The 262500-nt window shown below is 41.4% G+C and overlaps 1 protein-coding gene and 1 non-coding gene across 2 annotated transcripts; one reads left to right on the forward strand and one right to left on the reverse strand.

Annotated features, from left to right (window-relative positions):
• Positions 1-84864: 84864 nt before the first annotated feature.
• On the reverse strand, positions 84865-197331 carry LOC145401281 (neuroligin-4, X-linked-like). Its single transcript, XM_080273610.1, has 12 exons — positions 196923-197331; positions 180940-181089; positions 160828-161022; positions 160029-160660; positions 159567-159578; positions 157625-157782; positions 137240-137334; positions 136370-136667; positions 134754-134925; positions 133142-133287; positions 128009-128133; positions 84865-85085 (listed from the first exon to the last, which is right to left on the reverse strand). Exons 1-12 carry the CDS (start codon positions 197329-197331, stop codon positions 84865-84867), a joined length of 2613 nt encoding a protein of 870 aa, XP_080129736.1.
• Positions 172264-172382, forward strand: LOC145401440 (5S ribosomal RNA). The gene has a single exon (XR_013897591.1). It is a non-coding gene; the product is annotated as a 5S ribosomal RNA (ribosomal RNA).
• Positions 197332-262500: the final 65169 nt, after the last annotated feature.

Genomic DNA, 262500 nt, shown 5'->3' on the forward strand with positions numbered 1-262500 from the left:
ATCAGACAGGGGATGCAGAGTCAGAGGAATTTCTAGAGGAAGTACAGGATAATTTCCTTTATCAGTATATCTGGGAGCCCACCAGAGGTAATAACATACTAGATTTGGTTTTAGCTAATAAAGAGAATGTCATTAATGATATAGGGGTTGGTGGACGACTTGGCAATAGTGATCATAAAGAAATTAAGTTCAGATTTATTTGGGATGTCTGTTCCACTGGAAATACCTCCACCGTTCCTAATTTTCGTCTAGGAGATTTCGATGGATTAAGAGCTTATTTTTTAACAGTAATCCATAGGGAGAATAGCTAGTGCCAGGTCAGTGGGAAACCCCAGATCAGAGGTGAGGGGCAGGAAACAGTTGGGAATGTGCACCAGGTTTCTGAGAAAGTGAGGTCATAGGTGGGAGTGTAGTACAGGTGACGGGGATTAACTCAGGTCCAGTACCAAGCAGACTTTCAACCAATAAGAAATATAACGAATTAGTAAATATAATACGCAGAGGCCAAGACAGATATATCCCTTCAAAACCGTTTAGAATGAATAATTCAGAACCAAGATGGTTAAACAACAGATTACATTATCTCATAGGCCTAAGGAAAGGAATATATAGATAAATAAAACATGGAGAGGAACGCTTACATAAGCAGTACACGATTTTAGAGAAGTAAAGAGGGAGATAAGGAAAGCAAGGAGAAGTTATGACATTATGGTTGCTAGTGAATCGAAAGAAAACCCCAAGGGTTTTTATCAAATGTACCGTACGAAAAATAAAGATAGGATAGGACCACTCAGAACAGAATCAGGTGACATTACCAGTGAAGATAAGGTGATGTGCTCCATCCTAAATAATTATTTCATATCGGTGTTCACCAGGAAAATCTAGACCTGGTCCCTCAAGCAACAAATATTTACGATGATAATAGGGAAAATATTCTTAGTAAAATAACTATTAGTAAGGAGGACACATTGAAAGAAATTAATAAGGCAAATCCTCAAAAATCGCCAGGTCCGGACGATATATATGCAAAAATTATAAAAGAAACCAAAGAAGAACTATGTCAGCCACTTTTAACGTTATTTAATGACTAATTTCAGAAGTTCCAGAGGCGTGGAAGACTGCAAACGTAGTGCCCATTTTTAAAAAGGGTGATAAATCACCTGCGTCGAATTATCATCCGATAAGTCTAAGGTCAATAATAGGAAAACTGTTTGAGTCAATTTTGGCAAATAAGATTAAAGAACACTTAGAAAGATTTAATCTTATAAATGAAAGTAAGCACGGATTCAGGCAAGGACGATCCTGCCTCACAAACTTGTTGTCATTCTTCTCGGAGGTCTATGAGGCAGTAGATAGAGATAAAGCTTACGATTATTTATGTGGACTTTAATAAAGCTTTTGATAGGGTCCCACACTAAAGGTTTGTTAGAAAGGTTTGAGCACATGGTAAACATGGCGATATCTTAAAATGGATAGAATCCTGGCTGAAAGGACAAAAGGAGAGAGTATTAATAAATGAAACTAAGTCGGATTGGCGATTAGTAACTATGGTCGTACCATTCTAAAGTGGCGGTTTGGGTGGGGCACGAACCTCTGCACAGTGGTGCCACGTTTTCCATATCGCGATGCCTCTCTCTCTCTCTCTCTCTCTCTCTCTCTCTCTCTCTCTCTCTCGTGGGGGGATGTGTATCACCTTAGGGAATTTTGTTTCTTTTGTGTCTTATAAACTTGTGCTTTCATTTCTTTATTTTGTTTTTAATTATATTATTGTTTTACATATGACACCAGATGACCTCGGTGTTACGGCGCCTTTTCATTCAATCATTCTCGCCCTCCTTCCTTCCCTCCCTTCATCTTTCCTTCAGCTTGACAATGCACTCAACACTGCCTCTTGCCTGCCTTCTCTCTCTCTCTCTCTCTCTCTCTCTCTCCTGGGGGAGATGTGCTTCACCCTTGGGAATTTTGTTTCTTTTATGAGTGACTTATAAACTTGTGCTTTCATTTCTTTATTTTGTTTTTATTATATCTAATTATGTTTAAAAATATTATTGTTTTACATATGGCGCCAGATGACCTCGTTGTTGTGGCGCCATGATTTGTTTTCATTCAATCACTCTCTCCCTCCTTCCTTCCCTCCCTTCCTTCATCTCTCACTAAGCTGCACTCAACACTGCCCCTGGTCTGCCTCCCCCCCCCCCTCTCTCTCTCTCGTCTGTGGTATTTTAGGATACATTTTGGTTATTTTCTTTTACGTTATAATGTACATACTGTAAATTAGACTTTATTTCCACACCACCCAGGAGGTTAAAGTCTTGGCGCGTTTTTTTTTAAGAGGTGTCCCCAAACAGGCCTATTCCTCTATCCCTCACAGATGACCAGGTCAGGCTGGGTGTGTGTGAGTGTTGCCGCTCACGAAGGTTTAATGTATATATATTTTTTTTTACTAAGAAACTGGCATATTTTTGCTTATATTCCTGCACATTATCTTATAATCATAATTGTGACATTATTACCCACCCCAGAAATACGGTAACAGCCAATAAAAGTGACTACTTTTTTTTAAAGCAACACTGTAAAATAATTATGCCACGTTTCTGTATTGCCGTATAAATATTTTACGCAAAATCAATTTACTGTTCTTTCATATATTATAATACACACGTTACCATTATATTCTTATGTGTTTATCTTATTGTGATGCCTATTACATATATCAGAGCCGTTCACATAGCGGGTATGGAACACGTGGCAACACTGTACAGAGGTTCGTGCCCCACCCAAACCGCAACTTAAGATTGGTACCACCATAGCGGTGTACCACAGGGTTCAGTACTCGGTCCCTTATTATTTATTACATATATAAATGATCTAGACTTAGGAATCACTAGCAGCATCAGCAAATTTGCCGATGATACAAAAATAGGGCGTATCATTAATTCAACTGACGATTGCCATAACTTACAAAAGGACCTCGATAATTATATTGTCTCAGTGGTCTAGAACTTGGCAAATGGAATTTAAAGTTGAAAAATGTAAAGTACTTAATGTAAGCAAGACCACTGGAGATACTAAATACAGCTCAGATAAAGAAATTAGCTTATCGGAATGCGAGAGAGATCTAGGAGTTATGGTTAGTAACGATCTCATACCAAGGCAACAGCGTATTAATGCGAGAAATAAAGCAAATAGGGTCCTAGGATTTATTTCGAGAAGCGTGAGCAATAGGTCATCAAAAGTAATACTGCAACTTTAGTATTAGTAAGATCACATTTAGACTACGCAGTACAATTTTGGTGTCTTTACTCTAGAATGGATATTAACTCGTTAGAAAATGTACAGAGAAGAATGATAAAAATGATACATGATGTTCGGAACATGTCATATGAAGACAGACTGAAAAGACTAAGTCTGCACTCACTAGAGAGGCACAGAGAAAGGGGAGACTTAATTGTGGTGTTTAAGTGGATGAAGGGTATAAATAAGGGAGATATTAGCAAGGTACTTAGTGTGAGTGTACAGGATAGAACTAGAAGTAATGGTTTCTAACTAGAAAAATTCCGTTTCAATAAGGAAATAGGTAGAAATTGGTTTGGTAATATAGTAGACGAATGGAACAAGCTACTTAGTAAAGCTGTTGCTTCCTCTTCCATTGAGGGTTTCAAGCGTAGGCTAGATAAGCATATGACAAATAAGGGGTGGGTATAGACAAAAAAATCTTATAACCAATACTAATTCATAATTTTTCCTTTTCAGGTTACACTACGATAGTCTCTATTCTCCTTTCACACTTTCATATAAAATGTCCACGCCAGTTTTTCTATACTGCGTGGTGTTCTTTCCGACTTTTCCCTGCCGGCTTAGGCTGGAGGGTTTGGAGGGTGGGGGAGAGTCTTCTTTGCTGTCCTTATCTCATTCTAGTAGTTCAGTTACTCTTCTAGGAGCTGCCTAGCATGGGCCAACTGGCCTACTGCAGTTATCTTCTCTTCTTATGTTCTTATACTGTATTTTATATAATTTTGCTTTAGCCACCTATTGCTTCCTGATAACTTGATTTTATCCTCTCTGATACTCTCTCTTCATCCAATGAAGCATTAATTGTTTTCTTAAAGATCATGCAAAGGGGTGGATAAGGCGAAATAGGAAGACAGGACTCCTTTGATGGACGGAACCATTCCTGTAATAGGGGCATTAGCACCCACATGCGTTTCTACCATCTCTAAAACCGGGTTCGGGTGGTCTACAAATATGCAAAATTAAGTTTTCTTAGGTAAGAAAACTACACTGGATTCCCCCGGGGAGACTGCCTCTTCCCCATGAGGGAGGGAGACTACCACCCTGTCTAAGGCTATGGCCACACTGGGTGCGAGATGGCGCGAGAGCGCTAGAACAAGACGTTTTGTGGCATTGTAACTGGTTGACGTGGCCTCACTGCCGACGAGCTAAAGCTGGCACCAGCGCGAGGGAAGGTGGGAACTATTGACAGTTGACTATTCTCGCGTGAGTGAGTGCCAGAAATGGATACAGAAACGTTAATATGTGAGGTTTCTCTAACCCCCTGCCTTTATGATGCCTCCAGTAAGAGGCATAATGACAACGCACACTGCACTACAATGGAAAAGGATTGCAGAAAACCTAGGAGTTTCTGGTGAGTTTATTTTTGTAAATAAGCTATTTTTCCAATAATTTCGTTACAATGACACACACACACACACACACACACACACACACACACACACACACACACACACACACACACACACACACACACACACACATTGAAAGAAGTATCAGAGGAAATCTGTAGTAATGACATAGAGGATCACAAAAGGTTAGGGAAATACGAGAGAAGTAAATCAAGACCCCTAAAGGTAACCTTCCACAGTGTAAACACTGTGAAGGAGATACTAACAAATGCAAAAAATCTTATGGAAAAAGAGGAGTTCAAAAATGTATGGATAAAAGATGCCTAACACAAGAGGAACTGAAATTACTGAAAGAGAAGAGGGAGGAAGCAAAAACAAAAAATGAGGGAAGATCAGAGGAGGAGAAGAACACATTTTTTTACAAAGTAATAGGATTGCAGTTACGAAAGTGGTACACAAACAGGAGGGAATAAAAAGGAGGAAGGTAGTAGAACCATGTCATGACAAGTATATAAACAAGATGATTAAGTTGATGTACTCAAATGTGGATGGAATGGTATCTAAATTATTAGAGATGAATGATTATGTCAGAGAAAATGAACCACATATAATATGCTTAACTGAAACAAAATTAACACCAAGGATATCGAATGACATCCTAAACTTAGAGGAATATAATATATGGAGAAGAGATACGAACTTAAAAAAAGGAGGAGGAATTATAATATTAACTAAGAAAAATCTAAAAGTCAAAGAAATAGAATTAGACATACCCTCACGAGTAGAACTGATTGCAGTAGAGATAAATACATCTGAAGGGAAAGTAATTGTAGCCAATTTGTACATGCCACCCAGATCAAACACATGGGAAAGAGACGAATATGAGGACCTGGCGGAGAGTACAATTCAGAGTTTAAGAGCCTTACTACATAAAATGGAAGAGAGATAAAAAAGAATTATACTAACTGGAGATTTTAATACAACATAAATTGGAATACTCTAGACATAATAAGCCAAGAAAGCTGTGGGGACCAAAAGCTCCTGGATCTTGTGCAAGAGTTTTTCCTAACGCAACATGTAAGGGAAAGCACCAGAAAAAGAGGACTCGATGTACCGTCAGTGCTAGATCTCATATTTACTAGGCAAGAAAACGATATTGACAATTTAATATATCACCCTCCTTTCGGCAAAAGCGACCATGCAGTACGGTACTAAACTGCAACTTCAGGATTGCATATGACATAGATAACAGCAATGAAAGTTACAAAGAGTCTAAACTATAAAAAGGGAAAGTATCATGACCTAAAGAAGTACTTCTTAGAAATAGCTTGGGAAAAGGAGCTTAGAGGACAAGATTTAAATGCTATATATGAAAAATTCTGAACTTTATGAAATAGGAGTCCAGAAGTACATCCCACAGCACAAAGAAGCAGAAAAGAAAATAAAGAAATGGTTCAATACAGAATGTAAAAAATCAAAAGAAAAAAGAGATTTTTTGTGGAATAGATACAGAAGACACAATAGTGAAAGGGCATATAATAATTACAAACAGGCAAGAAACGATTATACAAGAATAAGGAGGGAAGTCCAAAAACAGTTTGAGGAGGATATCATAAATAAAAGTAGTGATCAACCAAAGCTATTTTACAGCTACATCAGAAGCAAAACCAAAGTAAAAGATAAAATACAATCCATTACGGACGATGGAATCACCTATACACAAGAGAAGGATATTTGCGAAGCACTAAACAAGAATTTCCAATCAGTTTTTACAGAGGAAAAAATTTTTGAGAGGGATTATGTGGAACATGTATGCCCACACATACTACCAGATATACAAACATCAGAAAAAGATATACAGGAGGAGCTAAGTAAATTAGAAAAAGGAAAAGCAAGTGGTCCTGATGAAATTTCATGTTGGGTGCTATGTGAATGTGCAAAGGTGTTAAGTAAACCATTATTTTTAATTTTCAAGAAATCCTTGAGTCAAGGTAAACTACCTGATATCTGGAAGAAAGCAAACATTGTTCCCTTATTCAAGAAAGGAAATAGACAAAATCCACTTAACTACCGACCAGTATCACTAACCAGTGTTGTAAGTAAGGTATTAGAAAAGCTTATACGAAAAGCTTGGGTAAATCATCTAGAACACAATATGATAACAGAAAGACAGTGTGGTTTCAGAAAAGGAAAATCTATCTATCTATCTATCTATTGCCAGACGCCTCAATCCCGTTTGGGGTGGCCACAAACAAATCGCCTCCAAGTCGCCCTGTCCCCCGCCATTTCACTGCCCTGCTCCCAACTCACACCCCCCTCTCTCATATACCTCTCCACCCCATCCCTCCATCTCATCCTCGGCCTCCCCCTCCCTCTTCCCCCCTCCACCTCACTCACATACACTCTCTTCGTCAGTCTTTCACCCTCCATCCTCTCCACATGGCCAAACCACCTCAGTGTGTTTCTCATAACGCTTCCTATCACATCCACATCCACACCACAACGCTCCTTTATATCTTCATTCGTCAGCCTGTCTCTCCACGTGACTCCACAGGCTCCTCTTAAATAACTCATTTCCACTGCTCTCACTCTTGACTTGTGTCCTTCCAACAATGTCCAAGCTTCACTTCCGTACGTTAGAGTTGGTATCACAATACTGTCATGTAGTAACTTTTTCACTTCCATGCTCACTTCCCTGTTTCTTATCACTGCCTTCAAAGAACCAGCAACCTTTCTTCCCTGCTGTACCTTTTCAAGCACTTCACCCTCCAAACCTCCATCCTTACTCATCACACTACCCAAGTACTTAAACGTACTCACATTTTCCAATTTCTCACCATCCAACCTCGCTGTACATTCACTAACTTCACCTCTCTCAAAGACCATCACTTTACTCTTCCCTACATTCACCTTTAGATTCCGTTTCTTACACACTCTCCCAAACTCATCCACCAAGCCTTGCAGCTCCCCTTCGTCTTCACTCAACAACACAGTATCATCTGCAAACAATAGTACAGGGAGTTTCCAAACACTATCCTCTCTCACCAGGGCCACTCCAACATCCACTACCCTACCTTGTACCTCTTTTATTACCCCATCCATGTACAGATTGAACAACCATGGAGACATGACACATCCCTGTTTCAAACCAACTTTCAAAGAGAAAAATTCACTTAGTTCACCATCTACACGCACTGCAGCCTTCGCACCATCGTACATACTCTTCACAGCATTCAACAACTTCCCATCTACTCCATATATTCTTAACACTTTCCACAATCCTTGTCTATCCACCCTGTCATATGCTTTCTCCAAATCCATGAAAGCCACATACAACTTCTTTCCCTTCTCTAGAAACTTTTCCACTAAAGATCTAAGAATGAATATCTGATCTACACAACCTCTTCCCTTCCTAAAGCCTCCCTGTTCTTCTCCAACTAATTTCTCTGTTCTTTCTCTAACTCTGTCTATAAGTATCCTGCCATACACTTTTCTTATTATACTAAGAAGACAAATGCCCCTATGATTACCACACACTTCTTTTTCCCCTTTTCCTTTGTACAAGGGAATAATTATACCTGACTTCCAATCCTCCGGGACTCTACCTTCCTCCAGGCCAATCTGCACATCTTCCACATCCATTCTACTACTATCTCTCCCCCATGCTTCAGCATTTCACCACACACTCCATCAATTCCTGGGGCCTTCCCTGATTTAACTTTCTTCATTGCTTCCACAACTTCTATCCTACTGATTTCTTCCTGTCTTCTCACCTCCCTCCTTCTCCCAGCCATTCCCCAGCCACTTATACTCGCATTACTTCCATCCTCTACATTCAACAATTCCTTAAAGTGTTCTCTCCATCTGTTCACTTTTTCTCCCTTCTCTACTAGTAATCTACCATTTTTATCTTTCACTCCCCTGCTTACTTCACTTCCACCCTGTCTTACTCTTTTCACTTCTCTCCAGAACATTTTCTTACAGTCCCTCCACTTTACACTCAAATTCCTTCCAAATTCCTCATCCACTCTCTTCTTACTCTCTCTTACTAATCTTTTCACCTCTCTCTTTCTTTCCACATATAACTCTCTCTTCCGCCTCTCAGCTTCTTCCACGCCCCTATTTCTCATCCATTCATTATATGCTTTCTTCTTTTGTGCCACAGCCTGCTTCACCTCTTCAGTCCACCACGCTGTTCCTTGCACCCCCCTTCGCCTTCTCTTCCTTCCACACACCACATCACATGCGGCACATATTTCTTCTGTAAATATCTTACACACACCTTCCACGTCTCCCATCTGCTCCAATTCATATTTGCCCAATCGTTCCTCCACTTCTCTCTTATACTCTGCCTTTTTCTCATCCTCTTGTAACCTTTCCACTCTCCTTGCAACTACTCCTTCCTCTCGTCTTTCCCCTCTTCTATTCCTCCATCTTACCTGCATTCTAATTCTGGCCACCACCAAGTAGTGGTCAGAAATTCCACTCCCCCAACCTCTATACACTCTTGTATCCTTTACACATCTCCGCATCCTTTCATCCACACACACATAATCAATCATTGCCTTCCTTTCATTCAGTTCACCACCCACCCTTCTCATCACTCGCCATGTATACCTGTGGATCATTTTATGCCTGAAGAGGGTATTGGCTATCACCAACCCCCTCCCAGCACAAATGTCCACTAACGCACTCCCAATCTCATCTATCTCAGCAGGCACACCCCACTCACCAACTATTCCATCCACCTTCACATTCCCAACTTTACCATTCATATCACCAATCAAAAACACTCTCTCATTCCTTCCAAACTTTTCCATGCACACTTCCACATTTGTCCAGAACTCTTCTCTCACTCTTCTAGCACGATCTTGCGTTGGCGCATACACACACACAATCGCCCACATTTGTATTCCAACTTTCAACTTTACCCACACAATCCTTGACCCAACTGATCCATACTGTCTTATGCTCCTCTTCCATCTTTTACTCACAACTATACATACTCCTTCCTTTGCCCTCTCATTCTCACCTACTCCTGCACATATACCCCATCCATACTCCCATTCTCTCACACTTTCTCCTCTCCATTTTGTTTCAGTTATTCCACATACATCCACTTTCGCACCCTCAAGCACCTGGACAATCTCTCTCTCTTTCACCTCATCATTCGCTCCTCTTACATTCCATGTACTCATTACCAAGTCCTTTGTCCGGTCCTGGGTCGTCATCGCTTGGTCAGTCCTTGTCCGAGGCTTCTTGTTTGTTTTTTTAGTTAGTTGTTTTCCGGGGAGGGACACTAACCCTCCGTGTTACTACTATGACAGAGTAACAGACACATTACAGGAAAGAGAAGGATGGGTGGGCAGTATCTATTTAGATTTCAAGAAAGCATTTGACACAGTACCACACCAAAGACTTTTATGGAAACTATACCATCAAGGAGGAATTCGAGGCAAACTGTATTGTTGGATCCAAGATTTTCTCATGAAAAGGAAAATGAGAACAGTACTAAGGGGAAATTACTCATCATGGAAAGAAGTGACTAGTGGAGTACCACAGGGTTCAGTGCTGGCACCAGTCATGTTTTTAGTATATATAAATGATACAGACAGTAACACTGGAAATGAAACCTATCTAAATATGTTTGCAGATGATGCAAAAATACAAAGGAGAATTACTAACACAGACTCTTGTAAAGAGCTACAATAAGAATTAAATAAACTTCATGAATGGAGTAATACATGGCAAATGGAATTCAATATGGACAAGTGTCATGTAATCAAGTTTGGTAAAAGTGGAAAAAGACCTGATTGGGATTATATGTTAGGAAATAAAACCCTACACACATCAGAAAGAGAGAATGACCTAGGTGTGATTGTCAATAACAGACTATCTCCGGCTGACCACATCAGTGAGAAGGTACGGAACATGTATACACTGCTTGCAGATATGAAAATAGCGTTTACATACATAAATGAAGACATGCTAAGAAAGATAATAACATCATTCATCAGACCAACCCTGGAGTCTGGAGTCCTCATCTCAAAAAACACAGAGACAAGGTTGAAAAAGTTCAAAGGGCCGCTACAAGATGGGTACCAAGCTTAAAACCCCCTACTCGTCCTAAGTACATCGTATTTTAGTTTGCTGATAGGTTAAATTTGATGATAATTGCCTGTTGATCATAGAAACTAATAATATATGATGGGGTATAGGTGCAAAGAGTGAAAATTGAAGTACTGAACATCGTTTTGGTGACAAAGAAGTGACGCTACATTACTGTGCTGCTCAGGACTTGTTACAGTGGAATAGTTGTTGGTAATGGACATTTTGTGCTTGTTTTACTTAAGTGGAATCTTTGAATTTTAGTTTGTAGAAGTTCATACTTAGGCATGTAGTAGTCCACACTAAAGTCCGTGTATCATATTCAAGTTCATCTTCGAGAACGGCCCCGATCACCATGATTTTACCCTCAAGGTATGATCTTGGTGAAATGCCATGATCGTACTTCAAACGCTGGGCTTAAATGACCATTTCATGACACAGTCACGTTAGTGCTAAGACACACAAAGACATTGCTACAACATCCCACAACACCCTACGGAAGTGTCACGTAATCCTGACGACACACCACAATCATCCCTCAGTTTAAAAAATTTAAAAATAACGGTCACTTTTACTCCACATCACGCCATGACATTGTCATGACATGCTACAAGCTACGACACTACGGAACCGCTAAGTTACTGCTAAGATTATCAGGACATATGACGATACATGACAATGTCTATATAGGAGGGTGGAGTATAGGCAGGTGTCAGTAGGCAGGCATCAATGTGTCGTAGTGGGTTTTTAGGATCCAATCTCCAAGTTATTGCTACGACACGTCAAGTCACACCTACAACAAGCCACAACAAGCTACAAGCTAAGACACGCTAAGTCACACCTAAGACAAATGACATTACCATCACATCATGTTCTCCTCCTTGTTGGCGCCCACGCTGACAATTTTTGAACATTCTAAAAATTGTTGCATGCCAAGAACCACTAAGAATGACCAAGTTCTCCACGTCAGCGCTACATCATCGCTAAGTCACATCTCCATTGCTCATGACAACATGCGGCGACACATGAAGACATGAAGATCGTGGCGTGTCGTGGAAAAGTTCTTGACAGTGGGATATACTGTAGGTTTTAATAATGCTTCATGTGACATGCTTTCACTGCCGTGACTCGAATAATCAGAGTAGCTCTTCAACTGGATATTTAACTATGCATTGTCTTGGTAGTATGGTGTTGCCCAGGACTTGGTAGATAGTGTTTTGTTGGGGAGGGGAATTTTTTATGTGACTGTAACCCAACCTACCATAACCTAATCTAACCTAGCCTAAAGCAAAGCTTTTATTTATTTCAAACACTAGAACCAACCCACACAGGACTACATGTGCATGTTTTTAACAAGTAATAATTTGGAATGGAATTTAAAAAATATGGTGTTGCCAGAAGTGGGACAAATATAACTTATTATACTTTTTTTCGCAGGTGTACAGCAGAACCGACGAGTGGATTAAGACTCCACAGTGAACTCTGGGGATCAGCTCAACCAGGTGCCACCCATGGATTTTAATGGTAATTTATGCTAACCAAGCTACTTCTTAAATTTGGACCATTCAGGTAATAATATAAGAGAGTAGCCATAATATTGTTTTGGCTCTCAGGAAGTAAAATAAAAGTTATGTTTTAAAGAAGAGAGTATATTATATAGAAACAGTTTCAAATTATACCTAAAGTACCATCCATGCTTAGCTACTAAATAAACTCTAAATTTAAAGAAATTCAAGCAGCAATTGCTGGCTGAACAGCCACACGTCCGTAAGGAAGGCCACGGCCGAGACAGAGTTTCCCCACAGAGATCTTATTGTGTTGTTAGCATAAGCGGATTTATGCTACGCAGTCTTCCATAATGTGTTTTAATAGTATGGGGTGTTGCGTTACATCCTGGACAGGCATCCCCGACCAAGTCCTCCAACTTCTTCTCATACCTCAGAAGTGCTGGATGGTGCCCACATCATAGCCTGCCCAGGTGGCCTCTATCCCTGCAAGAAAGGAGGCAAGTACCTCAGACCCAAGGGTTAGAGATGTTGGAAGTTAATTAGTTTGACTGATTGGAATTTAGGACATTAGCTCATTTGTAACTTCTCTTGTAGACAATGAGCTGCCCTTCAACCCAGACTTGAGTGACATTAGCGACGATGATGAAGACTAGATACCTCAGGCCAGAACACCAGCTGATGGCAATGGTCTCGCATCTGAATCATCTGATACAGAAAAAGAAGAGGACAACACGGCAACTGCTACATCACCCACTGGAAGACGCCTGTATTACATAAGAAACAGAAATTTTTCAGCTTCACTTAACTCTAACACTGGTACAGAACATCCTAGTCAAGCAACCATTGGTCCCTTATCCCTCACTGAATACTTCAAAGCAAACACTTTTGAGTAACATGATGAACACAGAAGCAAAATGGGAATAATTAAAAATAACAAAAGATAAAATGGCCTCATTCATTGGAATGAATTTTGTGACATAAGTAACAAGATTTCCAAGATTACTGGGAGCAATTGACACATTTTCCTTTAATAGCAGACAACATGCCCTGATATAGACTCTTCAAACTAAGGTCTTGCTTAAAAGTAGCGGATGATAACATAATCACCCTGGCACGGAAGGAGGACAGGTCATGGAAAGTGAGGAGCATATTCAGTGAAGTAAGATGAAGATGCCTGGAGCTACCAAGAACCAAGAAAGTAAGCATCGATGAGAGTATGATACCTTTCCGAGGTAGAGTATGTGTTTGACAACATGTACACTACCTGGTAATCCGAACCCTGATGGTTTGAAGATGTTTGTTTTGGCATCACCCAATGGTTTGATGTTAGATTTTGAAGTATTTCAGGGTAAAGAAGCTCTCATCAAAGTGGTTAGCACTCTCGATAATGCAGTGTCAGTTTGATTAAAAAAAAAAAAAAAAAGGCAATGGAGAGGCAGCAGTACTCAGATTGTTTCTAGTGTTGACCCAGGTACTAGTCTCTTCTTTGACAAATATTTCACTAGACTGAGATCAATCGTGGAGCTTCAAAAGAAAGACTTGAGAGCCACTGGTACAATAAAGAAGAATGTGATCCCCAAAGATGTCAAATTCAAGACTGACAAAAGCCTGAAACATGAAGGAGGTTCGAATGATATTCAAGTGAGAAACGACAGAAAAGTTGTCCTAACAGCATGGCAAGATAAGAAAGTTATCTACATGGCCACAAGTGAATTTGCAGTAAATCCACATGACACGTGAAAAAGATGGTCAAATGCTGAAAACAAGCACATCGAAAGCAACCGGCCTCGAGTAGTCAAAGAATACAACTCAGTTATGGGAGATGTAGATGTGCATGATCAAATACTCAGCTACTGCAGAAGCTCATCTGAGAATCGAAAATATAGTCAATGTTATTCTGCACAAGTTTGACTTTGCTACAGCTAATGATTGGGTAGAATACGAGTCCGACTGTGATTCAAGAGGGATGAACTACTTGGATTTTAAACTCACATTGGCCAACCAGCTGAGCAGAGGTACATGTTCAAGAAAAGGCAGTCAACTGGTACCTCCAGGCCTGGGCACAATGGTGAATCTGATGATGAGAATACTCCCCATCTACAATAGCTGTGAAACCTGGTCATAAGTCACCTCTACCATCAAAATCACTCGCAAAGCATCTCCCAGTCATCTGCGAGACGTTCCGTAAGTGCCAGAATGAAGGATGTGACAGAAGGGCAAGGGCACTATGTTTATTGTGTTAGGAATATTTTTGCCCAAACCTGCACAGAAACTGCTCCTTTGAACTTCATGTCTCATATTAATCCCACCTATATCGAAGAGTCTTACTTTTGATCATTAGTTCTATTTTTCATTCATGGTACCGGGTATTTTGTAGGGATTCCTTGTTTTGATGTACTTTTGTACATATTATATTAGTCATGCCAAGAATTTAATGTACCATAAAGGTAGTATGCTACGATGGATACCAAAATAAATTTTGGCAAGCAATATCACTGCTATTTGGGATTTTGGTAAATGGGAAACTTTTGATAAGACTTTATTTTACTTCAAGAACAATATAATTTCATTTAATTATTGCAGATAGTTCCGAATTGCATAGCTTCAGTTTGTTATTTTTGCCTCAAGCTACAAGTACCTTGATCCCACTTAAAAGGAAAAGTTTTACTTTTAACAATTGTGTCAAAACTATAATTTTGATTACAAATTTAATGTGCCAAATGAGTAGTATGCTGAGATGGATGCCTTAAAATATTTCAGTAAGCAGTATCTTTGCTATAAGCAATTATGATGGTAATTTGTATTCTTTGTAAGGTTTTGATTTTGATATCTAAGATGGTGCTTAAACGTATACTGTACTTCCTAAGTAAGGAAATAAAAGGATGTGTGTGTGTGTGTGTGTGTGTGTGTGTGTGTGTGTGTTATATATATATATATATATATATATATATATATATATATATATATATATATATATATAAAGTATGGGTTTCATTCCAACCAATTATTTTATTACTCTACTGACATAGCTTCTGAAAATATTACTTTTATCTGCTGTGAGTAGTCCTAAGAGACAGTATAATGTTTTTCTGTGGAGCATCTATGTAGCATTTTAAAGAAAAATGGACCCTAGGAGCATGTTACTAAGCTCAAAATACACTAACACCTGTAACTAGATAATTGTACCTTGCTTACATTCAGAGGGCTGTATACTGTGAGTATATCTATCTGTCTGTCTGTCTGTCTCTCTCTCTCTCTCTCTATATGGAACGGTCTTTGACTAATAGTGTCTTAAATTCAGTCTCAGGGATTAAAAGCAGGTGTATTTTTTCCAATGGAGCTTTTGTGGTGCAGTGGTAAAGTGTGCGTTTTCGTACACTTAAGAACGAGGGTTCGCGCCCCGCCAGGGAAGTAATCTTTGGGAGCGTTCTTCAGGCCACGTACTGCATTGGCGGACAAATGGGTGCTGTGGTTGAACCAGTGTCGCATACTCTAAAGTATGCTTGCACCCATTTGGCTTGCGCAGGCCGATTAGGCCTACACTTGGTTCACAGACTACACACACATCCAACACCACTCCAACACTATAATTACACTTACAAGCACTTCTTACCCTACATACAGTACAATCTCTACTAGACAGCCTAAGCCACTTGGTAGAGATACACTGGCTGTATCATCCCACTTCGGCCGGGATAGTCCGGTCCTGCAGTGGACACACAAACGGCTGATGAGATGAGATTTTTTCCATTATGCATTAAATCTTGGCTGGTCTGGCCAGAGTTGGTTAATGATGAAAATGTTACCTACTTTGAATATAATATTACTGTTTCATTTTACGGCTAATGCAGGCCACCCAAGATTGTACATTCAGTCTTTTCCGGTAGCCTATATATGCTGTGTCTTATAATTTGGATAATGACCAGAAGCTTACATACTGTTACGTCCCAGTCCCGGTGTCGTATGCACGGAGTGACTTATGCTCAGCGTTCCCACTTTTGGGGGAAATGTCACTAGATTGGGAAATTTGAATGATTTTAGTGACAATTCTAAGGAAATGGAAAAATTTAGGGAAATCTTGGATCAGTATTAAAAGTCCAAATTTCTGGAATTCGTGACTTAAAAAATAAAAATGAAAACTAAAGTAACCCAGTCTAACATTTTTTTTATTCATTATGAAAATTATCTCAAACATCGAATGCTTTATTTTTCAATATCCCGCCATCTTACCACTAGTGCTACCTATGCGGAGTGATGTAAACAAACAACAGCTGATCAGCTAACTCCACGCTGCGAAACGTGGACAGGATGCCTTCTCTCAGGGTTGAAAGTTGAAACTCCTTCCACATAGAAACAGTTCTTTACCACCAGCAACAACAATAACACAGCAGGTTGTGATGATTTGTTGCACTACATTTACAAAAATTGTGATCAAGTTACACTGGGTACAATTATAGCCTAAAGATGAAATGGGCTCGGGCAGGTGATGTTTGCCTATGTGTGGAAATAATGATAGATTGATTAGTGATGAAATGACAACACAGGGTTCAATTTTAATTACTGGCAGTTTTTACAAATCTTTAGTGTAAGGCTAGAAGAGTGAATTATAGCCTAAAGATGAAATGGGCTCGGGCAGGTGATGTTTGGCTGTGTGGAAATAATGATAGATTGATTAGTCATGGAATGACAACCTGGGGGTCTACTTTGTTTACTGGTAGTTTTTACAGATCTTTAGTGTAAGGCTAGAAGAGTGAATTATAGCCTAAAGATGAAATGGACCTGGGCAGATGATGTTTGGCTATGTGTGGAAATAGCCGGTAATATTTTACTAGTGGACAATATGCAGTTTTGGAATTTTAGCACCATTAACGTATAGTATAGTCCCTAAGGATCACAAAGAACCCCCATTACTCCATTCGGAAATTGATATTTTCAGAGAATATGAATTAAAAATTCCCAAATAAACCTACCTTGGATCGTCATACGGCCACTCCGGGTAAAAAATGTGTGCGTTCGTACGTTTGTTTCTCTTCCCTTCGACTGCTCATGCGTCTCGTAGGTTTGTATCACCCTCTCATATGCCTACTTTAGGTCACATGATGGAATTTGGCCAATGATTTTAAATCGCACTTTTTGATTCAATGTGGATGGAAAATTCAAATCCTTCTCGCTATGGGCTCTGAAGAAGAAAGACGTGCTGTGTGTCCCTGGTGTGATATTGATTATTTACGATATAGCGTTTCCACTCGAAATCTGAGGAGGACACAGTGTATTATCTTCGGAAGTTCATTGCCCAGACTGTCAGGAACCTTGTAAATTTTGAAAAGACAGACATCAGTCGTACTGTGGTTGGTACAAAAAGTATGCAAAAACCAAGAAATGGGTACAGTGTAGTTTTTGTTTCTAACTGCAAAGGAACTTTTCTGGACAACATACCTTCTGGCTTGAAAAATTATATTGTTCATAAACCACTGGATTCAAAGGTTCTGGAAGCACGACGTTATTGCGAGACGACCCTCGTCCTGGACAATCGTATCTCAAGAGTAAGCATTCCCCTAGGATAGGTCAGGTATATTGGGGTAGGTTTGGATAGGTTTACTGTGTTTGGTGAGGTTACGTAACGTATTCCCCTAGGATAGGTTAGGTAGGTTTGGTTAGGTTTAGTGTGTTGGGTGAGGTTACGTTACGTATTCTCCTAGGATAGGTTAGGTATGCTGGGTTACGTTTTGTTAGGTTTAGTGCGTTTGGTGAGGTTACGTTACGTCTGTTTGGTTAGGTTTCGTCTGTTCCGTTATGTTACCCAGTGGTGTAGTATATTTATCTGGTGGATTTTCATGCGATTTGAGTTGTTTTTTACTTCATTTTTTCGGAAAATGCTTGATTTCACCTACTTGTCCAATCAAAGTTCATGATTGGAAAAGAGGGTTAATGAGGCATTTCCGACAAAAATGAAGGTCAAAAACATTCGAATCGCATCAAAAACTACCAGAAAAATATATTGCACTACCTGTGGGGTGTATTGTCCACTTGTAAAAATTTACCGAAATAGCCTGATGATAGATTGATTAGTGATGGAATGACAACCTGGGGTTCTATTTTGATTACTGGTAGTTTTTACAGATCTTTAGTGTAAGGTTAGGAGAGTGAACTGGGAACTTAGAAGGCAGTTTACAAGTGGCCACACCAGTGACACCATCTCAGTTCTACAGTATGGCTGACCAGCAGCTTTTTCCAGTGATAAAGACGAGGCTCAGCCTACCCTGAAGAAAGCAAAAGTCTATACTCAGAAGTTTCGTCCTGAATGGTTGGTTCAGAAAGAGTTCAAAGACTGGCTTATTCCACCCACAAGAGATTCAAAAGATCCAAAATGTTCTGTCTGTATGAAGAGTATTGCCTGCCATAGGTCAACTTTGCTGAAGCAGTTCCTGTGAAGCCCACATTAAGAATATGAAATGCAAGAAAGAAACTTTGTGTGTGAAAGAAATGTTCCAGATGCAGAAAAAACAAAATATATACAAAGAAGCCAGTGATGTACAGGTTGCTGCATTTTTAGCAGAGCATAACCTCCAATTTACTTTGGCCAACCGTTTAGTGAGCCTTATACAATCATGAGCACCAAAATATTCAAGTGAACAGACTGCCTTGCAACAGCTTAGAGTCAATGATACAAAATGTTCCAACATTATAAGACAAAGTTTAGGTTTGTACTTTGCAAAATAGTGGAAAAACTGAGGAACACAAAATTTAGCCTAATACCTGATGAAACAACTGATGTGACAGTAGAGAAACAACTTGGAATTGTTGTAGGGTACTTTGATTCAGAGAAAATGGATATTGTGACGTGTTTTTTTTTTATCTGATCCCTGTTGAAATCAGTACAGCTGCAGGATTGTAGCCTATGGGGCCATAAAGGAATCATTGCTGGAAAAAGGCATCCCTCTTCATAACATTATTGGTTACTCATCTGACACAACAAATGTTATGTTTGGTGACAAAGGAAGTTAGTATCAATACTTAAAGCAGATCTTCCCCATGTAATAACGATTCGATGCAGTTGTCATCTAAAGCCCCAATCACACTGCATGTACGACTTGTCGCAGACCTGAAAATCGCGAAGCCAGTCCCCGACCACGGAGGTCTCCGAGCATTTGTGCCACCAATCGCCTACCAGTGGTCATCCAGTGTCCGTCCAGTGGGCGGCCAAACGGCGACCATGGCAAGGTACACACAGGTTAAGACGCCGGCTGGTCACCGACAAACGGTGGCTGGTCCGCATCCTGTTGCAGTTTACACTGCGACCACTAGACCAATACCAGCCGCGGATTGACCGGCGGCTGGTCTCGGTCCAGCCCACCACCTGTCGCTCGACCAATCGCCAGCTGGACAGCAGCCCGACTTCAACCACCACCCCAGGCAGGGGGCTTGTGGGTGGTGGGTGCCGCAGTCCAGTCGTCACCTTGACGGAGTGCAGATGGCCACCACACAGAGCGGGCGGCTACCGGCCTTCGTCCGGATGGCAACCACCGCTTACAAATCAGGTGTCGCCTACCAGTGGCACGACATCGGTGGTAGCGGAGAGGTTTTTCGTGCAGCACGAAAATCTTCGCAACGAGTTTTTGGTCGCCAATCTTTGTGCATCTTATGCATGTGCAAAATTCTCTACATCCCTTGAGGCTATGCTCAGAAATACCTATTCTCATTTTAGCAGGTCTAGCCTGAGAAAAAAGAGTTAGAAGAATTTCAAGCATTTTGCCAAATACCTATCCACACACTCCTCAGTCTTTCCCAGACTCGTTGGTTAGCTCCGGAAAATGTAGTAAATAGAGTACTTGAGCAATGGCCAGCGCTTCAGCTCTATTTTACAGACAAAGTGGTAGATAAAACAGATCCCTCTATTACAGGGAAAACAATTCTGCAAACATTAAACAACAAATACTGCAAGGCTCAACCTGAGTTCATGAGTTTTCAGCTTCATAGGATCAGTGCCTTCAACACCATGTTTCAGGGTTCAGCTCCAGTATTGCACAGGCCACGAGAAGAGATTATCAAGCTCCTAAAGCAAGTGCTGTGTGATTTCATCAAGATGTATGTTGTTAGAAGTCAAGATCCTTTCACCCTTGATATTCATGCTCCTCAGAACAGAGTTCATATTGAAGATGTGTGTGTAGGAGTAGCTGCAACTGCCACACTGTCTGAATGTCTTAAGGATAGCCAGGGCCCTCAGGGGTTAAGGCATGTTAAACTCACTTGCCAGTCATACATGGTGGAACTAGTTGAACAAATCAGAATGAGGTTTTCAGAAGTAAAAAGCAAATGGTATGATGACCTGAATTTTCTGATTCCAACAAGTGCAGTCAAATGCAATCCTGCCTCCTTGCATGAAGTGTATGAGTCATTTAAATTTCTGAAGGATGTTGAACCCCTGCAGCTTTTTGACTTGGAATGACGGAAACAGGCAATTGAAGAGGCTCCTGAGATTTAATGCAACCAAACAGATTTTGACTTCTGGAAAGAACGCCTTAGCATAAAAAACTACAGTGGGGAGTTGAGGTAGAAGAATCTACTTAAAGTGGTTGGATGCCTGATGTCTTTACCTTTTCCCAATGCTCCCGTTGAAAGACTGTTTAGTGCTCTCAAGTTGATTAAGACTGAGTTTGGAAACAGTCAGAAGAGAGAGAGTGTGGTTGGGTTATTGCATTCAAAGGGGGATTGGCTAAATCTGAAAAATCTGCTCATGAGTTGATCTTGCATGAGCATGGAGAGTTGCTGAGATTGATGAAGAAAATAAAGAGTAATGCAACAGATGCTGAAGCACATCAAATAATAGTAAACCACTTAAAGTCATAACTCACAGAATAAATTACAGTACTGAAAAACGGTACAATACTGTACTATATTTTGCAAGAGTTATAGTACCCTAAAAAGAATCTCACACATCCCTCTATAGTATTCATTGACTCTTTGACTGCTATCGTTTCTCCTCAAGTGCATAAGTTGTCTGGAGCAAGTTGAAAACATGATTTCAAAAGACACCACTGCCATCGAAAGGGGGTGGTTGAGTACAGTAGTCAAATGCTTTTGGTGCCTGTAGTTTGATCTAAATTATCTATGCTCATTAAAATTGTCTAGGGTTACCCAAATTATATAACTAGTGTCATACTGTCATTGGCACTGTCAAAGGGTCAATCTACTTGTTAACCTGTCCTGTGATGGTTGATGTTTAGTGGAAATCAGGTAAGTACTTTTTTTTTTTTTTTACCAGAGCATAATACTAAACATTTCAGTGGAATGCTAATTTCTATGGAATGTGTAATTATAATGTGCTAATATATTTCTCAGTTCTTTTTCAGTTTGAATAATGCATACTCCAGTGTCCAAATAAGCAACTATTTTTTTTCTAATCCTGTATATATATATATATATATATATATATATATATATATATATATATATATATAGTGTATATTTCTATAAAGTACATATGATTTTGACTCAAGATATATTATGTACTTTTTTTCTTAACTGTAATGTTATTCCCCTTGTGAGAACTCATCTTCATTTACAGAATAACAGACTTAAAAGTATGTATTCATGGTTCCACTTCATTGCAAGTTACTGTCTTTACTTTTAGATTTTTCTAAGATGAATAAATATCGATTTAATGTACCTTTGTGGATGAATTAGTTACGCTTTTTTATTTCTGATGTATTATAGCAGTCATTAAGCCTTATTCTGTTGCAACTCATTTAAGACAGGTAGAGTCTTCAGAACAATGCAGTATGCCTACTATATGATTCTTGCCAGTTGCTCATCAGTCGTATACAGCATATAATTTCATATTCAGTACTGATAGTGAATTACAGTTATAGACAGAGATTATGGTGATGTAATGAAAATTAAAACTTATATTTATGAGAAAACTTATATGTATTTCAGTATTCCTAGTTGGTTTCATTGTAAAAGCGTTTTTCATATACTATTTTATGCATTTTACGATAAGTAGAAACAGGGATAGTAATTAAAAAGTATCAGTAGACGTAAAGGCAGTGTTGTATAGGTTCGGGGAAATTGTGACCAATCACGGGAAACTTTCACATCTATCTGGGGAAATCACAGTCTGGCACAGTGGGAGCCCTGCTTATGCTGGAAGTTACCGTTTCGCTCAGTGTGCATGCGGCGAATGGCCGTTTAGCTTCTATTTTGAAAGTATCTGCACGTTATCTTAAATTCTGTGCCATTTATCAACAACATTGTATGAAATACATGTGTCAGGAAGATAGTTGATGTCTTATCGACCTGTAGGTAACTATAGGTCGATATATGGATATATATAAATAAAGATATATATATGTATGTTACAAGCAGATTGTGAAATTAATCATTTCGTGAATTAAGATTAGATTAGTTTAGGTTTATTTAGGTTAGGCTGATCTAGGATAAGGTTAGGTTAAGGTTAGGTTAGGTTTGGTTAAGTTAATTTAGGCTTAATAAAAAAGGGGAAGGTAACTTCCAGCATAAAGTCACTCCGTGCATATGACACCGGACCCACACTGCCACAGGCTCCAACAGCAGTAGTCTTGTATAGGAAGGACGTTGCCCAGTGAGTTAATCTTCCTATGGTCAGCCTTAGGTGTACGTACACAAGATCAGCTGAGGCGAATATAAACACTGGCTGCTTAAAGTTCAGTCTTAATTTTCGAAATAATTCCACTTAATGCCTTCCAACTTCACTGTTCTCACAAGCACTGGAGCTATACACACTTTACTAACTGTTATTACACTTAATGCTTAACAACACTTCACAGTTATTACACTTAATGCTTGACACTTCACTGTTTTCTCAACATCCAATGATACACAAACTTCAACAACTCATCACTCTTTGCCACTGTTTTCACAAGTACCAAAAATATATAATCTTCACTGACACTGACACTTCACTACACTGAACCAAAACCGACTACATTTCACTCAAACTGACCTGACACCCGACTAAACTTGTAATAAATTTAATATATATTTTTTTTTTTAATTTTTTTTTTGCCTATCGACCATTGAGGCCGAAGCCTCTGGTCATTAAGGCAAATATATATATATGTATATATATTGACACATATATACATATATATACAAACATATATATATACATACATACATACATACACACATCCATGCATATGAACATACACACTTTCATGCACACGTACATATATATATAATAATTTTTATTTTATTATTTTTTTGTAGTTTTATTTTTATTATTTTTATTTATCTTTTATATTTTTAACCTTATATTACTTATAAACAAAATACCTAATCTAAAGACCCTAAAACTAACCACCTAACAGACAAATCGCTAACCTATACTAAATCCTAAGAGACAAATAACTAGACCTACACTAATGTTCAAAAAGCCTCGACCAAGAGAACACCATCGACTGCAGATATGTAATGCTTTTCTACATTACATACCTGCACTCATCACCTGATGACTGTCAGTCGAGGCACAACCTAATATAGGGGACATCAATATATGAAAGGGAACCAGACGAGTCAGGAACATTTCCATATACGTCAGCTGTCGTCCCTAATTAGAATAACTTAAGCAAGATAATATAATATATTTACATAATTTGTACAAAAAGTGAAGAACCTCGCCCAGCAGACTACCATCGACTGCAAGTGCCCAATACCTTCCTATATTGCACACTTGCACTCATCAGCTGGTGACTGTCAGGCAAGGAATTTGGCTTAATGTAGGGGACATCTATATTAGAAATAGATCGGTGGGAGGAGGAACTATTTAAAATATGTCAACTGTCAACCCTAATTAATATTACAATATATACATATTTACTGTTCATAAAAACCATAACCACACAGTAAAAAAGTCACATCACTCTGATCAATCCGGTCTCTCTCAAGAAAGCCATCAATTTATCAGTCATAACAATGTCCCCATCACCCAGGATGGTGGAAAGGGTGAAGGGGACGTCAACTGCGCCGCAGTAATTCATAAGTGAAGCGCGTTCACGAATAAATCGCCGACAGCGCAGGATGATATGACTGATAGATAACACCGCATTACAGATGTCACAGTGCGGTGGGAAGCGTCTTTCCATATAAGGTTTTATGTGGGTTAAAACAGTGGCATTCAGCCGTAGCCGTGCCAACACTTTTTCTTCTAGGCGACTGGGACGGTTGGCAGTGTCCCAGTCGCCCGGAATTAACTTACAAGTTGGAATATTTAGTCTGGTCCACTGACCTTGCCACAGAAGATTTATTGATTTCTTTCCGAGAGATAGACTCGACCGTAGATCACGAGGAACGTCCCAAGTCTCCTCGAGCTCCACAGCCGACTTTGCAAGTAAGTCAGCCTGCTCATTGCCGTAGATACGACAATGACCAGGCACCCAGATCAACGTGAATGACTTGTTGCATGAATGCAACTTATTAACGATGCGGCCCTGGATCTCATGAGAGTCCGTAGTGCAAGATGCAATTGCCTGAAGGGCTGATTTTGAATCTGAAAATATGACAAATGAGTCATGTCTAGAATTGAGAGCATAGTCTATGGCTTTGTCAATAGCAAAAAGTTCTGAAGTAAACACAGATGTATGAGTCGGCAACCGATACCTGAGGGCACATTCAGTCGACCACACAGTTGCACCCACACATTCACTCGACTTGGAGCCGTCGGTGTACAATTGATGGGACCCCAAGTGACGAACAATGATCTTACGAAACAAGTGGTGGACCTCCGCCTCCGGCGCCTTGGCCTTTGGTGCTGGGAGCCATGTAACATCGACTGTAAAGCCGGGTGGCTCCCAAGGAGCTATATTTTTAAGCACCAACTTGTCACAGTCTCTGGGGTCCACATCAATCTCCTGAGTCAGTAAGTGGAGGCGGCGGCAAGTGGCCGGCCGCACCCCCGCATGAAGGTGGTGGTATTGACGCAGGGGTACAGGCCACATTGCCGATATTACTTTTCTTAATGTCCTTACACCATAGGACAAGGCCAGGTGGTCACGGCGAATACGGAGGGAGGCACATTCGCCTCCACTTCCATACGAAGCTACTGGTACACGGACAGCTCCAAGACACATTCGCAAACATTTATTCTGTAACACATCCAATCCTTTCAGCGTGGCATCGGATGCCGAGCCATACACCTGTGCGCCATAGTCTAGCTTCGATCGAATAAGGGACTTATACACCATTAATAAAGATTTTCTGTCGGCACCCCAGGAAATTTAATAATCTCTACCCCATCTTATATAAGCTTGCAGTACTCCGAAACCGTGTTTACTCTCGACGGGTAACAGTTCCAACTCAGACACATCAAAACATGCAGAGTTGTCGCACATACCATAACACTCTAAATCATTTACCATACGAACTTGAACGACATAATTTAACAAGCGATCATTTAAATAAAAACATTATTGAGAAAAAGAGCATAAAAATAAATGCATAACTTACGAAACAACTACGCTCACAAACAGCAGACAAACTGGCAACTCTGACTCGTACCAAAAACCGAAACTATAGCTACCGTACATAAAACGCCGAGAAACTTCTCGAGCATCTAGCTGGCAAATTTCATTTCTTAACAATACATTTTGCATTTCATGTATATTAATTACCAAAATCTGGCTTACAGTAAGAAACTAAATGTTATGTGCTTACTGTTTGTTGAATGGCCGACTGTTGCGTACTTTATAGAAGTACAAGAGTTACGATTTCTGGCTTTCTGCTTTGTTTCCTATTTTTTACCCAGTGGCAAAGGCGTTACTTTTGATTATTAATATAGCTTAATAACATTTTAAAATATACAGAAACGGAAGTTATCAACTTATAGCTTCTTTAAAATAAAAATCAGAATAAAAATGCTAAATGAATTGTGATATTTCGATGTAGTTTAACGTATCAATATAATTCGTTAAGTACTAGCATTTTTTCACGTATCAGATTAACAATTAAAGATAAAATATAGCATTAAAACTGAAGGAGAGGCAGTATATAATTAACCGTGCACATTATTTAATTCATATACATTTTACTGATAATAGAAAAAAAAAATGAAAACCTTGAACTTCAGCTCACAGCTCTTGTACAGTACCATCGAAAGGAAACGTTCGTCTAAATCATTCCAATGATAGAACACCGCCAGTGTACAGTATGTGTGTACCGTCTGACACAATTTCCTACCAATCTGCCACAACCTGACATAAGACTGCTGTCTAGATATCTGTATCGAGCTTCATTTTAACCACAGTGATATAATATTATGGTCTAAATATTCATATGTTGTAGTTCAAGCATTTTACCATTGAAGACAGTCGATAGAATGTGGGATACGACCATATCTTTTAAAAATAAACATCATTACAGCATTATTTCACACCTAAGATGGTGGAGAAGTAAGTGCTAGTGTGAGGGGTCATTGCGTAAAATAAACATTTATATATTTTCATCATTACTCAGCCAAATTCGACACGATTCCGATTTTCGGATAATTTTTCTCTTCTGATACTGTTATCGATAATTGGCTTTATACTTGATGATTTACTCTCTCTCTCTCTCTCTCTCTTTACGTGCGGCCGATCAGATTACTTTGGGGGAGGCGTGGCTCAATCGGTAGAGACGTGGCCTGCCGTTCTAATGGACCCAGGTTCAAATCCCCGCTGGGGCAGGGAACAGTTTAAGGATTTGTATTTCATTAAATCAGGCTTTACTGATCTACCAGAAGACCCGCCGACATGTCGTAAAAATACCCCCGCTAATACCAACACACCAGTCCTGTATGAGACAGCCCTAGCATGTATTCAATATGGACGATGGGTGTTAACGCCGAAGTGGTGACATGAAGAGGTGTATGGTATGTAGGAGGACTGTTGGGCCTTGATAACAGGCTGTGAAGCCTATGCCCAGAGTCGAACACACACACACACAAAAAAAATATATTCTCATGTCTTAGATCAATTATTATTCGTTTTTGCTGTTAACATCATGCTTAACACTTGTGTGAATAGAGAAGTTTTATAGATATCCAGTGTGAGAGCAGCTTCCTTGGCTGCGAGTTGTCACTTGTTACAGTGTGATATCGTGAGGTGAAATTTACCAGATGTAATTTTGAGCCTTTACAGTGCGTAAGCTAATGCGCACATCAGTTTCTGGAGGTTTCCATAGACTCGCTGTTGCCGTTAGAGCTACCGTCTCGTATCTGCTCATGTTAGTTTCAATCTTATTAATGAGTTTCCGTTACGTTTTTCTTGCTTCTGTGAATTTGTATTTAAAAGTCTGCTGTCTGTTACCAACTTCAACTTGACTTTGCGTCAGAATTTAGACCGGTGGGTTGGTGTGCTCTGCTCTGGGACATTTTGTATACAGTAGTATATGCCACACATGAATTTGTTTATTAATTAAGAGTGTCAGCACATGATCTAGTTATTAGTTTGTACATATTGATTTTGCAATTACTAATAAAAACTGTTAGCTTAGAGCCATTCCAGTTGCTCTTGCTAATGTCATCTGTTTTATTCGTGTCAAGAGTTTGTGTCTTAGTTTTTGTAATGCTAGGTGAAATTAGGCTCGACTTCTCGTTCCTATTTCACCCAACGTGGAGCGGGGTCCTCTTTCGAGACCGGAGCTAGTGCAATAAAGAGAGGCAGGACACAAAAACTCTCGGCAACAACCTTTACACGTATATTACCACAGTTAGACACAGGACAAATCAGCAGATATTGCAGCACAATATAGAGCAATATAAAACCTTATCTAGGATATGTGTATCTCGCAGGATACTTGCTTTTCTGATACTAATGACAACACAACAATCCTAGTGTATCAGGAGTGCAGTAAATATAGGTGCGCACGGGGGCGCCGGGGGGGGGAGTTGTGACTCGCTAGGAGGAGATAGGGGAGGTGCAGGGAGTGACTTAGAACAGCTAGGAGAAAGTTATGATAATACTGGAAGGCGGCAGATATTAGCCGTGAAGTTTATATGGTTTCCACTAGCCAAGATACTTTGGTAAATAACTCTGGTCCTTGATTTACACTTACTTGAGATTTGGGAGTGAGAGCGAGTAGTAAATAAGATTTTATGGGTAGCGTGGGGAAGGAGAGAATACTGTTAATATTTCCTTTCACGATATTCCTTCACCGTAATGGGGAGTATGACTTCATAGGCACAGGCTTATTAATTATATAACAGAGATGTCACTCACGGGTATAGTCAATAGATCTTGTTTCACAGCGTGGGGAAAGATAGAATACTATTAACACTTCTTTTCACAATATTCCTTCACAGCAATGGGGGTATGTCTTTAACCCGCCCCATCCCGACCACTTTTTGACCACTGGTACCCCCCAATCCCGACCATTTTTCGACCATTTTTTTTTTTTTGCTAAAACTTTCGCTTTTGGTGAGAAACATCGAAAATTCATAGAGAAATCGCTCACCTGAGGTTTAAAATACTCATTACAGGTAGGAGAGCCTCCTTACCTTACTGGGTTTTCTATCAGGCTGGCACCAAAGAAAACGAGTTCTATGGGAGGATAACTATTTCACACCACTCATAAACGGTATTTATTTATTTACCGTTACGAATTTATATGTAGTACAAGAGTATATTGGTTTTCAAGCAGTAATATAGGCATTATAAGCATTGTTTCACTCACTAATACCTGACCTTTTTTTGCCACATTACCTGATCATCATTTCTAACTGTTTCTTCCTCTAATGCTATGTAAAGTTTGTCCTCCACATTGTTATTGATTGGGGAATCACTCTGGCCCTGAATTTCGTACCGTGGCATGACATGGCTATACTGGCCAGGTCACTGATAACAGGTGAATTGCTGAGAAAAGGGCATGCAGGGGGGGGGGAGGAGGTCATGCTGGGTAAGGCATTGTCTCTGCCTGGCATCTTGTTGAGGAAGGTGTCCCGTGTATACGTACCAAAAATGACTCGCGAAAATTGAAAATTGTGGAAATTATGAACCTTGCAATTGCAGGACGTTGAAGTACGTCCTCGGGATTAGCTGTGACAAAACGTGAGGACGTGGAAGTACGTCCTAGGGACGGCGCGGGTTAAAGGCATAGGCTTATTAATTATATAACAGGGATGGCACTCGCACGTATAGTCAATCAGATCTTAGTCCACGTTCTCGCTCTTTAGCTTCTCACTGTGATCTGATTTGCCCCGATATGCACTACATGAATTCACTGCACAATACTTACACTAGGGGAGAGTCACACCTAACCTAAATCACTCATGTTACATTATCACTCTTATTCATCAGGGAGATAGACAGGAACATGACATCGGTGATCCGGCTGAGCTAGGGGCACCGTCAATGCGGGGCGTACCGAGAGGGCACGGGGCGGCTTGGAAGGGCGTTCTCTCGTGTCCTGGGTTCCCTGTGGCTCCCGGACTTGGCTCCGGCGTGTGGCCCTCGGGACTGGGGCCGAATAGCTCCAGGAACCTCTGTGACAGGTCCCGGCATCGTGGGGGCGTGGAGAGGTCTCGCCCGGGTGATCTGGGCAGAAGCGAGAGAGACGGTGGGCTGCGGTCTCCAACGTCTAGGGGCGCCGTCAGGGGAGGACTGTGGCAGCGACTTTCACTGGGGTCCATCAGGTGCGTCTGCTCTAGAGCCAGGCATAGAGAACAGAGACCAGGGGAGGCTGGGAGGCCTGTCTGGGATACTCTGGGACAGAGAGCCTGGACTTCAGTCTCCGGCCGTGGGGACGTCCCTCTCCTTTGCACACCCTCGGAGCAACCATAGATCGTCTCACGAGGATGGGAGCGACCATAGATCGTCTCTACCGGAGCACCTTGGGAGCGACCATAGATCGTCTCTACCTGAACAGTTTGGGAGCGACCATTGACCGTCTCTACTGGAGCACTTTGGGAGCGACCATTGATCGTCTCTACCTGAACACTTTGGGAGCGACCATTGATCGTCTCTACCTGGACACTTTGGGAGCGACCATTGATCGTCTCTACCTGAACACTGTGGGAGCGACCATTGATTGTCTCTACCTGAACACTGTGGGAGCGACCATTGATCGTCTCTACCTAAACACTGTGGGAGCGACCATTGATCGTCTCTACCTGAACACTTTGGGAGCGACCATTGATCATCTCTATCTGAACACTTTGGGAGCGACCATTGATCGTCTCTACCTGAACACTTTGGGAGCGACCATTGATCGTCTCTACCTGAACACTGTGGGAGCGACCATTGATCGTCTCTACCTGAGCACTGTGGGAGCGACCACTGATCGTCTCTACCTGAACACTTTGGGAGCGACCATAGATTGTCTCTACCGAAACACTTTGGGAGCGACCATAGATCGTCTCTACCAGAGGGGCGCCGTCTGGAGTTTGAGTTTTAACTCCACCCCTAGCTACCTCAGCAATTCCACCACACGAAGGTAGTGTCCTTCTCCTACGGTGGCGGCGGCGTGGTGGCTGCATGTCACAGGGGCGCACGGCCTGGGCTGACATGCGTCGCTGTTGCCCAGAGTGGCGGTGGCTGGTTGCGGCTACCCCGTGGGGTCCATGTGGGGGTGTCGGCATGTTTGCGGGCAAACTATGTTGTTCTTGGTTTGCCCTGTCGTCAGGGATACGATGGTATTCTTCGGGGGCACTGTTCAAGCCACGCATTTTAGTTTTCATTGCACCTGCAGTGATTTTACAATTCAGGGACTAGTTTCAGTGTTATTGTGTACCATTATTATTAATGTTTGGAACCTTAGCATTATTTTTGTAATTCTTAGTTTGACAATCCTGTTCGAACCAGGTTTGTTATTGTTGCTTTAACCCCTACACCGGGGGCATGTTTACCAATGTTTTGCGTGTCCCGCGGGGTTATTCGGGCTCCGACAGACTCTCAAAAAATATTTGCCAAAAATCAGTTATTAGTCCTAGAATATAAAAATTACATATGCTTATGGCACATACCTTCAGCTTTCTTCTGGAATTTTTGTTGAGCATTCGTCTGCTACTGTAGGACTTGTGGAGACCTCTGAAGTTAAGTAACGAAGTCTCCACTTCACACTTCCCGACAACCCGTAATATGATTACCACAGCCAGATACTAACACTATAAACACTACTTTATGATTTTCAAGTAGTTTGGGATCCATACTCCAAAAAAAAACCCACTGTGAAAGCAATGAAAATTACGAGCGCATCTGACCGTCGCACTTGCGCTAGTTTGCTCTGGGTACGCTGTCATTTATTATTCATAAAACCCCTCACACTTTATATTTCTATTACTATATAACACTTATATATATCTACAGTCTTTATCCATAAGTTTCCTTCAGTAGTATTAGTTGATTGTCACTGTAAGGATTCAATTTCTTTCAGTAAATACGTAGCATTCACTTTCTTGTCCTGTATACTAGCATTGAGAGTGAATGTCACTATCACCTTCACTCTCATAACTCATAGTATTCAGACATGCTAGAGAGAAACTTTCACTTTCATTACTCCTAAGGTATATACTCGTATTCTTATAATACTACTCATTTACATTTCTATTTACGTTCTCTATTTTATTTACGTTATTTACATTTCTATTTTATTTACACTGTGTTATGCACTGTCACTTGAAGTAACTTATAAATCTATTTTCCACTGTTCACGTATATTTACATTAATTACTTTCACTTGCTGTTTACACATTATTTACAATTCCACTTGCGCTGTTTTACTCAATAGAAAGATCGTAGTCACTCTTTTATCAATTGTCAGCCCTTTACCTCTTTCCACAGAAGGTTTAGTAGGGGGTAAAGGTCACAGGGCCCATTGCATGGGGGTGAAAAGTCCCTGAAGCTAGCAAGAGCGAACAGACGTACCTCCACTTCGGAAGATGAGAGTGAACTGATAAGGATGGGCCGGGGTGGTGGCCTACCTAGGGAAATTCATTACTACCAATGTTGGCCTCTTGACACAGCTAATTTATAGCAGTGAAATGATTGGCAGGAAATCTAGACAATACTTTACAAATTAGATAGTTCCAGGTGAATGTAAATATCACTTAGGCTTCTCCCTTCCCTCCTTATATGTATATTTATTACGAAAATAGATTATACAGCATATTTCAAGGGGAAATAAACAGCGAAAATTAGCGAACGAGTGCATGTGAGGTGTTGTCAGATGATAATTAGCCAATTCCAGGTGTATGGCACTCTCACTTACCTTATTTCTTTCTTGTATATATTATTTGGTATAACAATAGGGCATAGGGCTTATTTCAATGGATGAAATCAGTGAAAAATTCCAGGGAAGATTTACTTAGCGTAGCACGGCCGGGCAGGCGAGAGGATAGGGTAATGGAGGGGGGGTAGGGAGGGGAGTCAAGAATGGGGAGAAATGGCTTAATTGTCAACAATGGATGGGAGTACAGATGAGATTAGGAGTGCTGACTAGTGTTGGACATTGGCAGTACTGATAGATGATACAAGCTCCCACTTGGAAGCCCAGGTGAATTCAAAATACCACAGAATCACAAAAATGACGCCCCGCGGTATGATCCCTTCCTCCCAAGCGTCACGAAAGTGACGCCCCGCGGTTAAGGGATTAATAAGGTTGCCTTACGTCCGAATTTTCCCGGACATGTCCTGCGTTTGGATGTCAGAATCTTCGTCCGGGAGGAATTATAAAAATTCTCTAGAACTCCGGAATTTCAGCTTCCATCACTTCTCGAAAAATTTAATATACCAGTAACCTCTAATGACGAGAGAGAGAGAGAGAGAGAGAGAGAGAGATTGTTTTAGTCAGCTGTTAAGTGTTGCCAGCTTGGCTGGTTAGGCACTAGCAGCTAGGTATGTCCTGCCTTTTCCTCTTGTTTAGGCACGCGCTTTTTATTTCCCCCGTACTTTGTGCTGTTATATCCATATAATAAATGGTAATTGCACACAGTTATTGGCTTAGTTTTCATTTTTACACTGTAGCATTTGTTATTCTTCTGACTTTATCCTGCGTCTAAAGCGCTTTAGCATTTTTCAGTCATAAACTAGCCAGTTCTGTTCTTTGTTGTCCATTATAATGTGAAAACATTAAAGATTATGGTACAGTATGGCAGTAGTGGTGTGTATATACATATATATATATATATCAGGGTTTCATAATGCCAAAAGCCCAAAGTGTGTGTTGAGGGGTGGGGGGGGAGCATGGGTTTCAGCAGAGGCATCCGGTATTTTGACTGTTCAGATATTGCAACCCTAAGCTTAAAGTTAGTGTTAAGTAAAGCAAGTTATTTTTTAAAATTGCCTATTCATTCCCCCTTTTTGGTCATTCCTATTGTTTTATAATTTATTACCCCCTGGGGGTAGGGGGGTTTCAAGAATACTCCCCCAGTATCCCTGCTTGTCGTATGAGGTGACTAAAAGGGTTGTTGGTGGGTTAGTGCCCCACCCCGAAAAAAGAACTAACTAAACAAGCCAATAAAGCGCCTCGGACCAGGACGGACCATACGTTGACGACTAAGGAACGGACAAAGGACATTCTGAGGGTGGGGACATGGAATGTGAGAGGAGTGAATGATGAAGTGAGAGAGAGATTGTTCAGGTGCTTGAGGATGCAAGAGTGGATATATGTGGATTGACAAACTAAATGCTAAGGTGAAAGGGTGAGAGAAGGGGAATATGGTTTAGGAATATGTGTAGGAGTTAATGAGAATGAGAGGGCAAGAGAGGGAGAATGTCTGACGATATGCAAGATGTGGAAGGAAAATATAAGAGTATGGAACATTGGATGCAAGGATTGTATGGGTGAGGATGAAAGTAGGTATACAAGCGTGGGCGATTGTGTGTGCGTATCCGCTGACAGAGGACCGAGTGGCAAGAGTGAAAGATGAGTTTTGGGCGAGTGTACAGTAGAAGGATGTATGAACAAATTTGAGAGGAGCGAGAGAGTGCTTTTGACTGGAGACATGAATGGCAAAATTTGGACTGTACGAGTAGATGGAGTGGTTGGTCAGTGGGGTGTGCCAGCTGAAGTAGATGGGAATGATAGTGCTTTGGTGGACATCTGTGCTGGTAAGGGGTTGGCAATAGCTAAGACCTACCGGTACTTTCGCCATAAGATGATCCACAGGTATACATGGAGAGTTGTGAGGAGGATAGATGGAGAACTTGTTGAACGAAAGATGGAGAGGGTGGGGGAATGGAGTCTCGGACTATCACTTAGTGATGGTCAAGGTAAAGTTGCAAAGAAAATGGGTGAAGAGACGAAGAGGAAGATAGGAGGAAACAGCTCCCGTGAGAAGAGTGGAGAAGTTGCAAAATAGTGAGAAAACGGCAGAGTAGAGCATAGTGCAAGAAAGACTGGGAAGGTATGAGTTAGAGCAGATGGAAGGGGTGGAAGACGTATGTAAGATATTCACGGAAAAGATAGGCACAGCATGTGAGGTGGTTTGTGGAGTGAGGAAGAGATGCAGGGATGTGCAAGGGACAGCATGGTGGAATGATGAGGTGAAACGAGTTGTGGAACAAAAGAAGAAGGCATATAGTGAAAGGCTAGCAAGTAGAGGTAGGGGAGAATATGAGATAGAGGTATATGTAAGCAGGAGAAGGGAGGTGAAGAGACTGGTGAAGGAGAGTAAAAAGAAAATGGATGAAGATTTTGGGAGGAATCTGAGTGTGAAATGGAGGGAGTGTAAGAAATTGTTTTGGAGGGAGGTAAAGAAAGTAAGGCAGTGTGAAAGGGGAAATAGTAGGGGAGTGAAAAATAGGAATAATAGATTGTTGGTGGAGGAGAGAAATTGGAGATGGAAGGAGCAATTTGAGGATTTGTTGAATGTAAAGAGTGAGAGCAGTGCGAGTATAATTGGTTGGGGAATCGCTGGAAGGAGAAGAAATGAGAGTAGGGAGGAATAAATCAGTAGGGCAGAAGTAGTGGAAGCAATGAAGAAGAAAAAGTTGGGAAAGGCCCCAGGGATTCATGGAGTGTGTGGTGAAATGCTGAGTTATGGGGTGAGATTGTTGTGGAGTGGATATGGAAGTTGTGTAGATTGGCTTGTGAAGAGGAAGGGTTACAGAGGACTGGAAATCAGGTATAATTGTTCCTTTATACAAAGGAAAAGGGGAGAGCGAAGTATGTGGTAACCATAGGTATTTGCCTTCTTAGTGTGACTGAAAAAATATATGGTAGAATACCCATTGATGGGGTTAGGCATATGGCAGAGGAGCTATTTGGAGAAGAACAAGGGGGATTAAGGAAGGGAAAAGGGTGTGTAGATCAGATATTTGTTCTAAGATGTTTAGTGGAGAAGTATCTAGAGAAGGGAAAGAAAGTGTATGCTGCCTTCACGGACTTGGTGAAAGCTTATGACAGAATACATAGGCAAGGTATGTGGAAGGTATTAAGAATTATGGAGTGGAGAGGATATTGTTGAGTGCTGTGAAGAGTATGTACGAAGGAGCTAGGGCTACGGTGCGAGTGGATGGTGAGCTGAGTTCTTTGATCTCAATGTGGGACTGAAACAGGGTTGTGTGATGTCTCCATGGCTGTTTAATATTTACAGTTCATGGATGGGGTTGTAAAGGAGGTGCAAGGTAGGGCAGTGGATGTGGGGGTGGCTCTGATGAATGCGGGTGAGATTTGGAAGATTCCGGTGTTGCTGTTTGCTGATGATACAGTATTGTTGAGTGAAAATGAATGTGAGTTGCAAGGTTTGGTGCATGAATTTGGGACAGTGTGTAGGAAGAGGAATCTGAAAATTAATGTTAACTTGAGTAAAGTTATGGTATTTTGTAGGGAATGAAGTCACAGAATGTACAGTGAGGTTGGAGGGTGAAGATAGGGAGAATGTGAGTGCATTCTAGTACTTGGGTAGTGTGATGAGTAAGGATGGAACTCTGGGGGATGAAGTGCATGAAAGGGTACAGCAGGGAAGGAAGGTTGTTGGTTCACTGAAAGCAGTGATGAGAAATAGGGAGGTGAGTATGGAAGTTAAGAAGTCACTGCATAATAGTATTGTGATCCCTACCCTGATGTATGGAAGCGAGGCGTGGACCTTGCATGAGGGGAACAAGTCAAGAGTGAGAGCAGTGGAAATGAGTTACTTGAGAGGAGCATGTTGAGTGACAGAAACAAAATGAGATGAGTGAAGAAGTGAAGTAACGTTGTGGGGTGGATGTGGATGTGGTTGAGAAGAATAGGAGAAAAACACTGAGGTGGTTTGGACATGTGAAGAGAATGGAGAATGAAAGACTAACTAAGAGGGTGTATGTAGGTGAGGTGGATGGAGGGAGAGGGAAAGGTAGACCGAGGATGAGGTGGAGAGATGGAGTTGAGAGGTATATGAGGGAGGGGGAGTGAGTTGGGGGGAGGGTAGTCAAATTGTGGGTGACAGAGCAGCTTGGAGGCGTTTTGTCTGCAGCCACCCTTTGCGGGATTAGGGCGTCGGGCTACAGATAGATAGATATATAGACCATTTCCTCCCTTTTGAGCTTGTGACGTGGTGTAGCTAGGTGCCCCATTTGAACTTTAAATTTTCTGTTGCACATTTTACCTTAATTTTCGGGCAGTCAGACAGACCTTTAACTCCACCTCTGCATAACAGAGTGGTGACCTAGCCAGGATTGTCAAAACTAGGTATTGTAGAATTTAAGCAAGTTTGTGTAAGCTATCATATCCACTGAGTACTGTATATTTTCTTGTTGGAGTTCCAAGCATCAGCTGTCATGGAGTAGGTAACCCCCAGCTTTCCCATTGCCCTTCTTCATATTGTTTAGAAGGAGGATGCCCATGCTTATGTAAATTCCTAACCTGTGCTTGAGGGTGTTGTAAAGTCAGAGATTCATTCCCCCTGTACTAGGCTAGAAGATCAGTGTTCTCCTCTCCTTAATTATTATTTCCAGGATGGAGGGTGGGAGCAAGCTAAGTGGGAACACATGACTCAGTTAACCCCTCAGTGGCCGCCGGCATCAAATGACGTTTAGTCGATAAATGGCTGTAGGTGTCGTTTGAGTGCAGCCTATAAAACACTGCAAACATTTTTGGGGAGTGAACGAACGTTCTGAACGTCTTCAAACTGACCTACATTACACTCCCATACACTTTATCAAGCAGTTCAGAGCCTGCTGCTGTGATGAGTGGATTTTCGACTGTTTTGCTCCTGGCCATGCCTGAACAAGCACAACTACACCTGTCTTGCAAAACACACACAAGCACCTGTTTACCATTATGAATTAATACAGGCACAAATAGGAATGACATAAAAAGTGAAAAATACATTTTTGTCTATTTGCTCAGGTTTGTTGTACTGGTTTGGATCATTCGAGGCAGTGCGACTTGTAGAAAACTATGAAAACTTTCGGGAAGTGAACGAACATCTTGAACATGAGACTGACCTTCATGCTGTCACACCTTATCTGTCACTGTCAGTTCGCCACCAGCTGCCTTGATGAGTGGATGGACGATTTTTTTTCGCTCGTGGCCATCCCTAACCACACATAGTTACACCCCCCATTACCTCGACCCAGACACAAAATATCATCTTTTTCCTCCCTTGCAAAACACAGACAACAACCCTGTTTGCGATTATAAATAAACATAGGCATAAACAAAAAAGACATGAAAATAAAAGAAAAATTCATTTTTGTTTGGTATCTTTACCTGTTAGCTCAGGTTTGTTGCACTGTTTTGAATCATTTTACATATTCTTTGCCTTTTACAAGCATAATCGGATAGTTTTCTGTGTTCACGTGATGCTTTCATGGGTGAAAGGAGCTTCCCTTCCGGCTAATCAGCTCGTGCGAGGTGCGAGTGGCAGGTCATCTCACAATTCTGATGGTGTAAAGTGTTGGGAAACATCCAGATGTACCTTTTTTCCTTGCCCAGCAGAAAATATCATACTTTCCCACACTCATGACAGACAGGCAGCAACATATATTGTGATAATAACAAGGTAAAATGATAAAGGTGAACGTTATTACGGAAAAAAATACGTTTTCCCCCGTCTGTAAACATATTTATTTCTGTTTTGTCTCTGTATTTGTAATAATTAGACTTATTTGCAGTTTTGAAACTGCATAACGATTCTATTTTTAGCCATGCACGTGGTGTGGGAGCGGGCAAGTTGCGACTCAACTTCCAGTTGCTATTTGGATCTGACTCTCCACTTTCATCTCCCATGGGAGAGCCTAGCCTCGGAGGATGGGCAATTTTCTCATTTAGGACTGATAATTCAACCCTTTCCCTCCCTTCTTCAAGCATGGGTACAACGATAACTTAAAAAATAACTCGACACTACCATAAACATATACAAAAAATGTGAAAAAATATTCATAATAATTATCATTAGCCAATCTTAACACATTATGTACTGAAATCATTCAGTATCATCATATCTAATATATGCGCAACATTTCAGCACCATTCACATTGTCTGGGGAGGTAAAAAAATTATAACAACACGTGCAGTGTTGCAGTGCAGCACCTCTCGATGGCGAATATCAGTTGCCGATATTTCTGCAACTTTCACGTTCCATTGCAAGCCACAGAATGGGTCTAGGAAGCTGGGATTTGCACTGCTGGGTGCATCTGAACTTTGTCTTGAATATGGCAAGGGAAAAAAAAAATAATTTTTGAAACTTCAGGAAATGGCCCCGGCGTCGGCCGGGGGTGCATATAAAATTCCAGACCCACGTTTGGAGGGGTTAAAGTAGATGAAGTTGAGTCAGAAATGGCAAAGATAGAGCTAGCTAGTAAGCAGGCTAGAGAACAGACAAAAATAGAGTTGTCCAGAGAACAGGCTAAGATAAAGTTAGTGCAATTGAAACTTGATCATGAATACCGTATGAGATCTTCAGAAGGCCAGACAAATTCTTCCTATTCTTTTTCAGTTTCAATCCTACTGTTCCAGCTAAATCAGTACCTCCTTCTAATGAAACCCTTGTTTTGGAGTTCTCACGTTTTAAAAAGACTGCTGTTAGGAATAGCCTGCCTAAGTGGCCTAATGATCGTTGGTTTACCCTAGTTCATATTCTGTACTCAAAGACAAGGCCCTCAAAGTGATAGCATAAGTTTTGAAGAACGCTTAGATTATGAGATTCTAAAGAGTTCAGTTTTACGTACTTATGAGGCATACCGCCAGTGATTTAGGAATGCTAAGAAGTGTTCTCAGGAGTCATACTTAGCAATTGGTAGCCATATGGCCAACACTTTCTAAATGTGGATTTGTAATGAGAATGTGGCAGCTTGTGATAACCCAGGCTGTACAGGGTTGAGGGATATTATAATCCTTAAGATTTTCCTGGATAAATTAGACAGTGAATTAATAATTCATTTATTAGACAAGAAAGTTAAAACAGTGTCTGACACAGATGTCGTTAATGATGATTATGTACTGCATAAGTATGGTAATAAGCCTAAGGAATTCTCCACGAATTTTCCCCCTAAGAAATATACCCCTCAGCAGAGTAGCTAACACTCAAGTAGGCCAGACCTAGCTGTTAAGTCTTCTGCACCTTCTGATATTCTTTCAGGCACCCCTATAACTTATGAACATATTGTAAGCATCCAGGTCACAATGCTGAAAAGTGTTTTAAGAAGAATGTTCTGTCTAAGCTCGTCAGCCTTGTTCGAGTTGAACCAGTGGTGACTCCTCTTTGCCCTCCAGGCCTAAAAGTGGCTGGAGAGTCTTGTGTTTCTTCCCTCCCTGAGTTTGTTGTTTCAAAGGATGTTTCAAAGAGCTTCCCCCTCTCAGTTTGTTGTTTCAAAGAGCCCATTGTCAAATTGCATGTGGGAGGTGGTATGTCCGGCCTGTTCCTGATGCCACTTCACCCTCTGGAGACATTGACCAGGTAGCAGTTAGCAGTGCTGCCCCTTCCTCGTCTTTTGTTCCATAATTGTTTTCTGGTGTGGTACTGTTGGTCAGAGCCGAATCTCCTGTGAGAATTCTATGTGACACTGGAGCAACTTAAAGTCCAAACACAGGAATATGAACTAAGTCAAGAAGTAACTGGCACTAAGGTTATCCCAGTGGTGACTGGAGACTTGAAATGTAACTTGTTTGATGGGCCAGCACACCTAGGACTAGTTGACTCTTTTCCTTTTCAAGGGGTTGACATGTTGCTGGGAAATAACTTGACAGGGGAGAGTAAGTGTACTGCCCCTGTACTGTCTTTTTTTTTTTTTTTTTTTTTTTTTTATGTGTCCGACTCTGGGCATAGGCTTCACAGCCTGCTATCAAGGCCCAGCAGTCCTCCTACATACCATACACCTCTATACGTCTGAGATGACTGTGCCTGATGCTCTTCCTCATATTGATAGAGAGGACGTAGATGTTTTTCTGGCACATGCTGTGACCAGATCCATGGCATGGGTGGAGCAGAGATGAGACAATGTGCCACTCAGCGAAGACGAGTCTGGTGACCTGCAGCCACATTGAAACCTCACCTGGAGGCAGCAGCTGAGGAGACCGACGACTGAGGCTCCGACAATTGCTATTCCCCATAATGATTTCATCCAATGAAAATTCTCTGTTTCCGTTGAGGAGGTTAGTGTTGAGAGATTGAACGAGTTGCAGGCGGGTGACCCAGAGATTCAGAAGCTGAAGTTAACTGCAATGGAGGATTGTACTGTCATGAAAGGTGGTTGCTTTTATGTGAAGGACGGAGTATTATGGAGGTGCTGGCATCTCCTGTATGTTATTGTTGATGATTGAGTGTGGGACTGTCATATGATTGTTGTCCCCAGTGCTTGCAGGAATGAATTGTTGAAGTTGGCTCCTTCTACCCCCTTTTCAGGCCAAATGGACGTGAGGAAGAACCTGGAGCAGCTGCATGTGGAGTTCTACTGGCCATGCATAACTGCAGATGTGACCCAGTTTGTGCGGTGTTTCCATACTTGCCAGCTGGTGGGGAAGCCTAATTAACCCATGCCTAAATCACCTCTCATTCACATTCCTGCCTTTCACCCTCCATTTACTCATACTGAAGTGGATATGGTGTGACCCCTGCCTTCTGCATCCTCTGGTAATAAGTACCTGTTAACTATAATCGATTCTTCAACTAGATACCCCGAGGCTATCCCTGTTCGTTCCCCAAAGTATAAAATAATCGTTCAGGCATTGTTTGATTTCTTCACAAGTTCGGGTTGCTGAGGGAGATTCGTCTGGTAAGGGATGTAATTTTCTTTCATATGTTTTCCAGCAGTAGATGGCCCAGCTTGGTATCGTCCATGTGAAGAGCAGTGCTTACCATCCCAAGAGCAAGGTGCCCTAGAGAGATACCACCAGACCCTTAAAATGATGCTTTGGAAGTACTGCATGGAGCACTCGAAGGACTGGAATCTAGGAGTGCCATTCCTGTTGTTTGCCACCAGTGAAGTTCCTCAAGAGAGTTTAGGTTTCACCTTTAATGAGCTATTATTCGCCTGCAAGGTAAGAGATACATTATCCATCATTAGAGAGGCTTGGTCAAGTGATTCCACCACGAGCCATAGTGTACTTGAACTTGGTAATGAGTTTAAGAACAGGATTTCTAAATGCTTGGAAGTTGCTAGACAGAACTTGAAACAGGCTCAAGACAGTATGAAGAGGTGGTATGATAAAGCTCATTTCCGAGAATTTAAAATTGGTGATGGAGATTTAGTGCTGTTAATTATTTAAGGATAACCTTTTGTTGATAAGTTTTGTGGCCCTTTTCCTGTGGTGCGTAAACTGGGTAGTACTGATTACTTAAAGGAGACCCCAGACAAGCGTAAGAAACATCAACTTTACCACGTTCAAATGCTGAAACCTTATTACCTTGCTCCAGGAGCCCCTGTACCTGTGCACCTAGTCACAGTTAAACAGAGCCAGGAGGATCCCAGTGGTTTTGTAAGACAGAAACAAAATGAGATGGACCTTGACTTCAAAACTGTGAGTGCCTGGCAGAGCAACACTGAGGCTGGATTGTCTCTTGGTGAGAAGGTTTTGCATTTGCCAGAAGATTAGTCTTGACAACGATTAACACTGCTTTCTTAATTTAAGGATGTATTTAGTAGCTCCTTTGAGCAGACGACTTGAATTGAGCATGATGCCAGTGTGGGTGACAGACTTCCTGTTAAGTTGCAGCCTTATTGTGTCTGTCCCCAGCGCCTAGGATTCCTCCTCAAGGAGTTGAAGTACATGCTGGACAACGATCTTATCTCGCTATGTGTGAGCCCGTGGAGCTTCCCTGTGACCTGCAGCCCAAACCTGACAAAAGAGCGAGATTCTGCATTGACTACTCCAGAGTCAACGCTCTGACTAGGACCAACACATATCCTCTGCCTCGTTTAGAAGTCTGTGTTGACTGCACTGGTTCGTCCTGCTACATTATTAAGCTGGACGTTAAGAAAGGTTTCTGGCTGATGCCCTTGACAGAGTGGGCAATGGAATTCTTGTGTTGTGTGGCAGATGGTCAAACTTATCATCATAATCCGATGCTGTACGGGGTGAAAAATGCCCCAGTTACCTTTCAGAGACTTATGAACCGAGTCTTTAGTAGGTTTGCTACACCCAAAACCTAGCATGAGCTTCAGAGGTTCATGGGTACTGTTGGTTATTACAGACGGTTTATAAAGAACCTCTTGTGCTGTGGCGCGACTGACAGACTTGTTAAAGAAAGAAAAATTCTTTTGGACTGAAGATTGCGAAAGTGCTTTTAAGTTTGTAAAGGGAATTTTGTGTTTTTACTCTGTAATGCTTGCTCCTAATTTTTCAAAGCCTTTCAAACTGGTCGCAGGTGCCAGCAATGTAACAGCAGGAGCTGTACTCCTGCAGGACGATGATCTGGGCAAGGGCATCCTGTTTGCAGTTTCAGTAAGTTTTTAAGGCTTACCGTTATTATTCAGGTGTTGAAAAGGAACTAAATGCCCTGATCCTCGCCCTGCAGAATTATTCTGGATGTATACCTGCTTTGGGCTGACAGTCACTGTTTACACCGATCATCACCCCTTGAAGTTTTTAAACCAGTTAAAGAGTAAGAATCAAAGGCTGACACACTGGAGCCTCTCTTTGCAGGAATATAACTTGATCAAAGACCATATCAAGGGGATTGACAACGTTTTTGTCGATTGCCTGTCGCACTCTTAAGACGAATTTTCCTCTGGAAAATTCCTTTTTTTAGGTGTAGGCATGTTGTGTGTTGCTGATCAAATTACTTTTATTCTCAAGTATTATTCAGAGCATTTGTTAATCACTCGCGTTGTTAACATCATGTTTACCACTTGTGTGAATAGAGAAGAGGTTTATAAATATCCAAACAGTGTGAGAGCAGCTGGCCAGCTGGCCTGGCTGCGTGTTGTCGCTTGTTGATGTGCAATATCGTAAGGTGAAATTTACCTGTAGGAGTTTCCGTCACTGACTGATGTGTAATTTTGAGTTTTTCCAATGTGTAAGCTAATGCACACATGCGTTTCTGGAGCTTTCTATAGACTCGTTGTTGCTGTTAGAACTACCTTCTCATGTCTGCCCATGTTAGTTTCAACCTTGTTAATGTGTTTCTTTTACGCCTTTCATGCTTATGCGAGTTTGTATATAAAAGCCCGTTGTCTGTTACCAACTTTACCTAGCGCCAGAATTTAGACCAGTGTGTTGGTGTGCTCTGCTATGGGACATTTTGTATATAGTAATATATCTGCTACACGTGAGTTCATATTTTATTAATTAAGAATGTCAGCATATGATGTACTCATTAGGTTGTACTAACTGATATTGCAATTACTTACAAGAACTGCTAATTAAGAGCCACTCCAATTGCTCTCCTAATGTCACATGTTTTATTCAAGTGTCAAGAGTCCGTATCTTTAATTTTATAGTCTTTCTTCCCTCCAGTGGTTTTACAACCCACGGTCTAGTTTCAGTGTTACTGTGTACCATTATTGTTGATGTTTGGAACTTTAGCATAATTTTTGCAATGCTGTTCGAACTTGTTTGGTTTTGTTCCTGTAGCTTTATGTTAGTATTTTGTAAAGTAAGTTATGTCTTTTACCTATTTCATCCTCCCTCTTTGTCCATTCCTAATTGGTTTACACTTTATTACTATTTCACCTCTTTTTAAGCGTGCCACTTCGTGTGGCTAGCTGCCCCCTTTGAGTTTTAAAATTTCCGTTGCGCACTTTCCCTTAATTTTCAGGCAGTCAGATAGGCCTTTAGCTCAGTCTTGTCGTAACAGTATCTATTTATATATCTATCTGTTGCCAGAAGCCTTAATCCCGTAAGAGCTAGGTACAAACAAATCGCCTCCAAGTCGCCCTGTCCCTCGCCATTTCGCTGCCCTGCTTCCAGCTCACACCTTCCTCTCTCATATACCTTTCCACTCCATCCCTTCATCTCATCCTTGACCTTCCCCTCCCTTTCCCCCCCCCCTTCACCTCACTCACATAGTCTCCTGGGCAGTCTCTCGCTCTCCATGCTCTCCAAATGGCCAGACCACCTTAATGTGTTTCTCCTAACTCTCTCTCTCTCTCTCTCTCTCTCTCTCACACACACACACACACACACACACACACACATATATATATATATATATATATATATATATATATATATATATATATATAGTTACATAGCCTATGATTTCATCATCCTTTGTGTAATTCTAACGTACAGTATGCTGCATGTTTGATCACGAGCGTGTTCTACCTCACTCCCTCCCTCCTCCCTTATAGTAGAGTAAGTCGTTCTTTCTGTTGTTCAGAGCAGGATTGTCAACTCTTTGTCCCCATAGCTTCATTTGCGCGTCCTTCTTACAAGTAATATCAAGCTCTGCCGGCCCCTATATAATGAGCTCAGTCTCTGCATTATTGCCACTTAGATCTACTCCTCATTTTGTTCACATCTCTGTCCTCCCCTGTACAGTTGTTATTGTGAGTGCTCAGGAAGTTTCCAACCATCTAGCAGCTGTGTAATTTGAGTATAACTGTTATTGCATTTTTCCTTGTACTGTGTAGCATAAGGTGTTAATCCTTAGGCCTAGTAAGGTTTTTGTGATTCATGTGTTTTGGGTGTCAGCCCTTATTAATAATATTTTGTATCTGTAATAATATATCTTGCATTCACTGAGTATTATCTGGTATTCTCATTTTATCAGGGCTGACTTAGATAAATTTACTCTTGTTAATTTCGTGTTAATAGAGGCTATTGCAGTTAACCATATATTTAACCTGTTTTTTGCCATTACATTATCCTTATGAGTCCTGAATGTTTTGTTGTTAGTTTGAGCATTAAACTTTAACTTGTAATTTTACCTAACTCTTTTGTTTTGAACCTGGAACTTTACGGGACAGTAGTGATTTTTAGTGTTCTCACTTAAAGTGTAGGCTACATTATCTTTCTCTGTTCCGTAACATAAATTTGGCGACCTCTTATCAGGATATTCAGGATATTATCATAAGGATATTGCTTGATATTTTGCGACTGTGATTTATTCATGATGTCTACTATTACTACACTTGATGAAGCCAAAGATTTTTTGTCAAATGTGCAAACAGTGTGTGATGTAGAAAACAGAACAAAGAATGAACTTAAGCTTGTTGCTCAACAATTGGGAACTGCAGTGCACTCTCATCATTCTAAAGATCAAATTGTTGGCATGATTAATAAAAGCTTGTTTAATGTAACTCCCCCAAATGAGGAAACGCAGATTGAAATAGCTAAGTTACAGCTAGCTCTGCAGGAGGCTCGTGTTAAGGAAGCTGAGTTTCAGGCTCGTGCTAAGGAGGCTGAGTCTCAGGCTAAGGAGGTGGAGTCTCAGGCTCGTATTCAGGAGGCTGAATTTCAGGCAAATGCTCGTATTCAGGAGGCACAGGCACAGGTTCAGGCACAAATTGAACTAGCTAGGATTCAGGCAGACCATGAGTATCGCATGAAACAAGGTGGAACTGGATCATCTAGCTCTGATGATTTTGATGTGGCTAAAAATGTTAAACTTGTCCCTCCTTTTAATGAATCTGATTTAACAAAGTATTTTCAGTTGTTTGAGAGGGTAGCTACAGGTTTTAATTGGCCCAAAGAGTATTGGCCAGTACTCTTTCAAACTGTTCTCACCGGTAAAGCTCAAGTAACTTATGCATCTTTGCCTCAGGATCAATCTGATAATTATGATGTAGTTAAGAGCTTGATTCTTAAGGCCTATGAGCTTGTTCCTGAAGCCTATAGAGTAAAATTTAGGACAACTTATAAGCAAGATAAGCAATCCCATGTTGAGTATGCAAAAATCAAAGAAGATCTGTTAGAGCAGTGGTTAAATTCTAAGAATGTGGATTCTGATTTTGACAAATTTAAGCAGATGATTTTGCTGGAGGACTTCAAAAGGTGTATTAATAAAGATGTAAGCCTATATCTTGATAAGAAAAGAATAGATAATTTGTCTTATGCTGCAGTTTTAGCTGATGAATATGTTCTCACTCACAAGAGATATTCTTAAGAAAAAGGGAAAGCTGAGAGTTAGTACGTTGCCTCTACTCAGAGTACAGGTAACAGGAAAGAGAATGAAGATGATGTTTCTCAGGAAGTAAATACCAGCTTCACCTCTAGATTTCAGAAAAGTAAATGTACTTATTGTAGTAAGCTTGGTCATACTACGGAGAAATGTTTCAGGAGACAGCGTGATGCGAACAAAAAGGAGTCTTTAAATATTCAGTCTATTGGTCTAGTGTCCACCCTTGAGAGTTCCCAGAATTCTTTAACTGAGTTAACTGAACCTGCTTTGAGGGGTAAATTAAATTCTCATGATGGAGCTCCTCTTTTGAGCAGTAACGTGGGTGACACTCTCAAGAGTTCATGTGCTAATTTCCTGTCTGATGGTTTTGTCAGTCCTCTGGACAGTAATGACAGGAAATCAGTTCAAATATATCGTGATACAGGTGCTTGCCAATCCCTTATGCTGACCAGTGTTCTAGGCTCTAATGTTAATTCCTCTGATGAAACTGTAATCTTACAAGGTGTAGGGAATAATTACTTCTCTGTCCCTCTGTGCAGAGTGAATTTAGAGTCTGGTTTTGTTAATGGTTCTGTTATGGTTGGGTTGGTTGAGACACTCCCAATGTCAGGTGTAACTTTCTTACTTGGAAATGATATTGGTGGAAGTCAAGTGTGTCCAGCTCCTCAGTTGTCTAGTGAGCCAGTGGCTGTGGCCCAGGATTGTGATGTCCCTGATGTGTTCCCTGCATGTGCTGTCACTAGGGCTAAGTCTAAAGTTACTGGTGACTTAGAGGATAATGATGATGATGATGTTATCCTAGCTGACACTTTTCTTGCTAATTTTGACCACTCACCAGATGAGGCAGTACCCCGTAGTGTTGATAATTTGTCTCGTCAAGAGTTGGTTGAGTTGCAGGTTACTGGCCCTAAGTTGAAAGGGCTAGCTAACTCTGCTTGCAGTGAGGAAGAGTCAGCTGGTACTTCTACTTGTTATTATATAAAGTCAGGAGTACTTATGAGGAAGTGGAGACCCCCAACAGCATCAGCCGACTGTGAATGGGAGGTTGTACATCAAGTTGTCATCCCTCGTGTTTATAGGCAGGATATCATTAGAGTGGCTCATGATTCCAGTTTGGCAGGACACCTTGGAGTGACGAAGACTGTGGCACGCATTTTGAAACACTTCTACTGGCCAGGTATCTTCAGGGATGTTTCCTGGTATTGTAAGTCTTGTCACACCTGTCAAGTTGTGGGGAAGTGTAATCAGACCGAAAAGGTTGCACCTCTAGTTCCCAGTCCTCCTTTTGAGGCGCCTTTCACCCGTGTGTTGGTGGATATTGTGGGCCCTCTTCCTAAGACTTCTTCAGGATTTTCTTATGTGTTGACCCTGATTGATATGGCTACTCGTTATCCTGAAGCCATTCCACTTAGAAATATCTCAGCAAAGAACGTGGTTAAGGAAATGCTAGGGTTCTTCACAAAGTTTGGTCTGCCCAAGGAGGTACAGTCAGACCGGGGAAGTAATTTCATGTCAAATGTTTTCAAGCAGTCTCTGAAAGAGTTGGGCATCACCCAGATCACGTCTTCAGCTTACCATCCCCAGACCCAAGGAGCGTTGGAGAGATATCATCAAACACTCAAATCGATGCTCAAGAAGTACTGTTTGGAACATCAGAAAGACTGGGATAAAGGTCTTCCATTTGTTGTATTTGCCGCAAGAGAATCTCCAAATGAATCACTGGGCTTCTCACCTTTTGAACTACCGGTACTGTTTGGCCATGAAGTAAGAGGACCCCTTAAGCTACTCAAGGAATGCTGGATGTCGGAGGAAGATGACGTCAACCTGCTGGAGTATGTGATGAAGTTCAAAGAACGGCTGTCCACTGCTTTACAGCTGGCGAGAGAGAATTTAGGAGCTGCTCAGGAGAAGATGAAAACTTGGTATGATAAGAAGTCCAGGTTACGCCACTTTCAGGCAGGAGATCAGGTTTTGATTCTGCTACCGGTGCATGGGCAACCTCTTCAAGCCAAGTTTAGTGGTCCTTATTTCGTGGAGAAGAAACTCAGTGATGTCAACTATGTCATCGCCACACCAGATCGTAGAAAGAACAAGCAACTTTGTCACATCAACATGCTAAAGTTATATCACAGGCGGGACGAAAATAACTCAGTCTGCAATGTAGCTGTTCCTCCCGAGTCTGCAAGTGAAGTTCTCCCAAGCAGTATGAGCCTGAGTGATAGTTTGGGGAAGAATCCTGATATCATGAATGATCTCCAGACTAAGCTTTCTCATCTACCTCCCGAGGAAAGGCAGGAGTTATCGGCATTATTGCAGGAGTACCCGCAAGTGTTCCGTGCTACTCCAGGAAGAACCACTGTGTTGATGCATGATGTCGATGTTGGAGACGCAAGCCAATTAAATTGCCTCCTTACCGTGTGAACCCAGTGAAAGTTCCTCTCATCCAGAAGGAGTTTGGCTACCTGTTGGACCACAAGATGATTGAGCCCTGTCAGAGCGAGTGGAGTTCTCCTGTCACTCTAGTCCCTAAGCCAGGTGGGTCACAGCGGCTTTGCATCGACTACAGACGTGTTAATCAGATAACCAAAACAGACACTTACCCTCTCCCTCGCGTGGAAAATTGCATAGACAAGATCGGAAAGGCTAGGTACATAAGTAAGTTTGATTTGTTAAAGGGATACTGGCAAGTACCTATGACTGAACGTGCTAGGGAGGTCTCATGTTTTGTAACACTAGGAAAGACTTTTGCATGTTCCGTAATGCCATATGGTATGAAGAATGCACCAGCCACATTTCAGAAGCTCATGAATGTTGTAACAGAGGGTTTGGCAGGGTGTGTTGTTTATATTGATGATGTATTAATCTTCAGTGACAACTGGAAAGATCACCTATGCCATGTCAGTAAATTTCTTGAGCGTTTGGTTCAGGCTAATCTTGTAGCTAATTTATCAAAGTGTGAGTTTGGTCAAGCTAAAGTTCAGTACCTTGGGTATGTAATTGGTGATGGACATGTTGCACCACCAGGAGCTAAGGTTCAGGTTATAAGTGATCTTCCCAGACCTAAAAGTAGGAAAGAGCTACAAAGATTTTTGGGAATGGTAGGTTATTACAGGAGATTTGTTCTTAACTTTTCAATTCTTGTATCACCACTTACAGACCTATTGAAAAAGGGAGTTAAATTTGTCTGGACCGATAACTGTGAATCCTCTTTCAGCAAACTTAAAGCTATCCTATTAATAATAGTCAGCCAGTGCTCGCTACTCCAAATTTTGCTAAGCCTTTTAAGATGGCTGTTGATGCAAGTGATACAGGAGCTGGGGCTATTTTGCTGCAAGAGGATGATCAGGGTATTGAACACCCTGTATCTTATTACAGTAAGAAGTTCACTCCACCTCAAAAGAACTACTCAACTATTGAGAAAGAGCTTTTGGCCTTGATTTTGGGTTTACAGCATTTTTCATTTTATTTGTGTTCTGGTTTTGACCCCATAGTCATTTATACCGATCATAACCCACTGAAATTCCTTAGTAAGTTTAAAGATAAAAATCAGAGATTGACAAGATGGAGTCTACTTCTTCAGTATTCATTAGACATACAACATGTCAAGGGGAAAGAAAATGTTATTGCAGATTGCTTATCTAGACTTTAGACAGATTGTTTTAGAGTAATAAGAAATTTCCTTTGTAAATTTCTTTTTCTTTGTGGGGAGGTGTTACATAGCCTATGATTTCATCATCCTTTGTGTAATTCTAACGTACAGTATGCTGCATGTTTGATCACGAGCGTGTTCTACCTCACTCCCCCCTCCTCTCTTATAGTAGAGTAAGTCGTTCTTTCTGTTGTTCAGAGCAGGATTGTCAACTCTTTGTCCCCATGGCTTCATTTGCGCGTCCTTCTTACAATTTGTATCAAGCTCTGCCGGCCCCTATATAATGAGCTCAGTCTCTGCATTATTGCCACTTAGATCTACTCCTAATTTTGTTCACATCTCTGTCCTCCCCTGTACTATCACGATCCAAAGTTTCTTTACCCCCCTGAGTGGAAGAAAGTCGAAGCCAAGGTTGTAGCAAGACCAGATGATCGGACACTGCTAGTATACAAAACTAAAAATGGTTCATAATACCGTGATTCATAAATAGGCTCGTGTGTTTCATCCGGGTGATTCTTATTATCCTAAGCTTCAGGTTAGTGAACCCCTCCATCATGAACTGGCCTGTGTTCGGTGGCCCGTCATTTCTTCGACATTGGCTTCGACCTTCCTCCACTCAGGGGGTTAAAGAAACTTTGGATCGTGATAGTACAGTTGTTATTATTGTGAGTGCTCAGGAAGTCTCCAACCATCTAGCAGCTGTGTAATTTGAGTATAACTGTTATTGCATTTTTCCTTGTACTGTGTAGCATAAGGTGTTAATTCTTAGGCCTAGTAAGGTTTTTGTGATTCATGTGTTTTGGGAGTCAGCCCTTATTAATAATATTTTGTATCTGTAATAATATATCTTGCATTCACTGAGTATTATCTGGTATTCTCATTTTATCAGGGCTGACTTAGATAAATTTACTCTTGCTGATTTCGTGTTAATAGAGGCTATTGCAGTTAACCATATATTTAACCTGTTTTTTGCCATTACATTATCCTTATGAGTCCTGAATGTCTTGTTAGTTTGAGCATTAAACTTTAACTTGTAATTTTACCTAACTCTTTTGTTTTGAACCTGGAACTTTACGGGACAGTAGTGATTTTTAGTGTTCTCACTTAAAGTGTACATTATCTTTCTCTGTTCTGTAACAATATATATATATATATCCATCATCCAATCATATGTCGCCCCATGGGAAGCGAAGGAGTTCGGGGCTGGGCAAGTTGGTCCTGACATTTAAGATGAGAGTGACCAGCCTCACTCATCCCTGAATGGCATAACGTGAGCAATAAACCCCAACCATCCCTTGGATATAAATCTACACAGGCCCAATCAGATTGGAGCACCTTAATTACCCACTACACCACCAGGCGCCATAATTTGGTAATATAGTTACCACTCAACATAGTCAATGGTTTCCTGGTGTACAGGAAACCATTTGGCTTGTCACTCAATGTAGAGTCACCCATAGGCAGAAGGAAGAGGAAAGAATGAAAGAAAGAAAGAAGAGGGAGTGTAGAGTCACTCTTACGCAGATGGAAGAGGAAAGAATGAATGAAAGACAGAAGAGGAAGGAAGAAAGAGGGGAAAGAGCAGACATCCAAAGCAGCACTACACTGAGTGAGTGGATGGTGAGCACCCCCACCTACCACTAATATATATATATATATATATATATATATATATATATATATATATATATATATATATATATATGTGTGTGTGTGTGTGTGTGTGTGTGTGTGTGTGTGTGCATCATAAAAAGAAATATCAATGCATCTTCGAGCAACCAGCCATTTCCCACTTGATGGGAAAACTCCAGTGTGTAAATTTCACGTCGATTGATTATTGTTTACAGGTCGGGCACATATTTTAATTTGTCCATAACTTTACAACCAAAAACCGTTTTTATACTTTCCAAAACTACCCTGGGTAGTCTTGACGGATATATATATATTTTTTTTACTATGTTTTGGGTATATCTGTATACATCATTCACATTTCTTTACAGATGTCGACTGAATTCGATGGCTAGAACAAGTACAAAAATATGGCTAGTTGGTCTGAGTTCTCTGGAGTGAAGCTGCCTCGTTGTGGAGAGGTCTTACAATTCCTGCACCATCATCATGAAGAAGAAGCATCTTTGGAGCTCTGTGTGACTTTCACAGCGAAAAAAGTGGCAAAAATCTAGGATGAAGCCAAGATTCCAGTTACTGATTACTGCCACCTTCTAGTAAAGGTTAGGAAGTTACACACTGAGCACACGAAGTTGAACAAAAATAAAACAAGATGTACTGGAAAAGCACTGGAAGACCGGAAAAGGTTTCAAAAACATCTGCATAAGCTTTTTGATAACTCCCACCGCGACACAATTGGCTTGATGAAGATTAAAGAGGATTGGGATTTTCTCATTGTTCAGCAACAACCTGAGCGACCACGAATCATGACCATAGCCCACAAATCTGATGCAAGCGGGAAAGAGGAAAGGAAAAATAACTGGAGTAACTTAAAAAACGGAAGATACGATCCACTGAAGAAAAAGGTGCCTTGACTGCAAAGGTGGAACTAGAACCTTTGTCTAGCTCTAGCAGTCCTGAGTCAGAGACTGAAGGTTCATTCGTGCCATCGGCTATCCACAAACCAGGACGATCTACCAAACAGCCCCGATGTATTGTGGTTGTCAGTGGCCAGGTGGCTTCGGCTTTCGACAGGACTCAAGTCAGTGATCGGAGGGCAGTTCACATCCTTATACCTTTTGCATCCCATCTTGGCCACGATGCGAATAAGCTGGCTATCAGCCCAAGCACGATCAGAAGGGAAAGGAATGCTCATTGTACAACTTTGGCTGCTGAACTGAGGCTAAAATTTTGTCCCACTGTTCTTCTCACTCTGCACTAGGGCAATAAACTCATGTATGCCTTGACTGGTCGGAATGTCATTGATCTTTTATCGATTTTGATCTCTGGTGAAGCAGTAAGAAAACTTTTGGCAGTCCCCAAACTCACTGATGGGAAAGCGGAACCGACAGCAGCGGCTACTGAAACAGTCGTAAAAGAGTGGAACATCGAGGATTATATCAAGTGCTTTGATACAACAGCACTGAGTAGTGGGAGGAAAGCTGGAGTGTTCCTTAGGACTGAGTAGATCCTGCAAATGAATCTTCTACATCTGGCTTGTAGATATCACATTTATATCACATTTTTGAAGTTGTGTTGGGGGCAGTGTTCTATTGTTTGGCTCTTGCAAAAGCAGCAAGTTCAAACATTTTGTCCTTCATTGAATTTAGGGAGTTTTGGCCGAAAGCTCATCAGAATGGGTTCTGAGCTGTCCTGGAAGATAAGAGAACGAGATTAGTGGTTGAACCATCGTGAGACGACGTCTTAACATTTGCGCAGTAACAACTCCGCATCCTGCAGCCTCGAGATGATTACAAGGAAGTACTCGAGTTAACAGTGGTGTTTTGGGGAGAAGTTCCTGGTGGACGCCCTGCAGTTTCAATCAAGGCTCCAGGAGCAACCCATCAAGCCAGACGGATGGTGAAGGCCATTTATGCTATAAAGCTGTGGCTATTCAGGTACCAGTTTCCTGAAGTGAGACCATCACCAGTCCACCTGGTGTTAATGGCGTTTCATATCATGGTTCCTTTACCAGCAGGGTTGTTTTATTTTGCCTCGGGATATCATGTCTAGTATTTTTGGACAACAGGCATACCGCAACTGTCCCTTGTTTCGAAACTTTCCTGACTGCGTTGCTTCCTGTATTAGGGCAACACCTCTTTCGGCATGGTTGTTGATCATTGCAAGGGTGTTCACAATCGCCCGAGCAACCTTGAAGTCATCCCTGTTGTTTCATGTACCAGGGTCTTCATCTGGGATTTAATCTTGTATGCCAAATGGCACAAAGACCTTTTTGCTTTGCTTCGAGACAAAATCAACAAATGTCATTTGTTTCACATTCTTGAGGTCTAACATCGCTCATTTTGGCGGGTCCTTCTCCCCTTCATTCTCTGTTCAAGCTTCGAGAATGGCCTGCTTTGTGGTCAAATCTACTTCTGGATCATCGACGCTAAGAAGGATCAGATCTTCTGACAAGTACCATAAATGCCCTGCCATTTTGGACGATGTAGCTATCCCGATGTTTTGCTGAGGGTATCCATGAAGTTTCTGAAGATGGACGTCATTCCTAGCTGCACTGGAAGTCAGAGGTGCTTGAAACCAGGTAGTGATATAGATCTTTGTGAGAAAGATGTTAAGATCGTACAACCTTTTGGCTTTCCTTGCTGTCCGGTGAATATGAGACCGGAAAAGCCAAACTTTGAGGCTGTAAATGGTTTTTGCCATCCAGAGAGCATGGTGCATAGGTACAGGAGCTTTGAATTTTGCCCCACGAGGAGGTGTGCTTCCATGGTAGATCAGAACCTGTTTAAGCAGCATGCAGTAATCATCCCGCGGATGGTGATTGCATAACTGCTGTTCACTAAAGACAATGACGTCATTATGGACATTGTGAAGCTTAGATGCGGTGAAATAATCTGAGAAGGCATTCTGGAAACTTTCTTGGTCAGTGGATGGCCATTATGCTTAAAACCTCTTAAACAGAAGAATTTCCAGTCCACTGGCAGACCCCAAGAACTCAGTAAAGGCAGCAGCCAAGACTAACTCCAGAATGTGGTCCCACGAGGCAAAGTGAACAAGTTTCCTCTCCAGCAGGTGCTTAAGAATTATGCAGGCTCCAGTTGACTGACCTGTTTTGGAGCTTGTTGTGTCAGTGCACATAGCACAAACCAAATTTTCCAGCCCTTATTCATGGAGAACATTGTGCACAGCATGCGCCATATTTTGTCCAATTCCACTTAATGTCTTTGGAATCTCCAGCAAGTTTTCTCCAATTGCTGAGAATAAAATGGGCAATATATCTACCTTCTGGTTGCCTGTGACGTAAGGCATAAGTTTACTATCCCAGTGTACTGTAAGGACCGTATTTGGCTGAAATGGCAGCTGCTTCCTGGTGTTGTTGACATGACATTGTATGGTCGATTTTTTCAAGGCAAGGTTTTGAGGGTTGTGTCCAAAGGCCTTGGCAGCCTCTAAGATGCTCATCATAGCTGCCTTGTCACTTAACCCATTTCAATCAAGCACAGCAGCCACGTCTGACGAATTGGCGGCTTGACATCCTCATTTTTGTTGTGGAGGGGGAATACTTTCTCTGGAACCTGTTTCTTCACATGCACTTTCCTCAGAATCACGGCTGCTCTCTAGTGTTGCTGTCCCCCTCATGGATTCTTGTAATGTTTTGTTTGATGTTTCATTCTCAACTGCGATTCTTGCTTTTCAGCCTTTTTCTGCTCTTGTTGAAGCAACAGCTTGTCAACTCCTCCCATAGAGCCAGGCCGTCCCTTTCTTTGCTGAGGTTCAAGGAAGGTTTTATCCTCCATTAGTCGACAAAATTTAAGAAGTGTTATGGTTCTAGTATATTTTTCAGTGATTCTAATTAACATGAACCTGTAAATTTCGGATATGATATCCAGTCTTTGCCAGCACGTCCAGTTTTCGAGAACCATTATGCCATAGGAAAATCTGCTCGTGTGTTGGAAAATCCGATTCGACTTCAATCGCAGAGATAGATATACCTTGTAAAGTTGCATTCAGCTAGTAATTGTGACGGTTATATCAGTTTCAGTTAAGTACTTGAATCACAAGATATTTAGCAACTCAGAGTGAATCAGCCGCAGCTGAAAGTCAGGTAAAATTTCCCCACCATCAAGCAGATGATTTTTTTTTTTTTTTTTACACCAGTGTATGCAATGGTAATCTTATATTTGCTATTATTCCATTTCAGCTTTTTTTTTACTGTTACAGTGCCTTGATCTGTGATGGCAAGCAGTGAATCACCACGACTGTATGAATGCATCAGACTCTTTCTGCTACATCTGTGGGTTCTTTACACCTGAAAGCCTGAAGAAAGCATTTACAAGGAATGTTTAGTGCTTACAAACATTGCTTCATGTGTCATGATGGTAATCAAGACAAGAAGAGGGCACCCATATTGCAAGCAAGCTGGGCGTAAACCACGCGAAACGGCCATCAGGTACGCCTTTCGCTGTACGTATGGTCTGGCGTGAGCCGAATGATCACTGTCCTGACTGCTACTTTTGCCTCACTAACACCAAAGGAAATTCAATGAAAACTCAGTCCAAGATCAGGTATCCTTATGTACAATACCTTCTCTAAGGCAAGCACCCCATGGCCCTGAGCTTCCAGTTCCAGATCCTCCATTAAGTACCACAAGTGAATCAGAATCTAGTGAGGAGGTGTGTTGCATGGATGGCGACTTTCAAGAAGATTTAGCATGGAGCCACACCTCATCAGCCAGGTAGAGCTGCATGGCCTTATAAGAGACCTTAACTCCCCCAAGGAGAAAACTGATTTCTTGGATCTCGACTCAAGCAATGGAACATGCTACAATGTGGAATTTGTACCGCCACCTTCCATCATAGACATGAAAAGCTCTGAATGTACTTCAAGACGGATGACATGCTTTGTTACTCTTATGATGTATCGTTAATGCAACACCTTTGTTAAGTCTTGTCCTTATTAAAAAGAAAAATGGCAGTTGTTCATAGATTCTGGGAAGAATGCACTGAAGGCGGTTCTTCTCCATAATGGAAATGAGCGTCCTTCTGTTCCAATTGTGCATGCCCATAGTATGAATGAAAATTATGAAACTATGAGTACTCTGTTGACCACTACTGGCTACTAAACACATCAGTGGAGCATCTGTGGGGACCTGAAAGTGAACTGCTTGGTTCAAGGACTTCAGCAAGGTTACACAAAGCATATGTGTTCTCTCTTCATTGGACAGCAGAGCAGACGCTAAGCATTATACACAAAAGGAATGCCCAGTGTGACTGAAAGATATGACTGGAAGGTTCAACTGTCTTAATAAACCTCTTGTTGACCCTGAGAAGGTGTTCTTGCCTCCACTTCATTTGAAGCATTGATGAAGAACTTTGTGAAGGCCATGAATCAAGATGGTGCTGGCTTCCACTGCTTGCTGACGAAGTTCCAAGGCATTATATATGAGGCCAAAGTAAAGGCAGGTTTTTTCAATAGTCCCTCAAATTCATCATATACTCAACAATCAGGATTTTGTAAAGAGCTTATCTGAGTTGGAAAGTGCTGTCTGGGAGAGCTTCATGGGTCCTACCAAGAATTACCCAGGAAATTTTCGAACATCGAATTATGAGGAGCTTGTGGACTAGATGTTGAGGAGTTACTATGCACTTGGTTCTCGAATGTCGCCCAGGATAAATTTCTTCCATTCTCATTTGGGCTTCTTTCTATTTATTCTTGGCAATATCAGTGATGAACGTGGCGAAAGGTTTCACCACGAAATTGTCATAATGGAGAGCCGATATCAAGGGTGATTCAATCCAAACATGATGAGCGACTATTGTTGGCCTTTATACAGCGTGAGAGTAATTGCTCCTACAAACGCAAAATGCAGAGGCACTTTTAATGTGCAATGGTTATGTAATGATGTTTTATATATATATATATATATATATATATATATATATATATATATATATATATATATATATATATATATATATATATATATCAGTTTGTGCTGAGTATATGATATAAATTAAAGGCTAGGTATATTATTTTTGTAACAGTATAAAGACTTATTGACACATTTGACGAATTTACATGTTTCATGGAATTTTCGCTCACTTTTGATGGAGTATGTCAAGATTCCCAAATTTTAGGGTCAGTTTAGAAAATGTGGATAACTAATTATTTAGAAACATGTGAGAATAAGTCAGAATCATTTTGGTTGTTGACCAGTGAATAATCGATAAGCTCCAAAGCTGTTGCACGTGCAGTGTTAAAAAGTTCCTTGGCCTTGGCTGAGAACGTGGCTTCATTGGGTCTTTGGGTGTTCGTCCGTCGACTCTTGGTTCTCTTCAGTCCATTCCATTATAAGAATAATTTTTCAGTCTTTTTAATTGAGCCCTGTTGATGCTTGGTTGGGATCCTGGTCTTAGACGAGAACAATTTAACTTACTAGATGGTTTCAGTTGCTGTTGTTTGGATCTCCTCTCCGAGAACATGGTGACAATACAAAAAAGGGCCAAGGACCTCCTTTTGTGAAGGGAGTTTACTTCCTTCAATCCCTTCTGTGGAGCAGACTAGAAAATCCTGAGACCGTGTTTCCATTATGGTCACAACCTGCAGACAAGGAAAGGGAGAGAGTTTAAATAACGTCTTATGATGCAATATTAGTGTAGTATATAGGTGTAAATGTACACAGAGAAAATATTAACCCATTGGCGACCAGTGTCCTCAATATAGGGCGGAACTGAGCATTTTTAATTTTTAACGAAGAAGAGAACCCAGGGGTAGGGACCTATGAGCTTCGCGATTGTGAGCCGACAGGCGGAGGGCAGTACGCCTAGCACCCTTCCAGCAAAATCCCTCGCCCAGGAAATCTGGGAGCCAATGGTTAAACACTGGCAAATCTGTCAGCTCCTTTAAACACAGTATCACACACTCACACAGTCACGCTATATCACTCGCACATACACACACACCTCGTGACACACCAAAGATCAGACTGTCACAGACATTTCACACAGCAGCGTACTTACGAGATCCCATGCATTTGGAATCACTCTGAGTATTATTTTGACTCATGCTATATTCGGTAATGGTCGATACCTATACACCACACTAACGGTGTGACTTGTTGAGTCCGCTGCAGTTAGAAGTCCTTGAGCCACCTCTATATATCATTAGATTTGCATAAAATTGCACTCAAATGCTTTTCTGGAATGGAACCACTTGGGAGGGTCAGAGGTATAACTTTCTAAAATGTTAAAATAAGGGCCACAATAATATATATATATATATATATATATATATATATATATATATATATATATATGAAAGTAAACTATCAAGTATCTGTCACCACGATGTTCAACACAGCTGGCTTGGCTCTGTTAGGGTAATATCGGTCAAATTAATGCAACATCCAGTGCCAACACTGACCGTCGGTTTTATGCAATATCTGGCATTGAGGTGTATCAAGCTGCTTGTAAGCAGTAGCCAACCGGTGCCCGGGAAAACCTAGAAATGCATGAGCCACTTAAAACACACACTTCACGCCAGCCAATTAAAATTCGTCATGAGTGCAGCTAACCTGGTGCACTGAGAATACAGCCAACTCTCATTATTGTCCGTGAATTTCTTTTAGTAAAGACGTGCCTGTGCGATCCGCCTTCTAATCATGGAGAAATGAAACACTAGTGATGTGACCAACTCTGTGGCATCCTATGTTCATTGTTGTTGCAAAGCCAATGACCTATCAGTGTTCATGTCATAGTGCTCTGTTGTGAGCAAGGAAATAATGTACTATATGAATGTACGTGGTGCAAACCCCCAGTGCTGGTTTTCCTTCCAATGTGCCTCGCTTGCAGCCCCAAAGTGCTCCATGCCCTAATGCTCACTATTGTACTCGATCCTAGTTGTGTGTGATGGCTGGGTTTGTGGCGTTTGTGGTGGTGCCCTGGATGCTACAGGTCCTGCTGCCCTTGTGTGTGGTCCTGGTCTCTGTCTCCATGGCGCCTCCACCACCTGCTAAGAGGTGTCATGTCATTTTCTCCGTGGAAAAGTAATTGAGATTAAGCAAGGCTGGACAATCGCAAAGCTAATGGAGCATTACGGCTTGTCCTGAACCAAGTTGCAGGATTTACAGAAGAACAAACACTCCATCAAGATGTTCTTTCAGGGTGAACATGGTGCAACCTTGTGGCAGCATGAATGCAGGATGATGGCCAAGCCACTCTTTGGAGAACTTGATGAGGCTTGCCTGAAATGGCTCCAACAACATTGTGCCAGTGGTGTGATTGGCGAGCTGAAGGCTGCAGCCACCACGTTCGCTGAGCAACTGAGGATTGCGATTTTCACGGCCTCTGAAGGTTGGCTGGCTCGGTTCAAACTTCGACATGGGCTGTCCAGCAAGATTACCTATGGTGAAGCATTGGATACACACATGGAAAGAACTGATGAGTTGCAAACTAAGCTTAAAAATCTGATTGACGAAGAAGGGTTTTCTCAGTCAGGTTTGTAACGCTGATGAATCTGGTCTGTTCATGTCTGTCCCAACTAATACCTTGGCTGATGAGAAGTCGTTACCTGGACTTCAGGCGAGCAAAGAGCACATCTCTGTTTTGCGTTGTGTCAGTAAGACCTGTTGTAGTGGGGCACACCAAACAGCCACATTGTCTCTGGGAGTTAATGGATAGTTTCCCAGTGATTTATTCACACTCGCTGAAAGTTTGGTTTTACAGCCAAGATCTTGAAATATTGGTTACACAATCATGCTATAAAGAGGAGATTATCCATTATCAAACAGAGGATCTTGGGCTTGCCCGGAACCAGGTGAAGAAGACTCTGCTGACCCTTGACAACGCTCCTGCTCATTCTTCTGAGAAGGAGGTAGTTGATGGAGGTTGTATTAGGGTCATATTTTTGCCTCCTAATTCGAGTTCAGTCTTGCAACCCGTGGACCAGAGTATTATTGCGGGAATGAACCGGCTGTACCAAAGTAGGTTTATGGAAACATGATGATTGTGCTTGAGGACAAGAAGGCAGCCCAAGGTGTGGACAGTAGGGTGGAGAGGACCTTGGCCAAACTCAATTGGCATTCCCTCAAGCCTGCAATCTTCAACTGGGTGCAGGCTTGGAGGGAACTCTGTGCTTACATTTGAGCATGGTTGGAAAAAGCTACCCAAGAGTGAAGAGACCATTGCTGACTTTACCGGCTTGGAAGCTCAAGACTTCGTCCGGTGAATGGAAGCAGCAGGAGAACAGGTGATTGAGGACACCATCCATGAATGGATGGAAGTGGATGAGGGAGACCCCGGATACCAGACTCTACCCAGCCAGGATATTGTGGAGTCTGTGACTGCGATGGACACCAAGAATGAAGGGGAGAAGGAAAAGGAGGACGATGATGACGAAGTGGCGGAAAACCCGAGGCTCTAGTAGGTTTGTGATGCAGTGGACGTCCTTCTCCGCTACTGTGAGCATCCTAAACGGCAGCTTGCCTTTACCAATGTCATGGCCACGTACCTGCAACAGGGCCGTAAGAATATGATAAAGCTGCGATCCCCAAGGAGCCCTCCATCACGTTCTTTTTCCATCCAGTGACACCTGCCACTTTGTCGCCACAGCCTTCGACCTCCTTGCATCATCCTTTGTCACCCCAGCCCTCTACTTCTTCAAATTGGTGTTGTTTACCCCAGCCAGGCACTACCACGTGTACTTCTATTTCACCTCAACCAAACACCTCGGCACCATCAGCTACATCGACTGTGGTGTCTCAACCTGAGGTCTCGCCTCTGTCAGAGACATCGAAAGAGCTCCAACTGAGTCCTGCCACTCCATCTCCACTACCTGCTCCAACACCCTTGGCAGAGATCGAGCCTGTGGTGCTGGAGTTGGAGTAATCTTTCAGGGAGCCATACCCAACTAGACTACATGGGATTAAGTGCACTGTATAGTACTGTACTGCATGGTGTACAACTCTACCCTCCATCGATGCCAACACTTGCTGAGTACATACAGTGGTACACTATACAGTATACCGTATTACTTTACTGTACCATTACTGTATTGTTTTTATATGCTTAGTTTTTATCTTTTACTCACGGGAAGGTTTTTAGGACTGAGGATCAAGATGGATAGAATCATAAAATCCAGCTCAGAGCCAACTGTTGAGCCAGATATGCAATAGCCGACTTTGCACTTTATTTGGCGTAAGGCTTACCTGAATTACAATGGATAATTATATATATATATATATATATATATATATATATATATATATATATATATATATATATATATATATATATATCACATGATTGAGAGAGAGAGAGAGAGAGAGAGAGAGAGAGAGAGAGAGAGAGAGAGAGAGAGAGAGAGAGAATGGCTTTAATGTCCGACAACTAATGATGATGGACCAAGGATTACACTGAAAGGTTATCTGATAGGTACTATAAATTAGCATTCTAAAAATGAGAAAAAATTCGTGGCTACCGATAGTTAACCGTCAAAAAAGGCACATCCCAAATATAATTAAATATAACCTAACCGAAATAAATATTGCATTTATAATTCGTAAAATGACAAATTAGTAATTTTAACTGAACCAGTTACCCAGTGAACCAAAAATGAATAAACATGAACTCTTGAGATTTTCACCTGGGTTCTTCATATCCTCTGAGCAGTCACCGAACCGGTTGTTGATGTTCAGGTAGTACGCTAGTTATAAACACCAACTCAGCCTCGTGGAGTTAAATACTCATTATACGCTCTTCCGTGTCCGTGAATCTCCAGATCCCGGAAAGGTGCTTAGTACCAAAAGAACTAATTAGTTACAGGCATAGCCATAGAGCTGTCTCAATTAGGACTGGTGTGGAGGTACTCGGTGGGGGAGGGAGATTGTGACATATCGCTGAGGACTGTAGAAAATCAGTTAAGTTTGGTATAATACGCTTTTCCTTTCCCCAGTCTTGGACCAAACTCGGGTCCATTAGGGCACTTTGTTTACCACTTGAACATAATGTTCAATAACTATCATAATTTCCTCTGCGTTAAATAAAAAATGAATGATCCTCTGAACATAAACAACGATAATTATAGATTTTATTTGACAACCTGAAAAGGATTAATAAAAGAAGGGATTGCACAACACATCTATTTCTTAGAACAGCTCTCAAACATCAGCCACTTATAAAACGCTGGTGGCTGCTGGCTGCTACATTGATGAAACTCTCATATGTCCTTTTAAATGAGAGGAAGAGAGCCAAGAATCTTTACAGTTCGCACACCACACAAACAACAATATAAAAATTATATAATGGACACACAAGTTTTTCTTCGAAGCTGCATTATTCAGTATTTAATATCATCATCTGACGACTAGTTGGTAATCGAGCACCATTGTCTTGTTCCTCTACTTCTGTTTTCATTTTCATATATCCCCGCTCTTTATATTTTTAAACGGGATTTTTTTTATAATATCCTTAAACTGACACATTTATAGCTTTATATTGTGGACTTTATGTGTCATCTCTCAGCTACTGTTATCAGTTTCTTGTCGTTCACCATAATCAACAGTGCAGAAAGCTGTACATTCCTCTACACATTCTCTTAACATAGAATCACCTACCATACTTTAAGAAGCTGTAACGTTTCCTCATCTTCATCACAGTTAATATCACATTATCAACAGTATCATCCCACAACCATAACTATATACGGTACTCCTTCTTGTACAGTCTATTTCATTTTCTATTTGTTCCTCTTTCTCCTTGTTATCAATGTCTACATTAGTATGAGCGTTAACTCAGTACCTTTTATTCCAAGCATCTTTTCCCTTATAAACCACAGCTTTCTTTAACCTTCCATCATTTCCTGTCACATCTGGTTGCCTCTCACAGCGACCCACCAGAGCCACCTAATGATGGGAGCAAGGGAGTGCGAGCCAGAAGATGAGTTAGGAGGAGGAGTCACTGGGATGGAAGCTGGATGGGGCTGGCGTATTGGGGGTGGAGAGGATTAGGAAACCAACAAATATTTCATTACAACATTTTGTGACGCAAGACATACGCAGAATATTCGAAGCTGGCTGCTGGTACAATGTTAAGGCACACTGACGTTTTAATACATACATATTTTTCAGCTTGTTCTGGTCGTCTTACCGGTACTCGTTTCGGTATCCACTCCTCTTGACACTGGTTGATGCCCTTTATTTAAATGACTGATACCTTATGAGATCTTAGTTCAGAATATTCAAAATGTCACTGTTATATCAAACGATACAAAAAATCCCTTTGTTTGAACAAATCACACTCAAGACACAAGTTCTCATACTGTTTTTTACTGCTCTAGTTTCTTCCCAGTAACAGGGAGCGTGAGCAGAACAATACGGTGTTGGAAGTTTGGGACCCGAATATAAGGTACAGACTGGTACTCTGTTGAATAAATTTTAGCAAAAGTTCTAGATGTGTTAAGATATACATCAAGGTGAAAAGTATGTGAACAAACTAAGCATCATCATATATCATTATCAGTTCCAGTTTAGTACACTACTGTATCAGTGCAAACCTGCTTGTGTGAGTAAAATCGAATGATGAGCTTACATTAATTTAATGCTTTGTGATTTGGGGAATGACATTTTACTGAATAAATTAGCAAATAAAAACACGAGATACAGTATGAGACCAATTTTCTTTTACCAATAAGGAAAAATCTAGAAGGATTATATTTGCCTCCCCCACTGCGTGTATGTGCTACAAAAACAATAGATGGCAAATGAATATTTTTCAACCATAATTCTTGGCATGTAAAACAATTAGAAAGTTTCTGTACAAGTTGCAGCAGTTCAAATTATGAAAATTAATACGCTGGAAATATGCATGTCTGTAAATTTAATAGTTTATCCTTGTAATACGATTACTTCTTTGATGCTACTGACAGATACTTTTATTTAGGATGTGAGACATCAGGTAGTCAGTGGATTAGAACTAAACTACATGAACTCCATCAATACGAAAGGTTTACTCTATTAAAGAATAAAAAATGATACTCTACTGAAGAACTTTATTCCAGCATTCTGAAAACTTATTTTTACTACCTTAAGACAATTATATTCAGTTTAAGACAGAACTTTCATATTTTATTGGAATATAATCATCTGGAGGTAGCAGGAGTGAAACGAAATCTACGTCACCTGACTGATGGAATTATTGTAAGCAAAGAAAATGGCAGTGTCAGGAAGTTTTAAAGATTAGATCAGTTATAAATGATTTAGGTCTATCGCTTGCCCTGGGCATTCAAGCAGATACACAAAATAAGCTTAAAATATAAGGTAGAGATGTTTCTGCGACTTCACCGCCGATCTAATGATCGAAAAAGTAAAAAACTTGAGACTGCAGCCTTGGGAGGGAAATGTTCGTAATCAGGGATAAAGCAAGGGAACAGTTGTACGAGGAATAGAGTGGTTGCCGTGCGTGGATTCCATATGCGTGTGTGTGTGTGTGTGTGTGTGTGTGTGTGTGTGTGTGTTGTTACATAGCCTATGATTTCATCATCCTTTGTGTAATTTTAACGCACAGTATGCTGCATGTTTGATCACGAGCGTGTTCTGCCTCAGTTCCCCCCTTCTACCGTTATAGTAGAGTAAGTCGTCATTTCTGGAGTTCAGACCAGGATTGTCAACTCTTTGTCCCCATGGCTTCATTTGCGCGTCCTTCTTACAAGTTGTATCAAGCTCTGCCGGCCCCTATATAATGAGCTCAGTCTCTGCATCATTGCCACTTAGATCTGCTCCTCATTTTGTTCACATCTCTGTCCTCCCCTGTACAGTTATTATTATTGTGAATTTCTCAGGAAGTCTCCAACCATCTAGCAGCTGTGTGATTTGAGTATGCGTGTTATTGCATTTTGTTCTTGTACTGTATAGCATAAGGTTAATTCTTAGGCCTAGTGAGGTTTTTTTGATTGATGTTGGGTTTTATGTCAGTCATTTTTGGTAATAGTTTGTATCTGTAATAATTTATCTGGCATTCACTGAGTATTATCTGGTATCTCATTTTATCAGGGCTGACTTAGATAAATTTACTCTTGCTAATTTCGTGTTAATAGAGGCTATTGCAGTTAACCATATATTTAACCTGTTTATTTGCCATTACATTATCCTTATGAGTCCTGAATGTTTTGTTGTTAGTTTGAGCATTAAACTTTAACTTGTAATTTTACCTAACACTTTTGTTTTGAACCTGGAACTTTACGGGACAGTAGTGACTCTTAGTATTCTCACTTAAAGTGTACATTATCTTTCTCTGTTCCGTAACAGTGTGTGTGTGTGTGTGTGTGTGTGTAATCAATATGATTCGTTACCTGAGACCCATCGTCTTCATAGAACGCATGCCAGTTAACCTCTTCATTGTGACGATGTCTTCCTGATGTCTGCCTTTTCTTGTCGTATCCTGAGAGTTATAATTCACTTAGGAAATACCTCTTGTGCATATATATAATTCATCATCAATCCTACATTGCCACATGGGGAGCGAGCGTAGGAGCCCGAGGCGAGGCAAGTTGGTCCTGACATATATGATGAGAGTGACCAGCCTCACTCATCCCCGAGTGGCATTACGTGAGCAGTTAACCCCAGCCATCTCTTGGATATAAACCTTCACCGGCTCAAGCCGCTTGGAGCGTCGTAATTACCCACTAAACCACCAGACGCCAAAATCTGGTTATATGGTTACCACCCAGCCTAGTTAATGGTTTCCTGGCGTACAGGAAACCATTTGGCTTCTCACTCACTGTAGAGTCACCCACAGGCAGAAGGAAGAGGAAAGAATGAAGGAAAGACAGAAGAAGGATATATATATATATATATATATATATATATCATCACTCAAGTTCCAGAAATCTCCAATACGCTTGATCAAATGGGCTGGCGACAGGAAGAGCTAATTTAAATGATTTTCAAGGGCTAATGGGGTTAAAGTAGCGTGAGTGTGGAAACACTGTTATAGCATAAATGTTGGTGAAGGTACAAAATCAAGACTTACTGTACCTACCCAACATGACAGGAAAATCAGTTGTTCTTACTGTTGTTTAACACTGGTCTCTCTGGCCAAGCAGGTCTCCCAGCCACAGTTAAGTGATTGTTTCCGTGGGACCGTTCTACAGGCACAGTAGTCAGTGGATGAATATAGTACAGGGATCCAGCGCTCTCTCATGGCGGACAGCGCCTTACGAGAGTCGGACCAGCGTTCTTCCAACGGCTAGGTGCAAAGGCATATGAGGTCTGGTTCCCGGGTGGACGCCACAGCTGCTTCCCCCAGGGTGCTCTGTGTCACAACGTATGAGCTCCTTGTCTGTGTCGGACAAAGCAGTTAAGTGTGATTGTAATACTACAGTTATCCTCTGCAATCCCATAATGTACAATTGTTTTTAAATATGTTCTTGCTACCTCCTGACGACTGTATTTAACTCAGAAGATATCTCTCGCACTAACAAGATTATAGAATGCTCTATGTAACCATTCCAGATCGAAAACTCACGGCTAAGCAAATGAAAATCGTGTAGAGGTAGCAAAAATATAAATGCGTCCTCGGAGTGAAGTGAGTAGGGCTGCTTAGAAATACGATGAATGGCCCTCCTAATGTTGTCTGGTATGAAATAAGAGAGAGGAAGACATGAAACAAAGGCAGCAAAAGAATCACTTCCTGGCCATATGAAGCTAGACATTATGTGTGGGTAGATGGATGGGAATTTGGTTGACTAGGATGGTGAATTCATCAGTATGCGTGAAGATGATGAACTCAAACACTGAAGCAGCTGTTAAGAAAATAAGCGACGTTGCTAGCCTGCATGGGAGAAGACACAAGTTACATTACGAGTGACGTCACAAGTGAATGCATGAGATGTCACTAGTGACCGAACGAAAGATGATAATAGTGCCAAAATGGAGAACGTTAGCAGGAAAGCGAATGATGACTTCATTTATAGAGAACAAGTGAACATATTTCAGATGACAGCTATGAAACAATGCTGAATGCATCAGAAAAAGAAAGTGACAGTGAAAGGGGGAAAAGTATGTGACTGAAAGAGTGAGGGTGGCTGTTGAAACCTAAATGAACAGAATTGACGCAGCGACGGAGATTGTTATATACAGAAGCGGAATGCAACCACAGTAAGAGACAATCATAAGAGTGCCATGATATACCAAAATGAGTGAACACAGATATCGGAAATGAAGTAAACAAGGTTACAGCCAAGCGTCTGCTGTCCTTTTTAAATTTCTATTCCTGCTGTTAATGTTGTTGTTGTTGTTTTTGTTGTTGGTGGTGGTGGTGGTGGGGGGAGAGGTGGTGCTGTGGCCTACGGCTCATTAGGATGTGAAGCCGGTGGACTGAAGGAAACTGACCACTTAGGACAGGTAGCCTACTCCCAAAGAAAGTTTGGGGGGTTTTGTTGAAGAACATTCGCACTGTGAAACTAGGGCATCCGAGAGAAATAAATGTGTTTTGGTATGGGGGGTGCAATTGAGTGAGGGCATGTAGATTGTCGGTGAGTTTAATTTTGTGTTAGTAATGAAGCAGGAAAGAGTGATGGCCACATAGAGGGTGGGGGGGGGGGATAGTAAGGGTGATTTACAAGCGAGTGGGCAGGGCCGGGACGACACTAACGAGACTGAAACGCTGCAGTGAGCTGATATAATTATGGTGACACACGGAAACAGAACAATAAGGCTGACTGTGATGGGGAGGGAGCTGAATGCTGTGAGTCAGGTAGTGTTACAAACCAAACGAAATGAGCGGTGTGAGTTGAAAAATACTCTGTGTGAAGACTGTTATATGCAAGATCTGCGTTCCTTTATTCTTTTAGGACGAAGGTGGGATGATCATAGCCTGTGAACGACCTGGTCAAGAATGATGACTTTCTTCTCCTTCCTGAGGGTGGAGACTCTGGGTGGCGGAGGAGGGTCAGGCAGGTCACCCAACAGAGTCGCCCACCCATTAGGCCGCTTATCTCCGCCCATACCTGTGTTGTTCCCCGCTGGACCCGGCACTGTGGGCGGCTGCCAAGGCACACTCCACGCCCCTAACGTGGAGTCGCCCTGCTGTTTCTGGCTTTCTGTTGAGTCATCCAATAAAACAGTTTATACGAGTTAATTCCTGAGGTGGTATATATGTTGCAAATTCAGACAAGACAGTTGTAATAACAAAATAACACAAGATGGAACAATGAGAGTGCAACTCACGCACTGACCCACTGGTCTAAGGGCTGATTATTTGACCTTGTTCTGTGACCTTGATTTTCAACCAATCGTCCTCAAAATGAAATATCTGCAGTGTTGCCTGGCCTGAATCTTCCTACCAAATCTGGTCCATATCAGATCATAACTCTTTGACCTGACCTTGCCCTGTGACTTTGTCTTCTGACCTTTCTCTGTGACTTTGACGTTTGACTTATTGTTCTCAGAGTCAAATACCTTTAACCTTACCATATTCCAACCCTCCTACTGAACTTTGAACTACAGTTATAAAAAAAAAAGGTCAACCCCTTAGCGTAATCCTCAGCCATCCAACAAGTTCTTTCAAAATCATATCAAATAAAATATATTATATATATATATATATATATATTGCCAGACGCCTCAATCCCGTTTGGGGTGGCCACAAACAAATCGCCTCCAAGTCGCCCTGTCCCATTTCACTGTCCTGCTCCCAACTCACACCCCCCTCTCTCATATACCTCTCCATCCCATCCCTCCATCTCATCCTCGGCCTTCCCCTCCCTCTTCCCCCCTCCACCTCACTCACATACACTCTCTTCGTCAGTCTTTCACCCTCCATCCTCTCCACATGGCCAAACCACCTCAGTGTGTTCCTTATAACGGTTCCTATCACATCCACATCCACACCACAACGCTCCTTTATATCCTCATTCGTCAGCCTGTCTCTCCATGTGACTCCACAGGCTCCTCTTAAATAACTCATTTCCACTGCTCTCACTCTTGACTTGTGTCATATATATATATATATATATATATATATATATATATATATATATATATATATATATATATATATATATATATATATATATATATATATATATTGTTCACAATGACACAGGAGTTGAACTTGACCTTGTCCTGTTTTGTGACCGTGAACTTTGACTGTTCTCAGTAACCATTACTTCTTGTGTCACTCACAACCCTTCCATTACATATGATCTATCTAGGAGAAAATTCTTCCAGCTAACCCTATGACAGTTTTCGATCATGTAATGTGGCCTTCACCTTTGACCCATTATTCTCGAAAAACAGGTAACCCCTTGTTTCTCCTCCTCTCGTGGCCGTCACCGAGGCGTTTCCAAAAATGTTAGATTGCAGGGGTTGTAAGAGGAGAGAATTTTCAAGTTGGTCTTGTCGTGGATGGCAGGAGACAGATAAAGATGAGTCTGGGGTTTGATTGCAGTTTTATTCTCAAGAGGAAGTTATCTTCACAAGAGCAGTACTAAGGTGAGAGCGGTTTATGCTAGTTAACTCTGTGCCCTCTACTCCTGCCTTTTCCACCGTACCTCTTCTCTCTCCTATCGAGCCCTAACCCCTTCTGCCTTGTCTCTCCAAGTTCCCTGTATATGACTGTTTAGGTCGTGTGTGTGGGCTCGTGTGGTCATTTCCACACCCGTGGTGTGAGTTTTCCAACTGTGCTGTTTGCAAAATTCCCTACCTAGAATCTGCACTCCAGGTCTCTCGAGCTTAGGAACAACTTTCTTCAAACCTCCATATTACATATTAACAGCATATATTCACTAGCTATTATGTAGTGTCTTTTGATATTTTAGTGTCTTGACACTTCAACCCCTCTACCAAATTTGGTTGAGACAAAAATGTGTTATTTAGCTATATATCTGACACACACACACACACACACACACACACACACACGCACACGAGCGCGCACATGTCGAGTTAAACCTATCACCGTCTGTCGCTTTCCTAACGTCGGTGAAATTAATATACCAAATACCGTACCTGTTTTTTTCCTTACTGTTTCAGAGCAGATATATAAGCAGTGAATGTACGGTAGCTAGTTGCCCAACGTTTTCCTTATCTTCTTTTTTTAATGCCAAATTCCATATCTATTTATTCCTTTCTGTTTCAGAGCAGATAAATAAGCAATGAATGTGGCTTGTTGCCCAGCGTTTTTCTTTTTCTTTTTTTTTTCCAAACACCGTATCTATTTACGCCAAATACTATGTCTATTTTTTTCCTTACTGTTTCAGAGCAGATTAATAAGCAATGTCTGTAGCTTGTTGCCCAGCGTTTTCCTGATTTTCTTATTTTAAATATGACAATCATTCAAACGTCTCCCGATGTCACTAACTAACGAAAGTAGTAAGTTAGCAACTTAGATAAGGAAATGAACCGAACTGAGGTGTACTAGATTTCTCACGCACTTTTGATCCGATTTTGACCAAGCTTCGTGAAGCAGCTGGGTATCAGCCAAGAAGGTGATTACTTGTTTCGAAATGATAGGTCAGAGGTAAAGGTCACATGGAAAGATTAACCTAAAAAGCTTTGACCAAATTAAAACCAAACTTAATGGAATGGCTGAAAGCAAAGAGAAAAACACAGAGAGATGATTTTCAGCACAGTCAGTCAAAGGTCTAGGGTACAGGAATGATCACACATAGACCCGTGTTTGAATGTATGTGTGAACAAAAGTACTAAAAAAAGTTTCCATCTGATATGGACGGAACTTGGTGGAAGGTTTATGGGCCAACCAGTGGTCAGCCTTTTTTTTTTTTTTTTAGTACAAGAGGTCAAAGTTCAAGTCCCTATGACAGGGGCAGCTTGCAGTATTTGTAGGGTTTAGGCCAAATGCAGACAGGGTGTAGAGTAAGCCAAGTGTGAAGACATTTCATTTTGAGAACAATCTCTCTCTCTCTCTCTCTCTCTCTCTCTCTCTCTCTCTCTCTCTCTCTCTCTCTCTCTCTCTCTCTCTCTCGACTGATAGGTAGTTATACATAAAATCGTAAAGCAGTTATCTACTACTGTATCTAATATCATCATCATCATCATTATCATCAGCCGTTACAAGTCCACTGCTGAGCAAAGGCCTCCCCCAACATTCTCCACGAATTCCTTGACTGAGCCAATCTTTGCCACGTTTTCCCTGCAATTTGCTCAAGCTCATCTCTCCACCTCCTGTCTGGCCTTTTTCTGCAACGCTTACAGTCTCTTGATGTCCTGTCAGTCAACCTCTTGCTCCATCGGTTATCCCTTATTCTTGCTACATGGCCTGCCCACCTCTTGCTCCATCGGTTATCCCTTATTCTTGCTACATGGCCTGCCCACCTCCATTTCTGTTCTTTTATAATTGCTATAATATCTTTTACTTTAGTCTGCACTCTCTCCCAAGTTGATCTTTTCCTGTCTCTTAAAGATATTCCCAACATTGACCATTCCATTGCTCTCTGAGATTGGATTAATTTATTTTCCATCGATTTTGTCAGTTTCCAGGTCTCAGAACCATATGTCATAGCTGGAATTATACATTCGTTATATACTTTTTTTTTTTTTTCATACAAACTGGCAAACTACATTTCATAATGTCTATATGTTTACCGAAAGCTTTCCATCCAATTGTAATGCGTCTTTTTATTTCGGTATCATGATCTTTCGTTAATTTTAGTATTTGTACTATGTATTTGTACTCCTCGACTTCTTCAAGAATTTCTCCCCTCATTTTGATGACGCTCTTTATTGTCTGTGGATTACACATTACATTAGTTTTACTCCGGTTCATCTTTAGCCCTACTTTTGAGACTTTCTCTGCTCAGATCATTTAACATTTCTTGCCATGACTCTGTTGTTTCTGAGATTTGGAGAGTGTCATCTGCAAATCTTAAATGGTTTAGCTTTTCTCCATCTATGTCCACTCCTTTGTTTCCCGAGTCTGGCTTTCTGAAAATACTTTCTAGGCATGTTCTAAATAATTTTTGTGATATTGTACCTCCCTGACGCATGCCCTTCTCAATCTAAATTTCCTTTGAGTCCTTATGTAATTTAACTGTAGCAGTTCCCTCTTTATATATCGTTTCGAGCAATTTTACAAAGTTCTCATTCACTCCTTGTTGTCGCAATGAATTTATAATTGCTATGTGCTCCACTGAGTCGAAACCCTTTTCGTAATCAACAAAACCTAAGAACAGTGGTTTATTATATTCTGTAGTTTTCTCAGTGAGCTGTTTCACTGTGTGTAGATTATCAGTAGTTGAATACCCGCTTCGGAATCCTGCCTGTTCATGAGGTTGGTTTTCCTCCAAATCTGTAGTTATTCTGTTCCTAAGGACTTTAAGAGTTTGTAAATGACTGATAAACTATTATGTCGATATTTACTAAGATCTTTTGAGTCACCCTTTTTGTAAAGTAATATAACTATCGCATACACCATGTTTTAGGAATTTTCTTCTTTTTTATACATCGAGTAAATAACTGAGCAAGCCTAATTTGTATTTCTACTCTTGCATCCAACAGTAAATCTGCTCATCTTCTACCGGAGCCTTCCCTTTTTTCATGTTTTTAAAATAAATATTTACTTCGTCTGGTGTTACCTCAGGTATTTCACTTGTGTCAACTGAAAAGTTAGCTATTGGTATTACGGTCATTGATGCATAAATTTTTTTTGTAAAGTTCTTTAACTCTCTTCATCATCTTATCTCTGCATTTAATGACTTCACCGTTTTTGTCTTTCAGTGATGTAAGTTGTTGCTTTCCTAGTGCCATTTTACTTCGTACCTGTTTCAGACTTTTTCCTTTTTTGATAGTTTCATTGTTCTGATCCATGTTTTTCGTTATTCTTCTCTTTGTCTTTTGTAGATAAGCTTATTTAGTTCCACTCGTTCTATTGCCTCTTTGTTTGTTTTTGCTTTCATTTTTTTTTTTTTTTTTTTTTTTCATATGCTCGAGTGTCTTTTCTGAATACTTGGCTTTTGTTGTATTAGGTTTTCCTACTACCTCCGCTGATTCTCTTAGCACTTTTGTTGGTCTGTCATTCAGCTGATCAATGTCATATCATTACTTAGAGCCTGAGATATGTTCCTTTATTCCAACTGAAAGGCTGCATTGTTTTCGTTTACTTTTATTGGGAATATCTTTTTATCTTTAATCATCTTCATTTCTTCACTTCTGAAACTGAATTTGGCTGTGCAACCCACCATTCTATGGTCACTTCCTATATTTTCTTTGTTGATAACTGTAACATTTGTGATCGTGTTATTCTTACCTGCTATAATGAAGTCGGTTTAATTCTATATTTCTCCATTTGGGCTTCTCCAGATGCATTTTCTCCCTGTTCTTTTGTGAAAGAATGTGTTCATTATTCTCATGCTATACCTTTCAGAATTGTTTACCAGCATTTCTCCTCTTTTTTTCCTTTCTCCCATTCCAAATTTTGCCATCCATTCCTCTCCATTTTTTGTTTTGCTAACTTTTGCATTGTAGTCTCCCATGAATATACAGTAGTATATGTGGTCTTTTCTACTTTCATAATCTTGGAGATGTCATCATAGAATGCTTCAGTTTCTTCAACTGAGCTTTGAGAAGTTGGTGCATATACTGTAAATGTATTACTTTCAGGGTATATTTTTTGCACAGTCTGATTACCGCTAATCCTGCTCTGTCAGGTACACTGTTGAATTTAACAATGTTGTCCGCAAGGATTCTGTTAATTAGAAATCATACATCACTAACTCTTTCATTTTGCCTTCCTCTGCAGTAAAATAGGTGGTTACTGTCTTGGAGCTGAGTTATTTTCATTTTTTCTGAGGATCTCACTCAAACCTACAATATCCCAACTAATGTTTTCCAGTTCAGTCATTAAGTTATGAAGTTTGTAATCTTCTGTGAGGCTTCATACATTGTATGCATAGATCTTCATGGATTTCAGATTGTTTAATATCCCAGTCTCTAACTTGCCAACACAGTGCCTACTCACTTTCGGTGGCACACTGCCCGAAAGTACAAGAGGCAGTGCGGTTGGACCTTTAGTAGACGATGGCCCAACAGGAACGCCTGTCAAGTCACTTGCAATAGAATTCATGTTTGGTTTGGAGGATTGTGGCAAATAATCTCACCTCCCTGCCACATTGTTTCTGGTGAGATGTAATTTTTGTGCCACTTTATTCGTTTCATTCCGTGCAGCCGTATATGTCAATATGGGGTCCCATCGAAGACGGTACCTTGTTTTTCTACAAGGCCTCCCCCTATCCGCCACCCAGGGACGCACCAGGTAGCAGTGGGATCCTGCCCCTGGATATATATATATATATATATATATATATATATATATATATATATATATATATATATATGTGTGTGTGTATGTGTGTGTGTGTGTGTGTGTAAGGGTGGTCCCTTATTTTCCAAGTATGGACTTTCTTTGCTTGGGCCCCCTGAAGTTGTTCCACTGGTAAAAAAGAATCAGATATGAAAAATCTTTTCGATTGAATAATATTTACAGATCGCCTCCACTTTCCAAAGTTCATAATCCTATCTGCTGTAGTACACCTCTGACACTACTGTCAATGATAACTATTCTTTTTTTTTTCTTATTTTGCAGATGGATACAAGGAAGTCCCATCTATTTACTCACATGAATAGTGGATGAAATCAAAGCCTCAAAGCTGCCCTCATTTTGGAAAGCTTTTGTTTACTTCATATACCTCCACTGAAAGAAGCTGACAGTCCGCAAGGTTCTCCATCAGCCTGTTTGGGCCAGGGTGACTCTGTGGGACAAAGCAAACATTCCTACTCAGCAGGAGCCCTGTGCCATGAAGAAGCTGGAGGCTTTGTTTAACAAATGGACATGCTTGAAGAAGCACCCCTCCAGAGCCAGTGAGAGCCATAAAACCAAGGAGGCTAAGTTTGTAGAACGATTGGAAGGTCTCTTTGACACTGCAAATGGAGACTCCATAAATCTGGTCTGCTATTATGAAGACTGAAAGTTCCTTCAATTGCAGTGAAAGAAGGGTCATCGTGGCTCAATGGATGGCGTAGACACCATTCATCTTCGTCACACAAAGATCAAAGCCAAGTGGGTGGAAGATGAAGTGGAGAGGAAGAGCTGAGGCAATGATGGAGGCCATGAACAGTAGAGTTGTCCTGGCTTCTTCATTTCCAGCAACACTAATAAAAGCCATGATGAGGATGAAAAGCCTCCCAAAGGAGCCAGTGGAGGAGTCCCGTCCCCACCCAAGAAAAAGCAAGGCATGAAGAATGTTATGACTCCTCGGCTGTCCACTGCCTTGGACCGGACCCAAATGTCCTCCAGGAAGGCAACACTTGTGATGGCCTAGGCAGCTGCAAGGTTCGATTTGAACGTCTCCGAGGACAACATCAATTGGAGTTCTATTCACCATCTTCAAAGTGAGAATTGAGCTCGTTGTGCTCAAGAACTGAAAGATCTCCAGGGAGAATATCCTTTGACAGTCCACTGGAATGGCAAGATGATGGAGAACCTCACCTCTCACAAGCATGTCGGCCATCTCCCAGTGATTGTCAGGACCTGGCACCTAGCAGCTGCTTGGGAGTTCCCAAGATTCCATCCTCAACTGGAGAATCATGCTATCATGGAATGCCTCAGTGAGTTTGAGAATTGTAGAGCAGGTGAAGGCAGTGTGTTTCATGACAACAGCATCGAACACGGGTCAACATGGAGAAGCCTGCGCTCTCACTGAGGCAAAACTGGGATGTGTACTTTGCATGCAGTCACCATGTTATAGACTTATTGATTGCAGCTGCCTTTGAAGCAATGCTGGGATCTACCTCAACGGGTCCGGAGGTGCTGCCCTTCGTGTTTTGAAGACCACTGGGACTTCAACCAAAACCAGTTCCAACCAGGTGAGACAGATCCTACCACCAAAAAGGCAATATCTCAGTCCGCAACTGAACTGATTAAGTTCGCGAGATCTCAGTCGCTTAATGCTCCTCAGGTAGACCTACAGTTTGGATTACAACTTAAGTACACCTGGGTCTGTCAGACCCAGCTTTAAAAAAAATGCTTTAGTGTCACACATGTTTTATACAATGAATTCCTGAATAACCTACAATGTCTTAGGACTTATCAGTTACAAAACTATGTGAATAAGTTTTAATTCACTGAACTCCACATTTTTTCTTAATTATGAAAAAATTGCCAAACAATTTTTTTTTTCAGTCACCATATGTGGAAACAAAGAACACTATGAGCCTAACACTTGTGTCACAACTTGAGGAATGGAGGGCCTTCATTATGGGCATACGGGATCCCACACAACATAAAATCAACTTGCAAACTCATAGTGGAAAATTCTCCCCCCTCCTCAGGTACACCTGGGCCTCACAGACCCGACATGAAATTCTGAGTGATATATTGCAGTAACATAGAGACACGACAGTAACCCCCCCTACACCTTGCATGGGCACAAAAAGTTAGGAAGCTATTGAGAAGGACAGGGATCCCAGGCATCTATAAGTTACTGAACTATACCATCAAAAAAATTGCCCGGGTCTGTCAGACCCAGGTGTACCTGAGAAGGGTTAAGCTATGGGATGACTATCAAGAACTTATGGATCTCTCAGGCAACTTCTTTGGAGGTGTTTCCAACAAAGGCATGAAGTTCCATGCACCAGATGCCATGCACTGAGCTTGCTGGGCAGCCAAAGCGCTATATTCAATCCAGATGTGGCTTTTCCAAAGCCAACTCAAGAGGACAATGACTAAGGAACAAGGGATTCAAAATATTTGTCTCTTTTCTAACATTGTCTACATGAAGGCTTGGAAGACATCATCACTTCCCATCAAAGCCCCGTTGAACATCTGCACTGTGATGATGACACTGATGTAATACCTGCACAAGATCATTGAGGCAACAAAGACGCTACATACCCATCTATGGTACCTGTCCCAAGAAGCAGTTGGCTTTGCATTCTTCGATGGATTTCAACACATGTGAAGAGCTGCATAGTAAACGCACTAGAGGATGTCGCTGATAGAACATCCAAGTGTCCTTGGCTTCCTGAGTCAACATTCTCATTGACGACGGGCTACATCAACTTGTGATGAAGAATACAAAAGAATTCTTCACTAAGCTGGATCTGCCAGTGGGGTTCTTGACCCAGGCATCCGACACTTGGTCATCCAACAATGAGTTTTTGAGGACCAAGGCCATCATTGCAGCTGTCTCCATCGTGGATGACTGGACAGAACGGGCAATGGCTCTCGTTCAGGAGCTCAATAAGAAGCTGGCAGTGGGGGAACAGCAGCTTCAGTTCCTGCACCATGTTGTTGCAGACCAGCGCCAGAGTCACCCAGTTCTGACGAAGCCTGCCTTAATAAAGAAGAGATCATCGATCAATGAATATAATGATGCCGCACCTACAGACCCTATGCCTTGAATGCCTATGCTGATTCATGTGTATCTAGTGTGATTAGTGCTTACTGTATCGAGTAAAATACAAAGTAGTTTTCACTCTTCCTATGTATGCTTTGGCCCCATAATGTGCAGTAAGGACCTTTTTATCAAGGTCATCCTCTTTATTTGTCGAATGTGACCCCTAAATAAAGGCTGATTGGGGCCAAACTTTCAGTTTTCAGTTCTTGTTTTAGTGGAAGTACTACATGCGAAGCAAGCAGAGGAATTCCATCATTCTATTTTTGATCAACTACCAATGACCACCCTTATATATATATATATATATATATATATATATATATATATATATATATATATATATATATATATATATATATATACATACATATATAGATAGATAGATAGATGGATCTAATATATATATATATATATATATATATATATATATATATATATATATATATATATATATATATATATATATATATATATATATATATATATATATATATATATATATATATATATATATATATAAAGTTAGTTACATGTGGCCAATCTTGTTGTCTATATTCTCACGTATCATTCAGAACATTATTATTCACTTGTGTGTTTAATATCATGCTTAGCACTTGTGTGAATAGAGAAGAATTTTATAAATACCCAGTTCCTTGTGAACGCAAGTGGGCTGTCTGCATGTTGCCCTTGCTAAAGTGTTATATTGTGAGGCAAAATTTCCAGTAGGACTTTCTATCACTGACCTAGATGTAATTTTGAGCCTTTTCGATGTGTAAGCTAATGTGCACATCCATTTCTGGAGCTTTCCATAGACTCGTTGTTGCCATTAGAACTACCATCTCGTGACTGCCATGTTAGCGTCGATCTTGTTAATGGGTTTCTGTTATGCCTTCCATGCTTCTGTGAGTATGTATATAAATGCCTGCTGTCTGTTACCAACTCCACTGGATGCCCAGTCATGTAGGCATTGCTGGCAATGAGCTAGATGTTGCTGCTGCTCGCTCTGCCAGTACACTCCTTCTCATTACTTATCCACTAAGTCCAAACCTCTCGCAGATCAATTGCAGAGTGCGTGTTGCCATCTACAAATTGATTCAGGAAGATCATGAAGAGCAAGTTGTAGAAGGTTCGTGCTCTGCTGGTTGGTATGCGAGACCCACTCGCTATGAGCCCCCAGCCGCCCACCCCCTCACCCCAAACTACCTCTCAGTGTGATTGTGCCACCTACGACTGAGCTTCCCCTGCTTTTCATAAATAGCCAACAGTGACCCAGAACCTTGCCCGTATTGCCACCACAGTGATGAATGGCCCCTCCTTCACCACTTATTAGACTACTCCTCAACTGCCGCCCTTCGCTCCAACTTACGAGACGCCCTAGTAAGTCGAGTCTCAGCATTTGACACAGCTACTGAGATTGTAGCTCTTTCCCCCTATCTCAGCCCTGCTCAACACCATTTCTTTATATCCACCACCCCGGCAGATACATCCCCTGAACCTGACTTGCTTATTTCCCTGACAGGCTTCACTTGCCCATGTCCATTCTGTTTAATTAGGTGGATGAATCTTAACAAACTGCCTGTCACCAAGCCCACACACACCATAAAACCAGCAAGAAGACATGGCATGTGTGCTGGGTGGCCCCTTCGTGACCTTCCAGCCCCTGTCTTCCCCCTTACTATTTACGAGTCAGCCGACACCCCACTGACCGGGATAATGTATGGCCCGGCCTTCACTATAGGTGAAGGATATCTAAAAACGAACTAACGAAAGTTACCAAGCATTTGCTCACCGCGCCTAGCAAGCCCTCTTGTGGACTGTCGCGCTGTTCGGATGGGACATCTGGGCTGCCCACTAAGGGACCCTGGTGGGTGGCAGATTTCCCCACCAGGGGACAAACTTGCAACAGCCAAACCCCACTGACCGGGCTAATGTATGGCCTGGCCTTCACCCAGGTGAAGGATATCTTCGAACGAACGAACAAACGAATGTTACGAAGTGGCCGGGCCAATATAAGGCCTGATCCTCTGCCAGCAGAGGAAAATCTTTAAACAACAACATGTTACCAAGTTCACTTAGCAGCAGACGTTAGACAGGTGTGCTGGTGTGCTTTGGGACATTTTACATATAGTAGTATATCTGGCACACGTGAATTAATGTTTATTAATTAAGAGGTCAGCACATGATCTACTTATCAGGGTGCAGTTTTTGATCTCACAATTATTTATAAGAACTGCTAATTTATAGTCATTCCAGGTGCTCTTGCTAATGTCACCTATTGTACTCAAGTGTCAAGAGTCTGTATCTTCAGTTTTATAGGCTCTATTGTTCCTCATGCGGTTTCACAACCCAGTGGCCTGGTTTACCTATATTTTTGTTGTTGGAACTTTAGGATGATTTCTTAGTTTGACAATCCTTTTCGAACCTGATTGATTTCGCTGTTGTAGCTTTAAGATACTGTTAAGTAAACTAAGTTCAGTATTTTTCTTGTCTACAGTATTTCATTCCCATTTTTTGTCATTGCTCTTTGTTTCAGACTTTATTACGGTCTCCCTCTTTTGAGCTTGCAATCTGGTGTGACTAGCCACCCCCATTGAGCTCTAAAATTTCCACTGTGCACTTTAACCTTCATCTTCAGGGAGTCCGATAGACCTTTAGCTCCACCTCATCGTAACAGAGTGGCAACCTCAGACAGGATTGTCAGTACTAGGTTTGTAGAATTTCAACAAGTCTGTGGAAGCCTTCATATCCCAAGTGCTGTTTATTTACTTGTTGGACATCCAAGCTTTAGCCATCATGGAGTTTGTGACCCCCAGCTTTCCCACTGCCCCTCTTCATACTGTTTCGAAGAAGGTTGCCCATGCTCATGTAAACTCACCTGTGCTTGAGGGTGTTGTCAAGTCAGAGCTTCATTCCCTCTGTCCTAGTCTAGAAGATTGGGGTTCCCCTCTTTTTCATACATATTTCCAGGATGTTGAATGGGAGCAAGCTAAGTGGGATCACGAGGCTCAGTTAGGCTTAGAGTTGACAAAGATAGAATAAGCTGGAGAGCATGCCAGAGAACAGACAAAGATAGGGCAGTCCAGACAGCAGGCTAAGATAAAGTTAGAACAAATGAAACTTGATCATATATACCGTATGGCACCATCGGAAGGCCGGACAATATTCTCCCCATTCTTTCTCAAGTTCCAATCTTACTGATCCCACAAAATTAGTACCTCCATTTGATGAGACCCTTGTTCTGGAATTCTTGTCACATTTTGAAAAAATTTCTATTGTGACTAAGTAGCCTGAAGATCGATGGCAAAACCTAGTTCATACTGTACTTAAAGGCAAGGCCTTCAGAGTGTTTGACATTAAATTTTCAAGAGTGCTTGTATTATGAGGTTTTGAAGAGTTCAGAGTTATGTGCTTATCCCATACCACACTAGTGACGTAGATGCACGATCCCATCTAAAACGCCAGCGACGTTGATCTACATCCTGCAACATTGAAGTGTACAGTACCTTGATATATGTGTCCTCAACAATTTTCATTCATTACAAATATACAGTATATCTGGTACACTGAGCCACTGCACATCCACAAACACAGTCAACTGGCCAGAATCAATGACAGTGTGAAAGTCTCTGCACTTTACCTCGGAGATTTCAGTGGTTGGGTGACACCAACCCGACTCAATTCAACCAACTTTTTGGCTTTTGTGAGTACTTTTATTACTGCCAGGGATCTTATACTGATGTATTAAGCCCCTTTGGCCAGAAAAAAAAAAAAAAAAACATCCAAAATCGGCTGGCATAGATGGGTATTTTTTTTTTTCTTTTTTTCACCAGCATGGTTCGGGTTAAGAATTAAGAACTGAGCCATACTGTCAGCAGTTTAAGAATGCTAAGAAGCGCCCCCAGGATTCTTACTGAGAATTTGCTAGACATGTGACTGACACTTTCCGAATGTGGATTCGCATTGAGAATGTGGCAATTTGTGATAACCAAAAGCTCTACGAGGTTGAGGGATATTTTAATCCTTGAGATTTTCCTGGATAAATCAGACAATGAATTAAGGATTCATTTACAGACAACAAAGTTAAAACAGTGTGTGATGCAGCTGTCATTAATGATGATTATGTATTGCAACAATATGGTAATAAACCTAAGGAATTATCTAGGAATTCCCACTCTAAGAAGTACACCCCTCAGCAGAGTATGCAACACTCGAGTTAGCCAAATTTAACCGTTAACTCCAAACCTAATCCCTCTTCTGCATCCTCTAATATCTCCTCTAGGTCTTCCATGCACCCTTCCCACTTCTGTACCTACTGTAAGCGTCCAGGTCAGTGCTGAAATGTGTTTTACGAAGAATGTCCCGTCTAAGCCTGTCAACCTTGTTCGAGGTGGACCAGTGGTGACTCCTGTTTGTCATTCAGGCCTAAAGGTGGCTGAAGAGTCTTGTGTTTCTTCCCCCTCTCGGCTTGCTGTTTCAGAGGATGAAGATAAGGAGCAAGAAGTCGAACTCCAGGTGGGAGGTGGTACGCCCATGCCCTTTCCTGATGCCACTTGACTTTCTGTAGACATTGTTCAGGCAGAAGTTAGCAGTGATGCTGGAGCTTTGCTGTCACTGTGGTTAAGCCCTGAACTTAAAGTCCCAACTAAGGAGTACGAACTAATTCAAGGAGTAACTGGCATAAAGGTTATCCCTGTGGTGACTGGAAACCTAAAATGTAGCTTATTTGACAGGCCAGTGTGCCTCAGGCTAGTTGACTCTCTTCCTCTTGAAGGGGTTGACCTGGTACTGGGAAATTATTTGGCAGGTGAGAATAAGTGTATTGTCCCTGTACTGTCTGAAATGCCTGTGACTGATGCTCCCCCACAGGTTGATAAAGAGGGCGCAGATGTCTTTCCGGTGTGTGCTGTGACCAGATCCATGGCATGGGCAATGCAGAGCCAAAACAATGTGCTACTCAGAGAAGGCGAGTCTGGTGATCCTGCAGCCATAGTGGAGATTCACCTGAGACAGCAACTGAGGACACCGACAAGTGAGACTCCAACAAATGCTATTCCCTGGAAGATACGTTCATGAAATAACGTGACAATAACTCTCCTGTTCCTGTTGAGGAGGTGAATGTTGAGAGATTGAAGGAGTTGCAGGCAGGTGACCCACAGATTCAGAAACTGAAGATAGCTGCAGTGGAGGATTGTGCCATAGAAAAAGGCAGTTGATTTTATGTGAAGGGTGGAGTATTGTGGAGGTGCTGGCATCTCCTGTATGTTAGTATTGACGAATGAGTGTGGGAATGTCATCAGATTGTTGTGCCCAGTGCTTGTAGAAAAGAATTGTTGGAGCTGGCTCATTGTACCCCCTTTTCAGGTCATATGGGTGTTAGGAAGAACCTGGAGCAGCTGCCTGTGTTCTACTGGCCGCGCATGGCTGCAGATGTGGCCCAGTTCGTGCAGTTCTGCCATACTTGCCAGCTGGTGAGGAAGCCTAATCAACCCATACCTAAGTCACCTCTCATTCCTGTTCTTGCATTTGACCCTCCATTTACTCGTATTGTAGCAGACATGGCGGGACCCCTGCCTCCTACATCCTCTGGTATGAGTACATGTTAACCATAACTGATTCTTCCACTAGATACCCCAAGGGTATCCATGTTCGTTTTCCAAAGTCTAAAATAGTTGTTTGGGCATTGCTTGATGTCTTTACGAAGTTTGGGTTGCTGAGGGAGATTAAGTCTGATAGAGAATCTAATTTTCTTTCAAAAGCCTTTCAGCAGTCCATGGCACATTTTGGTTTCGTCCATGTGACGAGCAGTGCTAACCATCCTAAGAGCCTGGGTGCCCTAGAGAGATACCACGAGATCCTTATCACGATGGTTCAAAAGTACATGGAGCACTGAAAGGACTGGGATCGAGGAGTGCCATTCCTCTTGTTTACCACCCGTGAAGTTCCTCAAGAGAGTTTAGGTTTATCTCCTAATGAGGTAAGATGCCCATTATCTATCATTAAAGAGGCTTGGTCTAGTGATTGCTCCACGAGTCACAGTGTACTGTACAGGGTGTCTAAATGCTTGGAAGTGGCCTGAGAGAACTTGAAACAAACTCAAGACAGTATAAAGAGATGGTATGATAGGAAAGCTCGTTTTCAAGAATTTAAAGTCTGCGATAAAGCGTTAGTTCTATTTACTCTTCAAGGACAGCCTCATGCTGCCAAGTTTTGTGGCCCCTATCCTGTGGTGCATAAAGTTAGTAGTACTGATTACTTAGTGAAAACACCAAACAGGCACAATTTTGCCGTTAACATGCTGAATCCTTATTGTCATGCTCCAGAGGCCCGTGTACCTGGGAATCTTGTCTTGGTTGAACAGACTGAGGAGGTTCCCAGCAGTTTGGTAGCCCAGGAACAAAATGAGGAGGACTTTGATTTGATACTGTGAGTGCATGACAAAACAACGCTGAGGCTGGATTGTCCCTTGGTGAAAAGGTTTTGCATTTGCCAGATCAGTCTTGACAACTATTAAGGATGTGTTTGGTAGCTCCCCTGGGCAAACAACCTGGATCTAGCACCATGACGATGTGTGAGACGCGCTTCCTGTTAAGTTGCCACCCCATCGTGTCTGCCCCCAGCGCTTTGGAGTCCTCCACCTGAAGTACATGCTGGACAATGACCTTATCTTTCCGAATGAGCCCGTGGAGCTCCCCTGTGACCCTGCAGCCCAAGCCTGACGGTACAGCGAGATTCTGCATTGACTACCACAGAGTCAAAGTTCTGACTACAGTAGGACCAACACATATTCCCTTCCTCTATTAGAAGACTGTCTTGTTCATAGCAATACAGTGGGGCACCAATTTTCGCGCCTAATTGGGTCCAAAAATAATGCGCGAAAGTAGAATTAGCGAAAATTGGGGCATTGTCTTTATGGCAAAAAGGCTAATTGGTTCCTGGTTATCCTAAAGTAACATCAGATTTTCATTTTCACTTGCAATACAGTACATCAAATCACTATTGTACATTGTATTGTGAGATACAAACAATAAAAACTGTACAGTACACATTATATGAGGAGAAACATACCACAGAGACCAGGTTGAGGTGTTTAATGGATGTTGGGGGTAAGTATCCGAGGCGCGTGGTGGGCTTATTTAGCCACGCCAGACGTATTGGCGCCACCTTTTGCTGCCTTGCTACCACCATGCTGTTTCCTCATACTACGCACTGTCGATTCTGGGATGTTAAATATACGGCAGATTTCACTGTTTTTTGCGCCCTTGTCCATGTGCTCAACTATCTTCCTTTTCATTTCATTATTATACTGCCGTTTCTTCACTCCAACACGATACTCTCTTTTAGCCTTGGCCTTTCCTCCCGACTTTGAATGTCCCGGCCACTTTTTATCACCACCACTGCCTCCCGGCCCTCCCCCCACACCACCAGGCTCTCCCCCCACACCACCAGGCCCTTTCCCCACACTACCAGGTACAGTAGAGGCCACTGAACCGTGAGAATCCAACACAATGGAGCTAGCACGCTCGTACACAATGGCGGGAATGGGTGGACAGAGTGTTGACATGACGTCATTCAAGATGGCGGTGGGTTGCGGGCGGGCGGTGCAGGAAATTCAAAGTTCAAAATATTGTCCCAAACCCAAAATTTGTGCGCGAAAATCGATTTTTTTCAAGCGAAAGTGGAAGTTAGGGAATATTTGGTGCATGCCGCGAAAGTGGATTCCGCAAATCCTGCTGTAGCGAAAGTTGGTGCACTACTGTACATTACTAAACTGGACCTTAAGAACGGCTTGATGGAGCATGTGAAAGAAGTCTCTTGTTATGTGGCAGATTGCCAAACTTATAGTTGTGATATGATGCCCAGACTTGGCTTCCAAACTGTGTGATATATTTGGAGGATGTAGTAGTTTTCATTAGTACTTGGGAAGACCATCTAGAAAAATTAACAAGTTCCTTTCAGGGCACTTAGAAGCTTACCTTGTTGCTAATTTAAAGAAGTTCATATTTGTTCAGGCTCAAGTTCAGTTCCTTGGCTACATAGTTGGTCACGGTTGTGTTGGCCCCACTTCTTGGTGTGGGCCATTAAGAACTTTGCTGCACCTAAAGCCAGGCGTGAGCTTCGGGGGTTCTTGTGCACTGTTATTACATACGGTTTAATAAGAATTCTTCAAGTGTTGTGACCCCACTGACAGACTTGTTAGTGAAAGAAAAGAAATTATGTTGGACTGAGGAGTGTGAAAGTGCTTTCAAGTCTGTAAAGGGAATATTGTGTTGTTGCCCTGTGATGCTTACACCTAATATTTCAAAACCTTTCAAAATGGCCGTAGATGCAAGTAGTGTAGGAGCAGGAGCTGTGCTCCTGCAGGATGACGATGTGGGCAGAGAGCATCCTGTCTGCTATTTCAGTACGAAATTTGCTAGGGCTGAACATAATTACTCAGTTGTTGAAAAGGAACTATTTGCCCTGATCATCGCCCTGCATAGTTTTTCTGTACATATACTTGCTTTTGGCCCGACAGTCACTGTTTATACCGATCATCTCCCCTCTAAAGTTTTTAAACCAGTGAAAGAGTAAGAATCAATGGGCTAACACACTGGAGCCTTCCAAGAGTATATCTTGAACATAGAGCATATCAAGGGGATTGATAACGTGATTGTTGATTGCTTGGCATGCCCTTAACCCTAGATAGGTAATCTTGATTTTGTTACTATATTAGGAAACGTGGGGTCTGACGGACCCCACGGAAAAAAATTAAAAAAAAAATACTTCCATTTGAGATATTTCAAAATGCTTCAATACACAAATAATTCAACCCCTTATCTTTAAACAGGGCCATAAAATATAAAGTTTAATTGAAAAAAATATATATATTTTTTTAAAGTTTACACAAAAATGATTAAATTTTAGGTATACAAATTTTAAAATTAAATCTTGCAAAAATGAAAACTAATATCATGATTCCTTGGGTGGTCTGCAGTAGACTGATGTTGGGACCTTCTGTATACAAATGAAGAAAGACAGCAAATTGAAATAAAAAAATCACAAGAGGGCTCAACTGAGGTTACATTATAGGTAATCTGGGGTCTAACATACCCCAATGGCTCTATAGAGCAAAATCAGAGCCAGGTACAGCTATGACCCCATCATCCCCATGAAAAGCATCACTAGGCAGGAAGGTAATGAGACGGACAGATCTGTAGACCTTATGCTCATATTTTTTAAAATAAAATTTCGGGGACTGGGGTTTCTGAGACCCCACATTACCTATCTAGGGTTAAGGACGAATTTTCCTCCGTGTGGGCGTGTTATGTGTCGCTGATCAAATTGCTTTTATTCTCCTATATTATTCAGAGCATTTATTACTCACTCGTTTTGCTAACATCATGCTTAGCACTTGTGTGAAAAAGGGTTTAATAATAGAGTTTTATATAACATCCATGTCGTGTGAGAGTAGCTGGCTTGGCTGTGTTGTCGCTTGTTGAAGTGTTATGAGGTGAAATTTACCAGTAGGAGTTTGTTGAACATACAGGATGGAAGTAATGCGAGTATAAGTGGCTGGGGAATGGCTGGGAGAAGAAGGGAGGTGAGAAGACAGAAAGAAATCAGTAGGATAGAAGTTGTGGAAGCAATGAAGAAAGTTAAATTGGGGAAAGCCCCAAGAATTGATGGAGTGTGTGGTTAAATGCTGAAGCATGAGGGAGAGATAGTAGTAGAATGGATGTGGAAGATGTGCAGATTGGCCTGGGATGAAGGTAGAGTCCCGGAGGATTGGAAGTCAGGTATAATTATTCCCTTGTACAAAGGAAAAGGGGAAAAAGAAGTTTGTGGTAATCATAGGGGCATTTGTCTTCTTAGTATAATAGGAAAAGTGTATGGTAGGATACTTATTGACAGAGTTAGAGAAAGAACAGAGGAATTAGTTGGAGAAGAACAGGGAGGCTTTAGGAAGGGAAGAGGTTGTGTAGATCAGATATTCATTCTTAGATCTTTAGTGGAAAAGTTTCTAGAGAAGGGAAAGAAGTTCTATGCGGCATTCATGGATTTGGAGAAAGCATACGACAGGGTGGATAGACAAGGATTGTGGAAAGTACTAAGAATATATGGAGTAGATGGGAAGTTGTTGAATGCTGTGAAGAGTATGTATGATGGTGCTAAGGCTGCAGTGCGTGTGGATGGTGAATTAAGTGTTTTTTTTCTTTGAAGGTTGGGTTGAAACAGGGATGTGTCATGTCTCCATGGTTGTTCAATCTGTACATGGATGGGGTAATAAAAGAGGTACAAGGTAGGGTAGTGGATGTTGGAGTGGTCCTGGTGAGAGAGGATAGTGTCTGGAAACTCCCTGTACTGTTGTTTGCAGATGATACTGTGTTGTTGAGTGAAGACGAAGGGAAGCTGCAAGGCTTGGTGAATGAGTTTGGGAGTGTGTGTAAGAAACGGAATCTAAAGGTGAATGTAGGGAAGAGTAAAGTGATGGTCTCTGAGAAAGGTGAAGTCAGTGAATGTACAGCGAGGTTGGATGGTGAGGAATTGGAAAATGTGAGTACGTTTAAGTACTTGGGTAGTGTGATGAGTAAGGATGGAGGTTTGGAGGGTGAAGTGCTTGAAAGGGTGTAGCAGGGAAGAAAGGTTGCTGGTTCCTTGAAAGCAGTGATAAGAAACAGGGAAGTGAGCATGGAAGTGAAAAAGTTACTACATGACAGTATTGTGATACCAACTCTAACGTATGGAAGTAAAGCTTGGACGTTGTTGGAAGGACACAAGTCAAGAGTGAGAGCAGTGGAAATGAGTTATTTAAGAGGAGCCTGTGGAGTCACATGGAGAGACAGGCTGACGAATGAGGATAGAAAGAAGCATTGTGGTGTGGATGTGGATGTGATAGGAAGCGTTATGAGGAACACACTGAGGTGGTTTGGCCATGTGGAGAGGATGGAGTGTGAAAGACTGACGAAGAGAGTGTATGTGAGTAAGGTGGAGGGGGGAAGAGGGAGGGGGAGGCCGAGGATGAGATGGAGGGATGGGGTGGTGGAGAGGTATATGAGAGAGGGGGGTGTGAGTTGGGAGCAGGGCAGTGAAATGGCGGGGGACAGGACGACGTGGAGGCGATTTGTTTGTGGCCACCCCAAACGGGATTGAGGTGTCTGGCAATAGATAGATAGATATAGTTTCTGTCACGACTGAGATGAAATCTGGAGCCCTTCCAATGTGGTAGCTAATGCGCAGATCCGTTTCTGGAGCTTTCTATAGACTCCTTGTTGTTCTTAGAGCCACCTTGTCGTGTCCGTCCATTTTAGTTTCGATCCCGATAATGAGTCTCTGTTATGCCTTTCGTGCTTCTGAGGCTGTATATAATAACCTGTTGTTTTTTACCAAGTTCGGGACTTTGATGCATGGTCGTGGAGAGTTTAGACGTGTTTTTCTGGCTCTCCTCTAGTTTTCAGGGCTGCCTCACCGGCATTAGCTTTTTTTTTCACCCTTCTGGTGACACTTAGGATAGCTAGTACTAATTTTCCTCCCTACCCTTGCTAGAGATATAGTAAGTGTCTATATCTTTTTACTAAGATTGCCTTTGCTTACTCGCCCACGGAGGGTCCCCCCCACTGATCGCTCTGGGGTGTGAAGTAACACGGTCGGGCCTCCCTGGAGTGGTTTGAGAGGGCAATCTTAGCCATAGGTGTGTTGTCCTGGTTTTTTTGTCCCTTGTTTGTTATTTCTCTTTCTTCCCACTTCCCCCGTTAGGGGGAAGTGGTTACTATGGCGGACGCCACTGCTGCCTCCCCCTCCTTCAGGGGGGGAGGTAGTCCTGACCGACTCCCGACTGTCTCACGGACGGACTACCCCCAGACTGAACGGCCCCGGACCCGCCCTTTGCTAGACATTGATGTAAATAATGCGAGTTTTGTTTTGTTGCACGCGGTTGGTTCTACTCCCTGTCCAGCCTCAATCCCTTCATTATCAAGAAGGTGATTGATGGATGTGCAGGAGAGGTAGAACAGGTCAAAAAACTTGCTAGCGGAGATCTCCTAGTAAAGACTGCAAACTCGTCCCAGGTTAAGGATTTGATGAAGATGAGCAAATTCCATTGCTATGATGTTGTGCCGTCGATCCCTCACTCCATGAATTCCTGCAAGGGAGTCATCACTTGCAGGGACCTCATGGCCATGGAAGAGGACGACATCGTACGTGAACTTGCTCATGAAGATGTAATTGAAGCCCGTTTCATCACTAGATTTTCCGAGGGCAGGAGGACGAAAACGGCAACTGTTATATTGACTTTCGGTAAAGTGACTCTCCCAACCCATATCAAAGTGGGGTATGAAATTGTTAACGTACGGACATACATCCCCAACCCACTTCGTTGTTTACAATGTCAGTTATATGGACACCATGAAAAGTCTTGTCGGGCTTCTCAATCAGTCTGTGGCAAGTGCGCAACGCAAGGTCATGATGCTGACCATTGCACATCAGAGGGTGTCAGCTGCTTTCACTGCAAGGGTGCTCACTTCACTTCCTCTAGGGATTGTCCCAAGTGGAAGGAGGAGAAAGAGGTCTGTGCGGTGAAGGCGACTGAGGGTGTCTCTTTCTACGAAGCAAGGAAAAGGTGAAGGAGTTGCATGCAACTCCCACACCGAATAGGTCCTATGCTTCGGCAGTGATGTCCCGCCCTGTGATGTGCACTGTGGAGACGCAGACTGATCTCGTGCTTGTTAATCAAGTCACTCACTCTACCTCCACCTCCACCTCTAAACCTCCTGTAAGATCCAACTCTCTAACTGACCTCCCCAAAGCTTCATCATACTCACAGGCCGCTGCTGCTTCTCCAGTCAGTCAAGCCTAAATCGAAGCCTGACAAGACTGTAAAACATAACTTCACCACCCTTTCAAAGCCACGTCCTCATGTCCTCCCTGCTCCTAGCCCAGCGAGGGAGAGGAAGAATAGCTCTTCCTCGGTGGAATCTGGGAGCCTTGTTATTGACCAAAATATGGAGGTTTCCGTCAGCAAGCACCGGGAAAGGTCCCCCGGTAGCCACTCGCCTGGTCGCGGGGGGCATAAAAAAACTAAACACACTGGCCCCCCCCGTAAATCTTAAACCGCCGCATTCACTATACTACAGTGGAATTGTAGAAGTATTGGGAATAAGTTACACAATATAGCAATCTTGCTTTCTATACACAGGCCAGACGTTGTTTGTTTACAGGAGGCACGCGCCTGGAGGATCACCCTGATCCTCCACAGTTCAAACACTACCACTCGTATAGAAGATATGAAGGTCACGGAGTAGCCATATACACACATAAATCACACCCACAAACGGAAGTGATTCTAAATTCTACTCTGGAAGCTGTCGCATGCAGAGTAAAATTTAATAACACGTATCTGTCTATTTGCTCTCTGTACTGTCCTCCACATGGCCCCATTGATAGTGATGCTTTAAATTCACTAGTTGAACATCTCCCTGGGAATAAGTTAGTGTTGGGCGATTTTAACGCCCATCACTATCAATGGGGTAGCTTGAGGATCGATGGTCGTGGGGAGCAAGTAGCCGACCTAATACTACAGTCCAACCTCTGTCTTCTGAACGATGGTAGAGCGACTCGTGTAGATGATCGTACTGGTAACTTTTCGGCCATTGACTTATCTTTGGCCTCGCCGGGTATACATCAAGATCTCTCATGGGACCCTTACGACGACTCCTTGGGAAGTGATCATTTACCCATCTGTCTTTCTTATACACGCGACATCATTTCGAACCCTCCACCTCCAAAATTTAACTATAAGAAAGCAGATTGTGGATCCTTCTCAAGGATCGCCAATTTAGATATATCTGGGGAGACCATAGATGTTAAGGTCGAAAATATAACTACTTCCATATTACACGCAGCTGAGGCTGCTATTCCCAAGACTTCTACAGTTCATGCGAAGCATAGAGCACATTGGTGGACGCCGGATTGCCGACAAGCATTAAGAAAACGCAATAGGAGATACAGGATTTTTGATAGCCAGCCCACTGAGAAAAATTTTATTGCATACAAACAGGCACGGGCTGAGGCAAGGAGAATAATAAGAAGGGCCAAACGTGACTCCTGGCGGTCCTTTGTGTCCACGGTGACTCGTACAACACCATTACGTAAAGTCTGGTCCACCATAAGAATATTAAATAATAAAGGCCCATATTTCCCCATTACCACCTTGCAAGTAAATAATAACATCTATGACGAGCCCGTGGACGTTGCTAACATCCTCGCCAGGAGTTTTTCTCATGTAAGTAGCTCAGCCAATTATGACCCGCGTTTCCAACATCATAAACGCACGGCTGAGCTACAGATATTAGACTTTGCCACAGAAGACGTAAACTCCCAGTACAACCAAGAGTTTACGCTAGATGAACTGCTCCTTGCCCTTAAATCCTGTAAAGACACCAGCCCTGGACCAGACACCATCACGTACGGTATGATCCAGCATCTTAATCAGGACAACCTGATTAAGATGTTAGCATTGTACAATGAGATTTGGGCGTCTCGAACGTTCCCAAACTCATGGCACTTTGCGCACGTCATACCGATACCCAAAGAGGCTGGTCGTCTTATGAATCCCACTTCATTTCGTCCTATTGTGTTGACTTCTTGTCTATGTAAGGTCATGGAACGAATGGTTAACAATAGGCTTCTTTTTGTTTTAGAGTCGAAGAATTTGTTAAATGATCAACAATGTGGCTTCCGTAAATACAGAAGTTCACTAGATCATTTAATGAATTTGGAGCATTGTATTGCAGAGGCATTTGCCAATAAAGAATTCATGATAGGGGTGTTCTTGGACATCCATAAAGCCTATGACATGACATGGCGACACGGTATACTAATGAAGCTCTATGCTTATGGTTTAAGAGGAAATTTGCCTGTTTTTATTTCAAATTTCTTAAGGGACAGAACTTTCTCTGTCAAATTGCCCCGTAACGTAACATCGGATATATTTATCCAGGAAAACGGGGTGCCGCAGGGAAGTGTGCTTAGTCCTACTTTATTTAGTATTATGATCAATGATATTCTGTCATCAGCTCCCATCCCGAGGAATCTTAAATACTCACTCTATGCTGACGATTGTGCAATATGGCACTCTTCCCGTAATGCACAATTTTCGGCTGGGCGGATTCAAGCAGCCCTTGACTCCGTCCACCAATGGGCCTTGCAGTGGGGATTTAAGTTTTCCGTACGTAAGTGTGCCGCTATAGTTTTCACTAATCGTAACGTACCTAATTTGTGCTTAACTTTGGATAATCAGGCGGTACCTTTTCAAAATTCTGTAAAATTTTAGGAATACATTTTGATCGTAGAATGAATTTCAAACTTCACGTTAATACTTTGCTTGCTCGTTGTGATAAACCGTTAAATGTCCTCAAGTACCTAGCGGGTACTACCTGGGGTGCCGACAGAAAATCTTTATTAATGGTGTATAAGTCCCTTATTCGATCAAAGCTAGACTATGGCGCACAGGTGTATGGCTCGGCATCTGATGCCACGCTGAAAGGATTGGATGTGTTACAGAATAAATGCTTGCGAATGTGTCTTGGAGCTGTACGGTGTACCCGTGTGGCTCGTATGGAAGTGGAGGCGAATGTGCCTCCCCTCCGTATTCGCCGTGATCACCTGGCATTTTCCTATGGTGTAAGGACATTTAGGAAATGTAATATCGGCAATGTGGCCTGTACCCCCCTGCATCAATACCACCACCTTCTGCGGGGGGTGCGTCGGCCACTTGCCACTCGCCTCCACTTACTGACTCAGGAGCTTGATGTGGACCCCAGTGACTGTGACAAGTTGGTGCTAAAAAATATAGCGCCTTGGGAGCCACCCGGCTTTACAGTCGATGTCACATGGCTCCCAGCACCAAAGGCCAAGGCGCCGGAGGCGGAGGTCCACCACTTGTTTCGTAAGATCATTGTTCGTCACTTGGGGTCCCATCAATTGTACACCGACGGTTCCAAGTCGAGTGAATGTGTGGGTGCAAGTGTGTGGTCGACTGAATGTGCCCTCAGGTATCGGTTGCCGACTCATACATCTGTGTTTACTTCAGAACTTTTTGCTATTGACAAAGCCATAGACTATGCTCTCAATTCTAGACATGACTCATTTGTCATATTTTCAGATTCAAAATCAGCCCTTCAGGCAATTGCATCTTGTACTACGGACTCTCACGAGATCCAGGGCCGCATCGTTAATAAGTTGCATTCATGCAACAAGTCATTCACGCTGATCTGGGTGCCTGGTCATTGTCGTATCTACGGCAATGAGCAGGCTGACTTACTGCAAAGTCGGCTGTAGAGCTCGAGGAGACTTGGGACGTTCCTCGTGATCTACGGTCGAGTCTATCTCTCGGAAAGAAATCAATAAATCTTCTGTGGCAAGGTCAGTGGACCAGACTAAATATTCCAACTTGTAAGCCGTACCTGGGCGACTGGGACACTGCCAACCGTCCCAGTCGCTTAGAAGAAAAAGTGTTGGCACGATTACGGCTGAATGCCACCATTTTAACCCACATAAAACCATATATGGAAAGACGCTTCCCACCGCACTGTGACATCTGTAATGCGGTGTTATCTATTAGTCATATCATCCTGCGCTGTCGGCGATTTATTCGTGAACGTGCTTCACTTATAAATTACTGCGGCGCAGTAGACGTCCCCTTCACCCTTTCCACCATCCTGGGTGATGGGGACATTGTTATGACTGATAAATTGATGGCTTTCTTGAGAGAGACCGGACTGATCAGAGTGATGTGACTTTTTTTACTGCGTGGTTATGGTTTTTATGAACAGTAAATATGTATATATTGTAATATTAATTAGGGTTGACAGTTGACATATTTTAAATAGTTCCTCCTCTCACCGATCTATTTCTAATATAGATGTCCCCTACATTAAGCCAAGTTCCTCGCCTGACAGTCACCAGCTGATGAGTGCAAGTGTGCAATATAGGAAGGTATTGGGCACTTGCAGTCGATGGTGGTCTGCTGGGCGAGGTTCTTCACTTTTTGTACAAATTATGTAAATACATTATATTATCTTGCTTAAGTTATTCTAATTAGGGACGACAGCTGACGTATATGGAAATGTTCCTGACTCGTCTGGTTCCCTTTCATATATTGATGTCCCCTATATTAGGTTGTGCCTCGACTGACAGTCACCAGGTGATGAGTGCAGGTATGTAATGTAGAAAGGCATTACATATCTGTAGTCGATGGCGTTCTGTTAGTCGAGGTATTTTTACCATTAGTGTAGGTCTAGCTATTTGTCTCTGTAGGATTTAGTATAGGTTAGCGATTTGTCTGTTAGGTTATTAGTTTTAGGGTCTTTAGATTAGTTTGTCTTTATATTATAAGGTATAAAAAATAAAAAACCAAGAAAAAATTAAAAAAAATAAAAATACAAAAAAAAATAAAAATAAATAAGATTAAAATTATTATATATATATGTACATTTGCATGAAAGTGTGTCTGTATGTATGCATGGAAGTGTGTGTGTGTGTGTGTGTGTGTATGTGTATGTATGTATATATATATGTTTGTATATATATGTATATATGTTTAAATGTATATACATATATATATATACTGTATATACACGGCCTTAATAACCAGGGGCTTCGGCCCCAATGGTTGATAGGCCGGAAAAAAAAAAAAAAAAAAAAAAAATACCAAGTTCACTTAACAGCAGAAGTTAGATCGGAGTGTTGGTGAGCTCTTCTCTGGGACATTTTGTATATAATGGTATATCTGCCACACGTGAATTAATTTTACTTAAGAGTGTCAGCACACGATGTTCTCAGGGTTCACAACTTCACATACTGATATTACAGTTATTTTGAAGCACTGTTAATTTAGAATCATTCCAATTGCTCTTGTTAATGTCACCTATTATATTCAGTGTAAAGAATCTGTATTTTTATTTTTGTCATCTATATTGCACATCAAGCTGTTCCACAACCCAGTTGCTAGTTCCAGTGTTCTGGTTTACCTTTCGTATTATTGCTGGAACTTAAGGATAATTTTTGCAAGTCTTAGTTTGACGCTCCTTTTAGAACCTGACTGATTTTGTTGTAGCTTTAAGTTAGTGTTAAGTAAACTAAATTAGAAATTTTTGTTGCCTTGTTTGTTCGCTTTTTTTTGTCATTGCTGTTGGTTTTAGATTATATTAGTCTCCCCTTTTTGAGTTTGCTACCTGGTGTTGCTAGCCGCCCCTTTGAAATTTAAAATTTCCGTTGTGCACTTTACCTTCATCTTCAGGCAGTTAGATATGCCTCTAGCCCCACTTCGTCGTAACAATATATATATATATATATATATATATATATATATATATATATATATATATATATATATATATATATATATATATATATATATATATATATATATATATATATATATATATATACAACATAAACTAACGAAAGTCCATGATAATGAAATAAAAAGAAGCATTGCAATTGAATATATATCTATCTATCTATCTATCTATCTATTGCCAGACGCCTCAATCCCGTTTGGGGTGGCCACAAACAAATCGCCTCCAAGTCGCCCTGGCCCCCGGCATTTCACTCCCCGGCTCCCAACTCACACCCCTCTCTCATATACCTCTCCACCCCATCTCTCCATCTCATCCTCGGCCTCCCCCTCCCTCTTTCCCCCTCCACCTCACTCACATACACTCTCTTCGTCAGTCTTTGACCCTCCATCCTCTCCACATGGCCAAACCACCTCAGTGTGTTCCTCATAACGCTTCCTATCACATCCACATCAACACCACAACGCTCCTTTATATCCTCATTCGTGAGCCTGTCTCTCCATGTGGCTCCACAGGCTCCTCTTAAATAACTTATTTCCACTGCTCTCACTCTTGACTTGTGTCCTTCCAACAATGTCCAAGCTTCACTGCCATACGTTAGAGTTGGTATCACAATACTGTCATGTAGTAACTTTTTCACTTCCATGCTCACTTCCCTGTTCCTTATCACTGCTTTCAAAGAACCAGCAACCTTTCTTCCCTGCTGTACCCTTTCAAGCACTTCACCCTCCAAACCTCCATCCTTACTCATCACACTACCCAAGTACTTAAACGTACTCACATTTTCCAATTCCTCACCATCCAACCTCGCTGTACATTCACTGACTTCACCTCTCTCAAAGACCATCACTTTACTCCTCCCTACATTCATCTTTAGATTCCGTTTCTTACACACTCTCTCAAACTCATCCACCAAGCCTTGCAGCTCCCCTTCGTCTTCACTCAACAACACGATATCATCTGCAAACAACAGTACAGGGAGTTTCCAGACACTATCCTCTCTCACCAGGGCCACTCCAACATCCACTACCCTACCTTGTACCTCTTTTATTACCCCATCCATGTACAGATTGAACAACCATGGAGACATGACACATCCCTGTTTCAACCCAACTTTCAAAGAGAAAAATTCACTTAGTTCACCATCCACACGCACTGCAGACTTCGCACCATCGTACATACTCTTCACAGCATTCAACAACTTCCCATCTATTCCATATATTCTTAACACTTTCCACAATCCTAGTCTATCCACCCTGTCATATGCTTTCTCCAAATCCATGAAAGCCGCATACAACTTCTTTCCCTTCTCTAGAAACTTTTCCACTAAAGATCTGAGAATGAATATCTGATCTACACAACCTCTTCCCTTCCTAAAGCCTCCTGTTCTTCTCCAACTAATTTCTCTGTTCTTTCTCTAACTCTGTCAATAAGTATCCTACCATACACTTTTTCCTATTTTACTAAGAAGACAAATGCCCCTATGATTACCACACACTTCTTTTTCCCCTTTTCCTTTGTACAAGGGAATAATTATACCTGACTTCCAATCCTCCGGGACTCTACCTTCCTCCCAGGCCAATCTGCACATCTTCCACATCCATTCTACTACTATCTCTCCCCCATGCTTCAGCATTTCACCACACACTCCATCAATTCCTGGGGCTTTCCCTGATTTAACTTTCTTCATTGCTTCCACAACTTCTATCCTACTGATTTCTTCCTGTCTTCTCACCTCCCTCCTTCTTCCAGCCATTCCCCAGCCACTTATACTCGCATTACTTCCATCCTCCACGTTCAACAATTCCTTAAAGTGTTCTCTCCATCTGCTCACTTTTTCTCCCTTCTCCACTAGTAATCTACCATTTTTATCTTTCACTCCCCTGCTAACTTCACTTCCACCCTGTCTTACTCTTTTCACCTCTTTCCAGAACATTTTCTTACAGTCCCTCCACTTTACACTCAAATTCCTTCCAAATTCCTCATCCACTCTCTTCTTACTCTCTCTTACTAATCTTTTCACCTCTCTCTTTCTTTCTACATATAACTCTCTCTTCCGCCTCTCAACTTCTTCCATGCCCCTATTTCTCATCCATTCATTGTATGCTTTCTTCTTTTGTGCCACAGCCTGTTTCACCTCTTCAGTCCACCACGCTGTTCCTTGCACCCCCCTCCGTCTTCTCTTCCTTCCACACACCACATCACTTGCTGCACATATTTCTTCTGCAAATATTCTACACACACCTTCCACGTCCCCCATCTGCTCCAACTCATATTTGCCCAATCGTTCCTCCACTTCTCTCTTATACTCTGCCTTTTTCTCATCCTCTTGTAGCCTTTCCACTCTCCTTGCAACTACTCCTTCCTCTTGTCTTTCCCTTCTTCTATTCCTCCATCTTACTTGAACTTTAACTCTGGCCACCACCAACTAGTGGTCAGAAAGTCCACTCCCCCAACCTCTATAAACTCTTGCATCCAATATACATCTTCGCATCCTTTCATCCACACACACATAATCAATCATTGCCTTCCTTTCACTCAATTCACCACCCACCCTTCTCATCACTCGCCATGTATACCTGTGGATCATTTTATGCCTGAAGAGGGTATTGGCTATTACCAACCCCCTCCCAGCACAAATGTCCACTAACGCACTCCCATTCTCATCTATCTCAGCAGGCACACCCCACTCACCAACTATTCCATCCACCTTCACATTCCCAACTTTACCATTCATATCACCAATCAAAAACACTCTCTCATTCCTTCCAAACTTTTCCATGCACACTTCTACATTTGTCCAGAACTCTTCTCTCACTCTTCTAGCACGATCTTGCGTTGGCGCATACACACACACAATCGCCCACATTTGTATTCCAACTTTCAACTTTACCCACACAATCCTTGATCCAACTGATCCATACTGTCTTATGCTCCTCTTCCATCTTTTACTCACAACTATACATACTCCTTCCTTTGCCCTCTCATTCTCACCTACTCCTGCACATATACCCCATCCATACTCCCATTCTCTCACACTTTCTCCTCTCCATTTTGTTTCAGTTATTCCACATACATCCACACACAACATAAACTAACGAAAGTCCATGATAATGAAAGAAAAAGAAGCATTGCAATTGAATGGGATGCTTTCGATAAACATGGAGACATCATGAAAAGTAGCATGGCAGTATGAATGAAAAAAAAAGATATCTATCTATCTATCTATTTATGTATATATAATTAAAACGAGTGTAGAATCCCGTCCATGACGTCCGGTTGTGAGACCTGGAAAGTGTCAAAATCGATGGAAAATGAAATAATCCATTCTCAAAGAGCAGTGGGAAGGTCAATGTTAGGAATATCTTTTTGAGACGGGAAAAATCAACGCGGGTGAGAGAGCACACTAAAGTCAAAGACAATATAAAAGTTGTTAAAGAGTAGAACTGCAGTCGGACAGGTCATGTTGCAAGAATAACGGATGTCCAATGGAGCAAGAAACTGACTGACTGGACTACAAGACACTGTAAGCATAACAGAAAAAGACCAGCCAGGAGGTGGAAAGATGAGATAGAGAAGTTTGCAGGCAAAACGTGGTAGAGATTGGCTCAGTCAACGAATTCATGGAGAAAGTTGGGGGAGGCCTTTGTTTCGCAGTGGACTATCATTATAATTACAGATAATACACACACACACACACACACACACACACACACAATATATATATATATATATATATATATATATATATATATATATATATATATATATATATATATATATAAAATCTATCTATCTCTCTATCTATATGTACTGTGTATATAATTATATATCCCACTGCTACCTGGCGCGTCCCCGGGTGGCGGATAGGGGAAGGCCTTGTAAATATACAAGGTACCGTCTCAGATGGCTCGGACCATGGGACCCCCTATAGATACAAGTATATAGGGCTCCACCGAATATAATGAATAAGGTGGCACAAAAATTACATCTCACCAGAAACTATGTGGCAGGGAGGAGAGATTATTCACCACAATCCTCCCAAGCAAACCTGAGTTCTATTGCAAATTATTTGACGGGCGTTCCTGTTCGATCATCGTCTACTAAAGTTCCAACCGCACTGCCTCCTGTGCTTATGGGCAGTGTGCCACCGAAAGTGAGTAGGCACTGTATTGGCAAGTTAAAGACTGGGATATTAAACAATCTGAAATCCATGAAAATCAATGCATACAATGTAAGAAGCCTCGTAGAAGATTACAAACTTGATAACTTAATGAATGAACTGGAAAACAGCAGTTGGGATATTGTAGCTTTGAGTGAGACTCACAGAAAAGAAGAAAAAGTAATTCAGCTCGAAGACAGCAACCACCTATTTTACTACAGAGGAAGGCAAAATGAAAGAGCTATGGTGGTACTACTCTAAACTGGTGGTTTGGGTGGGGCACGAACCTCTGTACAGTGTTGCCATGTTTTCCATACTCGCGACGCCACTCTCTCTCTCCTCTCTCTCTCTCTCTCTCTCTCTCTCTTGTAGGGAGATGTGCGTCACCCTGGGGAATTTTGGTTCTTTTATGAGTGACTTATAAACTTGTGCTTTCATTTCTGTATTTTGTTTTATTATATCTAATCATGATTAAAGAAAATTGTTTTACATATGGCACCAGATGACCTCGTTGTTGCGGCGCCATGCTTTGTTTTCATTCTAACACTCTCTCCCTCTTTCTCCCTCTCTGGCCGGGTTAGACTGGGTCTGTGTGAGTGTTGCCGCTCACGAGGGTTTAATGTATTATTTTTTGTACTAAGAAATTGGTATATTTTTACTTTTATTCCTGCACATTATCTTAGAATCATAATTGTGACATTATTACCCACCCCAGAAATACGGTAAAAGCCAATAAGTGACTACATTTTTTTTTTTAGCAACACAAAAAAATTTATGCCACGTTTCTATATTGCCGTATAAATATTTTATGCATAATAAGTTTACTGTTCTATCATATATTATAATACACACATTAACATTGTATTCATATGTGTTTATCTTAATTGTGATGACTTTTACATATATAAGAGCCGTTTCACATCGCAGGTTTGGGAAACATAGCATCACTGTACAGAGGTTCGCGCCACACCCAAACCGCCAGTTTAGAGTGTGGTGTAAGATTTCTAATTAACAGAAATCCTGCAGACAACATTGTTATTATATTCAGCAGTGTATCTGACAGAGCAGCACTGGTGGTAATCAGACCATGCAAAAATTATACCCTGAAAGTAGTACATGTATATGCACCAACTTCTCAGACCTCAGATGAAGAAATAGAATTATTCTATGATGACATCTCCAAGATTAAGGAAGAAGAAAAGACCCCATATACAATACTCATGGGAGACGTCAATGCAAAAGTTGGAAAATCAAAAAATGGAGAAGCATGTATGGGAAAATCTGGAGTAGGAGAAAGGAACGAAAGAGGAGAAATGCTGGTAAAATTTGCTGAAATGTACAACATAAGAATAATGAACACATTCTTTCATAAAAGAACAGGGAGAAAGTGGACCTGGAGAAGCCCAAATGGAGAAACAAAGAATGAAATTAACTTCATTATAGCAGATAGGAATAACACGCTCACAAATGTCGCAGTTATCAACAAAGTAAATATCGGAAGTGACCATAGAATGGTGGGTCGCACAGCCAGGTTCAGTTTCAACAGTGAAAGAAAGAAAATGATTAAAAATAAAGATATACCCAATAAAAGAAAAAAAAAACGAAAACAAAACAGCATTTCAGTTGGAAATAAGGAACAGACTTCAGGCTCTAAGTTTTTTTTTTTTTTTTATGCGAGGAAGAAGGAATCAAAGGCCACGAGTCCGCAATATCTGTTCCATCCAAGAGAAAAACAAAATACAAGAGGGAGCCAAATTCAAGATCCGATCATTTCGAGATGCCTCGACACACTGTGTTTGGAAGACTGGAGATCATAGGAAGCAGGAAATACAGACAGAGGGAGACAGTTCCAGAGTTGACCTGCTGCATAAATGAAGGACTGGAGTATCGGTTAACTCTTGCATTAGAGAGCTGGACAGAAAAGGGTTGAGAGTTTGCTGCTAGACGGGTGATACGCGCCTGTCATAGAGGTGGAGGAATCCAAGCAGACAGTTCAGAGAAGCACTGACCACTGAAGTACCAATAGAAGAGAGAGAAAGATGCAACAGTGTGGTGAAGAGACAGAGGTTGAAGAGAGTCAGTAAGAGCAGGAGAGTTGATGAGATGAAAAGTCTTTGACTCCACCCTATTGAGAAGAGCTGTATGTGGGGAGCCTCCCCACACATGAGACTTGTACTCCACACAGGGGCGGATAAAACCCGTGTATAGAATTAACAATTGTGCAGAGGTAAAGGAGGAACGGAGTCGGCTTAGCACACCCAATCCCTTGGAAGCAGATTTTACAAGAGTTATAGTATCATCTTTCCAAGATAAGTCCCGAGTAAATGAAACCCCTATCATGTTCAGGGATGATGCAAGATTAAGTTGAATATTATTAAACATTAGTGGGTATACCTGTGGAAGATTTTGTTGGGTTGATAGGTATAAGAACTGAGTCTTTGATGCATTAAAAACAACCAGATTATTCTTACCCCAGTCAGTGATATGAGCCAAGTCAGACATTAGGTGTGCCATAGCCTCATCCCTTGTTTGTTCAAGTAACTGCTAAGATGTGCACTGTGGGAACCGAATGGAAGGGTGAAGGGTGGAGTCATCAGCATATGAGTGGATAGGGTTAGATGTACAGCTTAGAAGGTCATTGATGAATAAAATGAAGAGAGTTGGTGATAGGACAGAGCCCTGAGGAACACCACTGTTGACAGACCTTGGAGAAGAACGATGGCCGTCTACAACGGCGGCTATAGAACGACCATAAAGGAAGCTAGAGATGAAGGCACAGATAAAAGGATAGAAACAGTAAGAGGACAGTTTGGAAATTAAAGATTTATGCCAGACTCGATCGAAAGCCATTGAGATGCCAAGTGCAATGGCAAAGCTTTCGCCAAAAGGAGGATCACCAACAGTCTGAAAGGTAGGTGAGAAGTTCGCCAGTGAGCGTCCCTCACGGAACCCATACTGACGATAAGAAAGAAGGTTGTGATAGGAAAGATGGTTTAAAATTTTTCTATTAAGAAATGACTCAAAAACTTTTGACATACAGGATGTTAAAGCAATTGGACGACAGTGAGAGGGTTCGGAATGGTCACCCTTCTCTGGGACTGGCTGAATGAGAGCAAACTTCGAACAAGAAGGAAAGGTACAAGTTGATAGACAAAGGCGAAAGAGTTTGCCTAGGCAGGGTGTAAGCACAGAAGCACAGTTCTTGAGAGCATCAGGACAGACTTCATCAGGCCCATATGTCTTGTTAGTATTGAGGCCTGTGATGGCAGAAAATACATCAGCTGAAGAAATTTTAATGTCAGCCATGAGGAAGTCAGAGGGGGGAAGTGATGGAGGAACAGCACTGGAATCGTCTAAGGTGGAATTGGAGGAGAAAGTCTGAGTGAAGAGATCTGCTTTATCAGTAGAAGAAATAGCTACAGAGCCATCAGAGTAGAAAAGAAGAGGGAAGGATGATGAGATAAAGTTGTCAGAAAGGTTTTTGGCAAGGTGCCAGAAGGAGCGGGAAAAATTCGAGTTGGAGAGTTGAGGGCATTTAGTACAGATGAAATTATTTTTAGCAGAGCGAAGAACAGACGTAGCATGATTCCGGGCAGAAATGTTTAAGAGATGTGATTCACGGGTCGGTTGGCTCCAGTACCTTTTATAGGCCCTCTCCTTGTTGCTGACAGCATTAGAACAAGCGTGATTAAACCAAGGCTTTCTTGCATTAGTCAAAGGATGTGAGAAAGGAATGTATACTTCCATGCCTAAGAGAATAACCTCCGTAATGCACATGGCACACTCAGATGGCTCCCGGCCATGGAAGCAATAATCATTCCAGGGAAAATCAAAGAAGTACTGCCTGAGGGCCTCCCAATCCCCAGCTCCAAAGTGCCACAGACAACGTTTCTTTGGAGGGTCCACAGGCCGTACCTGAGTGATAGGAAAGGTTAAGGTAATAAGGTTGTGATCGGAGAAGCCCAACGAAGAGAAATGATTAACTGTGTAGGCAGAAGGATTAGTTGTAAGGAAGAGGTCAAGTATGTTGAAGCTCTCTCCAAGGCAGTCAGGAATATGGGTAGGGTGGTGTACGAGCTGCTCTAGGTCATTATGGAGAGAAAAGGTGTAGGCTTGTTCACCAGGTGGATTAGTGAAAGGAGAGGAGAGCCAAAGGTGGTGGTGAACATTGAAATCTCCTAGAATGGAGATTTCTGAGAAAGGAGAAATATATAGAATGTGTTCCATCGTAGAAGTATGATCATCGAAGAATTTTTGATAGTAGAATTAGGAGATAAGTAAACAGTGCAGATATATTTAGTTAGAGAATGACAGGAAAGCCGAAGCCAGAGTGTTGAGAATTCAAAAGAATCGAGTTCAGGAACATGAGAGGAAGATAAGTCGTTGCATATATGTATATATATATATATATATATATATATATATATATATATATATATATATATATAGATATATATAGATATAGATATATATATATATATATAGATATATATTGTTACGGAACAGAGAAAGATAATGTGCACTTTAAGTGAGAATACGAAGAGTCACTACTGTCCCGTAAAGTTCCAGGTTCAAAACAAAAGAGTTAAGTAAAATTACAAGTTAAAGTTTAATGCTCAAACTAACAACAAAACATTCAGGACTCATAAAGATAATGTAATGGCAAATAAACAGGTTAAATATATGGTTAACTGCAATAGCCTCTATTAACACGAAATTAGCAAGAGTAAATTTATCTAAGTCAGCCCTGATAAAATGAGATACCAGATAATACTCAGTGAATGCCAGATAAATTATTACAGATACAAACTATTATCAAAAATGACTGACAAAGAACCCTACATAAATTACAAACTTCACTAGGCCTACAAATTAAACTTATGCTATACAGTACAAGAAAAAAATGCAACAACAGTTATACTCAAATTACACACAGCTGCTAGATGTTTGGAGATATCTTGAGCACTTACAATAATAATAATATCTGTACAGGGGAGGACAGAGATGTGAACAAAATGAGGAGCAGATCTAAGTGACAATGATGCAGAGACTGAGCTCATTATATAGGGGCCAGCAGAGCCTGATACAACTTGTAATAAGGACGCGCAAATGAAGCGATGGGGACAAACGGTCGACAATCCCGCACTGAATAACAGAAAGGACGACTTACTCTACTATAACGGTAGAAGGGGGGGACTGAGGCAGAACACGCTCGTGATCAAACATGCAGCATACTGTGCGTTAAAATTACACAAAGGATGATGAAATCATAGGCTATGTAACACCTCCCCACAAAGAAAAAAGAAATTTACAAAGGAAATTTCTTATTACTCTAAAACAATCTGTCTAAAGTCTAGATAAGCAATCTGCAATAACATTTTCTTTCCCCTTGACATGTTGTATGTCTAATGAATACTCCTGAAGAAGTAGACTCCATCTTGTCAATCTCTGATTTTTATCTTTAAACTTACTAAGGAATTTCAGTGGGTTGTGATCGGTATAAATGACTATGGGGTCAAAACCAGAACACAAATAAAATGAAAACTGCTGTAAACCCAAAATCAAGGCCAAAAGCTCTTTCTCAATAGTGGAGTAGTTCTTTTGAGGTGGAGTGAACTTCTTACTGTAATAAGATACAGGATGTTCAATACCCTGATCATCCTCTTGCAGCAAAACAGCCCCAGCTCCTGTATCACTTGCATCAACAGCCATCTTAAAAGGCTTAGCAAAATTTGGAGTAGCGAGCACTGGCTGACTTAATAGAATAGCTTTAAGTTTGTTGAAAGAGGATTCACAGTTATCGGTCCAGACAAATTTAACTCCCTTTTTCAGTAGGTCTGTAAGTGGTGATACAAGAATAGAAAAGTTAAGAACAAATCTCCTGTAATAACCTACCATTCCCAAAAATCTTTGTAGCTCTTTCCTACTTTTAGGACTGGGAAGATCACTTATAACCTGAACCTTAGCTCCTGGTGGTGCAACATGTCCATCACCAATTACATACCCAAGGTACTGAACTTTAGCTTGACCAAACTCACACTTTGATAAATTAGCTACAAGATTAGCCTGAACTAAACGGTCAAGAAATTTACTGACATGGCATAGATGATCTTTCCAGTTGTCACTGAAGATTAATATATCATCAATATAAACAACACACCCTGCCAAACCCTCTGTTACAACATTCATGAGCTTCTGAAATGTGGCTGGTGCATTCTTCATACCATACGGCATTACAGAACATGCAAAAGCCTTTCCTAGTGTTACAAAACATGAGATCTCCCTAGCACGTTCAGTCATAGGTACTTGCCAGTATCCCTTTAACAAATCAAACTTACTTATGTACCTAGCCTTTCCGATCTTGTCTATGCAATCTTCTACACGAGGGAGAGGGTAAGTGTCTGTTTTAGTTATCTGATTAACACGTCTGTAGTCGATGCAAAGCCTATGTGACCCACCTGGCTTAGGGACTAGAGTGACAGGAGAACTCCACTCGCTCTGACAGGGCTCAATCATCTTGTGGTCCAACAGGTAGCCAAGCTCCTTCTGAATGAGAGGAACTTTCACTGGGTTCACACGGTAAGGAGGCAGTTTAATTGGCTTTGCGTCTCCAACCTCGACATCATGCATCAACACAGTAGTTCTTCCTGGAGTGGCACGGAACACTTGCGGGTACTCCTGCAGTAATGCCGAAAACTCCTGCCTTTCCTTGGGAGGTAGATGAGAAAGCTTAGTCTGGAGATCATTCATGATATCAGGATTCTTCCCCAAACTATCACTCAGGCTCATGCTGCATGGGAGAACTTCACTTGTAGACTCGGGTGGAACAGCTACAGTGCAGACTGGATTATTTTCGTCCCGCCTGTGATATAACTTTAGCATGTTGATGTGACATAGTTGCTTGCTCTTTCTACGATCTGGTGTGGCGATGACATAGTTGACATCATTGAGTTTCTTCTCCACGAAATAAGGACCACTAAACTTGGCTTGAAGAGGTTGCCCATGAACTGGTAGCAGAATCAAAACCTGATCTCCTGGCTGAAAGTGGCGTAACCTGGACTTCTTATCATACCAAGTCTTCATCTTCTCCTGAGCAGCTCCTAAATTCTCTCTCGCCAGCTGTAAAGCAGTGGACAGCCGTTCTTTGAACTTCATCACATACTCCAGCAGGTTGACGTCATCTTCCTCCGACAGCCAGCATTCCTTGAGTAACTTAAGGGGTCCTCTTACTTCATGGCCAAACAGTAGTTCAAAAGGTGAGAAGCCCAGTGATTCATTTGGAGATTCTCTTGCAGCAAACACAACGAATGGAAGACCTTTATCCCAGTCTTTCTGATGTTCCAAACAGTATTTCTTGAGCATCGATTTGAGTGCTCGATGATACCTCTCCAACGCTCCTTGGGTCTGGGGATGGTAAGCTGAAGACGTGATCTGGGAGATGCCCAACTCTTTCAGAGACTGCTTGAAAACATTTGACATGAAATTACTTCCCCGGTCGGACTGTACCTCCTTGGGCAGACCAAACTTTGTGAAGAACCCTAGCATTTCCTTAACCACGTTCTTTGCTGAGATGTTTCTAAGTGGAATGGCTTCAGGATAACGAGTAGCCATATCAATCATGGTCAACACATAAGAAAATCCTGAAGAAGTCTTAGGAAGAGGGCCCACAATATCCACCAACACACGGGTGAAAGGCGCCTCAAAAGGAGGAATGGGAACTAGAGGTGCAACCTTTTCAGTCTGATTACACTTTCCCACAACTTGACAGGTGTGACAAGACTTACAATACCAGGAAACATCCCTGAAGATACCTGGCCAGCAGAAGTGTTTCAAAATGCGTGCCACAGTCTTCCTCACTCCAAGGTGTCCTGCCAAACTGGAATCATGAGCCACTCTAATGATATCCTGCCTACAAACACGAGGGATGACAACTTGATGTACAACCTCCCATTCACAGTCGGCTGATGCTGTTGGGGGTCTCCACTTCCTCATAAGTACTCCTGACTTTACATAATAACAAGTAGAAGCACCAGCTGACTCTTCCTCACTGCAAGCAGAGTTAGCTAGACCTTTCAACTCAGGGTCAGCAACCTGGAACTCAACCAACTCTTGACGAGACAAATTATCAACACTACGGGGTACTGCCTCATCTGGTGAGTGGTCCAAATTAGCAAGAAAAGTGTCAGCTAGGATAACATCATCATCATCATTATCCTCTAAATCACCAGTAACTTTAGACTTAGCCCTAGTGACAGCACATGCAGGGAACACATCAGGGACATCACAATCCTGGGACGCAGCCACTGGCTCACTAGACAACTGAGGAGCTGGACACACTTGACTTCCACCAATATCATTTCCAAGTAAGAAAGTTACACCTGACATTGGGAGTGTCTCAACCAACCCAACCATAACGGAACCATTAACAAAACCAGACTCTAAATTCACTCTGCACAGAGGGACAGAGAAGTAATTATTCCCTACACCTTGTAAGATTACAGTTTCATCAGAGGAATTAAAATTAGAGCCTAGAACACTGGTCAGCATAAGGGATTGGCAAGCACCTGTATCACGATATATTTTAACTGATTTCCTGTCATTACTGTCCAGAGGACTGACAAAACCATCAGACAGGAAATTAGCACATGAACTCTTGAGAGTGTCACCCACGTTACTGCTCAAAAGAGGAGCTCCATCATGAGAATTTAAGTTACCCCTCAAAGCAGGTTCAGTTAACTCAGTTAAAGAATTCTGGGAACTCTCAAGAGTGGACACTAGACCAATTGACTGAATATTTAAAGACTCCTTTTTGTTCACATCACGCTGTCTCCTGAAACATCTCTCCGTAGTATGACCAAGCTTACTACAATAAGTACATTTACTTTTCTGAAATCTAGAGGTGAAGCTGGTATTTACTTCCTGAGAAACATCATCCTTATTCTCTTTCCTGTTACCTGTACTCTGAGTAGAGGCAACGTACTTACTCTCAGCTTTCCCTTTTTCTCTAGAATATCTCTTGTGAGTGAGAACATACTCATCAGCTAAAACTGCAGCATCAGACAAATTATCTATTCTTCTCTCATCAAGATATAGGCTTACATCTTTACTAATGCACCTTTTGAAATCCTCCAGCAAAATCATCTGCTTAAATTTACCAAAATCAGAATCCACATTCTTAGAATTTAACCACTGCTCTAACAAATCTTCTTTGATTTTTGCATACTCAACATGAGATTGCTTATCTTGCTTGTAAGTTGTCCTAAATTTTACTCTATAGGCTTCAGGAACAAGCTCATAGGCCTTAAGAATCAAGCTCTTAACTACATCATAATTATCAGACTGATCCTGAGGCAAAGATGCATAAGTTACTTGAGCTTTACCGGTGAGAACAGTTTGAAGGAGTACTGGCCAATACTCCTTAGGCCAATTAAAACCTGTAGCTACCCTCTCAAACAACTGAAAATACTTTGTTAAATCATATTCATTAAAAGGAGGGACAAGTTTAACATTTTTAGCCACATCAAAATCATCAGAGCAAGATGATCCAGTTCCACCTTGTTTCATGCGATACTCATGGTCTGCCTGAATCCTGGCAAGCTCAACTTGTGCCTGTATCTGTGCCTCCTGAATCCGAACCTGAGATTCCGCCTCCTTAGCCTGAGACTCAGCCTCCTTAGCACGTGCTTGAAATTCAGCCTCCTGAATACGAGCCTGAGACTCCGCCTGCTTAGCATTTGCCTGAAATTCAGCTTCTTTAGCACGAGCCTCCTGCAGAGCTAGCTGTAACTTAGCTAATTCAATCTGCGTTTGCTCATTTGGAGGAGTTACATTAAACAAGCTTTTATTAATCATGCCAACAATTTGATCCTTAGAATGATGAGAGTGAACTGCAATTCCCAATTGTTGAGCAACAAGCTTAAGTTCATTCTTTGTTCTGTTTTCTATATCACACACTGTTTGCACATTTGACAAAAAATCCTTGGCTTCATCAAGTGTAGAAATAGTAGCCATCATGAATATATCACAGTCACAAAATATCAAATATCCTTATGATAATATCCTGAATATCCTGGTATGAGGTCGCCAAATTTATGTTACGGAACAGAGAAAGATAATGTGCACTTTAAGTGAGAATACGAAGAGTCACTACTGTCCCGTAAAGTTCCAGGTTCAAAACAAAAGAGTTAAGTAAAATTACAAGTTAAAGTTTAATGCTCAAACTAACAACAAAACATTCAGGACTCATAAAGATAATGTAATGGCAAATAAACAGGTTAAATATATGGTTAACTGCAATAGCCTCTATTAACACGAAATTAGCAAGAGTAAATTTATCTAAGTCAGCCCTGATAAAATGAGATACCAGATAATACTCAGTGAATGCCAGATAAATTATTACAGATACAAACTATTATCAAAAATGACTGACAAAGAACCCTACATAAATTACAAACTTCACTAGGCCTACAAATTAAACTTATGCTATACAGTACAAGAAAAAAATGCAACAACAGTTATACTCAAATTACACACAGCTGCTAGATGTTTGGAGATATCTTGAGCACTCACAATAATAATAATATCTGTACAGGGGAGGACAGAGATGTGAACAAAATGAGGAGCAGATCTAAGTGACAATGATGCAGAGACTGAGCTCATTATATAGGGGCCAGCAGAGCCTGATACAACTTGTAATAAGGACGCGCAAATGAAGCGATGGGGACAAACGGTCGACAATCCCGCACTGAATAAAAGAAAGGACGACTTACTCTACTATAACGGTAGAAGGGGGGGACTGAGGCAGAACACGCTCGTGATCAAACATGCAGCATACTGTGCGTTAAAATTACACAAAGGATGATGAAATCATAGGCTATGTAACAATATATATATTTATATGTATTTATATGTATATATATATATATATATATGTATATATATATATGTATATATATATATGTATATATATGTATATATATATATATATTATATATATATATATATATATATATATATATATATATATATATATATATTGTTACATAGCCTATGATTTCATCATCCTTTGTGTAATTCTAACGTACAGTGTGCTGCCTGTTTGATCACGAGCGTGTTCTACCTCACTCCCCCCTTCTACCGTTATAGTAGAGTAAGTCGTTCTTTCTGTTGTTCAGAGCGGGATTGTCAACTCTTTGTCCCCATGGCTTCATTTGCGCGTCATTCTTACAAGTTGTATCAAGCTCTGCCGGCCCCTATATAATGAGCTCAGTCTCTACATTAATTGCCACTTAGATCTACTCCTCATTTTGTTCACATCTCTGTCCTCCCCTGTACGGTTATTATTGTGAGTGCTCAGGAAGTCTCCAACCATCTAGCAGCTGTGTAATTTGAGTATAAGTGTTATTGCATTTTGTTCTTGTACTGTATAGCATAAATTGTTGATTTGTAGGCCTAGTGAGGTTTTTGTAATTCATGTAAGGTTCTTATTGTTAGCCATTGTTCATAATAGTTTGTACCTGTAATAATTTATCTTGCATTAACTGAGCATTACCCAGTGTATTTTCATTTTATCAGGGCTGACTTAGGTAAATTTACTCTTGCTAATTTCGTGTTAATAGAGGCTATTGCAGTTAACCATATATTTAACCTGTTTTTTGCCATTACATTATCCTTATGAGTCCTGAATGTTTTGTTGTTAGTTTGAGCATTAAACTTTAACTTGTAATTTTACCTAACTCTTTTGTTTTGAACCTGGAACTTTACGGGACAGTAGTGATTTTTAGTATTCTCACTTAAAGTGTACATTATCTTTCGCTGTTCCGTAACATAAATTTGGCGACCTCTTATCAGGATATTCAGGATATTATCATTAGGATCTTGCTCGATATTTTGTGACTGTGATTCATTCATGATGTCTACTATTACTACGCTTGATGAAAGCCAAAGATCTTTTGTCAAATGTGCAAACAGTGTGTGATGTAGAAAATAGAACAAAGAATGAACTTAAGCTCGTTGCTCAACAATTGGGAATTGCTGTTCGCTCTCATCATTCTAAAGATCAAATTGTTGGCATGATTAATAAAAGCTTGTTTAATGTAACTCCTCCAAATGAGCAAACGCAGATTGAATTAGCTAAGTTACAGCTAGCCCTGCAGGAGGCTCGTGTTAAGGAGGCAGAATTTCAAGCACGTGCTAAGGAGGCTGAGTCTCAGGCTAAGGAGGCGGAGTCTCAGGCTAAGGAGGCTGAGTTTCAGGCTCGTGCTAAAGAGGCTGAGGCACAAGTTGAAATTGCTAGGATTCAGGCAGACCATGAGTATCGCATGAAACAAGGTGGAACTGGATCATCTAGCTCTGATGATTTTGATGTGGCTAAAAATGTTAAAATTGTCCCTCCTTTTAATGAATCTGATTTAACAAAGTATTTCCAGTTGTTTGAGAGGGTAGTTACAGGTTTTAATTGGCCCAAAAAGTATTGGCCAGTACTCCTTCAAACTGTTCTCACCGGTAAAGCTCAAGTAACTAATGCATCTTTGCCTCAGGATCAATCTGATAATTATGATGTAGTCAAGAGCTTGATTCTTAAGGCCTATGAGCTTGTTCCTGAATCCTATAGAGTAAAATTTAGGACAACTTACAAGCAAGATAAGCAATCCCATGTTGAGTATGCAAAAATCAAAGAAGATCTGTTAGAGCAGTGGTTAAATTCTAAGAATGTGGATTCTGATTTTGGTAAATTTAAGCAGATGATTTTGCTGGAGGACTTCAAGAGGTGTATTTATAAAGATGTAAGCCTATATCTTGATGAGAAAAGAATAGATAATTTGTCTTATGCTGCAGTTTTAGCTGATGAATATGTTCTCACTCAGAAAAGATATTCTAAAGAAAAAGGGAAAGCTGAGAGTAAGTACGTTGCCTCTACTCAGAGTACAGGTAACAGGAAAGAGAATAAAGATGATGTTTCTCAGGAAGTATATACCAGCTCCACCTCTAGATTTCAGAGAAGTAAATGTACTTATTGTAGTAAGCTTGGTCACACTACGGAGAAATGTTTCAGGAGACAGCGTGATGTGAACAAAAAGGAGTCTTTAAATATTCAGTCAATTGGACTAGTGTCCACCCTTGAGAGTTCCCAGATTTCTTTAACTGAGTTAACTGAACATGCTTTGAGGGGTAACTTAAATTCTCATAATGAAGCTCCTCTTTTGAGCAGTAACGTGGGTGACACTCTCAAGAGTTCATGTGCTAATTTCCTGTCTGATGGTTTTGTCAGTCCTCTGGACAATAATGACAGGAAATCAGTTAAAATATATCGTGATACAGGTGCTTGCCAATCCCTTATGCTGACCAGTGTTCTAGGCTCTAATGTTAATTCCTCTGATGAAACTGTAATCTTACAAGGTGTAGGGAATAATTACTTCTCTGTCCCTCTGTGCAGAGTGAATTTAGAGTCTGGTTTTGCTAATGGTTCCGTTATGGTTGGGTTGGTTGAGACACTCCCAATGTCAGGTGTAACTTTCTTACTTGGAAATGATATTGGTGGAAGTCAAGTGTGTCCAGCTCCTCAGTTGTCTAGTGAGCCAGTGGCTGCGGCCCAGGATTGTGATGTCCCTGATGTGTTCCCTGCATGTGCTGTCACTAGGGCTAAGTCTAAAGTTACTGGTGATTTAGAGGATAATGATGATGATGATGTTATCCTAGCTGACACTTTTCTTGCTAATTTTGACCACTCACCAGATGAGGCAGTACCCCGTAGTGTTGATAATTTGTCTCGTCAAGAGTTGGTTGAGTTGCAGGTTGCTGACCCTGAGTTGAAAGGTCTAGCTAACTCTGCTTGCAGTGAGGAAGAGTCAGCCGGTGCTTCTACTTGTTATTATATAAAGTCAGGAGTACTTACGAGGAAGTGGAGACCCCCAACAGTATCAGCCGACTGTGAATGGGAGGTTGTACAGTCGTGGTCATAAAAAATTACCTATCGTCCGCTACCCCGTGTCTCAGACTGCCTCATTTATGCGCGGCAAGTCTCAGTGGAGTACGAGGGGCTGAGAGGGAGGGGCCAGAGAGAGAGGGGGAGGTGGATGGGGGGACGAGTGATGGTGTGAGGGTGGAGTTAGGGAGGGGACGGAGGGCTGGTAGTGGAGGGAGAATAAAATGCGAAGTGGTCGGTGGTCGCATTACTTGTCTATTTTCTTTCATTCAGGGCATGATAAAGGAGATAATATTCGGTAGATATGTTATGATAGATAGACAGACAGATAGAAACAGCAAGTCAGATGATGAGAAGGTATTGTGTCTGCGAGAATTGAGCAATGCTAAACATGCTTACACACTCTAATGCTTGATAGGCACACAACAGCGCCTCGTGACCATACACACACATACACACATACTCACACACAGGTTTCTAGAACTTTCCAACCACAGTGTAACACACGTGACACGACCCCTGCTACACTAGAATTTTGGAAGCAGAGCTCAGGAGACAGGCCATAGAACCAGCAGGGAGTAGGGAGAACGAGCCTCGCAACATGGGCGAGAGAGAGAGAGAGAGAGAGAGAGAGACAGGGAGGTAGCAGGCGGGACTCTACTTATACTTCACTCGTGTGTGAGAGACTGTTAATATTTCAAGCAGCAAATATTTACGATGAGAATACGGAAAATATTCTTAGTAAAATAACCATTAGTAAGGAGGAAGTATTGAAAGAAATTAATAAGTTAAATCCTCAAAAATCGCCAGGTCCGGACAATATATATGCAAAAATTATAAAAGAAACCAAAGAAGAACTATGTCAGCCACTTTTAACATTATTTAATGACTCTTTAAGTTCAGGAGAAGTTCCCGAGGCGTGGAAGACCGCAAACGTAGGGCCCATCTTTAAAAAGGGTGATAAATCAGCTGCGTCGAATTATCGTCCGATAAGTCTAACGTCAATAGTAGGAAAAATGTTGGAGTCAATTTTGGCAAATAAGATTAGAGAACACTTAGAAAGATTTAATCTTATAAACGAAAGTCAGCACGGATTCAGGCAAGGACGATCCTGCCTTACAAACTTGTTGTCATTCTATTCGGAGGTCTATGAGGCAGTAGATAGCGATAAAGCTTACGATGTTATTTATCTGGACTTTGGTAAAGCTTTTGATAGGGTCCCACACGAAAGGTTAGTTAGAAAGGTTCGAGCACACGGTATAGACGGCGATATCTTAAAATGGATAGAATCCTGGCTGAAAGGACGAAAGCAGAGAGTATTAATAAATGGAACTAAGTCGGACTGGGGATTAGTAACTAGCGGTGTACCACAGGGTTCAGTACTTGGTCCCTTATTATTTATCATATATATAAATGATCTAGATTTAGGAGTAAATAGCAGCATCAGCAAATTTGCCGACGATACAAAAATAGGGCGTGTCATTAACTCGACTGACGATTGCCATAACTTACAAAAAGACCTCGATACATTGTCCAAATGGTCTAAAACTTGGCAAATGGAATTTAACGTTGAAAAATGTAAAGTACTTAACGTAGGCAAGACCATTGGAGATACTAAATACAACTTAGATAACAAAGAAATTAGCAAATCGGAATGCGAGAGAGATCTAGGAGTTATGATTAGTAACGACCTTAAACCAAGGCAACAGTGTATTAATGCGAGAAATAAAGCAAATAGGGTCCTAGGATTTATTTCGAGAAGCGTGAGCAATAGATCATCTAAAGTAATACTGAAACTTTATCTAGCATTTGTAAGGCCACATTTAGACTACGCAGTACAATTTTGGTGTCCTTACTATAGAATGGATATTAAATCATTAGAAAATGTACAGAGAAGAATGACAAAAATGATACATGACGTCCGGAACCTGTCATATGAAGACAGACTGAAAAGACTAAGTCTGCATTCGCTAGAGAGGCGTAGAGTAAGGGGAGACTTAACTGAGGTGTTTAAATGGATGAAGGGTATAAATAAGGGAGATATTAGCAAGGTACTTAAAGTGAGCATACAGGATAGAACTAGAAATAATGGTTTCAAACTAGAAAAATTCCGTTTCAGTAAGGAAATCGGTAGAAATTGATTTGGTAATAGAGTGGTAGACGAATGGAATAAGCTACCTAGTAAAGTAGTTGCTGCTTCTTCCATTGAGAGTTTCAAGCATAGGCTAGATAAGCATATGACTAATAAGGGGTGGATATAGAAAAAAGAAAATCTTATAACCAATACTAATTCATAATTTTTCCTTTTCAGGTTACACTATGATAGTCTCTATTCTCCTTTCACACTTTCCTGTAAAATGTCCACGCCAGTTTTTCTATACGGCGTGGTGTTCTTTCTGACTTTTTCCTGCCGGCTTCGGCTGGAGGGTTTGGAGGGCGGGGGAGAGCCTTCTTCTTTGCTATCCTTATCTCATTCTAGTAGTTCAGTTACTCTTCTAGGAGCTGCCTAGCATGGGCCAACCGGCCTACTGCAGTTATCCTCTCTTCTTATGTTCTTCTTATGTTCTTAAATAAAAATAGTCCCATACTATTCTTTACCTCTCCTGTCATTGCACGACAAAAAGGAAACGAAGATTATCTGCTTACAAGCTACTCACATATAACAACCGCTCGTCCACAAGTCTAATATATATATATATATATATATATATATATATATATATATATATATATATATATATATATATATATATATATAACTAAACAACAAAACTCCACTACAAGAAGATACAAAGTCTCTTATGACAGATAGCGCTGCATTATATCTTGTATAGCGGCGTAAGATAACAAGCTTTAGATCAAATGCTGGCTCGTGAGAGAAATATATTGACATGACAGATCAAACATTATTCCAGAGCCATGAAGACTGTGTGGGCCTAGATTGTCAACGCGTGGGAGCCAGAGAACGAGAGGACACAGGCCTGCCTCCTCCAGCTGTTCAGACGAAACCATGCAGCAAACCATCAACAACATTGTTTCCTCGTTGCCGTGAAGACTGCAAGAGGTTATTACGAGGCAGGAGGAAACTGGACTACTTACTAAGGCTTTCCATGTTGCTTTGGCTTTACCAATGTCAGTAAACACTGACATAGATATATTTTGGGAGTTTGGGTAGGATTTTATTTTCCTTCTAACATTTTAAGAGAGATACCGTAATTATATCCATCCATGTGCACAGACATCAAATTTTTTTATCTTCTATGCACAGTTTTTAAACAGCCTTTTCATTTAGAGATGTCATAAAATTGTTGGCACGATTGTGACTATATAGAAGGAGTGTCTACCGAGGGTATGATCATATTTGCTGTGGACACACCATGCCAAAGGTTGCATATGATATTTAGTTCCAGAACTAATTACATCTAAGGGTAGAGAACGTTTCTTAATTAAGCATTACGGAAGTCAAAGTCATCCAAATTCCATTCTGCGTCCGAAATCAAAATATACGGATAATCACAAATATCTGGCTCCGCACTAATGTTTGCTCTGATACGTCAGTATATTTCTCTCACGAGCCAGCCCTTGATATCACCACCAATCTAAAGCTTGTTATCTGAAGCCGGTATTCAAGATGTAAAGCACCATTATCTACTGAATATTAACTTCTTGAAATCATGTCCTGTATGAAAGAAAATAGAAAATAATGTGACCACCACTTCGCATTCATTCTCCCTCCCCTACCTTCCCTCCCTCCCCTCCCTTACTCCTACTCCACCCCCACACAATCATTCACCCCCCACCCTTCTCTCTCGGGCCCCTCCCTCTCAGCCCCTCTTGCTCCACTGTGACTTGCGGTGCATAAAGGAGGCAGCCTGATGCACGGAGTACTGGGGGATAGGTGATTATTTATGACCACGACTGTACATCAAGTTGTCATCCCTCGTGTTTGTAGGCAGGATATCATTAGAGTGGCTCATGATTCCAGTTTGGCAGGACACCTTGGAGTGAGGAAGACTGTGGCACGCATTTTGAAACACTTCTACTGGCCAGGTATCTTCAGGGATGTTTCCTGGTATTGTAAGTCTTGTCAAACCTGTCAAGTTGTGGGGAAGTGTAATCAGACCGAAAAGGTTGCACCTCTAGTTCCCATTCCTCCTTTTGAGGCGCCTTTCACCCGTGTGTTGGTGGATATTGTGGGCCCTCTTCCTAAGACTTCTTCAGGATTTTCTTATGTGTTGACCCTGATTGATATGGCTACTCGTTATCCTGAAGCCATTCCACTTAAAAATATCTCAGCAAAGAACGTGGTTAAGGAAATGCTAGGGTTCTTCACAAAGTTTGGTCTGCCCAAGGAGGTACAGTCAGACCGGGGAAGTAATTTCATGTCAAATGTTTTCAAGCAGTCTCTGAAAGAGTTGGGCATCACCCAGATCACGTCTTCAGTTTACCATCCCCAGACCCAAGGAGCATTGGAGAGATATCATCAAACACTCAAATCGATGCTCAAGAAATAATGTTTGGAACATCAGAAAGACTGGGATAAAGGTCTTCCATTCGTTGTGTTTGCCGCAAGAGAATCTCCAAATGAATCACTGGGCTTCTCACCTTTTGAACTACTGTTTGGCCATGAAGTAAGAGGACCCCTTAAGCTACTCAAGGAATGCTGGCTGTCGGAGGAAGATGACGTCAACCTGCTGGAGTATGTGATGAAGTTCAAAGAACGGCTGTCCACTGCTTTACAGCTGGCGAGAGAGAATTTAGGAGCTGCTCAGGAGAAGATGAAGACTTGGTATGATAAGAAGTCCAGGTTACGCCACTTTCAGCCAGATCAGGTTTTGATTCTGCTACCGGTTCATGGGCAACCTCTTCAAGCAAAGTTTAGTGGTCCTTATTTCGTGGAGAAGAAACTCAGTGATGTCAACTATGTCACCGCCACACCAGATCGTAGAAAGAACAAGCAACTATGTCACATCAACATGCTAAAGTTATATCACAGGCGGGACGAAAATAATCCAGTCTGCACTGTAGCTGTTCCACCCAAGTCTGCAAGTGAAGCTCTCCCATGCAGCATGCGCCTGAGTGATAGTTTGGGGAAGAATCCTGATATCATGAATGATCTCCAGACTAAGCTTTCTCATCTACCTCCCGAGGAAAGGCAGGAGTTTTCGGCATTACTGCAGGAGTACCCGCAAGTGTTTCGTGCCACTCCAGGAAGAACCACTGTGTTGATGCATGATGTCGATGTTGGAGACGCAAAGCCAATTAAATTGCCTCCTTACCGTGTGAACCCAGTGAAAGTTCCTCTCATCCAGAAGGAGCTTTGCTACCTGTTGGACCACAAGATGATTGAGCCCTGTCAGAGCGAGTGGAGTTCTCCTGTCACTCTAGTCCCTAAGCCAGGTGGGTCACAGCAGCTTTGCATCAACTACACACGTGTTAATCAGATAACCAAAACAGACACTTACCCTCTCCCTCGCGTGGAAGATTGCATAGACAAGATTGGAAAGGCTAGGTACATAAGAAAGTTAAATTTGTTAAAGGGATACTGGCAAGTACCTATGACTGAACGTGCTAGGGCGATCTCATGTTTTGTAACACTAGGAAAGACTTTTGCATGTTCTGTAATGCCATATGGTATGAAGAATGCACCAGCAACTTTTCAGAAGCTCATGAATGTTGTAACAGAGGGTTTGGCAGGGTGTGTTGTTTATATTGATGATGTATTAATCTTCAGTGACAACTGGAAAGATCACCTATGCCATGTCAGTAAATTTCTTGAGCGTTTGGTTCAGGCTAATCTTGTAGCTAATTTATCAAAGTGTGAGTTTGGTCAAGCTAAAGTTCAGTACCTTGGGTACGTAATTGGCGATGGACATGTTGCACCACCAGGAGCTAAGGTTCAGGTTATAAGTGATCTTCCCAGACCTAAAAGTAGGAAAGAGCTACAGAGATTTTTGGGAATGGTAGGTTATTACCGGAGATTTGTTCTTAACTTTTCAATTCTTGTATCACCAATTATAGACCTACTGAAAAAGGGAGTTAAATTTGTCTGGACCGATAACTGTGAATCCTCTTTCAACAAACGTAAAGCTATCCTATTAAGTCAGCCAGTGCTCGCTACTCCAAATTTTGCTAAGCCTTTTAAGATGGCTGTTGACGCAAGTGATACAGGAGCTGGGGCTGTTTTGCTGCAAGAGGATGATCAGGGTATTGAACACCCTGTATCTTATTACAGTAAGAAGTTCACTCCACCTCAAAAGAACTACTCAACTATTGAGAAAGAGCTTTTGGCCTTGATTTTGGGTTTACAGCATTTTTCATTTTATTTGTGTTCTGGTTTTGACCCCATAGTCATTTATACCGATCATAACCCACTGAAATTCCTTAGTAAGTTTAAAGATAAAAATCAGAGATTGACAAGATGGAGTCTACTTCTTCAGGAGTATTCATTAGACATACAACATGTCAAGGGGAAAGAAAATGTTATTGCAGATTGCTTATCTAGACTTTAGACAGATTGTTTTAGAGTAATAAGAAATTTCCTTTGTAAATTTCTTTTTTCTATGTGGGGAGGTGTTACATAGCCTATGATTTCATCATCCTTTGTGTAATTCTAACGTACAGTGTGCTGCCTGTTTGATCACGAGCGTGTTCTACCTCACTCCCCCCTTCTACCGTTATAGTAGAGTAAGTCGTTCTTTCTGTTGTTCAGAGCGGGATTGTCAACTCTTTGTCCCCATGGCTTCATTTGCGCGTCCTTCTTACAAGTTGTATCAAGCTCTGCCGGCCCCTATATAATGAGCTCAGTCTCTACATTAATTGCCACTTAGATCTACTCCTCATTTTGTTCACATCTCTGTCCTCCCCTGTACGGTTATTATTGTGAGTGCTCAGGAAGTCTCCAACCATCTAGCAGCTGTGTAATTTGAGTATAAGTGTTATTGCATTTTGTTCTTGTACTGTATAGCATAAGTTGTTGATTTGTAGGCCTAGTGAGGTTTTTGTAATTCATGTAAGGTTCTTATTGTTAGCCATTGTTCATAATAGTTTGTATCTGTAATAATTTATCTTGCATTAACTGAGCATTACCCAGTGTATTTTCATTTTATCAGGGCTGACTTAGGTAAATTTACTCTTGCTAATTTCGTGTTAATAGAGGCTATTGCAGTTAACCATATATTTAACCTGTTTTTTGCCATTACATTATCCTTATGAGTTCTGAATGTTTTGTTGTTAGTTTGAGCATTAAACTTTAACTTGTAATTTTACCTAACTCTTTTGTTTTGAACCTGGAACTTTACGGGACAGTAGTGATTTTTAGTATTCTCACTTAAAGTGTACATGATCTTTCGCTGTTCCGTAACAATATATATATATATATATATATATATATATATATATATATATATACAAAACAGCCACCTTTGGCTTTGAAATGAGTACAGAGAAAGTAGGAAGATGCAGTTTAGTTAGGCAGGGTGTAAGCACAGAAACGCAGTTCTTGAGAACAACAGGAGAGACTCCATCAGACCCATATGTCTTGTTAGTATTGAGGCCAGTGATGGCAGAAAAAACATCAGCTGAAGACAGCTGAGTCTCAGTTAGGAAAAGAAGGTGAGGTTTCGAGGAGAAGAGGTGGTGCTCAACAGAGCGAAAGTTGGGGGAAAGGCCACGAATGTTGCATAAATGAAGAAGTGAGTCAGACAGTGGTTCCAGGCAGCTCGAGTCGTCACTAAGAACAGTGCTAAGAGAATCAGCGGAGGCAGTAGGAAAACCTGATGCAGCCGAAGCCAAAAAGTATTCAGAGAAGACACTCAAGCTTATGAAAAAAAGAAATGAAATGAAAGTAAAAACAAAGAAAGATGAATCAGAACGAGCGGAATTATATAAGCTTATCAACAAAAGACAAAGAGAAGGAAAAAGAAAGAGAAACATGGATCAGAACAATGAAACCATAAAAAAAGGAGAAAGTCTGAAACAGGTCCGAAGTAAAATGGCACTAGGATAACAACAAATTACATCACTGAAAGACAAAAACGGTGAAGTCATTAAATGCGGAGATAAGATGTTGAAGGGAGTTGAAGAATTTTATAAAGAACTGTATGCATCAAAGACCGTAGTACCAATAGCTAACTTTTAAGTTGACACAAGCGAAATACCTGAGGTAACACCAGCAGAAGTAAATATTTCTCTTAAAATTATGAAAAGAAGGAAAGCTCCGGGAAAAGATGTAATAGTGGCAAATTTACTGTTGGATGCAGGAGCAGAAGTACAAACTGGCTTGCCCACTTATTTACTCAATGTATAAAAAGAAGGAAGTTCCCAAAACATGGTGTAATGCAATAGTTATTTTACTTTACAAAAAAGGTGACTCAAAAGATCTTAGCTTATTTTCAGTCATTTAAAACTCTTCACTAATGTCCTTACGAACAGAATAACAACAAATTTGGAGGAAAACCAACCTCGTGAACAGGGAGGATTTCGAAGCGGGTATTTCAGCTAACTGAAAAAACTACAGAATATAATAAACCACTGTTCGTAGGTTTTGTTGATTACGAAAAGGCTTTCGACTCAGTGGAGCACATAGACATTATAAATTCACTGCAAGAACAAGCAGTGAATGAGAACATTGTAAAACTGCTCGAAAAGATATATAATGAGGGAACTGCTACAGTGAAATTACATAAGGACTCAAAGAAAATTAAGACCGAGAAGGGCGTGCGTCAGGGAGATACAATTTCACAAAGATTATTTACAGTATGCCTAGAAAGTCTATTCAGAAAGCTAGACTGGGAAAACAAAGGAGTGAACATAGTTGGAGAAAAGCTAAGCCATTTAAAATTTGCAGATGACACTAACGTCATCTCAGAAACAGCAAAGACATTGCAAGAAATGTTAAATGACCTGAATAGAGAAAGTCTCAAAGCAGGGTTAAAGATGAACCGGAGTAAAACTAATGTAATGTGTAATCCTCAAACACCAAACAGCGTCATAAGAATAAATGGAGAAATTCTTGAAGAAGTCGAGGAGTACAATTACTTGGGACAAATACTAAAATTAACGAAAGATAATGATAGCGAAATAAAAAGACGCAATACAATTGGATGGAAAGCTTTCGGTAAACATGTAGACATTATGAAAAGTAGCTTGCCAGTTTGTATGAAACGAAAAGTATTTAACGAATGTATAATTCCAGCTATGACATATGGTTCTGAGACCTGGAAACTGACAAAATCAATGGAAAATAAATTGATCCAATCTCAGAGAGCAATGGGAAGGTCAATGTTGGGAATATCTTTACGAGACAGGAAAAGATCAACTTGGGAGAGAGTGCAGACTAAAGTCAAAGATATTATAGAAGTTATAAAAGAACAGAAATGGAGGTCGGCAGACCATGTAGCAAGAATAAAGGATAATCGATGGAGCAAGAGGTCGACTGACTGGACAACAAGAGATTGTATGCGTAGCAGAAAAAAGCCAGACAGGAGGTGGAGAAATGAGATAGGGAAATTTGCAGGGAAAAAGTGACAGAGATTGGCTCAGTCAAGGAATTCGTGGAGAATGTTGGGGGAGGCCTTTATTCAACAGTGGACTTGTGATGGCTGATGATAATGATGATCATATATATATATATATATATATATATATATATATATATATATAGGAAGACTATAAGGAACAGAATTATTATTATTAGAGAACCGACTGTAACTGGTAGTGCATCAAGTATCTCCGCAATCAAAGACTTATATATATGAGAGGAAGAATGTTCAATTCAGAATATTAATATTCGAGTTAAATATGAACAGTTAATTACGATACACGGCAGTACATTTATGTGCCCACAAACTGGAGTCACGCACACATTTCGACGCACATTACTAAACATGCAATTACCTCGCACAAAAACAGTAATATCTTAATCTGAAAACGAAGGAGAACTACCGTAGAACGCAGTGAATTATTAACCTTTTCACGGTGAAAACAGTTTACTGTTGTTATTTTTGTGAGCCAATGCCCTTGTAGTGGTGGGATTATTGAAAAGGGCATTTAAATCTTTCAATTTAAATTGTCTGTTCTTATTACTCCTTCCAGTTCATAAGGTCTTTCGTATCTAACTTTCATAATTTGAAAAGTCCATCCTATCTTACCTTTTCAGTTCCAAAAATACTTCTAAAGCTGATAAAAGTCATCAGACCACAGTAGAAATTAAGCACAAATGATGTTCTCAGGATGAACAGATCAAGGAAATGCATTGCATTCTTTACATGACTACGAGTATAGTGTATGTCGACCACCAAAACAAATCGCAACTGATTATTTTTTCCTGCCCCAAGTAATTAGCAAAATGGATCTACTTTTGGAATCAGGATATGTTAGGTTGGTTCAGCCAGTCCAGACAGGCCAATGCGGTTCCTCTAAAGTCATTTCCGGCACTGTCGCAGCCACTTAAGAAGGTCAGAGCCTTGTTCAGGCCAATTATCAGCAGTCTGGGATATTTCTGCCAAATTATTAAGACAGTTTTGTTCCATTAACTCCTTGAATCAGATAAATCTATTCATAGTCTGTTCTCGTTATCTCCAGAAGATATATTTTGTAACTCTGAAGAACCACTTGTAATAAGGGATCAGAGATGCTCCACACTCACCACCAACCTGATTTTTGTTCAAAGTTAGTGAAAACCCTTTGAAGGTATTACAAATAACCTCTTGAATCCGTCAGCTTCCTTTTATTTTTGCTTCCTTCAAGCAACTATATCCAGTGTTGCAGAAACGTTTAAAAACTGGACCACCATAGTCAACTCAGTAGGAGAGAAACTTGCCAAGCTTGAAAAAAATTATTTGGGGACAGGAAGAATGACATTGGCAAAATAAGCCACTGAATTCAAGGGGTTAAGGTAAGACATTAGTAGGACTGAAGAGGTAATGTTAGTTAAAGTCCCTTAATAAATTAACTCAAGAAACTCTGGGCAAGTTTATTAAATTTAAAAGTCCATGTAGATCAAATCACAGTTATTCTGATCATTAAGGTTCGTCCAATTTTTCACATGCATTCCGGCCCAGTCAAGTTTGTTCATGGTAAAGTAACTCCACTGACGCCCAGTTGATCTAATGAGACCCATCAGTGTCACTTCAAGTTCGGTCATGGATTTGCGTTTCATGTGCCTGTCAGGGAGCCAGGTCAAATTCTGCCTACTCAGTTAGATCAACCGTGGCCACTTAGATCGGACTAGGTCTCCATCAATTCAGACAGGTCTAGATCTGCATTCTTTATTGTAGTGGACATTATTACGTCCCCTGCTGGACAAGATCTTCTAAGGGGGACCCTGACAACCGATTATTCCCAATGCTAGTGAAATGAGAATGGGGAAGAGGTGTCGACAGAGAGAGCGATGCATGGGAATGATGAAACGGTGATGTAATTTTCTGTATGTACTGTATTATAATCTGTATAGATAAACCGACAGGGAGTGCGAATTACACAAATTACTAAACCATATGAAATACATATTATGATGGCCCCCCCCCCCCAAATCATCATCACAGCTTGGAGTTTGAACCGTAGTTTTAGGGAACACACATTTTCGAGACGAGCACTAACCACAATGCAAATGCTGCTCCTGCTTCAAGATGAGCCAAGTCGAATTACCCTAGAATCATTCAAAGTATTCACATCCAGCCAGATCCAGTCAGATGAATACTGGTTTAGTCAAATCAGCTTAGATTTACTTACACCAATTTAGGTCCAATTATAACAATCGATACATTCAGATAAGTTCCACGGCAGTCAGGAAACTTCAGATTCACACACATTCATTCAGATAAGCGCAGGATCCCATTCAACTCATGGAATTAACTGCAGCAATGTTCAGGTCAAAACTTGTCGTCTGACAAATTTTGGTAAGTTTGGGCACTTTCATTTTTTTTTCCATTTTTTTATGTCCATCAGATTAATTAACGCTATCGTTATGAGACGCCTTCCACTTTAAGCAATCTTTTGCTTCATGTGCGAAAAGGCAAGAGTGCTTTTTTTCATCGCCGTGAGAAGTTTCTGTTTGACTTTGAAATTTCGACGTGACTTTAATTCCACCTCGCCGATAAGTGTTCTCAGACCGAAGGCCAGCTGGCGTTTCGTTCAGTTCGGCAACGGCTTCTCGATAATTTCTGGTCATTGTGTCGACTCCACATGGTACAAATATAATATCAATATGAGGTTAGCCCTAGTGTGAATCGACTATAGATCATTTTAGGCCATACCCATGAAAGCTCGTGCAAAGTAACAAAACAATAACAGATCCTATCAGAACCATTTAATCGTATCACTGACACTCAGGTCAGTAGAGATTTAGAGATTGCTTCACATCATGTCCAGTGAAGATGGAAGTTGTAGGTCAGACAACAGAAAGTAAATTAAAGAATTTTCTACAAAATCAACGAGTGTTGTGGGCAAAGAGATGACAGCCGACTTGGATAACATAGACATGGGACTTTGTATAAGGGGCAACATCGGTGAGGGTTGGGCATGACAAAATGCAGTGGCATTGCATGGTGAATTACACCAATAAAAGTTGGTGATCGGAGGTTGGAATGTGCGGAAACAGCGTACTGATGAACTACAGCTCGGTTTTCCTCAGCAGCAGCAACAACAACAAAACTACAACAGCAACAAAACAACAGCAACAACAATAACAGTAACAACAAAACAATAACAGCAAGAACAAACAACAGCAACAACAAACAACAGCAACAATAACAAAACTTCCCACAGGGGTGTGGGAAGTTTTAGTGAAAGCATGTACGTACCTTTACCCAATACTCGACTTTTAAAATGTACAGTATGTAAAAACAGAACTGGAAATGTATGCTTAGGTGCTAGCAATATGGAAGATAATCTGTTCAAACATGAGTAGATATAGAACAACATATATACTGGGGCAGCACGAATGCATTTGCCAAGAAGACAAAACGGAAAAGTTAAGGTAAACTGGTTATCTCACAACATAAACAGTGGTACTTCGTAACATCGTGGGACAATATACGAATAAACCAGGGAACCAAATGGAAAAGGTTAGTGTAATCGGTTTACATAAATGGAACTGATCTTTTCCAGCGTCGTACTTATAACATCTTGGCATAACATGAATAAGCAAAAAAGCCACAGTTGAAAATATACTACAAATTCACCTAACTGTTAAAGAGTGGTATGGTCCTCACCGATGGCAGGCATGGAGGGAAAACTTCTGGCCTCACCCTCTCCTCCTCCCACTCCTTGCGGCAGCACGGAGGCACCCACACCCAACCAGGTCTCCATATTACCCACACCGCCTCTTTGTCCCGACCTGTACACAGGAGGAATGATGCAATCTGGTGCAAAAGTTCTGTTGTTCTGCTTCTCTTTCTATGAATTTTGACAGTCAGCCTCATGAATCCACGGCAACCAGCACTGATGATAGTTAATCTGGCCACAGATCATTGTCACCAATGACGTATGCTGCAAATTCACAAGACTGTACTTTTTCATTTGAAGCATACTGTACTTGTTTAGCTCGTCTTACAAAGTCTCTGATATTGTTATTACAGTATTGGGTGGTTTAACAGGATTCATTTTAAGTATCATATATATCAAAAATTTAAATCATTCTCTTTTTTTTTCCCTTTTTAGGCATTCGTATTTATAGTGTTTATGTGATAATTACCCGTCCCTGCCCCGGAGGGGCTCGTGGAAGGGTATTGATTTCATTCGGTGTGTCTGTTTGTCTGTCTGTCTGTCTGTTAACAGTGTGCGAAAACTACTGGTGTGATTTTGACTAAAATTACAGGGATGAGGAACTGACCTTCTGATCACCAGATTAAATTTTAGGTCAAACTGGGCCAAGGCCCAGGCTGTACGCCCCAAAAATGTAAAAAAAATAATAATAATAAAAAATAAAAGCGGGTAAAAATCATTTTTACGATATAACTCCATTCAATTTTGTCATATCGATATGAAGCCAAAACCCATAACATGCTTCATTACATCAGTGGGGTCACCCTTCAGTTAGCGGTAGGGGGGGGGGGTCAATGTCAGGTGGATCGGGCCTAAAATTTCAAATGGGCATAAAATAGTCAGTTTTCACCCGATTTACTCCAAATTTGATATGTGACATCTTTGAAAAGATATCATGTGTTTATACGTCAGCATTAAAATGACTGCTGGGGATGGGTCTGCGGTTCTTTGGACCGCTTCATGTTATTTTTTTAGGTTAACTGACAAATTGTTTGAACAAGTGGGAGAGCAAGGGCTGGTCTGAAGTTGGATGCTTCCTTCAGTCTTTCATTAAACAGATCAAAATATTTCACTAAATGTACTGATAAAAATATTATTACAGCATTGTTGTTTTATGCTAAAGACTGCAAGTCGTCTGAGTGTAAATATCTAATTGCTAAATCTTTAACTTCATTGTGAGAATATACTGTAATTTTAATACCACAGAAGCTGTTACCTGGAGATGATACTAAGACCTACTTCATTTAAACTTTGCAACCCCTCCCCGCTGGGTGTCATCAGTGTATGTCACTGATGTATGTGGACTCATATGCCGAGTGTCACTGACTGAAGCAATAAAAATTATCATATTTTTAAAATCCTAAGAATACTTTGGACAGCAACCTGAGGTGTCACAGAAAGTGGGAATTTAAGAGGATAACTGTGAACAACCTGCATTAAAATAACCAAAACTTACTTTCATTTATCTCGCCCAATTCTGTCACATGCAACATAAAAGTCTCATTTGAGCAACATCTTGGAGATGACTGTTAGTGCTTTCCATGGGCACCAAATATACTTAAAGGTATATGGTAATTTATACAAGTGTGGTAGTCTGGCTAAGCAGACCCATCAACTGCAGACAAACATCACCCCATCAGGGACAAACTGTGGAGTGAGCCAATGTTCCCTTGGGATAAGCAGTGCCTTACCAAAGCGAGACATGGGGAAGAATGTGGAGGTTCACACACACACACACACACACACACACACACACTCTCTCTCTCTCTCTCTCTCTCTCTCTCTCTCTGTCTCTCTCATCCGTATATCCCCGCCCACCTTTAATGTCAAGGTGAAAGAATGAGGTCGGGAAATTCCTTGCCAGGTACATTTTTTAATGCTGTTTGACCTACTTCTGGTATAATACAATGATTATTTTTCCTCATTGGTTTTACGATGTTTGTACAGCTTAAAAAAGATATTTTTCCAGTTTTCTTCACTTGGAATCATAAAACGATAAATCAAGGATCTGACCAGTGACATGTCACACGTGGCAGCCCAACTTCAACATGTCATGGAGCCACGACTTTGATCACTTGAATGACACTAGCAACAAGACAGTCTGCAACTACACCTCCTAGGGGTCAGCCCCTACCCAGCTATTTTCAACCTTTGGGTCTGTTCCTGTATTGACCAGTTTACGCCATATACCTCTTTTCGCCAGTGAATGCATTTTTCCCCATGGAGCTATTTTTCCCCAGTGGGCATATTCCCTTCATGAACGAATTCTCCCCACAAACATATTCTCCATGGGCCCATTTCCCCCCAGACCCTACCCCAGGAGGAGACACCTGATAGCCCCATGGAACTATTTTCTTTCATGAACCGACAGATACTGCAAAAAGTTTTGCAGTAGTCTCTATTTATTTTGGACACATTTATTTTATGGTGGAAAAAAAAAAGATAAGGTATTGCTAACCACTCAGTTAGTACTTAATGGCCCAGCCTTTATTGTGCATGATCATTTGGCATCGAATCAGACTCTGAAAGTATTTCACACTTTAGTCTTCCATCCACATCTTCTTGATGGCTTTTGTTTGCTGGGACAGAGATGTGGTATCCTGAGAATTAAGGTTGTGTGGTTATGTATGACGAAGCATTTTCAACTGGCAACAGTTCGTGACTGTTTTCAACCCTTTACATATCGTGAATATTGTTATCACTTGAACGCTAGAGCGCATTTTTGGACCAATGACACAGTTCATCATCCTAAATAAAGATTTTACAATGACGAATATCATGAACTTCATGCAAATGCTGTTGAACCTGCAATACTGTTCATTATATCAATCTGTAGGAGGGAATACATGCTACTTCTCCTCATAACACCATTAAAACAACCCAAGATATTAAAATTATTTGGGTATTTCAAAGTTTTTCTGATACTCTGGTGGGAGTGCCTGCAGTGTGTTCGTGGACGCTTTTCCCTAGCACTAATCATTTCAAGGCACTGGATGAGCACTCATCACACCACTGCTCTGGTGTCCAAGGGCAATATATATGTAGGCATACTATGATGAGACTACGTATTTTTCTGGCATCACGACTACAGGCCAATTCATCACTTCAGAGATGATATTGAATGACGTGGCACGATACATTCCCAGGAGATCAGAATGGTGCCTTTGCAACTCTACTGTTGTCATGCTAGAGGTTATGAGTACTTCTCGCCTCAGCAGAGAATCTGTGACCTTAGAAGTCTTGTTTGGTCGACCATAACATGGGTTTAATAGCAGGAACTGAACAGCTGGCAGGTCATTTAATGGAATCTTCAGTCTACAGTGTTGCACTTAACGTCTGGAATATTCTTAAACAGGGAACTATTCCTCTTGTACAGTAAGGATACTGACTTTTTTCTCAAGTGATATATTCTTTCCAGGCATCTTGAGCAAGGACTGGGAAAAACTTAGTGGGGGAGGGAGGTCAAAAACACCAAAAAACTAGAGGCCCCCCCAAGGGAGAAAGCATACCAGCCGAGAGCTGATACATGTCCAGAGCGGCTTCTCCCTACCACAGAACAGTAAAATTATGTAATATCTTGAGCGGTTGCAAAGTTATCGTGCTAACAGACACACAGACAAACTGAAAACAATACTCACACGAGATTTTCATCCCTACTACACACCTGTAAAATTGTGTGATGTTATCTTGAGCGGTTGCCAAGTTATCGTGGTACCAGACACACAGACGTTGACCTACATTCACCAGTTTCGAACTCGTGATCTATTTTTTCCCTGCTTAGGGATGTAAAATTTTGTGATGATATCTTGAGCAGTTGCGAACTTATCGTGCTAACAGACGCACACACAGACAGACACACAGACAAATTGAAAACAGTACCAGCTTTGCTATCGTCACTTGGAAAAAACAAGTAGATAGGTCTGGAACTAATGCACATCCATCCTCCTGTGATGGGAACTCCAGGAGCACAGAAGGCTTGTGGCAGGCAGAATATGAGTGGATCTAGTAGAATCACCAAATGCAGTCAAACTTTAATTGGTGAATTTCAGAAGTAGGAAGTACAAAAAAGAAAAACAAGAAAAACGTTGGTCATATCATAGAGGGACGAGTGTTGGAAAACTTTTTGCAGTGAATATATTTCCATTATGCACGTAATTTTACTTGTGAACCCCATTTTTTCTCTTGGGCCCATTCCCTCTACTGTATGCACCTATTTACCATGGACCTATTTTCCCACAGTGACTTAGTCCCAGCAGTGACCATATTTTTCTCCCAAGTGAGGTGTACTTTCTGCCACATGGAACTATATTTCCCTTCTGAGGTCGACTTAATTATTCTAAACGAATTTACCTATCCCACTGTGAACCGCTTTTACCCTCCTGAGGAACTTGGACATTCTTCCATGGGTCTATTTTCTCCAAGACATGAATTTACCTATTTCCCTGATGAACTAATTTTCCTTCTATGGGATGACTTACTGCTCTGTCTATGGAGTAAATTTCTCCCAAACACCCACCCGCCAACCAACTCATCCACAGTCCTCCGTCTCCCACTGCAGTATGAATTTCGAGAAGCAGGATGAATCGGCAAAATTCCACACAGCTACACAGGGAGGGAGGGAGCTATGGACGGGTCTGGAGTTTCTTTTCTCTCTCTCTCTCTCTCTCTCTCTCTCTCTCTCTTGGAAGGAACAATGTTGTGGGTGTCTGGCCCTTGCTTCCTTCTTCGTAGCATTTAAAAAAATAAAATCACTGGGAACCCTGCTGATGGCTCTCCTGCTTCGGTGCAGTCTCCTGTTTGTTTTCATAGTGAGTCTACAAAGCGGTTTATACTGTAAAGTACAGGGCCGTATTTAGGATGGCTTTAGAGATTTCGCAGCATCTTTTACTTTACCATTAATTACGAGTATTTAACAATTATTATCCTTCTTGATGTGACTTCTTTGTTTTTGTAAAGACCTACTTTACTTTAGAGTCAGGGATGATAAAAAATGGAAGCCAAAAACCTCGCTAAAGAAAAGTCGTCACTAAACCTTCAAAATTATTAAATATGTGGTCCACAGTCCTATCTGTATCACTAACCTGGTGAGGTGGTGAAGTTCATGTGGCGTGAGGTGGAGCTTCTCGTAGGATGCCCTGACACAGTCCGGGGGTCCACCGTAGCTGCCACCGCCCAGTCCACTCAGACTCACTGCAGAACCCACACGCGGCACCTCGCACCCCTCCCTCTGCTACCGTGGCATGAATTTCATAAACGACAGTCAATCTGTACACAAACTGCTAGTTTGTCAAGGTTAGGTTAGGTTAAGTTGCCAGTATATTAGAGTTATGCAATGTAATCACTGATCTGTTAGGACTGGGTTAGGCTAGGTTAGGTTAAATTAGATTTGGATAAGCTAAGACAGGTTAAAGTTGTATTTGTTTAGTTATTCTCTTAGGGTCATGCTAGGTTAGGTTAGCATACATAGCTTACATGATCTTAAAATGGCTTCGTAACGTTTGGTTAGGCTATATAACCTAAGGTTAGTATGCGAAAGTTGGTTTAGGTTAGTCTGCTAAGGGCAGATTAAGACAGACATTTAGGATGAAACAGGCGATCTGGTAGAGACGAGAGGTGAAGAATGAGCGCAGGAATGAGAGAGAGAGAGAGAGAGAGAGAGGTAAGGAGAATATGAGCTGTATGGCTAAAGATATGAGTGTCAATACGAAATGGCAAAAGAGTCATGACGAAGGATAAAGAGCAAGAAAGACTAGGGAAGAAGAGGAAGGAGAGATTAAGATGTGGAAGGAAGGGAGTGAGGGGGTGGATAACTGTATAGAAAATGAGAAGTTCAGAATTTAAATGAGGTGAAAAAAATGAGTCAGTAAAAGAAATGAAGTGAAGTGAATAAGTGAAATTAACAGAAATACGAACACAGAGAAATAAGTAAAATGTGAAAGTGATGAAAGGAGATGGACGAAGACTGTGGAAGATGTGTACGTTATGGAAGCATGTTGGTCGAGAACCAAACCACAGGAGTGGAGAAATGAAGAATGAGGAGAAAGAAAGATGCGTAATGTGGAAACTCGAAAAATGTTAATGAATTAGAAAAGAATGAGTATGAAGCGAGGACTGAGGAGTAAGAGGATGGAGTGAAAGGAAGGAAACGAAAGTATTGGGAAGAATGTCATAGGGGTGGAGGTAAACAGACACGTGGAAAACAGAGTGGGTGCAAAAATCAGTAAAGGGTGATTTGGGGTAAATAATATGTATGCAACAAAAACAAAATCACAAAAGAGAAAATCAAAGCTCAGATTATTAAATCTATAGCAAACTTATAGTCAGCTCATCTAGTAAAGACCACTTTGCAAGAAAGACACGGGTAATTGGAGCTTATGATCTTTTCGCCTTTCTTCTTTCAAATAGAAATGTATTAGTTCCGATTTTTTCTGGAAGGACAAGGAGAGGGGAGTACTTACTCTCTTCATGTCTCTTGTTCTTTCTGAAAAATTATAGACGAGTCCGTAATTTATCTCCGAAAACTGAAGTGTTTAAACTGCCTCCCAGTTATACTACTACTAGGGTCCTTTCATCACTGCACGTCATGTGTCCCCTCACCTGTCACTTCATCTCTCCTCATCATCCTGAATTGTCTGGACTCTCTCTCACCAACCCATAACAATCATGACACTCCTCTCCCCACCTCCTCCTCACCTTTGTCTGGTGGTGGTGACCGCGGCACAGGGGATGGATGGGGCGACGCCAGAAAAGCAGGAGGAAGATGAGTCCATTCAGCAGAAGGAGCGTGACCCCAAGGCCGATGGTCACCAGGAGGGCCGTGGAATATTTCACATACTCATTGCTATCACCCACCTTGGCAGAGCTGCTGCGGTGAGAGACAGTTTAACTCCATTACAGCGAGGTTATCATTATGTATTTTACTAATGATGTACCAAGATGACTATATGCAACACAGGGAAGGTATCATTGATCTTATAAAACTGTTCGAACACCAATGGAGTATGAACTCAGCTTCACACATGTGTTATCTAAATTCGGCATTCCGCCTGCTATTAAAATGTTGAACAGTGAGAATTCTCCCAAACATCACTGTATGCTCCTTGGTATGTCAAATTTGTAATCATATCATGCTTCCAGTTATACCGAACACAATATCACAAACAGCGCCAACCGATATCCATGCACTGCAAACAGGACTGCATTATAACAAGTTGTGCCAGCAAAATTGCAAAATCACTTCACAAAATAGTCATCCACTGTTCAGTCCCTCCACCGTTCCCATTTCAGACCTGTAATCCTTCCCTTTCCGGGCTAGTGCATATGATCCTGAAATCTTGTATGCTGCATTCAATTTTTAAGAGAATAATGTACCTGCATTATATTATCCACACTCACGGAGAAGTGTGTGGTCAATGAATTATCACATGATGCATCTCTCCACTTATAAAGATGGTTTTGGATTACCACTTGTTAAAAACAAATAGCACATGTAACAGTACTATTCCTGATGAGAATTTTACTTTAGCTATGATGTAAGTTCAGTTATTGCTCGCTTCAGTTATTCTTCCTATTAAGGTAACTTATATCCTGTCAAAGTCATTGGTGATTAATTATATATGGACTTAAAACATTTAAAACTCCTACCACCGTCCACAGATACAGTGAAAATAATTATTAATTATATGATGCACAATACTTTATCACCATTATCAGAGAGCACTACAGCAATAGACAACCATTTACACCATGCAGAACATATCTGACACATCCACTAAGAGTGTGGGACTGATGCCCTCTAGAAAAGGACATTCTGAGTTGCCAACTATGTGCAGACACTCTGTAATTATTCAGTGAGAACTGTACCATTTAATGATACACAACTGTGGTGGTGATGTTTTTTTTTTTTTTTTTTTTTTTTTTTTTTTTTTTTAAATGCGAGGAAGAAGGAACCAAAGGCCATGAGCCCGCAGTAACAGTTCCCTCCAAGAGAAAAACAAAATACAATATAGAGCCAAATTCAAGATCCGATCATTTTGTGATGCCTGGACACACTGCGTTTGAAAGACTGGAGATCATAGGCAGCAGGAAATACAGACAGAGGGAGACAGTTCCAGAGCTGACCTGTTGCATAAATGAAAGACTGGGAGTAACGGTTAACTCTTGCATTAGAGAGTTGGACAGAAAAAGGATGAGAGTTTGCTGCCAGACGGGTGCTACGCGCCCGTCGTAGAGGTGGAGGAATGCAAGCAGACAGTTCAGAGGAGCAGTGACCATTAAAGTAGCGATAGAAAAGAGATAAAGATGCATACCTGAGAATGGTAGGCGAGAGTGGTAGTGTGGTGGTGTGACGAAGTGCAGTGGGGTGTGGTGAGGGCGTAGGTGCACTGGACGTGGTTGGGGCAATGGTGGTGGATATGTTGGTCTCTAAGTATAGCAAAGGTTCTCGGGGCTTCACCACACCGTAAAAGAGATGTGGGTCGATGCTCACTTCCCATGAGTGTGGGTCTGGATGGTTGGATCGACCAGCTGCCTCTAACTCTGGTACCAGCCAGTTCCACAGCGCCAACTGGTGTGCACGGTACTGTGACCCCACGCTTGGCGGGATACCTGTGACAGCATGTTTTTATACAATGTGGGAATCTGATGATAGACAGCATGAATGAATGTACATTAGTTGTACCAAAGAATTATGTAAGTATTTAATACATCACAGAACATTATGTAACACTATGCATCAACATGGCAGTATGTGACACAAGCCAGTCACTATTGGTGGGTAACCACTGACAGCTTTCTCTCTCTCTCTCTCTCTCTCTCTCTCTCTCTCTCTCTCTCTCTCTCTCTCTCTCTCTCTCTCTCATGACAGCCATAGCGATAACTGATGGGCATATGACTCTCGGGGATAATGAGGTCAGGAGTGAAAATGAAGACAGGGACGAGAATGGAAATTTGGTCGACGAAGAATTTAGGTCAGGTCAGGCTACAAATGAGGATTCAATAAAATGGAAAGACAGTGATTTAGTAAATATTAAGTTACAGACGTCCTGACCAGAAGGTGTGGAACGTGTTCAGTGTCAGACTAATATAGTTTAGTTTAGGCTGCGTACGGTGTTCCAAGTTAAGTTAGGATTATATTGGGGTAAGCTGGGCTTCGTTAGGTTAAGTTTGATTGGACCGACCTATCATGAGGAACTTCCTAGTGTCGGGTGTATAGCGAGGCCAGGCCACAGCGGCGAACCCTGGCGATGGAGACTCCCTCGGCAGGTTGGGGTCACTGGGGGAAGAAGATTATTGGTTACCCACTGCACGGCATCCTTGCGTCAGCATCACCAATATGACCACTTTATGCAGTCTTTCCCAACCCGTGCTTAACTAAACCCGAATATCCCAAAATAGTTCCTTCCTAGCCCACTAAGCTAACCTAACAGCATTAACAACCTATTCTAACATATCAAACTCTAAAATATCCCAGAATAACATATCACATCTGAATCTAATCCTAATAACCTAATCTAACTTAACGTAACCTTATCTACTTAACCAAACCTAATTTAATCATAACTGCTTACCAAAACCACACACACACACACACACACACACACACACACACACACACACACACACACACACACACACACACACACACACACACACACACACACACTGCCCGTGGCTTAATCCCACACAAATGTTTTTGCCCTTCGATTTTCTTCATATTTAGGTCACACCTTTCATAACTAACAAATCGCCACTGATAAATTACTTAACAAATAATTACTCAGGTCCTTCATTACATCTACTATGGTACGTTAATGACTTCGGCTTAAGAAATGCAGATAAAAAATATACTGAATCTCCTCAGCCATGCGGGTCCTTTAGGTATTGTTTTGTTGCAAATGACTGACTGAAAATATGGACTCATAGGCAATGTTTAAAGAATTTATAGGTACGAACAAGATGGAACACTCAGAAATTGCAACATCTGCTCCCTTCAATCGGTTTAAAGCCAAACTTTTGACCCTGCCCTCTGCCCGTGACCTTCTCTGGCAGCTCTTAATACTGAATTAATTCATTTTCACCTGACCCTCAACCTATCGTTCGTTTGGTCAAATTAAGAACAAATAGTGGCTACATTGACCTTGGCTAAGTCTTGGCCATTACAGTTCTTCTTCTTTATCTTCTCAGCTTTTCTCATTTCAGATGGGGTTGCTGTGTTCAACGATCCCTCTCCACTTTACGTTGTCATGGACCTTCCTCTATTCCAGACCTTCTTCCCTCATGTTTTCTCCTATAGAACCCAACCATCTCTTCTTCTGCCTTCCTCTTCTTCTCGTCCTCGGCACATCTGTCAATATTCATTGTCCATCGTCCAACATACTACTAAGCCTCCTCGCCCCTCATCACGTGCCCAAACCATCATAGCCTCGATTCCTGTATTATCTTTATATCTCTGCCATTTCAACTGTGACTCTGATAAACTAGTTTCTCATCTTGTCAATCTTTACCACAACACACATCTATCTTGATATTTTCATTTCACCCACGTTAGGTGCCGTGTTCAATTTATAAAACGTAACTGATCTGACTGTGGTCTTTGAGTTTTAAAGGAATTTTCCAGTCACCTAAAACTCCCGTATAGCTTCTCTCCAGTTTTTCCATCCAGCTTCTCTTAGGCCATTAACATCTTACTTCGATTCCCCACCTTCCTCCAGGTACTTCAATTTACCTATTTTTCTAATTACGTCTTCATCTAGCCTTACTTCCATACCATCTTACGCCCTACTTCAGCACCTATACTCTCTTAATCCTACATATTTTCATATCCCTGAGTTCCAGTACCAATCTCCACTCTTTCAATTTTCTATTTAACTCTTCCCTTGACCTAGCACTCAACACAATGTCGTCTTTATAAAGCATACAGTATGTTCCAATCTTACTTTTTCTACCAATACATCCATTACAGTGTCAAATAAAAAGGGCTCAGAACTGTCTGTTAGACCCACACTGTTTATGTCCCTTGTTGCACATTCCTATACATTTCCTGTGTGAGTATGACACACTTCTCTGAAGCCTTCCTTCTCCTTAAGCTACTCCACACTTACTGCCGTGGTACTCAGTCGTAGGCCTACTCTAGAATATGAACACCATATACAGCGCCTTACGACCTTCACTTTTCCATGGGTTGTCGAAGACAAAATTTCTTGTTCGTGATACTCCTCCCTTTCATGATAACGAACTGTTCCTCTGAGATGCTCATTTCCTCCCTTGCAATTTACCCAAAATTATTTCACTTAACTGGGGCCAAAATCTTTCTGCCTTGATATTGGCCACATTCTTGCACATCACCTTTTCCTTTCTCGCCACTTGTCCAGTGATAATTCTTGTTCATATATCTCCTCCATCAAATTCCAAATTCCCTCCTCTTCTGGAGCTTTCCACGCTTCTGTCAGAGTACTCTCGCGTCTGCCCTTTAGGGCAGTTTCCTCTTCAGTCCTCATAACTCTCCTCGGCAGTCCTTCACTGGGTAGTCGTCCATCCTGGGATTGGTCGTTCAGTTTCTTCGCTATGGATTGTTTTCTTCACAATATTCTTTCCTTCTCCTTGGAATATTTCAACATTTCTTGTTCCAGTTCCATCAGCGTACTTAGCTGCTGTACGAGTGAATCTTTCTCACTATTAATTCTCGTTTTGCAAGTCTTAGCTGCTGTACGAGTGAATCTTTCTCACTATTAATTCTCGTTTTGCAAGTCTTAGCTGCTGTACGAGTGAATCTTTCGCACTATTAATTCTCGTTTTGCAAGTCTTAGCTGCTGTACGAGTGAATCTTTCGCACTATTAATTCTCGTCTTTGCAAGTCTAAATATCTTCTCTTGGCCCTCTTTGCTGTCCACTTCTTCATACGCCTTTGCTTCTGCCTGTACAACAGCTTTTATGGTTCCTTTGTTTATCCTTCTATAATTTTTCCATACACTTACTAGTCTTGAATTTTCCCACTTTCTTCTTATTCTTGTATTTATCTTCAGTACATCATGCACTTCTTCATTTCAACACAAACAATCTTTGTTTTCCCATATCTTTCCTTTTTTTTTTCTTTAAGTGTTTCTTTTCCATATCTCGTTTTTACATCTGCGTTGTGACGTTCCCATTTCTGCACATCGTTTATCTCTGCTGACGATGTATATATCAATCGCTGTTTAATTAACCCTCTGTACTGGCCATCCTTCAGCGTGAACTATTTGATTTTCGTTATTCCATTCTTTCTTCTCTTCATCGGTCTCTTGAGTTTCAAGCTCATGCAAAGCAGTTAATGTTGTGGCGCCTCATGATCTTCTGGAATAAACTTACACTCCTCAACTTCATTTACATGATTCTTTCGGCTCAGTATGTATTCAGTCTGAGAGCTTCTTCCACCGCTCTTTTATTCGATCAGATGTTCAACCTTCTTGTGGGAGAACGTGTTACCTATTGTCATATCGATTGAAACAGTTAAGTCCATTATCCTTTCACCTCTTGATTTGATTCACCATATCTATGTCATCTATGAAATCTGTTCGGTATAACATCGTTGCTACCAACAAGTCCATTCATGTCGCAACCAACTGTTACTCTTTCATCTACTGCAACAAGTCATCTTGCTCAACATCAGTGCATCCAACTTGTGGTGCATAAGCACTTATTCATCACACACTCAACCGAAGTTCAATCTCAGTCTTATAACGGTCATTCCTCTGGTTTACTTTCGGCACACTCTCCACAATTCCTTTCACGTTAGCACTCCTCCATCGTTTTTCCCAGTTGCTGCCACTTCATCATCAAAACAGCTTATTACCCTTTCCAAGTTCCTGTTTTATTTCCCTTCCAACGAATTTCTTGCACGCAAAGTATATCCACATTTTTTCTCTTCCTCAGAGCTGTTGCCTCTCCTCCTCAAACTTCTTACATTCAAAGAGGCAAGTATCAGTTCGGTGTGGGCTATCTTCCCATAACTGCGCCCTCTATCGATACAGAAGCTCTCTTTGTTTTCACAGAATGAGGACGATGTATCGTTGGACGATATACTTACTCATCTGAAAATAGATTCGATTGATCCTTGATAAACCTTAAACTCATCCGCAAGATTGGTCCAAATCAAACCAAAATTCTTTGACTTAAGATGGCCGATTTTTTTTTTTTTTTTTACCTTGCCGAGTGACAGTTACTTTTGACTGACTACTGCCACAACTGAATCAAATAATCCTTTCTTGTCCTGTTACAATTAAGCCGTTGTAATACACTAGTAACCAGTATAAAAAAGTGTATGAACAGTGGCAGAAAAATTTTAATACGTGTATTACAGTCTAAAACATTTTTTTTTTTTTTTTTTTCAATTTCACAGATACCTAATGAGACGTTAGGGTTACGCGCGCACGTGTGTGTGTGTGTGTGTGTGTGTGTGTGTGTGTGTGTGTGTGTAAAAGGAAACATGAAAATTCCCAAGCGCTGTGCATTCACATTTCAAAAATTAAAATAGTCAAGAAGCGAAAACATGAAAACACTTGTACATTTCCCACCTACCGGCGGATATCATCATAATCTATGTTTTCGTGTACGTAACTCATTACACACACACACACACAGATAGATAAATAGACACTGATATATATATATATATATATATATATATATATATATATATATATATATATATATATATATATATATATATATATCCCATTGGATCCCAGGGTTCCTGGGCGAGGCACTGGGATGGGAGGGTACTGAGCGCATCGCCCTCCGCCTATCGGCTCATAGCCGCGAAGCTCATAGGTCCCTACCCGGGGGTTCCCTACTTTATTAAGATCTGAAACTTCCCAATTCTGTCCTTTAATGAGGACACTGGGCTCCAATGGGATACACACACACACACACACACACACACACACACACACACACACACACACACACACACACACACACACACACACACACACACACGTCTCAAATGTTGGATATTGCCACAACACTTTGCTCATACTTCAACAAGACATCTAACTAAAAAGCTGAAACACCTATCCCACAATCCTAACCTAAACCTAAATATATCCTAAATCTATCATGATCTAATATGCACTAAGCTGTCTATACATGGTGCTGGAGAGCCATAATTTATTGCTGTGGCACCGTTATAATCAGGGCTTCAATGTCCTCTTATACAAAACGCCTCATAGCTCCCTCCTTATCCCCCAAGAGGAGGAAGTTGGACTGCATAGGACCAAATCAGCCTCCATCCACTGGTTTCACGCTCGGATGATCCTTGAGTTGTAATAACAACAGCAACAACACTATAATCTATCATGGGTGAAAGAGTTACGTGTATTTACGGATGAGATAAGATTGGGTTAAATTTAGTTAAAGTATTCCAGGTTCAGTTCATGCAGACTTCTAGCATTTTGCTTGTTCATGAAATAATTCACAAAGTTTTATGGCTCATTTTTGTTTAGAGTTCAGCATATAAATTCTACTCCTTATCTCAGTTTATGTATTCGAGGATTAATATTGGTTTTTCACCCTGCCTCGACCATGTACATTTATTTGTCAGTTAGTATATATATGCTGCAACTTGTAGTATTTGGGGAGAGGGCAAAAGACCTTGCCATGTTGACGTTTGTGATTTTCGAAAGCCCCAGTCTGCCTGCAGTGTAAATGATGGAGACAGAACAGATGCAGACATAAACACCGATTCACTTCACAAAGGATAATACCGAGATAGTAATACTGTATTTGTGGATATCCTATGCTGCGATACTCGACGCAGCGCAGAATTATCGCAGTATTTTGTAGGTTTCATTACTGTTGGACTAAAACATGGAGCGATATTCTTGTCCTCAACTTTAACTTAGGAGAATCTCAGGGAGAGGGGAAGCTTACACAACAAACGAGGTAAGAAATCGAGCCAGGAGTGTGAGGAGGCAGCTGGAGAGGGAGATAAAGAAGCCTTGACGTGTGGGCACTGCTTTTACGATTTTAAAGTTTTGGCGTTCTCGTGAAAAGGGTAAAGTTCGGCCTTATACACGATGGTCCGTATACAGTACTGCATCCACCCCCCACCCCCGCCACCTTTGCAACGTAAGAACATGGCGTATCATCTTTGTTGCGGCGATGGCTCAGACTGCTGGTGTGGATGTGGAAATGGGGAATCAGCCTCACAATTCAGTATTTAATCATCCAACAGATGGACATAAAGGACTGATAAATGGTGTTTTGGGAAGTAGAAAATGACACATTGCAGACGTTGGTAACGCTGACTGTGCTGTCTCTGCAATAAACGACAATTTACTTACTAAATATCAAAGGGGGTAGAATGTAATTATGAACTTCCCCGTTTTGCTGTCAGAACTTTCCTATGACACGCCAAGATCTTCATGTCTTCGTGTGTCGCCGCATGTCGTCATGAGTAACGAGGCGTGACTTTGCGCTGACGTGGAGAACTTGGTCATTCTTCGCGGTTCTTGGCATATTACGACAATTTTTGGAGAGTTCAAAAATTGTCGGTGTGGGCGCCGACAAGGAGGAGAACGTGACATGTCGTGACGGTAAAGTCATTTGCCTTAGCTGTGATTTAGTGTGTCATACCATGACTTAGCTTGTCATAGCTTGTCGTACCTTGTTAAGTGTGACTTGACGTGTCGTAGCAATACCTTGGAGATCGGATCTCGAAGACCCGCTATGACACACTGACACCTGCCTACTGACACCTGCCTATACTCCACCCTCCTATATATAGCCTCGCACCGAAGATCCCGGCCATCGTCGTGTATCGTCATATGTCCTTATAATCTTAGCAGTGACTTAGCTGTAACTTAGCGGTTCTGTAGCGTGTCGTAGCTTGTCGTAGCATGTCGTGGCGATGTCTTGGCGTGAAGTGGAGTCAAACTGACCGTTATTTTTTAACTGAGGGATGATCGTAGTGTGTCGTCAGGATAACAAGGGCGGCACCTGTTGTTATATCAAATCCCAATATGCAACTGACACTATTCTAAACTTCACTTCATCCAGTTTTGATTACTCATTATATAAACTAAATTGTCAAAATATTACCAAATATATTTGTGTACTTTATCGCTCCCCCAAAGCTTCTTCGGAACCCAGTGTATTTGATTCCATATCCACACAGTTGAATAACCTTAACCTTGCCCTTAGCACCGAAATTACCATTTTGGGTGATTTTAACATACATAATGTTGAATGGTTATTGCATTCTGCCATGACTGACGACGCTGGTCTAGAGTGCGAGCTCTTTGCAGAATCGTTTAATCTCACCCAGCTGGTAAAGCAACCAACCAGAATACCTGATAATCCTGACCATAATGCCCATCTCTTGGATTTATTCTTGACAAATAATCCAGATCAATACAGGATAGAGGTCTGTCACCACTTGGATCCTCTGACCACAATCTCATCAAAACCTCATTAGTTAACCCTCCCACACCTCCCCGTTCTGAACCTGTCAGGGTGACCCGATGGCACTTTGATAGGGCAAACTGGGATGGATTTAGAAATTATCTTGCTGACATTCCATGGCAGTCTTTCTTCTCTAGTGATCCCAATTCTACCCAGTCCCACATTTGCGACTTAATACTAGCTGGTATGGATTTATTCATATCAAGTCAACAGTTCACTAAAAGATCGAACTCTCCAAAATGGTTTGATGGCAACTATGCCAGAGCAACAGCCCAAAAGTCAATAGCATATAACTCTTACTTAAAATAAAAAAAACATCTGAATCACTCTCTCAATTTAAAATTGCTAGAATTCATGCAAAAGCTGTATTAAATCTAGCTAAATCAAACTTTCTTCAAAAGCAAGCATCAAAACCACTTAACAACCCTAATGACAATAGAATATTCTGGTCAACTCTTCTTTCAATAATAACTTTCACAAGTTATCTTCCATTCCCCCCACTAAAATCTTCAGATGGCAACATTACAAATGACCCGCGTGGGAAAGTGGATATCTTTGCCAGTACATTTGCCAGAAACTCTACCACGGATGATTCCAGCCAGAATGTCCCAGTACCAGAACTTGACTCTCCCGAAATTCCCCCACTTAAAATACAGACAAGATACGTAAAATCTATCCAAGACAATTTACCTACCAACAAAGCTCCAGGCCCAGATGGAATTCCGCCAATTGTTTTGAAAAAGTGTTCCCCTGAACTTGCCTCTGTTCTAGCTAAATTATTCAGACTATGCATACGTACTTCTTTACTCCCAAATTCATGGAAAGAAGCCAATATCCACCCAATTCCGAAGAAAGGAAGTTCGTCTGACCCCTCTGATTACAGACCAATAGCTGTCACATCTTCTCTTGGTAAGGTATTTGAAACTTTAATTAATAAGCACATTGTTAAACATCCTGAATCCAACAACTTAATTAGTGATAGACAATATGGTTTTCGCCACGAAAGATCCACCATTGACAAACTCAATCTCCTAACTCATACCATCCATCAGTCAAGTGATCTACATGGAGAAACTCATGCAGTAGCCCTTGATATTTCTAAAGCTTTCGACAGAGTGTGGCACCATTCCCTGCTGTCCAAACTCCCTTGCTATGGACTAACGTCTTTTGTTCCTTTGATTTCTTCATATCTTTGTGACAGGAAAATAAGAGTAAAAGTAGATGATGTATATTCCAATTTCCACTCAATTAACGCTGGTGTGCCGCAGGGATCAGTTCTGGCGCCAACCCTATTCCTGGTTCATATTAATGATCTCTTGTCTGGCACCCAAAATTCCATCCACTCATACGCAGATGACTCAACACTACATAGTTCATTCACATTCAGACACTCATTAACAAAGTCTAATATCTCTACCTCTCAGCTCAACACAGCCATCTCCATAAATCAAGACCTATCTACGACCAGTGAATGGGGACAAAACAACCTTGTCTCTTTTAATGCTAGTAAAACTAAATATATACAATTTACTAATAGACAGATATGGCCAGATTCGTACATTACCTTCAGTGATACTAATATTCCCAACTCCAAAAGTACTGAAATTCTTCGCGTCTCACTTAACAATGCCCTCAACTGGACCTCTCTTGTCAGATCACTTGCTAAAACCGCCTCAAAGAAACTTGGATTATTGTACAGAGTCCGTAACTTCTTCGCTGATGAGCAGTTAGCTATAATTTATAAGAGTCATGTGTGCTCTCAGCTTGAATATTGCTCACCCTTGTGGAATGGTTGTGGAGAGGTTGCATTAAAACAACTAAACAAAATTCAGAACAAAGCTGTTAGAATTATTAACAACCCTGCCATTACAAATAATCTACCTCGCCTGTAAGTAAGAAGGAATGTTGCATTATTTTACAGATATTTTTTTGGCAAACGCTCAGACGAAGTTGCGTCCATGGTGCCACCTCTCCATGCCTTCCCTCGTGCTACACGGGCATCTGGTAGCGCTCATGACTGGAATGTCACTCAGCCATATTGCAGAACTTCTGCCTATCGGAATTCTTTCATTCCCCGAACTGCATCTCTCCGGAACTCGCTTCCCCAGAGTTGTTTCCCTCCAAATTTTAACCCACAGCTGTTCAAGTCTAAATGTTACAGATGTTTTATGAACAGAGGACACCAGTAATCTGGTGTATGGATTATTTTTTTTTATTGATTTGTTTTTCCTTCCCTCGTTCTGTTACTTAAAAAAAAAGAAAAAAGACGCTTCAGTAGAGTGTCATGGGATGTTGTAGCAATGTCTCTGTGTGTCTTAGCACTAAAGTGACTGTGTCGTGAAATGGCCGTTTAGGCCTACCGTTTGAGGTATGATCATGGCATTTCACCAACATCATACCTCGAGGGTGAGATCGTGGTGATCGGGGCCATTTTCGAAAATGAACCTGAATATGGGACTCGGGCTTGTGTGTCCTAACTCTCCCTGGGGCCAGTTGAGGAGCACAGCTAAATTTCGGACAATTTACTTATTGCCCCCAAGACCACGAGGCATATTTTACAATGAGAGAGAGCTCAAGAGTGCCAGTATGAGGAGGCTAGAGATTCTGGATGCGTTATAAAATTGATATTTAACCATGCAATCAATGGACGCAAAATAGCTGACACTATGATGCATAAGAAGGGTTTGGCTAAGTATGAAATTATGTGGAGAAGACAGATGTAAAGCTGACTGAGACAACACAACATATGGAAATTTGTTAGTTAGGAGGTCAAGAGACAGTACATACGCACCGTCGTGTATGCCTACTCACAATGCCTAGGACCTAGGATGCCTGAGGGAGATGATTGGGAGATGGAAGGGGGCGCACCGTCACATCAAGAATTTTGAAGGAATTATTGTGCCAGATTCTCGTTGCCAGGGGGGACCTCATACCACTTAATTTTTATGCCACTATTTCCTACCACGCCCTTTATTATCTTCTTCCCTATTATTATAGAAATCTAGGTTGACATCAAAAAATACGCATCATACACGCAAATACTAAGGTGAAAATTCGGAAGGGAAACTGCAAAAGAATAACTGCTTCAAATTCTCGTAGCTATTGATAATATGATCCACTGGCTGTCGATGAGTCACACAATGTGACTACTGATATTTAGGAGTGTGTGGGGGGCAGGAGAGTGTATGGGAGAGATAGTGGTGCAGTTACGATAGGAAATTCTATCAAAATAAATCCATATTTACGTATTGTTTTAACATCATCATCATCATCATCCAATCCTATGTCGCCTCACAGAGGAGCGTAGGAACCCGGGGCTAGGCAAGTTGGTCCTGACATTGAAGATCAGAGTGACCAGCCTCGCCCATCCCTGAATGGCATTACATGAGCAATCAACCCCAACCACCCCTTGGATATAAACCTTCACCGGCTCAATCCGATTGGAGCGCAATAATTACCCACTAAACCACCAGGCGCCAAAATTTGGTTATATGGTTACCACCCAGCGTAGTGAATGGTTTCTTGGTGTACAGGAAACCATTTATTATTATTATTATTATTATTAGTAGTAGTAGTAGTAGTAGTAGTAGTAGTAGCAGCAGCAGCAGCAGTAGTATTTCAGTGGTGCAGTTATGAAATTCTCTTAAAATACACCGATAATTACTTGATATAATAATAATAATAATAATAATAATAATAATAATAATAATCTATCTATCTATCTATATACCTAGGCTGCTTCCCCCAAGGAAAGGGAGGTAGCCGAGACAGGACGACTCACTCTCCATTTACTCATCCATTCAAACACATTCATTCGCATCTTAGCCCCAAAGGGGAGAACGGACAGATCCTCACCGCACCACACCGCACAAGGGTCAACTGGGCAATGCAATCAGTGACATCCACAGCAGGGCCCGACAGCAGAACTGGTTTACCCCTGCCACATCATAACAGACCCATCCCCTTACCCGCACCTGACCTGACTAGCTGATCAGACCAAATGCGGGAGAATATCCCCTCAGGGCTGCGTCATCACTTATTCATTCACAATTTCTCTCCATTTATTTCTGTCACGCACAGCCACTCTTCCTTGCTCAACAGACATCCCTCTCGCATCCAGCGCTCTCTTCACACTGTCCATCCATCCTATTCGTGGTCTTCCTCTCAGCCTTACACCTCTCACATCAGATCTAGTTATCTTTTTCACCAATCGCTCATTATCCATTCTCTCAATATGCCCAAACCATTGCAACACCCTCTACTCAACTCTGCCAGCCATCTCCCGAACAACTCCAGTTCTCCTTCGCACTTCATCATTTCACACCCGATCCATACACGTCACTCCACACATACTCCTCAGACATCTCATCTCCATTACATTCAAACTTTTCCTCTCTGCTACACCCATATTCCATGTTTCAGCCCCATATAATGCAGTCGGTACCACAACACCCTCATACAGCCTTCTCTTTACATCCATTCTAAGCGAACGACATTTAAACACTTTTTTCATTCCTCCCAGTACCTTTCCTACTTCATTTATTCTAAACTTCACTTCTGCATCTATTCTTCCATCCACAGCAACATGTGACCCTAGATATTTAAAACAATCTACCTCCTCAAGCAACTCACCATTCAAAACTATATTCATCCCCCTACCATCTATCAACCTCGTACACTTCATCACTTTACTCTTATTCTCGTTTACTTTCAATTTCCTCCTTTCACACACCCTTCCAAACTCCTCTACCAACTGTCTCAATCTCTCCTCTGAATCAGTCACCAGTGCAGTATCATCTGCAAACAGCAGCTGCTTCAGATTCCACTCTCCTCCATCAACATTTACCAGACTCAGACCACCTAAAACTCTTGCATTCACCTCCCTTACAACACCATCCAAGTAAATATTAAACAACCAAGGCGACATCACACATCCCTGTCGCAGCCCCACTCTCACGGGAAACCAATCACTCACAGCATTTCCCACTCTTATACACGCTCTACTATTTACATAAAAACTTTTCACCCCTTTTAGTAACCTACCATCAAGTCCATACAATCTTAAAACAGTCCACAAAAGCCTCCCTATCAATTCTATCATACGCTTTCTCTAAATCCATAAATGCCCAAAACACATCCTTGCCTTTCGCTAAATACTTTTCACACACTTGTCTCACAGCAAACACCTGATCAACGCATCCCCTCCCTCTCCTAAAGCCACACTGCTCATCACTAATCACTCCCTCTGTACCCTCTCTAACTCTCATAATTAACACTCTACCATACACCTTACCTACAACACTCAACAGACTTATACCCCTAAAGCTAGTACATTCATACTTATCACCCTTGCCTTTATACAACGGGACCACATAAGCACTTGCCCAGTCAATTGGCACCATACCTTTCTCAAAGCACACATTCAACAATCTTACTAACCAGTCAACAATAGTCACTCCACCACCCTTCAGGCATTCCACAGCACACCCATCCATACCTGCAGCTTTCCCTGTTTTCATCTCCTTTACTGCCTTCTCCACTTCCTCCTTCGTGATCAAAGAATCATTCAACTCTCCCAACACATTTATTCCTTGCACCTTCCATCCGCCACAATCTCAGCCACCCTTTCCTCCTCTACATTTAACAATCTTTCAAAATACTCTGCCCATCTCTTCCTTACTGCATCCATCTCAATTAACATCCTTCCATCCTCTGATTTTACTCGTTCTTCCTTCCCAGACTCTCCCTTTCGCACCCTTTTCACCTCCTTCCAAAACATTTTCTTATTCTGCTGAAAATTCTCTGTCAGCCACCTACCCCACCTCTCATCTGCTGCCACTTTAGCATCACGCACAGCCCTTCTCGCTCTATTCCTCTTCTCCTTATACCTTTCATATGACATCTCATCCTTCCTCTGCAGCCACACTTCATATGCACGTCTCTTCTCAGCCACAGCCATACTTACTTCCTCGCACCACCATTCACTTCCTTTTCTTACATCGTCCCTTCATCACGCTTGCACCTCTGTTAATCTGTTTTTGCTACTACGCGATTATATTCAGGTTATATAAGCACCGAAGTAGTGAAGGGGATGAGGAGGGTAATCCTAAGCCCTCTTAAAAAAAAAAAAAAATCCTCAACTGAATAAAATCACCCTCCGACAACACGAATGTAATATTAATGGAAATATGATATTACACAACATAAAGAATTATACTGAGTTCAAATGCTTCTTAGTTTGTATTAGGATCATATTTACGACGTCACGGTTACCACCTGAAACATAGAGCGTTTTCATTTCTTTAAGCATTCGCCAAACGACTTTGTTTATCTTGGGAAAGGCGCCTAGTGTTTAGGAGTTTGATAGAAAGGCCACCGATCACTTCAATAGTCGCAGTACAAAAAAAAAAAAATAAATAAAAAATAAAAAAAATAACCCAACCGTCGACTGCGTGACCTTGTCGAGCTATGAAACGAAGGGGGAGAGGAGGATGACCACGGTGAGGAGTAGGTGAGATCAAGCGAAGTTTTCTGCGCCGCAAAGCTGACAGGAAAGTATTTCTTGGGGAAATGGGTGTTGTAGGATTTGTGGTCTGAGTGGAGCAACTGTATATACCGTTATAATCTCTATGAATGAGGGTGTCAGCAGAGTAAAAAGAAAAAAATGGTGTGAGGGGGGTTGAGAGACGAGAGATGATGGGTGAATTGGAATTATGATGGGCAATGGAAAGGTGTCATGAAAGTATACGCCTTGTGAATGAATGACTAAGTGCACAAAGGGCGTTACAAAATATTTTCCACGAACAGAATCTAAAGAAGCTCCCGTTCCTCTAATTTATCTGAACTTCTCAGGTGAAAAAGTGTCATCAGATGTCATCGGACTGAAATTGTACAATGGATCATCATCGGGAATTTTGTGGTTCAGTCGGCAAGACCCCTACCTATACATTGTTTCAAGATCTTCGTTATGATTTTGTATATTTCCTTTTAATCATGCTGTCATCACAAAGTTAAATTCAACCACGGACGTACCTGTTGTTGTAAAGGATATCGAAAGCCACATCGACCTCCTTCAGTCTGACAGGAGAGGGACTCCTTCCAATGTTGGATATGATTTACCGGGCTTCAATTTTTCTATGCATTCTACTCCGGGCAAAAGCTAAACAGACTTGTCCCTGAGACCCAGCAATCCTCCTACATATCATAACCAACCTTGGCACTAACACCCACCGTCCATAACGAATACATACAAGGGCTGCATCATACAGGACTGGTGTATTGGTATTAGCAGGGGTGTTTTTACAACAATGTCGGCGGGTCTTATGGTAGATAAGTAGTCTGCTTTAACGAAACTCAAATCCCTAAACTGTTCCCTGTCCTTGCCGGGATTCGACCCAGAGTCCATTGAGACAGTAGGGTACTTCTCTATTGGTTCAGGTACCGCCTTCCTGATCATTTAGTGCCCTTCAACCCGCTCCGTATCCCCTGATAGCAGGATGGTGGACTGCAGATTTGGGCATTTTCAGCTACAGGCCACTGGGTTCACGTCCAGATGAACACAGGGCTACAGTACAAACAACAACAACTCGATCATTCTCACCTATGACTAATACAGACGTAGGGTGAAAGCTATCTCTATATCTATATCTATCTATATACCTAGGCTGCTTCCCCCAAGGAAAGGGAAAAGCAGGAACATAAAAAGCAAGACTCTGATGCAAATAGGTTCATCTGGCTGTGACCTATAGAAATTTTCCACATTTCATTTTTATTTTAATTACTGATTAGTCACAGTAAATTTCTAAATAAAAACAGTTCCCTGCGTTAGTGACTGTTTATATATTACACACTTAATAAAAAGTATTACTATATACTTAGCGCGAAACCCTCTCACACGAGACAAAGACTATACTATTATATCATAAAATTCTATCCTATGCTGGTAAAGCGACTTCCAAGAAAATGTCATGAATCGCGTACTTGTGACACATCCTGAACAAGACAAGTAGAAGTCGTAGCGGCTCAAAAAATTCCCTAAGAGGACGTCAGTATGAACGAAACTTGGATTGTCGGCTATTGAATCCTAGTGTATGCATGTGCAAACTTTCAATAATGAGTGGCCCGAAGTTTTGCTACATATACTCCTACACTCGTTACGTAAAGAAAATAGATGATTGTTATCTTATGCACACTCATTGTCTGCAGAATACAAGGTATACTCACAGGTCAAATAAAGCAGAGCCTCTTAGCTGCTGTAGGTGTTTATGGCGTCCCTCGTGCCCACTCTGATAAACAAACATTCCAAGAAGCAGCTCAATTTTCTAGTACCCATCCAGAATTTCCAACATTACATCCATGCCAGAGGAAGGGTACCTGTGAAAAAGATATGTACATCTATGCAGACTAGATCTACCTATGTGTAGCCAGACGCCTTTATCCTGTAAGTGGTGACCTAAAACAAAACGCCTTCATGCCACCTTGTCCTCCGTCATCGGTCTGCCCTCTCTGCACCTTCCAGCCCTTCACTCATATACCTCTCCATATCATCCACCCACCTCATCTTCAGTCTCCCCCTCACTTCCTACTCCACCTCACCCACACATGCTATTTTTAGTCTGTCTTTCAATCTGCATCATCTCCATACGGCCAAACAACCTTAGATTACTTCTAATGCTTTCAGTCACATCGACATCAACACAACAACCTCCTACACTTCTTTATGGATTTGTCTGTTTCCCCAGGTAACTTCACAGGCACGTCTCAAACAACTTATTTCCGTTACACCCACTTCTGATCTGTCCTTCTATTGGGGTAAAACATTACTTCCAAAGGCTAAAGCAGGGATCTAAATAATGTCATGTAGTGACTTTATACTTCCACAATCACATGCCTATTCGTTATCCCTGCTCAACCCATTCATACATATCATTTTTTATCCTTACACAACACACTCCATAGAACTTGAAGGCATAGACATCCACCATTCCTTGATTAAGAATCACTATGCATTCTGTGACTTCATTTCACCCAAAGACCTAACTTTACTCTTAAGTACATTCACTTTCCGATTTCGCTTTTTACCCACGCTGTGAAATTCATTCGCCAAGCTTTGCAACTCTCACTCATTTCCACTTATCAATACAGACTCACACACAAACAGCAGTAGAGTCAGTTTCCAAACTCTGCCCACTCTCACTAATACTCCATCATCCACCTGCCTACATTGTATTTCTTTAATAACGATACACACACACACACACACACACACACACACACACACACACACACACACACACACACACACACACACACACACACACACACACACACACACACACACATACACACACGTGTGTGTGTGTGTGTGTGTGTGTGTGTGTGTGTGTGTGTGTGTGTGTGTGTGTGTGTGTGTGTGTGTGAGTGTTGAACAACCACGGAAACATGGTACATCTCGGTTTAAGTCCAACATTCGAATAAAAGAAATAACTAACTTCCATTCCCACACGCATTCCTGCCCTAGCGAACTCATGCAAATTATCTTCTCTGGCATATGCTTTCCCCAGATCCATGAAGGCGACATACGACCTTTTACCAGTTCTCTAAACATCTTAAAACAAGACAAGTATCTGTTCTACCTAACTCATTCCCTTCCTAAAAGGTCCTTGTTCCTCTCCAGATAACTTCTCGGTTACCTCCCTAACTCAATAGTGTAATATCCTGCCATATATCTTTCCAATTACGGTGAGATGACAGATACTCCTATGACAGTCACATCTAATTTTGTCCCCTTTCCCTTTGTATAAAAGTAATATTGTGCCTACCTTCCAAGTCTCCGAATCTTCATCTGCCTCCAAGGCCAATCAGCACATCTTCCAAATCCATGTTATCACTCTCTTTCTCTCTCTCTTCCGTAATTCAACAGTGCCCCGATGTGCAACTTTTTTCGTTATGAAGACAGCGCATACTTTCTTCCACTCTGCTCGTTAATGAGGTGTGCATCCCAGCCATGCCTCATGTCTTACCTTTGATGAAACAGCTCTTCATTTCTGATAATAGTTTCCTCTTCCAACACTGCTTCTTTCTGTTCTCAGTTCGCAGTCATTAGCTTGTAACAGGGCAGGTAATTTTTTTCCTTTGATTATTCCCTTTTGTCTTGAGTCTAAATTGTTTCAGTTTAATAAGAAGGACTCTTCTTTTTCCCCTTTATCAGCTGAATCTCAAGCAAGCAAGTATTGTGCTCTTGTAGCATATAAAAAACAAGACCAGACGTGTGTGTGTGTGTGTGTGTGTGTGTGTGTGTGTGTGTATGTGTGTGTGTGTGTGTGTGTGTATATGGTGCAGTTTATTTCTGCTTCTCTGATGAACAATTATTAATCTTGTAACAACAGGAATAAGTAGAGAGTATGAAGACATGTAAGGAAATAGTAAATTAAACTTATCAAAAAAGACGTTCGGGATACGTAATATATTGATGGTAGACTTTCTTCAACATGAAAGTGCATATATTGGGGCATTGTCAGCATTCATTTTTTTTTCTACACACGTGTATCCAGTTGCTTGTTCGTCGGAAACCAATGGGATGTTGCTGTTGTTGGATGGGCACCCAAGTGGAACAGTTTCTCGGCATGCTTGTTTACCTCTGCAGGCACGAGTGATGTCACAATCACCCACAGTACCCGAAAGACTCAGTTCCTTTGACCTGTGAACAGGCTGTGTATTGTAAAAGCCTAAATGTGTAGCCCACAGCATATAACAGAATGACTTTTTTTTTGGACATTGAGTTTTTAAATTTAGGATGTGAATAGTTCCCCGCATGAATACTTTCCATTCTGTGTATGATCACGATCACCAGCTCACTGACAATTCCCTGTCAGTTTCGGCAATGGAACGTGTTGCATAATATAATCTTACGCGACAACAATATGAAACACACTTTGAAATATTATGCGATGGAAGGACAGTTTCACACGTCTCGGAAAGAAAGGGAAATATGTAAGGGAAAACACACTAATGATTGGATTTCGTCGGCGAACGATTGCATGTGATAGTATCTGTCAGGACGGGTTCCGTAATGAAAGCCAGAAGGTGGTGAAGCGGCTCATATACAAGAATAATAACACCATAGGCATAAACTGCTACTGTATGAACTGAGCAGTAGTAATGAGGTTATTTCACTACGGTACTACTTCGTATTAAAACATACAGTGTGCTCCGATAATCAAACGTTAAGAGGTTCATGTGGGCATAGCTCAAATTATATTCTTATATCTCAGTGTAACCTATGCCTAATCTACCTTAATCAATCCCAACCTAACCTGTCCTTACATCCTCCTAGGGCCTGAACCAGTCCAGAATGGGAAGTGAAAGGCCTTTCTATGAGATAACTGTGGAGGTTAAACTAGAGTCTGGACCCAAGAACTTTGCGACTATAGACCATTAGATGAAGTTACACATATTACAACTCAGAGCATATGAAACAGAGATTATGTCTTAGCCTTGCACACAGGTGGTCCTGGGTCGTTTCTAGTTGTCGAACTGTACAGTAATCGGGGGACGGACTAGAATGGTCGCACCTTAGCCCCCTCCCCCCTCCTCTCCTGTGCCACCACTTTCCTCTTCTCCCATCGTAACTGTTTAGGCAGAAACCATCCACAACTTGTGTGTCAGAGCAATGGACTGTCTTTGTTTCATGCACTAACAAATGAAACCTACTCCACTACATCTTACCTGCAGCAACATCAAGCTCTGGCCTGTGGAAGGCAAAGCCTTTAAGCAGAAGTGGTATATCTGTGGTGGAATTAGTGGTTTCTAGGTTCTAGTGTGAAGTAATTTAGTTCATATCACCAGCCTGGTATGCCATGAGCAATAATGTCTGCATTAAGAGTTATTACAGCGACTTGGGTCATTATGCAGCAACATGATTCATTATGACAGGATCATGAGTAATTCTGACAGCATCATGAGTCATTATGGCGGTATCACGAGTCATTATTGTGAGATCACAAGTCACAAGTCATTATGGAGGGGTCATGAATCATTACGGAAGCTTTGCGTGATTACAAGTATTATGGCAGCATCATGAGCCATTATGGCAGCATCCTGTGTTATTAGCTCAGCATCATTAGTCATTCTGCCAGCATCCTGTGTCATCATGAATTATTATGGCAGCATCTTGTGTTATCGTGTCAGCATCATCCGTCACTAGGGCAGCATCTTTTGTTATTATGTAAGCATCATCATTCCCTAAGGCTGCATCATGTGTCAATATGGCAGTATCATTAGTCATCACTCCTTTTAGTACTGGGACTTGTCGGAGATGGTTAAAGCAATCTTTATCTTCTTGTGTCCGATGACGCAATTTTCACCAGCCACCAAACTATTCTACTTAGCTTATGAAAGATAAAATGAGAATGGGATAATTGAAATATTTAATTAAGATATTAATGAAGAATATCAAACTCCTACATTTTGAAAATCTCTCTAGGCTGGCTATACTCTTCCAATTACAGCAAACATAAAAAATGTTATGCTCGTATTATTTGGAATAACAATCAGTGGTGCAGTACTGCTGTGCAAATTGTTTTTCACACATTAGGGCACGGCTTAATTTTATATCAATATAGGAAAATGTGACCGCCCCTCTTTTCTGCTGCACAGTACTTGGCTCTAAACTGATAACAATCTTAATAGCAGTATCGTCTCAGATAATAGTGATTTCATCTGGATAAAAAATTCTTGAGGGCTGAGGTATGTGTGTGTGTTTGGGGGTGAACGATAATTTGAAAAGCTAATGCACTACTTTATCAAAAGACTTGATCATTTATAGCCAACTTTCAGCATCCCATTCCTAACTGTGTTTCTTCCGGGCCTGTAAGCGCCCCACTCCTCCCGTACACAATGGAGTGAATCTTGAGTGTATCGGTATAATCTTTATGCGTCTACGAAGAAGTATGCTCAAGTCAGCTGCAGGAAATGGGAAATAAAAGCAGTTTGGATTCATTAACACTCAAATTATTAAAACAGTAGGCTATCTTGAGATGCTAGTGTTTAAGCAAGAGCCAAGTCGGAGATATCAACCAGGAAGCATGAGTGAGAACAAAGTTATGAGTAAGTTCTGGACTAACCCCGACTTTGCGAAGTTAGTGATGAGCGTGATGACATCCTCTGAAAGCTGGGTGAGGGCGGGTGTGCCGAGTGGAGGAGATGGCGCCCCTGGGGATCTCGTGACGTCACTCAGCCCCGTCCCCCACATCAGTCCCAGCTCCATCCCAGGCGTCTGCAGCTGGACCACCACCATAAATAAACTCATCCATCCGATGACATAATTTTCTTAGTACATTACTGCCAACTTCAGTGGACTGTATGTAACTTGGGAAGGATCTCTCGTTAGGAAGCGGTTAAGTAAAACTATACCTAACTCTTCCATTTCAAAAAGTCTTTTGTAAATTCAATAAAATCATCTGAAGGCAGTAAGAATAAGGCATGTCATACGTTGGTAGAAAGAAGGTTAACTTCTTGCCTACGACAACGTGTTTGACTCCATTAGCTTATTTTTGTTGCATCGTGACAAGTACCGGTATATTCTAGTTGAGAGATAACTTCCAAACCCACGGGCTTTGATGTGGACTTTAATTTTACTCCTAATCTGCTAAGTGTCCTTAAAAGTAGCACCAAAACATCTGTTGGTACAGTCATGGACAAATAAACCTGGACACTCAGGGGCTGAGCTGATAGTTTCTTTTTCCTTTTCGATTTTTCCACTAAATCTTCGTCCATATGAACCGTACCCCCCCATCCCCTTCCTTCCCTCACCTCCTCTCCGTCCTACCCATATGACCCGGGAACTTCGAGAAGGCTGGTCATTCCCAGGGGACAAGTAGACACTCCTCACCTTTCTCTCTCTCTCTCTCTCTCTCTCTCTCGCTCTCTCTCTCTCAATCTGAACACTTGCTTCCATCCTTTCTTCTCCCTCTCCTCCCTCCCCCATCTACCATCTCTCTGTCTCTGTCTGTCTTTATATATATATATATATATATATATATATATATATATATGTGTGTGTGTGTGTGTGTGTGTGTGTGTGTGTGTGCAATTATTATCATAACGAATGGCATGCTGTGAATTGGAAAGTAAAGATGAGGAGAATTGGCGAAAATGGTGGCAGAAGGGAGTAGGCAAGTATGAAGGTGGACGTTAATTGGCCCGCAGGGAAATAATGACAGTTCCACATGCTGACGTCTCGAGAGGATTTCCTGCAGTTGTTCCCTCTAAATATGTTCCAGTGTTTTAATTTGTAATGCTTATATCACAGTAAAGGCATACTTTGCACTGACATTATTATTTACTGCTACAGATTATTGAGAGAGAGAGAGAGAGAGAGAGAGAGAGAGAGAGATGGGGGGACAAGTGGTCACTCCTCACCTCTCTCTCTCTCTCGTATGCAGATCCAAAATCAGGAGGAGTCGCCTCGCATGGGCCAACCAGCCTACCGCAGTTGTTTTCTTTAAATATATTCCTAAGTTTTATTTTGCAATACTTATATCACAATAATAAAGGCATACTTTGCACTGACATTACTATTCATTCCTAAAGAATCTTGAAAAACAGAGAGAGAGAGAGAGAGAGAGAGAGCAGCTGCGTATACGAAGAATGAAGACGAGCTTCTCATTGTGTGTGTGTGTGTGTGTGTGTGTGTGTGTGTGTGTGTGTGTGTGTGTGTGTGTGTGTGTGTGTGTGTGATAGCAGAGTAGCCGTAGGGAAGAGAGAGGGATGAGTTGTGAAAATAAAAATGTAGGGAGTTGCTTTTGTCAAGGATGCACACACACACACACACACACACACACACACACACACACACACACACACACACACGGTTCAAGGTCGGCGGATTAGCGAACTGGTGTGTATGGGGGCAGGGAAGGGGGGATGGGGAGTGCAGCCTGGCAGGTGCTATGAAGAGAGGGTAAACGGGATGGGGGGTGGGGGTGGGTGGGGGAAATGAGTCGTGAACGAAGAGTGACGGACAAGCCGGGGAAAAGAGAAAATATGACATTTGCCCCGCCTCACCTGTCCAGGTTTCTCTGTCCATGACTGTACCAAGAACAAAATGTAACATGTGTCATCGTGGTGAAGTGACTATTGGACGGGGTAGTGACGAGAGACTTTACATGGGAAATGACTGGTGAGATCGTTAGTCCGAGGATATTTAATGCTTTAAATACCTGGGAGAAACAAAGAAAAATGTAATTAAGAGTGACACGACCCGAGGTAAAGGGACAGTGTGAAAGGAATACCAAGTACATGACAAGAAATGATTGTAAGGGGTTGACAGGTATATTTTTTGTGCATAAAAAGTGTTACTAACAGTGGAAGTTGTTCATAAAAATATGGAGATCTGTTTTGGAATACTGAGGGTAATTTCTCTATCCGAAAGTAATATTGCAGGAAAGTGAAATCCTTCGACAAAGTGTCAGCAGTTGACAAGAAAAGTTCTGAAACTTAATTTAACTACAGTACGTTACAGCTTACCTGATCTGTCATGTCCAGGTGACAAAGAAAGAGGTAGAGAGTAGTATGGGTGGCTAGGGCATCTGCAGCCTGATGGAGGGGTGCCACCACTCCTGAGTCCCCCAGCAGGTGCAGCAGCAGATCACGACGCACACCGGGGTTGGGAATCACGGCCGTCCAATCGGTGTATTCCTGCAGTGCGGCTGCCAGCACCTCACGTAGGTGGTGTTGTCGTGTGTTGCGTATCCAGGTTCTGACCACACGTTGGAAAGTGTGCTCGTCCACACCCTTTTGCACCAGCCGCTCCCCCAGCCAAACCCAAGCCTCCCATGGTGTGAACCCCAACATGACTTGAACACGCTGACGGCTGAGGGCAGCATCACGTCGTGCTGATGCCACCACCACACCGTCCTCACTGGGGCCCCAGGCAGGCATAAAGGCCGGAGACTCCACCTGCTGCGCTGCCTCCATGAGTGCACTCAGAGGCGCTGCTCGCAGGCAGGACACAGTGTCGGGATGTGTGGCGCCAGGTTCCTTGGGCACGGGACACCCTGCTGCCATAGCCAGACGCAGTGTCATGCTCAACGGCGCTGTGACACGTGACCACGGGCATCCAGACCATCCAGACACCAGCACCACACGCTGGAACAGGCCTGGGTACAATGGACAGAAGGAAAGTGGGAGATATTAAGTTACTGCACTTATCTTCTAACAAGAAAAATATACATAAACCCAAGTATCAGAGTACCTGACACATTTGAACTCTCCTGAGATGTCTATAAAGGGACGTGCCACTCCCCAGCCACCCAATAGCACTCACCTGGAGGGACGATGGGGCTTTCCATGAGGTAAGATATGCAGGCGGCGCCAGTGTCCCGCCCGAAGAGTGTAACTCTGGCAGGGTCACCACTAAACTGCCTGATGTTTTCTGCCACCCAGTTGAGTGCTGCAATTTGGTCCAGCAGTGCGAAGTTACTCACCACACCACCACCACCAACGTTCGTATTCAGGAACCCTGACAATGACAGATGAGGTTCATTCCTGTGTACTGTACTTGTTATGAGCCAGTATTATCAACCTACTCAAATCCAAATTGGTCCAGTGGGTAATATGGGAACTGTTTTGGGCAGGAACCCCTAACATAGACTACCTAAAGAATAAAAGTATAATTATTGCCTTCCTAAGATGACGGTTACAGACCCAAGACTTCCAACAATCCACCGCGTCTACTCGACACTTAAGGCATGTCTGTCACAATTATACCTAACATAATATCAAGCTGAATTATCTATGGGCATCGACACATGCCTGATCTCTCTCTCTGCTTACTTGCAAGAATGTTAGCCTATAAGTTAACAAATGATATAGATAATGTAAAAATGCTGGGCGATTCTTTCCACCAGACAATAAAACTCAGCCTTCCCAACCTACATACCTTAAGACATGGCTGACATTTTTACATTTCTGCATTTCATACTCATGTACTCTTGCAGACTTCGTTACCTGTTACACCCATCAGCATACCGAGTTTTATAACTTCCCTAATACGGCGGAAAAGTTTTACTCACATTTAATATTCTTAACTGGGAAAATGCACGTTTCGAGCCAACATTGGCGTTCTTCAGTTATGAAGAGACAGCATATCCTAGTAATGCACACCAGGGTTTGTAGGAGAGAGAGAGAGAGAGAGAGAGAGAGAGAGAGAGAGAGAGAGAGAGAGAGAGAGAGAGAGAGAGAGACTGGATTAGGTGTTGAAATACTATATACTGTTCACTCGCAATCCAAAGAAAGTATCCCGGCCTTGTCGATGCCGTGGCCAGGAAACCAAGAATGGTCTGGTGTTTGGACACAGTTTTAAACCCCCTCCCCTCCTCCTCCCCCCATCCATTCCCAACTACAACCACTTTCCTTGATCTCTTGATTGAAAGGTAGCTCACTCCTTTGCCTCGTCGTATGAATCGCGCGCGCAAGCACGCGCGCGCGCACACACACACACACACACACACACACACACACACACACACACACACACACACACACACACACACACACACACACACACACACACAGAAATGTGTGATGAAATAAGGAAAGAAGACACAATACAAGCTTGACTGAATCCTGTTCAAAAATAACACCCGCTCTATCTTATAAAGCGTGGGTGTATTCAAGGTAATTCAGTAAGTGAAAATATCTGTGTAACAGGTGAGGCGCGCTCTACCCTAAGCTTAATAAAACTATACACCATTAACAGGAATAAAATAGCAGTTCATTTCAAGAATGAACTACATGGAGAGTGTTTGTCTGTTAGTATGGCTTTATATGCTTTACGTCTTCCTGTCCGGTGAGGCATATTTTCAGTTCACCTGAATAAAATCGTCTGGCAGTAACAATATCGCAATACCAGTTAATTTGAACCGATAATTACAGTTAATGGGAACTGATAATTCAGAAACTGTCTGCCTCAGTTTCGTTCTGTTTATTTTACCTGCTTCACTGTCTTTCACGTCTTCATCTACACAAAAGGTTCACTCTCACTTATGCTGATATAGCAATCAGTGTGAAAACAATGACTGAGAGAGTGTCTTTCCCCTAGTCCGTCTGCCCAATTGCCTCTCATGTTTTCCTCTATAAGAATGGTCTGTTATCACCTATCTGAACAATGTCATCTAGTGAAATCAAGAATATAATATAACTAGGTTAATAAAAAATTGGTAATTTAAAAATGGGGAATAGGGATCGCTAAAAAAAAAAAAAAAAAAAAAAAAGGAAGAAACCCTATTTTGACTCGTTACAAACTGTTGATACCAGAGTCACAAGGGATTTGTGGGTTTACATCGTCAACGTTAGTTGAATCCTTACTGGTTTGCATGCACTCCAGCGATCCTTATTTGTTTACCTTTTTTAGTGATCCCTATTCCCCATTTATAAATTGCTAATTTTTTATTTACCTACTTTTCATACTTTCTTAAAAATCCATTTATGAACTAAACAATCAAAATTCTTGCGTATCAATTACCACCAAAGCTTCCATGTTATGACACTAAACACTTTGCATTTTCTAATAATTTTCATTGCTGTGGTGTTGTGGCTTTGCACACACTGATTGTTGGTTGTTATTTTAAATTCTGGTGTTCATTTTGTTTACTATAGTTGTGAGGCCTCTTACAGTGGACACTGTTTCATAATCTCTATACTGTATATTGCAAACTGATTAAACAATTATAATTTTTAAGAAGCTACATTGAGTAAAATCTGAAACGCTATATATTCCAACTGATCACAAGACAGAATAAAAATATGTTGTGTGGTCTGCACGACTATTTTGCATAACGGTAATTGTGTGTGTGTGTGTGTGTGTGTGTGTGTGTGTGTGTGTGTGTGTGTGTGTGTGTGTGTGTGTGTGTGTGTGTGTGTGTGAAAATGAAAATGTAACATTACTACATACGATGCAGTAACAACTGATGTAGGGGGCACTTCTTGTGCCCCCCCCCATGCCCTCTTCGTCTTCTTCCTCTGACTCTTCCTCACCCCTCTCCTCCATCTCTTCCACTCCCCCCTCCTCTGCGTCCCCCTGCAGTTGACTCGTGAGATGGTTACTGTCACGATGAATTTCCAATAACGTTGAAAAATTTATACAAGTTTGCCTTTAGTTCGCTTTAGAAACTGGTCACAATAACACAACACGGTCACTTCCAATTAGAGCGCAAAAGAACAATCCCGCGCTTTTCATCTGTCTCACGTGACGTCTAAACACAAGTCTGCTGGGACTTCAGAGATGAACTAAAATAAGCAAAATATTAATGTAACTGAGTAAATTCGCACCGGTGCGTGTTAATTATGCAAAGACCCTTTCCCACAATGGCGCTTCATTGGCCACATAAGTAATCTACAAGCTAGGGTTTCCCATTTAGTAATAACGTAGTACGATATAAAATTTAATATAATCACGCAGCTGGTGATGCACTATTGATATTTGATGGCAATTCCGTACTTGAATGGCTTCTCACGTGCTTGCAATGGCGCAGAAGAATCCATATGTATCTGGAAGGTGGATGATCATCTTTCGATTAGGTGTTTTAAAATAGGTCATGGACACGCGCAGTGACCCATTAAGTACGACAGCCTAGTTTTTATCCCGAAATACAGAATAGGTCTTCTTGTCGACCAGTGAAACAATAATGTGATTAATAATAATAATAATAATAATAATAATAATAATAATAATAATAATATGAACAAACTAGCAAATTTCGATTGTAACACTTTCTTATAATAGTTCTTTTCCATATCATCAGTGCTTGGCTGACCTAAACTATTGAAAAGGAATCCTCTGAATGTTGTTTCAATAATGAGTTTTGCTTTCTACGGTGGTATTTAAGGGACTGTTCTATTAGGGTTTTCAGCAGATTCCTGGGTGATCCCCATTGTGAATCACTACCTTGGTTCATGATAAGTCAATGTGAATCGATATTCCAGAATCTATGTCTGCCGCTTTGTCTGTCTGTCTATCTTAATTAGGAGGCAATTTCTTTCCGAAGATGCATGTAATCGTTAGCCTTAGCAAGAAGTTAATCTTAATTTCAAACGGTGTGTGTCTGTGTCTTTCCCTTTCCTTGTGGGAAGTGTTTATATTCAACCTGGCATACTAAATGTGACTGTTGATATTAAGAATAAAACAACACCACTGACGAATCTCTCTAAGGCATATGCCTGTCTTTCCATCAGTTTTTCTGTCAATTTCTCTTAGGATGACTTTAATTCAACAACATGATTCTCCGTCACACAGAATCCCAAGTAGGCTTGAGTGTTAAGAAAAATATTACAATACTGTATTTTACATTTGAAGCCAGCACGAGTATAACACTCATTTCGTTTTGCATTACGCTTTTTTATTATGGTACTGTGTAGTTAGATTTTTTTAATACATATTTACGCTATATAGATGTTTCCTCTCTCTCTCTCCCTCCCTCCCTCCCGCTGATTGAAGGGCAGCTCACTCCTTTACTTCGCGGTTTGAAGCAGCTTACGATGCTCAGAATGTGTTGTAGCAGAATGTGTGTGTGTGTGTGTGTGTGTGTGTGTGTGTGTGTGTGTGTGTGTGTGTGTGTGTGTGTGCGTGTGCGTGCTTGCGCGCGCGCTTCATACGACGAGGCAAAGGAGTGAGCTACCTTTCAATCAAGAGATCAAGGAAGGTGGTTGTATGGGAATGGATGGAGGGAGGAGGAGGGGAGGGGGTTTAAAACTGTGTCCAAACACCAGACCATTCTTGGTTTCCTGGCCATGGCATCGACAACGCCTTGATACTTTCTTTGGATAGCGAGTGTGCCTGTATAGACAGACTGCGGCATAAATTTCTCATTTTTTTAGCCTAGCTAAACCTGCATCCATTGTGGGTGACGCAACAGCGACTACTATCTCATCCCGTTGGCTGCTTAAACTTTTCTTAACTGAATCAAGTCGTTCGTCATTATTTGGAATAAAACACGGAAATATTGATTCTAAAGAGAAACTTTAACTATGTTTCTTTTTATCGTTAACTACGTTTCTCTTATGTATAGTAAAATCGCCCGGCGCCGCTGAAATATACCGCAAAGTACTTATTTCGTAGCTAAAGGCATAATCCTTTTCGTCCCATGATATGATTTATTTTTACACTTGCTTCTACCAGGTTATTATATCCAGCTTAAAGAGGACCTACAAGTGTAAACTGATTAAGGAAGGATAATGCTGACCCATCAATTTCGAAAAGTCTACCATAAGCTTAAAAAAAGGGGGGAGGGGACAGCAAGAATAAACCGTAAAAAGGCGTCAGAGTACTGAAGGGGTTAAACTTTATATTTCACGTACCCTCATTATCTTCCAAATTTTCAACCACATTAACTCCTGAAATCAAACCTATCCAAAACTCAGAGTAGCTGGTGTGTCTTCAGCATACAATTTTTCAAACTTTGCCAACGTCCTAACTTTACTGGTATTCCAATTTCACGGCCTTTTCAACTTTCCCATCTTCCTAACCAACCTTACGACCATACCAACCGTACGACATTCATATCCTTACTGCCTTGCCAGCCCAACTCACCTACCCGGAATACAAAGCAGGTGGAGTATAAAAACTGATGGTCTATTGGGAACATCCTCATACTGACGAGGTTAAGGCTGAAATCAATGTTCTTAAGTGAAGCAAGTTTGGGGTAATGCGATTAAGGTGGAATACAGGGACAAGGCGAGGCAGAATAGGCTGACTGGAGGTGAATGGTGGTATAGGGCACTGTTGATACGAACTGTAGGTCAACAGTTATTGTCAGGATGAATGATTATATGTAATTTTCTTCCAAGAATAAGTACACGAGAACAACTCTAGTTGACCATACAGCCTATACCATACGCCATTCATCGCAGGAAGTTATTATTTCTTTAAAAGTTTCGTTTGCTCACGACTCTTATATTGCCCAATTTTTCTTTTAATGAGGCCATAAACGTCGACCATTTGCTTTAACCTTGTAAGTTCAATGACGTTTTGTCATTTTTATCACGTTGCCTCAATGCCATTTTATTCAGCAACAGGGATGTCTACCCTCAAGATGCTAATGAATGCGACATTTAACCGCTCCAGCTTAAAAATTACCTACCATGCTGAATGAAATTGTATGAAGGAGGCAGTTTGAATGCAGGCGTGAAACAGCGGTGTACCATGTCTGTAAGACTGTTACACACACACACACACACAGAGCTTGGCATATATATATATATATATATATATATATATATATACGGGTGGTGTTGCGAAAGAAGAAATTCAATATAAGGCACTTAATGCTGAGGTGTCTTTAATGAGAGATGGAAGTTTCGGAAGTTGACTTTTCTGTTGTTTTTTCTAATGATACTTTATTGTTAAATGATCATGAATGAGAGCTGCAAGGCTTGGTCTGGAAGTGTGTCTATGAAACGTAATCTAAGAGTTTATGTGGGTAATATTAAATATTTGGTCTGAGTGAAATGAAGTAAAGAAACGCATAGTCAGCCTGCATCGTCGAGAAATGGATAATGTGAGTCCCTTCAAATAATTAGGCAATGTGATGAATATGGATCGAAGTTTAGAGGATGAAGTGCATGGAAGCTACAGCAAGGAAGAAAAACATGCTGGTTCGCTGAAAGAGTAAGAAGAATTTTGGCTGTGAGCATGGAGGTAAAAAAAAAAAAAGAAAGAAAAGAAACGAAAAAGAAATCCCTGAATAATAATACAGTGATCACTACTCTAACGTATGGAAGTGAAGCTTGGACCTTGTTGGAAGGACAAATGTCAAGTGTGTGACCAATGAATATGTGTTATTTGATGCATAATTAGTTACTTGAAAAGGCAGACAGACAAATATGGAAATGAAGGAGCTCTGTGGTATTGGTGTGGATGTGCCAGGAAGCATTAGAAGAAATATTCTTAGATGGCTTATTCTTGCGAAGAGAATGGAGAATGAGAGACTGGCAAGGAGAGTGTATGTAAATAAGTGGAAGGGAGAAGGGGGTGGGAGAGATCAAAGATGAGGTCGACGGATGGGTTGGGCAGGTATATAAGAGAGGGGATGTGAGTTTTGTTGGACAGGTATATAAAAGAGGGAGTGTGAATTGAAGGGAGGGCAGCCACAGCGTAGAGGACACGGTGTCTTGGAAGCAATACGTTTGTGGTCATCCCTTACGGGATGTACAAGTCTGTTGATAGACACAGAGATAGGTAGCAAGCTTATATCAATATACTGTAGACCTAATTAGAGATGAGGACTTAACAACGCTGATGAAATTTGAATAAGTTCTTCCAGATTCCATCCCATCTTTCGTACTCATAGTTTAGTCCTCAATTTGCAGTTGTTGCAAAAATAATCTGTAAGAGCCTACCATTAAAATACAGTATACTTGGTTTTCAAGGTCTACCAGGGATTAGACTGCACCACCAGTCGAGCAGGAAGGTACTCCCAAGGTGGATGGAAAGCTGATGACAGAGAGCTGGACCTCTGGTTTCATCAGCCCTTGGGACTAGCTCCTTCCCATCCACCTTCGCTGAACTTTTTCAGTGTTTCAGTAACACAAATAGTAGGCAAGCATACTCTCCAATACAAGTTCCCCTAACTGTCAACATCAAACTACATGCAAATTATACACTATACTTCCTTTAAAAATTCAAACAAAAATATATGGTATCTCAAAACATAGCCTCGGCGCCTCCGGGAGGGGGGGCATCAAAGCCTCCATCATCCGCCCCTCTCACAGTGATGACCCAGTGACACGCCTGGAACCACTGTCTGACAGACTTCTTCATTTCTGCAACATTCACTGCCTTTCCTCTAACTTTCTGTCTGTTGTGAACGACCTCTCCTCCTCTAAACCTCACCTTCTCTTCCTAACTGAGACTCAAATGAGGCAACTGACAGCAAATCCATCTCTGTATCCTCCTACTTTCTTTATACCCATTTCAAAGCCAAAGTGGATATTGTGTATATGTATGCAACAACATATCTTGCTCTCGTGTTCATGGACTTGGTTTTTCTGAATTCTCACATCAGCTTTCATGTCACTCTCTGACTAAATATATATGTGCTGTTTCCTTATACCAAAATTCTACTGACTATGAAAACTTCTTTGACCATCTTACATCAAAGATGGAACACATTCTATCCATTTCTCCTTCCTCTGAAATTTCCATTCTAGGAGATTTCAATGTTCACCACCACCTTTGGCTCTCCTCTCCTTTCACTGATCCACCTGGTGAACAAGCGTACATCTTTTTCCTTAATGACTTAGAGCAGCTTGTACAGCACAGTACCTGTATCCTTGACCGCCTTGGAGACAGTTCCAACATAACCTACTTGACCTCTTCCACACAACTAATCCTTCTGCTTATGCTGATGATCTTTCCTCTCTGTTGGGCTCCACTGAGAACTACCTAATCACCTTAACCTGTCCTATCACTCCAGTAAGGCCTGTGGACCCTTCCAAGAAGTGTCGGTTGTAGCACTTTGGAGTTGCTGATTGGGAGGCCCTCAGGAAGTACCTCTTAGATTTTCCCTGGAATAATTATTACTTCCATGTCCAAGAGCCATATGTGTGTGCCTTGCGCATTACAGAGGTTACTCTCTTGGGTATGGAAGCATACATTCCATTCTCATATCATTTGACTAATGCAAAAAAAAAAAAAAAAGGTTTAATCATGCTTGTTCTAATGCTGTCCACAACAAGAAGGCCTACACTATAAAAGGTACCAGAACCAAACCACTCCTGAATCTCATCTCTTTTATCTTTGTGCCCGGAATTGTGCTAAGTCTGTTCTTCACTCTGGTAAAAATAATTTCATTCGTACTAAATGGTCTGAACTCTACGAGTCGAATTCTTCCCGCTCCTTCTGGGACCTTACTAAAAACCTTTTTAACAACTTTACATCATAATCCGTCCCTCCTCTTTTCCACCCTGAAGGTTCAAGAGCTACTTCTTCTAATGATAAAGCAGAACTCTTTGCTCAGACTTTCTCCTCCAATTCCACCTTCGATGATTGTGGTGCTATTCCTTCAGACCTTCCCCCGTCTGACTTCCTCATGGCTGACACTAAAATTTCTTCATTTGATGTATTCTCTGCCATATCTGGCCTCAATACTAACAAGGCATATGGTTCGTGATGGGGTCCCTCCTGTTGTCCTCAAAATCTGTGCTTTTGTGCTTACACCCCGCCTGAGTAAACTCTTTCGCCTTTGTCTGTCAACTTGCATCTTTCCTCTTGCTGGAAGTTTGCTCTCGTTGAGCTTGTCCCAAAGAAGGGTGACCATTCCCAACCCTCTAACTATCGCCCAACTGCTTTAACATCCTGTGTTTCGAAAGTTCTGAGTCTGTTCTTAACAAAAAATATTTTAAAGCATCTTTCCTATCACAACTTTCTTCCTGATCGTCAGTATGGGTTCCGCCAGGGAGCTCCACTGGTGATCTTCTCACCTACGTTTCAGACTCCTGTTCATCCTTTTTACGGGACTTTGGTGAAGGCTTTGCCATTGCACTCGACATCTCAAAAATTTCGATCGAGTCTGGCATAAATCTTTAATTTAATAACTGCCCTCTTACGGTTTTTGTTCTTCTACCTCTGCCTTCATCTCTAGCTTCCTTTCTGGTCATTCTATAGCTGCTGTTGTAGATGGCTACCATTCTTCTCTTAGAGCTTTCAATAATGGTGTTCCTCAGGGCTCTGTCCTATCACCAACTCTCTTCTTTTATTCATCAATGACCTTCTAAGCTGTACATCTAACCCTATATATTCATATGCTGATGACTCCACCCTCAACCTTTCCAATCGTTTCCCGTAGCATCCATTTCAGCAGTTACTTGAGCAAACAAGGGATGAGCCCATGGAACACTTAATGTCTGATATGGCTCATATCTCAGATTGGGGTAAAAATAATCTTGTTGTTTTTAATGCACCAAAAGTTCAGTAACTGCGTCTATCAACCCGACAAAATCTTTCCCGGGAATACCCTCTACTTTTTAACAACATTCTGCTCAATCCTACATCATCTTTAAACATATTTTGAGTTTCATTCTCACGGGATTTATCTTGGAAAGAACATATTACATGTCTTGTAAAATCAGCGTCCAAAAGACTGGGTGTGTTAAGTCGACTCCATGCTTTCTTTACCCCTGCACAGTTGCTGACTTTATACACGGCTTTTATTCGCCCCTGTGTAGAGTACAACTCTCATGTGTACAGAGGCTCCACAAATACAGCTCTCCTCAACAAGGGGGAGTCAAAAGCGTTTCGTCTCATTAAGTCTCCTCCTCTCACTGACTCCTATCAACCTGTCTCTTCGCTGCACTGTTGCATCTTTATGTCTTTTCTATTGCTACTTCAATGATCTCTGCTCCTCTGAGCTGTCTGCTTGCATCCTTCCATCACTATGGAGGACGTGCAACAGCCCTCTAGCAACAAACTCTCATATCTTCTCTGTCCAACTCTCTAATGCAAGATTTAACCGGAACTCTTAGTCCTTCATGTATGCAACAGGTGAACTCTGGAACTGTCTCCCTCTTTCTATATTTTCTACTGCCTATCATCTCTAGTCTTTCAAACGCAGTGCGTCCGGGCATCTCGAAATGAATGGCTCTTGAATTTGGCTCTCTGTTATCTTGTTTTTGTTTTTTTCTTGGAGGGAACAATTTGTGGGGTCCTGGCCTTTGGCTCCTTCTTCTTGCATAAAGAAAATAAAATGACAGGTATATCGTTATTCTTTTTAATACATCCGAATTTCTTTGTTCCTCACACACATTTATAATTCCTAGACAGTATCTTTCTTCAGTTATATACCTGTGCTTATGCTAGTTCTTTTCTCAGTGTGCCATTCTTCATTCCTTAAATAAATGATAAACTTTTGAACTGCACGCCTTTTGCCATCCCCCCCCCCCCCAGTCCTATCTCCACGACAAGAAGACATTCCCATCTTACCATATCCATAATTGTAGGGGAGGGAAGGTCATCCATCAACCTTCCTCTGCTGACCCTGTTTACTACCTGCTTGACATGTTCCCGCAATCTCTAGCTTTTCTCGAAAATGAAATTTTACAGAAGATCACTGACTTAACAGGCGTCCAGTAGTTTAGTGGTTAGAACACATCCAGTTGGAGTTACGGCATCCAAAGGTTCGTTCCACGAGAGGTAATTAGAAGGTTTTGGATCATGTAATGACAACGTGAAGCAGAATAGTCTTGTATCGTTATATATACTGGAGTGCAGTAACTTAGCCTCTGGCACCTACATCTTGAAGGAGGTAAAATTGGAACTGGCTGTTACCGCGTTTTCACATAACCGTTTGAAAACTATTCAATGGCTTTGCTTTGCCACATTTGATTTACCGGGATAGTTGCTGTGGGAGAGAGATTGAACAGGAGAACTGTGGTGAAGTGAGGTGAGCTGAGGTGAAGGTGCATATTTGTACTGCAGAGTGCAGTTGTGAATCGGGTGGAAAAGGGAAGAAAGAGTTGTAGAAAGAAGAAAGATGTGGGTATTAAAAGGTTAGTATTTAATCAAACATACGAGAGAAATCGAGCAGTCTTGAGAGAGAGAGAGAGAGAGAGAGAGAGAGAGAGAGAGAGAGAGAGAGAGAGAGAGAGAGGGGGGAATTCTGAGGCAAACTATAAAAGGTGAAGGTTATTGACACTTGAATATTTATCTCCCTTCATCTTCTTTGCCATACCATGCAACTAATACATAATTGTGGTTGCAGTAAAATTTTAGAACGGCCATACCACGTTGAGTACACCGCTTCCCGTCCGATCAGCGAAGTTAAGCAACGTTGGGTCTGGTTAGTACTTGGATGCGTGACCGCCTGGGAACACCAGATGCTGTTGGCATCCCTACGTATCAAGTGAGGTTGGTGGAGGATTAGTGCCCCTCCCCGTAAAACAAATAACTCTAAGCCCTTGGCCACCCCATCTGGGATACATGGTGTCTGGCAATGAATGAATGAACCTTGTTAATGCAACTGTGACATAATTGTGGTTGCCATAAAACTGTAGTTACATCTTGTTACTGCAACTGTCACGAAATGTGGTTGTATCAAATTGTAGGTACATCGTGTTAATGCAATTATGGTTACATTGTGTTAATGCAACTGTTACACAAGTGTGGTTATTACAAAATTGTACCTACAATTAGTTAAAAACACATTTTGTGACAGTTGCATTAACATGATGTAACTACAATGTAATTACAATTTTGTAATAACCACGCCTGCGTAACAGTTGCATTAACACAGTGTAACTACAATTTCATTAACACGATGTACCTACAGTTTGATACAACCAAGCTTTGTGACATTTGCATTAACAAAATGCAACTACAATTTTATGGCAACTACATTTATGTAACAGTTGCATTAACAAGATACAATTTTACTGCAACCACAATTATGTAATAGTTGCATTAACACAATGTTATGTTATAGCCACACTTGCGTAACAGTTGCATTTACATAATGTAACTATAATTACATTAACACGATGCAACTGCAATTATGATAAAATATTCCATGAATTATGCTACTTTTACAATATCATACATTTAGCTGAATTAGCTTACAAGTTGATTGTAATGTGTAAACGATATGCGTTGGTATGTTATGACAAAATTTACTGTCGTTGGTACGAAAGCTTTGCATGACCGAGCGATATGTAGGCATTACTTAGGCACTAGTATATATCTCATAACACTGTGCACAGGATGCAATGTCTGCGGGAGACATACACAGCTTTTCACTAGGCATGTCAATCCACATAATGTATATCCACAACCTTATTGTCCCAGACCATCAAAAATGCTTAACATACGATGTATCTCAAACAATCTCATTGTAGTCCAGACGACCAAGAATTTCATGACGTATTCAAACACATGGGGTAACCAGCCCTAGTCAGTTACTCCACGTGAATGAAAATTTACTAGACACTACGTTACACACACACATCCTCTCCAAGCTATACAGTATATAATGTCGGAGAGAGTCCCTTCAGGCCAGAAGGGGTTGGAGAGAAGGCTCGATAACAGAAGGGTCAGCTAGGAGGCTTTGCCGTCATGGTAAGTTACGCTGTAAATCAAAATTCGATATAACTACAATAAACTCCGTAGCGCAAGAGTGCTCTAACTCACCTCGCTGATACACAAAGGGGGAAGGTGAAAGAGAGAGAAGGAGAGAGAACAGAGAGAGAGCAAGATAGAGCACCAGAGAGAAAAAGAGAGAAGGGGAGACAGCCAGAGAGAGAACCAGAGATGGCTAGGACAGAAGGAGAGTGATTCCCAGAGAGCAATAGAGTAAGAGAGTGAGAGTAAAGTAGGAGGACCGCAACTAGCACAAACTGCTACTAACCATACACAGGTCACGCCAAGCTCTGAACTATTATTCAAGTAACTGTCTCACAATAAACTCCAACAACCCCAGTCTGCCTATTTCATCACCGCACTTAAAACACGAAGAGGATAACAGGACAGAGAAGGCCTACACTAACATCTAAAAGACATTACCATTCCTCTCTCTCCTGGTGTCACTCCCATCGACGATACAAACAGATAACCTTCTCTATCTAATTAAACACCTCGGCTACGTCTATTAACAAGGGACCGAGGCGAGGGTACTCAGTCATAACATTCAAATAATCATTTTCCCGCAGCGGCATTATGAACAAGGCACGCAACTGCCTGTAGATTTTACCGTACTATTATATTGTTTGAGCCATACAGTATAAGACTGCACCGCATTAATCCACCAGATGATCTGAGTAAAATATTCGAGAAAATTTCTGAAAGCTTCAATGTTGTTATTCATGTTTATTTTTTCATTAACTAACAACGTATACTCTCTCTCCCTCTCTGAAATATTCAGGGAAGTATTATACTTGTACAAATGTAGCAGATTTACTTCCTAATGCACTTGTTCAGTCAAGAGTGTGCCACTTGTTAACCTATGCCTAATATTATATAATGAACCACCCGACTACAAATAAATCGAGGGACAAGATAATAAACACATACAGTAATATACAAAACCAACAAGACTGCCAACTTTCCCAAGGCAATGCAAGGTCTTCACACAGTGACTGTACATTCACATGCTTCTGTCCACTTTACTTTGATGGTTCTTGAATATGCAACAGACATGATCTCAAAGTCTTTGTGTACTTATCGTTTGGCATTGGATCCCACAAATCCCTTAAAAAATAACTAAATAAAAAAACATAGAAGGAGTCTGGGGTTTTAATCCAAAGAAAAATTGTGCCAAGTATGAAGGGAATTGGTAAAGAAATAAAAGAATGAAGCAATGTTGAAAAAGCATTTGGAAGTAAGAAAGATGAAACAGAGCATACACAGCAGCTCTCCACACTTTGATGTCAAGACCTAATAAGTTTATATAGTCTTCTGTGTTGTCCTACACCGCCAAATGTGAAGGGTGGCCTCAACAACGAGACTGGTTTCTCTGTCCCTACATCCCTCATTCAAAGACACATAATCGTGTGACGTAAGAAAATAGGATAACTGTAGCTGGTTGGGTAGCCAAGTAAGGCAGCTCCTGTAAAAGTAACTATATTACATAACACTGTAAGAATAAACTCACTTTTATCACCTCCATTTTTCACTGAAACACTGTAAAGAAGGTGAGCAAGCCATCTCAGATTGTTTACCTTCTTACTTCCGACTGCATTAGCCCTACACCAATTATTTTAAAAATCCGCATGTCTCTAGCAGCGATTGAGATGGTCATTTTAATTTCATACATAGGTATGGCACGCAATCTCCAACTCTGTATCACCGCACAAACGGTACACAGTAATGATAGCAGAAAGTTCCACTTTGTCCATCTTCGAATTGTACGGGCACCGAGGCCTAATGCCACTGTTCAGTAAGTATATTCTGTGGCAGATGACCAGCATATTTCTCTCGGTGGCAGTGCATGATTTAACGGACTACACCCGGATTCACACCATTCTGACCAGGTCGTTCTAAGCACCAAACTACCAGGTGTTCTTCCAATATTTCCTACCTAATTTCTGGGGAAATTATTTTGATGTGCTGTAATGTCTTCAGAAATTTCTTATAATGTGTAACTGTGCCAGGACACTAAAACAGCGTAACACACTAAATAATAGCTAGTAATGTACATATTTATTTAAATTAACAAAACAAAGGAAAAACAAATGAATAAAAAAAAATAATCCATACATCAGATTACTGGTGTCCTCTGTTCATAAAATATCTGTAACAGTCAGACATGAACACCTGTAGGTTGTTTGGAGGGAAACAACTCTGGGAAAGCGAGTTCCACAGAGATGCAGTTCGAGGAATAAAAGAATTCTGATAGGTAGAAGTTCTGCAATATGGCTGAGTGACATTCCAGTCATGAGCGCTACTAGATGCCCGTGTAGCACCAGGGAAGGCTTGAAGAGGTGGCACAATGGATGCAATTTCGTCTGAGCATTTGCCACAAAAATATCTGTAAAATAATGCAAGGGAGGCAACATTCCTTCTTACTTGTAAAGGAGGTAGTTTATTTGTAATGGCAGGGTTGTTAATAATTCTAACAGTTTTTTTTGGACTTTTGTCTAATTGTTTTCATGCAACCTCTCCACATCCATTCCACAAGGGTGAGCAATGTTCAAGCTGAGAGCGCACATGACTCTTATAAATTATAGCTAACTGCTCATCGGCGAAGAAGTTACGGACTCTGTACAATAATCCAAGTTTCTTTGAGGCGGTTTTAGCAAGTGATCTAACATGAGAGGTCTAGCTGAGGGCATTGTTAAGCGAGACGCCGAGAATTTTGATACTTTCGGAGATGGGAATATTAGTAGCACTGAAGGTAATATACGAATCTGGCAATATCTGTCTATTAGTAAATTGTATATATTTAGTTTTACTAGAATTAATGAGACAAGGTTGTTTTGTCCCCATTCATTGATCGTAGATAAGTCTTGATTTATGGAGATAGCTGTACTGAGTTGAGAGTTAGAGATATTAGACTTTGTAAATGGGTGCCTGAGTGTGAATGAACTATGTAGTGTTGAGTCATCTACATATGAGTGGATGGGACTGTGGGTGACAGCTAAGAGATCATTAATATGAACCAGGAACAGGGTTCGCGCCAGAACTGATCCCTGTGGCAAACCGACGTTAATTAAGCGGAAATTGGAATATACATCATCTACCTTTACTCCTATTTTTCTGTCACTGAGATATGAGGAAATGAAAGGAACAAAAGACGTTAGTCCATAGCAAGCGAGTTTGGACAGCAGGAAATGGTGCCATACTCTGTCGAAAGCTTTAGAAATATCAAGGGCTACTGCATGAGTTTCTCCATGTAGACTGATTGATGGGTGGTATGAGTCGGGAGATTGTGTATGTCAATGGTGGATCTTTCGTGGCGGAAACCATATTGTCTATCACTAATTAAGTTGTTGGATTCAAGATGTTTAACAATGTGCTTATTAATTAAAGTTTCAAATACCTTACCAAGAGATGTGACAGCTATTGGTCTGTAATCAAAGGGGTCAGAGGAACTTCCTTTCTTCGGAATTGGGTGGATATTGGCTTCTTTCCATGAATTTGGGAATGAAGAAGTACGTATGCATAGTCTGAATAATTTAGCTAGAACAGAGGCAAGTTCAGGGGAACACTTTTTCAAAGCAATTGGTGGAATTCCATATGTAGTATAGAGGTTTGAAGAAAGTCATGCCTAAGCAAGAGATCTAGAGGAAACACCAATGCACATTCCAGTCAGGGAATTTAGCACTCAACACAGCATGACGCCTGATGAGAAACTCCCCAGACTTGGAAAGTTCCACACATCCACGCCCTTTCACGTGACACAACCAGTCATATACTGGGGAAATGGGAGAAACAGGGCAGAAGGGGTTACCAGAGAAAGAAGAGATGGTGGGGAAAGGCATGACCAGAGCACGCGGAGTTAGCAAGCATAAAACCGCTCTCGCCTCAGTAGTACTGCTCTTGTGAGATACTCCCTCTGAAGAATTATCTATCTATAGCCCGACGCCCTAATCCCGCAAAGGGTGGCCGCAGACAAAACGCCTCCAAGTCGCTCTGTCACCCACCATTTGACTACCCTCCCCCCAACTCACCCCCCCCTCCCTCATATACCTCTCAACTCCATCCCTCCACCTCATCCTCGGTCTACCTCTCCCTGAAGAATTAACTGCAATCAAACCCCAGACTCAACTTTATCTTTCTCCTGCCATCTACGACAAGTACATTGAACATTCTCTCCTTAAAATCACTACAATCTAACACACTACTGGAAAAGCTCGGCGATGACTACAATGATTGTGTCTTTCGCCTACAACAGTTGTACAGTCTCCAGCAAAAGTCGAGCGACCGGCTTGACGAGCAGGTTGGTATATGTGGCACCGCCGCACCCCCAGTTCCACCCCCCCCCTCCCTCGTTCCCATTCATTCGTCTACCCTTCACCCTCCCTACATTCAAGGGTAAGAGAGTAAGGCCTTGTCGCATTGTCTCAACCACTATTCCGTCATCCATTTGTCTTGGGAAATAATGGTTTTGTTATGATAACCAATAAAAACACATTACACAGTGTTCCATACTATAGTTATTTATACACCACGATCTGAAGGCAGGGTGATATAGTAATATATTCATATGATAGTGAGGTATGTAATCATAAAATTTATCATTTTGATGGTTGTATCCAGTCAGTGTAACATTAAACAGCCGGAAGCTATAAGCAGATGTTTGTAGTGGACGGCGGTGTGTGTGTGTGGGGGGGGGGGTTAGCTGGCCGTCACACGTTGTGGTGGAGTCATGGGGAGAGAGAAATGGGCCCTGGTCGACGGGATAGTGTGTGTGTGTGTGTGTGTGTGTGTGTGTGTGTGTGTGTGTGTGTGTGTGTGTGTGTTCCACCAATGCTCATAAACATGTCTTTATTATTACCATGAATTGTGCATTACAATATTACCCACTGTGCCTTATAATAGTGATATTTAGAGTTTAACGATATGGCAAATAAGCATTTAATGATCGGTATACAGTAAGACCTTATTTTCTAAATGCTCTTCAGTCAGATATGCAATGCAATAGCAGATTATATACATGAGTTTGAACGTAGCCTTTAACTCTGCCAGGTAAGTCAGGCTAAAACACCAGATCTCCAGTAAAATATTCTTTATTGTCACTATACCACATGTTATTGTAGGGCAACTGTAACAGGGCGATAGCAAAGGTGGTGGGTGGCCCTACTCAGTGTTAACAGGATTACCTTAACACTCCCCCAGTTAACCACAACATTCCATTATCATATAAATCCAATGTCTGACCCCATTGTTTCGTATCGTTTTAAAATGTGTTCTTGAATATGCCAGTGGTCAGTTAGTTTTCCTTATTAAATATTTGCGTAACCAAAACCTTTTGTCCATTTTAACATCCTTCCCTCTCTGAGGCAATTGACGTTTCAGCTGACGATAGTTAATGGGAAAAGCCATGGCCACACAGAGATAGAGGAAAGTAGTAACAGACGTGGGACACAAGTTGAAGAGCAAATAATCATAAGGTTAACCTGACTGCTATGTCCATTACGCTGCTGTAAGTAACACTGACCAGTGTGAACTGTAACTTGTTAAACCTTTGTTGAAAACGTTGTCAATGAAAACGAATAAACTGAATTATCTGTTGTATGGCATGATAAAGCTGATTAGCGCAAACTGCAATCAAGACAAGTTTGTTTGGTTACTATGCAGATCATCCATTTGGCCACTTTAGTTATTGGTTATCTTTTTCGAAATACGTCGTGTTATAATTGTGTGAATTGCAAATCATACCCTATTGCAGTTATAACTATATAAGGCAAGGTTATATTCCTGATATTATCAGGTGGTGGCGGGTCTCTTGCTGGAGTGAGTGGCGATATGCGGCTGAGGCAAGGGGTGGAGGGGTTTGGTCGTGTGCAGTGCCGGATTTAACCATGCTGTGGCTTGGTAGGTAATGCAGACTGTTGGTCTGCAACATATAGATCTCTTTTTTTCCGTTATTTCCGGTGAACTGTTGGCATGGCCTATAATGGCCCTTTTTAATGGCCTGATGGATGATGGCACTTATTTGGACGCCCAAAGCGTATATTTATTCCGCTCTGGAAGTCTGGATGGCCTGTGACAGGCCGTGGCCTGGTAGGCATTTGCCCAATTTGCCTATACCTGGTAATCCGGCCCTGGTTGTACGGTGTGCGGGGGGGCCAGCACACCACGCGGCTCACTCTACTGTTGGCTGTCCTGTTTATGAAATTGACCTTGATACTTATAATACTGTCATCAGCAATGATTGGCGTCTAAATACTGACTGACTTTTGGTAATGCCAGCAGCCACTTCATGGCCTCGGCTTGACCAGCTTAGGCGGTTCAACCATCAGGCAAACTGTTATCCAGTCCCTGTTGCCCAACGTTATCCGATATCATGCATTAAGACGTCAATAACCAAGATAATACTGATCATGCGTTTTACTTATCAGCAACACTTTGCTGGTATCACACATGGGGTATTAGTAGTAACTAATGGTAATGATCTATACTAAAGTTTGTAAAGTAACAGTGATTACATCGAGTAAGGGAAGGAGCACACCACCGACCATTAAACATCTGCTTATAGCTTCCGACTGTTTAATGTTACACACTGACTGGATACAACCATCAAAATGGTAAATTGTATGATTACAGAGCTCACTGTCATACGAATATATTACTATTTTGTACCACCCTGCGTTCAGATCATGATGAATAAATAATGTGTTTTTATTCGGTATCATAACAAAACCATTATTTCCCAAGACAAATGGATGACGGAAGAGTGGTTGAGACAATGTGACAAGGCCTTAATCTCTTACCCTTGAATGTGGGGAGGGTGAAGGTTAGACGAATGAATGGGAACGAGGGAGGGGGGGGTGGAACTGGGGGTGCGGCGGTGCCACATATACCAACCTGCTCGTCAAGCCAGTCGCTCGACTTTTGCTGGAGACTGTACCTTCGCCTCAAATTGCTGTTTATGGAATTATCAACCTCGACATCTAATTACATACCATGGTAAAAGTTTGTTCCTTTTCCAGACATACTGTATATAGTAGCAGAGCACTCGCATTCCCATTCATCTATTTTCTATCATGTCATGATATCTATTTGCCAAACTGTAATCCAGTACATGCTCTACGGAGTATGTCCTGTCTTCTATGATTTAACTGAATACATACCAGATTAAAATAATCGTAACTGAATACACACTGCATTATTATAATCACTTTAAATCACTGGAAACAGTTATATTACCTTGGAATGGAATGGAATGTCATGTTACACAACAGACCAAAAATGATATGACTGAAAATAACTAACATTTCCATACCCACTCACCCAGCGGCCCGAGTCGGAAGTTGATTGTGACGACAACCACCCTACCGTAGGCGGCGAGGACGGACCCGTCATAAAGTGTGCCTGCGCCCCAACTGAAGCTCTCGCCGTGCAGGTACACCAGCACCGGGTACACCTCAGACCCAGGAATCACTGCGGTGGGTTTGTTAAATATATGATGGCTGGGTGGGGATATGAACTGGTTGATTGTGGTTGTCAAGCGTGAGTGGGAGAAAAGAGAAGCACTGAGAAGGAACACGTGACATAATATCTATATGGGGGGAAAGCTGCCAGACAACAACAAGAGGTTCAAATGAAAATGATTAATCAAAGGTGGGTGAAAAAATTATGAGAGAGTATATGGCTATCTATCTATCTATAGCCTGACGCCCTATTCCCGCAAAGGGTGGCCGCAGACAAAACGCCTCCAAGTCGCTCTGTCACCCACCATTTGACTACCCTCCCCCCAACTCACCCCCCCCTCCCTCATATACCTCTCAACTCCATCCCTCCACCTCATCCTCGGTCTACCTCTCCCTCCCCCTCCCTCCACCTCACCTACATACACCCTCTTAGTCAGTCTTTCATTCTCCAGTCTCTTCACATGTCCAAACCACCTCAGTGTATTCCTCCTAATCTTCTCAACCACATCCACATCCACCCCTCAATGTTCCTTCACTTCTTCATTCGTCAACCTGTCCCTCCACGTCACTCCACATGCTCCTCTCAAGTAACTCATTTCTACTGCTCTCACTCTTCACTTGTTCCTCTCTTGCAAGGTCCACGCCTCGCTTCCATACGTCAGGGTAGGGATCACAATACCATCATGCTGTGACTTCTTAACTTCCCTACTCACCTCCCTATTTCTCATCACTGCTTTCAGTGTACCAACAACCTTCCTTCCCTGCTGTACCCTTTCATGCACTTCATCCCCCAAAGTTCCATCCTTACTCATCACACTACCCAAGTACTTGAATGCACTCACATTCTCCATATCCTCACCATCCAACCTCACTGCACACTGTGTGACTTCATTCGTCTCAAACACCATAACTTTACTTTTGTTTACATTAACTTTCAGCTTCCTCCTCCTACACGCTGTCCCAAATTCATTCACCAAACCTTGCAACTCCCATTCATCTTCACTCAACAATACTAAATCATCAGCAAACAGCAACACCGGAATCTTCCAAATCTCACCCTCATTCATTAGAGCCACCCCCACATCCACTGCCCTACCTTGCACCTCCTTTACAACCCCATCCATGTATATATTAAACAGCCATGGAGACATCACATAACCCTGTTTCAGTCCCACATTGAGATCAAAGAACTCACTCAGCTCACCATCCACTCGCACCGTAGCGCTAGCTCCTTCGTACATACTCTTTACAGCACTCAACAATTTCCCATCCACTCCATATATTCTTAATACCTTCTACATACCTTGCCTATCTATTCTGTCATAAGCTTTCTCCAAGTCCATGAAGGCAGCATACACTTTTCTTCCCATCTCTAGATACTTCTCCACTAAACATCTTAGAACAAATATCTGATCTACACACCCTTTTCCCTTCCTAAATCCCACTTGTTTTTCTCCAACTAGCTCCTCTGTCATATGCCTAACCCTATCAATGAGTTTTCTACCATATATTTTACCAGTCACACTAAGAACGCAAATATCCCTATGGTTACCACATACTTCTCTCTCCCCTTTTCCTTTGTATAAAGGAACAATTATACCTGATTTCCAGTCCTCTGGAACCCTTCCCTCTTCCCAAGCCAATCTACACAACTTCCATATCCACTCCACAACAATCTCACCCCCATTCCTAAGCATTTCACCACACACTCCATCAATTCCTGGGGCCTTTCCCAACTTAATCTTCTTCATCGCTTCCACTACTTCCGCCATACTGATCTCTTCCTCCCTCCTCTCCTCTCTTCTTCTCCCAGCCATTCCCCAACCACTTATACTCGCACTGCTCTCACTCTCTACATTCAACAAATCCTCAAATTGCTCCTTCCATCTCCTCAATTTCTCTCTCTTCTCCACCAACAATCTATTATTCCTATCTTTCACTCCCCTACTATTTCCCCTTTTACACTGCCTTACTTTCTTTACCTCCTTCCAAAACAATTTCTTACTCTCCCCCCATTTCACACTCAAATTCCTCCCAAACTCTTCATCCACTTTCTTCTTACTCTCCTTCACCAGTCTCTTAACCTCCCTTCTCCTGCTCACATATACCTCTCTCTTCTCTCTCATCTCCCCTACCTCTACTCGCTAACCATTCACTATATGCCTTCTTCTTTTGTTCCACAGCTCGTTTCACCTCATCATTCCACCATGCTGTCCCTTGCACGCCCTTGCATCTCCTCACTCCACAAACCGCCTCACACGCTGTGCCTATCTCTTCCCTCAATATCTTACATACGTCTTCCACCCCTTCCATCTGCTCTAGCTCATACCTTCCTTCCACTATGCTCTTATACTCTGTCATTTTCTCACTATTTTGCAATTTCTCCACTCTTCTCACAGGAGCGCTTCATCCTGTCTTCCCCTTCGTCTCCTCAACCACTTTCTTTGCAACTCTACCTTGGCCATCACTAAGTGATGGTCCGAGACTCCATTCCCCCACCCTCTCCACATTCTTGCATCCAACACTTGTCTTCTCATTCGTTCATCCACACACACGTAGTATATCATTGGCTTTTGTTCAACAAGTTCACCATACATCCTCCTCATTACTCTCCGTGTTTACCGGTGGATCATTTTATGACGAAAGTAGGTGTTGGCTATTGCCAACCCTTTACAAGCACAGATGTCCACGAAAGCACTACCATTCCCATCTACCTCAGCTGGCACACCCCACTGACCAACCACTCCATCCACTCATACATTCCCAACTTTATCATTCATGTTTCCAATCAACAGCACTCTCTCGCTCCGCTCAAACTTGTCCATACATGGCAAGGTGTGAAAAAAATTGAATGAAAAAAAAAAAAAATGAAATTAGTAGTACGATTGATGAAAAGATTGTATGAATTTTGAATATTTCTTTAATGCAAATAGTTGCTATAACTGTGAGAAGTAAACATGATGAGCGCAATCAGAAGGTAACAGGAAGGAGAGTGAGTTGTGTGAAGGTGAAGTGTTGCAGGGTGTGTAATGTAAAGAAGTGAAGCACAGTAAGCTGTGCAGATCTGAGGTGAAGCTGGGTGCACTGTGTGGAGATGGGGTAAGGCAGGGCATGCTGTTTTTTTTTTTTTTTTTTTTTTTTTTTTATGTAAGGAAGAAGGAACCAGAGGCCAGGAGCTTCCAAATCGTTTCTTTCCAAGAAAAAACTAAAACAAGATAACACAGAGCCAAATTCAAGAATCATTCATTTCCAGATACCTAGACTTACTGTGTTTGAAAGACTGGAGATTATAAGCAGTAAGAAATACAGACAGAGGGAGTCAGTTCAAGACCTGACCTGTTGCATACATGAAGGACTGGGAGTAACGCTTAACTCTTGCATTAGAGAGCTGGACAGAAAAGGGGTGAGAGTTTGTTGCTGGACGGGTGCTATGCACCAACCATAGTGGTGGACGGATGCAAGCAGACAATTCAGAGGAGCAATGACTACTGAAGCTGCAATAGAAAACTGATAAAGATCCAACAGTGTGGTGAAGAGATAGAGGCTGAAGGGAGCCAGTAAGAGGAGGAGAGTTAATGACATGAAAACAATTTGACTCCATCTTGTTTAGTAGAGTTGTTGTTGAGAATCTCTCCACACGTGAGAGGCAAAAAAAAAAAAAACGTGTATCAAGTCAACAACTGAGCAGCGGGAAAGAAGGCATGGCATCAGCTTAGCACACCCAATATCTTGAAGGCAGATGTTACAGGAGAGGATATATGATATTTCCAAGATAAATCCCGAGAGAATGAAACCCCAAGTATGTTCAGAGATGATGCAGGGTTGAGTTGGATATTGTTATCAATTCCTGCAGAAGATTTTGTCTAGTTGATGGATGTAAGAACTGGGTTCTTGATGCATTAAAAACACATGATTACCCCAGAGGTATGAGCCAAGTTAGACATTAGGTGTGCCATTGCCTCTTACACTGTTTGTTGAAGAAGCTGCTACGATGGATGATGCAGGGAGCGAATGGAAAGGTGAGGGTGGAGTCATCAGCATATAAGTGGATAGGCTTAGACGTACAGTTTACAAGGTCACTGATGAACAAAAGGAAGAGAGCTGGTGATAGGACAGAGCTCTGACGAGCACCACTACTGATAGCTCTAGAAGAACGGTGGCCATCTACAACTGCAGCTATAGAACAACAAGAAAGGACGTCAGAATAGGACAGAGCTCTGACGAGCTGATAGCTTTAGGAGAATGGTGGCCGTCTACAACAGCAGCTATAGAACAACCAGAAAGGAAATTAGATATGAAGGCACAGATAGGATAGAAACCGTAAGGGGGCAGTTTGGAAATTTATGATTTATGCCAGACTCGATAGAAAGCCTTTGAATGTCAAGTGCGATGGCAAAGCTTTCACCAAAGTCCCGAAAGGAGGATGGCCAGGAGTCGGAAAGGTATCGTAGGTGAGAAGATCACCAGTGGAGCGTCCCTGGTGGAACCCATATTGACGATGAGAAAGAAGGCTATGATACAAAAGATGCTTTTAATTTTGTTGTTAAGAACAGACTCGATAAATTTTGAAACATACGACAAAGCAATCTGGTGACAGAGAGATGGGAATGGTCACCTTCTTTGGGAAGAGGTAGAATGAGAGCAAACCTCCAGCAAGAAGGAAAGGTACAAGTTGATAGACGAAGATGAAAGAGTTTGCCCAGGTAGATTGTAAACTTGAAGATGACAGGAGGGACCCCATAAAGCCCATAAGCCTTGTTAGGAACGAGGCCAATGAGGAAAGAAAATACTGTACATCAACTGAGGAAATTTTAATGTTAGCCATGAGGAAAACGGGGGAAATGATGGAGGAACAGCACTGGAAATGTCTAAGGTGGAATTGCAGGAGAAAGCCTGAGTGAAGAGTACTGCTTTAGCAGTAGAAGAAATAGCTACAGGGCCATCAGAGTGGAAATGAGGAAGGAAGGACGATGATGTAAAGTTGTTAGAAAGGTTTTTAGCAAGGTGCCAAAAGGAGTGGGAAGAATTTAAGTCGGAGAGTTCAGAGCATTTAGTGCAAACAAAATTATTTTTCTCAGAGCGAAGAACAGATTTGGGAAGATTCCGGGCAGAAACATTAAAGAGATGAGATTCAGGGGTAGGCTGGCTCCTATACATTTTGTGGGCCTTTGCCTTGTTGTGGACTGCATTAGAACATGCGTGATTAAACCAAGGTTTTTTGCGTTAGTTACAGGACATGGGAAAGGAATGTGTGCTTCCATGCCCTAAATAATAACCTGCAAAATGCGCAAGGCACACTCAGATGGCTCTCAGCCATGGAAGCAATAATCATCCCAGGGAAAATAAAACAAGTACCATCTGATGGCTTCCCAATCGGCACCTCCAAAGTGCCACAGCCGTCGTTTCTTGGGAGGGTCCACAGGCCTTACTAGAGCGATAGACCAGGTTAAAGTCATAAGGTTGCGATTGGAGCAGCCCAACGGGGAGAGAAGATTAACAGCATGAGCAGGTGGATTAGTTGTAAGGAAAAGGACAAGTATGTTGGAACTCTTTCCAAAGCAATCAGGGATATGTGTAGGGTGCTGTACAAACTGTCATAACCCATCCCATCCAGGTGACACGTTTACATGTCCTCCCAGGGTCGTCCGGGGTGTATGTATGCATGATCTAGTATTTTGCGGCATTGTTGCCACTGGCAACCCTCCTGCATGCACTTGAGTCGTGCTCCAGTCAACTGCATACCTCCGTAATGGATAGACCTATGCAAAAAGTTTTCCTTGTGTCAGGATCCTTGGCTGAGTGTCTGCAGCCACCAACTCCAACACCAATGAAGTCCAAAGGCCAGAAAAGAAAAGGCCTTAGTGATAGTGCAATAGGGAGAAAGCTCGAGGTGACATTATTGCCAGTTGTGAGTGTAGAAAGTGACTTCCTCTAAGGAAAGTGATCGCCATATAGAGTGTCGATATTTATGCGTCGTGTGAGGAGGGTGGAGGACGTGACTCCATTGTATGCCCATCATTTCTCCCTGTATGTTCATCTGCTATTTCCGATGATGGGAATGGTTCAGAGGGAATTGACGATCCTGGAGAGGGGGGATATTGTCAAGGATAAGGAAATGGGAGAGGAGGTAGGGCGTGGAGAAAGGGAGGACATGGAGGAGGGAGGGAGAGGGGAGGAGGAAACGAATTGCATCGATCCTCGTGCCACCCCACTCTATTTACGTGAATAATGGAAGCAAAAAGTGTGTTTCATGGTGAAATCAGTGCCTTATTATTTATTGAAAGTGCCTTATTTTTTACTGAAAGTTTCCATGCGTGTATGTTTGTTATGATGAAAAAGTACAGATCATTGAAAAAAAAAAAATTATAGTGGAAAATGTAGTGGGGAAAGGGAGGAGGGAGGAGGAAGCGTGGTGCCTCGTGCCACCACCCTGTTTGTTTATGTGAATAATGGAAGCAGAGAGTTTTTCATGATGAAATCAGTGCCCTTTATTTTACTGAAAATATACGTGTGTGTATATTTATTATGGTGAAAAAGTCTGAATCACAGGAAAAAAAAATACAGTATTTTCCATTATGGACTACATGTATAACTATTTTGTTCACAATATTTTTTTTTAGGATTTATGTAGTAGTGGTAGCAGTAGTAGTAGTAGTAGTAGTATTTGTAGCAGTAGTGGTAGTAGTTGTGGTAGTTGTAATATTAGTAGTAGTTGTAGTAGTAGTAGTAATAATGGTATTATTTGTAGGAGTTGTAATACCCAGACTTCTAGTCGCACAGTGATGCCAGAATCGAGTGACATTGGAAGCCAAACATACATCTCCGTCTGTGTGTGTGTGTAATTCACCGGGTCGGTCAGGATCACTTGATGGTCGTGATCGTCAGCTTTTACCCTCCCGGAAGGGAGCTGAGAGCTCATATAGTCCGATCTAAGGGCAAGGCTGTGACCTTCACACACCCACACACCCGTCCCCTTGCTCAAGGGGGACAGTAACCACCCACTTCGTCAGTGAAACTTTTCGCAACCTGAGCGAGGCGCGAACTCTCGTCCACCAGTTGGCAGGCGAGAGCGTTACCACTGCACCAGCGAGCGGTGTGTGTGTGTGTGTGTGTGTGTGTGTGTGTGTGTGTGAGAGAGAGAGAGAGAGAGAGAGAGAGAGAGTCTGTGTGTCTGTCTGTAAGGCATCTGGGTAATAGCATAAGTTAGTGTTAGTTTTGTACAACATAGTCTGTTGTTTTTTGTGTAATTAGAAAAAATGATTTTACTGCTCTGTGTATATGTATGTGAATAATGGAGCAGAAAGTTTGTGTCATGATAATGTCGTTGCCTTATTTTATACTGAAAATATTTGTTTATACATATTTCTTATGATGAAAAAGTACAAATCGCAGGAAAGAGAAAGTCACAGTGGAAAGTATTTCCTATTATGGACAGTACGTAAATAACTACCGGTACTTTGTTCAATATATATATATATATATATATATATATATATATATATATATATATATATATATATATATATATATATATATATTTCGGTGTAGTACTTGTAATGGTAGTAGTAGTGGTAGTATGTGCAGTAGGTGTGGCAGTAATAGTAGCAGTTAGTTGTGATAGCTGAAGTAGTAACAGTAGTAGTTGTAGTAGTCGTAGTTGTAGTATTAATAGCAGTTGTGGTAGTGGTAGTTGTAGTAGTAGTAATAATAATAGTATTATTTCTAGGAGCTGTAATACCCATGCTTCTACTTGCTCAGCGGTGCCAGAATCGAGCGACAATGCAAACTAAACATACTTCTCCGTGTGTGTGTGTGTGTGTGTGTGTGTGTGTGTGTGAGAGAGAGAGAGAGAGAGAGAGAGAGAGAGAGAGAGAGAGAGAGAGAGTGTCTGTCTGTCTGCAAAGCTGGGTGGTGATGGTGGTGGAGGCGAGCCGACAGCCTACATTCCAGGTCCTCGCTACGGTTATCGACCTTCCAGCACCAAGCACGACCGATTATGGAAAATTATTCACATAAATAGTGTTTGTAGTGGATTTTCGTCTTCTGGAAGTGTTACTGAAGTGTTATTATTGTGGAGGGCTAGTGTAAACCTTAGTTTGTGTCACCAAACCTCCGCCACGCATACGGACACCGGCAAAAAAAAAAACAAGAATTGCTCTCATTCCCCATTCACTCATTCACCCCACACGCACTTCACGGACCATCTGATGCAGCCAGCTCGAAGTCGAAGGATTGGTGAGTAATATGACACCTAGTTTGTTTTATATGGTATACTATTGAGATATAAAGGTTTAAAAATAGACTATTTTCCCGTTTTTTCTCGGGAATGCCCAGCTGGGGGGAGTGCTTGCGACAGCATCTGCCGGACGGGAGGAGTTAAAGATAGAAAATATGTAGGCATGTCCACAGGTGGATCAGTGAAAGAAGAGGAGAGCCAAAGGCGGCTGTGAACAATGATATCTCCTAGAATGGAGATTTCAGAGAAAAGAGAATTTGATAGGATGTGTTCCATATTATAGGTAAGATAGTCAATGAATTTTTCATAGTCAGTTGAATCAGGGGATAAGTAACTAGCACAGATATATTTAGTCAGATGATGGCAGGAAAGCCAAGGCCAGCAAGTTGAGATTTCAGAATATTCAAGGTCAAGAACTCGAGAGCAATATGTGTTGTTGCGTACATATATGCAACAGCCACCTTTGGCTATAAAATGAGTATAATGAAAGTAGAAGGATACAGAGAAGGGTTTGCTATCAGTTGCCTCAGACAGTTGAAGGTGAGGTTTAGAGGAGGAGAGGTGGTGTTCAACAGAAAGAAAGTTAGAGGAATGGAGGCAAATATTGCAGAAATGAAGAAGTGAGTCAGACTGTGATTCCATGCAACTCGCTTGGTCGTCATCGGGAAAGTGGTGGATGGTGGGGGCTTTGATGACCCCCCACCCCCCGGGGACTCCGAGGCTTTGTGATGCCATTTTTTAAAAATTCTGAACGGGAAGTGTAGTGTGTAAGGTGCATATAGTTTGGTGCTGATAGTAAGGAAAACTTGTATTTGTGAACATGCTGGCCTACTCTCTGTGTTACAGAAACACTGAAAAAGTTCTGCAAAGAGGGATGGTCAGAGGCTAGTCCCGAGGGCTGATGAAAGGGGAGCTCCAGCTCTCCCTGTCATCAGCTCTCTATCTACCTTGGGAGTACCATCCTGCTCGCTGGTGCTACAGTCTACTGCTTAAGGCAGTGGTTTCCAACCTTTTCTAATTCTCGCCCCCCCTCACTGAATGATGCGTTCCCTGCGCCCCCCTTCCTCAAATACTGTATTTTACTGGCATAGTTGGCACATGTCAATAAATATCATTGATTCTTAATCTTTGAAACTGTTTATATATCCAGATAACTAGATTTCTTATTCATATCTGAAATATTTTCTCCATATTTAGAAATTACTGAATTCCATCATAATTCATTTTTTTCAAATATAATTACCCTCTTTATCAAGCCTTCACACCCCCCCTAGGCAGCCCTTCGTGCCCCCCTAGGGGTAAAAAAACTCGTTGGGTGTGTTGTTTAAGGTGAGATGAGGTAGGAAATGTTGTGTGGAAGTGCAGTGACGCTGGGTGTGTAATGTGGAGGATAAGGGAAGGTAGGGTGTGTTGTCTGAAGGTGAGGAGAGGCAGGGTGTGCTGTCAGGAGATTAGGCGAGGCTGGGTGCGCTGTATGTAGATGACATGCACCAATGTGTTCTATGTCAGGTAGGCTGAGCCAGATAAGTGTGAGTAGGCAAGATGAGGCAGGTATGGCTGGCACTTAAGTAAGGTGATGAACCAGTAGATGTGCTATGAAGAAATGAAAGACAGTGGGGAATGGGAGGTAAACTGGGGGCATGGTGACATGTGAAGAGGAGTGTGGGATATGACCTGCGAAGTTGTGTGACTTAGGGTGTGGAAAATGAAGCACACTACTACTACTACCACTACTACTACTACTATTATTACTACTATTATTACTACTACTACTACTACTACAAATAATGATAATAATAATAATAAATAATAATAATAATAATAATAATAATAAAAAAATAATAATGATAATAATAATAATAATACAGATAATAATAGTAAGCAGAATAGCTTTTAGAAGAAAATTAGCGAAATACGGAATGAGTACGTCATATGAGTAGAGGTAGTGTTCTTCTGATTTGATGGCAATCAGAAGCATGCCAGTAACCAATGAGCACTGCATATTATACTATAGTGATTGTGTTGTCTTTCTGTGCTATCGAGAGTTGGAGAAATGACCTGATACTACCATTTTAGGTCTAATTATATAAGTGTTATAGGTGTTCGAGTTTATTACTCTTTCTGCTATTTGAATCAATGTGTTCTCGACAGCCTATGTGACGAGGAGATACGTGTGAATGGGTGGAGTTTGGTGGGGGGAGGGGTGCTGTGGAAATATGAACATAGAGGGTAAAACACACACACACACACACACACACACACACACACACACACACACACACACACACACACACACACACACACACACACAAATAAAACAGGGAGGCACAGGACATGATGTTAACTGTTAAAGAGAAAACAGATCAGCCTGATAACCTAACATCCATGACTAGGTGTCAGCAGCCAGTTTGACAATTACTGGGATACGTAGCAGTATGATGTAAGTCAGGTATGCTACAGTAAAGTCACAAAATCTGATGAATGTGCACGGCTGCACAGGTTGCTTGCAATATACTGCTGACAAAATCTGATGCAAAAAAAAAAAAAAAAAGACGTATTACTTAACAGAGGAGCGAACACGCTGAGGAAATAGCCTACACATGAAGGAAGTCATCAGTACAAAAATATATATAAAGAGGTGACAAACTGCGGTTCCGAGAGTGTTGGTATTATTTCTACAGTAATCTAATGTCGAATCTCCTTAGTGCCAATGGTATCATTTTTGGCGGTACAAGGAGGTTCACAAAGGCAAGGTTCCGGTGGAGGATGTCGAGTTTCACGCAACGATAAGAGAAAGAAATATTGTTTGAAGAACGGAAAAGAGGCGTCGATAGTGAGGAGTACTTCACAGTAAATACAGTTATGTTGCTGTCTCAGCATTTTCAGTTATACAAGCCTCATGACTTCCTCATGGCCGACATTAAAATTTCTTCAGCTGATGTATTTTCTGTCATCACTGGCCTTAATACTAACAAGGCATATGGGCCTGATGTGCTTCTGTGCTTACACCCTGCCTAGGCAAACTCTTTCGCCTTTGTCTGTCAACTTGTACCTTTCTTTCTTGCTGGAAGTTTGCTCTCATTCAGCCAGTTCCAAAGAAGGGTGACCACTCCCAACCCTCCAACTATCGTCCAATTGTTTTAACGTCCTGTATTTCAAAAGTTTTGGAGTCAATTCTCAATAGAAAAATTTTAAGGCATCTTTCCTATCACAACCTTCTTTCTGATCGTCAGTACGGGTTCCGTCAGGGACGCTCCATTAGCGATCTTCTCACCTACCTTTCAGACTCCTGGTCATCCTCCTTTCGGGACTTTGGCGAAAGCTTTGCCATTGCACTTGACATCTTAAAGATTTCGATCGAATCTGGCATAAATCTTTAATTTCCAAACTGCCCTCTTACAGTTTCTATCCTTCTATCTGTGCCTTCATCGCTAGCTTCCTATCTGGTCGTTCTATAGCCTCTGTTGTAGATGGTCAAAGTTCTTATCCTAGATCTATCAACAGTGGTGTTCCTCAGGGTTCTGTCCTATCACCAACTCTCTTCCTTTTATTCATCAATGACCTTCTAAGCTGTACATCTAACCCTATCCACTTATACGCTGATGATTCCACCCGTCACCTTTCCATTCGGTTCCCGCAACGCCCATCTCAGCAGTTACTTCAACAAACAAGGGATGAGGCTATGGCACACCTAATGTCTGACTTGGCTCGTATCTCTGGTGTAAAAATAATCTTGTTGTTTTTAATGCATCTATGACTCAGTTCTTACACCTATCAACCTGTCAAAATCTTCCAAAGATATACCCACTAATGTTTAACAATATTCAGCTTAATCCTGCATCATCCTTGAACATGCTTGGGGTTTCATTTACTTAGGACTTATCTTGGAAAGATCATATTACATATCTTGTAAAATCTGCTTCCAAGAGATTGGGTGTGCTAAACCGACTCCGTTCTTTCTTTACCCCTGCACAATTGTTGACTCTATACAGGGGTTTTATCCACCCCTGTGTGAAATACAACTCTCAGGTGTGGGGAGGCTCCCCACATACAGCTCTTCTCAATAGGGTGGAGTCAAAGGCTTTTCGTCTCATTAACTCTCCTCCTCTTACTGACTCCCTTCAACCTCTGTTTCTTTGCCGCACTATTGCATTTTTATCTCTTTTCTAACGCTACTTTAATGGTCACTGCTCCTCTGAACTGTCTACATGCATTCCTCCACCTCTACAATGGGCGCGTAGCACCCATCTAGCAGCAAACTCTCATCCCTTTTCTGTCCAACTCTCTAATGCAAGAGTTAACCGTTACTCCCAGTTCTTCATTTATGCAACAGGTCAACTCTGGAACTGTCTTCCCCTGTCTGTATATCCTGCTGCCTATGATCTCCAGTCTTTCAAATGCAGTGTGTCCAGGCATCTCGAAATGAATGGATCTTGAATTTGGATCTCCCTTGTATTTTGTTTTTCTCTTGGAGGGAACAGTTATTGCGGGCTCATGGCCTTTGGTTCCTTCTTCCTCGCATAAAATACATATATATATATATATATATATATATATATATATATATATATATATATATATATATATATATATATATATATATAAAGTAAGCGGTGGGAAGTAAATAAATGGTAGGGGATAGCTAACTGGATGATGGGAGACTGTAAGGATACTGGAGGTGAACGGTTTGAAAAGACTGAGGAAAGCTTAGTCGCAGTGTGTTGTGGGGACACGAAGAGCGCATCGAGAGGAACTTCTCAACAACTCCAGTTAAACAAGCCATATAAGGCAAGCGTTAGGATATATAATTGGTAGGGAATAGCTAACTAAATGATGGGAGACTGTAAGGATACTGGAAATGAACGGTTTCAGAAGACTGATGAAGGCTTAGTCGTAGTGTATCGTGGGGACACGAAGAGCGCAGCGACAGAACTTTACAAACGTCAGCTCAACTTGGAATCTGATTGATGTTGAGTCCTCCTGGTATGGGCGAAGCAACGTGAGGTCCTTTGACATTGTGCCTTAAGACTGTAACTTAAAAGACTATGAAAATGAAAACGGGCAAAACTAATGGATTGGTTCCCGATATATTGTGGAACTAAGGTGATGCTGGAAACTAATAAAAGAATGTTGTAATAACTGAGAAATCTGTCACAGATGAATGACTAAAAATTGTGTCTGTAAACTTAAAGGAAATAGTTAATTGCCCAGTCTGTATGATCATAAGTGCCTAAAACTGTGGGTTTGGGTAAAGAAAGTGAAGAAGAAAGTTTTGGAATCTTTGTCAGTGGAAAGAGTGAATGCAAGTAAGATAAAATTATGCTAAGTAAATAGCAGGAAAACTACCAACGCATTTTTTTTTACTGTTATTCAGATCACAAAAGTTCTAAGATAGGAAGAGAAAGCATTACTGTTTTATTCATCTCCAAGCTTTTGATGGGTTACCTAAGAAAGATGAGGGCTGGTCAGTAAGTATAACGAGTGCTGAAGAATGGTTTGTCAGAAGAATTCTGTTTCAGTTCCAAGAAACATATACCGAAATAAAGTTGAATGGTGGTCAATGTGACGAGTTTTCTGGGAATGACGAGCAATAGCAGTTGCAAACCTAGGCTCATTTGGATGTGAACCCAGTATATGGAAGACTGAAGCTTCCCTTTTCCTGTAGTTCACCATCCTCCTTTTGGGGGATACAGAGGAGCTAAACGACGTTTGTATAACCAGGCAGCAGAGCTACCCAGTTATGTCAGTGCCTCCTGGTGAAGGTGTCCCTCACGCACAGCAAATTTTTCACTCTACTGTTTGTTTTACGGCTACAGTAGAGACACTGTCAAATGCCTTTATAAGTGGACTTTCTTGGAAGCTGCGAACCAGTTAATAATGTTCATTTCGAAGAATAAGAGGAAGAATAAATGAAACAGAATAACATAACACTTCCAACCACAAAAGAGTTATTGATGGCTGTTAATACTCTTATGTTGCTACTTCTTAAGCAGCTGAATTACATCATCTTCCGTTAGTTGGAACAAACAGAATACTGATCACGACATGGTTAACAAAATCCTGAAAAGACTGCATCTGTTGATTCAGAGATTTTACTGTAAAGTATGATATGAAAAGGAATTATAATGCTAAGGTTTATGAAAGTACGGCAAATGAAGAAACTGGTAATCGTAGCTCTACTGAAGGCTGTACAAGTGAACCCACAATCACGATTCTGTCGCAAAATTCGATTTCATCACATAAGATCTATAGTGACCAAAAAAAAAAAAGTTTTTCATACCTGATAATCCGATTTCATCACCTAATATTTCATAATGACAAACAAGGTTTTATTGTGTGAAGACTTTTGTGCTGAGCGTTTACTTACTGGTAATCATTTACTCCTTTCAGCTTTACCATGGCCTAACAATAGCAACAACAGTATCATTTTCCCCCCACTTAGAATATTCACACTATATGCAAGTCTCTGAAGTATATACAAAAGAGAGAGAGAGAGAGAGAGAGAGAGAGAGAGAGAGAGAGAGAGAGAGAGAGAGAGAGAGAGATGTTAAAAACAAACCAGACCACCAGAAAATCTTGCGGTGGTGGAGGGCGGAATGAAGGACGACTCAGGTGCTAAGATTCCAAGCGAATGGAAGAAATGGGAACCCTTTCTTATCTTGATACAGAAGGAACTTTCCCTTAATATAAAGGGGTATGCAGCATGTGTTGGAAGCATAATCCTTTACAATAATAAAACTTGGAATGTGAAAGAAACAACATCCGTAGGCCGGCACGTTATGACAGTAGGATGGCTCTGAATGACAGTACTGAAGTAAATGACAGAAAAGTATATAAGAAACTGAGAGATCGGCTGCAAACTAAATTTGTTTGTAATGTGATGCATTGAGGTAAGATAAAATGGATTGGAATAGTGGAGGGAATGGAGGATGGACGTTGGATGAAGATGTCTTAAAAGTGTGACAGCACAAGAAAGAACATCAAGAAGTAGACCTAAGAAGAAGAAGGAGATTAAAAAGGTTTACTGACAGAGACCTGGAACAGTGTCCCCACCAACTGAATATGGCTAATACATACAAGGATCTGTAACTGGCGACAAGCATCAATTATTGGCAGCAATGTTCCATCACCTCTGTTGCTTATCTCCATCCAAGGATTCTAAAAATCATTATCGAGAATCCAAAACGATTGAGAATACTGATACTAATCTGCGGCGGAATAAAGTCACCACTGTCAGTTACTGGAGAATCACGATACTAATATATAAAATCTACATGGAAAAAAACAGGAGAGGAAACAGTATTTTGCTGCCAAGGGCAGTGTACCAGTTTCATAATGCACCTTGTCAAGTCAAGAAAGTTACTCATGACCACACGACTAATTCAGGGTTAATATTCAAAATATTTCATTGAGCGGCAGTCCTGTGTAAATGTTTAAATGATGGGTTACAGTATTTGGGAAACATACTGATATGAAGGTGCACTTTTTAACCCTTTATGTCAGAGGCTTACTCATTCAGTTCTGGCTACCACCAAGCAACTGTACTGAAATGAAAGAGCCACTACTATTGAAGGTGTAGTTCAGATAATCTGCCTGACAGTACTGACCCATTGTGGGGGCGTAGATGCTGAGGGTGAGGCAGTCTTCACTCTGATTGGCCAGGGCTGAGCTGACCTGTCTCAGGAATTGAGCTCTGGCACGAGGCATCTGTTCCTCGTCTGGATGAGGCAGCAGCTGAGGGCAGACAGAGGGCGGTATGGTGACATCCCGCACCCCCTCCCAGGGGATGGGGGTATTGGTGGGAGTGAAGCGCCCCTCCTCTACCGGGGAACTAGCGTATGGCACCCCAAGGAACTCCTCCACGTCACCCAGAAGATGACCCAGGTGGCGAATGACGCCTTGCACATTGCCATACTTGGTGCTCACCACACGGCTCTTGGAGATTGATTTAACAGCCAGTGGCAGCTGCCACGTGATGACCAGCACCACCAGCCATGCCCATACATGTGGGGTCATGTCACCATCATGCCCATACCATATACACCTGCCTTTCCTCACCTCCTTACATTTGCACACAGCAAACAGTCAGGTGAAACAGGAGCAATGAAAACAACCTCACCGGGCTAGTGAGGGATGAACACTGACAGTTTTCAGTGACACTGTTCCGAAGTGACCATCAGAACAGGGAGTCTCAGCCATTATGATAGCATCAGTCATCAGTGTCCTTCACATTCACAGGGCATGTTTCACTCTTGTCTCCTGATTCAAATAACATCCATCCAGTTTCATCATACCTCTTCCCATCTCAGAAACAATCACGCCTCAGTGCTGATAATGCAGCCTTACGCCACACAGTGCTGGTCGGGACTGATGATAGCATCACGTAATCTGAGGACAGGAAGAAAGAAAACAATTATAACATAATTCTGCAATGAATGTTTGAGAATAACTGAGTGTACTATATACAGTGAATCTGTTACCTTTATCTTATTTATGTATACTGTACCTTGGAGCAACTAAATCACCACCGTCCCCACGATAACGACCTCACGTCTCATTCAAGAGTACCAGAGTATTGTCCTGGGTGTAAGTAATGATCATGTATTACAAAGAAACACAAAACAGTACATGAGAAGGGAACAAATGTGTTTGCAGTTATTAATTTCCATTGTTCAGTAAATGCAAGCAGCCTCACACTGCAGTATAAACAGTTAACTTAAGATGATAATGAACGATGAATTACACTTTCGAAACTTGAGTATTGTTGTGAAAGAACACAGAGAACGAGAGATAATTTGCTGAGAAATGAAAATGAAAGATAAGAATGAGGCAGAAGAGAATAAGGACTATGCACTGTGCCCTTCTAGAAGATGATCGTGTCTACATATGCCAAAGTCTAATGGGTTCTCAGCAATGGTGTCCTTTCATCTTCTTGGTCCTGTTGTATATCAAGATTACTGTTGCTACCATCTTCAGTAGTAGTAGTAATAATAATAATAATAATAATAATTATTATTATTATTATTATATTTTTATTATTATAATAATATTAATAACTAGAATTCTGAAACTGCTGAAGTAATATTAAAAGAACTCCACATTCCAGATGAAAATACTTTTATCATTGCAGATCAATATTTAGGGACTCTTGGTATAACTGAAAATAATTTACGAATTTTGACCTGTGACCTTGAGAATACTCCCCCAGTATCTCTGCTTGTCGTAAAAGGCGACTAAAAGGGTTGGCGGAGGGTTAGTGCCCCTCCCCGGAAAACAACTAACTAAAAAAACAAACAAGAAGCCTCGGACAAGGACTGACCAAAGGATGACGACCCAGGACCGGACAAAGGACTTGGTAATGAGTACATGGTATGTAAGAGGAGCGGATGATGAGGTGAAAGAGAGAGAGATTGTCCAGGTGCTTGAGGGTGCGAAAGTGGATGTATGTGGAATAACTGAAACAAAATGGGGAGGAGAAAGTGTGAGAGAATGGGAGTATGGATGGGGTATATGTGCAGGAGTAGGTGAGAATGAGAGGGCAAAGGATGGAGTATGTATAGTTGTGAGTAAAAGATGGAAGAGGAGCATAAGACAGTATGGATCAGTTGGGTCAAGGATTGTGTGGGTAAAGTTGAAAGTTGGAATACAAATGTGGGCGATTGTGTGTGTGTATGCGCCAACGCAAGATCGTGCTAGAAGAGTGAGAGAAGAGTTCTGGACAAATGTAGAAGTGTGCATGGAAAAGTTTGGAAGGAATGAGAGAGTGTTTTTGATTGGTGATATGAATGGTAAAGTTGGGAATGTGAAGATGGATGGAATAGTTGGTGATTGGGGTGTGCCTGCTGAGATAGATGAGAATGGGAGTGCGTTAGTGGACATTTGTGCTGGGAGGGGGTTGGTGATAGCCAATACCCTCTTCAGGCATAAAATGATCCACAGGTATACATGGCGAGTGATGAGAAGGGTGGGTGGTGAACTGAATGAAAGGAAGGCAATGATTGATTATGTGTGTGTGGATGAAAGGATGCGAAGATGTGTAATGGATGCAAGAGTGTATAGAGGTTGGGGGAGTGGACTTTCTGACCACTACTTGGTGGTGGCCAGAATTAGAATGCAAGTAAGATGGAGGAATAGAAGAAGGGAAAGACGAGAGGAAGGAGTAGTTGCAAGGAGAGGGGAAAGGTTACAAAAGGATGAGAAAAAGGCAGAGTATAAGAGAGAAGTGGAGGAACGATTGGGCAAATATGAATTGGAGCAGATGGGAGACGTGGAAGGTGTGTGTAAGATATTTACAGAAGAAATATGTGCAGCATGTGATGTGGTGTGTGGAAGGAAGAGAAGACGGAGGGGGGTGCAAGGAACAGCGTGGTGGACTGAAGAGGTGAAACAGGCTGTGGCACAAAAGAAGAAAGCATACAATGAATGGATGAGAAATAGGGGCGTGGAAGAAGTTGAGAGGCGGAAGAGGGAGTTATATGTGGAAAGAAAGAGAGAGGTGAAAAGATTAGTAAGAGAGAGTAAGAAGAGAGTGGATGAGGAATTTGGAAGGAATTTGAGTGTAAAGTGGAGGGACTGTAAGAAAATGTTCTGGAGAGAAGTGAAAAGAGTAAGACAAGCTGGAAATGAAGTTAGCAGGGGAGTGAAAGATAAAAATGGTAGATTACTAGTGGAGAAGGGAGAAAAAGTGAGCAGATGGAGAGAACACTTTAAGGAATTGTTGAACGTAGAGGATGGAAGTAATGCGAGTATAAGTGGCTGGGGAATGGCTGGGAGAATGAGGGAGGTGAGAAGACAGGAAGAAATCAGTAGGATAGAAGTTGTGGAAGCAATGAAGAAAGTTAAATCGGGGAAAGCCCCAGGAATTGATGGAGTGTGCGGTGAAATGCTGAAGCATGGGGGAGAGAGAGTAGTAGAATGGATGTGGAAGATGTGCAGATTGGCCTGGGAGGAAGGTAGAGTCCCGGAGGATTGGAAGTCAGGTATAATTATTCCCTTGTACAAAGGAAAAGGGGAAAAAGAAGTGTGTGTGGTAATCATAGGGGCATTTGTCTTCTTAGTATAATAGGAAAAGTGTATGGTAGGATACTTATTGACAGAGTTAGAGAAAGAACAGAGAAATTAGTTGGAGAAGAACAGGGAGGCTTTAGGAAGGGAAGAGGTTGTGTAGATCAGATATTCATTCTTAGATCTTTAGTGGAAAAGTTTCTAGAGAAGGGAAAGAAGTTGTATGCGGCTTTCATGGATTTGGAGAAAGCATATGACAGGGTGGATAGACAAGGATTGTGGAAAGTGTTAAGAATATATGGAGTAGATGGGAAGTTGTTGAATGCTGTGAAGAGTATGTACGATGGTGCGAAGGCTGCAGTGCGTGTGGATGGTGAACTAAGTGAATTTTTCTCTTTGAAAGTTGGTTTGAAACAGGGATGTGTCATGTCTCCATGGTTGTTCAATCTGTACATGGATGGGGTAATAAAAGAGGTACAAGGTAGGGTAGTGGATGTTGGAGTGGCCCTGGTGAGAGAGGATAGTGTTTGGAAACTCCCTGTACTGTTGTTTGCAGATGATACTGTGTTATTGAGTGAAGACGAAGGGGAGCTGCAAGGCTTGGTGGATGAGTTTGAGAGAGTGTGTTAGAAACGGAATCTAAAGGTGAATGTAGGGAAGAGTAAAGTGATGGTCTTTGAGAGAGGGGAAGTTAGTGAATGTACAGCGAGGTTGGATGGTGAGGAATTGGAAAATGTGAGTACGTTTAAGTACTTGGGTAGTGTGATGAGTAAGGATGGAGGTTTGGAGGGTGAAGTGCTTGAAAGGGTACAGCCGGGAAGAAAGGTTGCTGGTTCTTTGAAAGCAGTGATAAGAAACAGGGAAGTGAGCATGGAAGTGAAAAAGTTACATGACAGTATTGTGATACCTACTCTAACGTACGGATGTGAAGCTTGGACATTGTTGGAAGGACACAAGTCAAGAGTGAGAGCAGTGGAAATGAGTTATTTAAGAGGAGCCTGTGGAGTCACATGGAGAGACAGGCTGACGAATGAGGATATAAAGGAGCGTTGTGGTGTGGATGTGGATGTGATAGGAAGTGTTATGAAGAACACACTGAGGTGGTTTGGCCATGTGGAGAGGATGGAGGGTGAAAGACTGACGAAGAGAGTGTATGTGAGTGAGGTGGAGGGGGGAAGAGGGAGGGGGAGGCCGAGGATGAGATGGAGGGATGGGGTGGAGAGGTATATGAGAGAGGGGTGTGTGAGTTGGGAGCAGGGCAGTGAAATGGCGGGGGACAGGGCGACATGGAGGCGATTTGTTTGTGGCCACCCCAAACGGGATTGAGGCGTCTGGCAATAGATAGATAGACCTTGAGATCAAGGTCAAGGTCATTCATACTATGCAAATCATGTTCACCCCTGACCCACTACCTTTCCTCCGAGTTTGGACAAAGTGAGGTTAGGAATGAGGTGGCTATTTTAATTTTCCACAATTTATCACAAAGTATTTGTTGGATCTCAATATCAATACCCAGATGAATCAGTATATGTTGACAACTACGTTCTGGACCATTTGAAAAGCAATCATTTCACCTTTAGATTCTGTTTCTTACACACTCTTCCAAACTCATTCACTAAGCCTTGCAGTTCCTCTATGTCTTCACTTGACAATACACTATCATCTTGCAAACAACAGTACAGGGGGTTTCCAAACACTGCCCTCTCTCATTAGAGTCGCTCCAACATCCACTGCCCTACCTTGTACCTTTTTTATAACCCCATCCATATACAGATTGAACAACCATGGAGACATGACACATCCCTGTTTCAATCCAACATTCGGATAGAAAAATTCACTCAGTTCACTGTCCACACACACTGCAGCCTTAGCACCCTCATACATGCTCATCACGGCATTCAACAACTTCCCATCTACTCCATATATTCTTCATGCGTTTCATATTCCTTGTATATCCACCCTGTCATATGCTTTCTCCAAATCCATGAAGGCCGCATACAGGTTCTTTCCCTTCTGTAGAAACTTTTCCACTAAAGACCTAAGAAAGAATATCCGATGTACTGTACACATCCTCTTACCTTCCTAAAACCTCATTGTTCTTTTCCAACTACTTCCTCTGTTATTTCCCTAACTCGGTCGATAAGCATCCTACTATATACTTTTCCTGTTACACTAACAAGACAAATGCCCCTATGATTACCACACACTTCTTTTTCTCCTTATCCTTTGTACAGGGGAATAATAATACCTGACTTCCAATCCTCCAAGACTCTACCTTCCTCCCAGGCCAATCTGTACATCTTCCACATCCATTCTACAACTATCTCTCCCCCAGGCTTCAGCATTTCACCACACACTCCATCAATTCCTGGGGCTTTCCCCATTTTGACTTTCTTCATTACTTCCTCTACTTCTGTCCTACTGATTTCTTCCTCTCTTCTGACTCCCTCCTTCTCCCAGCCATTCCTCAAAGAATTACATACTTGAATTACTTTCATTCTCTGTGTTAAAAAATTCCTTAAAGTGTTCTCTCCATCTGTTTACTTCTTCCTTTTCCACTAGCAAAATATCATTTTTATCTTTCACTTCCAACTTACTTCTCTATCCTCCTGTCTAACTCTCATTTACCTCTTTCCAGAACATTTTCTTACATTCCCTCCACTTTACATTCAAATTCCTTTCAAAATCGTCATCCACTCTCTATTTACTCTCTCTTACTACTCTTTTCACCTCTCTCTTCGTTTCTACATATAACTCTCTCTTCCGTCTCTCAACTTCCTCCATGCCCGTTTCTCATCCACTCACTATATGCTTTCTTCTTTTGCGCCACAGCCTGTCTCACCACTTGATTCCACCAAGCTGTTCCTTGCAACCCCTTTTGTCTTCCCTTCATCCCATGCAACATTTCACATGCTGCACATATTTCTTTTGTGAATATATTGCACATACATTCCACGTCTCTCTTCTGCTCCTGATCATATTTACCCAAACGCTTCTCCACTCCTCTCTTACATTCTGCCTTTTTTACATCATCTTGCAACCTTTCTACCCTTGCACACAACATTACAAACTCCTTCTTTTGCTTTCATAATAATAATAATAATAATAATAATAATAATAATAATAACAATAATAATAATAATAATAAGATATAGTAGTAGTAGTAGTAATAACAATAATAATAATAATAATAATAATAATAATAATAATACACGATGTTTGCAGTTTCTCCTTGTGTACTCAGAGAAAACACGGAAGCAGCATACCCAATCCTGCTTAATGTACGCCAGATTCGTTGATATCCATCTGCTCACTTTCCTATATTTCTGATCATTTAAATTTCTGGGAGGGGGGCTGCCCCTCCTAGAATCATTGCGGATCATACTCCCCAATATCGCTTTTCGGGGAAGAGTCTACCGCACAACATGGACTAAGATATCAAAGTCATATCTGCCCTTCCTTCGCTATTTCTGAGAATTTATAAGTTGGTGAGGGGGGCTGATCCTCCAAGAAGTTATGGTTGGAAAAGGAAGATCTTTCAACTAACCCAAAGAACTCACCTGATATATGTCATTCAAATACATCGAAAGCCCTAGTAGTTAAAACACACACACACACACACACACACACACACACACACACACACACACACACACACACACACACACACAAACACACACACACACACACACAGACTGTATGTATAACTAATAAATCTCCCATCTCTTTAACCTCATCTATATCTAAATCTTTCTTCTCTTTTTCAAGTAAACCACCACCAACCTTTTCAGTTCCACTACTCACATATAAACATGTTAAAAGACTAATAATGATCGGAGGTTTATTTTTCTATGGAATAAGCCTTAACTTCGAAGGGGATGGTCACGTTTCTGTTCTCGGTCATCATGTAGACCTCCCTCCAAATCAAGCGACTAATTTATCTTCCCCCCCTACCTCCCTTTCCTCCACTCACGCTTTGTCTCCCATCCTCACACTTGACGTGCATCCACTCTCTTAGTCAGTCTGCCATTGCCCTTGTCTTCCTATCAAAGTGTGAGTTGTACAGTTGGAATATTGTTCACACATTTCTTAAAACTGTTAATGGTGGAGATAACCGACTTGAACCATTTTCCATTCATACCACATGGTGAAACCGTTTCAGGGTAGTTACTCCTCTTAATATTTTTCGTGGAATAATTCACACGGCCTATATTGCCCCCACAGGAAACGTTCTCTGGTTAGGATTTCTGGCAAAAAGGGTCGTATTAATAACAGATCATAGATAATATTATAACAAACAAGTCTCTATAAGAATAAACAACCATCACGTAACGTCCTACTCCTTCACCCTTGCTCGTGAGGCGAGAGTGGAGTACAGTAATGTTATTCTCGAAGTGAGTGTGTGTCTGTGAGAGAGAGAGAGAGAGAGAGAGAGAGAGAGAGAGAGAGAGAGAGAGAGAGAGAGAGAGAGAGACTCATTACATATCCATCTATTTACTGTCATTACTGAACGTTTGAGACTACGAACATTCACTTCTTTACTATGGTCTCACTGAACAGGTCTCACTACCATACAGCATTACACTCCTAACACATGCCGCAAAGAAAGATCTCTTAGCAAGGAGGAAAATCAATATCAATGTCAGGAAAGGCAACCGTTCTAAGAACTTCCTCCAACCACTCCTTACCCTTGCACAGAGCTATAGCCGCACCTCCAGCACATCACATGTCGCTCAAATAACAAAGCTCTTCAACACACTATACTCACCAACAAGATAAACCCTTTCATGCCTCAGAATCTCTACATGCTCTCCCTGACGCACTGCACACACGGAATCAGCATTATCTAGCAATCTACCTCTACTACTAGTACATCTCTCATGCATCCACTTATCACAAATACTGTACAAGATGGAATAATTTCCCACACAATTGTAGCACACTGCGCAAGGCCACCTTCCTTCTGCTTTGACAGTAACGTCACCGGCAATAAATATCATCACTTTTGTATTATCCACATTTGCTCTCAAACCCAAGTGCCTCATCCCGTCACTCCACACACTAAATATTTTCTTCACCTCCTTCTCATTCTCAATTGAAGTCCATTCTGATAATACGTGAGAGAGGTTCAAGCACCATGACCAACGATAAGGGGCCCAAGATTGAGCCCTAATGCACGCCAGCATTCACGGGAAACTTATCACTCAAATCTCCTTTCACTCTCACCTAGGCGTAAGCACCCACATACATAGCCATAACCACTCCAAGCAGCCACTCCTCGATCCCAAGCTGTCTCATGCCCTCATCACCACGTCCCTAGGAACTATATCAAAGGCCTTCTCCAAAATAACAAAATCAGAGTACAGTATGAGTACCCCTTTCTTTCCTATATATTTCTCCTGATGCTGTGGTCCCTTTGCCTGGCATAATCCCAAAGAATTCACTCTTTCCCTGATCATACCTTCTAGGACTCTCTCCATTACCTTATCTGGTCCAAAAGTTTTATGTTTCTATAATTTCCTCTTTCCAAGACATAACCATTCCGCTTATACACATTTATGGTCACATTCTTCAGCCAGTCTTCCGAGACAACACACTCATGATATACGGTATAACTGTATTTATCAGATCAGTAACTAAACTTACTCCTATATCTCCTGAGGCCTTCAGCATTTCAGAAGTGATCCCAGACACACCTGCTGTCTTCCTAACTGCATCCAGCCTATTGTCCTGCTCCCAGTAGACGAACCAATCAAAGGCCAAGGGCCAAACACTGGATCCGCTGATTCCAAACCTTCCCAGTTCCTCATTCAGCAACCGAATACGGTATCCAAACATATCAAAGCTATACTGACGCTTGGAAGTCTTTAAAATAATCCTAGATCTTGAAATGTCTTCATCGAACTAACAGCTACCACTCTATAACTTCCACCGCTTTATATAATTTCACAATATTTCCCAAAGTTTGCCATAGTCTTAGCAAGATCTGCATTTGTTTTTACAAGGCCTACAGTTCTTTTGCACGCCTGATTTTTCGAACAGATGAAGTGAGATTAGATTATTACTGGTCAGTTTGGCAAGACTCAAGACAAAGACAAAGAATTATTAATCACGCCTGAATGGTGCAGCTACCTCACTAAACTAGTGGTTCTCAAACCGAAGGTCAAGATGCATTTCCAGGTAGGCCATGGTGATAAAAATTTGTAATAATTTCCTATAGGTAATACTGGTAAGGATTTTTTTTTTTTCTGTCATACCGTGTTGTGAAGACCATACCTTTTGACAGTACTGGGTTAATTACTCAAATGTAAATGCGACTCCTTTGCTATAAACATTTCCATGTGGAGGAGATTGACAGAGTCTGGCGCAGGAATAGGACAATGTCTTGTTATCAGCAATTTGTCTCTTTGGGTACTTCCTTCAGTCCCGTCTACCGTTCTGTTCATTCATTTTTCTGCAAGCCTGTTACTCTTAATTTGAAAAGAAACAATTTATTTCAAATGGAAATGATCTCTTCTGTGCCCTATCTGTCTTAACCCTGGAAGTCTGGGACTCACATAAAAGAAATGTAATTTCAACTGTACCACAAACTTATCAATTAAATATTCTTAGTGCTGTTTTATGGATATGCGGGGCATCTACATTTTTAACCACTCGACATGTAATAATCTCATATCCATCGAGCTCCTTCAAGTGATGTGGCCTTATCTGCATCTTCAAAGGTGCACGGCAATAGATGTTACAATGATGGGGGATTGTTATACAGTCCATTGTCCTTGCCCACCTTGCCCGTCCTTTCATTTACATTTAATCTGTCTTCCACCACCTTTCCCTGCATTCAGGGTCGTCTATACACTTGTACCTCCAACGATCAACTGATGATATCTTGTCACCCCTGTAACCATGTTTGTCTCCATTCTCCAGCCTCTCACTCTGCTCCAACTTCCGACTCTGCTATTACACTTCACCCTGCAGTCACTAACTTATATTCAACATGAGCTTTGCAAACTGATGCAGAGTTTTGGTCATGTCTGTGAGAATTGAGCTTCGAAAGTATATGCAGATAATTGTATATTAATAGTTACTACGAGAGATGGTGGCTCAGAGTGTGATTCTCTAGCGAGGTAAGAGAGACTTGATCTGTTAAGTGAACTGGGTGCAATATAGATTAAATTTGTAAAAGATGTGAAAAGCAGAGTGGCGCAGGGAATAAAAGTGGTATGAAGGTTTTGATACGAAGCAGAGTGTTGCAGCTGCAATAGGATTGCATGAAGGAGTTTAAGTGCATACATTCACGTATGCATGTGAAATTTTGGTGTCACATGTATAAGAGAAGTACAGATGAGTGGAAATGAAGTTACTGAGAAATGTTTGTGGCGTGCATGGGGTAAGCGTGATAGGTAATAATCTGATTCTCGAAATATGGAGGAAGGAAATCTTTGGGCAATATGCTTGAAGAGAGCATGCTTAAATGGTACTGTCATATGGAAAAAGAATGAGTGTATGGTGAGTGATTAATACGGTGTACATGTGTGAGTCTGATGGTAGGAAGAGACGTGGTAGTCCAAGAAGAAAGTAATATGCATGGAAAATAAATGTGGCATGGAGGTTGATGAGATTAGGAAACTGAGTCATTTGACCTGGTTGGATGAAATGGTATGGACGAGTGCATGAAATGCTTCTGGCACATCCTTTTTATCTTCATTGTTTACGGATTGATTCTGCCTTATAGATAATATGAAGCACTTATATGAGGAAAGATTGTGTTTGAGAGCTAAAGTAAGCAATCAAGGGGATTCCAAAGGCTTGTATATATATATATATATATATATATATATATATATATATATATATGGAAAATATTAGGTGAGAGTGTTCCAAGCAAAATATGTTGTATCAACATATATAGTCATCATCATCAGCGGTTGAGGTCCACTTCAGGACCGGCCTGTCCCTACCAAAGCTGGGACGATACAGCCAATGTATGTCTACTCAGTGGCTTAGGCTGTGGTAGAAACTGTAGGGTGAGAAGTGCTTGTGAGTGTAATTGTAGTGTTGTAGTGGCTCTGGATGTGTGTGTAGTCTGTGAACCAAGTGTAATCGGCCCGCCTTAACCCCTTAACCGCGGGCTTGTTTTGCTCTGTCTTGCGTGTCCCGCGGGCATATTCGGACTCCAACAGACTCTCTAAAAATATTTGCCAAAAATCAGCCATTAGTCCTAGAATATTAAAATCACATATGCTTATGGCACATACCTTCAGCTTTCTCCTGGGGTGTTTTGCTGAGCCTTCGTCGAGTACCGTAGGGCTTGTGGAGACCTCTGAAGTTGGGTAACGAAGTCTCCACTTTACACTTCCCGACAACCAGTAATATGATTACCACAGCTTGATATTATCACTAGAAACACTATTCTATGATTCTCAAGTAGTTTGGAATCCATACTCCAAAAAAACACACACGTGAAAGTAATGAAAATTACGAGGGCGTATAACCTTCGCACTTAACATTGTTTGCCGCTGGTGTTCTGTCATTTATTATTCATAAAAACACTCACAGTTTATATCTACAGTCTTTATCCATAAGTTTCCTTCAGTAATAGTAGTTTATTGTCACTGTAGGCATTCAATTTCTCTATCAGTAAACTACGTAGCATTCACTTTCTCGTCCTGTATACTAGCGTTGAGAGTGAATGTCACTTTCACCTTCACTCTCATAACTCAGAGTATTCATACATACTACAGTGAAACTTTCACTTTCATTACTCCTAGTATATATACTCGTATTCTTATAATACTACTCATTTACATTTCTATTTACGTTCTCTATTTTATTTACATTATTTACATTTCTATTTTATTTACACTGTGTTAGGCAGTCACTTGCAGTAACTTATAAAACTATTTTCCACTGTTCACTTATATTTACATTCATTGCTTTCATTTGCTGTTTACACATTATTCACAGTTCCACTTGCACTGTTTTACTCACCAGAAAGATCGAAGTCACTCTCTATCATTTGTCAGCCCTTCACCTCTTTCCACACGAGGTTTAGTAGGGGGTAGAGGTCACAGGGCCCTTTGCATGGGGCTAAAAAGCGGCGGTAGTTAGCAGGCGCGAATCCGACGTACTTTCACCTTGAAAGACGACAGTAAACTGATAGTGGTGGGCCGGGGTGGCCTACCTAGGGAGAATGCATTACTGACAAAGTCAGCCTCATGAGAGCTGCTAATATATAGCAATGAAATGATGGGCAGGAAATCTAGACAGTACATTATAAATTAGGCAGTTCCAAGTGAATGTAAATATCACTTAGGCTTCTCCCTTCCTTTCTTATATATATTTTTGTTAAGAGAATAGATTATACGGCATATTTCAAGGGGAAATAAACAGCGAAAATTAGTGAACGAGTGCACATGAGGTGTTGTCAGGTGATAATTAGCCAATTCCAGGTGTATGGCACTCTCACTTACCTTATTTCTTTTTTGTATATATTATTTGGTATAAGAATAGGGCATAGGGCTTATTTCAATGGATGAAATCAGTGGAAAATTCCAGGGAAAATTTACTTAGCGTAGCACGGCCGGGCAGGCAAGAGGAGAGGGTAATGGAGGGAAGGTAGGGAGGGGAGTCAAGAACAGGGAGAAATGACTAAATTGTCAACAATGGATGGGAGTACAGATGAGATTAGGAGTGCTGACTAGTGTTGGACATTGGCAGTACTGATAGATGATACAAGCCACCACTTGAAAGCCCGGGCGAATTCAAAATAACACAGAATCACAAAAGTGATGCCCCGTGGTATGATCCCTTGCTCCCAAGCATCACGAAAGTGACGCCCTGTGATTAAGGGGTTAAGCTGACTGGGTGCAAGCATACTAGTATGCGACACTGGGTTAACCACAGCACCCATTATGTCCGCCAAAGGTCAGTGGCACAGTGAACGCCTCCCAAAGTTTTTACAACTCTGGCGGGAGGCGAATCAGCGTCCACCAGCGTGCAAAACGCACACTCTACCACTGTACCACAGAGACTCCATATATATATATATATATATATATATATATATATATATATTTATATATATATATATGTACAGAGAGAGAGAGAGAAAGAGAGAGAGTGTCTGTATCTATCTATCTGTATGTATATCTAATTCTCTGTCTGTCTATCTATCTATCTATAGATACAGTAGATAGATAGATTGATAGATAGATACAGTAGATATCAACACCAAACTACATGCACAGTACACTCTACACTTCAGTTTCCAAAATTTAAAAAAAAGTCATGGCAGCACTACACGTGGCCCCAGAGTCCCCAAGGGGGGGGACCATAAATGCCCCCACCTTCCGCCCCTCTCCCAGTGGCGACTCGAGTTGCCTGGAACCACTGTCTGACTCTCTTCTTCTTCATTTATGCAACATTCGCGACCTTTTCTCTAACTTTCGCTCTGTTGAGCATCACCTCTCCTTCTCTAAACCTCACCTTCTTTTTCTTACTGAGACTCAGCTGTCTGAGGCAACTGACAGCAAACCCTTTTCTGTATCCTCCTACTTTCTCTATACTCATTCCAAAGCCAAAGGTGGATGTTGCATATATGTACGCAATGACCTATCTTGTTCTCGTGTTCCTGAACACAATTCTTCTGAATTCTCTGCACTCTGGCTTCGGCTTTCCTGTCATTCTCAGACTAAATATATCTGCACTGTTCACTTATCTCCTAATTCTACTGACTATCAAAAATTCTTTGACTATCTTACTTCTACGATGGAACACATTCTATCCATTTCTCCATTCTCTGAAATCCCTATTCTAGGAAATTTCAATGTTCACCACCACTTTTGGCTCTCCTCTCCTTTCACTGATCCACCTTTTGAACTAGCTTACATCTTTTCTATCCTTAATGACCTAGAGCAGCTTGTACAGCACCCTAACTGTATCCCTGACCGCATTGGAGAGAGCTTCAACATACTTGACCTCTTCCTTACTACTAATCCTTCCTTACTACTAATCCTTCTGCTTACACTGTTAATCTTTTCTCTCCGTTGGGCTCCTCCGATCACAACCTTATCACCTTAACCTGTCTTATCGCTCTGGTACAGCCTGTGGATCCTCCAAAGAAACGACGTCTTTGGCACTTTGGAGCTGCAGATTGGGAGGCCCTCAGGCAGTACTTCCTTGATTTTCCTTGGAATGATTATTGCTTCCATAGCCGGGAGCCACCTGGGTGTGCCTTGAGCATTACGGAGGTTATTCTCTCGGGCATGGAAGCATACATTCCTTTCTCATATCCTCTGACTAATGCAAGAAAGCCTTGGTTTAATCATGCTTGTTCTAATGCTGTCCACAAAAAGTAGAGGGCCTATAAATGGTACTAGAGCCAACCCACCCCTGAATCACATCTTTTATATGTTTCTGCCCGGAATAGTGCTAAGTCTGTTCTTCGATCTGCTAAAAATAATTTCATCCATACTAAATGCCCTCAACTCTCCAACTCGAATTCTTCCCGCTCCTTCTGGCACCTTGCCAAACACCTTTCTAACAACTTTACCTCATCATCCTTCCCTCCTCTTTTCTACTCTGATGGCTTTGTAGCTATTTCTTCTACTGATAAAGCAGATCTCTTTGCTCAGACTTTCTCCTCCAATTCCACCTTGGACGATTCCGGTGCTGTTCCTCCTTCACTTCCCCCCTCTGACTTCCCCATGGCTGATATTAAAATTTCTTCAGTTGATGTATTTTCTGCCATCACTGGCCTTAATACTAACAAGGCATATGGGCCTGATGGAGTCCCTCCTGTTGTTCTCAAGAACTGTGCTTCTGTGCTTACACCCTGCCTAGGCAAACTCTTTTGCCTTTGTCTATCAACTTGTACCTTTCCTTATTGCTGGAAGTTTGCTCTTATTCAGCCAGCCCCAAAGAAGGGTGACCATTCCCAACCCTCTAACTATCGTCCAATTGCTTTAACATCCTGTATCTCAAAAGTTTTCAAGTCAATTCTTAATAGAAAAATTTTAAAGCATCTTTCCTATCACAACCTTCTTTCTGATCGTCAGTATGGGTTCCGTCAGGGATGCTCCACTGGCGATCTTCTCACCTACCTTTCAGACTCCTGGTCATCCTCCTTTCGGGACTTTGGCGAAAGCTTTGCCATTGCACTTGACATCTCAAAGGCTTTTGATCGAGTCTGGCATAAATCTTTAATTTCCAAACTGCCCTCTTATGGTTTCTATTCTTCTATCTGTGCCTTCATCTCTAGCTTCCTTTCTGGTCGTTCTATAGCCGCTGTTGTAGACGGCCTTAGTTCTTCTCCTAGATCTATCAACAGTGGTGTTCCTCAGGGCTCTGTCCTATCACCAACTCCCTTCATTTTATTCATCAATGACCTTCTAAGCTGCACATCTAACCCTATCCACTCATATGCTGATGACTCCACCCTTCACCTATCCATTCGGTTCCTGCAACCTTCATCTCAGCAGTTACTTCAACAAACAAGGGACGAAGCTATGGCACACCTAATGTCTGACTTGGCTCGTATCTCTGACTGGTAAAAATAATCTTGTTGTTTTTAATGCATCAAAGACTCAATTTTTACACCTATCAACCCAACAAAATAGTCCTCAGGTATTCCCACTAATGTTTAATAATATTCAGCTTAATCCTGCATCATCCTTGAACATGCTTGGGGTTTCATTTACTCGGGACTTATCTTGGGAAGATCATATTACATCTCTTGTAAAATTTGCTTCCAAGAGATTAGTTTTGCTAAGCCGACTCCGTTCCTTCTTTACCCCTGCACAATTGTTGACTCTATACAGTGGTTTTATCCACCCGTGTGTGGAGTACAACTCTCATATGTGGGGAGGCTCCCCACATACAGCTCTTCTCAATAGGGTAGAGTCAAAGGCTTTTCGTCTCATTAACTCTCCTCCTCTTACTGACTGCCTTCAACATCTGTCTCTTCGTCACACTGTTGCATCTTTATCTCATTTCTCTCGCTACTTCAATGGTCACTGCTCTGAACTGTCTGCATGCATTCCTCCTCCTGTACGACGGGTGCATAGCACCCGTCTAGCAGCAAACTCTCATCCCTTTTCTGTCCAACTCTCTAATGCAAAAGTTAACCGTTACTCCCAGTCTTTCATTTATGCAACAGGTCAACCCTGGAACTTCCTGTTTCCTACGATCTCCAGTCTTTCAAACGCAGTGTGTCCAGGCATCTCAAAATGATTGGATCTTGAATTTGGCTCTCTCTTGTATTTTGTTTTTCTCTTGGAAGGAACAACTTTTTGCAGGCTCACGGCCTTTGGTTCCTTCTTTCTCGCATAAAACAAAGATAGATAGATATATAGATCTATATCTGTCTACCTATCTATCTATCTATATCTGTATCTATCTATCTATATCTATCTCTCTCCCTCTCTCTCTCTCTCTCTCTCTCTCTCTCTCTATATATATATTGTTACATAGCCTATGATTTCATCATCCTTTGTGTAATTTTAACGCACAGTATGCTGCATGTTTGATCACGAGCGTGTTCTGCCTCAGTCCCCCCCTTCTACCGTTATAGTAGAGTAAGTCGTCCTTTCTGTTATTCAGTGCGGGATTGTCGACCGTTTGTCCCCATCGCTTCATTTGCGCGTCCTTATTACAAGTTGTATCAGGCTCTGCTGGCCCCTATATAATGAGCTCAGTCTCTGCATCATTGCCACTTAGATTTGCTCCTCATTTTGTTCACATCTCTGTCCTCCCCTGTACAGATATTATTATTGTGAGTGCTCAAGAAGTCTCCAACCATCTAGCAGCTGTGTGTAATTTGAGTATAACTGTTGTTGCATTTTTTCTTATACTGTATAGCATAAGTTTAATTTGTAGGCCTAGTGAAGTTTTTGTAATTCGTGTGGGGTTCTTTATGTCAGTCATTTTTGATAATAGTTTGTATCTGTAATTATTTATCTGGCATTCACTGAGTATTATCTGGTATCTCATTTTATCAGGGCTGACTTAGATAAAATTTACTCTTGCTAATTTCGTGTTAATAGAGGCTATTGCAGTTAACCATATATTTAACCTGTTTTTTGCCATTACATTATCCTTATGAGTCCTGAATGTTTTGTTGTTAATTTAAGCATTAAACTTTAACTTGTAATTTTACCTAACTCTTTTGTTTTGAACCTGGAACTTTACGGGACAGTAGTGATTTTTAGCATTCTCACTTAAAGTGTACGTTATCTTTCTCTGTTCCGTAAGATAAATTTGGCGACCTCATATCAGGATATTCAGGATATTATCATAAGGATATTGTTTGACATTTTGTGACTGTGATATATTCATGATGGCTACTATTTCTACACTTGATGAAGCCAAAGATTTTTTGTCAAATGTGCAAACAGTGTGTGATATAGAAAACAGAACAAAGAATGAACTTAAGCTTGTTGCTCAACAATTGGGAATTGCAGTTCACTCTCATCATTCTAAAGATCAAATTGTTGGCATGATTAATAAAAGCTTGTTTAATGTAACTCCTCCAAATGAGCAAACGCAGATTGAATTAGCTAAGTTACAGCTAGCTCTGCAGGAGGCTAAGGCTAAGGAGGCGGAGTCTCGTGTTAAGGAAGCAAATGCTCGTATTGAAGAGGCACAGGTACAGGCTCAGGCACAAATTGAACTTGCCAGGATTCAGGCAGACCATGAGTATCGCATGAAACAAGGTGGAACTGGATCATCTAGCTCTGATGATTTTGATGTGGCTAAAAATGTTAAACTTGTCCCTCCTTTTAATGAATCTGATTTAACAAAGTATTTTCAGTTGTTTGAGAGGGTAGCTACAGGTTTTAATTGGCCTAAGGAGTATTGGCCAGTACTCCTTCAAACTGTTCTCACCGGTAAAGCTCAAGTAACTTATGCATCTTTGCCTCAGGATCAGTCTGATAATTATGATGTAGTTAAGAGCTTGATTCTTAAGGCCTATGAGCTTGTTCCTGAAGCCTATAGAGTAAAATTTAGGACAACTTACAAGCAAGATAAGCAATCCCATGTTGAGTATGCAAAAATCAAAGAAGATTTGTTAGAGCAGTGGTTAAATTCTAAGAATGTGGATTCTGATTTTGGTAAATTTAAGCAGATGATTTTGCTGGAGGATTTCAAAAGGTGTATTAGTAAAGATGTAAGCCTATATCTTGATGAGAAAAGAATAGAAAATTTGTCTGATGCTGCAGTTTTAGCTGATGAGTATGTTCTCACTCACAAGAGATATTCTAGAGAAAAAGGGAAAGCTGAGAGTAAGTACGTTGCCTCTACTCAGAGTACAGGTAACAGGAAAGAGAATAAAGATGATGTTTCTCAGGAAGTAAATACCAGCTCCACCTCTAGATTTCAGAAAAGTAAATGTACTTATTGTAGTAAGCTTGGTCATACTACGGAGAGATGTTTCAGGAGACAGCGTGATGTGAACAAAAAGGAGTCTTTAAATATTCAGTCAATTGGTCTAGTGTCCACTCTTGAGAGTTCCCAGAATTCTTTAACTGAGTTAACTGAACCTGCTTTGAGGGGTAACTTAAATTCTCATGATGGAGCTCCTCTTTTGAGCAGTAACGTGGGTGACACTCTCAAGAGTTCATGTGCTAATTTCCTGTCTGATGGTTTTGTCAGTCCTCTGGACAGTAATGACAGGAAATCAGTTCAAATATATCGTGATACAGGTGCTTGCCAATCCCTTATGCTGACCAGTGTTCTAGGCTCTAATTTTAATTCCTCTGATGAAACTGTAATCTTACAAGGTGTAGGGAATAATTACTTCTCTGTTCCTCTGTGCAAAGTGAATTTAGAGTCTGGTTTTGTTAATGGTTCCGTTATGGTTGGGTTGGTTGAGACACTCCCAATGTCAGGTGTAACTTTCTTACTTGGAAATGATATTGGTGGAAGTCAAGTGTGTCCAGCTCCTCAGTTGTCTAGTGAGCCAGTGGCTGCGTCCCAGGATTGTGATGTCCCTGATGTGTTCCCTGCATGTGCTGTCACTAGGGCTAAGTCTAAAGTTACTGGTGATTTAGAGGATAATGATGATGATGATGTTATCCTAGCTGACACTTTTCTTGCTAATTTGGACCACTCACCAGATGAGGCAGTACCCCGTAGTGTTGATAATTTGTCTCGTCAAGAGTTGGTTGAGTTGCAGGTTGCTGACCCTGAGTTGAAAGGTCTAGCTAACTCTGCTTGCAGTGAGGAAGAGTCAGCTGGTGCTTCTACTTGTTATTATGTAAAGTCAGGAGTACTTATGAGGAAGTGGAGACCCCCAACAGCATCAGCCGACTGTGAATGGGAGGTTGTACATCAAGTTGTCATCCCTCGTGTTTGTAGGCAGGATATCATTCGAGTGGCTCATGATTCCAGTTTGGCAGGACACCTTGGAGTGAGGAAGACTGTGGCACGCATTTTGAAACACTTCTACTGGCCAGGTATCTTCAGGGATGTTTCCTGGTATTGTAAGTCTTGTCACACCTGTCAAGTTGTGGGAAAGTGTAATCAGACCGAAAAGGTTGCACCTCTAGTTCCCATTCCTCCTTTTGAGGCGCCTTTCACCCGTGTGTTGGTGGATATTGTGGGCCCTCTTCCTAAGACTTCTTCAGGATTTTCTTATGTGTTGACCCTGATTGATATGGCTACTCGTTATCCTGAAGCCATTCCACTTAGAAACATCTCAGCAAAGAACGTGGTTAAGGAAATGCTAGGGTTCTTCACAAAGTTTGGTCTGCCTAAGGAGGTACAGTCAGACCGGGGAAGTAATTTCATGTCAAATGTTTTCAAGCAGTCTCTGAAAGAGTTGGGCATCTCCCAGATCACGTCTTCAGCTTACCATCCCCAGACCCAAGGAGCGTTGGAGAGATATCATCAAACACTCAAATCGATGCTCAAGAAATACTGTTTGGAACATCAGAAAGACTGGGATAAAGGTCTTCCATTCGTTGTGTTTGCTGCAAGAGAATCTCCAAATGAATCACTGGGCTTCTCACCTTTTGAACTACTGTTTGGCCATGAAGTAAGAGGACCCCTTAAGCTACTCAAGGAATGCTGGCTGTCGGAGGAAGATGACGTCAACCTGCTGGAGTATGTGATGAATTTCAAAGAACGGCTGTCCACTGCTTTACAGCTGGCGAGAGAGAATTTAGGAGCTGCTCAGGAGAAGATGAAGACTTGGTATGACAAGAAGTCCAGGTTACGCCACTTTCAGCCAGGAGATCAGGTTTTGATTCTGCTACCAGTTCATGGGCAACCTCTTCAAGCCAAGTTTAGTGGTCCTTATTTCGTGGAGAAGAAACTCAGTGATGTCAACTATGTCATCGCCACACCAGATCGTAGAAAGAACAAGCAACTTTGTCACATCAACATGCTAAAGTTATATCACAGGCGGGACGAAAATAATCCAGTCTGCACTGTAGCTGTTCCACCCGAGTCTGCAAGTGAAGCTCTCCCATGCAGTATGAGCCTGAGTGATAGTTTGGGGAAGAATCCTGATATCATGAATGATCTCCAGACTAAGCTTTCTCATCTACCACCCAAGGAAAGGCAGGAGTTTTCGGCATTACTGCAGGAGTACCCGCAAGTGTTCCGTGCCACTCCAGGAAGAACCACTGTGTTGATGCATGATGTCGATGTTGGAGACGCAAAGCCAATTAAATTGCCTCCTTACCGTGTGAACCCAGTGAAAATTCCTCTCATCCAGAAGGAGCTTGGCTACCTGTTGGACCACAAGATGATTGAGCCCTGTCAGAGCGAGTGGAGTTCTCCTGTCACTCTAGTCCCTAAGCCAGGTGGGTCACAGAGGCTTTGCATCGACTACAGACGTGTTAATCAGATAACCAAAACAGACACTTACCCTCTCCCTCGTGTGGAAGATTGCATAGACAAGATCGGAAAGGCTAGGTACATAAGTAAGTTTGATTTGTTAAAGGGATACTGGCAAGTACCTATGACTGAACGTGCTAGGGAGATCTCATTTTTTGTAACATTAGGAAAGACCTTTGCATGGTCTGTAATGCCATATACAGATTGTTTTAGAGTAATAAGAAATTTCCTTTGTAAATTTCTTTTTTCTTTGTGGGGAGGTGTTACATAGCCTATGATTTCATCATCCTTTGTGTAATTTTAACGCACAGTATGCTGCATGTTTGATCACGAGCGTGTTCTGCCTCAGTCCCCCCCTTCTACCGTTATAGTAGAGTAAGTCGTCCTTTCTGTTATTCAGTGCGGGATTGTCGACCGTTTGTCCCCATCGCTTCATTTGCGCGTCCTTATTACAAGTTGTATCAGGCTCTGCTGGCCCCTATATAATGAGCTCAGTCTCTGCATCATTGCCACTTAGATCTGCTCCTCATTTTGTTCACATCTCTGTCCTCCCCTGTACAGATATTATTATTGTGAGTGCTCAAGAAGTCTCCAACCATCTAGCAGCTGTGTGTAATTTGAGTATAACTGTTCTTGCATTTTTTCTTATACTGTATAGCATAAGTTTAATTTGTAGGCCTAGTGAAGTTTTTGTAATTCGTGTGGGGTTCTTTATGTCAGTCATTTTTGATAATAGTTTGTATCTGTAATTATTTATCTGGCATTCACTGAGTATTATCTGGTATCTCATTTTATCAGGGCTGACTTAGATAAAATTTACTCTTGCTAATTTCGTGTTAATAGAGGCTATTGCAGTTAACCATATATTTAACCTGTTTTTTGCCATTACATTATCCTTATGAGTCCTGAATGTTTTGTTGTTAATTTAAGCATTAAACTTTAACTTGTAATTTTACCTAACTCTTTTGTTTTGAACCTGGAACTTTACGGGACAGTAGTGATTTTTAGCATTCTCACTTAAAGTGTACGTTATCTTTCTCTGTTCCGTAAGATAAATTTGGCGACCTCATATCAGGATATTCAGGATATTATCATAAGGATATTGTTTGACATTTTGTGACTGTGATATATTCATGATGGCTACTATTTCTACACTTGATGAAGCCAAAGATTTTTTGTCAAATGTGCAAACAGTGTGTGATATAGAAAACAGAACAAAGAATGAACTTAAGCTTGTTGCTCAACAATTGGGAATTGCAGTTCACTCTCATCATTCTAAAGATCAAATTGTTGGCATGATTAATAAAAGCTTGTTTAATGTAACTCCTCCAAATGAGCAAACGCAGATTGAATTAGCTAAGTTACAGCTAGCTCTGCAGGAGGCTAAGGCTAAGGAGGCGGAGTCTCGTGTTAAGGAAGCAAATGCTCGTATTGAAGAGGCACAGGTACAGGCTCAGGCACAAATTGAACTTGCCAGGATTCAGGCAGACCATGAGTATCGCATGAAACAAGGTGGAACTGGATCATCTAGCTCTGATGATTTTGATGTGGCTAAAAATGTTAAACTTGTCCCTCCTTTTAATGAATCTGATTTAACAAAGTATTTTCAGTTGTTTGAGAGGGTAGCTACAGGTTTTAATTGGCCTAAGGAGTATTGGCCAGTACTCCTTCAAACTGTTCTCACCGGTAAAGCTCAAGTAACTTATGCATCTTTGCCTCAGGATCAGTCTGATAATTATGATGTAGTTAAGAGCTTGATTCTTAAGGCCTATGAGCTTGTTCCTGAAGCCTATAGAGTAAAATTTAGGACAACTTACAAGCAAGATAAGCAATCCCATGTTGAGTATGCAAAAATCAAAGAAGATTTGTTAGAGCAGTGGTTAAATTCTAAGAATGTGGATTCTGATTTTGGTAAATTTAAGCAGATGATTTTGCTGGAGGATTTCAAAAGGTGTATTAGTAAAGATGTAAGCCTATATCTTGATGAGAAAAGAATAGAAAATTTGTCTGATGCTGCAGTTTTAGCTGATGAGTATGTTCTCACTCACAAGAGATATTCTAGAGAAAAAGGGAAAGCTGAGAGTAAGTACGTTGCCTCTACTCAGAGTACAGGTAACAGGAAAGAGAATAAAGATGATGTTTCTCAGGAAGTAAATACCAGCTCCACCTCTAGATTTCAGAAAAGTAAATGTACTTATTGTAGTAAGCTTGGTCATACTACGGAGAGATGTTTCAGGAGACAGCGTGATGTGAACAAAAAGGAGTCTTTAAATATTCAGTCAATTGGTCTAGTGTCCACTCTTGAGAGTTCCCAGAATTCTTTAACTGAGTTAACTGAACCTGCTTTGAGGGGTAACTTAAATTCTCATGATGGAGCTCCTCTTTTGAGCAGTAACGTGGGTGACACTCTCAAGAGTTCATGTGCTAATTTCCTGTCTGATGGTTTTGTCAGTCCTCTGGACAGTAATGACAGGAAATCAGTTCAAATATATCGTGATACAGGTGCTTGCCAATCCCTTATGCTGACCAGTGTTCTAGGCTCTAATTTTAATTCCTCTGATGAAACTATAATCTTACAAGGTGTAGGGAATAATTACTTCTCTGTTCCTCTGTGCAAAGTGAATTTAGAGTCTGGTTTTGTTAATGGTTCCGTTATGGTTGGGTTGGTTGAGACACTCCCAATGTCAGGTGTAACTTTCTTACTTGGAAATGATATTGGTGGAAGTCAAGTGTGTCCAGCTCCTCAGTTGTCTAGTGAGCCAGTGGCTGCGTCCCAGGATTGTGATGTCCCTGATGTGTTCCCTGCATGTGCTGTCACTAGGGCTAAGTCTAAAGTTACTGGTGATTTAGAGGATAATGATGATGATGATGTTATCCTAGCTGACACTTTTCTTGCTAATTTGGACCACTCACCAGATGAGGCAGTACCCCGTAGTGTTGATAATTTGTCTCGTCAAGAGTTGGTTGAGTTGCAGGTTGCTGACCCTGAGTTGAAAGGTCTAGCTAACTCTGCTTGCAGTGAGGAAGAGTCAGCTGGTGCTTCTACTTGTTATTATGTAAAGTCAGGAGTACTTATGAGGAAGTGGAGACCCCCAACAGCATCAGCCGACTGTGAATGGGAGGTTGTACATCAAGTTGTCATCCCTCGTGTTTGTAGGCAGGATATCATTCGAGTGGCTCATGATTCCAGTTTGGCAGGACACCTTGGAGTGAGGAAGACTGTGGCACGCATTTTGAAACACTTCTACTGGCCAGGTATCTTCAGGGATGTTTCCTGGTATTGTAAGTCTTGTCACACCTGTCAAGTTGTGGGAAAGTGTAATCAGACCGAAAAGGTTGCACCTCTAGTTCCCATTCCTCCTTTTGAGGCGCCTTTCACCCGTGTGTTGGTGGATATTGTGGGCCCTCTTCCTAAGACTTCTTCAGGATTTTCTTATGTGTTGACCCTGATTGATATGGCTACTCGTTATCCTGAAGCCATTCCACTTAGAAACATCTCAGCAAAGAACGTGGTTAAGGAAATGCTAGGGTTCTTCACAAAGTTTGGTCTGCCTAAGGAGGTACAGTCAGACCGGGGAAGTAATTTCATGTCAAATGTTTTCAAGCAGTCTCTGAAAGAGTTGGGCATCTCCCAGATCACGTCTTCAGCTTACCATCCCCAGACCCAAGGAGCGTTGGAGAGATATCATCAAACACTCAAATCGATGCTCAAGAAATACTGTTTGGAACATCAGAAAGACTGGGATAAAGGTCTTCCATTCGTTGTGTTTGCTGCAAGAGAATCTCCAAATGAATCACTGGGCTTCTCACCTTTTGAACTACTGTTTGGCCATGAAGTAAGAGGACCCCTTAAGCTACTCAAGGAATGCTGGCTGTCGGAGGAAGATGACGTCAACCTGCTGGAGTATGTGATGAATTTCAAAGAACGGCTGTCCACTGCTTTACAGCTGGCGAGAGAGAATTTAGGAGCTGCTCAGGAGAAGATGAAGACTTGGTATGACAAGAAGTCCAGGTTACGCCACTTTCAGCCAGGAGATCAGGTTTTGATTCTGCTACCAGTTCATGGGCAACCTCTTCAAGCCAAGTTTAGTGGTCCTTATTTCGTGGAGAAGAAACTCAGTGATGTCAACTATGTCATCGCCACACCAGATCGTAGAAAGAACAAGCAACTTTGTCACATCAACATGCTAAAGTTATATCACAGGCGGGACGAAAATAATCCAGTCTGCACTGTAGCTGTTCCACCCGAGTCTGCAAGTGAAGCTCTCCCATGCAGTATGAGCCTGAGTGATAGTTTGGGGAAGAATCCTGATATCATGAATGATCTCCAGACTAAGCTTTCTCATCTACCACCCAAGGAAAGGCAGGAGTTTTCGGCATTACTGCAGGAGTACCCGCAAGTGTTCCGTGCCACTCCAGGAAGAACCACTGTGTTGATGCATGATGTCGATGTTGGAGACGCAAAGCCAATTAAATTGCCTCCTTACCGTGTGAACCCAGTGAAAATTCCTCTCATCCAGAAGGAGCTTGGCTACCTGTTGGACCACAAGATGATTGAGCCCTGTCAGAGCGAGTGGAGTTCTCCTGTCACTCTAGTCCCTAAGCCAGGTGGGTCACAGAGGCTTTGCATCGACTACAGACGTGTTAATCAGATAACCAAAACAGACACTTACCCTCTCCCTCGTGTGGAAGATTGCATAGACAAGATCGGAAAGGCTAGGTACATAAGTAAGTTTGATTTGTTAAAGGGATACTGGCAAGTACCTATGACTGAACGTGCTAGGGAGATCTCATTTTTTGTAACATTAGGAAAGACCTTTGCATGGTCTGTAATGCCATATACAGATTGTTTTAGAGTAATAAGAAATTTCCTTTGTAAATTTCTTTTTTCTTTGTGGGGAGGTGTTACATAGCCTATGATTTCATCATCCTTTGTGTAATTTTAACGCACAGTATGCTGCATGTTTGATCACGAGCGTGTTCTGCCTCAGTCCCCCCCTTCTACCGTTATAGTAGAGTAAGTCGTCCTTTCTGTTATTCAGTGCGGGATTGTCGACCGTTTGTCCCCATCGCTTCATTTGTGCGTCCTTATTACAAGTTGTATCAGGCTCTGCTGGCCCCTATATAATGAGCTCAGTCTCTGCATCATTGCCACTTAGATCTGCTCCTCATTTTGTTCACATCTCTGTCCTCCCCTGTACAGATATTATTATTGTGAGTGCTCAATAAGTCTCCAACCATTTAGCAGCTGTGTGTAATTTGAGTATAACTGTTGTTGCATTTTTTCTTATACTGTATAGCATAAGTTTAATTTGTAGGCCTAGTGAAGTTTTTGTAATTCGTGTGGGGTTCTTTATGTCAGTCATTTTTGATAATAGTTTGTATCTGTAATTATTTATCTGGCATTCACTGAGTATTATCTGGTATCTCATTTTATCAGGGCTGACTTAGATAAAATTTACTCTTGCTAATTTCGTGTTAATAGAGGCTATTGCAGTTAACCATATATTTAACCTGTTTTTTGCCATTACATTATCCTTATGAGTCCTGAATGTTTTGTTGTTAATTTAAGCATTAAACTTTAACTTGTAATTTTACCTAACTCTTTTGTTTTGAACCTGGAACTTTACGGGACAGTAGTGATTTTTAGCATTCTCACTTAAAGTGTACATTATCTTTCTCTGTTCCGTAACAATATATATATATATATATATATATATATATATATATATATATATATATATATATATATATATATATATATATATATATATGCCAGCTCCATGCAGCCCTTATTGGTAGTCACACTTTCTTTCTTGTATTCCTTAATTGTGACAGGCACTTCTTTCCTTCAGAATTAACTGATTCCTACCAGACCTTGACACAATGACCAGCCTATGACCTAGTTGTTTCACAAGGTTTTCATTGCTAGGCAACAACTCATTGCCTAGCATCGGTGGAAAACCCTCCGCACTTTTCGTACTTTTCACGTTTTGAACTACACAGACATTACTAATGGTCACGGAAAGCTTTGACTTCTTTAGCTATAATCTTCAGGCCATTCCCTACCAGAAGTGTGCAATCCATTTTTCCCCTCCTCAAGTTTTCGAGTGGCAACCCTGCAAAGACGCCTCACTCTCCTTAGCAAGCAGTACCGTTTTAAAAAATGCCCTCCTTAGTTCCTCAGCACCTAGATGGAATTGAATGACAGTTTGCATGCTCATTGACTAGTACTACAGCTTTCTACAATACACCTATGTGCTACATTGGTCAGATCAGGGGTCAAAGGTCATCAAATGCGAAAATGGTGAAAATAGCTAAAATCATGACTATTTTCACGCATAATGCTAAGGCTCCGAAGATTATCAAGCCAGGGCCATGATTCTTGGGTGTAATGTTGCACTGGAGAACCTCCATACGAAAATGACGCTTAGTGTCGAAACTCACTTCCAGTCGCTGGCAGCACCACCTAGAAATTGTATGTACCTCTGGTGGTCCATTCCGCATATTTGTAGTTCCCTTGCTCCACAGTGAGTGGATGGAATCAAATGAAAGTTTGCATCCTTACATACGTTAATGAGTATTACAAGTGTGCTTCTTCCATGCATGACTTATATCTGCCAGGTCAGGGGTCAAAGGTAATCAAGTGCAGAAAACATGTAGTGTTGCTCTTGGGTGTCTGCCCTTTCCTCTCATCCATTCTTCTTTCCTTCCATCCTCTTCTGTCTTTCTTTACCTCATTCTTTCCTCGTCTTTCTGCCTAAGTGTGACTTTACATTCCCTCTTCTGTCTTTCTTTCCTTCAATCTTTCCACTTCCTTCTGCCTGTGGGTGACTCTACACTTAGTGACAAGCCAAATGGTTTCCTGTACACCAGGAAACCATTTACTATGCTGGATGGTAAACATATAACCAAATTTTTGTGCCTGGTGGATTAGTGGTAATTACTGTGTTTCAATCGGACTGAGCTGGTGAAGGTTTATATCCAAGGGGTGGTTGGGGTTCATTGTTCACGTAATGCCACCCCTACGTTCCTCATGGGGCAATGTAGGATTGGATGATGAATATATATATATATATATATATATATATATATATATATATATATATATATATATCATCATCATCATCATCATCACCACCACCAATCATTGCAAGTCCACTGGTGAACAAAGGCTTCCCTTAACCTTCTCCACAAGTTTCTTGATTGAGACAATCTCTGCCACAAATTATCTGCAAACTGCTTCATCTCCTCTCTCCATCTCCTGTCTGGCCTTCTGCCATGCTTACAGTCTCTTGCAAACCAGTCAGTTAGCCTCTTGCTCCACCAGTCATCCCATATTCTTGCTACACGAACTGCCTACCTCCATTTCTGTTCTTTTATAACTTCTACAAGTGCTTGTGGGCCCTTTGGGCCCAGTCGCACTTGCACCTGCGGAGGGCTGTCATGCTGTGCGCTCGCTTTCTCGTCCTTCGCACTCGTTTCCTCGTGCTTCTCACTCGTTTCCTCGTGTTTCTCACTGGTGTCCTCGCGCTTCACGTGCACGTTGCGATCATTTCAGGTAATCTGAGTCACGTTTATGTGCTGTTCTAGTCTAATGTTGTTACTAACGGTCGTCAAGGCGACATCGAAGGGCCCATGATGGTCCATTTATGTGTTGTTCTAGTCTAACGTTGTCACTCGGATTAAAGTAATTGATCGTGTTATTTGCAGCTTCGGGAATGGAACCCAAGTTGTCAGAATGCAAGTCCGAGATATTAACTACTCGGCCATGGCAACTGACCGGGCGCTGGGAGTGGCGTTTTTTGGTCAAAATTTTATCGCTCATTAAATATAGTAAACGTTTTTCAATCGTGATAGGACCAAGTTTTTTCACATCAGCGAATTTTTGCGATTATTGTGCCAATTTTGGTGCGATTTGAATGTGTAGTTTCAGCTGCCCAAAACACACACACACACACACACACACACGGCTATTGCTATAGTATATTAGATATGTTCAGGAGAGAATGGGGAATGAATGTCGTGTCAGTGCAGAGGAGGCGTCGGAAGATATCGCACATAGAAGGGAAGCCAAAGAATGGAATGAATGTCATGTCAGTGCAGAGGAGGCGTCGGAAGATAACGCATTTAGAAAGGAATCCACAGAACAAATAAGTCTGAGAACCACTGCACTAAACAGATCTGTTATTTGTAGTCTGGAACTTTCCCGTACTGCAGGAGTAGGCATAAATTGTCACTGTAAACTGCTCCTCATGTAGTCTAACAAAGCCTCCAACTATGCTACCACTTTAACACCCTTGAAGCATGACATACGGCAAAACATGTCCCTGAGGGCCCTAAACACATCGTTGCATAGGATTGAATTTTCTATCATATGCTTTGGTTGGTCACCTTGAAATTTATTGTGCAACACTGCATCAATCCGTGTCAAATAAACCAAATAGCAACATCACGATATATTAGACACTACAGAGACCGTGGGACTGCTTGCTTGGCCATGTAAGCAAGACTTCTTCCTACCTCCAAGCAAGACATACGGACTTTCAATTCATTGTGCCATGTGTCATTAGCTACATTATTTTCCCTGAAATAACTGAACATCGAGGATTTATTGTTGGTGAATTACTTATGCACTGAAACACTGGATACCGATATATATTTGTATGTGGAGCTAAGTGTATCTCAGTGTACACCCAGCGACAAAACCGTTGCTCATCATCGTTCATATATCATTCTTCATGTATCCTCTATCGTCCTTCATCTGTCGTCCACAATTTATCATCATCCGTCTTATATTACTTATTGTCCATCGATCTATGATTAATCATTATTAATCTACCACCATCATCAATAATTACAGTCACAAAATGAAACATTTATATTTAAAAGTACAGTACGTAACTTTCACCATTAGCCAACTCAGGCCACACCAGCCTGGAGTTAATGAATAGTGGAAAAATTAGCCCTGCTCTAATCCCTGAGATTAGATTTAACACACAAGTAGTCAAAGGCTGTGCATCATATATATCATGATTAAAACAGTTTTCCATTAAATAAAGCTTGAATGACTAAGTCCAGCGTATACAAACTACATACACAGGCAGTAGTGTACTGTCCTGGCTCGCATTACACACACTAAAAATGTCATGATTTTAAGACAGTCTTCAGTAAAGTAGATTTTATTTACTTAGAAAAGCTTAGCACTGAAGGTACTGCGGTGAAGTGAGCAACACTTAGGTCACAGCATCTTTCGCCATGCTAAATATTCTGTCTGAAGTGACGTTCGCGTTTGCACATCATTTCCACACACACACACTAGTTACACACGGTCGCCCATACATACACATCATCAGAAGACTTTGTCGTTAACACTTGGATTTACCGTCTTTCCTTGGTGAACACACACACACACACACACACACACACACACACACACACACACACACACACACACGAATTCGAAATTGCAAATCTTGTACATATAACATGTGTAGTAATGAAGAAGCCTAGGCAAGATCTACATGCAACGTTTTTCTGACAACAAAACGACTGTTTCACTGAAGAAGCTGAGCTTAAACGAAGTTGCCAAATGTTCATCTCCTCATCATTGAGTTACTGTCTCCTTATCCCCATGTACTGCTTCCTTTCTTTTTTTAAGCAGTAAATCACTTCTTTGTCTACCCTATTGTGAAATAAGTGTCTGCAGATATTATAACTAAATAAAGAATACAATAACTAAAGGGTGTGGGCATTTTGCATGTATTTCGACATGTGTACAGTACATTTTTTACAAACATAAACTCTCACGGCCACCAGTTACACATCACCAGTACACAGTATTCATAACCCTCAGCTCGCTGCTTCAGTTCTTTTCTTTCTTTTCTTTTTTCTCATTTCCTACTCACCCACAAGTTGTTATGAACCTTTAATGATTCTGAGTAAGAGTATTTGACCTCTGTCAGGCAAATGATCATAATGGGCACGTTCACAAACTTAGTTGCCAGTGAACGCTGGGTAATTTAACCCGCCACTTGCCAGTGCCATTTTAAAATGGTCTGACATAATTCCGCGGCCAGTGCCAGTGCCGTTTTAAAATGGTTTAAAATAAAGAACTTCACTGTGACCACACTTTTCAAGATTCGCGGGTAAAAATTGGCGGTGGCTCAGTCGGTAGAGAGGTGGCCTGCAGTCCTAACGGACCCAGGTTCAAATCCCGGCTGGGGCAGGGATCAGTTTAAGGATTTGAATTTCATATAAATCAGACTTTACTGATCTACCAGAAGTCCCGCCGACATGTCGTAAAAATACCCCCGCTAATACCAATACACCAGTCCTGTATGAGACAGCCCTAGCATGTATTCAATATGGACGGTGGGTGTTAGCGCCGAAGTGGTGACATGTAGAGGTGAATGGTATGTAGGAGGACTACTGGGCCTTGAGTGCAGGCTGTGAAGCCTATGCCCAGAGTCGGACACATAAAAAAAAAAAAAAAAAAAAAAAAAAAAACTGTTCCTCTACCATCCCCCAGGCTGTCAAGGCCATACACTCACTTGCTCCCCCCCTCACGCTCGCTCTGCCTCACTCTGCTTGTGTGCCTCACCAAGTGCTGTACATAGTGAAGGCATTATGTAAATATTTTCATGTAAGTGTAAGTTGTAAATATTTTCTTGTAAGTGCAAGGACTATATAGTGAAGTCAAGTTGTAAATACCTTCTTGTAACTGCCAGGATTGTGTGTAATGAAGTCAGGTTGTACCTATCTTCAAATAAGTGTAAGATAATGCATTCACAGTGAGAAAGACACGGAAATTGTGATAGATGCTGAAGTCATAAGTAATCAGAAAAGTGTACTGAAAATTGCTATACCTTCTCAGCATAAATACCTGAGTATACCTTACATAAAAAACGGCTTTCTCTCATGTACGTGGTGAGTGTGAGAGAGTGGCTATATCTGGACACGAGTATGCAGGACTCAATAAAACTCATTTCCGAGCCTTGGTGAGCATTTTAATGGCGAAATTCATTGTTTCCACATCAAAATCTATCATTTTAGCTATGAAAAAAAAAGGTCAAAAGATGGCCGGCACTGGGGTGACCCATAGGGCTAAAAATAGCCGGCACACGCCGGGTTAATAGATGAGTTTCCACTTTTTTTTTTTTTTATGATATTTGTTTAGGTGATCAATACACAGAAAATTACTATGCCAGCCATAAGAAAAATTGCAAATACATAAACGAAAAGACAGCCAAAAATCACGTGACTCTGAAACGGCCACTAATTGGTCGTGACGTCACTACTCACACAGGTGGCATAGTCGACTTTGTTTAGGTGTTGCTGCATATTCTGTGCTTATTTCTGACCTCCAAGAATGTCCACAGACAAGAGGAATCATCTCTGGTGTTTCGTCTCAGTGTGTAAGAGCACAGACAAAAGTACACCTGGGAAATTATTCCTCTGTGTACCAGCAATTAAGAATAAACTAAAGCAGTGGTGACTGGCTACTCGTCGGAAGTTCCCAGTGCTGGAATGCAGTCATTTACCAAACTGGCATTTTGAGTAGGAAAATAAAATTTTCTTCACCATATACGTTCATGCACACCTAATTATCTGAAATCCAGTAAAAATAAAAATGTGGCTAATTTAACAATCAATAGAACACGACATGATAATCACGACATGATAATCACGACATGATAATGTATTCCGGCAAAGACACATTAGATCATCACTCGACAATATTGTCTGCTGAGAAAAATATGATCACATCTGTAAATTGCAAGCATGTGTTGGCACTAGTGAAATCACTGAACACGACAGACAAGTCAGTAATCTTTGCAGATACCTGGTTCTCCAGTCTCTCCCTGATGGAGTACCTCAAGAATAATTACGGGTGTTATTACTGACCCCATAGTGCGGCCAGATATAATCTGGCCACACTATGGGGTGGTACTACTACTCTGCAGCCAGGTTGTGTTAGGAAGACTACTGCCACCGTATTCCCTGCGTGTCGTAAAAGGCAACTAAAAGGGGTGGGGTGAGGGGACTAGGGACCCCCTCCTCTGTGTTTTAGTTCCTAAAAAGAGACAGGCCAGAGAAAGGGATGGGGGATGGAGTTATCCCCGTACCATGAAGATTGGGTCTATGAATGTGCGTGGATGTAGAACAATTGAGGCTAAAAGGGAGGAGATTGGAAGAATGTTTGTGAGAAGAAAGTTGGATGTGTCAGCTTTGAGTGAAGCGAAGATGAAAGGGAAGGGTGAGTCTATGTTAGGAAGTGTGAATGGAAGATTGTCAGGTGTTGATAGAGGAAGGGCAAGAGAAGGTGTGGCCTTGTTAGTGAGTCCGGAAGTACAGCAGTGTGTGATTGAATGGAAGGAGGTGTCATCGAGACTGATGTGGGTGAAAGCGAAATTTGAACGTGAGTTGTGGGTGTTTGTGAGTGCATATGGGCCTGGTAGTGAAAGGGATGAAGAAGAGAGGGAGTCTTTCTGGAATGATGTTGATGAGTGTCTGCAGAGTTTTGGAACGAATGTGAATGTGGTAATGATGGGAGATCTGAATGCTAGAGTGGGAAATATAACAGTTGAAGGTGTAGTTGGTATGCATGGTGTGCCTGGAAGAAATGAAAATGGGGAACGAATGATAGCGATGTGTGTTGAGCGAGAGATGGTGATTAGAAATACGCTGTTTGAGAAGAAAGATATTTATAAGTATAGATGGGTGAGACAGGAGGGTGGAAGGGTTGTTGATAGAGCTTTGATGGACTATGTGGTTGTGTCTAAGAATGTAATAGGAAGATTGTTGGATGTAAGAGTTCTGAGAGGGGAGGGTGGAGGTATGTCTGACCACTACCTGGTGGAGGGAAAGTTAAGAGTAGGTAAGAGATGGGTGAGAGCTAGGAGGATTAGGTGTGGCAGGGAGGTTTTGAAAGTGAGTGAGTTGGATAAAAGAGAGACAAAGATAGAGCATCAGGAGAAATTGAAAGATGAGTGGAATGCACTGAAAGATCAGGAAAATGGCAGTGTAGAGGAGGAATGGCAGTTGTTTAAGAGTGCTGTGGTGTGGCATGCAGAAGAGGTGTGTGGTGTGAGACGGGTGGGTGGTGGTGTAAGAAAAGGAAGTGAATGGTGGTGCGAGGAAGTAAGTATGGCTGTGGCTGAGAAGAGACGTGCATATGAAGTGTGGCTGCAGAGGAAGGATGAGATGTCATACGAAAGGTATAAGGAAAAGAGGAATAGGGCAAGAAGGGCTGTGCGTGATGCTAAAGTGGCAGCAGATGAGAGGTGGGGTAGGCGGCTTACAGAGAATTTTCAACAGAATAAGAAAATGTTTTGGAAGGAGGTGAAAAGGGTGCGAAAGGGAGAGTCTGGGAAGGAAGAACGAGTAAAAGCAGAGGATGGAAGGATGTTAATTGAGATGGATGCGGTAAGGAAGAGATGGGCAGAGTATTTTGAAAGATTGTCAAATGTAGAGGAGGAAAGGGTGGCTGAGATTGTGGCAGATGGAAGGGTGCAAGGAATAAATGTGTTGGGAGAGTTGAATGATTCTTTGATCACGAAGGAGGAAGTGGAGAAGGAAGTAAAGGAGATGAAAACAGGGAAAGCTGCAGGTATGGATGGGTGTGCTGTGGAATGCCTGAAAGGTGGTGGAGTGACCATTGTTACTGGTTAGTAAGATTGTTGAATGTGTGCTTTGTGAAAGGTATGGTGCCAATTGACTGGGCAAGTGCTTGTGTGGTCCCGTTGTATAAAGGCAAGGGTAATAAGTATGAATGTACTAGCTTTAGGGGTATAAGTCTGTTGAGTGTTGTAGGTAAGGTTTATGGTAGAGTGTTAATTATGAGAGTTAGAGAGGGTACAGAGGGAGTGATTGGTGAAGAGCAGTGTGGCTTTAGGAGAGGGAGGGGTTGCATGGATCAGGTGTTTGCTGTGAGACAAGTGTGTGAAAAGTATTTAGCGAAAGGCAAGGATGTGTTTTGGGCATTCATGGATTTAGAGAAAGCGTATGATAGAACTGATAGGGAGGCTTTGTGGATTGTTTTAAGATTGTATGGACTTGATGGTAGGTTACTAAAAGGGGTGAAAAGTTTTTATGTAAATAATAGAGCGTGTGTAAGAGTGGGAAATGCTGTGAGTGACTGGTTTCCTGTGAGAGTGGGGCTGCGACAGGGATGTGTGATGTCGCCTTGGTTGTTTAATATTTACATGGATGGTGTTGTAAGGGAGGTGAATGCAAGAGTTTTAGGTGGAGGTCTGAGTCTGGTGAATGTTGATGGTGTAGAGTGGAATCTGAAGCAGCTGCTGTTTGCAGATGATACTGCACTGGTGGCTGATTCAGAGGAGAGATTGAGACAGTTGGTAGAGGAGTTTGGAAAGGTGTGTGAAAGGAGGAAATTGAAAGTAAATGAGAATAAGAGTAAAGTGATGAAGTGTACGAGGTTGGTAGATGGTAGGGGGATGAATATAGCTTTGAATGGCGAGTTGCTTGAGGAGGTAGAGTGTTTTAAATATCTAGGGTCACATGTTGCTGTGGATGGAAGAATAGATGCAGAAGTGAAGTTTAGAATAAATGAAGTAGGAAAGGTGATGGGAGGAATGAAAAAAGTGTTTAGATGTCGTTCGCTTAGAATGGATGTAATGAGAATGTTGTATGAGGGTGTTGTGGTACCGACTGCGTTATATGGGGCTGAAACATGGAATATGGGTGTAGCAGAGAGGAAAAGTTTGAATGTAATGGAGATGAGGTGTCTGAGGAGTATGTGTGGAGTGACGCGTATGGATCGAGTGCGAAATGATGAAGTGCGAAGGAGAACTGGAGTTGTTCGGGAGATGGCTGGTAGAGTTGAGCAGAGGGTGTTGCGATGGTTTGGTCATATGGAGAGAATGGATAATGAGCGATTGGTGAAAAAGATAACTAGGTCTGATGTGAAAGGTGTAAGGCTGAGAGGAAGACCACGAATAGGATGGATGGACAGTGTGAAGAGAGCACTGGATGCGAGAGGGATGTCTTTTAAGCAAGGAAGAGTGGCTGTGCGTGACAGAAATAAATGGAGAGAAATTGTGAATGAATAAGTGATGACGCAGCCCTGAGGGGATATTCTCCCGCATTTGGTCTGATCAGCTAGTCAGGTCAGGTGCAGGTAAGGGGATGGGTCTGTTATGATGTGGCAGGGGTAAACCAGCTCTGCTGTCTGGCCCTGCTGCGGATGTCACTGATTGCACTGCGCAGTTGACCCTTGTGCGGTGTGGTTCGGTGAGGATCTGTCCGTTCTCCCCTTGGGGCTAAGATGCGAATGAATGTGTTTGAATGGATGAGTAATTGGGGAGTGTGTCGTCCTGTCTCGGCTACCTCCCTTTCCTTGGGGGAAGCAGCCTAGGTATATAGAGATAGAGAGAATTACACTGGCACTGCCAGAGAGAACAGGGTTGGCTACTCACCTCTTTGGTCACGAGCTGGACAAATCACCATGAGCACTAGATTATTTTTCATCAGAAGGAAACTTAGCCAAAGTTGTCACACTTATCTCCACTTCATGGAAACTGAACATAGGTGTACAGTAGAAAGGTACATCAAAGAGGCTAAACGAAAGAGAGAGATCCCTTGTTCAGTAGCTGCCAAGGACTGGAACAGAAACATGGGAAGTATTGACAAAAGTGACATGTTAGTGCACATGTGCAAGACCTCAACCGAGGCAAGGTGGTGGTACCTCCGCTTTTTTGGTTATGTTCTTGACCTTACAGGTGTGAACTGGCTTCTGTACAAATGGAACTGTGAATCACTGAAAGTGAAGCCCATGTTACACAAGGTGTTTCGCTTGGAAGTATCTACTTACATGAGAAATGTCAAGGACGACAGGCTTCATTCATCCCTTAGTTCTGTTCCATCATACTTCCCCTCTCCATCTTTTTCTAGGGCCTCATCTACAGATCGAAATTGTATGACTTTTGAAGATCTATTCTAGTAACTCCACTCAAAGGAGAGAGAGCAGAGAGGCCTGAAAACAGTGCATGGTTCAATGTGGGAAACAAATTCCACTCTCCTAAAATTAGTGATAAATGTCACACTTACAAGTACTGCAATACTAAGAACTGAATGTCGAATCAGTATCTTTTGTGTTGTTTGCAAAGTTTCTCTTTGTCTCAGTAAACAAAGAAATTGTATTGCAGCTTACCATATGAAATGAGCTGTTTCAGGTTGTGTCATGTAGATGGTATTCTGAAATACCATGTTTTTGTTTTATTTTCTAGTAAAAGACATAGAAATGCTCAGTTAGTAAAATGTAAGGTAACCAAATAAGTCAGAAATACTAAGGTTTGAATTTCTCGTACAAAAAAGTTTTCTAATACTGTAGTACAAATAATTTTCTAATAATGTAAATACCTTAATTTGTTTCCTGGAGGCCTCCCATTGGTTTGAAATAATCAGTCCTTATATTCTAGTAAAGTGCATGCTTTTATTATAACTCTTTCAACCCTTTCATAAGTTTGAAATAATTATTTTCTACACTTTTCTATATACTGAACTTTGTTTAGTTCATGTTATCCCTTAGTGTCTCAAAGTACCACTTAAATATTAGTGTTGTCATGGATATTTAATCTGTATTGATATGTGTGTTTTCTATATTTGTGATACCATCATTCAGTACACAAGCGAAATTATCAAAAATAATCGCGTGAATACTGCCAGGTAATCTGACCAATCATGGCTGCACACCAGCTCCCAGTTTGATTATTAGACACTCTAACAGGTGACCCTCACACGGGCAAGGAGATCAGATAATCATATTTGAGAGTTCATACTTGGGCCAGCCTGCCACTTTTTGGCGTACATACTTCCCAAGGAAATGGGCATGTCAGCCAAAATAATCATATGTCATTTCCGGAGATTCAGGCAAGCGGACACTTATGACCATACTGTAAACCCCCTAGTGGGTCAGGGGGGGACAAATTTGGAAAAAATCCAAGAACAAATAAGTCATATTAAATATTCTAGTTTATGATACTGGTAGTGCCTTGAGGCTTCCATAATAAATGTTTGTCCAACAAAGGGCTGCAAAATTGTGTCAAGGTAACATTCTTTTAAAAAAATGAAACAAAACAATGAACGAAATTTCATGTAAAAGTTGTTTTAATGTTTCCTCCGTCCATATCCGATATCCCGAATTATCGGTATAGGTTCAGTATCAGGGAGAAAATGGAAATATCGGCGAAATATGTGTTTGGCGAATCGTAATGGTAACATTTTGAAAGCACTGCATTATATTAGTTGTGCTTATTAAAATACTGACTTTTGCACAATTTCATTCATTTTCAATATCTTTTCCGATGTCACATGATCCTGCATTACCTCATATCAGCTGACTGGGACGTACCTAAAAGTAGTGTTATGTCATGGCTTTTTTCAGTTTATCATAGTATTCATAAAATTTTACTGAATCTTTGATTTAATAACTTTCAGTTTAATTATATATAAAATTTTGCGTTAGATTTAATATATTTAATTACTTTAGTTAGATACCATAACCTAACCTAATGTCGTTATATCAGCTGGCCCACGGTAGTATGTTCCAGGACATTCTGCCATATTCTGTCTTGGCTTAGACAGCCACATCCACAAAGTATAATGATCAGCCACAAGCCGTTCATCAGTTGTCGGATGTTCTTGCTACTGATTACATAATCTCAAATTGAGTAGCCTATATCAAAAGACCGTCTCCAACGAACCCCGACTAAAGAAGGTACGACTCTTAAATTGTCAAGCTATTGTTATGGTGAAATACTGAGTAGTGTTACATCATGTAGAAATTAAACACTGTAAGTTACCATCGTGTTTGGTCTCTTTCTTGGTTTTCGTTTGTGGACGTACCTATTTCAGTCATGGCATGTGCTACCCGAAAACAGGATCATGTGTGGTTGGTTGACGTTCCAGCCGACGTGATACCCGAAAATCGTCTCCCATCTTGGGCAGAAGTCCTGCAGCAGTGTTAAGTTACACCAAAGCAAAAAGCTGGAGGTAAAGAGTGCAGCAACTCAAGTTGTTCACGAAACAATGTGCATGTGGGAGAAGGCGCGAGTCCCAGCTGCAGAAGGGCGGAATGCCATTCCTAAGTTGGAAAAGAAGGTAAAACAGTAGGCTACCGGTCTATCCTTCAGGGAAAACTCGACAATCTACACCATGGATAAAGAGGGAAGACGAGCTTCAAGCGAGTCTCAATTATTTATTTGATATCGCCCACGACTGAAATTGTAAATGACTTGCCGAGCGTAGAGCAGCTCTTATCCAGGACTATAATCAAGACATACGAAAGACGAACAGCAACTGAAAGTTGTTAAATAGCATCGTTACCAATTTCCTAGCTAGAACAAAGCAAGAACGCCACCTAGCTACTCCTGGAATTAATTATTGCCTCTGAAAAGCACTGGTGTTTAATTTTGCTTATCAAGTTGTCAATAAACAAGAATAACAGGAATGAAGTGTTTTGACTCCTTAAATATCCCACTGGAAAAAGGAAAATTTCCTATAGTTTTCGTTTCAGTATCGAAAACTGAAATGTATCTATCCTTCGACTTGCAGACCAGAAACTTGTAATATTGACCGAACGTGTGACAGTAGTTAATGAAGTTGTTTAAAAGGACAGTATTGGCACCAGCCAATCGTTTATCACTATGAACTAGTTTATAAGGAAGCACCTTTAGAAAATTCCCTTTTTGGGGTTTAGGTGTACTATTGAGGACCACCCTAGTGAACACCCTAGGACTGTGATGTGAGACAATTCTTCGTTTGGTGCATGACCGTCCAGGGTGTGAATACAGCCTTACTGTGTACTGGGATACATATGAACCAGCAGATGCAGGAAAATAAGACACGAAATGTGAATTCTGACTGATGCCAACTCACTTGAGGCTGTGAATGCAAACACAAGTCCCGTTTTCTTATTTAGAATGAAAAATACGTGTCTTTACCAGACTTACTTTCAAAAAAGGCAAATGTACCAGTCGCAATTATTGCTTACTGGGAGGCTGGTGATGCGGTCAACACAAATATGCACAGGAGTGTGAGGGCTGAAGGCAGTTAACTTACCGATATGTCAGTCGTGTAATGTTTATTTTTAGTGCACTATGGCTTATTACGTTGGTGAAATCACTAAGTAGCCTCTGCTTTCTGCCTTAGGTGGATTATTGTGATTTATGGCCGAGCACAATACCTAAAAACATTTACTACAACATTCCTAGAAGTGTGGTGTTTCAGAATGGTTTAGATATTCGTCCTGGGTGTATTCCCAGAGACCATAAGGAACCTGAAATAAGAAGTGGGTGGTAACAATGTGCAGCGATGTTTGATGGAAGAAAATTACCACAGAATATTGAATTAAGTAAAAGCACCAAATTATCAATGCGGCAACCAAGTTTGGCATGCAGCAGGAAAACATGGAGCAAACGGCAATTTATCATCAGTTAAGACTTTATGAAATGACATATAAACACCCACTAGGTCAGCGATGAAAACCTCTTACTACTGGTTTTAATGTCGTGACACTCTTCCTGTGTGTGAGACACTAGCACCACATATTCTCGATGAACAATGTATGAAAGGCCCAGACACACTAGTAATTCTGGCATTCCAATTGCCATTGCCTGCCTTATGTCAGCATCGCCATAATTTTGTGATTAGCTGTTAATCATCCAGAATGTTTCTGACAGCTTTTGTAATTGATAGGAAGATTTGGTGTCGGCTTCTGCCATAAGTGCAACAAAAGAAAGACACTGTGGCACGCTGGAAACAATAATCTGTGTAGTTATGAATATTATGCTGGCGATCCTATACCTTCGTAAGCAGACCTCAATCTTGGCATCACAACGCCATGACTCATAGTGTGTTTTGTGTAGGCCATCTGGATTGAGGTCTTCATTTAGTGTGCAACCGTGGCTATGACTTCCCTCCAGCCAATGGGAGGGTAGAAAGTGATCAGAAACAATGGCTCACGACTGAACGTAGCCATGTTGGGGTAACTTCTGAATTGGCAAGATTACCCACAGATTTCCTCTTGTTATTTCACATCCTTTCTTCTCTGCCTTTTACTCCCTACCTCACACACAGTCTCTCTATCTCATCCATCTTCTGTTGCTCGCAGCAGGACCCTTGAGTGACTGGTGGAGAAAACAAATAACTAATTCTTTTTATGGTCATTTATGGAATGTAAGAACTGTGAATGATGAGGTGAAGAGAGAGAGTTTGTCCAGGTTCTTGACGGTGCAAAAGAGGACATATATGGATTAACTGAGACTGAATGATATGGTGAGAGTGTGAGAGTGTGGGAGTATGGATGAGGTATATGCGTGAGAGTAGGTAAGTCTGAGAAGGTGAATGTATTGTTGTGTGCAAGAGCGAGAGACTGACGAGAAGAGTGTATGTGAGTGAGGTGGAGGGGGGAGAGTGAAGGAGTGGCCAAGGATGGGAAGGAGTGGAGAGGTATATGAGAGAGGGGGTGTAAGCTGGAAGCAGGGCAATGAAATGGCGGGGGACAGGGCGACATGGAGGCGATTTGTTTGTGGCCACCCCTTACGGGATTAAGGCGTTTGGCAATAGATAGATAGATAGATAGAAGAGTTGGAGGTAGAATATAGGAGAGTATGGATCAGTCTGTTCAAGGACAATGTAGGTAAGACTGAAAGAGAGAATACAAACATGGGTGATTGATAGAAGAGTTTGAGGGAGAATATAAGAGAATATGGATCTGTTTTTTCAAGGACTATGTGGGTAAGACTGAAAGAGAGAATTCAAACATGGGTTATTGCGTGTGTGTATGCACCAACGCAAGACCGTGCAAGTAGAGTGAAAGAGGAATCCTAGGCAAATGAGGAAGCGTGCATGAAGAGTTTGAGAGGAATGAGAGTGTATTTGGTTGGAAAAATAAGGAATATGAAGGTGGATGGAGTAGGCCTAGTTGGCGAGTGGGGTGTGACTGCACAAGTGAATAAGAATGACAGTGCTCTGATGGTCATTTGTGCGGGAAGGGGGTTGGTGACAGCCAATTCCCTCTTTAGACACAAAATGAACCACAGGTAGGCTATACATGGCGAGTGATGAGAAGGGTGGGTGGTGAACTGAATGAACAGAAGGGAATGATTGATAATGTGTGTATGTGGATGACAGAATGAGAAGGTATGTAATGGATGCAAGAGCATACAGAGGCTGGGGGAGTGGAGTTTCTGACCACCACTTGCTGGTGGTGAAAATCAAGGTTCAAGTGCAATGGAGGAAGAGAAGGATGGAAGAACAGGAGGCAGTAGTCCATACAAAGAATGTAGAAAGGTTGAATGTGGATGGTAAAGAAGCATAATATAACAGAGAAGCTGAGGGGCAAATGCATCAATATGATTTGGAGCAGATTGGGGAAGAGGAAGGTGTGTGTAAGATTTTCACAGAAGAAATCTGCGCAGCATGTGACGTGGTGTGTGAGGTAATGAGAAGATGACAAAGGGTGGAAGGAACGGCATGATGGAATGAAGAGGTGAGGGATGCTGTGGCGCAAAAGAAGAAAGCAGGGAAGGGTGATGATGGTTCGGACATTAAAATATATATATATATATATATATATATATATATATATATATATATATATATATATATATATATATATATATATAATCAGGTTTAAGCAGGAGTGTAATCTAGTTTATGTTAAAATGTTGCCACATCATTTGGCTCTTTAGTCTGATAACATGAAATTCTTAGCTTTTTTCAGCTTAAGGTATAGAAAAAAAAAAAACACAAGTGACTAGGCCTAAATCGTCCGAAACATCCCTACCAGTGGTGAGGGTTCGAACAGAAGGGTGGGATGGTTCGGCCAGGTGTATTACTCGGCATATTCTTAATCATCCCGACGTTTTATGGGCAGTGGTACTCCCCAGTCCCCACACTTTTGGACTTTTTTTTTTTTTTTTGGCTCAAACATCCGCTTTTGGTGAGAAACATCGAAAATTCATTGAGAAATTGCTCACCTGAGGTTTAAAATACTCGATCTAGGTACAAAACTTCCTTACCTGACTGGGTTTTCTAACAGGCTGGCACCAAAGAAAACGAGTTCTATGGGAGGGTAACTATTTTATCCACTCATAAACAGTATTTATTTATTTACTTGGTACGAATTTATATGTAGTGCAAGAGTATATTGGTTTTCAAACAGTAATATAGGCATTATAAGCATTGTTTCACTCACTAACTCATCACCATTCATGACCTTTTTTTTCCCACATTACCTGATCATCATTTCTGACTGTTTCTTCCTCTAATGCTATGTAAACTTTGTCCTCCACATTGTCATCGATTGGGGAATCACTTTGGCCCTGAATGTCTTTATTGGCCAGGTCACTGGTAACAGGTGAATTGCTGAGACAATGGCATGCAGGGGGGGGGGGAGAGGTTATGCGGTGTAAGGCATTGTCCCTGCTTGGCATCTTGTAGAGGAATAGAGGAAGGTGTCCCGTGTATACGTGCCAAAAATCACTCGCGAAATCACTCGCGAAAATTGAAAATTGTGCAAATTAGGGACCTTGCAATGTTGCCGAGTTAATTCACGTCGCCGGGACATGAGTGCACATCATGTGCGGACGTTAATTCAAGTCGCCGGGATGGCATGGGTTAAAATTACGTGAGTTGGATTGTCTAAAAACAAACATTTATAAATTCAGAGACATTTTATTTTCCTAAACTACTAAATTAAACTTCGGAATCTAAATAATCTATCTATTTATTGCCAGACGCCTCAATCCCGTTCGGGGTGGCCACAAACAAATCGCCTCCACGTCGCCGTCCCCCGCCATTTCACTGCCCTGGTCCCAACTCACACCCCCCTCTCTCATATACCTCTCCACTCCATCCCTCCATCTCATTCTCGGCCTCCCCCTCCCTCTTCCCTCATCCACCTTACTCACATACACTCTCTTCGTCAGTCTTTCACCCTCCATCCTCTCCACATGGCCAAACCACCTCAGTGTATTCCTCCTAACACTTCCTATCACATCCACATCCACACTACAACGCTCCAAATAAACTACTTCATAATTGTTTTAAAAAATAATACTTAATCACTCAAATAATCTTCCCAGAGATTTATTAATATCTAACTTAATCTCTTACTTTCTGCTTCAAAATTATGCATAACTGGCCTCCTCTCTCTCTCTCTCTCTCTCTCTCTCTCTCTCTCTCTCTCTCTGGTTGTCTGTCTGTCTGTCGTCTGTCTCACTCTCTCTCTCTCTCTCTCTCTCTCTCTGGTATACTGACTTGACTTTTCACTTTCTAGGTCTTATTTCAGACTTCAAAAGAAACTTAACTTCTTTTATTAATTCATTTCCCTATTTCTGACTGACTACCTTAAGACTTTTAACGCATAATGTAGCCTCCAAAACTGAAACAGAAGTTGTAATAACCCTTCCTTCTTTTTACACTTTGAGGAATAGGTTAAATAAACAAAACTATGAATATCTATTCTCTGATAACTATTAAGAATTGTGTTTCACTATGTGTTCAAATAAAAATGATTAAAAGAAGCTGCGTTATCAATTGATAAGGTCATGACTTGGTAATATTGGAGCGATAGATCGGTTACTGTCTGAACCATTCCCCTCCTCAACTTTCCGAATCATCCCGGATCTATGTATTTAATTGATGGATACCCTCAAGTTTCACACGAGAGAGTTTAACATTCGTTTTTCATAGCAATATGTTCTACATGCAACAAAGATTCATCCTGATAATGCACAGTTCGATGCTTGGTATATTCATAAAGGTAGAGCTTACGATATACAATCAAATTATTATAAAGATGCAAAAAAAAAAAAAAAAATCTGACCTGCATAAAAAAGTGTGGCGTTTCTACCTGGGAGGTGCCGTGAAATCTAAGTAAACAAACTCTCCCACTTTCACGCAAGATCTCACGGCCCTAGGTCCCATAAGTTTCTCAGGAAATGCACTGTCTGAACCATCCCACTGTCCGAACCATCCCACTGTCCGAACCATCCCACTGTCCGAACCATCACTGCCCTCCCCCATATAGTGAGCGGATGGGAAGCAGAACCATGGAGTTAGTTAACGGACTTGGATGGATGGTTGCGGAGAGGACGGACGTGTGTTGAACTCGCCTCCAGATTCTAGGGCTGCCCCACCGGCAATAGTTTTTTTGCGCTTTTTCCCAATAAAGTTAGGTTAGCTAGCATTCATATTCCTCCCTGCCCTTACTAGAGATATAGTAGGTGTCTGTATCTGTTTCCTGAGATTGCCTTTGCTTACTCACCTCTGGAGTGTACCCCCCACTGATCGCTCTGGGGTGTGAGTCACACACAGGCGCGTCCTCCCGAGAGTGGTTTGAGATGGTAATCTCAGATTAGGTTTGTGTTCCCCAGGTGCTCTGTCCCTTGCTTGGTTTTCTCCTCCTTCCCACTTCCCCCTCACGGGGGGAGTGGTTACTATGACGGACGCCCCTACTGCCTCCCCCCCCTTCAGGGGGGGAGGTGGTCCTGATGACAATAGGAATGACAGAACTGACCACCCCCAGACTGACGGACGCCAGACTCGTGCCCCATTTGACATTCCCGTTGACAATGCCACGTTCGTCATTATCCATGCTCTAGGTTCGACTCCCCTGTCCAGTCTCAATCCCTTCCTTATCAAGAAGGTGATTGACCACTGTGCGGGGGAAGTCGAACAAGTAAAAAAACTTGCTTACGGAGATCTCCTGGTAAAAACTGTTAACTTGTCACAGGTGAGAGATTTGCTGAAACTGCGTAAATTCCACTGTTACAATGTCGAAGCCAAAATCCCAGTCTCCATGAATTCTTGCAAGGGTGTTGTCACTTGCAGGGATCTCATGGTGATGAGCAAGGACGAAATCGTACAAGAATTGGTGCAGCAAGATGTAATTGAGGCTAAATTCATAACTCATTACTCGGAAGGCATAAGGACGAAGACAGCAACTATTATCTTCACATTTGCCAAAGTTTCTCTTCCTAGTCAAGTCAAAGTTGGTTATGAAATCATTCACGTTCGACCATACATCCCTAACCATTTCCGTTGCTTGAAATGCCAGTTGTATGGGCATGGTTCCAAGATTGTCGGGCTTCCCAGCCAGTGTGTGGCAAGAGTGCAAGCCAAGGTCATGATGCGGAACATTGCACATTTGAGACGGTCTGTTGCTTTCACTGCAAGGGCGCTCACTCCACTTCCTCTAGGGATTGTCCCAAGTGGAAGGAGGAGAAGGAGGTCTGCACAGTGAAGGCAACTGAGGGCATTTCCTATTACGAAGCTAGGAAAAAGGTGAAGGAGTTGCATGCAACTCCCACGCCGAATAGGTCCTATGCTTCGGCGGTAATGTCCCGTCCTGTGATGTGCTCTGTAGCGACACAGACTGATCTTGTCCTTCTCCGTCCTGCCACTCACAGTACATCTCAATCTCGACCTCCTGTCCGCTCAAACTCTCTCACCGACATCCCTAAGGCTTCAACTTATTCTTAGGCTGCTGCTGCCTCTCCATCAGTACGGCCTAAAACGAAGCCTGACAAGCCTACTAAGAATAACATGACCATCCTCACGAAACAGTCACGTCCTCATGTCCTTCCGGTTCCTACTCCAGCGAGGGAGAGAAAGGTTAGCTCTTCCTCGGAGGAGGCTGGGAACCTAGTTATTGATGAAAATATGGAGGTTTCTGTCAACAAGCACCGGGATAGGTCGCCTGGTAGTCGCTCGCCTTCTGGCGGGCGACAAAAAAAGACGAAGCACACTGGTCCCCAACGTAAATCTTAAACCGTCGCTTTCACTGTATTACAGTGGAATTGTAGAGGTATTGGGAATAAATTACAGAATATAGCAATCTTGATTTCTGTACACAGGCCAGACGTTATTTGTTTACAGGAGACGTGCCTGGAGGATCACCCTGATCCTCCACAGTTCAAACACTACCACTCGTATAGAAGATATGAAGGTCACGGAATTGCCATTTACACCCACAAATCACACCCACAAACAGAAGTGATTATAAATTCTACTTTGGAAGCTGTCGCATGCAGAGTAAAATTTAATAACACGTATCTGTCTATTTGCTCTCTGTACTGTCATCCACATGGCCTCATTGATAGTGATGCTTTGAATTCACTATTTGAACATCTTCCTGGAAATAAATTAGTGTTGGGCGATTTTAACGCCCATTACTATCAATGGGGTAGCTTGAGGATTGATAGTCGTGGGGAGCAAGTAGCCTACCTAATACTACAGTCCAACCTCTGTCTTCTGAACGATGGTAGTGACTCGTGTAGATGATCGTATTGGTAACTTTTCGGCCATTGACTTATCTTTGGCCTCCCCCTGTATACATCAAAGATTTCTCATGGGACCCTTACGACAACTCTTTGGGAAGTGATCATTTACCCATCTGTCTTTCTTATACACGCGACCTCATTTTGGACCCTCCACCTCCAAAATTTAACTATAAGAAAGCAGATTGGGGATCCTTCTCAAGGATCGCCAATTTAGATATATCTGGGGAGACCATAGACGTTAAGGTCGAAAATATAACCCAATCCATATTACACGCAGCTGAGACTGCTATTTCCAAGACTTCTACAGTTCATGCGAAGCATAGAGCACATTGGTGGACGCCGGATTGCCAACAAGCATTAAGAAAACGCAATAGGAGATACAGGATTTTTGATAGTCAGCCCACTGAGATAAATTTTATTGCATACAAACAGGCACGGGCTGAGGCAAGGAGAATAATAAGAAGGGCCAAACGTGACTCCTGGCGGTCCTTTGTGTCCATGGTGACTAGTACAACACCATTACGTAAAGTCTGGTCCACTATTAGAATATTAAATAATAAAGGCCCAAAAATCCCTTTGACCACCCTTCAGGTAAATAATAACATCTATGACGAGCCTGTGGACGTTGCTAACATCCTCGCCAGGAGTTTTTCTCATGTAAGTAGCTCAGCCAATTATGACCCGCGTTTTCAACACCATAAACGCACGGCTGAGCTACAGATATTAGACTTTGCCACAGAAGACGTAGACTCCCTGTACAACAAAGCATTTACGCTAGATGAACTGCTCCTTGCCCTTAAATCCTGTAAAGACACCAGCCCTGGACCAGACGCCATCACGTATGGTATGATCCAGCATCTTAATCAGGACAACCTGATTAAGATGTTAGCATTGTACAATGAAATTTGGGCGTCTCGAACGTTCCCAAACTTATGGCACATTGCGCACGTCATACCGATACCCAAAGAGGCTGGTCGTCTTATGAATCCCACTTCATTTCGTCCTATTGTGTTGACTTCTTGTCTATGTAAGGTCATGGAACGTATGGTAAACAATAGGCTTCTTTTTGTTTTAGAGTCGAAGAATTTGTTAAATGATCTTCCGTAAATACAGAACTTCACTAGATCATTTAATGAATTTGGAGCATTGTATTGCAGAGGCATTTGCCAATAAAGAATTTATGATGGGGGTGTTCTTGGACATCCATAAAGCCTATGACATGACATGGCGACACGGTATACTAATGAAGCTCTATGCTTATGGTTTAAGAGGAGATTTGCCTATTTTTATTTCAAATTTCTTAAGGGACAGGACTTTCTCTGTCAAATTGCCCCATAACGTAACATCGGATATATTTATCCAGGAAAACGGGGTGCCACAGGGAAGTGTGCTTAGTCCTACTTTATTTAGTATTATGATCAATGATATTCTGTCATCAGCTCCCATCCCAAGGAATCTTAAATACTCGCTCTACGCTGACGATTGTGCAATATGGCACTCTTCCCGTAATGCACAATTTTCGGCTGGGTGGATTCAAGCAGCCCTTGACTCCGTCCACCTATGGGCCTTGCAGTGAGGATTTAAGTTTTCCGTCTGTAAGTGTGCCGCTGTAGTCTTCACTAATCGTAACGTACCTAATTTGTGCTTAACTGTGGATAATCAGGCGGTACCTTTTCAAAATTCTGTAAAATTTTTAGGAATACATTTTGATCGTAGAATGAATTTTAAACTTCACGTTAATACTTTGCTTGCTCGTTGTGATAAACCGTTAAATGTCCTCAAGTACCTAGCGGGTACTACCTGGGGTGCCGACAGAAAATCTTTATTAATGGTGTATAAGTCCCTTATTTGATCGAAGCTAGACTAGGGCGCACAGGTGTATGGCTCGGCATCCGATGCCACGCTGAAAGGATTGGATGTGCTACAGAATAAATGTTTGCGAATGTGTCTTGGAGCCGTCCGGTGTACTCGTGTGGCTCGTATGGAAGTGGAGGCGAATGTGCCTCCCCTCTGTATTCGCTGTGACCACCTGGCCTTGTCCTACGGCATAAGGACATTTAGGAAAAGTAATATCGGCAATGTGGCCTGTACCCCCCTGAGTCAATACCACCACCTTCTGCGGGGGGTGCGTCGGCCACTTGCCGTTCACCTCCACTTACTGACTCAGGAGCTTTGTGTGGACCCCAGTGACTGTGACACGTTGGTGTTAAAAAATATAGCGCCTTGGGAGCCACCTGGCTTTACACTTGATGTTACATGGCTCCCAGCACCAAAGGCCAAGGCGCCGGAGGCGGAGGTCCACCACTTGTTTCGTAACATCATCATTCGTCACTTGGGATCCCACCACTTGTACACCGACGGCTCCAAGTTGAGTGAATGTGTGGGTGCAAGTGTGTGGTCGACTGAATGTGCCCTCAGGTATCGGTTGCCAACTCTATACATCTGTGTTTACTTCAAAACTTTTTGCTATTGACAAAGCCATAGACTATACTCTCAATTCTAGGCATGACTTATTTGTCATATTTTCAGATTCAAAATCAGCCCTTCAGGCAATTGCATCTTGCACTACGGACTCTCACGAGATCCAGGGCCGCATCGTTAATAAGTTGCATTCATGCAACAAGTCATTCACGCTGATCTGGGTGCCTGGTCATTGTCGTATCTACGGCAATGAGCAGGCTGACTTACTTGCAAAGTTGGCTGTAGAGCTCAAGGAGACTTGGGACATTCCTCGTGATCTACGGTCGAGTCTCTCTCTCGGAAAGAAATCAATAAATCTTCTGTGGCAAGGTCAGTGGACCAGACTAAATATTCCAACCTGTAAGCCGTACCTGGGCGACTGGGACACTGCCAACCGTCCCAATCGCCAAGAAGAAAAAGTGTTGGCACGGCTACGGCTTAATGCCACCATTTTAACTCACATGAAACCATATATGGAAAGACGCTTCCCACCGCACTGTTACATCTGTAATGCGGTGTTATCTATCAGTCATATCATCCTGCGCTGTCGGCGATTTATTCGTGAACGTGCTTCACTTATAAGTTACTGCGGCGCAGCAGACGTCTCCTTCACCCTGTCCACCATCCTGGGTGATGGGGACATTGTTATGACTGATAAAATGATGGCTTTCTTGAGAGAGACCAGATTGATCAGAGTGATGTGACTTTTTTTACTGTATGGTTATGTTTTTTATCAACGGTAAATATGTATATATTGTTATATTAATTAGGATTGACAGTTGACATAATTGAAACAGTTCCTCCTCCCACTGACCTATTTCTGATATTGATGTCCCCTACATTAAGCCAAGTTCCTCGCCTGACAGTCACCAGCTGATGAATGCAAGTGTGCAATATAGGAAGGTATTGGGCACTTGAAGTCGATGGTGGTCTGCTGGGCGAGGTTCTTCACTTTTTGTATACATTATGTAAATACATTATACCATCTTGCTTAAGTTATTCTAATTAGAGCCGACAGCTGACGTATATGGAAATGTTCCTGACTCGTCTGGTTCCCTTTCATATATTGATGTCCCCTACATTAGGTTGTGCCTCGACTGACAGTCACCAGGTGATGAGTGAAGGTATGTAATGTAGAAAGGCATTACATATCTGCAGTCGATGGTGTTCTCTTGGTCGAGGCTTTTTTACAATTTGTGTAGGTCTAGTTATTTGCCTCTTAGGATTTAGTATAGGTTAGCGATTTGTCTGTTAGGTGATTAGTTTTAGGGTCTTTAGATTAGGTATTTTTGTTTTTAAGTAATATAAGGTTAAAATATAAAAAAATAAAAAAAAATAATAAAAATAAAAATGCAAAGAATAATAAAATAAAAATTATTATACAGTATATATATGTATGTGTGCATGAAAGTGTGTATGTTCCTATGCATGGATGTCTGTATGTATATATATATATATATATATATATATATATATATATATATATATATATATATATATATATATATAATGTTCATATATATATGTATATATGTGTCAATGTATATACATATATATAATTTTGCCTTAATGACCAGGGGCTCTGGCCTCAATGGTCGATAGGAAAAAAAAAAAAAAAAAAAAAAAGCAGAGCCATTGAGGAAATTGAGAGACAAAAGAGAGAGTTATATGTAGAGAGGAAGAGAGAGGTGAAAAGATTAGTAAGAGAGGGAGTATGAAGAGATTGGATGAGGAACTTGACAGGAATCTGAGTGCTAAGTGGAGGGAATGTAAGAAAATGTTCTGTAAGGAGGTAGAGTTACACAGAGGGATAAGGAAGTCAATAGTGGAGTGAAAGATAAAACTGATAGACTGATAGTGGAGAAGGGAGAAAAAAAGAGCAGATGGAGAAAACACTTTGAGGAACTGTTAAACATAGAGAATGGAAGTAATGCGAGCATAAGTGGCTGGGGAATGGCTGGGAGAATGAGGATGGTGTGAAGGGAGGAAGAGATCAGTAGGATGGAAGTAGTGGAAGCAGTGAAGAAAATCAAAATGGGGAAAGCCCCAGGAACTGATGGACCATGTGGTGAAATGATGAGGCATCAGGGAGAGATGGTAGTAGAATGGACGTGGAAAATGTGCAGATTGGCCTGTGAGGAATGTAGAGTCCCGGAGGATTGGAACAGTATAATTATTCCCCTGTACAAAGGGAAAGGGGGAAAAGAAGTGTGTGGTAATCATAGGAGCATTTGTCTTCACAGTGTAACATGCATAGTATATCGTAGGATACTCATTGACAGAGTTAGGGAAAAACGGATCAGTTAGTTGGAGAAGCTCAGGGAGGTTTTTTGGAAGGGAAGATGTTGTGTAGATCTGATATTCATCCTTAGGTCTTTAATGGGAAAGTTTCTAGAGAAGAGAAAGACGGTCTTCATGGATTTGGAGAAAGCATATGACAGGGCGGATAGACAAGGAATGTGGAAAGTATTAAGAATATATGGAGTAAATGGGAAGTTCTTGAATGCTGTGAAGAATATGTGTGAGGAAGCTTAGGCTGCAGTGCGTGTGGATAGTGAACTGACTGAATTTTCCTATCTGAATGTTGGATTGAAACAGGGATGTGTCATGTCTCAATGGTTGTTCTATCTGCATATGGATGGTGATATAAAACAGATAAAAGGTAGAGCAGTGGATGTTGGAGAGGCCCTAATGAGAGAGGGCAGTGTTTGCAAACTTCGTGTATTTTTGTTTGCAGATGATACTGTACTGTCAAGTGAACGCGATGGGTAACTGTAAGGCTTGGTGAATGAGTTTGCAAGAGTGTGTAAGAAACGGAATCTGAAGGTGAATGTAGGGAAGAGTAATATTATGGTCTTCCAAGAAACTGAATGTTCAGTGAGGTTGGATGATGATGAATGGAACATTTGAGTCCATATAAATACTTGGGTAGTTTGGTGAGTAAAGATGGAAGTCTGGAGGATGAAGTGCCTGAAAGGGTACAGCAAGGAAGAACGGTTGCTGGTTCTTTGAAAGCAGTGATAAGAAATGGGGAAGTGAGCATGGAAGTAAAAAGGTCGCTGCATGATAGTATTGTGATACCGAATCTAATGTATGGATGAGAAGCTTGGATCTGGTTGGAAGGACACAAGTCTAGAGTAAGAGTAGTGGAAATAAGTTATTTGGGAGGAGCATGTGAACTTATATGGAGAAACAGACTGACAAAGGAGGAAATGAAGGAGCATTGTGCTGTGGATATGAATGTGCTAGAAAGCGTTAGGAGAAAAACACTGAGCTGGTTTGGCCATGTGGAGATGATGGAGAGCGGGAGACTAGCCAGTAGAGTGTATGTGAGTGAGGTGGAGGGGGGGAGGGGAGAAGGGGGAGGCCGAGGATGAGATGGAGGGATGGGGTGGAGAGGTACAGTACATGAGTGAGGGAGGTGTGAGTTGGGGGGAAGACAGTGAAATGGCGGGGACAGGGCGACATGGAGGTGATTAGTTTGTGGCCACCCTTTACGGGATTAAGGCGTCTACCAATAGATAGGCAGATAGATTTATGGACTACCTGTATGGGAATGCAATGATGTAATCAGCCTGCATCCCATTTTGCGAATTGTAGTTAGCTACACTAGACAAACTTATGTCATTCTGTATCATGAGATACTTGAGAAGTTTTCGTTTAAAAAATCGTGCCTTCACCACACCATAGCGCTATCACTTGTAATCATATACTGTACTGTAGGTTTCAGATTAATAGGCAACCCTCGTTATCGCTGAAAACTTCAAAATGAGTTTAAAATACGTTACTTCTTCTTACACGATATCCTTTCCATAATTCACCTCAACTGTGGCTTACATGGCATTTCATAGTACTTTATTACCGGTATAAACATAGTAGATGTTCCTAAGCTATATGAGGACATCAAGGTGCTACAAAGCAGAACCTGTCGCACAGATGAGCGAGGTTAATCTACAACGTCGTCTGCGGCAGTGACGATAAGCTAAATCCATCATTATTATTTTTTTCGATTTCTTTCCACATACAGTGTACATCTTATCTTCCAGATCACCACTACTCTGTTCATTCACTTTGTGTACTTTGATTCTCTCTCTCTCTCTCTCTCCGGGGCACCTCCATGCAACTACTATCCGTTGCCAATTACCCAAAAGCGTGGACCAGTAAACTGAGGACACAGTCGTGTTAAAAGTCACGAATGATTACCCGATATCCCACCACACTCCCCACAAGCTCTCCAATTTCATTTCTCTCTCTCTCTCTCTCTCTCTCTCTCTCTCTCTCTCTCTCTCTCTTTCTTGAAATATATTTGTTGTAGTTGGTTTGAGTGATTTGTCTTTTAATAACCTGGAACTCTGACTTATGCTTTTTTTTTTTCTACTTCTACCATACAATTCATATCACATTACTAGTGGTTGTAGGCTCCCTAGGCAATGCTAGTCTGTTAAGTTCACACTTTGAAGGCACTGGTGACCATTCCTCTTCTCTTGAACGTAATTATGAGAGCAATAAGTCTCAAAATGGTTGTCATCACGCAGAGAATAGTTTCCTGGGCTACAAAATACCATTTGACTGGTTGCTATGTGTAAAGTCGCCTGAATTTATGCAAAAGTCGTTATGGCATAACGCCATTATGGTATTAAGATCTGAGAGACGAAGTTCAGCGACATCTACCGCCCTTTCCCAACCTGTGGTATAGCGGTTCCTACAGGCGCAGCAGTAAAGGGGTTACCATTACTCTGTATTATCTACAAATCGTCTTCTGCAGCATAATATGTGGACAAAATGGCTTATAGTGCTGTCATTACTGGTATATTTGTATTGGCTGTTGTTGTCGAGTAACCCCAGTCTGTGTGACTGAGCAGAACAGTCAACCACCGTCATGTAACCGTCTCAACAAGATCGTCCCGTGCCCCTCTCGGCAGACACAGCGAGGCGCGGAGAAGTGTTAAGGATTGGATCCCGGATGGTAGCCGCATTTGCATCTCTCCACAGTTAACAGTGACACCACAGTTGGCTCCACATCATCTCGTTATTTGATTATATGGTTACCACCCAACGTTGTAAATGGTATCTTGGGTTTCAGGGAAAACATTAGGCTTGTCACTCAGTGTAGAGGGACCAGAAGTGGATAGAAGAGTAACAAAAAGTGAAAGGAAAGACGGGAGAAATAGGAAGAGAGAGAACACACAGAAAATGATGTGAGAGGAAGCATGGGTGAAATAGGAAAAGAGGGCAGACACAGAATATGTTAAAGGTAAAAAAAGAATAGACAGCACCACATCATGTGAGGGGATAATGGTCGCCTCTACCTACCACCAGCTAGCACGTACTTGTAATATCAGTGTTTGCAAACAGCGTGTTTTGACAGCACTCTGTAACGGTATACCATTACATGTAGTCTGTATTTCAGTGCTTCCAGTCAGTATACCATGCTTGCAGTCATTATATTATCATGTATGCAGACACTTTAACAAGGATTATAGTCATTGGTATAATAATGTTTACAGTCACTGAACCTATATCAGCGTCTGCATTAGATTCTCTTAGGTCTGCAGCCAGAACACTATTGCTTAAATATGCACCATTTGGAGGTAGCGTCCTTTATTTTGTCGCAGGTGACGTTCGCCCATTTCTTGGCTAAAGTAGCCTAGACGTAGGCGAAACGTCAGCCCTACGATAATACTGTTACCTCCAAACGGTGTTTTGATTAATCAAATTATCTGGCATAATAGCACTAATAAAAGTACAGAATACAGTCAATATATTTGTATTGCTATCAGTATATCGTGACTGCAGTCAGTATATGTCAGCAGTCCGTAATTAAGGTCTATAATCAACCAAGTCCTCCAGTCCCATTTTCTGTTTGTTTTAATTATCTCTTTTATTTGGAGCCAGCGACCATTTGTTAATTAACTTCCATGGTGGAATATCATTATTTTAACTGGAGTGTTCATTAGTGCACCCCCAGAGTGGATAAACCCGCGTACATGTATGACCGAGTGCCCTGCTTCTCGAGGCTTCGAAGGAACTTTTTTTTTTGGCGTTTTTATTAAATTAAACCTAAATATGTTCTTTTATGCTATTTATCTTACCGTACTTCATTATCAACACAGCATCGAAAAACGGACGTAAGGATACACATGTGAAATAAGATCGGTATGGAACGGGTGTTACGAATTCTCCAAACCACTCAGGATTCATCTTCCTGAACGAGATGGAGAGAATTGGAGGCATTAATCTCCCCACCTTAAAAGGCTTTCCGCCACCCGGACCTTGACGACTTATTTTACATCCTTCACCTTACTATTCTACTTTAATACCAACAGAAAGACAGAAATACCACGCAGAAGAATATCAATAAGCCACCAATACAAGTATGCTTGCACGAGTACAGAAACACTGGTGGTAGGTCTCCTACATTCCCAAGCAAATGGGACAAGGAGTTGTTTCAGCTAATGTTGGAGGCTCCCTAGCACCTCTATCGCAGCGATGGAACTGTTCTGCGTATTACACCTTACTCATCTTTTGTGTCAACGTGTATGTATATAGATAGATAGATAGATAGATAATAGATAAATTGACAGACAGATAGATACATAGACCATATATATATATATATATATATATATATATATATATATATATATATATATATATATATATATATATATATATATATATATATATATATATATATATATATATATATATACAGGGTGTAACGCGACGTATGACAAAAACTTACACCAATGATCTATTATGTAATTCTGAGTATATTTTGTTCTATAAACATATGCTCTCTGCGACCCCAGTTCAGTACCCAGCATTCGGCTGTTTTGTGTAAAAGCTTCGTCTCTTGCATGTGCCATTGGGTGAGAGCTTGGCAGGGCGACGGGAGACGAGTATTATTAGCTTATACTGTACTCTACATGAAAATCCCATATCCTATCAGTACTCACGAGTTTTATGAAGAAACTTTACGTAGTCTATTGATTCTTTAACATCGTCATGCATTCATGCAATTCTTTTGCACAAATCGACTGTAATTAAGGATTAAATTCGAATTTTATGGCTTGCAAGGGAGTAGGGAGGGAGGGAGGACAGGCTGGTGTGTTGTTGCCAGTTATGTAATATTTGGTTTGTAGGATGTTGCTACCAGCATTATCATAACACCCACAGCTCATTCAGTGAAAAACGTTATTCTAAAGGGAGATTAGCCTCACTTTAAGTCAGGAAGAATATTATTTATCACAATTTTTCTGCTGCAAGTAAACGTGGCGCCCTTGGGTATCTCCACCTGTATTCGTCTCTGCGGACTGGCAATGCCATCGCAGAATCCGTAAAAAAAAAAATACACGATATCTACATATTCTTCATTGCTGTACGTACGTAGCATGCTGTTTCATGAACATGTGAAGCTGAGCCCGGTGAACAACAGAACGCGGAGAACAGTATTTGAAGTGTGTACCTCCCCTCCCAATGTTCCCGTTCATATGACAGTGGACGCAGGGTTGCCAAGTCCTTATCAATCTCGCTAGTTTAGTCCTGAAAACTTGCTAGAATGTCGCTAGATAATAAACACTGCAAAACATCGCTAGAAAATACGATAAAATCTTTAGAATATCACCTAAAAATGGCAAAAGTATCCAGAATGTAGCTAGATATCATGTTGCCAGATGTTAGTGATGCAAGTAGAAGAAAAAAAATAGGTTTAGCTACATAGTCGTTACATTGGCAATCCTGTGTCACTGTTCTCACGTCAACATCGTATGAAAATAATGGTGCCACGTTTACTTGCAGCAGAAAAATTGTAATGAATAATAATATTACTGATGATTTAAAGTGATGCTAGTCACTCAGTGAAGTAATGTTCTTTCACTAAATGAGCTGTGGGTGTTATGATAATGCTGGTAGCAACATCCTACAAACCAAATATTACAAAACTGGCAAAACACACCAGCCTGTCCTCTCTCCCTCCCTACTCCCTTGCAAGCCATCAAATTTGAATTTAATCCTTAATTACAGTCGATTTGTGCAAAAGAATTGCATGAATGCATGACTTGATGTTAAAGAATCAATAGACTACGTAAAGTTTCTTCATAAAACTCGTGAGTACTGATAGGATATGGGATTTTCATGTATAGTACAGTATAAGCTAATAATACTCGTCTCCCGTCGCCCTGCCAAGCTCTCACCCAATGGCACAAGTCATGCAAGAGACGATCAGACGAAGCTTTTACACAAAACAGCCGAATGCTGGGTACTGAACTGGGGTCGCAGAGAGCATATGTTTATAGAACAAAATATACTCAGAATTACATGATAGATCATTGGTGTAAGTTTTTGTCATACGTCGCGTTACACCCTGTATATATATGTATCTTTTCAGTATAGACAGTGGCGTACCCAGAAAGTCAAAAGGGGGGGGGGCCTTTTTTTTTTTTTTTTTTTTTTCTTTTTAACTGTGCAGCCCATGACTTTGGCGAGCGCAGCCAGCCCGTACGGCTGCGGGGTTCCGGAGGGGGGAGGGGAGCGCTGTAAGCCCCCCTTCTGAGAGAATTTTGCATTTTGGCCAATTTTATGATTATTTTGAGGCCATATGGAATGGGTATACGACATAAACACAGCATATTCTAAAGTCATATTTAAGTACTTAGTGCCTCTGAGTTATGGTTCAGTCTTTCCAGTAACCTTATACTACAAAAATTCTCACATATCCATCAAACAACTTTACAACTGTAATAAACTAATAACAAATTATATATATATACATATATATATATATATATATATATATATATATATATATATATATAATATTGCAAAAGGGGTGGGGAGGCCATGCGGCCATGGCCCCCCCACCTCGGTACGCCACTGAGTATCAACATTGATTGCATACTCGTAAATTCCATGTATGACCGAGGATATATTTGTATATTTGTTACACCTACCTTGGGGCCATCCTAGCAATGCTTTTAGCCTATATTCGAGTTATTGACCGACCTACTTACTGTCGTACTTACTGAGAGACACATCTGAAATCATCCGTTTGTATCTCTCCTACAGCCTACAGGGCAGGTAGGCAACAAGAGTCTTCTTAGGGCTTCCCCTAGATGACCAAGAGATATTTAAGTCGATTTCATAAAGATGCTCAGATTGGAAAGCTATATAAATACTGTAATATTCTTTATGAATATGGATCCAATTAGAAATGTTATCGTTAGAGTTCTTTATTTAACTGAAAGTTCATAATAAAATATTCTTAATATAAGTAATCAAGTTCACGGTGTTCATAAATATTCTTCAGTTGAGATTATTTCCTATATATTTCTTAGGTATTAATGATAAATACGTCTTAAATCATATTCCCAAATATTCGAAAGTAAAGAATGTTATAAACACTTCATATTCTTTATGAATATAACCAGTCAAATTCGTAGCTTTGGGGGGACATTTTTGGTGGGGGTGGGGGTTAAAAGTCCAGAGTGTCCCGTGCAGACAACTTAGAGTAGTGCTCTGGAAACATTCACAGTCTCGTTTTATCTCGCTGTCAGCCAAGTGAAATTGTTTACCGATATATGGAAAAGAATAGTAGAGTGGTCCTGACTATTTGTTCATGGCAAGTGTTAACACTTCCAGGCTCCTAGTACTCACTCGCGGGTATCAGGTTTCTAAACTCGTCTGGCATCAGTAGAATACTAGCTATGTCCCGAACATGATAGGGTTAAAACTGAGTGGGCGAAGGTATATACAGGCAATTGAAAATGACTGACAATCATCCACTAACCCATGGTGAGTGTTAACGAGTACGTAGCGTCTCTGTCTAGTTGCCAAACAGCCTATGTAGCTTGGCATGCAGGCTGATTATATTTAGGCTGTTCCACAAACTTGTTCTGGAGAGAGGTCGCAGGAATTGGATGTTTGCATAACTAAACAAAGTTTGCATAACTACCGATCAATGATTAGCATTCCTGATGGAAGAGGAGCCTCCATTGCAACGTTTCATAATCAGTGGATATTTGCGTATGGCACATTAATATTATCTTGAATCCAGCTTTAGTAATATAAACTCTAAAAATATGAAACTGGCGAAATATGTCCACACTGCAGAAATATAAAACATTGGGGGGAAAATGAAGATTAAGGCATAAAACTGAAATTAAATTTTTGGAAATATTGCAGGTTAGGTTCATAACTTGATGTGAGTAGGCTGCGGTCTACGGAATGGTACTGTATTCCCGCTGGCACAGGAGGCACTCAAGTGCCTCTTTCTTACCAGTTTAGTATTGCATATGGCACACTGCATATGGCGCTGTATATTAGCGAGCGTGTCCAAACGTGTGCTGAAAAAAAATGCTGGCAACATGTAACAACACAATGACGAACAAGCGTAAACATGCTCGGAATGGCAGTTCCATATCATGTTGGCAACATTATGATGAAGTCTCCACTGCCTTGTATGGAAAAATCGCATCACCTCTGCTACCAGTAAGCTCGAAGCTGCACTGAAACATATTTCCATACGTATGTCCAAATGCTGCTGCATACGTGTATCCTAACATGTTGCCAGCTGTGTTGTTAAGACATGTTCGAAAGCACGTGTGGACGAACCTTATTTATACAAATTCTGTCCATAAATCTTTAATTTCCAAGCTGCCTTGTTACGGTCTCTATTCTTCTGTCTATGCCTTCAGCTCTAGTTTCCTCTCTGGTCGTTCTATAGCTGCTGTTCTAGACGGCTACCGTTCTTTTCCTAGAACTATCATTAATGGTGTTCCTCCGGATTCTGTTCTATTGCCATCTCTCCTTTTGTTCATCAGTGACCATCTAACCTGTACATCTATCCCTATCCACTCATACTCTGATTTCACCCTTTCATTTGCTTCCCCCCAGCGTCCATATCAACAGTTACTTCAGCAAAGAAAGGATAAGGTTGTGGACCACCGAAAGACTGACATAGCTCATATCTCTGATCGAGGTACAGGTAATCCATTTGTTTTTAATACTTCTGAAACTCATTTCTTACATCTTTCAACATCGTGAAAATCTTCCATAAGAGTGTCCTCTAGTTTTTTTACAATTTTCAGCTCAATCTTGCATCGTCTTTTAACATACAGTACAGTACTTGGGGTTTCAATTTTACCTTGGAAAGATCATACTACCTCTACTATAAAATCTGCTTGTATGAGATTAGGTGTACTAAGCCGACTTCGTGCTCTCTTTACCCCTGCACAGTTGTTGACTTTGTACACGGGTTTTAGTCGTCCTTGTGTTGAGTACAATTCTCAGGTGTGGGGAGGCTCCCCACATACAGCTTCTTCAACAGGGCGGAGTCAAAGGTTTTTCGTGCTATTAATTCTCCTCTTACTGGCTCCCTTGAACCTCTGTCTCATCGCCGCACTGTTGTATATTTATCTCTTTTCTGTCGTTACTTCAATGGTCGCTGTTCTTCTAAACTATCTGTCTGCATCTCTCCACCACTACTGAGTACGCGTAGCACCCGTCTAGCAGCAACTCTCATCCCTTTTCTGTCCATCCCTCTAATGCAAGAGTTAACCGTTACTCCCAGTCTTTCATGTATGCAACACGTTAACCCTGGAACTGTCTACCTCTGTATTTCCCACCGTCTATGACCACCATTCGTTCAAATACAGTGTGTTCAGGCATCTCAAAATGAACCAATATTGAATTTGGCTCTAGGTTATCTTTTTTTTTCTTCTTCTTGGAGGGAATAATCATACAGATAACTAGTCTTTTGTTTCTTCTTCCTTGCATGAAAATAATCCATTTACTGTGCATAGCTGACAATATAATTGCAAGAGAGTATTACTAGGCTCCGGCTTGCATGACAGTCATAGGTCAATCTGACTGATCTGGCATTGACTGGAATACAGGATGACGGTCGTTTCACCACATGAAGGTTTATGGTTACAGTATTGATACTCTCCGACACCTATTCTCTTTCCCAACTGAATTAATTACTATGCACTAAGTGCAATATAATACTAGAGTTATCCCTACCATGAGAGGGTTAACGCACCAAAGAGAAGGCTGGAGTATCACAACAATCAAGAATAGCCTCCCACCCAAGAGTTGTCGTGATCATAAAAGGGTTAAAATACCAAACAATTAGAATAAAATGAACAAAACAAATCACCCACAGAGTGCGAAACTCAACGCCCTGCTATTGATGTAGGGCTGAGCACCTTGACCTTCGACTGACGGAAATCGACTTACTTCATTCTCGTCTGACCCTTAAACCTTCCGTTAGCCTACATATGATAAAATCGTACACGAACTGTCTGAACTGACCTTTCATTTTCTTTATCACTGACTTACCCCTGTCCTTCCACCAAGTCTGATTCATATCGAGTCACAGTTGTTTGAATGGCACAGTCGTACATTTCATGGTGCATTGTGACAAGATCTCTGATTTATCACAACATCTAATTTCTTCATCCTTGCCGTACCTAAAATCCTTTAATAAAGATTGGTCAGAATTGGAAAACAGTTTACTTTGGCCTTGCTATTTAACTCTTGCCTTTGACCTATTATTTGAAAAGTAATAAGTCAATCCACTCGCAGATCTCCAACCCATCCACAATAACTGGTCCAAATCAGATATAAACAAATTTGGTTACTTTGCTCATACACAAAACACACAAGGGTCAATCTTTGACCTTCCCTGGGACCTTTTCCATTGGCTGATGGCTCTCAACACTGAATCTCATCATCCTTGTCTTATTTTCAAGCACTTCACCATGTCTGGTCTAAGTCACATCCAATCTTTGAGTGGCTGGGCTCAAAACTGAATCCCTTCATTTATGACATATTCGTAGCTATTCTAAGCCCGGCCTTAAAGTATAACCTAAATCTGATATAAGTTGCTTAAGCTGACCTTGCCATGTGACTTGGAGTACACTTTTTTTTTTTTTTAACAGTCCACCAACCCTTCGGCTGACATTCAGCGCTTCAACCAAATTAGGTCGAAAGGACTCTGAAACCGTTTTGATTCTATTGTTTACAATCAGGCAAGATATACACTTGTCGATCTTTGACATTAGGCTACTCAGAAACCTGGCTCTATCACTGTTTGTCCTCATATCGATTCACTGTCTTCTTGCCTCTCCCTCAACCCTTCCATAAAATTACTTTGCATCGAACAAAAACTGTTTAAGTTGACTCTGTCATGCAACATCGTCCCACAATCTATTATTATAAAAAACAAAGCGCTTCCCTTTACTTGATTCTAAACAATTTGCACCATGTTAAATTCGATTTAAAATTGAGTTTCAACTATCGTTCACACACACACACACACACACACACACACACACACACACACACACACACACAACTCCAAGCAAACCATTACATCCGCACTACGTGTGTGCACATGCAATAAGACGTCTTCGATATGAAACGATTAAACTCTTTTTGCATTATATTGTTGCAAACTACTTTTTATATGACACTGATATGAGACACACGAAAGACTATATGAAAGTGTAATAGCTAGCCACGCAAAATATGTCGCAATGGATGAATTCTTACGAAACATACAGTATATGAGTGAGGGAGGTGTGAGTTGGAGGGGAAGACAGTGAAATGGCGGGGACAGGGCGACATGGAGGTGATTAGTTTGTGGCCACCCCTTACGGGATTAAGGCGTCTGGCAATAGATAGGCAGATAGATTTATGGAATACCTGCATGGGAATGCAATGATGTAATCAGCCTGCATCCCATTTTGCGAATTGTAGTTAGCTACACTAGACAAACTTATGTCATTCTGTATCATGAGATACTTGAGAAGTTTTCGTTTTAAAAATCGTGCCTTCACCACACCATAGCGCTATCACTTGTAATCATATACTGTAGGTTTCAGATTAATAGGCAACCCTCGTTATCGCTGAAAACTTCAAAATGAGTTTAAAATACGTTACTTCTTCTTACACGATATCCTTTCCATAATTCACCTCAACTGTGGCTTACATGGCATTTCATAGTACTTTATTACCGGTATAAACATAGTAGATGTTCCTAAGCTATATGAGGACATCAAGGTGCTACAAAGCAGAACCTGTCGCACAGATGAGCGAGGTTAATCTACAACGTCGTCTGCGCCAGTGACAATAAGCTAAATCCATCATTATTATTTTTTTCGATTTCTTTCCACATACAGTGTACGTCTTATCTTCCAGATCACCACTACTCTGTTCATTCACTTTGTGTACTTTGACACTCTCTCTCTCTCTCTCTCTCTCTCTCTCTCTCTCTCTCTCTCTCAGGGCCACCAGTGAGATTCAAGACACTTGAGGAGAGCGAAGGTTAGCCTCCCTTGGTTGTGCTGCTCTAGCAGAGTTGGATATTCATTTTAAGAAACCTATTCCGTGCCTGTGTGTGTGTGTGTGTGTGTGTGTGTGTGTGTGTGTGTGTGTGTGTGTGTGTGTGTGTGTTTACTTAGGCCTAGTAATACTAAACCAGGAGTTGTATTTTTGCAAGACAATGTCAGGCTATTTTGTTCTACATTTCTCTAAATTTATTTGTGTATAGTTTGGGCACACGAAACTTCTCCCTTGTCTATTATTCAATCACCTGTTTCCATCGGAAAACTCTACATTACTTCCTTACATAATAATCATCTTATACTTCATGTAGTTTTAGCTTGTGCTGTCTTGTCATTCTTTTTACCTGGTAGATAAGTAGTGTCCCGTGTGTATTTTTTCCATTTGTGATACACACTTGTACCCTATAACGATATCATGCATATTTTCCCCTGGCTATAGTGTGGGCAAATTGATTTTTGAGCCAGTCTTCACAGCTTAAATTGTTCATGCATGGCGCTTATTTTGTAGCTGCTGTTAGCCCCTTTATCAGTTTTGTGCGTGTGGATGTTTTTTTTTTCAAGCAAGGGTCCAATAAAACTAAAACATATACAAGTGCTGGCCTCATAAACGTTGCAATTAGTTTCTTTATATCCTCATTCACATAATTATCTAAGGAAGCAAGGAGTAATGAAGAATTTGCAACAAACCATAATATGGCTATATGGTACTGTAATAGAGGGAGAGAAAAGGCCGGAAGAAAGGAAATATCAAGAGAGGTAGGACAGAAGAGCAGAAGAGGACAGTAAGGAGAGAAAGACAAGAAAAAACGGCCCCTTTTGTCGCCTCTCAGAACAAGCAGGAAGCTGGGAAAGTATTCTCCTCTCCTCCACTTCCCATGGGGTTATTATATAAATGCTACTTTCATATTGTGCAATAATTTACAAATGAAGATATTTCATGTATTATTTTTATTACCGTCTGCTTATAATTCTGGGTCATATTCTTTTCATAGAGTAATTGTGTGTACAAATGAGTGCCCGGTACTTGCCCCTGCTTTTTGTATTTACCCACTTTTGCCCTTTTTCTGCGTTCTTAAACTTCAGTAATAGGGCATTTTCCACAATGAATTCAGTTTTCCACTACTTACTCCACCTTGGAGTTCTCTGCAGGTGTTCATGAATTTTGTGGTTTTTGCATCGTCCTCAATTATATTAAAATACTTGGTTGTTTCAAGGTTCTC

The sequence above is a fragment of the Coenobita brevimanus genome, chromosome 55 (assembly GCF_032717465.1).
Source record: "Coenobita brevimanus isolate Jiangsu-jjx chromosome 55, ASM3271746v2, whole genome shotgun sequence".
Lineage (NCBI taxonomy): Eukaryota > Metazoa > Arthropoda > Malacostraca > Decapoda > Coenobitidae > Coenobita > Coenobita brevimanus.

What these genes read in the sequence shown, in the direction of transcription:
- LOC145401281 (XM_080273610.1), bottom strand. Translation starts at nt 197,331, where the DNA reads ATGACCCCACATGTATGGGCATGGCTGGTGGTGCTGGTCATCACGTGG. An exon ending in ACTAACTTCGCAAAGTCGGG is followed by an intron (nt 137,335 to 157,624) that starts GTTAGTCCAGAA and finishes TTCTTCCCCCAG; the next exon opens with TGACCCCAACCTGCCGAGGG. An exon ending in TAGGAAGTTCCTCATGATAG is followed by an intron (nt 136,668 to 137,239) that starts GTCGGTCCAATC and finishes ATGCTGTCACAG; the next exon opens with GTATCCCGCCAAGCGTGGGG.